The sequence below is a fragment of the Eptesicus fuscus genome, chromosome 7 (assembly GCF_027574615.1).
Source record: "Eptesicus fuscus isolate TK198812 chromosome 7, DD_ASM_mEF_20220401, whole genome shotgun sequence".
Taxonomy (NCBI): Eukaryota; Metazoa; Chordata; class Mammalia; order Chiroptera; family Vespertilionidae; genus Eptesicus; species Eptesicus fuscus.
In genome coordinates, this window is record NC_072479.1 from 52,163,992 (window position 1) to 52,399,417 (window position 235,426).

At 48.9% G+C, this 235,426-nt stretch overlaps 12 protein-coding genes, 2 long non-coding RNA genes, 1 other non-coding gene and 2 pseudogenes across 29 annotated transcripts; 9 read left to right on the forward strand and 8 right to left on the reverse strand.

The window, feature by feature from the left end:
• The first annotated feature begins 2,489 nt into the window (after positions 1-2,489).
• On the forward strand, positions 2,490-2,634 carry LOC129149919 (small nucleolar RNA SNORA48; annotated as a pseudogene).
• Positions 2,635-13,625: 10,991 nt separating this feature from the next.
• Positions 13,626-29,359, reverse strand: ATP23 (ATP23 metallopeptidase and ATP synthase assembly factor homolog). 4 transcript variants are annotated; one of them, XM_054718920.1, is made up of 7 exons: positions 29,117-29,358; positions 26,595-26,640; positions 25,585-25,666; positions 21,197-21,334; positions 18,040-18,123; positions 15,140-15,208; positions 13,626-14,075 (listed from the first exon to the last, which is right to left on the reverse strand). In XM_054718920.1, exons 1-7 carry the CDS (start codon positions 29,253-29,255, stop codon positions 13,872-13,874), a joined length of 762 nt encoding a protein of 253 aa, XP_054574895.1. In that variant the 5' UTR covers positions 29,256-29,358; the 3' UTR covers positions 13,626-13,871. The 4 variants fall into 4 exon arrangements, with proteins under 4 accessions (XP_054574895.1, XP_054574897.1, XP_054574896.1 ...); XM_054718922.1 differs by lacking the exon at positions 21,197-21,334 and having other exon boundaries at positions 29,117-29,359; XM_054718921.1 differs by lacking the exon at positions 15,140-15,208 and having other exon boundaries at positions 29,117-29,357.
• Positions 19,682-20,302, forward strand: LOC129149779 (60S ribosomal protein L36a-like; annotated as a pseudogene).
• A 2,474-nt stretch (positions 29,360-31,833) lies between the features above and the next one.
• Positions 31,834-32,781, reverse strand: LOC129149632 (uncharacterized). The gene is made up of 2 exons (XR_008556498.1): positions 32,430-32,781; positions 31,834-32,235 (listed from the first exon to the last, which is right to left on the reverse strand). It is a non-coding gene; the product is annotated as an uncharacterized LOC129149632 (long non-coding RNA).
• Positions 32,782-50,310: 17,529 nt separating this feature from the next.
• Positions 50,311-63,135, reverse strand: LOC114234149 (uncharacterized). Its single transcript, XR_008556587.1, has 3 exons — positions 63,104-63,135; positions 59,197-59,271; positions 50,311-50,919 (listed from the first exon to the last, which is right to left on the reverse strand). It is a non-coding gene; the product is annotated as an uncharacterized LOC114234149 (long non-coding RNA).
• Positions 63,136-102,610: 39,475 nt separating this feature from the next.
• Positions 102,611-125,237, forward strand: CTDSP2 (CTD small phosphatase 2). The gene is made up of 8 exons (XM_008148731.3): positions 102,611-103,025; positions 116,043-116,191; positions 117,683-117,721; positions 118,157-118,258; positions 118,783-118,839; positions 121,049-121,141; positions 121,263-121,448; positions 121,648-125,237. The coding sequence occupies exons 1-8, from the start codon at positions 102,962-102,964 to the stop codon at positions 121,771-121,773; spliced, it is 816 nt and encodes a 271-aa protein (XP_008146953.1). The 5' UTR covers positions 102,611-102,961; the 3' UTR covers positions 121,774-125,237.
• On the forward strand, positions 120,669-120,748 carry MIR26C (microRNA mir-26c). Its single transcript, NR_129076.2, has one exon. It is a non-coding gene; the product is annotated as a microRNA mir-26c (primary transcript).
• Positions 125,238-128,264: 3,027 nt separating the features above from the next.
• Positions 128,265-145,081, forward strand: AVIL (advillin). The gene is made up of 19 exons (XM_008148730.3): positions 128,265-128,330; positions 129,588-129,662; positions 130,324-130,520; positions 131,898-132,006; positions 132,089-132,199; positions 132,507-132,709; positions 133,173-133,251; positions 133,340-133,438; positions 134,104-134,257; positions 134,354-134,454; positions 134,936-135,073; positions 135,175-135,333; positions 136,341-136,520; positions 138,046-138,191; positions 138,306-138,450; positions 139,926-140,114; positions 140,721-140,789; positions 141,711-141,827; positions 144,664-145,081. The coding sequence occupies exons 1-19, from the start codon at positions 128,265-128,267 to the stop codon at positions 144,775-144,777; spliced, it is 2,451 nt and encodes an 816-aa protein (XP_008146952.3). The 3' UTR covers positions 144,778-145,081.
• Positions 145,082-145,312: 231 nt separating this feature from the next.
• TSFM (Ts translation elongation factor, mitochondrial) lies at positions 145,313-155,933 on the reverse strand. 3 transcript variants are annotated; one of them, XM_008148728.3, is made up of 6 exons: positions 155,821-155,933; positions 155,394-155,564; positions 154,737-154,865; positions 153,819-153,941; positions 148,569-148,656; positions 145,313-146,460 (listed from the first exon to the last, which is right to left on the reverse strand). In XM_008148728.3, the coding sequence occupies exons 1-6, from the start codon at positions 155,875-155,877 to the stop codon at positions 146,054-146,056; spliced, it is 975 nt and encodes a 324-aa protein (XP_008146950.1). In that variant the 5' UTR covers positions 155,878-155,933; the 3' UTR covers positions 145,313-146,053. The 3 variants fall into 3 exon arrangements, with proteins under 3 accessions (XP_008146950.1, XP_028012200.1, XP_028012198.1); XM_028156399.2 differs by having other exon boundaries at positions 155,779-155,933; XM_028156397.2 differs by having other exon boundaries at positions 155,770-155,933.
• Positions 155,934-156,131: 198 nt separating this feature from the next.
• Positions 156,132-164,822, reverse strand: EEF1AKMT3 (EEF1A lysine methyltransferase 3). Of its 2 annotated transcripts, XM_008148727.3 has the most exons (3): positions 164,240-164,517; positions 164,023-164,134; positions 156,132-158,005 (listed from the first exon to the last, which is right to left on the reverse strand). In XM_008148727.3, exons 1-3 carry the CDS (start codon positions 164,414-164,416, stop codon positions 157,614-157,616), a joined length of 681 nt encoding a protein of 226 aa, XP_008146949.1. In that variant the 5' UTR covers positions 164,417-164,517; the 3' UTR covers positions 156,132-157,613. The 2 variants fall into 2 exon arrangements, 1 of the variants encoding a protein (XP_008146949.1); XR_008556588.1 differs by lacking the exons at positions 156,132-158,005; positions 164,240-164,517 and adding an exon at positions 164,630-164,822 and having other exon boundaries at positions 164,073-164,134.
• A 155-nt stretch (positions 164,823-164,977) lies between these two features.
• METTL1 (methyltransferase 1, tRNA methylguanosine) lies at positions 164,978-168,612 on the forward strand. Its single transcript, XM_008148726.3, has 6 exons — positions 164,978-165,144; positions 165,811-165,974; positions 167,111-167,295; positions 167,388-167,501; positions 167,862-167,963; positions 168,109-168,612. The coding sequence occupies exons 1-6, from the start codon at positions 165,032-165,034 to the stop codon at positions 168,262-168,264; spliced, it is 834 nt and encodes a 277-aa protein (XP_008146948.2). The 5' UTR covers positions 164,978-165,031; the 3' UTR covers positions 168,265-168,612.
• Positions 168,613-169,757: 1,145 nt separating this feature from the next.
• LOC103292480 (25-hydroxyvitamin D-1 alpha hydroxylase, mitochondrial) lies at positions 169,758-174,253 on the forward strand. The gene is made up of 9 exons (XM_054718406.1): positions 169,758-169,952; positions 170,537-170,727; positions 171,184-171,386; positions 171,491-171,691; positions 171,777-171,949; positions 172,147-172,319; positions 172,520-172,598; positions 172,881-173,078; positions 173,384-174,253. The coding sequence occupies exons 1-9, from the start codon at positions 169,758-169,760 to the stop codon at positions 173,495-173,497; spliced, it is 1,527 nt and encodes a 508-aa protein (XP_054574381.1). The 3' UTR covers positions 173,498-174,253.
• Positions 174,254-177,317: 3,064 nt separating this feature from the next.
• Positions 177,318-181,311, reverse strand: MARCHF9 (membrane associated ring-CH-type finger 9). 2 transcript variants are annotated; one of them, XM_054718407.1, is made up of 5 exons: positions 180,472-181,311; positions 179,304-179,459; positions 178,459-178,651; positions 178,125-178,198; positions 177,318-177,935 (listed from the first exon to the last, which is right to left on the reverse strand). In XM_054718407.1, exons 1-5 carry the CDS (start codon positions 180,826-180,828, stop codon positions 177,864-177,866), a joined length of 852 nt encoding a protein of 283 aa, XP_054574382.1. In that variant the 5' UTR covers positions 180,829-181,311; the 3' UTR covers positions 177,318-177,863. The 2 variants fall into 2 exon arrangements, with proteins under 2 accessions (XP_054574382.1, XP_008147019.2); XM_008148797.3 differs by having other exon boundaries at positions 177,318-178,198.
• A 4,042-nt stretch (positions 181,312-185,353) lies between these two features.
• Positions 185,354-188,396, forward strand: CDK4 (cyclin dependent kinase 4). 3 transcript variants are annotated; one of them, XM_054718925.1, is made up of 8 exons: positions 185,354-185,603; positions 186,010-186,305; positions 186,473-186,608; positions 186,728-186,895; positions 187,049-187,158; positions 187,401-187,451; positions 187,587-187,722; positions 187,974-188,396. In XM_054718925.1, the coding sequence occupies exons 1-8, from the start codon at positions 185,487-185,489 to the stop codon at positions 188,064-188,066; spliced, it is 1,107 nt and encodes a 368-aa protein (XP_054574900.1). In that variant the 5' UTR covers positions 185,354-185,486; the 3' UTR covers positions 188,067-188,396. The 3 variants fall into 3 exon arrangements, with proteins under 3 accessions (XP_054574900.1, XP_054574901.1, XP_008146946.1); XM_054718926.1 differs by having other exon boundaries at positions 185,539-185,603; positions 185,993-186,305; XM_008148724.3 differs by having other exon boundaries at positions 185,547-185,603; positions 186,069-186,305.
• TSPAN31 (tetraspanin 31) lies at positions 188,395-191,225 on the reverse strand. Of its 2 annotated transcripts, none has more exons than XM_008148723.3 (6): positions 191,004-191,225; positions 190,336-190,503; positions 190,014-190,094; positions 189,529-189,660; positions 189,136-189,249; positions 188,395-189,033 (listed from the first exon to the last, which is right to left on the reverse strand). In XM_008148723.3, the coding sequence occupies exons 1-6, from the start codon at positions 191,064-191,066 to the stop codon at positions 188,959-188,961; spliced, it is 633 nt and encodes a 210-aa protein (XP_008146945.1). In that variant the 5' UTR covers positions 191,067-191,225; the 3' UTR covers positions 188,395-188,958. The 2 variants fall into 2 exon arrangements, with proteins under 2 accessions (XP_008146945.1, XP_054574902.1); XM_054718927.1 differs by lacking the exon at positions 191,004-191,225 and adding an exon at positions 190,713-190,772.
• A 2,457-nt stretch (positions 191,226-193,682) lies between these two features.
• Positions 193,683-209,187, forward strand: AGAP2 (ArfGAP with GTPase domain, ankyrin repeat and PH domain 2). 2 transcript variants are annotated; one of them, XM_008148720.3, is made up of 19 exons: positions 197,366-198,518; positions 200,199-200,257; positions 200,882-200,969; positions 201,167-201,252; positions 201,392-201,539; positions 202,532-202,666; positions 202,999-203,108; positions 203,534-203,692; positions 203,852-203,938; positions 204,021-204,125; positions 205,187-205,349; positions 205,515-205,634; positions 206,398-206,526; positions 207,372-207,431; positions 207,660-207,808; positions 207,903-207,993; positions 208,113-208,335; positions 208,442-208,697; positions 208,871-209,187. In XM_008148720.3, the coding sequence occupies exons 1-19, from the start codon at positions 197,366-197,368 to the stop codon at positions 209,111-209,113; spliced, it is 3,564 nt and encodes a 1,187-aa protein (XP_008146942.2). In that variant the 3' UTR covers positions 209,114-209,187. The 2 variants fall into 2 exon arrangements, with proteins under 2 accessions (XP_008146944.2, XP_008146942.2); XM_008148722.3 differs by lacking the exons at positions 197,366-198,518; positions 207,372-207,431 and adding an exon at positions 193,683-193,915.
• A 4,294-nt stretch (positions 209,188-213,481) lies between these two features.
• On the reverse strand, positions 213,482-229,244 carry OS9 (OS9 endoplasmic reticulum lectin). 4 transcript variants are annotated; one of them, XM_008148712.3, is made up of 15 exons: positions 229,060-229,244; positions 228,461-228,637; positions 227,130-227,193; positions 226,917-226,993; positions 226,649-226,747; positions 218,755-218,965; positions 218,542-218,643; positions 218,238-218,338; positions 217,768-217,819; positions 216,998-217,086; positions 216,505-216,780; positions 216,042-216,231; positions 214,800-214,964; positions 214,510-214,622; positions 213,482-214,231 (listed from the first exon to the last, which is right to left on the reverse strand). In XM_008148712.3, the coding sequence occupies exons 1-15, from the start codon at positions 229,219-229,221 to the stop codon at positions 214,106-214,108; spliced, it is 2,004 nt and encodes a 667-aa protein (XP_008146934.2). In that variant the 5' UTR covers positions 229,222-229,244; the 3' UTR covers positions 213,482-214,105. The 4 variants fall into 4 exon arrangements, with proteins under 4 accessions (XP_008146934.2, XP_028012192.2, XP_008146937.2 ...); XM_028156391.2 differs by having other exon boundaries at positions 218,542-218,646; XM_008148715.2 differs by lacking the exon at positions 214,800-214,964.
• Positions 229,245-235,426: the final 6,182 nt, after the last annotated feature.

The window sequence follows — 235,426 nt, forward strand, 5'->3', positions numbered from 1 at the left end:
CTCTTCCTTCCTCTCTGAAATCAATTTAAAATATTTTAAATAAATAAATAAGATTAATTAAGAATAAATAACATTTAAAACTCCATTCCTCATGAGAGACACAGACAGAAGAGAAGGAGAAACAGTGAGCATGGAGGCAGGGATGGAAGTGATGTGGACAAAGGTCGAGGAATGCTCACAGCCACTAGAAGCTGGAAGAGTCAACAGGCTAACTAAATGCTACGGATACAGCAATAACCAAGATAGTTACATCGGAGATTTATACACAGGAATCATTGGCATTCACCATCCAACAGTCTGTCCAGGTGGCTACAACCAAGAACCCAGTAGAGAACAGGGCAAAGAAGCAGGCGACGTACTAAAGAAGACCCCCCTTAGCGATCAGCCTGTCTGAAAGGGATGCATGGGAAGCTGCCAGACTTGGCCACTTAGGGTCCCCCAGGATAAATACAAGGTTGGCATAAGTGGCTCAATAATCTCTGCAGCGCGAGAGCTCTTTGTTCTGCACAATCCCTACGACATGTTGGTCAGTTCATAGGAACTGCCTTCCCACTCACCCAGGATCTGCACTACTCCTGGTTGGAACGTTAGAGTCACCTGAGGTGAGGCCCTCAGCCTGGCACCCTGGATGTTGGTCTATGTAGGAAAGGAGGTACAACTAGAAATACTGAAATTGTCCCTTTGTCCTGGGAAGCAACTCTGCATTTTCAATGGTGGAAAATAGCAAATTGTTTTGTATTAACTCTGTTCTTTCTGCTAGTGTCTCAAAATGTTCCTTCTCTATTCATTATAATGAGTCCTTAGGAGAAATATGCTGATTTATGCCACATCTTATGAACAATCTTACCACTCTTTTTTAATTGCCCCGTAGAAATAAAAGTCATCCAAATTGGAAAAGAAGAGGTAAAACTGTCATCATTCACAGATGACATGACATTGTACATAGAAAACCCTAAAGTCTCCATCAAAAAACTACTAGACTTAATAAATGAATTGGGCAATGTAGCAGGATACAAAATTAACACCCAGAAATCTATGGTTTTTTAACTCACAGATAGAGAAACCAAAAAAAAAAAATCCCATTTACCATTGCAACAAAAAAATTAAGATACCTAGGAATAAACTTAACCAAGGAGACAAAGGACCTGTAACTCAGAAAATTTCAGGACACTAAAAAAAGAGATAGAGGAAGACATGAACAAATGGAAGAATATACCATGTTCATGGATTGGTAGAATCAACATCATTAAAATGTCCATACTACCCAAAGAAATCTATAGATTCAATGCAATCCCCATTAAGATACCAATGGCATATTTCACAGACCTAGAACAAGCTCTCCAAATATTCATATAGAATAAAAAAGACCCCGAATAGCTGCAGCAATCCTGAGAAAGAAGAACAAAGTTGGAGGAATCACAATACCAAATATCAAGATATATTACAAAGCCACTATTCTCAAAACTGCATGGCACTGGCACAAGAACAGACATATAGACCAATGGAACAGAACAGAGAACCCAGAAATCAACCCAAGCCATTATGTTCAATTAACAAATTATTTGACAAAGGAGGCAAGAGCATACAATGGAATCAAGATAGTCTCTTCAATAAATGGTGTTGGGAAAATTGAACAGAAGCATGCAAAAAAATGAAACTAGACCACCAACTTACACCATACACAAAAATAAACTCAAAATGGATAAAGGACTTAAACATAAGAGGGAAACCATAAAAATCTTAGAAGAATCCATAGGCAGCAAAATATCAGACATATGTCATAGCAATATCTTTACCGATACAGCTCCTAGGACAATGGAAACTAAGGAGAAAATAAACAAATGGGACTACATCAAAATAAAAAGCTTCTGCACAGCAAAAGAAACCATCAACAAAACAACAAGAGAGCCCACTGTATGGGAGAACATATTTGCCAATGTTATCTCTGATAAGGATTTAATCTCCAACATTTATAGGGAACTCATACAACTTAACAAAAAGAAGATAAACAATTCAATCACAAAAAGGGCAAAGGACCTAAATAGACACTTTTCAAAAGAGGACAAACAGAAAGCCAAGAGACATATGAAAACATGCTCAATGTCACTAATCATCTGAGAGATGTAAATCAAAACAATAATGAGGTACCATCTCACACCTATCAGAATGGCTATCATCAACAAATCAACAAATGACAAGTGCTAGCGAGGTTGTGGAGAAAAAGGAATCCTCTCACACTGCTGGTGGGAATGCAGACTGGTGCAGCCATTGTGGGAAACAGTATGGAGTTTCCTCAAAAAATTAAAAATGGAGCTCCCATTTGACCCAGTGATCCCACTTCTAGGAATATATCCCAAGAAACTAGAAACACCAATCAGAAAGGACATATGCACCCCTATGTTCATAGCAGCACAATTTACAATAGCTAAGATTTGGAAACAGCCTAAGTGCCCAGCAGCAGATGAATGGATTAAAAAAACTGTAGTACAACCCCCTGGCAATGGGCAAGGAGACACCTGATTGGTGGTGTTGCTCTTATATCATTCAGGGACAAAGCAGATGTACAGTCCTTAGTTCATCCTAGCTTGATGCTTGTGTCAGTGGCCAGAGCTGTTTCATGCCTGAGGCACATTAAAAAAAAAAAAAAAAACTGTAGTACATCTACACAATGGAATACTATACTACTGTCAAAAAGAAGGAACTCTTACCATTTGCAACAGCATGATGGACCTGGAGAGTATTATGCTAAACGAAATAAACCAGTTGGAGAAAGATAAATATCACATGATCTCACTCATTTGTGAAATATAATGAACAACATAAACTGATGAACAAAAATAGATCCAGAGACATAGAAGCATTGAACAGACTGTTCAGCCTCAGAGGTAAAGCAGGAGGTGGGGTAAGAGATCAACCAAAGGACTTGTATGCATGCATATAAGCATAAACCATGGACACAAACAATAGGGGGGTGAAGGCATGTGCTGGGGGATGGGGATGGCTGGGGAGAGGTCAATGGGGAGAAAAGGAGATATATGTAATACTTGAAACAATAAAGAATTTAAATTGAAAAAGAAACTCCATTCCTCACACTAGCCACATTTCAATATTCAAAAACCACATATGTCTAATATATCTAGTGGATAGTTCAGATAAAGAACATCTCCAACATCACAGAAAGTTCAATTGGACAGAGATACCTAGATAACAATCTATATATATAAAAGCCTAAGCAACCATTATGACCAGTGGACCAAACAGCCCGTCGACGGGTTGCTATGACATGCACTGACCACAAGAAGGCAGACACTCAATGTAGGAGCTGCCCCTGGTGGTCATTGCACTCCCACAGCCAACCTCCCACGGTCCCTTCCCCTGGACTGGGCAAGACTGCCCCAATCAGCCCCAATCCCTGGCGGGGCCAAAGGACCCCACCCATGCACAAATTCATGCACCAGGCCTCTAGTCTATATATATAAAAGCCTAAGCGACTGAACCACCAAACTACCAAACGACCGGTCAACCAGTCGCTATGACACACACTGACCACCAGGGGGCAGACGCTCAACAGAGGAGCTGCCCCCTGGTGGTCAGTGCGCTCCCACAGAGGAGCACTGCTCAGCTGACTAACCGGCACCAGACGCAGGGCTCACGCCTGGCGAGCACTGCTGGAGCAGTGCAAGCCTCTCCCAATCGGGACTGACTGAACTCAAGCTGTGAGCCCTGCATCTGGTGCCCGTCCCAAGGGAGATGGGGTGGGGGGGTTCCAGGATGTGATCGCCCCTCCAGGTGGACAGTGGGACACCCTTGCCAGCCCGGGATCCGGATCCATCCTGCTGGCGTCTGCACCAGTTGTCAGGAGCCACTGGGTGGCAGCTTTTATATCGTTTCTTCCTTGCAGAGCATCTAGGGAGGGGAAGCGGCCACGGTTCCCAAGGCTGACTTCCAGGAAGCTGGTGACACTGTCGAGATCGTGCCAGCGGCACTGGTCCATCAGTGCCTGGCCCATTCTCCGAAGATTGGACCTGCAGGACTACTGAGGGAGGGAGTGGCTGCCACCAGGCTGGTAGGCTGCCAGGACGGGTCAGTCAGCTGAGCGGCACTCCCGCTGTGGGAGCTCACTGACCACCAGAGGGCAGCTCCTGCATTGAGTGTCTGCTCCCTGGTGATCAGTGCGCATCATAGCAACTGGTTGACCGGTTGTTCGGTCATTCGTTCATTCGGTCGCTTAGGCTTTTATATATAGATAGGAATGAGTTAGGAATTTAACTTAATTTTTTCCAGATGTCCCCAGTTTTCTCCAAACCACTTACAGAATATTTCATTCTTTCCCACTATGTTTACCTTTTTGAATTGAAACTCAGGTCACATAGCTTGTCCTCTCCCTGGGAACTGGGTATAAGTTTCCTTGTGAAGTAGGTATTTTGTTCAACATTATCCCTTTCCATAGCCCTTCCACTGCCCCTGCCCCATCCTTGGGCCTTCACACAAAGGGTTGCCTCTTAGTCTAGAAGTCTCCTTCCCCACCCCCTTGACTTGCTACCTCCTCTTCATACTTCAGGTCTCAGTTTAAATCACTTTCTCTAGGTTGGGTGCCATGTTATATATCCCCAAATCACCCCATACCTCTTCCTCTTTGGGTAGTTGTTCCCACAATGACAAAGATGCAATCCATGTTGGTCACTTCAGTATCCCAGTGCCTACATCAGTACATAATGGACAGTGAGTGCTTGATAAATATTTGTTGAGCCTGGCTAATGTGGCTCAGTGGTTGAGAGACAACCCATGAACCAGTAGGTCAGGGTTCAATTCTGGGTCAAGGTATATACCAGGAGGTCAGGGTTCAATTCTGGGTCAGGGTTGAGGGCTCAATCCCCAGTCAGGGGGAGAGGGGGGATGCAGGAGGCAGCTGACCAATGATTCTCTCTCATCATTGATATTTCTCTCTCTCTCTTTTCCTCTCCCTCTCTGTGAAATCAATAAAAACATATATATACTAGTGGCCCGGTGCACAAAATTCGTGCACAGAGGGGGGGTCCCTCAGCCCAGCCTGCACCCTCTCCAATTGGGGACCCCTTGGGGGATATCCGACTGCTGGTTTAGGCCTGATCCCTGTGGGCTGTGGGATCGGGCCTAAACCGGCAGTCGGACATCTCCCTCGCAATCTGGGACCGCTGGTTCCTAACCGCTCACCTGCCTGCCTGCCTGATCGCCCCCAACTCCTCTGCCTGCCTGCCTGATCACCCCTAACTGCCTCTGCCTGCCTGCTTGATCGCCCCTAACTGCCCTCTCCTGCCAGCCTGATCTCACCCCCAACTGCCTCTGCATGCCTGATCACCCCTAACTGTCCTCCCCTGCTGGCCTGATCTCACTCCAACTGCCTCTGCGTGCCTGATCACCCCTAACTGCTCTCCCCTGCCAGCCTCATCGCCCCTAACTGCCTCTGCCTGCCAGATCACCCCTAACTGCCCTCCCCTGCCAGCCTGATCTTGCCCCTAACTGCCCTCCCCTGCAGGCCTGCTCGCCCCCAACTGCCCTCCCCTGCCCCTAACTGCCCTCCCCTGCCGGCCTGATCTCACCCCCAATGGCCCTCCCCTGCTGGCCTGATCTCACCCCCAATGGCCCTCCTCTACCGGCCTGATCTCACCCCCAACTGCTCTCCCCTGCCGGCCTGATCAACCCTAACTGCCTCTGCCTGCCTGATCACCCCTAATTGCCCTCCCCTGCCGACCTTATCTCGCACCCAACTGCCCTCCCCTGAAGGCCTGATCAAACCCCCAACTGCCCTCTCCTGCTGGCCAAGTTGGTTCTGATTGGTCGGTTTCTATGCCAGTCAGTGTCAAAAGTTCCACCTCCCAGGCAGCTATTGGCTCCTCACAGTTCACCCAGGTTTGGTTCTGATTGGTTGGTTTCTATGCCAGTCAGCGTCAAAAGCTCTGCCTCCCAGGCAGCCATTGGCGCCTCACAGTTCACCCAGATTTGGTTCTGATTGGTCAGTTTCTATGCCAGTCAGCGTCTCTGGGCCTATCTCCAGGCCTGATCAGAGAGGCAGAGATGGCCAGCAGCCCCCACAGAGGCCCAGAGAGAAACAGAGGCGCAGCTGCTGGCGAAGCCTGAAGAGAAAGAGAGAGGCAACGGCTGATCAACAGCTGCCATGGAGGCTGAAGATCAGACCCTGCCTCTCTCTCCAGGCCTCTCTCCAGGCCTGATCCACAGCCCCCTCGGTAGTCAGTGCTGCGTTGCTGTGCCAGCACTGACTGCAGGACTGACTTCCGGTGTTCGGTCGAGCCTTCAGTCAGTCGTTACGGACCCTGGGTTTTTATATATTAGGATAATTTGTTGAATGAATGCAATGTCTATTTTCCCTCAGATTGATTCTCCTCCTGCTGCTGTGGTTGGGAGAATGAGGGGAGCTGTGGTTCCTTAGTGAGCCCTGAGGCAGCCACCTTTCACAGGCTCCTCAAGGCCTCCTTCTAATAAGTGGCCACTCCAGTGGCCTGACTGGCTCCCTCCAGACATGTCTGGCTTTGACCCTACAGACCCAGACCCAGAGGGTGCATACAGCTTTGGCCTTTGCTCTGGAACTCTGGGACTTCTTAGTTTTCAGAAAAAGAAGCATTATGTTAGGAGAGTTTCCTTAACCCTATTTGATTTTTCCCCCCTCTCATTTCACCACCTTGGATGTGAGGTGATAGGAATGCAGTTAACACTCAAGAGAAGCTATCACTTGCACTTAGGATGTCATATGATTCACTTTTTCCTTTTAACTTAGCATTGGTACCTGTCAAATGAACAATATTGTCCTTATAAAATCCCAGATATTCTACTAGGTAATTTCTATAAAATCAAATTCTGCTCTTGGGAATTTAACACTTGCATTGTAAAAGTTAGAAGTAGAAATCAGCAGGGAAGAGAAAGAAGAAAGACAATAATGTGAAAATATGCAAATTAGCAGCAGAATGCCTGGCTCTTGCTTCTCAAATATTTTAAATTCAGAAAAAAAGTTTAAAAATTCAAGTGCAATATTATCAACATAAATTAACATTTAATTAATTATACACTCAGGGTATTGCTCTGAAGTGAGTTTAATTAACAAATAACTAGGTTTGGTAATATCTTGGCTGGATATCTCTATCCCCTTGAGAAGTGGAAGTTGAATAGTTGAAGTAACATTGTCTGACTGCTGCAGACCAAGATTATTATCCTGTTTCATTCTTCTGTCTGCCCTTCCTTCTCTCTCCCAAGGGCAGAAATGAACAAAATAATGATTTTCTAATTGTTTAGCGCTCAATTTTCTGCCTAGCAAAGACTGTAGTTATGCTGTTGCTCATGTGATTTTTGTTTTAAAAAAAACTAAAATATTATTGCAGCCCTAGCTGGTTTGGCTCAGTGGATAGAGCATTGGCTCATGGACTGAAGGGTCCTGGGTTCAATTCTGGTCAAGGGCATGTACCTCAGTTGCAGGCTTCCTCCCTGGCCCTGGTTGGGGCACATGCGGGAAGCAATCAATCAATGTGTCCCTCTCACATCACTGTTTCTCTCTCTCTCTCTCTCTCTCTCTCTCTCTCTCTCCACTCCCTCTAAAAAAAAAAAAAATCAATGGCAAAATATCGTTGGGTGAGGATTAACAAAATATTAAGATCTTAAAAAACATTATTGCATTTAAAATTCAGTGCATATTAATCTTTAACTCATTTCCCCCATCTTAAAAAAAAAAACTTAATTGTGGAAAATTTCAAATATGTACAAAGTACACAAAATAATGTAATGAATATCCTTATACCCATCACTCAGGTTTGACAATTATCAATATTGTGCCACTTTGTTTAATCTATTTCTCCACCTACTCTCCACCTGCCATACAGTTACTTGTTTTAATATTTTTTTATTGATTTTAGAGAGAGGGGAAAGGAAAGATAGAAACATGGATGAGAGAAAAACATCAACATCAATCAGCTGCCTCCTGCATGCCCTCTGCTGGGGATTAAGCCTGCAACCTGGGCATGTGCCCTGACCAGGAATTGAACCAGCAACCACCTGTTTCACAGGTCAATGCTCAACCACTGAGCCACATCAGCCAGGCTGTTATTTTTTAAGATAAATTTTACATATTTTGAGGTGCCCAAATATTAACTGTACAACTTTGACAATGAATGGATACATCTGTGTAACCTACATCACAAATAAGATATAAAACACTTCCATCACCCCAAAAAGTTCCTTCTCTTTCATTCCAATTTTTTGTCCACTCCCCCACCCTCCAGGCAACCACTATACTGATTGTTTTTTTCCCAACAGAGAATAGTTTTGCCTGTTCTATAATTTCATAGACATGGAACCATCAAGTAAGTACTCTTTTGTATCTTAAGCTCCTTTTAATTAGCATGTCTGTGAGCTTCATTCATCTTATTGTATAAGTAATTCATTCCTTTTTATTGCTGAGAAGTGTTCCATGGTTTGAATATATTACAGTTTGTTTATTCATTCTTCTATTGGTAGACATTTGGTTGTTTTCAGTTTTGGGTTTTTATAAATAAAGCTGTTATGAACATTCTTGTACAAGTCTTTTTGTGGATGTTTTCATTTCTAATAAGTAAAATACCTAGCTTCGAATAGCAGAGTCAAAGGGTAGGTGTATGTTTAACTTTACAAGCAACTACCAAACCTTTTTCCAAAGTGATTCTATTTTACATTCTTACCAGTAATGTATGAAAGTTCTGTTTGCTTCACACCTAATAAATTTTTTCAGCAGTCTATTAAATATTTTGCTTTTCTAGTGGGTGTATAGTGGTTTCTCGTTGTGGTTTTAATTTTCATTTCTTTGATGACTAATGATATTAAACATTTTTCATGTGTTCTTTGTATCATTGTTCAATTGTCTCATTCTTTGTAAAATATGTTCAAGTGTTTTGTCTTTTTAAGGTATACAAAGTTTTTATATTTTCACATAAAAGGTCTCTCTCAGATAAATATACATATTTCCCAATCCATAGTTTGCCTATTCATTTTCTTAATACTTTTCAATGAATAGAAGTCTTTAATTTAAACGAAGACTAACTTATCAATAAAAAATATCCTATGCTTCTCACTCTCTGTGTCTTTGATGCAATTTGACCCACTTTGAGTTAATTTTTGTTATGTGGATATCCAGTTTTCTCAGCACCATCTTAGAGGGGTTTTTTCTAATTGAATGGTCTTGGCATCTTTGTAAGATGGAAACACAATAGATTAGAGATGAAAGGATGCCCTGCCCATGTAGCTCAGTTGGTTGAGCATCACCCCATGCACTGAGGGATTGGCATTTTGATTCCCAATCAGGGCACATACCCGGGGTTCAACCCCAGGTTGGGATACACAACAGATAGATGTTTCTCTCTCATGCTGATGTTTCTCTTTCTCTCCCTCTCCCTTCCTCTCTCTCTAAAATCAATAAAAACATTTTTTTAAAAGGTGAAAGAATGCAAGTAAGTAACCAAAAGAGAGCAAGGGTAGCTATACTAACATTAGACAAAAATTTATAGCTATAAATGTTTATGTTAAAAAACAAGAAAGATCTCAAATCAGCAACTGAACCTACAACTTAAGGAACTAGAAAAAGAAGAGCAAATTAAACCGAAAGCTAGCAAAAATAAATAAATAATAAAAATTAGAGCAGAAACCAATAAAACAGAACTTAAAAACAATATAGAAAATCAATGAAACAAAAAATTGGTTCTGTGAACAAATCAACAAACTTGACAAACCTTTAGGTAGATGGACTAAAAAAAGAGAGACCTCAAATTATTGAAATTAGAAATGAAAGTGGGAACATTACTATTAATCCAACAAAAATAAGAAGGATCAAAGAAGAGTACTGTGAATAACTATATATCCACAACTGGATCACCTAGATGGACAAGTTCCTAGAATCACAAAACCTACCAATACCAAATCATAAGGAATTAGAAAATATGGTTAACCTATCATTAGTAAGATGATTTGATTAGTAACCAGAAATCTGACAAAGAAAATTCCTAGCTTCATTAGTGAATTCTACCAAACATTTAAAGAATAATACCAATCCTTCTCAAACTTATTGAAAAAATTGAAGAGGAGGTACACTCCCCAACTCATTCTATGAGGCCAGAATTATTCTGATACAAAAGCCAGACAAAGGTACTACAAAAAAAGAAAACTGCAGACCAATATCTCTCATGAACATTGTTTAAAAATCCTCAAAAAATACTAACAAACCAAATTCAGCAGCATATTAAAAGAATTACACACCATGACGAAGTGGGATTTATTCCTGGAGTGCAAGGATGGTTCAACATCTGAAAATTGATCAATGTAATATACCACATTGGCAATGAAGGAAAAAGACCATATGATCATCTCAATTGATGCAGAAAAAGCATTTGACAAAATTCAACATCCTTTCTTGATAAAAGCATTCAACAAACTATGAATAGAAGGAAACTACCTCAACATAATAAAAACCATATGTGGAAAACCCACACCAAACCTCATACTCAATGTGAAAGACTGAACACTTGACATTTGAATTTAATAAGGTAACTCTGAAAATCAGATTCTCCCTCTTCCCCAGGGTTTGCTGTTGTTTTGGGGTTGGGGAGGGGGGTTGTTGTTCATTGTTTGTTGTTGTTGTTGTTGTTTTTGGATATTTTTGTTGTTGTTGTCCCTGTACCAAGGATCTGCCTAAAGGTATAAACTTAAGGTCTTCTTGTGTCTTTTCTGAGCCTGTACCTTTCCCTAGGCATGCAGAGTGACTTTCTAATTTCCCTTGTATATGCCATTGTTTTTAATGTTCTAGTCTTTAATGTATGGTTCCCAAAAGGGGGGAAAGAGAAAAATTAATAGAGAAAAAAAAGGGCATCAGCCCTTTAAATACCCTGTAGGTCATTTCAGACAGATGAGAAGCAGTTTGCAAAAATGGGAGGAAGTGTAACAATGCCACCATCTCTTTGAACCTCTGTGAAAAGCAGCAGCAATGAGCAATCAGAGCAGTTCCCAAATAGATGGAGGACAGGGTGCTTTTTGCCCCCACCCCTCCTGCCTGGTTCCCACAATCTGTATACAAGCTGTGTGCCACAAGGCACACTAGTGAGAGATGAGCAACTAATACTGTGCTAACAGCTGAAAATGGCCAAAATTAGTTTCAATTTACCTCCCAACCCTCCCCCTGGAAGTTACAAGCCTTTAATAGACTCTAGAAGTCCAAAATATTTACATTAGACAGATTCTGCCAGTGTAATTTTATCTAGGTGGGGAGATAGATTTCTGTTGCTTCCTATTCCACCATCTTCCCAAGAATCTTCAAACCATATTTTAATGTTTAGTAAGTTATCAAGCTTGAGTTATCACTTTATAATTTATATTTAATCAAATTTTAACTCAAAAGAAAGAATCCTACTAACTTCATTATGTTTAAACCTTTAATTAACCACCTATACACACAGTGTCTTTCAGTCTGGACATAGGCCAAGAGATGTTTGCTGGGACAGCTAGAAGATGCAGTTACCAGTTAAAAAGAAAAAAAAGAGGGACAGATAAAAGGACCATGTTTTCTGAATTCAAAACTCAGATCAGGGCTTGACAAAAGATTTAAGAATGATTATGTGAAAAATCTTGTAAATATATAAAAATTAGCCCTGGCCACAAGTGGCTCAGTTGCTTGGAGCATCATTCCATACACCAAAAAGGTTGTGGGTTCGATCTCCAGTCAGGGCACATACCTAGGTTGTAGGTTGATCCCCGGTCCGGGATGCACACAGGAGGCAACTGATCAATGTTTCTCTCTCTCCCCCCACCTTCCTCTCTCTCTAAAAATCAATAAAAAACATATCCTTAAGTGAGGATTAAAATACACACACACACACACACACACACACACACACACACACACACATATATGTTTAAATTGCATTGTAAATTCAATGTACTGGCCTTTACTAAAAATAAAGAAAGCCCTGGTCGGTGTGACTCAATTGGTGGGGTACCATCCCATTCACGGAAGGGTTGCCGGTTTGATTCCTGGTCAGGCCACATGCCCAGGTTGCAGGCTTGATCCCTTACTCTCCCTTCCTCTCTCTCTAAAAATCAATAAACTATTCTTTTTATAAAATATGTTTTTGTTGATTTGAGAGAGGAAGGGAGGGGGAGAGAGAGATAGAAACATCAATGATGAGAGAGAATCATTGACCGGCTGCCTCCTGCACATCCCCTACTGGGGATCGATCCCGCAACCCACGTGTGTGCCCGTGACGAGAATTGAACCAAGGACCCTTCAGTCGACAGGCCGATGATCTATCCACTGAGCCAAACTGGCTAGGGCAATAAAGTAATCTTTAAAATATTAAAAATTTAAAAAATTTAAAAATCTAATAAAAATTGTTCCCAGAAAACACCCAGCCGGTATGGCTCGGCAGTTGAGTGACAACTACAAACCAAGAGGTCACCAGTTCGGCCGAAACCGGTTTGGCTCAGTGGATAGAGCGTCGGCCTGCGGACTCAAGGGTCCCAGATTCGATTCCGGTCAAGGGCATGTACCTTGGTTGCGGGCACATCCCCAGGTGGGGGGGGGGGAGGTGCAAGAGGCAGCTGATCTATGTTTCTCTCTCATCGATGTTTCTAACTCTCTATCCCTCTCTCTTCCTCTCTGTAAAATATCAATAAAATATATTTTAAAAAAAATAAAAAAGAGGTCACCAGTTCGATTCCTGGTTGTAGGCTCAATCCCCAGTGGGGTGTATGCAGGAGGCAGCTGATTGATGTTCCTCTCTCATCAATGTTTCTATCTCTCTATTCCTCTCCCTTCTTCTCTCACTAAAAAAAAATGAAAAAAGAATCAATAAAAACATATTTAAAAAAAAAAAAAAAACTGTCCCCAGAAAACTAAACCATATAGTCTCCACATACATGTTGAAAGAAGAGCAGAGAGTGGGGTAGGCATTGATCACTGAATGAATTATTTTCAACTTTCATCCATTATATGTTTTGATCATAACATCTCAACAAATATCCTATAAATAAGATCAGTACATTTTTCTTTACACTTAATGTAAATACCAACAGTGGTCTCCTATCAACATTACACAAGGGTACCACTTCACAGTTTTCTTAATCAAATATTAAAATAATCATCTATATATATAAAAGCCTAAGCAACCGGCCGATTGGCCAACCAGTCAGTATCTATGACACGCACTGACCACTAGGGGGCAGACACTCAATGCAGGAGCAGAAACCACAGGCATGGAAACATGGAACAGACTAATGAATCTCAGAGGGAAGCGGGGAGGGAAGAGGGTGGGAAGAGATTAACCAAATATCTTATATGCATACTAGAGGCCCAGTGCACGTGCACCGGTGGGGTCCCTCGGCCTGGCCTGCAAGGATTGGGCCGAAACCAGCCCAGTGCATGGATTCGTGCACCAGTGGGGTCACTCAGCCTGGCCTGCAGAGATCGGGCCGAAACCGGCTCTCCAACATCCCCCAAGGGGTCCCGGATTGCGAGAGGGCACAGGCCAGGCCAAGGGACCGCATCAGTGCACAAATCCATGCGCTGGGCCTCTAGTATGTAATAAAAATAAAATCACAAGAATCAAAAACACAAGTACAATGTAGAAAATACAAAAACATAATTGATTTTCCTTATTCACCAAATGATTGGCTATACAGATATAATTTTTGCCTTGAAGTTTAAGGCAGTTTCATTTTTCACCAGTTACATTTTCTGATAATATGCTAGAATCAGCATCTTCTGTCTTGTCTGTATTTAATTGATCATTTATGTTTCATACATTTGTGCACCTGAGAACCATATTTTCTTCATGATCACTGAGGCTCTGTAATATAAAATGTCATTGCCTTCATATATTTGAGTAATACCGATGACGATTTTGAAAGTCTCTATGAGCGTATTTTGCATATGTCTTGTTATGTGGGATCCTTCCAAAAGGTTCATGGTCATTGAAACAAGATTCAAAAACTTCATCAACAGCCTTTTCAGCTACTTCTTTGCTGACATTCCTAACAGCCAGGATAGAAAGAATGGCTCTGTCTCTGACACAAGTCTAAAGAGGAAAAAAAAAGAAAAAGAGTATGTGGCTTTAGTTTTATATGAAAATTTAATCATGAAATAACAACATTTTATATAATATCTGAACCATAATCAAAACTCATTTTTGCCCTGGCTGGTTTGGCTCAGTGGATAGAGCGTTGGCCTGTGGACTGAAGGGTCCTGAGTTCAATTCCAATCAAGGGCATATGCCTGGGTTGCTGGCTCCATCCCCAGTGGGGGGCATTCAGGAGGCAGCCAATCACTGATTCTCCCTCATCATTGATGTTTCTATCTCTCTTTCCCTCTCCCTTTCTCTCTGAAATCAATAAAAATATTTTTTCAAAAATAATAATGAAAAAAAACTCATTTTCCTATTATTTCATTCTGTCATTCCAAAGAAGAAATTAGCTCACTCTAAAATTATTTAGGTATAAGTAAAACCTCCTTCAATTTTCTCATCCTTTCCAATAACATAAGCAGATGTCCTTCTGTGAAGTTCTAGACAGTGTTTGCCAAACAATAACTCCCAATTGGCAAAATCATAGAAAAGTGGATAAATAAGGTTCTGGTTGGACTTTTTTTTTTTTTTTTTTTTCAAAATATATATTTTATTGATTTTTTACAGAGAGGAAGGAAGAGGGATAGAGAGCTAGAAACATCGATGAGAGAGAAACACCGACCAGCTGCCTCCTGCACACTCCCCACTGGGGATGTGCCCGCAACCAAGGTACATGCCCTTGACCGGAATCGAACCCAGGAACTTTCAGTCCGCAGGCCGATGCTCTATCCACTGAGCCACACCGGTTAGGGCTTTTTTTTTTTTTTTTTTTTTTTTTTTTACAGAGAGGAAGAGAGAGAGATAGAGAGTTAGAAACATCGATGAGAGAGAAACATCGATCAGCTGCCTCCTGCACACCCCCTACTGGGGATGTGCCCGCAACCAAGGTAGATGCCCTTTACCGGAATCGAACCTGGGACCTTTGAGTCCGAAGGCCAACGCTCTATCCACTGAGCCAAACCGGTTTCGGCCTGGTTGGACTTTTAATAAAATTTAAATAAATGTAAAATATACTTTACTTCTGTAACTCTCTTCCTTTGCAGTTGACCAAATGCTAGGTAACTTTTCCTTTGAGAGAACACTATCCCCTGCAGGCAATAGGAAATCATACATATATACACATAGTTTGAAGATGTCTTCATTTTTCAGGGGAAAAACAAATCAAACAACTTTTTTTTGTTTGTTTCTGAGTGTTCTTTGCATGGGTGTTCAAGTTTTCTTCCTAAGAAAAAAATTTACCTAATATACATTGTAATAGACTAGAATTTCTCAGTATTCTAAATATTTTAAGAAACATAAGGTCACCCGGCCAGCGTAGTTCAGTGGTTAAGCGTCAACCTATGAACCAGGAGGTCACGGTTCAATTCCCAGTCAGGGCACATGCCTGGGTTGTGGGCTTGATCCCCAGTGGCAGGCATACAGGAAGCAGACAATCAATGATTCTCTCTCATCGTTGATGTTTCTATCTCTCCCTCTTCCTTCCTCTCTGAAATCAATAAAAATATTTTTTTTATTTAAAAAGGAAAAATGGAAAGAAAGATAAGGTCCTACCATTCCAATTCTTGAAGAACTTTTACTCATTTTATTTCCCCACAGGCGCAAACTAAAACTCAAAAGAATGGCATTTAACATTTTCCTGAAAAAAACAAACACTGGTTCTGAAGACTGTGCATCCTGTCAATCATTGATTTTCTCTGCATGTTCCCAGTTTTACTTGGCCTGGTCAGCATGCCCAGGCTGGAGATGCTCACTGATTCTGGAATATAAAACAGTGCTTCTCAACCTAAATTACACCAAACACTGATTTTTAAAATAAATCCTAGGCATAGAGGAATAAGAAGGAGAGAAAGATTGGTACAAAGCCACAACCGCAATTGCCAGAGAGGAAATTTCTCCCCTCCAGAGGGAAAAAATGGTGGTAAAATTTTGTCTCCTGGAGACACAGGGAGATACAAGTATAGATCACAATTCAGATTCATTTCTTTCTAGATGTAATAAATTTCTGTTAAAAGTGTGCAAATTTACAATCAGTTACTGTGGTTGATGTGTGTGTTTTTTTAATATATTCTTACTGATTTCAGAGAGGATAGGAGAGGAAGAGAGAGATAGAAACATCAATGATGAGAGAAAATCGTTAATCAGTTGCCTCCTGCACGCCCCACACTGGGGATTAAGCTCACAACCTGAGCATGTGCCCCAACCGGGAATCAAACTGTGACCTCCTGGTTCATAGGTCCATGCTCCACCACTGAGCCACACCAGCTGGGCTGCTGTTTATGCTTCTTGGGTACAAAAGCAGAACTCCATTCCCTAACACTCTTCTCCCTCAACCAGGCTCCCACTACCTCCCCGTAGTTACTTCCTGTTGCTAGTTCTATTCATTTTCTGCTGCTGCTACCCAAGGTTTTGAGAGAGAGAGAGAGAGAGAGACAGAGAGACAGAGAGAGATAGAGACAGAGACAGAGACAGACACAGAGACAGAGAGACAGAGAGACTTCTCTTTCAAAGACTCTGGGCCCTGGATCACATGCTTTAACCACATTATCCTCTTCTTCCAACCTTCCCGCTGAGAGCCTGAACACACAGGCCATCCAAATGCAGCCCAAGCTGTATTTACTGGAGGGGAGGCTCAAGGATCCCAGGGCACAGAAGACATGTGGCACAGCAGCTCAGCGCCCTATCACTAAGCTGACCTACACAGGCTGAAAGCTTAAGAGCCTTTCCTAAGGCATTACCCTCTCTAGGCAGCAGACTTCTCCTCTAGCTCCCATTCACAAAGTCACACCTTCTCTTAGTAGTTCACTGTGAGTTTCTTCCCTCCGCCCCAGAGATGAGTGACTCTTCTCTACAGAACCAAGGGCTTTCCTGTGGTTGTTCCAAGCCTATCCTTTTTTGCATCTACTATCCGGTTGAAACTGCTATCCTGATGCTCATGACCCTCACCAATCGGCCCAGCAAGCTCTTCCCACAGAAAACCTCTCACCAGCTTTTGTCCTAACTCAGAGCCCCCTGGTTGCTATGGGCAGAACTGCTCATTCACTATCGGTCCATCGGTTCCATGCTCCTCTCCCCGTGTCCAGCTGTGGCGGATAAATGTATGATGTGATAGCAAAGCTCTCTAACAGGATGATCCCGCCTCTAATTTTCTTTTGGGTTTTTGTTCTTAGTTTTGACTACAAAACCCCTCTCAGCTCAGTTTATCATACTCAATCTGCACTAATCCAAAACTTTGCTATGACGTCATACATCCTTTAAAGGCGCACTAATACTGGCACAAAGCCGTAACCTGTGCTGCAGTGAAGTCCCTTCTGACAGGTATTATTACTTCTTTCTTTTTTTTTTTTTTTTTGATTTCTTGATTTTTTGCAGAGAGGAAGGGAGAGAGATAGAGAGTCAGAAACATCGATGAGAGAGAAACATCGATCAGCTGCCTCCTGCACACCCCCTACTGGGGATGTGCCCACAACCAAGGTACATGCCCTTAACCGGAATCGAACCCAGGACCCTTGAGTCCGCAGGCCGACGCTTTATCCACTAAGCCAAACCGGCTAGGGCCAGGTATTACTTTTTTATCTTGAGAATACAGTGGTAGTTTTAAAATGTAAGCCCAGGACTGCCAGGATAAAAGGAAGACAGGCTGTGACTTCACTTCCACTCCTTGTCCACCCCATCCACAAGTATCCCAAGAGCGAGACCATCATAGTTCTTTTCACTATTAAAATCTCTTGTCAGTCACACAGCTCACCCATAATTATAAAACAGAACTAAATTCCATCTATTTGGCTTAAACGGTATACAGTTTGTATTCCTTTCATGTAAGTAGTTCTTCCAAGTTTCAAATACTAAATGTACTTCTCATTTCTTTATTATTTCCACTCTTAGCACTCTTACAGGTAAGTGATTTCATGTTAGTTTTTACCTGATGGTGTTGTTTTAATCCAAAATGTAACCTGAATATTTCATTCACAAGTGAGCAGTCTCCACTGAGGTTAGCAGCTCGAATCTATCACAAAGACAGAAGGCAAACAAAAAGAAAATAAGTGTCCAGGCTCTCTACCTTTATAACAACCAATTTTTTTAATTGTAAAAAATATGTAAAAGTAGCATGCTTTTCTGAGATCAGAGTAACTGTAAGACTTTTTGAAAGAATTTTTTTAGCTGAAACCGGTTTGGCTCAGTGGATAGAGTGTCGGTCTGTGGACTGGAAGGTCCCGGGTTCAATTCCGGTTGAGGGCATGTACATTGGTTGCAGGCACATCCCCGGTAGGGGGCGTGCAGGAGGCAGCTGGTCGATGTTTCTCTCTCATCGATGTTTCTAGCTCTCTATCCCTCTCCCTTCTTCTCTGTGAAAAATCAATAAAATATATATTTTAAAAAAAAAAGAACTTTTTTAACTCTATTGACTCCAGAAGTTCTTCAGTAAGAAAGAGAGCAGCTATCCATGAGCTAGGTCAGACAATGCCAAAGGCACTGGGCTGAGTGTGCATGACAACCTGAAGTTAGGACATATTTTCTAATTTACTACATTTTTAAAGGAAAAAGCAGCTTTAATGGATAAAAAAATCTTGGAACTACCCACGTAGATCCTACAGCTAACCTGGCCACATTTTTGCTAATTCACTGCAAACAGAATGACCCACTTCATGTTACTTTACAATAACACGGTCTTATTCCTCTGAAGAGCTCAAGGCACTTACACATTTTAGCCAACAGGCATTAATCCTCATAACACCCGAGAGAGACCTATTTAAAAACTCAGGATTCACTAATGAACAAAATAAACTGATGAACAAAATAGAAACACAGGCAGGGATACATGGAACAGACTGACAGCTGTCAGGAGGAACGGGGCGGGAGTGGGGAAGGGGACACTGGATGAAAGAAGGTGAAGGGATTAGCCAAAGAATACTATATATGCCTAGCCCACAGATACAGACAACAGTGTGGTGAGGGCCAGAGGGAAGGGGGAGCAGGGGATGGGTGCAGGTGGGCAATGGGTGGGGGGTGACATCTGTAATAGTGTCAACAATAAAAATAAAGTTTAAAAAAAAACAACTCAGGATTCAGTCTACTCTCCAAATAATGAGTTATAATTAGATACAGTGAGGTTGCTTATTAATTTTAAGGGAAAGAGAAAATAATCTAAGTTACAAAATATAAGCTTGAAATTTATATTAGTTTCTTAACTTCTCAATATATTGCACTCTTTGATTAATGAAATGCAAGTATGAAATACTTATGTCTCTCTAGGAGTATATTTATATGTATATTTATATATGTATATTTTTTTAGAGCAATCCAAAGTGCTTTTTCATAAATATCTTTTTACGTTTTACTCTAGAGCAAGAAAGGATCTTTACTTAAAGAAAGCAGCGCAGAAAGCCAGTTAGGAACCCCGGTTGTAAACCTGCCTCTTTCACTTACTGAAGTATGGAATCTAAACAAATGCCTCACTTTCCACAGATACTAAATGAGGATAATAGTATCCACTTCCATGGGCTGTTGTGACAACTATATAAGGATCCACAAACGCTTTCCGTGCTGATAGCGCTCTTGCAAACATGGAGAATGTTCCTAAACCCCGCTGGACTTTCTGTAAGAAGTGGGGCGAGCAAAACCCCACAAAGTAACAATACAAGATGGGCAAGGATTCTCTGTGCACAGGGAAAGCGGCATTACGACAGGAAGCAGAGTGGCTGTGGTAGGCAGACTAAGCTGATTTTCCACAAAAAAGCTAAAACTACAAAGAAGTTTGTGCTGAAGCTCTAGCCAGTTAGCTCAGTTGGTTAGAGAGTTTGTCCTAATGCACCAAGGTTATGGGTTCGATCCCCAGTCAGGGCACATACAAGAATCAACCAATGAATGCCTAAATAACAGAACAACAGATCAATGTTTCTCTCTCTCTCTCTCTCTCTCTCTCTCTCTCTCTCTCTCTCTCTCTCTCTCTCTTTTTGGGGGGGGGGGGCAGGGTAGAGGGGGTTAATGGGGGGAAGGGGACATATGTAATACTTTCAACAATAAATTTTTTTAAAATAATTTTTTTTTTAATTTGTTTAAAGAAGATTGTACTGAGGCTTGAATGCGTTGAGCCCTACTGAAGGTCTAAGAGAACGCTGGCTATTAAGAGACGCAAGCATTTTGAACTAGGAGCAGATAAGAAGAGAAAGGGCCTAGTGATCTAGTTCTAAGCTTCGTGTTTTGTTTTATTATGTAAAAATAAAATCTTGAGGATATATTCACTTCAAAAAAAAGAATCCACAAACAGAACAGTATCTGGCACACAAACCTCAGTAAATGTTAACTGCCCTTAATTTTTATGTTACATAGTTTATTCCATAAGAAATAGTTTATTATAATTAAAGTTAATCACTACTATTAGGATTAAAAAGATTATATTTAATACAATTCTAAAAAAAATACTTAAAATTTCTCTGTTGTGTCTCAAAAATTTGTATTCAATAGTTAGAAACAGAAATTCAAGACAAACGTGGAGCTATCACAGTAAGAAAAGGAGTATCTTATAGTCCTATATAATAAAAGCCTAATATGCTAAGTGTTTGGTTGTCCAGTCGGCCGTTCAACCAATCAAAGCATAATATGCTAGTGATATGCTAAGGCCGTTCAACCGCTCGCTATGATGTGCACTGATCATCAGGGGGCAGACACTCCAACTGGTAGGTTAGCTTGCTGCTGGGGTCTGGCCGATCAGGACTGAGCAAGATGGGCTGGACATTCCCTGGAGCCCTCTCGTGATCCCTCCCCAGCTGGCAACCTCCTGCATTCCTCCCCAGCTGGCCAACCTCCCACGTCCCTCCCCAGCCCCGATTGTGCACCGGTGAGGTCCCTCGGCCTGGCCTGCACCCTCTCACAATCCAGGACCCCTCAGGGGATGTCGGAGGGCCAGTTTTAGCCCGATTCCTCAGGCCTGGCCGAGGGACCCCTCTGGTGCATAAATTCATGCACCGGGCCTCTAGTGTTTAAATAAAATACTTTTTTTTTTAAATAAAATACTTTAATAAATTGTTCAAACACAGTGTTCTGCAGGGGGAAAAGATATCGTTTACAATAAAACTCACCTCTGAGCAGGCCAAATGTCTGACATTGGTGAACCAGTCGACATGAGCACGACAATGATCAAACGTATGAATGAGCTCGTGGGTGACCACTCTGTTCATATGGGCCTGATTACGGATATTATTCTGGCACAAAACAATCTAGGAGGCACCAAAATAAGAGAAGTTCAGTTATGTCTAAAATCCACTCTCATTTCATGGATTCTATCCTCTCTCACACATGAGGAGGACTTACCTGCTTGCATTGCTTCCACCCACTTTTCTCCACTGACCCCACAACTCTCTATCTGTCAAGGTCCAGTCTAACTACATGCCCCATTAAGCCTTCCCGATAACTAACTTCTCCCCTCTCTCCTCTCTGGACTGTAAGAGCACTTAGATTGAGGACAGGTATTCACACACTGTCCTCATTGGCTGACTGTATCAGTGTGTCTTGGACTCCACAGCATTGTATTTAGAGTGTGGACTTTGGAAGAAGCTGACAGATTCAAATTCTAGCCCTATTCCTTACTAATTCAATGACCGAGGGCAAGTTTCCTACTTTCCCTGTGCCTCAGTTTCCTCAACTATGAAAGGAAATCATTAGAGTACCTACCTCATAGAATTGTGAGAATTAAATGAGAATATATGTAAAATGCTTCTGATTGAGGTTCTGAATGAGCAATACAATGAATGACCACCACTGTCCCACTCTACTAGAACTGCCAGAAAAAAATGCTCAGAAAGACCTTCAGAAAGAAGTGCAAAAAGCCCACAGCACACTGAAGAGGACCCTATAAGAATAATAAAGACATGAGAGATCCTAATAGTAATAGTCACCATTCAACATCCATTTATTCAACTGATATTTATGGAGACCTTTTAGATTTATAATCTACTAACAGAGATAGAAATTAATCATTATTTACCAAAATGTTTAAATACATGCAATGACAGCTGTCATGAGGAAAAACCCAGGTTGGCATGAGTACCTACAATGAGAGTACCTGGCCTGGTCTGGAGGCTGGGAAAGGCTTCTCCGCAGAAGGATGTTTAAACTGGGATCCAATGGGTGAATGGTGGTTAAATTTGAGGAGAGGGGAAGGGAGCATACCAGAGAGAACACGTAGGCAAAGGGCATGGGGAGGGTTGAAGGAACAGAATGTTTGAGAAGCAGGCTTATGTTTCTGAAGCACAACGTTTGAGGTGGTAGGTATCAGATATGGCTGGTGAGGTCAGCAGTGGCCAAATAATTGAACACCATGCCTTTATCCTGAGAGCAGTGGGAAGTCACTGAAAGGAAGTAGTGAAATAGGAGGTGCTTTGATTTTATTTTGTTTTTATTCCTTTGACTGTAGTTGGAAAAATAAGCAGAAGATGACCAAAACTGATTCAGAGAGACTAGCTGAAGGCTAATGAAGTATTCTAGGCAAGAGGTAATGGGAACTGAGCTAGAATACAGGAAGCCAACAATGTTATCTAGGAGGTAAATTAGATAAAATTTGGTGATGGGCCCAGCCGCCATAGCTCAGTGGTTGAGTGTCAATCTATGAACCAGAGGGTCACAGTTTGATTCCCCATCAGGGCACATGCCCGGATTGCGGGCTCAATCCCCGATGTGGGACGTGAGGGAGGTGGACAATGGGCGATTCTCTCTCATCATTGATGTTTCTAACTCTCTCTCTCTCTCCCTTCCTCTCTGAAATCAATAAAAAAAAAATTTTTTTTTAATTTGGTGATGGCCCTAGCTGGTTTGGCTCAGTGGATAGAGAGTTGGCCTGCAGACTGAAGGGTCCTGGATTCGATTCCAGTCAAGGGCACATGCCCAGGTTGCAGGCCCAATCCCCCAGAGAGATAGAATCATTAATGTTTCTTTCTTTCTTTCTCTCTCTCTCTCTCTCTCTCTCTCTCTCTCTCTCTCTCTCTCTCCCTTCCTCCCTCTTTGAAATCAATTTAAAAATGTATTAAAAATTTGGTGATGGATAGAATATGGGAAGGGAATCAGAGGTATCAAGAATGATCCTGGCCCTAACCAGTTTGGCTCAGTGGATAGAGCATCGGCCTGCGGACTCAAGGGTCCCAGGTTCGATTCCGGTCAAGGGCATGTGCCTTGGTTGCAGGCACATCCCCAGTAGGGGAATGTGCAGGAGGCAGCTGATCGATGTTTCTCTCTCAACGATGTTTCTAACTCTCTATCCCTCTCTCTTCCTCTCTGTAAAAAATCAATAAAATATATTTTAAAAATAAAAATAAAAATAAAGCCGAAACCGGTTTGGCTCAGTGGATAGAGCATCAGTCTGCAGACTGAAAGGTCCCAGGTTCGATTCCGGTCAAGGGCATGTACCTTGGTTGCGGGCACATCCCCAGTAGGAGGTGAGCAGGAGGCAGCTGGTCGATGTTTCTCTCTCATCAATGTTTCTAGCTCTCTATCCCTCTCCCTTCCTCTCTGTAAAAAAAATCAATAAAATATATTAAAAAAATAAAATAAAATAAAACAATAAATAAATAAATAAATAAAAATAAATAAATAAATAAAAGAATGATCCTGAATTTCTGGTTTGTATAATAGGATGGATGGTGGTACCATTCACCGAAATATGCAAAACTAAAAGACCAGGTTGGGTGGGGTAGGGGATGGTAAAAATCATCAATCTGAAAAAAGAAATCATTAATCTGGACTTGGACAGGTCAGATCTGAGGTGCCTTTAAGACAACCAAGAGTGGGTATTAAGTAGGCACTTGGATATACGAATGTGGAGTTCAAGAGAGAGCTCTGACCTAGGAAAATAAATGAGATCCCCTTGGCAGAGTATAGAGTAAAAAAGAAGGGGTCTAACTCCAATATTTAAGGGACTTCAACATTGAAGGGCTGACAGAGAAAGGTGAGCTAGCAAAAGAACTACCAGAAGAGTGCTGTACACCGGGCACCACGGGAAGAAAAGTGTTTGGCATTACCTGCTAATGTCAAATGTATGCATACCATATGACCCAGCAATTCCACTCCTAAATATATAGCTTGCAGTAACTTTTTGCACATGTGCACCAGGAGAAAAGTTAAAAAAATATTCACAGCAGTATTGCTCAAAGTAACAGTGTTGGAAAGAATCAATATTAGGTAGGGTAAACGGTAGTACAGACACACCATGGAATACTATCCAACAGTGAAACCAAATAAACCAAAGGTATACACAACAACACGGAAGAATCTCACAATGCTGAACAAAAGAAATGTTGCGGAAGATGATATACTGTATGATTTCATAAAACTACAAAGTATTACCTATAACTCAAAGTATTCCATGAATAAACCTTAAGAGCAGGCAACTAAGTAACACATGGTTGGATGTTGAAGCAATTCAGAAAGCAGGGGATGAGTACCACAAGAGTTAGAATAAGGAAGGAGAGATCATGTGATCTAAGAGGGGCACACGGGCTTCCAACGTCCTGGCAATGCTCTATTACTCACATCTGGGTGGCAGACGCACAGGTATTCATTCTTTATTATGACCAAAGATGTACATATAGGTTTATTCCTGTCGGTGTAAATGAGATGCTTTACAATACAATTTTTAATTTTAAAATAATGTAAGAGAGTGCTTACTGTGTTCAAAACTGCTGAGAAGTAAAATGAAGGTTCAAAATATCCACTCTATTTAATCCTGGCCGGAGGGGGGGGGGGGGGGGGGGGGGGGGGTGAACTTACCAAGACCCAATCTGAGCGCTATAGGTATTGTGATTACTAATTTACAAGTGAGGAGACTGAGAATAAGGCAATAACTTGCCCACACCCCACAACTAATGAGGCTATTAGATACAATCATTGCCCATGCTTTACAAATGAGATATCTCACTCCTCTAATCAAAAATTGTCAAAGGTATATATCACTTCTCACCATGTAAAGGTGAAACTCTTTAGCTTAGCATTCAAAGCCTCCCACCATATGGCTTACCTTCATTCCAATCCTATCTCCCCTATTTCCCATGTATTCCTGCCCTCCAGCAAACCAGACAACACGCCATTCCACAAATACACCTTGTTCTTCCCCAACACGCCACCTTGGCTCATGCTTCCCCTGTGTGGGCAACAAACAGTCTTTGTCTTCTTTGCCCTGAAGAGAGAGGCTTTATAACCTCTCGCTGCATCTGTTGGCATCTTTCAGTCCATCATGTCACTGTCCCATTGTGGCAACCATGCCCACCTAATAGTTTAACCTGCCTCCCATTGTGTCCTTGTCTGTGTGCATGTCTTATCTCCCCTGTGAAGAGGTAAGCTCCTTACGAGCAAGGACCATGACTAATCCATTTTTTGAATGCCACACAAAGTCCACCAAACGATCCCCAGCAGGTGGAAGGTCCTCAGCAAACATCAGGAGAATTGGGAGGAAAGAAAACAACTTGGCAAAAATGCCTACCTGAGACACTGACGCGTCGAAGCCTCCACTGACGTTCCCATTACAGTCTTCACAAGAAAAGTGTCTTTCTCTGTTAACAGCACTAAAAGGCAGGAAGGAATGGGAGACAATGTCCGGAAGCAGTGTGCACGTGGCACAGGGAACTGCCCTGGGCCAGGACACCCGCATCAAATCCCCTCCACACTGACACACAGGAAACACTGGGAAAGCAACTTAACACCCTCAGACCTCAGTTTTCTCATCTGTAAAGTAAGGATATTATCTCTGACATCTATCCTAGTTCAAATTCTATGAACGTTATGATTCCACAAAGCATTCGGTCAACTAATTAAGACCATATTGGAGATATGATGGGGTTCCTGTCCTTGGGCCAGAATGGTAAGAAGTGGACCTCAAAAGTCGCTTCCTTTAATACCCTCAAAGTTAAACAACACCTGGACGGTTCCGACATAACCAGTTGAGATCTATTCTCCATTTAGGAGAATGCTGAGGCTGGCATAGTGGAAAAGTCAGGTTTAGTAATTACTTACAAGAAAGGTTTTAAGTATTGTGTTCAATAAATAACCAATTTGAACGGTAGAGCCAGAGATGTGAAGTTAAAGCAGATGTCTGAAAAGCATAAGGCTTGTCTGGAGAGAATGCAGCCAATCACTACCATCTACCATATGGAAAGGGCTTTGGCCCTAGCCGGTTTGGCTCAGAGAATAGAGCGTCCAACTGTGGACTGAAGGGTCTGGGGTTCGATCCCAGTCAAGGGCACATGCCTGGGTTGTAGGCTCAATCCCCAGTAGGGGGTGTGCAGGAAGCAGCCGATCCATGATTCTCTCTCGTCTTGGATGTTTCTATCTCTCTCTCCCTCTTCCTTCCTCTCTGAAATCAATAAAAATGTATTTAAAAAAAGAAAAGAAAAGGCTCTGTGGCCTAAAGTGAAATATATGTGGTTCCAGTGTTTTGGATTTTTGGTTTCAGCAGGCAGAATATAGAGCAGCACTTCAAACAGATTTACTTACCAACCAGAGTGTTTCATGGCATCAAGTAGAAGTTTGACATATGGATCTAAAAAGATATTGATTCGATTATGTATGCTAATTGGAATAAACAGCCAATTAAATTATCCAAACAGCAGTATAAGATATTATCAAAAAGCAATTCACAAATCTTAATGAAGTTATACTACATTAAAATTTGGTGTTTTTTAGAAGACACGCTTAAATTAACATAAAAGCAAGTCTTTAATGAAATGAAGCACTGATACAAATACCAAGATGGGTACTACCAAACATCTTAGACAATACCAAATATGTTTTTAAAGGCCATTTTTAGTTAAATGATCGAAGACTGGGGGGATTTGGGGCCATAGCCATAGAAGCAAACAGCAGCATCGTGTCCAGATTCAGAGGAAGGCAGTAAGTAGCCCCACTGCTCTCTATCGGGTCAGACCCACTGAAACTCGGTGTCCCAGTCTGAGTACCACACTCTCCACGGGACCTGCCAGCTGAAGCTCTTCCTTAGGGAAGGCGATCAGAACAGCCCAGGACCATGTTCAGTAAGACGCAAGGATTTGTGGATTTGGAAAGGAGGAACAAGACATAACGAGGACCACAGGAGCTTCAAGTATTTACAGGGGTATCCGTGTGGGAATAGATTCAGTTGCTATTTCTTAAGAGGACACACAAGGACCAAGGGGTAGAAGTTACATGGGGCAAATTTCAACTCAGTATGAGAAAGGATTTTTCCAAGAATTAAAGCTTTTGATACAATAGACGAGTAGCCTCAAGGAACAGAGAGCTGCCCTAGCCAGTTGCTCAGCGGTCAGAGCATCAGCCTGAGGACTGAAGGGTCACACCATTTGCTTTGAAGAAAAAGAAAACAAAAGTCTCCCATGAGGCTTGGTTTCTCCGGTCACCCCAGCCTCAGGGATAGAATTTCAAAGCTGCAGGTTGAAGCTTTCATACCAACAGGTTCTCCCAGTAGCCCTCCCAGTAGCCCTCCCCGGGAAGGTTGAGGCCTGTTCATTCCCACGGGGGTTCATGTCCAGCACCTCACATCCCATCTCAACTTTTTCCTCCCCCGCTTGCCTCTTCCACTGCAAGAACATCCACCTTTATTCAGCTCCTGATACGCTGGCACTTTACATTCATAAAACCTATTCCTCACAACCCTAAAAGAGGTATTTTCAGCCCTCTCCCGCCCCTCCCCTTTCTTCTTTGCAGATAGGAATAGAGGGGATCAGAGAGTTAAATCACTCTTCTACATCTAATGGAGAGGGACCAGAATTTGAACCAATGTCTAATCTGCATCCCATGTTCTTTCCACTGTGTGCCACTGAAACATCTTAAAAGCAAGGTAGGTCTTTAGGCATCTTGGCATTTTATTTTCCCACACCAGAACCTAGGAGGTATCCAATACATACTCTACATACAATGTCATTATTCCCTCTACTGCCCTTCCTCCACCCACCTCCCTTGATTCCCTATATGCCGGTAAACTCGTTGGAAAACCTTGGGGTGGTTGGGTTTTTTATTATTGTTGATTTGAGAGAGTAAGAGAGAGAGAGAGACATTGATTTGCTGTTCCACTTATTTATGCATTCATTGGTTGTTTCTTGTATGTGCCCAGACCCGAGACCAAACCACGGCTTTGGTGTATGGGGATGATGCTCAAACCAACTGAGCTACCCAGCCAGAGCCGGGTGGCTGACTTCTGAACTGTGACTGGCCAACTAAGAATCAGTAACCTTGCTTTAGGACAAGTACGTTTGAGACGGATTTCTAAATGTGTCTGAAGTCAACTTGTCAATGTCGATACGTTAAGAACTCTCTAGTGCAAGGCCCCTGGGAAGAGAGGCACTGGTCGGCAGGTAGTTGAGTCCTTATGGAACCCACAGCAGTGGCTCTTAACCGTTTCGGGTCGTGGGCGTCTTGAGGATATAATGAAGCTATAAACTCTCTCTCCAGAAAATGCACTTGGGTGCGTGCACACACGATTTCCCAGTCCATTTCAGGGGTTTCTACACTCTGCAGCCCATCCACGTAGGAAGGCTACCGGCCCCTTCCAACGAAGGGCAGGTTTGTAAAACTGTCGTTTTTGCACTGCCAGCAGTAAGTACGCCTTAATTAACGTGGCTCTTCAAAACTCCGCTTCACCTTATCAACAATAAAAGATATATATATTTTTTTAAAAAAAACACTCTGCTTCACCAGACCTGCAGTCCACATATTGCTGCAAAACTTACACAAAATCAGATTACCTGTCAGACCAGTGAGTGTGACAGAAAAGGGCAAACTCCTAACCCGCTTCCCCATTCATTCCACGGGCAGGAATAGGGCCACCTTGGAAAAGGGAACAGGCCCAGGCCCCCCACCGCCGCCCCCATAATGCCGACCCAGCCTGGTCTCTCCGCTGAGCTGCCTAGGACCCGGCCCGAGCCGCCCCCGGGGCCGACCCGGAGCCCCGGAACCAGGGCGCCCGGCCCTGCCCCGCCCGCCGAGGTCTGCGCCACCCGCCGCCCCAGCCTCGGGTCGGCTCCTACTGGTCTGCAGCGTCCTCAGGAGCATGAGCTGGCACTTCTGGTCGCTGGTGAGGAAGCTGGCGAGGACGCCCGGCTGGGGCTGCTCCGGAGCCAGCTGCTCGGCGGAGGCTTGGCCCGCGGCGCCCGGAGCCCCTGCCATGCCATCCGCGGACCCGGCGCCGCTGCCTCCCGCCTCCGGCGCCCGGGCTGAGGCCGGCAAAGGTAGCCACCCCCGCGCCAAACGCACCGCCGGGCCCGCCCTCCGCAGGGCGGACCGGACGCGGGGCGGGGCGGGCGGGGCGGGGGCCCTGGGCGGGGCGCGGGGCGGGGCGTCAGCTTTGCAGGCTGCACGCGGGAAGCTGTGGGCTTCGCCGCTGCCCCTCAGGGTTGAGTCCCACAAGCGTCGCCCCGCAGCCCGCCTCCTCGTGGGCGATATTGGCCAAGGAGTCCCCTTCTCCCTCGGAAGGTTTCTGCCGCCCGCCCTCTCCCCGCAGTTTACCCCTGCAGCCTCTGACCTGCCTCTCCCCTCACGCCCCAAAGCCCTATTGAAAGCGGGGTTTTTCAGAAATGTTTGACAGCGACAATTATAACGACTGGTCACATCAAAATCCCCAAACTATAGGACCAACTACTTTTTTTCTGCTTCATCTGGGCCCATTGACCCACTCTACCTTCTTAACTCATACTTCCATCTTTAAGCCCCTTTCCTCAGTCCTTATCACATCTACCAGCTCCACAGGGCATTCCAGATACTGTAATCAAAATTAATCTCTCCTTGCCCTCCCAGGGTGGCTCAGTTGGTTGGAGTGGTATCCGATACACCAAAAGGTTTCGGGTTCAATTCCAGGTCAGGGCATATACCTAAGTTGTGGGTTTGATCGGGGTGCGTAGGGGTGGCAATCGATGGATGTTTCTCTCTCTTTCCCTTCCACTCCCTCTAAAATCAATTTTTTAAAAACAAACATATCTTCAGGTGAGGATTTTTTTAAAGTTAACCTGTCCTTATCTCCCAATATGCAAAGTACTTTGTACCTGTTATGGCTTTCATCGCAGCCTATCAGATTTTAATTTATTTGAGTTTCCTTTTCACACTAAATTATTCAGTTCAGGCTTGGTTAGAGCCTTGTCCCCATATACCAAGGTTGCAGGTTGTGGGTTTGATCCAGGTGGAGGTACATGCAGGAATCAAGAGTGAATATATGGATGGGTGGAACAACAGATTGATGTTTCTCTTTCTCTCTCCCCCTTTCTTTCTCTAAAAACTAACTAATTAATTACTTAGTTCAGCTGACACATTTATTCAGCACCTACTATGATGTGTCAGGTATGGTGGCAGAAACAGAATAATAAGAGAATTGCTGAGGTTGAAGAAGATATTATGGTTTATCTGAGAAACGTATCCTAGCTAATAAAGAGGGAATATGCTAACTGACTCTCACACCCTCACAAAGATGGCGGCGCCCACAGCCAATAAGGAGGGAATATGCTAATTGACTGCCCTGCCCTCAAAGATGGCGGTGCCCACAGCCACAGGATGGTGGCGCCCAGTCCCCTCAGCCCCACCAGGGTGAAAGGCATGTGGCAAGGCTGGGCCTCGTGCCTGCCTCCAGAGTCCCCCAGTCCCCTCAGCCCCCAAGCCGCCCAGGGCCGGCCCGAGACGCAGGCAAGCCTCAGATGTCGGCTGCCCAGCCACCCAGGGCCACCCAAGGTTCAGTAACCAGGTCTGGCAGAGGCTTGTGCTGCCAGCAGTGGCAGCAGCAGAGGTATGATGGACGCATCACCTTCCCCTGATCGCCGGGTCGCCTCCCACCCCTGAGGGCTCCCGGACTGTGAGAGGGGGCAGGCCGGGCTGAGGGACCCCCCATCCAGTGATGAATTTTCATGCACTGGGCCTCTAGTCTAAATAAAAGCTCAAGAGACCTTGAGGATTATGAACAGTGCCTTATGTGTCATAGATGCTTAATAAATATCTAAACTGGATGGGATGCTAGGATTTATTCATTTGAAATATTATAAAAATATGAACACCTCCTGTGTACTAGAATGCTAAAGCTATACGTTTTTTAAAATCCACTTTTTATTGAGCTCACCTTGGATACATTATTTCTGATTCCCACTACAACCCAGCAAGATAAGTATTATTATCACTATTTTGCCAATAAGGAAAGTGGGCTCAGTAAAACTGAATAATTTATCCAGGACCACACAACCAGCTTCCAATCTAGTATGGAATGAAACACATATATATGCAAAACTAGATCATTACAAATTAGTGTGTTTAGTATGGAAAACGCAAGGGAGGCCAGCTAGAGAAAATGGGCTTGAAATGGACCATAGCCTATAAACAAATTTTTTAAATATTTCCACTGACCCTTTTTTTAGGGGGAGAGAGAAGGGAGGAGAGAGAGAAACATCCATGTCAGAAAGACACATCAATCGGCTGCCTCCCGCATGCCCCCACTGGGGATTGAGCCTGAAACCTGGGCATGTGCCCCTGACCAGGAATTGAACCAGCAACCTTTTGGTGCACAGTACAACGCCCAACCTACTGAGCCACACAGGCCAGGGCTGGCCTATAAACATTTGAAATATTATTCAGGTACATGAATAAACAAAGAAATGCAAATTAAAAGATGACTCCCTCCCAAATTAGCAAACATGTTTTCAATATTCATTCTGAAGGCACCAGAGAGAAACCTAGAATAATTTATGCCCAAAAAAACATAATCAATAGTTGCCCAGGTGTTAATATTATTTATTATGTTCTTCTGAATTTATGGGGGTGGAATGGGCATTCGAGGAAATGCCAATGACTAATTTAAAAAATAAAAATAATTACCGCAAAGAAATGAGAGTATGGGCAAAGATTTAGCTCTAAGGATTTTCATTTCTGGATGGCAGCACTAATTAAAAGCAAAAAAAGGATAAAAAGTTTACATGTCCAACAAGAGGTGCCATGGAATACATGCAGCCATGTTGTTAAGTGTCTTTTCTCAAATGTGTTCAGAAAGTTTTTAAGTTACCAAACAGCATACACAACGTGATTCCTCCTGGAAGACTGCTCCAAAGTGTCCATAGTGGTTGTTTCTGATGGGTTCGATTTGGGCGTGGGTTTGTTTTGCTTAGCTTGCCTTCATCTTCTATAGCAAAACGAATTGTTTTTATAAGAAGTTGTTTAAAGTTCTCTAAATATACCTCAGCAACAAATGACACTGCAAATCATTTTTTAAAGTGCTTGACGCCTTTCAGCTCGTTAATAATTAACAGGCAATCCATTTATCTAGTCTAACAGAAACTCGGTGAGATTATAGCCTTCCCTCGGCATTCCCATCACCTCGAAAGCTGGGAAAGGACAAAACAGTCCGGCGCCCTCAGCGGGAGCCCAGCACACGGACCAATGCCAGGCTAGGAATAACCGGCATCTACTTCCGGAGGAGTTAGCCCTCCGAGCCGGAAGTGAATGAGAGAGGGTGCGCAGCATTCTGGGTAGAGTCAGGAGGTACGCGTTGGGGTCCGCTGACTGTTACCAGGGCAACCGGAGGCGATTGACGGTTACCCGCGGTGTGGAGTAGTGAGCAGGATAGGCTGAGATGCTCAGAGTGTTGGGATGAGCGGAGAGGGCATGAGGCCCTTTAAGAGGCGGTTGTCCCAATCGGAGGTTCTCCAGCCCAGTCCCGCGGGAGCGCCGGCCGGGATCTGGGTGGGTCCCGCCCCCGCCCCCGCCCCCGCCCCCGCCCCCGCCCGCCCGCGGTCCCGCCCTCTAGTTCTGAGCCTCGCAGGGAAAGGAGGTGTGGCCCATAGCTCCTCACTGTCACTGCTCGTTTTCTGCCTCCTTGCAGAAAATGTAAGTTGAGAATTTCTAATTTACATTGTAATGTCGTCTAATGTCAAAGCAAATTATTCTTGCTTTTAATGTTGCGGAAAAAATTTTAAAAGAAAAACGGAAACTCACCATTTAACTACCCAGAAGTAACGTAGAGTGTTCATGGGTTACTTATCAGTGTTTTCTCTGCATGAATATTCTTTACATAGTTGAGTTTATTGGGGAAAACCCATTTTGTATCCTGCTTTTTTTTTTTCACTCATATATGTATATATGCTATAATTCTGATATTGAAATCTTTTGCAATAAAGAAGGCACTGAAGAGCTTAACGTAAATCTGTGGTGAGGTGAAGAGAGAAATGAAGGGGGCGCGGCATGTGAAGACCGTTCGTTCTAGAAGTTTGGCTGTAAAGGAAAAGAGAAAGGTCAGTGGCCAGAGGAAAACGGCAAGTGAAAGAAAAAGACTTGGGGCTTTTCTTTAAGAAGACTTGGTGATGTTTCTTAGTGCGAGAGAGGGGAAAAACTGGCAGTCAGAGTTACAGATGCTGGCAAGAAAGGATAACCATGAATTCCTAAAGAAATAGGAGATTAGTGCGTAAACCATGTATATACGTTAGTTTTGATAGGAGGCAGAACTGGGAAGGAAGATGTCAAGGTAAGTATGGATGGTAATCATTTAGAAACTTACAAATTGGCAAGAGTAACAAAAATAGAAAGTATATAGCAAAAGGTACATATAAAATGGCCAATAAATAGGTATGTTCAGCCACATTAGTGATATAAATAGCATATTCGATGCCTATTACATTGGCAAAGATTGGAAAGAAAATAATATGTGTTGGATAAGAGTTCAGTGAAACAGGTATTGCAAGTGGGAATAGAAATTGGTACATCTTTCCTCTCCTCCAGGCATTTTAGAACTATGTATCAAAATCCTTAAAATGTGTATATACTTTGACTAAGTAAGTATACTTCTAGGAAATTCTCAAAAGGAAATAATCAAAACTGCATGTACTCATTAAGCTGGGTGGAGTTCAATTCAGCTTGTCCCCCAACAAAAGATAAGTTAAATATATTACACCCATACTTCTTAGACAGAGATAACATGGTTGCAGATAAGAGAAGGTCACTCATATTGGTTTAAATAAGAGCATTCTCAGGTTTTCTCGTAGAGAATGTGGAGTTGCAGTCTGTCTGATTGACTACCTTGATTCAGAATCAGTGGGATGCTTTGAGCAATTAAAAATGGTGATGTAGCCCTGGCTAGTTTGGCTCAGTGGATAGAGCGTCGGTCTGTGGACTGAAGGGTCCCAGGTTTGATTCCAATCAGGGCCATTTACCTTGGTTGCAGGCTCGATTCCCAGTAGGGGGCGTGCAGGAGGCGACCAGTTGACGATTCTCTTTCATCATAGATGTTTCTATCTCTCCCTCTCCCTTCCTCTCTGAAATCAATAAAAATACATTTTAAAAAAATGCTGATGATGTAGCCCTGGCTAGTTTGGCTCAGTGGATTGAGCGTCAGTCTGTGGACTGAAGGGTCCCAGGTTTGATTCCAGTCAAGGGCACATACCAGTTGCGGCTTGATCTTTGGCCCTGGTCAGGACGCATACAGGAGGCAACCAATCGATGGGTTTCTCTCACATCAGTGTTTCTCTCTGTCTCTCTCCCTCCTTTCCACTCTCTCTAACAATCAATGGAAAAATATCCTCTAGTGAGGATTAGCACACACACACACACACACACACACAAATTGTGATGTAAAAAACTCTTTAATGATAATGAAAGATAATGTAAAATACATTGTTAAGAGAGAAAAGTGGGTTATGAAAGCAGCAGTGTGTACCATTCTTACTAGATGGTATTTTTTGTTTGTTTTTTAGCTACTCTGCTTTTTACTTATCTGTATTCTACATGGTAAATATCCTATATAATAAAAGCCTAATATGCTAAGTGTCCAACCGTTTGACCATTCGACCAGTCACTATGACGCACACTGACCACCAGGGGGCAGACACTTCGACTGGTAGGTTAGCTTGCTGGTGGGGTTCAGCCAATCGGGGCTGGGCAAGACAGGCTGGACACACCCTGGAGCCGTCCTGCGGTTCCTCCCTGGCCCTAATCGTGCACCAGGGGGGACCCTTGGCCTGGCCTGCGCCCTCTCGCAATCCGGGACCCCTCGGGGGTGTTGGAGAGCCAGTTTCAGCCCAATCCCCGCAGGCCAGGTTGAGGAACCTCACCGGTGCACGAATCCGTGCACTGGGCCTCTAGTATTTTATAAGGACAAATAAGATGTTGTTCTCTTAAAGATGAGAATGAGTTTTTAAGTGGGATAGGAAATTGGAGAAGTGCTCTCCTGGTGGCCTTGAAGTAGATGACAGCTCTCTGAATTCGATTTTAAAAAATAAGATGCTTTAACAAGGTTTAACAACTATTTTTTATGTATTTTATAATGTATATTATTTATTGATACTCCACCTCTCACAAAAGATTAAATGTGCTCAGAAAGAGAAAGACTGTCATAGAAAAAAATGATTAGAAGAGAAAATAGACACAAAAAGTAATTGGAAAACAAAATAAAGGTGGGGGTATGTTAATACAAAAAAAATAAATAAATCATGCCAAAAAATCTTGTGTGCTAGAGGGGTGCCACCACAAATTAGGCTCTGAGGTTCTTAGCATAAGTTGCTTAAGAGAAGTATAGTTTGGGTATAGAAACCTGGGGGGAATCTCCCAAGGTCCTCATAAGGTAATAATATGAGATCCAGCTATTACTATTGTATTCTGGTTTTTATAGAATTTATGAACATCTCAGAAAGGTTATACTCATATTCATTAACTCAGTAATTACAAAATTGCAAGCTCTTATTAAGTACTGTGAAAAATATAAACACCTGTAAGACTAAGTCCCTGTCCTCATCTATTGTGAAAATCTATATATATAAAAGGCTAATAAGCAAAGTGTCCCCTCAGGAATTCGACCAGGAGACCAGGAGTTTGATCGCTCGCTATGACATGCACTGACCACCAGGGGGCGACGCAGAACGAAGGAAGGCCCCCGGCCGGCAGGTGGAAGGTCCTGATCAGCCCTGATCGCTGGCCAGGCCTAGGAACCCTACCCGTGCATGAATTTTATGCACCGGGCCTCTAGTAAAACTATCCTACCTAATAAAATGGTAATATGTAAATTACCATCACTCCGCTACGCCCACAATTGGGCCAGCGGGAGGCACAGGGGGCGGGACTTGGGGTGGCTGGGGTAGCCGATTAGGCCAGCGGGACGCTGAGCTCGCGTCGCCAGCGGAGGCGCGAGCTCAGCGTCTGCACCATGGCTGTGCTGCGGCACAGAAGGGGCCTCTGGGGCAGCGAGCCCACGTCCCGCCGCGGATCATCAAAAGCGGGGGAGCTGGGTGCCTGTCCGCTCCGGCACCAGGCCTTTCGGAAGCCTCCGCCGTGCCGGAGGCTTCTGAAAGGCCTGGTGCACCAGCGGACAGGCACCCAGCTCCCCCGTGATCGAAAGCGAAAGCATGTAGGGGACCCTACACATGCATGATTCAATCATGCACTGGGCCTCTAGTAAGATATAATAGCATATTTATAATATGTGATGAATAACTAATAAGATGAATAATTAGTATGATGAATATTAGAATAACTACTATGAATAACTAAAGACAGGATTCCTATAGTACATAGAAATACTGTTAACAAGTGAAATTATGGTCAACCCATTTGTAAAAGGAAATGTTATTCTTCTTTTACAGATGAGGAAACTGAGGCTTATAGAGATGAGATAAATTGTCCAACATCACATGGCAGGTAAAGAGAAGAGCCAGGATTTCAAACCAAGTCTGTTTCATGCAGACAACCCTCTTAACTACTAAACTTTATGATGAGATGGCATTCAAGTAGACTTTAAAGGATGGAAAAAATTATGTCAGGCAGCCAAACCGGTTTGGCTCAGTGGATTGAGCATCGGCCTGCGGACTGAAGGATCCCAGGTTCAATTCTGGTCAAGGGCATGTACCTTGGTTGCCGGCACATCCCCGGTGGGGGGTGTGCAGGAGGCAGCTGATTGATGTTTCTCTCTCATCGATGTTTCTAACTCTCTACCCCTCTCCCTTCCTCTCTTTAAAAAAATCAATAAAATATATATATATTTTTAAATTATGTCATAGGTATGTTTGAATAACACACACATATACATACACACACATCCCAGGAATATGAGATATATGCAGGTAAGCAATAGAGAATAAGGCTGTGAAGATTAGGGACAGATACTTAAGATTCGTAATCTAGAACCTCACAGGCAAGTGGCCTCACTTAGAGCCTAGTTTACCTGATTAAAGGTCTCAGCCTCAGGGCCTGATAAAGCAAGAGTTTTAAGCACAGAGACCTTGAACCTGAAAATTTTAACCTCAGACCTATATTAGGATATGAGGAAGGGGGCTAATGGCATATGATAGAATCCTGTTTGCATAAATTGTATAAAATTTGTCAGGTGTGTAAATTCTTTTGGACCTCAATTTCTCCATCCCTTAGAGCAGTGGTCGGCAAACTCATTAGTCAACAGAGTCAAATATCAACAGTACGATTGAAATTTCTTTTGAGAGACAAATTTTTTAAACTTAAACTTCTTCTAACGCCACTTCTTCAAAATAGACTCACCCAGGCCGTGGTATTTTGTGGAAGAGCCACCCTCAAGGGGCCAAAGAGCTGCATGTGGCTCGCGAGCCGCAGTTTGCCGACCACGGCCTTAGAGGATAAAGAGAGGAGGAAGGAGCCTGCTAGACAAGATGACCTCTTATTATCTCTTCCCGTACCAGCATTCTGTAATCATATAGGCCAGAGATTGCAGACTCAAACACCTAAATTAAAGACTAAGAAGGTTTCATAAGTGAATAAACTAAATGTAGGAACATAAGGAGTGATAGAGAATAGAGTGATAGTTTAGATGTCTCATCTAAAGTCCAGCCAGTTCTTGCAGGAATGAGGACTCAGTGTTGCCAGATTATCTGATTTTTTTCCCCATGAAAAACAAGACCACCATATTTTTTTAATTTATTGATTTTTTTTTGTATATATAGAGAGAAATTGAGAGATTCGTTGTTCCACTTATTTTTACATTCATTGGTGGATTCTTGTATGTGCTCAGGAATCAAACCTGCAACGTTGGTATATCAGGATGATGCTCTGAACTACCCAGACAGGACAAAACACCATATTTTTAAGAGTATTATACAGAACAAAGAAAACACCTCTGCCAGCTAGATACAGTCAATGGTTCACTAATTTTCAACCTCTACTATTTTTTAAAGAGGTTTTTTAAAAAATATATATTTTTTATACTAGAAGCCCGGTGCATGAAATTCATGCACTGGGCAGGGGGCACCCTCAGCCCAGCCTAAGCCCTCTCACAGTTAAGGATCCCTCTCACAGTCCGGGAGCCCTCGCTCCTTATTGCCTGCCTGCTCACTGTTCCTTACCGCTCTGTCTCACTGCTCCTTAGCGCTCCCACCACCGCCACTGTGCTCGCCAGCCGCCAGCCGTGAGCCCAGCTTCTGTGCACTGACTACCAGGGGCAGCTCCTGCATTGAGCGTCTGTCCCCTGGTGGTCAGAGCACATCATAGTGACTGGTCATTCTGGTCGTTCTGCCGTAATGGTCATTTAGGCTTTTATTATATAAAGGATTTTTTAAAATTTATTTCAGAGAGGAAGGGAGAGGGAGAGAGAGACAGAAACATCAATGATGAGAGAGAATCATTGATTGGCTGCGCCCCGCCACCACCACACACACACCCTATCAGGGACCAAGCTTTGTGCTCCTACCAGAATGAACCTTGACCTCCTGGTTCATAGGTCAATGCTCAACCACTTAGACACACCAGGGCAGCCCCAAAGTAACTTTTGATATGCTAAAAAATAGTATTAGAACTTAAACTTAGTAATATTCTTTAATGCTTCTTTAAAATCCTCTTTTTATAAGTAAATGGGTATAATAGTATATAACTTCTGTATTTTGTTTGGTTATTCAACAGTCACTCCCTTTCAATAAAGCACCCCTCCCCAACTGTAGCTTTTGTGGTTCCCGTCCACCTGATTCCCACCTTCCCACCTACCCCCACTTCTGCACTTGATCCAGATCCAGCCAGTGACAACCATCATTGGTACTTTCACCGTCATGATAAAGAACAAGACTCTTCTTCTGATGTTGCAGGTGCTAAAGACTAAATAAGCATGGAACAGACAGGCCACCTCTGCTATCACATAGAGGTTTATCTATAATTGAAGCTAAAAAAGCCAACCTGGATATTATTTGAGTCCAGGGATCTGGACATGCCTAAAGCTTTACCACTGGACTTCTCAGTTAAATGATTTAATAAGCTCTTTTATGTTTAAACTTGGATTTTATCTGGATTTTTGTCATTTACTACCCAAAACATCCTAATACAAGTATACCTCATTAAATCAACATTATTTCTGATTCTTCTATGACTTATTTTGAAATTTGTTACTCTATAATCTATTCTTCAGTTCTCACTAAATTAGTCCACAAATTTAGCACAATTCCGATCTTAGTCCCAATAGAATTTTTTATTGTCTTCTTGCTTTGGAACTAAGCAAAATTCCTCCAAAATTCACTCATACAAAAAAAATATTAAAATGCCAAGAAAATAGAGGGAAAATTCATAAAAGGGAATTATATGATCAGATAGCAAAGCATATTGTAAAGCAAGAATAATAAATATAGGATGGTAATGGAGTAGGAATAAACAGTCATGGTGTAGAATTCAATCCTGAGTATATATAAGAGTATTTACCATATTTGATATATGGTCAATCAAAAAATATTAATTTGCCCTGGCTGGTTTGGCTCAATGGATAGAGTGTCGGCCTGCGGACTGAAGGGTCCCGGGTTCGATTCCAGTCAGGGGCACATGCCTGGGTTGTGGGCTCCATCCCCAGTGGGGGGTGTGCAGGAGGCAGCTGATCGGTGATGTTTCTATCCCTCTCTCCCTTCCTCTGTGAAGTCAATAAAAATATATTTTTTAAAAAATATATTAATTCAATAAAGTATTTAAGGACAACCAGCTAGATTTGTGGGAGAAAAATAGAACTTTACCTTATTCACCATCCCAGAAAACATTCCAAATGGATTTATGACTTACATGTAAAAATTGAAGTCTGGCCCTAACCGGTTTGGCTCAGTGGATGGAGCATTGGCCTGCGGACTCAAGGGTCCCAGGTTCGATTCTGGTCAAGGGCATATACCCTGGTTGCGGGCACATACCCAGTAGGGAGTATGCAGGAGGCAGCTGATCGATGTTTCTCTCTCATCGATGTTTCTGGCTCTCTATCCCTCTCCCTTCTTCTCTGTAAGGAATCAATAGAATATATTTTAAAAAATTGAAGTCTGATTCTCAGTAGACATTTTTTTAACATTTTTTATTGATTTCAGAGAAGAAGGGAAGGGGTCAGAGAAATAGAAACATCAATGATGAGAGAGAATCATTGATCAGCTGCCTCCTGCACAGCCCATACTGGAGATCGAGCCCACAACCTGGGCATGTGCCCTTGGCTGGAATCGAACCTAGGACCCTTCAGTCCGCAGGCTGATGCTCTATCCTCTGAGCCAAACCAGCTAGGGCTATAAATATAAACTATTGATGGTGTTTATTTGTGGGGTTAAAATTACAAGAAATAGTCTATGTTAAGTATTATAATGTTCACATTTTACAACAGCATTTTAATAATGAAAAGGTAAACTAAGAATAAATGAATATTGGAATAAATAGTTTCATAGTCCTGTATTGAGAAAGGACTTTTTAAACATGACTCCAAAGCCTCAAAATATTAAAGTTTAGGTTACATAATATTAAAAATTACTACATGGTAGGGGAAAACACCCACACATATACCGTAATTGAAGTTGCAGCAATAACCCAAGAGAATATTTGCAACATAAATGACAATAGGTACATGTCATTAATATGCCAAGAGCTATTATCTATAATAATAAAAGCGTAATATGCTAATTAGACCAGATGGCCGAACAGCGGAACGACCTTCTGAACGAAGCCGGGGCTGGGAGGGCCGAGGCAGGCAGCCACTGAAGGGCCAAGCCCTTTGCATGAATTTTGTGCGTCGGGCCTCTAGTATGTCAATAAAAAGTTTCAACACCTTAACAGACAATCTGGTAAAGAACATGAACAAGCACTACAAATGGCTAATAAGCATATGAAAATATTTTTATTCTTGACAGTTAAGAAATACAAATACTCTGAACAATGAAATAACATGTTTTCATTGTATTAGCAAAGCTAATTAACAAAGGTTGGTGTTGCTTAGATATGAGATTAGATAGGTTCAACCTTTCTTAAGTGCAGTTTGGTAACGTACCAAAATATTAAATACACATACCTTTGAGTCAGCAGTAATACAAATCAAAAGGCTCATGTGCAAGAAGTTTGATTATAAGAAGTTAAAAATTGGAAACAATTAAAAGGCTTATAAATAAGAGACTAAATGTACTTTTGAGTGAAAAGCGCTTGTTACAAAACAAGTTCACTGTGATCTTATTTATGTAAATTATGGATAAGTACACATAGAAGTAATATTTAACAGAACATTAGTAATGGAAATCTGGTGGCATTTCAAGTGAGTTTCAAGCTTATGCAAAAGTGAGAGAATGTATGAACTCCCGTGTGCCCCCATTCAACTTCAACTTGTACCCAATCTTGTTTCATCTGTATTCCCACCCACTCCCTCCTGAACTCCGGTTTTGTGGGGGTTTTTTAAGCAAATCCAAGATATCATGGAAGTCCACAGAATGATAAGCACCCTTGTGTCCATGGTTTTCATTGTGTGGATTTGGAACCATGTGGATTTTGTTGCCTTTTTTTTTTTTTTTTTTTTTTTTTTGCAGCTGTGCTTTGGAACAATGTGGGGTTGAGAATCTGGAACAAGGAATGATGTATGCCCAAAACTTACAGTCAGTCTGGCTGTCACCCAGCAGCAATCTTATGCCCTGAGGGTAACTATCAAATTTATATCCACACAGCCCTGTTATTATCCTTGTCTCAAAGACTGGGTGTTATATATATCTTCCCTGCAAAGTATATCCTAGTTTCATTCACATATTTTTATCCTGGAAGAAAATAATTTTCCACTTTTGGAAACTGGCACAAAGAACCAAGAGAAAAACTAAACCTGCGGGTATGAAATTAAATGTCATCAAAAGATATGCAAGAAGACAGCAGACATCAGATATTTCTTGGGTCGAACTAAATGCATGTGCAAATCCCAAGAAGCTCAAAGATGTTGAGTGAACAGAGGGCAGGTATCTTTAACCTTCACTTTGTTCTTATCATCCTCAGAATCCCAGGTAGGAAAAAGCATATCTGTCACTGAGCAAAGACTGCCACAGGCACTGCTCCTTTTTAAAGGAGCCTGGCAACTCACCAATGTCTTCCTCTCCACCTCCTCAGAGCCCGCTCGCCTGGTGGGCTATCAGGAAAGGGCCTCTAATATGATTGTCACTAGCCACGTGTGGCTAAGCACTTGAAATGTGGCTGGTCTGAACTGAGACGTGCAGTAATGTAAACTACACACTGGATCTCAAAGACTTAATTTGAGGAAAAAAGGATGGAATGTATCTCATTGATACTTTTATTGATTACATGTTGAAATTATAATATTTGAGATATATTAGACCAGTGGTCGGCAAACTGCGGCTTGCGAGCCACATGTGGCTCGCGAGCCGCGGTTTCCGGCTCTGTTGACTAATGAGTTTGCCGAACACTGTATTAGACTAAGTAAAATGTATTATTAAGATTGATTTCATCTCTTCTTTTCACCTTTCTTAATGTGGCTATTAGAATTACCTAAGTGGCTCACATTATGTTCCTGTTGCTCTAAACAAATAGGAAGTCTATATAACGTTAGTAATCTCCAAAATATTATTGTCACTAACTTTAGTAAATTTAATTTACTGAGGTACAATACCTATAAGGTATTTTTCTGTGCATACTCTCTAGGGAATAAAATCAATACCCATTCTTAGTGCATTTTATATTTTAATTTTTGGGAGTGATCCTCAAATCACTAGATGTCAGTAGCTACCTGGTGAACACTGTCATATTCAGTAGTGTGGCCTCATTTCAATGAGTCAGTCCATCTATGACAGCTCAAGCTGAGATGGTTGCCTTTCAGCTTCAATATATAGGAAACCTGTTTCATTAAAACTGAATTCGTTCAATGCAAGTCAGCTAAGCACTCTCCTTTGCTGAGAGCTAACAGGAAGTTGCTAAGAGAGTAGATCTTAGAAATTATCTCAAGAAAAAAAAAAAAAACTGCCCTAACCAGTTTGGCTCAGTGGTTAGAGTGTCAGCCCGCAGACTGAAGGGTCCCAGGTTCAATTCTGGTCAAGGGCATGTACCTTGGTTGCGGCCACATCCCCAGTAGGGGGTGTGCAGAAGGCAGCTGATTGATGTTTCTCTCTCATCGAAGTTTCTGACTCTATATTCCTCTCCCTTCCTCGCTGTAAAAAAAAATCAATAAAACATATTTTTTTAAAAATCTGGCACAGTTGGTGTGGCTTGGTGGTTGCATTGACCCATGAACCAAGAGGTCACTGGTTCGAATCCCAGTCAGGGCACAGGCCAGGGTTGCAGGCTCGATACCCAGTGTAGGGTGTGCAGGATGCAGCCAGTTGATGTTTCTCTCTCATCAATGTTTTTATCTCCCTCTCCCTTCCTCTCTCTCTAAAATCTATAAAAGTATATATTTTTAAATCATTTTTTTTTGGGGGGGGATAAATGGTGATAGAAAAAATAAAGAAAAAATCATTTTGTTAACAGGAGAAGGCAGATAACTAATTAGGGTACTATAATAATTCAGTGAACAATGATGAAGGTCTAAGACAGTGGAAATGGGAACACTGAGGAAGAAATGTTTTAAATCAAATTTAAAACAGAAATCTGATTCTGTAACTGCTGCTTAAAACCTCCACCTTACTCTCCCTCACCTCTTCTACATTAACATTCCTTAGTGTTATGATCTGCCACCCACATAACTTCTTCACCCTCCTCTCTCACCACTCCCCCCATCATCAGTTATTCATTTTCATTCAGCAAGGATTTATAGACCATCTACTATGCACCTCAAACCATATGCTACAGCCATATTTGCAATACCTGGACACTCAATGCCACATCCTGGCTCCCTTTACAGCTGCCTGAGCCGTCTTCTTCTCTCTGGCCCCGCCCCCAGCCTACCTGAAAACTCTCTATTCTGCAAGACACAGAGCAGGTGCTGCCTCCTCTCTTTCAAGCCTTCACTGACCTCCAGGTAGAGGTGGCCATTCTGCATCTCCGTCCTCACAGCATGCCTGTTCTTCCACTATTATTGCACACTACATGGCATTTGCTTGTTCATTTATCCATCTTTACCTCTACATTTTAATTCTTTGAGGACAAGGTTTAACATATCTAATTCATCTTACATCCCTAACAACACTCAGTACAGAGGCTAAAAGTAAACATTCAATACAATTTTGTTGACTGATTTCTCAGATCTTTTCCAGCTCTAAAATTCCATGATTCAAGCACAGAATAAAGATTTTAAAGTAATAATTATGCCCTGACCAGGTAGCTCAGTTGGTTAGAGCACCATCCCAATACTCCAAGGTTGTGGGTTCCAACCCTGGTCAGGGAACATACAAGAATCAACCAATGAATGTATAAGTGGAACAACAAATCTCTCTCCCTCTCCCTCTCTCTCTCTCTCTCAAAAAAAAAAAAATAAATCAATAAATAAATTTTCAAAAAATAAAGTCAATAAAAAATTTTTTTAATAAAATAATAATTGAGACTATGACAACATATATTCACATCCCACTCTACACAAAATTGTCCATTTGAATTTTCATATTTGATGTTTTCTTAAATATTCTGCAGGTAACAATCACAACTGCAATTGCCATACCAGTGTTGGTACTCTCCTGCCTCATCTCTGAGCCCCATCTGCTTTAGGGTGTTAAGAAAACGTTAGCTGTTAACTCAGTTCCTTCCTGATCTGTATCTTTATTTCTGTAATCCTTAACAAGGCAGGGAACGGATTCCTAGGGTATTACACCACCTGTCGCCACGAGAGGGCAACAAGGAGACCCAGTTTGTGTTAAAACCCTTCTAGCCACCAGATGGCCCCCAAACACCAGCTTAACGGAGTCAAGATTTCCATTTACATCAGATGCACTTCCGCCTGGTTTTCCTTATTCCTTCTCCCTGAAAAGTGAACTCTCTCCTACAGTTGACCAGACAAATAGCTGGGAATTGTCTAGACCTATACGTTACTTTTCTGAAGACGAGGAAATGTAGGAAAAGAGGAGCCACACTAAAAACTTCTAAAAAATTGGTTTTAGATGCCTTCTTCAAGTCCAAAGAAAAGAACTGGAAATTTGAATGTGGATTGAGGGCTTTAGGTGAGTTCTAAGAATTATCAAAATTTTAAGTCTGTTAGTCGTGTTTTGGTTAAGAAAATAACAAATACAGATAACTAATAGCAAAACAAATGAACTAAAAGTCCCCCCAAAGTCCTGGGAGATGGTTGGTGATTCCTGACCATGATCATCAAATTACATTCCTGAAAGCCTGGCACTCATCATGCCTCCAACTCCAAAATACTAGGTGTGTGTGAACTGAAGAACCTCCTTCCGAGAGATGTTTGCTGGGCAGGAAAACGGTGAAGCCATGTTCGGCTCCCAGGGCCTTGGAGGGCCTGGCCTGTGGGAAGTGGAGTGGGGGTGGGAGGCAGAAAGCGATTCTGCAGCCTGCTAGGCAGAAGCTGCTTTTACCGTGAAAGGCAGCAGACTTGGGAGGATTTTCCATGTTAGTTCTGGATGGAACTCTGGTTTATATTCTACTTAAATGCCTTCAGGTCTTCCCATTAAAGATGCGTGGTCATGATTTACCTCAAGTAAGCAATCTCCATTAAGTCAGATTCTCGCCCAGCCATCATGGCTTAGTGGTTGAGTGTCAACCTATAGACCTATGAACCAGGAGGTCTCCATTGGATTCTGGTCAGGGCACATGCCCCTGTTGCAGCTCGATCCGAAGTAAGGGGTGTGTAGGAGGCAGCCAGATCAATGAGCCTCTCTCATCACTGATGTTCTCTCTCTCTCTCTCTCTCTCTCTCTCTCTCTCTCTCTCTCTCTCTCTTTCTCTCTACCTTCCTTCTCTGAAATCAATAAAAAATATATATATTTTTTTAAAAAATCAGATTCCGACCCAGATAGTATGGAAAGACTGCACTAGGGTGTGTGGTACTCTCAATCAGAGCGGAGCTGGGGAGGCTGACCCTGGAGCCTCATTACTTTAGTTGTGTAGGCCCCAGAAGAAACAATTTCATTCCTGCTTTTCCTCATAGACTGGTGCTGTTTCTTCTGTGCTAAAAGAAAACTGTTTTTAGGGAGGCTGATTATAGAAGATATTTTTTAATATATTTTTATTGACTTCAAAGAGGAAGGGAGAGGAAGAGAATGAGATACAAACATCAATGCTGAGAGAGAATCATTAATCGTCTGCCTTCTGCACGCCCCCTACTGGGGATCGAGCCCACAACCCAGGCATGTGCCCTGTCCTGGTTCATAGGTCGACACTCAACCACTGGGCCATGTAGGCTGGACTGTAGGAGCTACTTTTAACCAAAAATATAAATGTTAGTCCCATCACCCACAAAATGATTGTGACATTCCCCAACTCAGCCCATCTAAAGTTGTCCCCATACTTCTCTGTCTCGGCACCTGTAAATGTCCTCCACAGCACTAAGGACAGTCGCTAAGTATTCCATCTGTTTGTCGACTTGTTCCTTGGTTATCCTCTCCACTAGAATGCAGGCCCCATGAGGGTAGGACCTGGGTCTGCTCTGCTCACCACTCTCAGCTCTTAGCGAAATGTCACCAAGTGTGAATTCAGTTAACAGCTGTTGAATGAAAAAACGAGTAGAGAGTAAGTTCAATGTCATCCAAATTCTACCAAATGCAAGAGGGGGAAATGGAATCCTGGCTGGTATCTATGTCAAACATTCTTTTAGGAGTTAACAGAACTATTAAGTTGCCTTATGTTTTTCAATAGTGTCCAATTACAATTACTGTTCATTTACCTGTGTTCTCCTGGAAGGACTACTTCAGCCAGTTATTAACATGAAAACATAGAAATGTGAAATTTCACTGTTGAGATGGCAATCGATTTAAAATATGTCTTAATTTTACTCTCTTGTTAGATGGTTCTCCTGATAAATCTCCTTATTAAAGCCAAGTCCTCCCCTAATTGAGCCTAATCATAGCAGAACAATTAGTATACTGTGAAGAGCTGGGCTGGGGAGTGAGCTAAGTCCCAGCTTGGCCACTTACAGTAACTTTCTTTCTCCCTTCCTTCCTTCCTTCCTTCCTTCCTTCCTTTCTTTCTTTCTTTCTTTCTAATATATTTTTATTGATTTCAGAGAGAAAGAGAGAGGAAGAGAGAGAGAGAAACATCAATGATGAGAGAGAATCATTGATTGGCTGCCTCCTGCACGATTGGTGATTGAGCCTGCAACCCAGGCATGATGCCCTGACCAGAAATCAAACCGTGACCTCCTGGTTCATGGATGATGCTCAACCATGGAGCTACTAAGGCCTGGCGCAAGTTAGCTTTCTTGAGCTTCCATTTCCTCACCTAATAACCTCTCCCCTCAGGGCTCTCTGCCTGACACATGCTGGACACTCGGGTCTATTCAACTCCCTTCTCCCATCACCAGCCAAGAGTAGCCAAGCTACCCAAGACACCTCAGACTTATTCAAGCATTAATAACAGTCAGCTAAAGAAATAAGAATGCAGCCCGGCTGGTGTGGCTCAGTGGTCACTGGTTCGATTCCCATTCCTGGTCAGGGCACATGCTGATCCTCCCCCAGTACGGGGCCTGCAGGAGGCAGCAGATCCATGATTCTCTCTCTCTATCCCCTCTCCCTTCCACTCTCCCTAAAAAGCAATAAAAACATATTTTTAAAATAAATAAATAAAAGGTTGTATAATACCAAGTTGGTGAGAATATGGAGTAACTGACTGCAGGTAAGAGTGTAAAACCACTTTGGAGAATATTTATAATATCGCTGAAGATTTTCATATTCTATGAACCAGCCATTCCGCTCTCTGCAAATACTCTAAAGAAATCCCTCCATACATGTACAGCCAAGAGATATACACAAGGATATTAGCCCAGCTGGAGTGGCTCAGTTGGTTGAGTGTCATTCTGTGCACTGAGAGGTTGCCGGTGCGATTCCTGTTCAGGGCACATACCTGGGTTGCAGGTTTGATTCCCCAGTCAGGACACATACAGAAGGCAACTAATCTGCCTATCTTCTCTCTCTCTCTCTCTCTCTCTCTCTCTCTCTCAGCATATCCTCAGGTCTAAGCATGAAAAATATATATAGCAAAGTACTATTTACAGCAAAGTATTATTTATGTAAAATGTAAAATCATTCAAAGCATTTCATGAGAAAGAAATAATTACCAAATTCAGGCTCCTGGCACCCTCTGGGTGGAGCAGGAGGGGCCAAAACCAGAGGAACATTTATGTGTGTTGACAGTATTGTTTCCCAAGCTGTTCTTGGTCTTTGTGTCTTTTCGTATCTCATAAGTAAGGAAGAACAAAAATTTTTTAATGTAATATACATATACTTTTACCTAATTTCACTGCTAGGAATTTATCTTACATATGTATTAGCATATGCACAAGAAGGCAACAATATATACAAAGATGCTTATTGTGGTGGTTTATATGGGGGAAACTGGGAACAACCTAAATATGGGGATATTATATAAACACTAGTGGCCTGGTGCACAAAGTCGTGCACATTGAAAGGAAATTAATTAGAAGAAATATTTTTATATCGCTATTCGCCCTTTCTCTGTAGTAGAAGTGTCAACCAAATTCACAATCGACAATGACAGATGGAAACACACGTGTGCTTTTGGCGCCAGCGAGAGCTTTATATGTATCGCACATGTGCGAGTCAACTTGGCCTTTTATAGATATAGAATAAACTTGCTTAATTAGACCTGCTTTCTGATTTAGCTAAACTTTTTCCAGCCCAGTGAAGCACCCCAACTTCTTTTTCAGGTAATTGTCAGCAACACAGCAGTAAATATCAACACAAAGCAGATTATTATTGTAGATCACGCAGGGAGAACAAAGGGTAAAATATTTAACTGCAGCAGTGTGTGACTATATTCTGTGCAGTGAGAAAACCTGAAGTCATTTTCAAGGTCCACCACGTCTTACTTCTTTTCAGTCGGGTCAAGTTTCTAAGCTTTCTAAATTTTCTGGCTAATGAAAAGAAAATAGGATTCCATCGAGTCTCCTATCTACCTACTCCAGGACTTCTGTGAGGATCAAATGAGATGAGGCATGGGAAGATGCTTCACAGACATTTGGTTAAAGTGTAAAGTGTTTCCACCTGGCTATGAAGCAAGTCATGTTCCTGGGCTGAAGAAACTGAAAGGAAGCTAGTCGCTAGGGAGAGGAACCCAGGTGTTGCTAGATGATGTCATTACCCGGACAGTCAGACACTTAGCATATTAGCCTTTTATATAGATAAATTCAAAGCAACATCAGAGCTAGACAATCATTTAGAAGAACTAGAGGCCCAGTACACGAAATTCATGCATAGCTAGGGTCCTTAGGCCTGGCCAGTGATTAGGGCTGATCTGTGGAGTGATCGGGGGGGGCCCCGCTGGCACCCGCCTTGGCTGGCCTGACACCACCTGCTCACTAGCCCCGCCCCCCACCCCTGCCCACTTGCCGGCTGGCCCCACCACCCACTGCCGCCTCCAGTCGCCTCCCTCTGCGGGGCAAGCAGCAGGGCGATTGGGGAGGGGGGACCCTGGCACCCGCCTTGGCTGGCCTGGGGCCTATGGGCTGGGGCAGCTCCTGCGTTAAGCGTCTGCCCCCTGGTGGTCAGTGCGCATCATAGTGGGCAGTTGTTCTACCAGTGGTTCTGCAGTTCGGTCGATTTGCATATTAGGCTTTTATTATATAGGATAAGCTAGACTTGTATGTCAAGACATATTCAAGTGGTGAGAGGGGAGATCACAGGACTAGACCGTTTATAGAGAAATATTAGATGTACACACACACACATATAACAACAAATTTCTGGGTCACACAAAACCATTCACTCCTATCATCTCAGGGAATTGAGCCTGGGTAATGAGAGGGGACTTCTGCTTTTCATTTACCCCCTTCAGAGTGATTTACATTTCTGTTTTTACCATATTGCCTTTACTAGTATAATGCCAACAAATAGATAGATAAATCAGTGGGAAAAGTAAATAACAGCATAAGACTCAGATGTTGGTTTACCAAGATTTTATTTAAAAGCAAAAATCCCACAAAATTCTTTTAATCGCTTTTTTATGCTGATCTCTTTGGGGAATTGATACCACTCACAGAAACAAATCCCAAAGGTGGCTGCTTTTATAGAATGATAAACAGAACTGCAGTTAGAGTAGATTGTCTGTGGTTCTTTCACAGCTCTCTGTAACTATGTCACCAGTATTTGCTTTATTTCAAATCATCATCCTAAAAAACATAAACTGTTTTTTCACCTGAAAGAATATGTTTTTCAGAAACACATTCAAAGAGGAAATAAGGGCCCTAAGCGCATTGGCAGAGCGGGCCAGCACGCATAGCCCAGCCCGGGTGGGGCCTGGGCTCGGTGACACCGGGTGACATCAGGCGTGGCCGCTCAGCCGGCCTGACCAGAGACACACACCTGGCCTCCGCCTCGGGGCCGCGCCGGTCCTGCTCAGCTGGCTCCCGCGCCAGGCAGCTGACACGCAGGCAGAGCTGAGCTGTTGGCTTCATCTCCAGAGACAGCACTTGGCTCACACACTGGGCCACTCGGGGTCTGCAAAGCCTTCTTGGGCTCCAGCCTGGCCTTGGAAGTCCGGAAGTTTGTGTCTGAAAGGGAAGAGAAAGAAGCTGAGTAGAGACAGAGGCTGGGGGCCAGGTTACCGCAGAAGCAGAGCCCCATTCCCCTGCCAGAGCTGAACCACTGAGACCCGGAACCTCCCCACCCCGCTGAGCCCAGAGCTCTGCTACCTATATTAAATTTTGTTTTACTACCGGGTAAAATTTATTTCCAAAAATAAAGGGGTAAAAATTGGAGTTTGGAAATCTTTGAATTAGAGGATATTGATAGACAGTGGTTCTTGAATATAATAATAGAACTTTTTACAACAATTCTTCCTTCTTCCATTTCTATTCAGCTGTAGGAATAAAAGATGAGCGGGGGGGTGGGGGTGGGCGGCGGAGAATCCTCACCCTGGCCGGTGTGGATCAGTGGTTAGAGTGTCGGCCTGTGGCCCAAAGGGTCTTGGGTTGATTCCGGTCAAGAGCACATGCCTGGGTTTCAGGTTCAATCCCCGACCCCAGTTGGGGCATGTGTAGGAGGCAACCAATCAGGTGTCTCTCTCACATCCATGTTTCTTTATCTCTCTCTCTCTTCCTCTCTCACTCCCTTCCACTCTCTCTAAATATCAAAGGAAAAAATATCCTTGGGTGAGGATTAACAAAAAATAAAAAAGTGGGGGGCTGGTAATACCTGCTCTCCAGAACCCCACAGAGCTGCTGGAAGGATCAAATGAGGTAACAGCCATCTTCAGCTAAGAGGCCCTTGGGAAACAAATTTATTATTTCCTTCCTTTATAATGGAGGATAGATCCAGTTCAAATATTAGTCATGTAAACAAGACCGTGTGTTTCTTTTAAAAGGAGAAGGAGGAGGAGGAGATGACAAGGAGTCCGGATAAGAAGAAGCAAAACAATGACAGCAGCAACAGCTCAGTTACCATTTAAAAAGGGAGGAACTGTCTTCAAGTGCCGGCCACTTAAAGGAAATGGGGAAGGGGACACAGTGGGGAGGGACGCGTGGAGAGGGAGACTGCGCCAAGGACGTCCAGTGCGAGAAGCTTCACTATTCCCTTTCATCTGCACAGAATATGATGCAGGTGTTGTTATCCCCACTTCACAGATGAGAAAACCAAGGTTCAGAGGGAATAAACTCTTTAGCCAAGGTAGGGCAGAAACACTCCCCACCAGGCTGGCCTGCTTCCAGGGTACATATCCCCTCCACAGCCTTACGGCTGGCGGCTCCTCCTAACGTGGGTGAGCCCCGGGCCTGCTATTCTCTCTCCCTTCCTGTTACCTTCCTTTAAAATCTGTGGTACCTCTTTCATCCCTTGTATTACTGCCTCGGTGCAGATCCTCTGTCCTGATTTCCAGCCCCCTGGACAGTTCCCAGGTGAGGTCCCACCCCCGTGTAAACACAATGTCTCTAAAAGTAGCTCCTGGCCTAGCCACTCACACTCCACCCCTCCTGGGGGAAGCTCTCTTCTCCCCTGCCCCCAAGCTCAAAATCAGCAGCACTTTTGGTCATTTCTCCCCTTCCCCATATATCACTCCATTATCTCAATTCTTTCTTCAAAGTATCTCTTACCTCTCACTTTTCCTCCTAACACCCCAGAGCCTTACGTCTGCTCGGTTCCGGCGGAAGCCTCCCGCTAGCCCGCCGGGGCTCCCAGCGCAGCCTGCGCCCTGCTGCCGGCGTCATCTCACCCCTACCTGCCTGCGCCCCGGCAGGACACGCGCGGCCTCCAGCAGCCCAGGCCCACACCAGCCCTGCACCCCAGGCTGCCGCCTCTGCCCCTGGCTTTCCGGCCTCGTGCCCCCTCCTCCACCCTCCAGCGCCTCAGTTTAGCAAAAGGGTCGCTCACTGTGCACCACCCTCCCCCAGCCCCACGCTCCTCTCCTCCTCGCCCCACTGCGGCCCCAGGTCCTCCGGCTGCCCGCCTCCCTCCGGCCACCTCTCGGCCAAAGCCTCCAGCGTCCTCCAGGCAAAGCCCGGCCAGGGCCTGCACTGCTCGGCGGGCAGCGGCGGTGCGCGGCCTCCTCACGGCGGGTCCGCCTGGACCGGGCCCTGAAAGGTCCCGGTGCCGGTTCCTCTCCCGAGTCTAGGGCTCCTCGCCAGGCAGCAAACCATTCCAAGGTGGAGACTGCCTAACCTAACGGGGCTTGGTTTCCCCCCACAGGGCCTAGCAGGACGCGGCAGTAGGTGCTTCATACGTGTGTTGACTCCCTTTTTGTCCCCACGTGGACTGGCCCCAAACCATCAGCCAGGGCTGGTGAGGCTGCACCGCCCGGCAGCCTGCTCTCCGCGTTAACCTGCGGCCTGCGGCACCGGCGGCCCGCGGGGCGGCTCGGGGGTCTCCGACCGACAAGGCCAGCCCGGCTCTGCCTGCTTAGGGGTGCAGGTGTGCCCCTGTCCTTCCCTGGCCTCCAGTTCCCAGCAAGCACCCGGGGTGTGGGAGGCAGGGGCTCACGGCACCCCGGACTCGGACTCCCTCCCTGGTGCCGCCCCCCGCAGCCCTGGGAGGGAAAGCAGACGCTGCACCTTTAAGTCTGCAGCCGGCTGGGAAAAACAAGCCGTGATTTATATAAGCGGGAAAACCATGTGATTTGCAGGAACGCTCCCTCCGCCCCGGCCCCCTCCCCGCGTCACCTCCAGCCCTTCCCTGAGGGTCCCGGCCCGCGGGCTCGGCGGAGGCGCGGGGGCCGGGCGGGGCGCGTCCCCGGGGCCGCAGCAAGTTTGCTCCCCGGCACTTTCGCGGCGGGTGTGACCGGGAGCGCGGGAGGCGCCCCGCCGGCCGCACAAAGGCCAGGTCGCCGCCGCCCCCGCGGGCGGGGCTGCTCGCCCCTTTCCAGCGAAACCGTTCAAACCACTCGATGGAGGAACTGAGGGTTCCCCCAACTTCTCAGGGAGAAAGAACAGCTAGGGGCCCCCACAGACTCCCACAGACTGGCTTCTGTGTCCCCCAACACCCAGCGGCGGGGAGGGAGCGGGGGCAACTTTTGAAATAATTTGGTAGCGAAAAGCATAATGAAAATCAGCCATTCCCAGCGCTGAGAGGTGGCTGTGTTCAGCCAGAGGACCTAGCTTTCAGAGAAAAAACCCGATGTGGCCTTTTCAGACAGAGCCAAGGAAAATAAGTGCATGATTCAGAGGCCCGAGGAACCAGTCAGATCGTTCCCATGTTACAGGGAGGGTGGTGAGCTACCAGGAGCCCACCGCCCAGTTCACTCCACAGCTTCTGAAGGAAGGGATGCGCTTGGAGCCTCCTGAGAGGCAGAAACTGAAATAGGGGAGACATGAAGTTCCCTCCCCACCCCCTGAGGTCCCCTCCCCCTCCCCTGGGTCCCCTCCTCTCCCCTGAGGTCCCCTCCCCTCCCCTGAGGTCCCCTCCCCTCCCCTGAGGTCCCCTCCTCTCCCCTGAGGTCCTCTCCCCTGAGGTCCCCTCCCCTCCCCTGAGATCCCCTCCTCTCCCCTGAGGTCCCCTCCCCCTCCCCTGGGTCCCCTCCTCTCCCCTGAGGTCCTCTCCCCTGAGGTCCCCTCCCCTCCTCTGAGATCCCCTCCCCCTTCCCTGAGATCCCCTCCCCTCCCCTGAGGTCCCCTCCCCTCCCCTGAGGTCCCCTCCCCCTCCCCTGAGGTCCTCTCCCCTGAGGTCCTCTCCCCTGAGGTCCCCTCCCCCTCCCCTGGGTCCCCTCCCCTCCCCTGAGGTCCTCTCCCCTGAGGTCCTCTCCCCTGAGGTCCTCTCCCCTGAGGTCCCCTCCCCTCCCCTGAGGTCCTCTCCCCTGAGGTCCCCTCCCCTCCCCTGAGGTCCCCTCCCCTCCCCTGAGGTCCCCTCCCCTGAGGTCCCCTCCCCTCCCCTGAGGTCCCCTCCCCTGAGGTCCCCTCCCCTCCTCTGAGGTCCCCTCCCCTCCCCTGAGGTCCCCTCTCCTCCCCTGAGGTCCCCTCCCCCTCCTCTGAGGTCCCCTCCCCTGAGGTCCCCTCCCCTCCCCTGAGGTCCCCTTCCCTCCCCTGAGGTCCCCTCCCCTCCTCTGAGGTCCCCTCCCCTCCCCTGAGGTCCCCTCCCCTCCCCTGAGGTCCCCTCCCCTCCCCTGAGGTCCTCTCCCCTGAGGTCCCCTCCCCTCCCCTGAGGTCCCCTCCCCTGAGGTCCCCTCCCCTCCCCTGAGGTCCCCTTCCCTCCCCTGAGGTCCCCTCCCCTCCCCTGAGGTCCCCTTCCCTGAGGTCCCCTCCCCTCCCCTGAGGTCCTCTCCCCTGAGGTCCTCTCCCCTGAGGTCCCCTTCCCTCCCCTGAGGTCCCCTCCCCTGCCCTGAGGCCATCCTGTAGGAATGTGTGAGCAGGCCCTCTCCGGAAGTGCTTCCCGGAGGAGAGGACTCCCCATCCCCTCCAAAGCCCAGCCCGGGAGGAGGGGGCTCCCTGGAGGAGAGCAGGAGGGGAGGGAAGAGCTCTCAGCGCCACGCCCTAGAAGACAAACCCGGGACTTCTCAGAGTAACTCACTTCAGGGTTAAACCTCGTCAGGGATAAGGTTTAAATTCCGTTTTATTTTCCTCCCTTGGCCATCTGGGGGGTGGGGGTGAGGCACACGCCCAGCGCTCACACGGAGGGAAAACATGATGTCATTAGGAGTTGCTAACACACCATCTTGCCGAGACCTCAGCCGTGGCCAGCAGCGTTGGTACATTTCAGTCCACCTCCTGCCTCCCGGAGCCGGCCAGGCCCTGAGCGGTCACTCTGACCTCCTCCTGTCTTCATGCTGAGACGGTCAGGAGCCGTGCCTCCCCCGTGTCACACCCACAGAGAGAGGATCCTTCCTTCCTGACGGGAAAGTCAGGAAAACATTCGCAATTATCCTCTAAACCCTGAGGACGCACAATGCGCGTTAGCGGGATCCGCGGGCTAAGCCTCCCTGTGCTCAGACACTGACGTCACTCATTCAGTTCCAAGTGGTGCTGACTGTGAGCCTGGCCCTGAGCTGGACAGTGGGGACACAACGGGGACGAGACAGACACCGCCCTGGCCCTGAGCCCTGCCTTTCTGCTCCCCCGCTCGGCTCTGCCTCGGACAGAGCCTGGGGAAGGCTTTGCTCCACCAGCAAGTGGAAGCCCCTCCCCGGCCCGCACCCAGCCTGTGCGGCCCCGGGTCCAGCTGCACAGGCTCACGGGGCTGCCAAGAGCTGCTTCCACCCGAAGGCGGTAACTCTCCGGTGATGGGGTGGTGGGTATGAGAAGTAACCCGAAGGCCTGTTCAGAAAATGAGATCAAAGTTGGCTGCCTCCAAAAAAAGGAAAGAAAAGTTGGCAGCCTCCTGGGCCCCTCCCCAGATTGATCATTTAGTTCAGGCCCCACTGCAGCCAGTGCCCCTGGCTTCTTCTCTTCCTTCTCTGCTGTTTTTCTGATCTGTCTGGCTGCCCCCATCCAGGTCTCCTCTTTCGGAAGCTTCCCGTGCCAGGGGCCTGCCCATCTCTGCGCCCACCCTGCTGAACCCAGGTGCCACCTTCCTAAGGCAGTTCACCCACATCCTCAGGGGACCGGAACCCCTCAGCCCAGCACAGACTCCTTTGCAAGACCCTTCTGTGGCTGTGAGGGTCCGCGCGGAGGGTGCTCAGATGTCCCCCCTTAACCGCAGTCCTGTCAGCCTCCACCCTCCCGCCTCCTCGACCACACCAGCCCTGCCGGGTTCCTTTCCCGGGTCCTGCTGCTGACTCCCCTTGGCCGCTCACAAGCACAGCCTGATAGCGTGCGGGGGGGAGACCTGGCAATGCCTGTGGTGAGCGGACATTTTACAGGCACAAACAGAAATGATGGCTCCAAACTGAAAACACCCTCAAAGCCACAAACTCCGTTACCTTCAAAGAAGCCAGAGCCAGACCTCTGAGGTTTGTTGCTTTTGTTTTGTTTTTTAATGCACCAAGGAGTTCAATGAGTGAATGAATGAAATCAGCTCCTCTTTTTTTTTGAAACTTTTTTTTTTTTATTTCAGAGAGGAAGGGAGAGAGATAGAAACATCAATGATGAGAGAGAATCATTGATTAGCTGCCTCCTGCACGCCCCCTGCCGGGGGCGGGGAAGATTGAGCCCACAACCCGGGCATGTGCACTTCACTGTAATTGAATCTGGGACCCTTCAGTCCGCAGGCGAATGCTCTATCCACTGAGCCAAACCGGCCTGGGCAGAAATCAGCTCCTCTTAGATAATGTCTCTCTCAGGAAATGGGGCCTCAAGGAAAAGGCATCCCAACCACTAACAAATTCCACTGTTTCAAATTAGCCTTATAGACCAGCTAGGACTGTAAGATCCCCCTAGCACCAAAGCTCTGAGCTCTACAGTCCCCCTCCATAGCCTTTTAGAGCACCCCACATTCTGAGTAGAAAATGCCGGCTTCCCCGCTGTGCTGTCAGGCCTGGTTCCCTCTTTCTCCTTCCCCTGAAAGGGCCTCTGGTCTTTCCCAGCTGCGGAGTAACAGGACCTCCCCACACAGCTCCCCCAGAGCTGAGGGGCCGCCAGAGGGAAGGCTGGCCCCGCCCCAGTCGGCCCCCTCCCGTTCTGCAGAGACACTCCTCTCTCCCAACAGGCAGGGAACTTCTGGAACTTCTAAACAGCACATCCTCGGGCCTGCCCAGGCCCCACAACATCCTGTGTCCCAGTTTACAAGCTTTTAGTGGCAAACCTTCCCGCGTGTGAGCCAAGCCAGGCCCTTTTCCCCAGGACCCAATTGACAAAGGGATACTAGGTTGGGACAAAAATGGGGTCCAGCCAGACAAGCCCCAAGCCTTGGTCCTCTGGGCCAAGTCTGGAGAGGTCCGGAGGGACATGTCCTCAGCTGGCCTCGCCACCACAGGCAGGCTGGTCCGAGATCTCAGGATGCATCAGTAATTCCAGGCAGGGCTCCATCCCCAGCCCACACTCAGCCGGGACCTGGTCAGGGACTCTCCAAGTATCCCAGGAACCTGATGCTCTTTTCGTGCAGGCTCCTGGGAGGGAGTGGGGGGGGGCAGCCAGACCCTCTCTGTGGGCTCCTGCTGTGTCTGGAAGGTCCAGAAAGCATCTCTCTCCATCAGAGACAGCACCAGATCTCTGCTTTGAGACCATTTTAAAGAGAACGGTGTTTTGAAAGCTCAAGACATGTTCTGGGCTTGCCTTTGGTTCTAGCTTCATCTACGCCTCTCAAAAATCTTCCGTGACTATGGAAATCCCGGAGGCAGTGAGCCCAGCCGAGGGAACCGCAGCTTCCTCAGCTCCCCAGGCTGTGCCCCGTCTGGATTTTGCTGGAAGGCCTCCATGAAAAGGCCTTCAGCCTGGTCCTCCCTTCAGGCTGTCTCACTGGAATGCCTGCCACCTAATATTCAAGACAATGACTTGAGGCCCAGCCCACCAGCTGTGGGCACCTCATCATTGTATTCCCTCTAACCTCACAGTCCCTCTTGCCTCCTGCCCCTACTACCAGCTGTGCCCAGGATTCTCACAGGGTTCACGCTTCCTCTGTGACCTGGAGCTCTGACTTCCTGTTTTCCCCTCTCCCCTCCATCTGCATCCCGCCTCCCATAGCTGATGTCCTCTCCGTTCCTGCATCCCCCTCCAGCTCATACAAGGCCAACAGGCACAGCAGCAGATTTTACTCACAGTTTGGGGTCATGGAGGGGGATCACAGTAATTGCATTAGAATCTACACATAGCCATGGCTGGTTTGGCTCAGTGCATAGAGCGTCGGCCTGCGGACTGAAGGGTCCCAGGTTTGATTCTGGTCAAGGGCACATGCCTGGGTTGCTGGCTCGATCCCCAGTAGGGGATGTGCAGGAGGCAACCAATCAATAATTCTCTCTCATCATTGATGTTCTGTCTCTCTCTCCCTTCTTCTCTAAAATCATTAAAACAATATTTTTTAAGAAAGAGAAGAGCCGAAACCGGTTTGGCTCAGTGGATAGAGCGTCGGCCTGTGGACTGAAGGGTCCCAGGTTCGATTCCAGTCAAGGCATGTACCTTGGTTGCGGGCACATCCCCAGTAGGGGGTGTGCAGGAGGCAGCTGGTCGGATGTTTCTCTCTCATCGATGTTTCTAGCTCTCTGTCCCTCTCCCTTCCTCTCTATGAAAACATCAATAAAATATATTTTTTTTAAAAAAAGAGAAGAATCTACTCATAGACATAACTCTCCTAAAACTCAATCAACCACTCCCCGCCTCAGAAAATTTCTCACTATTCCCTAAGTCACAACTTCTGCTACCTGCTCCAGCCTCTCTCCTCTCCAGACCCCTCTAAGCAGACCCCACGCTCCCATGGATTTCTCCCGCAGAACCATTTGTCTTGCCCTCAGCAAGCCCAGAGGATCTCACAGTTCTCACCAGAATGGCTTCCCCATCAGGGTTCATCTCAGCCGCATCCTTCAGACAGAGACATTCACCTCCAGGGAGATGTACCTGGCCACCAGAATGATACAGCTCAGTGTTTTGTTTTCAAGGTAATATTTTCTCCCTGGCCACCAGCACCCGCCCCCCCATCCCCTCATATCTGGTATCCCTGACAGTCAAGAAATCCACCCCAAATCATTCCTGTTCTCACATGTTGTTTTTTGTTTTGTTTTGTTTTGACTCCTCTATGGTCATGGGGCACCGCTAACCCGTATCCTTGTTGTAGAAAATGATCCAATTAGGCCCTGGCCAGGTAGCTCCGTTGGTTAGAGCATTGTCCCGGTACGCCAGGGGTCCTCAGACTACGGCCCGCGGGCCACATGAGGCCCGCCGAGGACATTTATCCGGCCCGCCGGGTGTTTTTGCTGCCGCTGCCTGTCCTGCTTAGCAGCCGACTCGTCCCGGGCCCGCAGTGCGCATGTGTGGAATGTGCGCCGCACTCTCCGACTCCCCTCCTTCTCTCTGAGGGACAGTGAACTGGCCCCCTGTTTAAAAAGTTTGAGGACCCCTGCGGTACGCCAAGGTTGTGGGTTTGATCCCTGGTCAGGGCACATACAAGAATCAACCAATGAATGCATAAATAAGTGGAACAACAAATCAATATTTTTCTTTCTCTCCCTTCCTCTCTAAAATCAATCAATAATTTTTTTTAAGAAAATGATCCAATTAAAAATAAGTCAGCATAAGACCAACACCAAAGGACAAATGCTGTATGATTCCACTTGCATGTGAACAACACACTCTGAGGTACCTAGTAGTCAAATTCCTAAAGACAGAAAGCAGAATGGTGGTTGCCAGGGGCTGGTGAGAGGAGAGAATGGGAGTTAGTGTTCAGTGGATATGAAGTTTCCGTTTGTGAAGATGAAAACATTTTTATTTCATTTTTTAAATGTTTTTTAATTTATTTCAGAGAGAGGAAGGGAGAGGGAGATAGAGAGAGAGAGAAACATCAATGGTCAGAGAATCATTGATCAGCTGCCTCTTGCATTCCCCCTACTGGGGATCGAGCCCACAACCTAGGCATGTGCCCTGACCAGGAATCGAACTGTGACCTCCTGGTTCATAGGTCGATGCTCAACCACTGAGCCACCCTGACTGGGTAAAAACGTTTTTAAAGATGGATGGTGGTGATGGTTGCACAACAGTGGGACTATACTTAATGCCACTGAACTATATACTTAAAAGTGGTTAAAATTGTCAATTTTATGTTATTTATATTTTACCACAATAAAGAAGTAATGACAGCAACATTCACTCTGACCCCCAGAGACACTTTCAGTTAACTCAGCAAATGGGGGTTTTCCCTCAGCCACTCTGGGTCACAGCAGCTCTGTGAGCCCCTGTCCCAGGGTTCTCTGCTCCCAGACTCACCATCAGACCTCACCCAGAGTACAGGGCCATATGCTCCCTTTCAATTTGAAAACAGAACCACAGATGAGTGGCAACCAGAGCAGGAGCTTCAGACTAAACCTAGCTTGGTCACTAACTGTGCACTCTTGGGCGAGTTACTGAATCTGTCTCAACGTCCTTATACAGAAATCGGAGGAGACAATAGCAGCCCTGAGGGAGATAATGGATGTGAACACTGAGAGTGTGTGCAAGCTGATTTCATCATCTCCTACTGCACTTGGTCAAATACAAACATCTGGAACATAAGAAGGAAGTTGCTTCCTGAAAATAAGGAGGTAGACAGCCAATAACTCAGTAAATACAACCAAAGACGAATGCTTTGGTCTTCAGTCACCATCCTCATCCAAGGTGGAATGAAGCGGTTCTGCACAGTCTGTCCCCACCCCGAGACCCCATTTTGTCCAGTGTTGAGGGCCCCCTGGGAAGGCACATGGGCATTTCTATAATTATTGTCAGCTGAACTCAGGGCGACAGGCAGAGCCACGCCCTGGGAACATGCTTCCCCAAAAAGGCTGGACATGTTATCAGTACTGACTTTTAACCTTGCCCAGGTGTCGGTGGTAGCTGGCTTAGATATGTAAATCCAGTCAAGCACCAGGAATGCTCGGGCCTACTCAAGAATGCAAATAAGTTCCTTTGATCCTAAGTTTTGGTGATACTTCCTGGTATTTGGGGATATATAAATAAATGGGCTGTGTGGGCTCGGGGTCCCTGTCACCCGGCTCCCAGCTTTATAAATCTATCTCTGCGTCTTCTTTCTTTCTTTTATTTCTCAACTCCCAGCTCCTCTACTCAGGAACCGGAACCATTCCTTTTCCGTGCTGGACCCTACAGTCCAAATACTGGTTTTCTCCATGATTAGCTTTGATTCAGAGCCAGGTTCCAGCTTTGCCCACAGGATGGCCACGGCGTTGCCTCAATGAGGCGTGGAGTGGGGCTCTGAGCAGGAGCTAATTGGAGAGGGAGTATGGGAGAAGCGTACATAGGAGTTGTATCCCATGAGTACATATTCAAAAATGGCTCCTTCCAGCCCAGCCCATGTGGCTCAGGGATTGAGCGTCGACCCAGGAACCAAGAGGTCGCTGGTTCGATTCCCAGTTCGATTCCCGGGTTTCGGGCTCATCCCCAGTAGGGAGCGTGTAGGAGGCAGCTGATTGATGAAGTTTCTCTCATGGATGTTTCTATCTCTCTGTCCCTCTCCCTTCCTCTCTCTCTCTAAATATCAATAAAAACATATTAACATGTTCGAAGTGCTCTAATACGTTGACATGACTGTCGAAAGACTGGTGGAATGGTGCCAGCACCAGACAGACCACAAACCCCAAGAAGAAGGTGGTGAAAGGTGGCTGCAGCTGGCTGAGTTGGCTGCCCCTCAGTCTGACCGCCGGCTGGTCTCACTGATGTTAGAACCACCAGCCCGGGCTCTGCTTCCGCAGGACGTAGGTCACAGCCCTTCTCTCCAATAAGGGCCTCTCTTTCCCTCAGGCCTAAGAAGGAAGTTCAGGTCACCATGGCCCGGTAAATCCACACCTGCCCCTTCTCCTGCCTCCCTCTTGCCACCCCTCCGTCACCAGGACCCTGTCTGGTGCTTCTCTCAGCCTTCCCTTTCCTTCGAGAAGTGACTTGTCAATGGCCACTCCCCACCTCCATACAACACCCCAAGAGAGAGAGAGGTCCCAGGACTCCAAGTCTCCAGCCTGAGCCACAACTCGAGACTGCCTCACAGGAACCAGCTCTGCCCAGATGGAAATCATCTGGTGAAGGCTGCACGCTGATTTCACCCATAATTACGTTATGCTCACCCACACCCATTCCCACATCACCTCCTCCCTCGCCCCTTCCCACTCACGCGGCCGGTGCCAAGAAGTGGAAATGGAGGCAGACCTGAAGGCACCCTGACAGGCCTGAAGGCACCCTGACACCCTGAAGTTGTTCGCTTGGCCTGCCAACAACTTCAGGCCCCTGACCCGGCCCAGCTCAGCCTCCCGCACAGCCCCTGCACCCCAGCTGCAGAATCTGGAACATCAAAGGGCTGAATCTCTCCTCAAAGCACAGGAATGGATGGCAGAGATTTCCAGAGAAGCCAGCTCCCTTTGGAGTGGCCTGTTCCCTCCCCTGCGGGGCCTCCGGTGGCTGCGGGTGGCCTGTCCTTGCTTGGGCCCCAGAGCCTCACCCACACCAGCCAGAGGGCTCTGGGTCCAAAGACCCAGAGTTGTGAGGCTTTGAGAATGTCACTCTGAGTTCCACAGTGTCCTTCTCTTCCATTTTGTGGGCTTTTAACTTTTCTTACTTCCCCAGGCAGGGCAGACCAAGGGGACTTTGATCCCAGGGGCACGGGGTGGAATAAACTGTTACTGCAAATGGGGCCTCATCCGGCCTGCTCTCCACCCTTCCTCTAGGCGGCTGCTAAGAGCAGGCCTGCTGTGCTCACCTGACCACACCTTCCCGGGAGTGGGGGGGGGGGGGGGGGGGGAGAAGGTAGGGCTTGGGGAGCGGAGCAGTCACTCGGACTGGGAGGAGGAGGGAACTCAAGACACCTCCCCACAACCCCCATTCCTGAAAGAGCCGGAGTGGTTCCTCACAAGAAACCGTGAAGCGCAAACAGCCGGACACTAGGGCAGCCTGGAACGTCTGGGCCCCCCTCTCCTCCCCCAGCTGCCCTCTCCCCGGCTCCACGGGGCGGGGGTGGGGCGGGGGTGGGGCAGAGCACTGCCCCCCAGGAGGCCTCGCCGGCCCCGGCCCTCCCCCGGCTCCTGACTGGGTGCCTCTCCAGCCTGTGCGCTCACAAAGCGCCCTCTGTCTCGGCCTCCCCAGAACAGGCCTCCCGCAGCCGCCCACCCTCGCCCCACTCCCCCCACACGGGCACTTCCTACGGGAGCAGATTCCAGGCCGCGTTCCTGTCGGGGACTGTCCCCCAACAGCGAGCTGGAACAAAGGCGCGCAGGCCGGCGTGCGCGGGGTGCCGGTCAGGGCTCAGGGACCGTAATTACAGGCGCAGCGCGCTCGCAGCCACCCCTGGCCGTACAGTCAGCAGCCTTTCTTCCCGTCGAGCTGGGGGAGCTGAGAGACAGGGAGGCGACAAACCACAATTTGAATCATTTGGAGAGAAGCTATAAATACAATAATGAGTCATTTGTAAAATATAATTTCATCCAAAAGCCTGGGGGGCGGGGGAAATGGGAAAGAAGTTCTTCGCTATTCCAGGCCAAATTGTTCTGCCAGAACCTGGGGAGGGGACCCCGCTGCCCACCCAGAGCAAGGCTGGGCCTCACGTGCGGCCCTCCCCAGCCCTCCCCCCGGCGGAATGCGGCCTGGACACCCCTTGCCCAGGCCCCTCGCAGCCTGGGATCGGAATGCTCGCAATTCAGTTCTCCCTCGCGGAGCTGATAAGAATCGCGGACACGCAGCCTTGCATCCAGGCTGTGCAGCTGAGAACAGTTTAGGGCAGGCCCGCTGTTGTTCTTGGCAACTCTTTCCAGCCTGGGGGCCCGGACAGCCTTCGGTGCGTGCGCAGGGCGGCCTTTCCAGTGTGGCTACAGGTCTCTTCTGGCCTCAGCTCCAGCCTGGGCCCCAGCTGCTCTGGGGGGAGGGAGGAGCCTGTGCAGAGCTCTGTCTGGGGAGTGGGCTGAAGTCACTCAGCAGGACCAGCTCACCACTGCTGTCCAGGGTAGTTGGGAAGAAGAGCTGAGGCTCTGAAACTAGACTTTTTCTAGGTTCTGTTACAGCTGGGCCCCTACTATCTGTGTGACCTTAAGTAAGTTACTTAACCTCTCTGGGCTCAGTTACATCATCTATTTAGATGGGCTTAATAATAGTCCCTTGCTCAAAGATGTTGAGAGGATGAAGTGAAGTAACATGTGAAACACTTAGAATAGGGCCTGGCATCGAGGGTGCTCAATAATCCTATATAATAAAAGGCTAATATGCAAATTTTCGCCTCAACTGGGAGTTCGACCAGGGGGCGGCCCCCCCAGGCCTGCCCCGCCCCCTATTGCCCCCCCCCCCTTACCCGTGCAGGAATTCCTGCACCGGGCCTCTAGTGTTAGCTAATAAAATCCTTGTTATTATTTCTCACTGGGCACTTGATGCAGCAAGGAACCACAGGACAAAGGCGCAGTGGCACACATGACTGACCCTGAGGGGTCAGGGACAAATGACCCGGTGCCCCGGCTCGTCCTTCAGCCATTTCATCATCTCAACTTGCCTGTCGACCCGAGCAAGCCCCTTCGTCTCTGTGGCCGAGCGCCCGTCCCCTTTCTCCCTCTCCCAGGCACCTTGTCTCTGACCTGAGCACAAGGGGAGGAGGGCAGCGTCCTACCTAATGTTTAGAGACCAAAAGTCAATTGGTACTTTGAAGCCACTGAGTGCATACTGAGCTTGAACGTCAGCCTTCCTGCTCTCTTCCCTCTTCTCCGCCTCTCTTCTCTCTCTCTCTCCTTCCCTCTGCTCCATGCTAAGTCCTGGCCTTCCACCCGCAGGCAGAGCTGGGAGGGTGGGATGAGGTTAAAGTGCTCAAAGCCTCTGTCTCTCCCAAGCGGCCAGGTCCATGTCCCCAGTTGCTGAGGGAGGCCTTCAAAGCCCTCCATGAGACCCTGCTTCCAACGCGCCCCCCACCCACCCACCCAGGGGGCCAGGAGAAGTCAACAAAAATAGTCTCCAGGTCAATATTCTGCATTTTCCTCTCTCAGAAACCCGAGCGCCACAGCCAGCCTAGCCTGGAGGGAAAGGTAAGCCGAGGCCTTGCTCCTGTAACTGCCAAACTGTCCCCCCACCTCCCTACTAAGTGGCCCGCCTTTTCCCATGCTGGCCCAGGGTCTTCGTCCTCTGGGCCTGGGTAACTGTTTTTCTCTCCAATAATTCTTTAAATGCCTGTCAGTGTTCACATTTCCCTGAATGTCTTATCATCTTATTTCCTTTTTAGTGAGTTTGAACTAGGAATCCAAACAAGATCCATACATTGTGATTGGTTGATTGATTGATTGATTGATTGACATGTCTCTTAAGTCTCTTGTAGTCCCCCCTCCACGTAAAGGTCAGTCTCTCTCATTCTCTCTCTCTCTCTCTCTCTCTCTCTGCAATTTGCTTTTGTTTTGTTTTGTTTTGTTTTTTATGAAAACAAATCTGGTTGTTTATCCTACAGAATTTCCTATCTGGATTTTTTTTTTTTTTAAGTAAAACACAGTGGTTTTATTTAACACATTTCTTTGTCCCCTGTGTACCTTGTAAATTGATAATTAGATCTCGAAGGCAGATTCTGGTTTGATTATTATTATCTCTTTTTGTTTCTGTTTTTTACATAGGTGGTGAAATGTGCCTCTGTCAATGTATATAATATTTGGTTGTATCTCTTTTTGTCGAATTGTCAGCTATTGTTCAGCATTGCCTAGATTCATTAATTCATTATGGGTTTCAAAATTGTGGTATTCTAATTATATTATTATATATCATAGAACACCTCCTTCCCGGTGCTCTTACTTGCCTTGTATAGAGCTAGACTTCTATCTAGTATAATGTTCCTTCTGCTTGAAGGAATTTTGTCAACATTTCTTATAGTACAGGTCTGCTGCTGATGAATTCTTTCACATTTTTTTAAAGTGTTTTTATTGATTTTAGCGAGAGAGCAGGGGAGAGGAACTGAAACATCAATGAGAGAAAAACATCAACATCAATCTTCTGCCTCCTGCACGTCCCCGCATTGGGATCAAGCCTACACCCGGGCATGTGCCCTGACCAGGGGTCGAACCCAGTGACCTCTTGATGCATAAGTTGATGCTCGACCACTGAGCCACACCAGCCAGGCTGAATTGTTTCACATTTTGTCTGGAGCAGTTTTCATTTCACCTTAGTTTTTGAAAGAAAGATACTTTTGTTGGGTATAGAATTCTAGGGTGACAATTTTTCTTTCAGTGTTGTAAAGATGTTGCTCCATTGACTTCTGGCTTTCATTGAGATAAAAAAAATTTACTGTCATTTTTATCTTTGTTCCTTTGTACATAAAATGCCTTTTTTCTCTGGGTGCTTTTAAGATATTTTACTTAGCACTGGATTTAAGCAATTTGATTATAATATGCTTTGGTGTAGTTCAGTTTCTTGTGTTAGGGGTTCACTGAGCATCTTAGATCTGTGGGTTTATAGTTTTTTATCAAACTTGGAATATATTTGGCTATTATTTCTTCAAACATATTTTCTGCCCTCCCCTTTTTCTGGGACTCCAAATATACATATATTAGGCCCTCAGAAGTTTTCTCACAGATCACTGATGCTCTGTTCTTTTTTTCTTACCTCAGTCTTTTTCCCCCTCTGTGTTTCTTGTGTGTGTGTGTGTGTGTGTGTGTGTGTGTGTGTGTATTTAATTTATTTATTAAATTAATACCATTCAGGGATTAATTCTGGCAGAAAAGAATGAAGACTCCGATTGCCTATAAATTATTAACAAATCTTAGCATTGAGATTTGTATTGATAAATCTGTAGAGTCTGATTACATATGTTCATTTTCTATCTCTTTGTAGATTCAAAAGGGCAATACAAGAAGTGGAATCCTAAGAATGGCCTCCCTGAGCTCCAGCCCATGGAATGAAACCACTACATCTGTTTATCAGTACCTTGGTTTTCAAGTTCAAAAAATTTACCCTGTAGGGAGCTGCTGTAGGGTTAAGCCTCGGACTGACCTGTTGGCACAGCCACAAACAAGTCCCAGCTTAGAGGGCACAGCCCTCTTAGCATAATTAAGCTTGACCTTATGACGTTTATGCCTAGATCCTATCTGGGTAGCTAATGGGCTGTGGGAGGTGCAGCAAGTGCTGCCAAAACAAGTGAAACTCACAAGAACATTGTAACTATGTTGACCACTACCTTATTTACCTCTGGCTATAAAATAAAGGCTCAGCTGGCCGTCTGGATCTCTCTCTGTGGCCTCAGCCAGGCACAGGAGATCCACCTAGACCCAGCTTATTCTCTTTGTCTGTCTTTTCTACATCCTTCGCCACGCCCACTCAGGCTCGCCGAATCCTTGGCTGTGCTGCCCCGGCACATTACCCTTCCCATGATAACTGGAACACTGCCTGCTTTGTCATTCTGCTTTTGTTTATATTTACAGTGGTATCTTTAGTGGCGCTGGCTTTCCTTTATGAAGTGCTTGCCCGCTGCTGAGTTTTGTTTAGAGGAAGATGATCCTCCATGTTCTAGCTTTGCTTTCTTCTTCTTCGATGGTGATAATGTTGATGCCTCAGAAGATACTGAACGTTGTTCTACTACAGGAGTGGAAAGAGCTCGTTTTTTGAACAGCTCCCCTTCTCTCAAAAGGCTTGGATCCATAATGTTTATGCCAGTGGTTGGTTTCTGTGCAGTCTCCACTTTCGGTCCTCGGGTATCAGGGTTCTCTCCTGCGAGTCTTCCATGGATTATTCAGGGAGTTTTTCTGTATTTTAGTTGTAATTCCAATTTGTTCTTGGGAGCATATCCATGCAGCATCCACTTACTTCGCTACCATTTTTAATCTTCCTGTGTTTCATTTTGGATCGTCTCTATGACTGTATCACCAAGTTCACCAATGTTTGCTTTTTCAGTGTCTAAGCTGATGTTAATCACATTCAGTGCTCTTTTTTTAAAATATATATTTTTATTGATTTTAGAGAGGAAGGGAGAGGGAGAGAGGGACAGAAACATCAATGATGAGAATCATTGATTGGCTGCCTCCTGCATGACTCCTACTGGGAATCGAGCCCGCAACCTGGACATGTGCCCTTGACCGGAATCGAACCCGTGACCCCTCAGTCCACAGGCCACCGCTCTATCCACTGAGCCAAACCAGCTAGGGCACATTCAGTACTCTTTAAAAATATTTCACATTATATTTTTCATCTCTGTTAGACTTGGATCTTTTTTATATCTTCCATGCCTATACTTAACACGCTTAATCTTTCTTTTACTATCATGAACATATAACTGTTTTAATGTCTTTGTCTATTAATGTCCTTGTTCTAACATCTGTGTCATTTCTGGGTCTGCTTCCACTGATTGATTGTTTGATTTTCCTTGTTATGGGTCATATTTTGCTGATTATTTGCTTGCCTGGTGATTTTGTTTTGTTTTTTCTTTCTTTCTTTCTTCCTTCCTTCCTTCCTTTCTTTCTTTCTTTCTTTCTTTCTTTCTTTAATATATATTTTATTAATTTTTTTACAGAGAGAAAGGGAGAGGGATAGAGAGACAGAAACATCGATGAGAGAGAAACATCAATCAGCCGCCTCCTGCACACCCCCTACTGGGGATGTGCCTGCAACCAGGAATCAAACCTGGGACCCTTCAGTCCGCAGGCCGACACTCTATCCACTGAGCCAAACCAGTTAAGGCCTGCCTGGTGATTTTTGGACTGAATGGCAAACATTGTGAATTTTGCCTTGGTAGGTGCTGGATATTTTTGTATTTCTATAAATACTTTTGAGCTATGTTCTGGGACACAGTAAAGTTACTGTGTTTGATTATTCTGAGTCTCACTTTTAAGCTTTGCTAGTTGGGACCAGAATATCAACTACTCAAGAACTAATCCGATGCAGAGGTAATCCCCTTCTGAGTACTCCATCTGATGCCTTGTGGTGTATGAGGTTTGCCATTCTGGCTAATGGAACATAAACTGTTCTTTGCCTCGTGTGAGCTCCAAGAATTATTTCCTCTGCTTTTGCGTGGTTGTTTCCCTAAGTAGTTTCGTTACAGAATGCTCTGACCAGTACTCAGCTAAAGACTCAAGGGAACTCTTTGCAGATTCCTGGGTATCTTTCTCCCCCACCCTTCTAACCCTACCACCTCCTCTCTCTTCCTTCCTCTCTCCACATCTCACTCCTCTCTGGTACTCTGCCTTGAAAACTCCAGCTGCCATGACCTCCCTGGACTATTTGCTCCATCTCTTCAACTCAGAGAAACTGTTGGACCCCACCTGGGTTCCTCCTCTTTGTGCTGCAGCCTTAAAACTCTCAAGGCAGTACACGAGGCGACCACAGGGCTCATTCATTTGTTTCCTCTCCCTTGAGGATCACTGTCCTGTGCTGTCTGATGTCCAGAACTATTGCTTCATATACAACTTCTTCATTGCTTCAGATGGGAGGGCAAATTCCATCCCTGTTATTCCATCTTTGCCAGAAACTGAATTTAGACTGGGTAACTTCCACTTAACTTTATATATTCAACCCAGGACCCTGCTTCCAGAATATTTCCCTATACCCCACCATCATCTCCACCACTCCAAGTTGGACACCCCTCCATAGTGAGCATGTAATAACTATGAGTTTGATTATCATTCATGAGTCTCTCTGCAGGGCCTCTATGTTGCTTCCTAGTCTGGGAGCTCCCATTTGGGGTAGGATCGTGTCTACACATCTTTGTATCCTCCCTGGTGCCGGGCACACAGTAGGTGCTGAATTAAATCTTTAGGATAATGAATAAAGAGAAATATATGGTCCCTTGGGCATCACCAGCTAGAACTAAACAACAATATGGCCATACCCATAATTGGTGTGTGCTGTTAGACGTGCCATACATGGTGGCAGGAACACTGACAGCTGTCCTCTGGGCACTTCCCTCTTCCTGAGCTGAGTCGGCAGTGTCCAGAGCGCTCCCAAGAATGTGGTTTTAAATATCCTGACCTTGACAATTCCAAGGCCTTTGATGGAGGGTGTGTGGACCTGAGACACATGAGTCACACAAGGTGCCAGCAAGTGGAACTGCTTCACTGAGGCTCCCAGAACACTCCCTGCCCCGAGGTGGTAGAGGAGGAAAATAAACAGGGAGAAGCCTAATAAACACTCTCTCCAACGTTGGCACATCCCTCACCCCCACAGATGTGCCCAGAACTCTCTGGCTGAACAAGGGGCACTGACGGGGGATCCTGGGCACATTCCGCTGCCAGCTCAGAGTCTGGGGAAGGCTGCCCCCCGTAGGTGCAAAGCAGGATCAAGCAGAATCGAGGAGCAGGGGAGCAGGGGCTCAGGCAAGCCGGTCTCTGGAATCACAGCCTGCATGCTTCCCAAACCCTTGGCTCTGGAGACCCATCCTCTCAGGTCTAGTAGACCAGGCTCTGCCAAGCTCCCGTCCTGTGCCCTACACACTGCGAGATTCTGTGCGGACAATGCAGTCCTGCTGCCAGTCCTGAAGGAATTGAATCATTTCCCTAAAGGCTACGTCTCCCACGGTGGGGTTCCCTATCACCTACATGTGAATCACCAGGGACATTCATTAATAATGCAGATTCCCCAGCCCAATCCCAGATAGAAAGAATCATATTCTTCGGGGATGAAGCCCAAGAATTGATATTTTTAATAAACTTCTTATATACATAAAAGTATAAGAATTATTGCTCTAGCATATTCCTATGAGGATTGATTCACTGTGTTTAGGGACCTAAGATTTGCTAGGAGTTCAAAAACCTGGCCAGCCCTGGCCTGTTTTGCTCAATGGTTAGAGCGCTGACTCACAGACCCGAGGGTTTCAGGTTCGATTCCCAGTCAAAGGCACGGACCTTGGTTGCAGGTTTGATTCCTGGCTCAGGGCATGCGGGAGGCAACCAGTCGATGTGTCTCTCTCACATTGATGTTTCTCTCTATCTCTCTCCTCCCTCTCTTCTACTCTCTCTCTAAAGATCAATGGAAAAAATATCCTCAGGTGAAGATTTTTTAAAAAGCCTCTGGCCATTGTCACCTGGGCCTAGAGTTTCTTTGATACTAGAAGTCCCTTGGTGGGCTTCCAGTCTGTTTGCTTCTGGTGGGTTTTATGAGCTAGAATATAAAACCAGGAAAGAGCCAGGGAGCAAGATGCATCTATATCAGTCTTATCTCACAGAATGGATTCCCCTATCCCTATTTCTGCTTATACTAATATATCTAGAGGCAAAGTTTCCAGGGTTTTCTAATCCTGCCAGTTTCCAGAACATCAGCCATCTTTGTTCGTTTGTTTGTTTGTTTGTTTGTTAATCCTCATCTGAGGACATTTTTTCCATTGATTTTTAGAGAGAGTGGGAAAGAAGAGAGAAAAAAAGAGAGAAACATCTATGTGAGAGAGACATATTGACTGTTTGCCTCCTGCATGTGCCCCAACCAGGCCTGGGATTGAACCTGCAACCCACGTATGTGCCCTTGACCGGGAATCTAACCCTCAACACTTTGGTGCGAGGGCCAACGCTCTAACCACTGAGAATACCAGCCAGGGCCAGAATATCAGCCAACTTTGATCATAGGCAGGAAGGGCTTCTTGTAGCTAAGCTGTGTTTTCTTCCTTTTCTGCCTTTGGGTAGGCTAGTTTGAGCATGAGTTTTCCCTTTGCAGTACTTTACTAGTAGCAACAAGGAGCCAGCCCAATCTAACACTAAATATCTCTACTAAGTAATGTACTGCTACAGCCACAGTAGGCACATGATCTGCATCCCAAGATTCAACAGGAAACTGAATAACTAGATGTATTAGGTTGCCCGTTTTTCAACCCAAGACATAGGGGTTCTTATTGCCCTTCCTCATACCTCCTTGGTTGAATCAATTCCATCTTTTAGGTCCTGCCTTTTTAAAAAATAGTTTTTATTGATTTTTAGATAGAGAGGAAGGGAGAGGGTGAGAGAGAAACACTGATCAGCTGCCTCCTGCATGCTCCCTCCTGGGGATTGAGCCCATAACCTGGGCATGTGCCCTGATGGAGAATCGAACCAGTGACCTCTTGGTGAATGGGATGACTCACAATTCACTAAACCACACTGGGACCTGCCCCTTGAAACCGCATCCCGCCCCTCCCCCCTCCCACACACACACACGCACTCATGGTACTAATTGCTATACTAGTTAAGACTCTTTAGGTTAGAATAAACAAAAATCCAACTCACTGATTAAATAATAAAAATAATTTATGGGCTCACAGTGCTCTAAAGTCCAGAGAAAGAGCTGGCTTTGAGCAAGGCTTGATCCAAGAGTTCATACAATTGTCACCAAGGACTCAGTTTCCCCCTCTTCTATCAGCAGCCTTTCACAGTGGCTTCATCACCATGTTTCATACAGTGGCCTTCAGGTTCCAGCACCTCCAGGTTCTCCCATTACAGTCATAAAGTGGATACAGATATTCCAGACTCATATCCTAATACTAGTAACTGCCTTACAAGTCCAGAGACTCATATTTTCTCATTCATTTGAAAGTCAAGTGCTCGACCCTGAACCAACTACTGTGGCCGGAGTACTGGTTAGCTTAAGGATAGTTGGGATGAGAGCCCATCCCACCCAAATCCCCTGGCTGGGAATGGGTGAAATAATCTAAGGGGAGACCTTGTCCTATGGAAGAAGGAAGGGAATGGCTACCAGGTAGGCAACCGACAAGGAATTTATAATCAACTGGAAAGGAAAACAGAGACCCACACGGTGTCACCAAAAGGAGGTCCGCACTATAACAGAAATGGGGATAACATTAACCGAGGGAATAAAAGAAGGTGGACTAACACCTGGAGAAATTTAGGGAGGTTTCTGGAAAGAGTAACAGGTACTTTCCAGGTAGATAAGGAGGCAAAGGATAAAGGAGGGCGTTTCAGGCAGAGATAAAAGCATGCCTGAGGGCATAGAAACTAAGAAAGTCTGGCATACTCAGGGCACTCAGGTCCTGCTGGAGAATAAAGGGGGAGGGAAAAGCTGGAATAGAGAGGAATGCCAGCAGAGGGGATGGACAGGTAGGCAAGGGCCAAGCCATGAAAGGCCCCAGAGCCACACTGTAGATTTATGAAGTTACCAGGTAGGTGACAGGGAGCTTTTGAAGAGAGTTTGAACAGAGGAATGACAGGAGACTTCTATCAGAACAAAGATTCTGGCCACGCAGTAGAAGATACGTTGGAGGGGGGTGTTAGATCCCAGACTTGGTCATACCCATTTCCCCATCTCTGTGAATGGCAGTATAATTCTCTGTGATAATCATTAGTGCTGTTCCCCCACCACGTCCAGCCCCCCGCCCATCACATGATAGGACTGCACTTTCCTGCCCCTTTGACATGAGGAAAAGCCACGAGACTTGTTTTGGCTAAAGAACACCAAGCACTAATTTTAAGGGATTTGCCACATTCCCTCTTTCTCTGTCTAAAGTGATTATGAAAGTGTGTACCGAGAACCATGTATCGATCTGTGATAGATATGGAGCAAGAAGAAGAAGTAAATCTTTGTTGTATTAAGCCACTGAGATTTGGAGTTCTTTGCTGCAGCCATGACCTAACCCATCCTAACTAATGCACCCCCCTCTGCCACGCCAGAAACCTGGGCATCATCACAGACATCTTCCTTGCTCTCACTCCGCACCGTCTTTCTGAGTCTACCTTTACATCTCTCTCCAATTAATCTGTTTTTCTCCCTCGCAACTGCCACTGGCCTAGTCCAGAACATCATCCTCTCTTGTCTGGCCAACTGCTGTCTCTTTTTCTAATCTCATGTGATCCACTAGCTTGTTTTCCCAAACTTACGCCGAAGTGATCTTACTAAAACAAAGATTCGACCTCATCACTCTCTTGTTTTAAATTCTTCAAGCTTCCCATTTCCTTTAGAATACAGTCAATGCTTGTTAATAAAGTTTGCAGGATGCTGTATGATCTGGTCATTGTTTATCTTCAACCTCTCTCTCTTCTCTTCCTCACACTTCGAATGAACTGACCTTTCTTCAGGGTCTCAAATTTGCCATGCTCTTCCTCAGCTCTCACACATGCTTTCCTCTCTTTGCCTGGCTAATTCCTACGCAATCCTCAGGTTTCATCTCAGATGTCACTTCTTCCGGAAAGCTTTCCCTGAGCCCCTAGTACTGGGTTAGATACCCTCCATCTACTCCCTTGTGCTTACAGCACCTTGAACTCCTCATAGTTATATCATTTGTTTGGTGGCACTGGTGCTTAATAAAAGATAGAAAGATCATCATCAAGGTCCTCCAGAAATGACCACCTGAACTAAAGGGGTGGCTGCCGAGACAAACAAGGAAGAGGCGATTAGTGACATATTTAGAATGACTCCCACGTTTCAGGCACAGGTGATAGAGGGATATCAATGTCACAATGAGGAGTGTCGATTCTATCGTGCAGGTGACAGGAGCTGCAGCAGACAATTTTAGGTGCCCTGGGTACCTGCCTTCGGCCACCTCGTATTCGGCGGCAGCTGCAGCAGACAGTCCCCCAGCACTAATAGCATCCCTCCTCGGTGGCCCCCACATCTCTGCCTTTCTGCCTGAGGAAGCCTGGGGAGCTCCCTCAGCCAGCGTGCAGGGCAGCCCAGTATAAAGGGAGGTTAATGATCCCGGCACAACCTTCAAAAAGTGGGGACCAGCCCTGGCTGGTTTGGCTCAGTAGAAAGAGTGTCAGCCTGTGGACTGAAGGGTCCCTGGTTCGATTCTGGTCAGGGGCACACGCCCAGGTTGCGGGCTCAATCCCAGTGGGAGGCGTGCAGGAGGCAGCCGATCAGTGATTCTCATCATTGATGTTCCTATCTCTCTGTCTCCTCTCCCTTCTCTCTGAAATCAATAAAAACGTATTTTAAAAAAAGAAGTGGGGACCAGAGACCTTTGCATAGATACCCTAAGCTTCTGCTCTTCTGAAGGGCAATTTGAGACTCGTTCCACCCAGTTCCTCGGGGCCCAGGCAGAGTGAGCCACAGTGGTAGCCACACTCTTCATGGCTTTTCCTCATTCCCTGCCTCACTCTCCTTGCTCCCCCCACTCCTGCTTCCCGGGGTCACCTCCCAGAAACCACACCCAAGCCTCAGGCCTGCTTTCATCCCACACAGGAGTCACTGAAGACATTTGACAGGAAACAAGAGGAGAAGAGGTTGAAGGGAAGTGTGGGCAATGCCAGCGCCTTAACCGCCATGTTCACGGTGAGGTGCTCGTGGGACCACAGGGATAAAACCTCTGCTAAACCTATCGTGGCTTTCCGCCTTTATTTGCCACTGCTGGCCTCTCTCTCTTGGACATGCTTTACGGACACAATACTCCTCTGGTTTTCCTCCTATGTTCCTGGCTACTTTTGTAAAATGAAGTTGATGGTGTTGAAGCTGGATGATGGACACTAGGCAGTGGTGGTTGTATTTTATACTGTTCCATACTTTCCAAAGTACTTCAAAAAAACTTTTTATTTATTGATTTGAAAGAGAGAGATTTGTTGTTCCACTTATTTGTGCATTCATTGGCTGATTCTTACATGTGGCCTGACTGGGGATTGAACTCATAACCCTGGTGAATCAGCCCAATGCTCTAACCAACTGAACTACCCAGCCAGGGCCCAAAATACTTTTTAAGAATACATTTTAATTAAAAAAAACAAAACATTTTAAAATGAGTTTCTCTTCTCCGTCTACCCCAGTTCTCAAATGTGTGCAAAGCATACACAGTCATCACCTGAGGTCCTATTAAAAGCCAGCTCACCTTGGCCTACTTGACCTGCCCTGCTGTTTTTCTGAACTTATCTCTCACCACGCTGCCTTGCGCTGACATAGCTCTGGCCACACTGGCCTTCCTTCTCATCCTCAAACACACTAATCAGTGATCTATGACCTTTGCGCTTGCACCGCCACCAAGGACAGATGCCACTACCTGGTCTCCGCTCGGATGCCACCCCCTCAAAGCATCACTCTCAAATAGTGCCAGCAAAGCGCGCGCACACGCTCTATCCCACTGACCTGTATTATTGTCTTATCGGATCTAAAATTATTTCTGTTGACTTCGGTTTTGTCCACTAGCTCCATCTCGCCTAGCACTCCTGGAAGGTGCTCCTGTTCACGGCTTTCTCTCATCTCCTGGCATATTCAAATCGCGCAGTAAGTATTTGGTGGGTGCGTGAGTAGATATATGCCTGCGGAATCCAGGAGAGAGCGAGCTGGGGGTGTAGATCTGGGAGCTGGCATCACAACAGTAACAGTTGCAACCATGACATGAATTGGTGTGCCCAGCGAGAGTGGGTAGAAGTGCGGGAGACCAGAATAGAATCCCGGAGATCATCTACAGGGTGGAGGGGAAAAAGGAGCCTGGGGCGGGAAGCAAGGAGATGTGGCCAGAGAGGCTGCGGGAAGCGCTGGAGGGGAAACCAGGGCAGAAGACAGTGCAGGAGCCGGAAGTGGGGGACAGGCAGAGCAAAGAAGGCATCGGAGAGAACCAGGCCCGTGGATGCTGGTCACTAGGAGATCGCTAGTGAGCATCCAGTTCCAGTAAAATGAGGGGCAACCGGCAACCGGTGAAAGTCATTGGATACATGCCCTGGCCTCCCGCCATTTGGGGGACAATTCCGATGTCCCTCAGAAGGTCCCCAACAGGATCGAGCCCCAATGGAACAAGGTCAGAAGTGCACCCTTTATCAGCTTGTCTTCCTGTCCTGCTGCATTCTCCCTACTCCCCTCTCTCTACTGCCTCTCCCCTGCTTCTCGCCGTCCCTTCCATTCGCCTGCATCCTCAGGCTCTGCTTTCTGGGAAATCCAAACCGGAGCAGGTCTTACATTTCTCTTCTCTTTCTGCTTTTCAAGGAGGGAAGGAGACTTTCCCTTACATCTCATTGATCAGAGGTTCCTGTGCCCATGTGTACACTAATCATAACCACAAGGGAAGGGGGTTATTATGACTGGCTTAGACCCCTCATGATCCATTCCCTGGGGCTGGGCATACCATCCCTTGAGAACACGAAGCCAGATCCGGGCTCCATTTCCAAACCATCACAGTTCCCAGGACTAAGTAGGGTGGGGGGGCCTCCACAGGGGTGGCACATCTTTTTTTGTTGTTGTTAATCCTCATCCGAGGATATTTCTTTCCATTGAGAGTGGAAGACAGGGGGAGAGAGAGAGAGAGAGAGAGAGAGAGAGAGAGAGAGAGAGAGAGAGAGAGAGGTGAGAGATACATTGATAGATTGCCTCCTGCCTGCACCCCAACCTGGGTGGGTCAGGGATTGAACCTGCAACCTAGGTAGATGCCCTCAACTGGGAATTGAACCTGTGACCCTGGGGTGTGCAGGCTGACACTCTAAGCACTGAGCAGCACCGGGCCAGGGTGGCACATCTTAACCCCTGCACACACTCCCTCTGCACCGACCATGGCGCCATATTGCTGGGTGCTCAGTTTATACCTCTGCTCTGCAGGGCACGGTGCTAAGAGCTGGGGGCCAACATGCAAAGACCATAAGATAGGATTCCTGACCTGAAGGGCTGTATCACCAAGACGCATTACATACACAGGACTATAATGCAAAAGTACGGAGAATAGCACAGTTAAACAGCTAATTCTAAATCAGGGAGAGAAGAATGATCAGTCTGGGTAGACTAGGCAGTACTAAAGAAACAAACAGCCCCGCAGATTTATTTATCCCACACGACACAGCCTCATGGTGGACAGGAGGTTCTACTGCTTGGCATCATTTTCACACCAGAACCCAGTCTGGTGAAGCAGCCAATATCGGGATATTGCTGAGCCAGAGGGAGAGAGCTCAGGAGGGTTTTGAATTAGCAACTGATTCTTGGCTCAGAAGTAAAATGTATGACTTCCACTGACAACCCATTGGCTGAAACTGGTCACGTGGCTCAAATCAACCTCAGAGAGCCAGGAAGCTAGATTCTACCATATGTCAGAAGACAGAGAGGCAGGGATATTTGGTGTAAAAACTTCCAGAAATCATGAAGGAAGAATAACATTTGCACCGAGCTTTGAAAAAAAATGTTAGTCTTCAATAGATGAAATTAGGGGCAAGGGAGGAGGGCCTGCCCAATGGAGAGCTCTATCAAAGCAGTCCCAGAGGCTGGCTAGTGTGGCCGAAGCCGGGCTTCCTGAGGGGGCAGAGGTGGGGCTGGGATTGGAACTGGGCAAGAAGGCTGAGTTTAGACTGTGAAGGGCTTTGAATGTCATGATAAGGATGTATACTCTGATAGATTTTTGGCAACAGGAAGCTGCCAAAAGGTTTTTAAGCAGGTAAGTAACAGGATTTGATCAGGTTGCTGTTGTTTTTAAAATATATTGTATTGATTTTGAGAGGAAGGGAGAGGGAGAGAGAGATAGAAACATCAATGATGAGAATCATTGATCCGCTGCCTCCTGCACGCCCCCTACTGGGAATCAAGCCTGAAACCCAGGCATGTGCCCTGACCGGGAATCGAACCGTGACCTTCTGGTTCATAGGTAGATGCTCAACCACTGAGCAATGCTGGCTGGGCATGGGTTGTTGGGGGTTTTTTTTGTTTGTTTGTTTGTTTTTTAGGAAAATAACTTTGGCAACAGAATGAGAAGGAAATTGGAAAGACCAAAGGCTAGGAGACTATAGGAAGCTGTTGTCATAGTCCAGGCAAGCCCTGAGGCGGAAACGAGACGTGGGAGGGGCTAGCAGGACATTGAGGAAGAGACAGATGGGAGAGACACTTCCTATCCAGAAAAGATACTGCCTATTTTTTAAAAACATTTTTTTTTATTGATTTCAGAGAAGAAGGGAGAGGAAGAGAGAGACAGAAACATCAATGACGAGAGAGAACGATCGCTAGGCTGCCTCTTGCACACCCCGCCCTGAGAAAGAGCCTGCCATCTGTCCGGGAATCGAACCTCGACCTCCTGGTTCACAGGTCTACGCTCAACCACTGAGCTATGCTGGCAGGACTCCAGTACATTCTTTTAAAGCAAATCCTAGTTACCATATCATTTAATCTGTAATTTCTACAGTCTGTGATAAATTAACAATAACTATTTAAGGTTATCAAACATCCAGCCATTAGCAACATTTCCCTCATGGTCTCTCATTTCCCCCCAGTTGGTTCATCTGAATCCAAACACCATCCACATATTCCCGTTGGTTCTCCGTCTCCCTCTCCCTTGTCATTTACGAGTTGAGGATTCTGGGTCATTGGTCCTATAGCATTCCCCACATTCTAAATTTTGCTGGTGGAATACCCCTGCTGACATCTGACATGCTTGCTTCCTCCTGCATTTCCTGTGAGCTGGTGGCTGGGCCAAATGCTTCCCTCCTTTGAACAGAAGCAGAGGGGCAAGAATAGGAGGGGGGAGCGGGCCATTTTTTGCACAGCACCTACTATGTGCCAGACACTGTGTGGGTTCTTTACAAAGATGATCTCACGTAACCCTCAGCATCACCCTTTGAGGAGAGTACTCATTATCCCTAGTCTGACAGGTGAAGAAACTAGGACTCACTCTCACCTGTCCACTTCACAAAGCCCGGAACTGCAGGAGCTTTGCCTCTGATGCCAAAGCCCCTTCTCTTTTCACTGCCCCAGGGTGGGGTGGGCTTGCCACATGAGTGGCAGTGCTAGGAAGCAAGCCTAGCCAGCTCGACTCCTAAGTATTAATACTCAATATTGAGACTGACATACATCACAAGGACCTGAGCCATAAATGCTGCATCACTGTCCCCATTTTACGGGAGAGAAACTGAGGTCCAGAAAGGGGACGTGGTTTGCCCGGGCACTGCATTTGGTGAGCAGAGCCAAGATTCACCCCCAAGTTCGTCCCACGTGGCCTCTCCTGGTGGATGGCTCCAGCTCTCCCGGTGGCCACAGTGGGGTGAGTATGGGTGCAGGGACAGGAATCGGCAGGCCGGTTTTCCTGGATGGAGTCTGTAGCGTGAGCTCTCACTGTTGGCCCGGAGTGGATCTATTCCTTCCTGCCAAGTTCCCCAACCAAGGACGGCACATACACAGCGCACAGCCGTGAGGCGGCCAGGGAGGGCCAGCCCGTGCCCGGCCCCATCAATCTTGGTGCCATGGACTTCCTCCCAGAGCTTTCTCAGGGGGCCCCACGCCCTGCCACACGGCTAGAGTCCAGGAGGAGCCCACTCACAGGACAGACAGAGGCAGCGCTCCGGGCGAGGCAGCCCCATGAGCCGTTCCTCCTCCCCAGAGCTGCCAGGAACAATCGAGAAAACCAGGACATGCTCCCCCACCAGGGTATTTTGTATGCTTTGCACTTGCTGCTGCGTTCCCTTCATCTAAAAGCTCTAAAATTTCAAATAAAAAGGTACAATGAAAGCAGCAGCAGGATAAATAGCCACAGTGATCTGAGCTGAAACCCTGGAAGCTTTATTCACATCTTTAGAAAAACTCTGAAGGCTCCTAGTAGCAGCTGCAGTACAAAGCCTCACACTTTAATTCTAAGGCTGCCAGAAATAGGCCTGTCAGGCCTGAAATATCACTGCATTTCATTACTCTTAAATGTGCATTACCATCTCTGCCTCGTTACCAGCTTCGGGGGGCGGGGGGTACCAGACCAACTCCGCAGAGAACTGGGACCCTGGGGCTTGTGGGGCAAGGGGAGAGGTGGAGTTGGGACTAGAACACAGAGGATGGGAGGGGAGGCCTAGTGGCTTAAGGCCTCTCAAGGACACAGATTACACAGAGGCCCACGGAAGTGGAGGATCCTGTTATTAACACGTCCCCAGCCGGCAGGCGCTTGGAAGAGTCTGATGTCACCAACTTGGGCGGTGAAGCCAGGAGGAGACAGGGAAGAGGCAGGATCGCTGGGGTGGAGGTGAGGACAGCTGCTGAGCAAAGAATGGGGCCTGAAGAAGCCCTGGGTAAAGGGCACGAAGGCCTTCATGCCTGCCAGCAGGTAGGAACCAATGAAAGGCAAATTAGGCCGTGAAGGCCCGGGGAGTCTGAAGCCACAGGCACAGAGCAGCCAGTGGGAAGTGCTGGAGGGAGAGGCTGCTGGACATTTGGAAGTTTGGAGCTGGGAGCAATCTGCATGTTTATAATAAAACTGACACTCAGGGCAGCTCTGAATAATTCAGGAGGCGCTGGGATCTCATTACGGTGCGTGTCCCTGGGGTACAAAGGGAGAGGGGCTGGCTGGGCCCAGGCCTCTGCCATCGCTTGGTTCTCTGAAAGGGCGTGACAGATGGGCCAGCGCTGGCCACCACCCAGTCACGCTTCACACGGTGATTGGTTTTCAAAGGAAGACAGGGTTTGTGAATGGAGCCAGCTTGTTGCTTGCTGCCTTCAAATGGACGCCGCTGGGTCGCGTGGCCAGCCGGGCCCCCTTGTGAATGGGGCATCACCAGTGGGTGGTGAACAAGCCAGAGGTGACTCCCTGTCCCTCCCCCTGTCACTGCTGAGGCTGGGGGGGAGGGGCGGGGGAGAAGGAAGTGCCCCAAACCCTTCTCTCTGCTGACAGGTTTACCTTCCATGGGTCTTCCTCTGTGCTAGCAGCCCCGTATCAGTTAGAATAAAATCCAGCTGCATATAGCAAAAAAAAAAAAAAATAAAGTTAAAACAAGATGGAAACTTATTTTTCTCTCATGTAAAGAAGTCCGAAGACAATCATCACAGACCTAGTTTGTCTGCTCCACCACCAGCAGAGACCTAGGCCCCTTGCCTCTTGTGGTTCTGCCATTCTTAGTCCTTACATGCCACTCCTGGCCCAACATGGTGCTCACGCTCCAACATGATCTCCACGTCCCACCAGCCACCAGAGCAAAGGAGATGGGAAGAAGGGGCCCAGGGCACATGCCAGCATTTTTGCAATTTCCCAGAAGCTGCCACAAAAATACTCGCGCTTAATAGACCACGGCTTATTTAGATGGTCACACCTAGCTGCAAGAGAGGCTGGAAATGTGTTGTTTGTTTTATATGACCATGTGTTTGTTGGCAGACATTTCTCCAGGGTTCTAGTCCATTTCTGCACATCTTTCAAGTGAAGCATTGACTGTCCTTTGTTCCACTCTCGTTTCCAGGACATAGGAACATCCATGGAAAGGATACAGTGCCTTCCTCCAGAGCAAAGAGCAGTCATGTTGCCCATTTTAAAAGATGTAGGTTCCCCATGTTCGGGTTCCTCTCCTAAAATGCAAGCCACGGTGTGTCCAGGCCTCACCTGCCCTCTTTGTGGCCCTGCGGGAACTGCGGCTGATGCTCTCCTACTGCTACTGCTGTGAGTCATGAACTGTCCTTCGTCTCTGACCCCGGAGTCTCAGCTCCTGCCAGCACCATGACAGGGACTAATTTATTAGCTTGTAAGTGAGATAAAATCTCAGATCTTCAAAGTTCTTGACAGTGTTCAGCTAAGAATCGAAATTTCTGCAGGGCTCGTTACTAGAAATCTGCTCTATTTCCCTTCCCAGCTGCTTGAGCTGTCCCCATGGGTGTTTCAGGTGCCTTCTCCCCTCCCACAACTAGAGGAAGCAGCCTTCACGTGAGATTCCAGCCACTTCCAGAATCCCAGCAGGTCCTGAAACGGCCAACGACAGGGAAGCTCACACACCTGCTTACATCCCAGCCCTGAGCGTTCTCTCAGGGCCCCGTGGACCGCCTTGTCCCCATCTAGTCGGTTCCCAGATTAGAGGAGGTGTTGAGTCCCACTCTGGCTTCTGCATCTGGAATGACTTGGTGACCTTGCCCTCAGTTTCCTGAACCAAACTGCACCTTCTTCTCCGTCCCCCACTCCATCTCCTCCAGCGCCACGCCTCCCCCTCTCCTGCCCTCCCCTCTACCTCACCCTCCCACCAGCGTCTCCTAGGTCAGATGCCCCTGGAGCTACAACCTCAGTTGGCCTGTTCTGTAACTACCTCCCCACCCTAAGACAGTCCTCCTCTGGCTGTGAAACTGGGGCTCAGCCATCCTATTTATGCAGCACCCATCGCCACCCCCTCCTCAAGATGCTCACGTGTGTGTCAAGGGGAACAACTCCAGCTCGTTTCGCTTCCCCTCTGTCTCCTTCTCATCCTGCAAGCCAGAGCTCTGAAGCCCCCTTAAGCCCCATCACCTCTCACCAGCCCCCCTCCACCCCACAATCACTAAGCCCTGCCTCCGAAGTCTCTCTGGTGTCTGTCCCTTCTGACCCAACCCCACTGCCCTGGTTCAGACCCCAGTGCTTCTTGCCTGGAGTCTCATAGCAGCCGCCCACCAGGTGGCCCCCAAATTCAGTTCAGGTTCCAAAGAGCTGCCCAAGAGACCATTCTAAGACGTAAGTTGGTTCATAGCCCTCACCACCAGCTGAACAAAGTACTGTGGCACCTAAGACCTGATTGTTCTCCCTGTCCAGCTTGTCTCCCACCCCGCCTCTCCTAAACACCCTCCGGCTGCAGCCACTCTGAGCGACTCCGCAGTTCACTGAAAATGCCCTGCTCTCAAGTGCCTCTGCACTCCACACCTATTACCTATTCTTCTGGGAACGCCCTTCCTCTCTCCTCTCTCTGCCCCCTTCCTGGGCACTCACCACTACCTTTCCATCTTTCAAGACCCAACTCAAGCATGGCCTCCTCTAGAAACAGTCCCTATGCTCCTCCAGTCCCAGCCGCTGGGCCCTGCCCCTCTGTGCCGCCACACGGCTCTGCACACACAGTGTCCCCATTAAGGCACATCCCACAATGTAGGCAAGTGTCTGTCCTCAGATGGTAAGATTCTGGAGAGCAGGGGTCAGAATTGTTCATCTCTGTGACCCAGCCATGCTCCTGGTTATCCGAATAAATGGACTGCCCCTCACTCCACTCATGTCCGACTCCAAGGCTAGCTCAATGGTGAGCCGTGACCAAGGAACAGCCCCAAATAGAAGTCGCTCCCCTGAGGGCTTCAGGCTGGAAGATGGTTCCAGGATGGAGAAAAGGGAGCAATGAGGATGGAGGTGGATGAGTAGGGGTTTGCCCCTCAGGAAGAACGAGGAATGGGAGGTAAGTGACGAGCGGCACAGAGAAGTCAGTTCCCAAAGGCAATGCAGACCTGGGTCAGCTGAAGCAGCATGGCCATCTTCTTTTCAGGTGTGTATACGGTGGGGGAGAGGGGCCAAGAGGGTCTGGATTTTCATCAGATGCTACCAGAGACAGCAGGCAGATCCAGAAGAGATGCCTTAATAGCTCTCTTAGGAAATCCAGGGCTCAAAGTGTGTCCTAGGCCCCCAGGACAGGGAGCTCAGTCCAGTGCCAGGTACTCTGCCTCCTGCCTCATTGCCAAGGAGCGAGACCCTACACAATGAGATCTAGATTACATATTAATAGGCTTCCAGCCCTAAATGCAATGATTAGATCTTGGAACTGAAAAAGGACATGCATGGAAAAGCATGAAATCCAAATAAAGTGTGCAGTTTGGTTAATAATATTGCACCAATGTTAATGTCTTTATTTGGACAAATGTACCATAGGTAGGTAAGATGTTAACTTTGGGGGAAGCTGGGAAAGAGTATATGAGAACTACCAGGGTCAGGCCCATCCATCCACCTGGTCCTTAGTCCAGCCCACCACAGCTGGCGGGAGGGACTTGCAACTTTTTGGTACGACTAAAATGATCCCAAATTACATATTAAAATGAAACAAAACCAAAACAGACTTTAAAACACAAGTCAAGCCATAGCTGGTTTGGCTCAGTGGATAGAGTGTTGACCCTTGGACTAAAGGGTCCCAGGTTCGATTCTGGTTAAGGGCACATACCTTGGTTGCAGGTTCCCCAGCCCTGGTCGGGGTGCGTGCAGGAGGCAACCAATTGATGTGTCTCTCTCACATCAATGTTTCTCTCTGTCTCTCCCTCTCCCTCCCATTCTCTCTAAAAATCAATGGAAAAAATATGCTCAGCTGAGGATTAACCAAACAACAACAACAACAACAAAAACATAAGTCAAAGTTTAAGAGGTAGGAAGAGAGACAGCATAAGTTTACATGGAAAGTAAAAGAGCAAAAAGAGAGGATACATGTTTCTTAGTTGAGAATCTGAAGACCTTTGCTACATTCATTCATCCACTGAACAAATATTTATTAAGCATCTACTATGTGCCAAGCATTGTCTTCTGAGCCAAGAGGACAGTACAGTAGTGACCTGCCCTCCTAGAGTTGCTATTTTAATGACTCTAGAGTTTAATCTGCTCATCTAACCCCACACCACCCACAGGTTCCCACACTCAGCTTCCAGGACTGAAAAATGGGGCCAGTTTCTCTTCCCATTACATCAGAGTCCGGGGGGGACTTTGCTGGACCTGAGAGTTAGGAGACCAGAGAGGACACTGAGTAGGACGAACTTCTTCTCTGCTCCTGACTAGTCACGGAACTATGTCTCTGGGCTTTCTCATTTGTAAAATGAGGAAAGTAGTAAGAAACCAAGGGCTACATTGAAGCTCAGTAGGCATGAGAGTACTTAAAGGATCAAAGTGCTTGGCCTGGTGTAGTTCAGTGATTGAGCGTCGACCTATGAACCAGGAGGTCACGGTTTGATTCCCGGTCAGGGCACATACCTGGGTTTCAGGCTCCGAGGCAGCCCATCAATGATTCTCTCTCATCATTGATGTTTCTATCTCTTTCTCCCTCTCCCTCTCTGAAATCAATTTTTAAAAAATATATATATTTTTAAAAGGATAAAAGCGCTTGTATTTATATGATTGTTATAATATTTAGATCCAGACCAAGAAATAGGTTAGGACCTCTCTTCTGTAGTTACTACACACCCTCCTCTTTCCGACGTCAAAAAAAAATCTTCAGAACTGGAGTGAAAAATAAAACGAAGCCCTGCGCGCTCTCCCGGTGCAGGGCGCCAGGCTGGGCGGTCAGCCTGGACCAGCTGGAGGGTCAAGGCCAGGGTCAGGCCCACGCACCCACCTGGTCCGAGGCCAGCCCCGCACAGCGGGCGGGAGGGACTAGGGCGCTGCGCCCCGCCCCGCCCCGCCACGCCGGCCCCGGCGGAGGAACCGGAGACCCAGCCCGCACCCCCTTAGGAGGCCCTGCTGGCGACGCGGCCCGCTGGCCCGGGCCCAGCCGCCTTCGGGGGGAAAGTTGTTGCTCAAGCCTGAGGAATGCGGAGCCGCGGCGGCGCGGGAGGAAGCGGTGGGAGATTACACGCGGCCGGCGGGGCCGCGGCAGCTGCGCCCCAATGTAAACAGCGCGGCCGGGCGGGAAGCGGCGCCGCCCAGGCCCGGCGGGCTCAGCGCGGAGGGGGCCGCCGCGCGGCCGGGCTGGGAGCACCGGGCCGTTCGGGAAGCTGAGACACAGGCCTGCCCGAAGGCCAGGCGAGAACCTCCCGCTGAACAGTCCAAGCAGCCAGGGATTTTTGTCTTTTGTGCTCACGATTAATCTCTCCGGCCTGAAGAGCGCCGTGAGCATAGTAGGCGCTCAATAAACATTGTTGAAAGCATGCTCTAATCCCGCCGGGCCTGGTGTCCTCCGTGGACCGGGAACGTTTGATCTCTGAGGCCCCTAGCAACTCGGAAATTCTAGGATGCTAAGATTAAGTCCCATGTGTACTGCTGTGGTTTGCTTTAGTTTTTCAGGGACATTTTTAGTGCTACCCTTTATGATGTGCCAGGAGTGAATCTGACACCAGATGGCTTTTTTTTTTTTTTTTTTTTTTAAATAAGAAAGAAGACAAAGGGAGGGAGAAAAATATTTTCCAACTGGCAGTGCTGACAGGATTTTGGAAGAGAATCTAGGGAGGCAAAGAGGAGCTGTTTCAGCCTGATTCTTCCTCCTCCCGCACACTCCGCCACCCTAGCCTCCACCATAAATGGGGTAGATCATGCTGATGCTTTTTATAGACGAGGCGAAGGGAACATCATCACCGGAAACTCTACCCCGCGCCAGTACTTGCTGTGCTGTCTCTGGCTCTCACAGAGGACTGGATCCTGAGCCACAGGGTTTGGGATTCCAGCTATAGGAAGGGCTCCTGCTAAAAAAAAGGCTGACGCTGGCGTTCATTAGAAAGACAGACACCTGACAAATCAAAAGCTAGAGCTCGCTCCCTGCCTGGGGAGCATTGAGGGGAAATAGCCAAAAATGGCAGTCCCTTCTGGAAATCCTCTTCTCTTGGGCCCCAGTTCCCTTTCCTCATTCAGGGAGGAGGGGAACTGGTCCTTACTCAGAATGGCCTGTAACTCGGTTCCTAACGTTGTGGCAAGGAAAAGGGAAATTCCTAGAATGAGCCGATTTGGCAGCGTGCACAGTGGTGTCCACCAGGGATGCTGAAGCCAGACTGCTTGGGTTCAAATCTTGGCGGCACCGCTTACGCTCTGGGCAGGGCAAGTGCCTTTCCCTCTCTGTGCCTTCGGTTCCTCAGTTGTAAAATAGAATAAACTCCCCACCTTGTAGGACTGTTGTGTGGATTTAATGAGATGATGTGAGGAAAATGTTAGGGGTCTGTCTGCCTTTTCCACAGGCCACAAAGGTAAGCATTCCATATTTGTCTTACTTGTACAGCTACAGGATCCCCCGGAGGAGGCTGCTGTGCTGGGTAGGGCCTGGAAGAGCCCCACTGTGGCACTGTCACCTCTGCACAAAGGAGTCTCGGTCCAGCCGACTGGTCCCTCTCTCCTCCTGCTCCTTCACATCCCCAGGAGGCTGGAGAAAGGTGCACAGGATGAACAAAAATTACGTGTCAGGCTCCAATGTAATGAGTCAGCCCTAAAGAGATCCGGGGATGGGGTGGGGGGTGGGGCCAGTAAGAAATAGTCTGCCCTCACCCCGAGGGAAGAAGGGAGTAGTGGGCTAGGAAAGGAGAAGTGCTGGCGCTAGGTTGCGAGGTTGGGACGGATGCAGTAGACACTGAGGGACTTGCGATCGCTGCCTTTGGCATATGACCCTATGGGTGTCCCTGATTTTCTACTCCCAAGTTGTTTTCTGTATTAGATGCAGGCTTGTTGAGTTCTTAATCAGCAAGCTCCTTGGGATCAGGTCTTGTCTTTTTGTTGTGGTATCTCCCCCACACAAACTCCCAGCAGAAGCTACACAAAACCTAAATACTCTGGGTGTGCTTATTGATTTGGTTGAGCTGCTGTGATGGGCTGAATGTTTGTGTCCCCCCAAATTCCTATGTTGAGATCCTAACCCCTCATGTGCTGGTATTTGGAGGTGGGCCTTAGGGAGGTGGTTAGGCCAGGAGGCCCACAAATGGGACTGGCGCCCTTAGAAAAGAGACCCCAGCAAGCCCTCTTGCCCCTTCTGCTAGCAGGTAGCCATCTAGGGCCAGGAGGCAGACCCTCACAGACGCTGAGTCTGCCAATACCTTGGTCTTGGGCTTCCCAGCCTCCAGAACCGTAAGGAATACATTCCTGTGGCTCATAAGCCTGTAAGTCTACGGCATTCTGCTACAGTAGCCCGAATTAAGACGTGCTAAAACAGGGGAACAGGTTGCTCCGTTGGTTAGGCTGTCATCCCGATACGCCAAGGTTGTGGGTTTGATCTCCTGTCTCTCGGGGACGTGAAGGAGGAGGAGGAGAGAGGGACAGTCAGCTGGACTGAGACTCCTTTGTCATCAGTATGATCTACTTCGTTTACGGTGGAGGCTAGGGTGGCGGTGAGGAGTGACAGGCGCAGCATTCACAGCCAGGGGGAGTGATGTCAGCACACACCCATGAAACAGAACAGAATGGCCACACAGACGCAGGCGTCAGGACACATAGGAAGCAACCAATGAATGCATAAATAAGTGGAACCACAAATCAGTGTTTCTCTCTCTCCTTTCATCTCTCTAAAAGCAATCAATCAAAAAAGTAAGAACAGGAGGACATGTTGAAACTCCAAACTGGATGGGCAAGGAGAGACAGGAGTACAGCTGACACTCAGGGGCCAGAGGGTCATGTGCTGGCCCCAGGTGTCCTTCTTTCAACCCACATGCTCTCTCTCCAAATACTCCATTCACATTTTTCCAGCCTGGAGAAAGTCAGTGACACCCAGGTCCCCAGCCTGCCCTAGGGAGGTGGTGTCCATTCCAGACCTGGGAAAATCCGTCTCCAGCTACTCTGTCCCTCCTGGCCAGCACGAGCCTCCAAGGCAAGCTTTGCTGCCACCTCCTTCCCTTTCTGGAATGGGCACTGGACTCCCAGCCAGGACAGAGGCAATGCTGCGGAGACATTTTCTGGAACCTCCATTTAGTTCGTCACGTGGCTGGCTTACTCTCACCCTCTGGGTTTTCTCTTGAGAGGAAACCACCCTTTATCAAAATTAACCACTCCCCCCTCCCCAAACTACCTTTTATTATCTTAACCTGTTTATTTTGCTATTTACATGTTCCTTGTCTCTCCACCCCACCCAGACTGAAGGTTCCATAAAAGCAGGATCTCTCTTCTGCTCATCGGTTTATCCTAGACCCTTTCACGGTGTCTGATGTACAGTGTCTGCTTGGAGGGGTGGTCTCCTCCCTCAGTTCTTCCCCTTCTCCCTGGCATTTCCAGTAATTCGTATCTAACAGATAAATCTCGTGTCTCCTTTATATAGAAAACTTATTAATCCTGCCCTTTAGCCATCAGCTTATTTTCGCCTCCTTTATTCCACCAAGTACCCAGGAAGGATGCCTAGCATGTATGTGTCAGTTAGGACCTTTTGCTTGAAAGCAACAGAAGAACCAACTAAAAGTGGCTTAAACAATGAGCAAGCATATCATTTTTCAGAGGCAGAGAGGATTAATTCCATCTTCAATAAAGTCAAGACTCCAGTCAGCTTCTCTGTGATTCTGTCCAGATCCCTGGCCTAGTGGGCTTCCCCTTCTGTCTCATTTGCCAGGGTTGTATCACATGCCTCGGTCTAACCAATCACTGGCAAGGAGACAGAAGCACATGAGTGGCTGCTTAGAATTATCAACATTCATCTCCTGTGGCTGAGAAGGGTCTCCTTCCCTGGGTACAGGACAGCTAAATCCGGGAACAAAATTGAGCTTACGAGCACAGGGGAAAAAAAAAAAAAAAAGGGTAGGGAGTGGCTGCTGAATCTATGAGCTGCCCAATAACCTTCCAACAAATTGTTTTTCTGCTTAGGTTAGCCAGAGTTGGTTTCTGTGGCCTGTAACCACAGAATTCTGGCTGAGGCAGCTCTGGGGCTCCTCAGTGAGGAGTGACAGGCGCAGCATTCACAGCCAGGAGGAGTGATGTCAGCACACACCCATGAAACAGAACAGAATGGCCACACAGACGCAGACATAAAGTAGCCCTAGACCCAGGGAAAAACAGGGTTTTGAGAGCTGGATGGAAGGCTGTACATCTCAGGTGACTTTACTCTGTGTCCCTAGGCTCCGTGACCTGGGGGAGGTGGGTCACATGGATATTCATATTGCAGTGGACAGAAGTAAGCACCCTCCCTTTTTAAGTTCTGTCTTTCCTCGGTGTCCAAGAGGCTATCCATCTCGATGACTAACTGGCCTCTCCCACCCACAGCCTTCCCTTCAGAAGACTTGAGCGATTATGCAGCCATTTTCCTCCCAACCCAGATCTCACCCTCAGAGACACGCTGCTTCGTGGTTCTGCACTTGAGCAGCTCTCCCAACGCTGGACCCAAAGCTCCATCATCACCACCCTCCAATCTGAGACTCAGACCTTCCTTCTCTGACCGCAAACTCCTTTCCTTCTTCCTCTTGGCTCCCCACTTCCACGAAGCCTGCTTTGAAGAACCTGGTCCAGTCCCTGGCCATTCACCATCTGATTAGCGGCTGTCAATATTGTCTTGTCCTCTTCTGCCTCGTGGCAAATGGACTGCTCCAAAGCCAGCCACTCTGCTGCCCCTCGCTCTGGTTCTGGAATGCCCCGCACCCCGCTCCCTCACTCCCTCTGAGCTGGGGTTACTCACCGATGCTTACTACCTCCATCCCTGTTCCCAGCTGTATCACCACTGATTCTGTCTCACCTCAACTAGGCTTCACTGGACCCAGTACTAACCCCTGTCACCTCTGCAGGTTCCTAATCAAGCTCCCTCAGCAGCTCTTCTAAGCTCCTGAAGCTCCGCTCCGCCCCCTGCTCACCTTCCTCCCACGGACAACCCTCTCCCAGCTCTGCCAGCAGGATCGGGAGTGTTCAGCGCGGACCTCACTGCTGTCCACCTCAAGAAGACGTCTCAGACTTTGGTGACAAGATGCTGGAGTAAAGCCCTTTCTGTCCCTTTTCACTCAGAATTCACCCCAAATGACAAGAAACAGAAACCCAAACTCCATCTTCAACTAAACCAGGAGACGTTTAGCGTCCTGAACCACATCATAGAAAAACAGAAGGTGGTGGGAGAGTGGCGGGCGACTAGCAGAGGCTGGCCCGACACATCCAGAGGCAGACACCCCCCTCTGAAGCCGGAGAAGCTCATGAACAGGAAGTAGCAAGTGAACCAGAAGGCTGGGGTCTAAAAACAGGAATTGCTCAAAGACCTACTTAAAGAGTAATTAGATAGTCTGGAAACCCAGCCATTCCCAGCACAATCAAGTGACTTATTGTGTCCCCTACCGGACTCATGCAGGAGACAGAAAGATCGATTCTGGAGACACTGTAACAGAGAGAAGCTGGACAGTAGAGAGGGTGGGGGTGGAGAAGAAGGACTAGGATAAAAAATGGAGTGAAACGCCCGATTACCATGGCTTAGTGGTTGAACATCGACCTATGAACCAGCAGGTCACGGTTCAATTCCCGGTCAGGGCACATGCCTGGGTTTCAGGCTCCGAGGCAGCCCATCAATGATTCTCTCTCATAATTGATGTTTCTATCTCTCTCTCCCTCTCCCTTCCTCTCTGAAATTAATATAAAAATATATTTTTTTAAATGAGTGAAACCTGGCATTCTGAATTGTGTTACTCAGCCTGCTTGCCACACACCTCTTGCCACTCCCACACGGCACCCAGCTCGGGGACTCTGGGAAGGTGGGCTTATAACCTTCGAGTAGGAGGGTCAAGGCTAGAGGATCCTTTTATGGAAAAAAAAAAAATCAAACTGTGCCATTTGATACTGACAATTAGAGCTCCCCAGTGAAAGAGTCCAGCCAGCCACCTAATTGCCCTACCAGGAGCCCAAGTTGAGAACTTCCAGCTGGCTCTCTAGAGCCTCCTTCTCGAATATGAATGGACAGCCCAGGAAGACCAGACATCTGAGGAAAGTCTCCAGCATGATACCAACCAAAACATCAGAAAGCATGAAGTCAGAGGAAACAGAGACAATACAGGAAGAAGAACACTTCAGGTTAATATCCTCAGAGACATAAGATACTGCAAGAAGCCAGAGAACAAAAGCATGAAACCATTTTTAAAAAGAAAGAAAAAGAAAAAACAGGGAACATGAAAGCACTCTTGAAAAAAATTTTTTTAAAAGAAAAAGACCATAACATAGCAAATAGATTGGGATAGGACATTGAGGAAAAGTCCCAGAAAACAGAAGAAAGAGATGGTCAACAGGAAAATAATAAAAGAATTAGAGGATCAGCCCAAGAGGTCCAGTATTCCAAATAATAGGAGTTGCAGAAATTTCAAAGAAATAATAAAATTCCCAGGATGAAAGGACATAAATTGTTAGAACAGAGGTTTTTAAAATTTAGCATGAATCAGAATACCTAGAGGGCTTGTTAAACACAGATTGCTGGGCCCTATCACCAGTCTCTGCTTCAGTAGTTGCGGGATGGGGCCCGGTATCTGCATTTCTAACATTTTCCCACAGGTGATGCTGATGGTGCTGGTCCAGGGACCACACTTTGAAAACCACAGTGAGATTAAAAAGAACTATGCAGCCAAAACCGGTTTGGCTCAGTGGATAGAGCGTCGGTCTGCGGACTGAAGGGTCCCAGGTTCGATTCCGGTCAAGGGCATGTGCATTGGTTGCGGGCATATCCCCAGTGGGGGGTGTGCAGGAGGCAGCTGGTCAATGTTTCTCTCTCATCGATGTTTCTAGCTCTCTATCCTTCTCCCTTCCTCTCTGTAAAAAATAAATAAAATATATAAAAAAAAAAAAAAAAAAGAACTATCCAGTCGCCCTGGCTGGGTAGCTCAGTTGGTTACAGTGTCGTCCCAATATGCCAAGATTGTGGATTCGATCCCCCATCAGGGCACATACAACAAGCAACCAAGGAGTGCATAAATAAGTGAAACAACAAATCTCTCTCTCTCGTTCTCTCTCTCTCCCCCTCTAAAATCAGTAAATAAAAATTATTTGAAAAACAATAAAAAAAACTGTCAAGTGCCTAGAAAAATGAATGACAATATATTGTGACATTTCAATATATCAGGGAGAAAAGATAAAATCCTAAAAGCGGAGGTGGGTGGGAGGAGGTGAATTCAAACTCTCAGGAATCAAAATAGCATGAGACTCAACTGCAAAATCAGAAGCTGAAAGGAAAAGGAACAATGTCTTCAAAATTCTGAAGAAAAAGCATTTTCAACCTAAAATTTTATACCCAACTAAAACTATTCCTCATGGGTGAGGGTGGGATAAAATCATTTTAGATATGCAAAAGTCTCTAAAATGTTACCTACCAGGCACTCTTTCTTAGAAAGCTACTGGAGGATGTGCTTCATCCAGCAAGGGAGTAAACTGAGAAAGAGGAAGACACGGGGTCCTAGAAAGAGGAACAGGCATAGGGAACTCTTAACTACTGGCAACGGGAAGTCTGAGAGTGACAAGTATGCTGGCCTGGAGAGCAACACATCCAGAGAAAAGCATCCCAGGAAAAATGTCTCCAAGGAAAACCAAAACAGAACCAATATGAATACATGACAGGTTTGGCCATATGCGTAACTGTCCTGAGAAGGCATTTTACAGAACTGTTGAAGGGTGTGGGAAGATGGAGCCAGGAATTCAAAGAAAACTAAGCAAATGAAAGGGATAAAAAAAAGAGGCAATTAACTCCAGGAAAAAAACAAAAACATTGTATCAGAAAGGAAATGTAAACAGAGCACACAACAGAAAGTTATATTGGAAAAAGAAATATAACCAGAATACTTGCCTCAAAAGTAAACAATATTTTCAAAGTCAATAAGGAAGTCATGGAACATAGAGTGAACCATAAGTTATAATATAAACATAATGGGGATGGGAGAGAGGAAGAAGCACGTAAGAGAATAAAAATCCTCATCTACCAAAACAAGAAGCCAACCAAGTAGATAGATGAGTCCAGTATGGCAATCCATATACTATTTAGAAATCTGGAAGGGAATACCAGCAGAAGCAGCTAAAAGAGTTGGAAGTGGTCACCCCTGGGGAGTAGGATAAGACTGGGAGAAAGGCCAGGGTGACTTCTGTGTTTGTGACAAGCCCTTTAGAACGACTTGATTTTTAAGCTATGTGTATGTATTATCTTGATAAAAATAAATATTAACTTTATAAAGCATCTATCAAAGGAAGTGCCACATCCTCCACTACAGCATGTCTGAGGGACCCCGTGTGAACTCAAAGGAGTAAGGGTTTCTCCACTCTCACCCCCTCCAGGGTGGGCATTACTCATCAGCTCAGCTTCTTCCCAGATGCAACCTCTCCACCTCCTGTTCCATCAGCCAGGGACCGGATGGCTGTGCTCCAGCCCTACGGAACCGTCAGTTTCCAGGTAGTGCCTCAGACTGCACCCACTGTGCCCTCTGCCTGCAAGGTTACTCTTCCCTGCTTCACTCTCGCCCCAACAGATTAATGATGGTTTTTACTTTAGGCTTGACCTTAGGTAACACTTCCCCCACAGCCATCCTTCTCCCCAACCTCATCAGGACAAAAAATGCACCTCCCCTGTGCTTTCCTGCAGCTGTGCTTCCCGCTGTCCCTCTTAGCACACTGTCCTGTAAATGCCCCTCGCCTGCTTGGCTTTCCACTAGACTACAAACTCTAGAAGGCAAGAAACTGTCTTACTCACTCTAGCCCCAGGACGAGGCCTGGTGCATGGTAAAATAGTCAATGACTATGCAAATGGCTAACTAATGGCCACACTTATAATGGCTTAATAAATATCAGAATGAGTAAATTAATGATTCTCAAAATATTCAGACCTCTGCCTCCATCCAAAATATGCCTCCCTTCTGCCATCTCCATTCTGTCTACGCGCCCTCCGTCCAAGGTCAGACTTTGCAGGCGAGTTGGCTGTGGCCAGTGCCTCAACTACAATCTACTTACTCCTGCCTCCATCCCATAAAGAAGCCAGGGCTCCCTCCTGTGAGCAGGCGCAGCCCCAGTACAGGCTGTCTAGAATGGTGTGAGCTAGTTGGGGACTGTCTGTCTGCCCAGCTGACAAGGAAATCGATCCCCTCTTAGTCTCTCTGTCCGGGCCCAAAGTACAGCTCTCCGCGGTCTGGGACCCAGGCTAAATAGAGGGGACACGGCTGGCTCTTGCTTTGGCCTGCCTAATGGAGCGACTGGCTCTACCCAGTTTTCTCACCGCCTTGTCCATTTTGCAGGCCAAGGGCTGAGATGCTGGCCCTTCGAGCGGGCAGGCCTGGGTGGCTCCCGGCCAGTGTCTTCCGCTGGACAGGTATGCGACCCTTGCCTGGGGTGCAGGGAGCACCGGAGGCAAGAAGCCTGGATGCTAGGCAAGGGCCAGACACGCGGTGGGTGCAGGAGGGTAAAAGCCCACCGCGCGTCACTCCCTGAGCTCTAGAGGCCAAAGCGCAGCTGGCCTCCCGAGGCCCGGGCAGAAGGGACCAGACTCCGCACCGCTGGAAGCCTGGAACTCGCCAGCCTAGCCTGGGTCGGGGCGCCCCACCCCCACCGCACCACGTGACCTCGAAGGGCCGCGCGGGGTTTGGAATGCAGCGACCTCAGCGGCGCCCCGGGAGGGAGGGAGGGAGGGAGCGGCCGCACCCGGGGCGGGAGGACTGGGGGTGGGGGGGGCACAGGAGAGGCCCTTCTCTCCTTTCCCCGCCGCGCGAGCAGGGGTAGCGAGGGAAGGGGGAGGCTTGGCTTCGTGCAGGGAGCCTGTAAATACGGGCCGGGAAACCCGATCTGCTCCCGGAGCTTCCCTATTTAGGAGAAGGGCCGGAGCCCGGCGAGTTAGTGGCTGCTAGGGGCGCGGGTCACGTGACCGCCCTGGACTCGGCGGAGGGCGGGGAGGCTGTGCTCCTGCGGAGCCCGGATCTAGAGGCAGGCGTCCCAGCGAGGCCCTGGGGCTCCCTCCCCCAGTAGTTCCATTTGTCCTTATCTGCTTGCCCTCTCGCACGCTGTCCGCGGGGTGGGCGGTCCACGGTGTGCCCTGCGGCCGGTGTGCCCACCCCACGCGCCCTTGCGGAACGCCTGGGTGCGGCCTGTCCGTGGCTTTCACAAAGCCCTGGTGAGGACGCGACTCCTGTGCACGTGGCGGTGGTCAGGCTGCGAGGCGAGGCTCCGCGTCTGGGACTCCCCACCCTGGGTGGTGGGGACGGTGCCTCGGAGGCTGACATTCCCCGTGCCTGCCTCCCTGGCCCAGGAGATCAGCAGTGCCCAGAGAGGAAGAGCCTGCTGGGACTGCCTTCCAACAGAACCTACTGGGCGCCAGGCTCTGTCAGAGGCATGAGGGTGTGGGGAAAAAGACAGTCCCTGCCCTCTAGGAGCTGACAGTGGAGTGGGGGGGACAGTCAAGGAAACCAGAATGAAAACACAGAAGCACAAAGGAGCACTGAAGTCAGGCTGGGACCTGGGAGATGAGAAGAAGAGAGGGCACCCGGATCGTATTTTAAAGGGTGAGGATCATCACACAGGAGGGGGGAAATGTGGAGGCACGGGGCTTCAGATTCCCTGGTGCTTAGGACCTCTAGACAGAAGACAAGTGCAGGGAAGGAGTAGGACATGGGGCGGGTAAGCCAACCGGAGCCAGAGCTGGCATCTGAGCTTGGCCCTACAAGTCCTAGGAGAACTGCCGAATCATTCCGAAAGGTGAATATGGTGGATGGTGCACGAAGGCAGGCTAAATAGCCGTATCAGACGGTGATTTAAGAAAACTGAATTTAAGGAAAGTGGATGGGGCGTGGGATATCCAAAGGGAAGGGCTGCACAGCACCCAGCCAATGGGACATTGGGACGATGATGGCAGCAAAAATAGAGTTAAAAAGGGGGCCTTGAAGACAGGGTCAGGGGTAAGTCTGGGACAAGTTGCCACTGTCCATTGCTCCCCTGGTTGTACGTCTCCTAGGGTCCCTTAGAGGTTTGGGGGTATGTGCCCGAGGCGGAATGGCACAGGCATGCTCCTTGGAGGGAGAGCTTGCACTGGGTCCTTTGTCCTGAGAGTGTTTATCTCTTGAGGGCAGAAATCTAAGGAGAGGTCGTGAGGGAGTGTCTCAACAGAATATTCACCAGCTTTCCAGGTGTGCTCTTTCAGGGTGTGGTCTCCACTGATTGGCCGGTGCCAGAGGGGGTGCCAGAGGGGGTCATTAGTCAATGTAGCTGGTCCTGAGGCAGCCAGCCACAGTGCCACTTGTCTGGTTTTGCTGCTTTTTTTGGGCCTGGAGCTGAAATACAATTGAGGCCTAGATGTTATCTTTAGGGAGGAAAGGGTCAGGGTGTCTAAACCGCCTGACCAGTGACATGAAGATCCGGGGTCCAAACTGCATGACCAGTGAGTGCTACGCTAGCGGCGGAAAGGTTACCCTGGCAGTGGAGTGGGTAACCTCCCCTTGCGAGGCATCCGGAGCTTTCTGTCCTGGTGAGTTTCTGTACCTGGCCCATCATCCTTGCTCTGAGGGTCTAACGCATTCCATATAGACAGGACCGGATCTGCATCCCCTAGGAGAGCTGGGGATGGATTTGGATTTGTGACCTAGAGAAGCAAAGAGGTTGATGAGGAGCCTCTGGCCAGCCTCCCCGGAGACTGCAGCAATGGAAATGGGAAGAATGAAAAGGCCACACAAATACCTGTGAGGGGAAGAGCCACTGGTCTTCAGGGCAGATTGGTGATGAGCACGCAGGAAGAGTCTTGGATGACCTCAGGTTTCTGGCTTGGGGAATTGGATGATGGATGCAGAAGGAACAGGTTTGGAGAAAAGGTTGATGATGAGAGTGATATTTAAGGCGCACTTCCAGTGTCTCAGGCACTGTCTCATTAAATGGCACGACTGTTATCCCCACTTTAATGTGAGGAGACTAAATCAAGAGGTTAAGTGACTAAGTGGTAGGGTGGGATGATGAGCAGAATGCATTATCCCCAATCTGAAGCCCCAGGGAGGTTCCCCAGACTACTCTACAGGCTCCTCCCTTCCTCCACAGCCCCAGTATCGGGCACCCCCACAGCTCTTCAGTCACTGTCGCCAGGTCTCCTTCCCTCAACCCACCCCACCTCACCCCCAGCAACTTGCCCCGAGCAACCAGAACGGAACCGCACAAGCTTCTGACAGGCGTGCACAGGGCTCCGGAACCCTGGAGCTGAGACCCCCACCTTCCCAGTTACAATACATAATGGATGCGAGACTGCAGGAACAATCAGAGAAACCAATAAAATGGATGTTTTCCATTTGTAGCAAATCTTATTTTTAATTTTAATGGAACATTTCAACGACATCATAAGGTCACGAAAGATCTCCGTCAGCCCAACCCTGTGTTTTCTGTGGGGAAAGGGACAGAGTTCTGGAGTAAACATGCAACTCCCACAGAGGAAGTTTCTGTTTCCCTTTCCCAAACCTTGGCTCAGGAACACCCAGTCCAACTCGAGTAGCCATGGGTGACAGACAGGGACAGCCACTCCTCTGAGCCCCACCCTCACCACCCCACTTTTCACACTGGGGTGGGGGGCAGTGCTGTTTCCAAATTGCTTCTCACCAGTTGTTAGGCCTAGAGAGTCCTAGCTTCAGCTATCACCCTTGAACCTAAGTAAGCAGCCTACCCAAAGTCATACAGCCAGCAACTGCCCAGGGCCTGGAGGCAGGAGGTTCTTTACAAGGCTGTTTTAGACAGAAGTTAGAATGTCCACTTGCCTCCCATCTCCCCGACCCTCTTACCTATATGAAAGAGGGCCATCATGACCCCAGAGAGCTTTCTGTCATGGAAACCCCTAATCTGGGGACAGGGCAGTGAGAAACACGTGACATCAAGAGTCCCTGCCTATCTGTGTTTTGGGGTTCCAGGCTCCAGTAAAGATGTCGCTGCCTTTATAGTTTCTGGAGGTACAAAGGTCCTCGGACCAGAACTTCCCTTATCTAACACCCCCCACACACACACTTCACCCCCATCGTGGGTTCTATTCACACTCTTGCACCTATGGTCTTGGAAGGGTTTCTGTCTGCTTTCTTTCTTTATAAGTTTTGATTTTTAGAGAGAGAGAGAGAGGAACATCAATTCAATGTGAGAGTGAAACATGGATCAGTTGCCCCTCACACACTCCCTGACTGAGGATGGAACCCAAAATCTGGGCATGTGCTCTGACTGGGAACCACACCCGAGGCATTTCAGTACATGGGATGATGCTTCAACCACTGAACACACCGGCCAGGGCTGCCTGCTTTCTCATACACAAACCTTTCTTTAACCTCAAAGGAACAGGTACTTGAGGGCCATCTCCTCTGCACCTTTCAGGTACAGCTAGAGCCCCACACACAGACGGTATCCACAGCAGGAAGGAGATGAAAGCAGTGTTGTTCCAACTGTAGATCACAACCTGGAGGTGGATCATGAAATCAATTTAAAGGGTTATGACCAGCACCTTTAAAAAATGAAATAGAGCCCTAGCTGGTTTGGCTCAGTGGCTAGAACATCGGCCTGCGGACCAAAGGGTCCCCAAGTTCGATTCCAGTCAAGGGCACATGCCTGGGTTACAGGTTCGATCCCCAGTTGGGGGTGTGCAAGAGGCAGCCGATCAATGATTCTCTCTCATCATTGATGTTTCTCTCTCTCCCTCTCCCTTCCCCTCTGAAATCAATAAAAATATATTTTTTAAAAATGAAACAATACAATAGAAAATATCAGGGTGTATAAATATAGCAAGAATAAGTATTGTCCCCATACAATTTTATTTCACAATATAAAATGGGTTTCTTGCTGTGGGTCACTGGACAAAAGAACACTGGTTAAGACATAGAATCAAGACTCATACAGCAAACACACAAAGGCTGCCTGCTCTGTGTCAAGTACTATGTGAGGCACAAGAGACCCAATAATGAATAATACAGTCTCTAGTCTCAATCCATCTTCTGGCTGGGAAGCCAATAAGCAAACGAACAGTTGCAGGATATGATGCTTAACGCTTTGAGAGAGTATGTGGGAGGCTGTAAAGCCCTGATGTGAGAGTGGGCATCTGGGCGGGCTTCTCAGAGGAGGTGATACAGTCAGAGTTCTTAGCAAGAAAAGACAGTGACTAGGATCTCCTGCAGCCTCTAGATAGGAAAGAAACTATGGGCAAATGTCAAGAGTCCTAGTTTTCAAGGCTAAAGACAACTTCTAGTCCTGCCTCTTCCTCCTAACAAGCTGTGAAATCTTAGGTGAGTCCATTAACCTTTCCACACCGTTTCCTCATCTACAAAATGGACATTTTCACTGTCACTCCCAAAGAAGAGGTCATATGAGACAGATAATGTAAGTGAAAGTACTTTGTAAACTAGAAAATAGGGAAGGATTGTTTCTATGGATGAGGAAATGTAAGTGTAGAGAAGGAAGTATCCTGTTCAACACTATACAGCTGTGGGTAGCACATCCCCCTCAATCCTCAACCTCGGGGTCCTGCCTGCACTCCTCGTCCTCCCACTGCAACTGAGCTACCTTGCAAGAGGGTGCGGGCAGGACTCTTAGAAACCTGACCATTGAAGATTTACCTTAATAATTATATTGCTTTAATGATGTTTTGATAACGATGGGAGGTAAATAAATATATGAGAATTCCTCCCTTTCCCCTTCTGTTAATGAATTGGGATGTATCCAAACTCAGTGTTTAAAGTTACATAAGCATCATTCAGATCCTCTGTTAACAGCTTTCATTTTGGAAAAACAGCATTTCCATTAAAATGGTGTTATGTAAAAAGGCTTTGTGTATGTATGTGTAGGAACAGGCACGCATGAACACTGTTGAGGCACACAGAAGCATACACCCAAGGGGAGCAGGTATTAGACAGTACCTCGCAAGTTAAAATGTGGCTGACTTGTCCTCCCACCCCCAGTGAAAGCTGTGTATGTTGGGCAATGGGAACTGCAGCAGGCCTCCTTTCCCCGGGGACCAGAAAAGTCCTGACCTTTCTGGAAGCCCCTTCCTTATGAGTTCCATTGAATCACAGACTGTTAAGGGTTAGAGGTAGCTCAGAAGTCACCCAGTGCAATCTCACTCTACATCAAGCTTGCCAGCCTTGACTTGAACAGTTCCCTTCCTCTCAAGGCCATCCATGTCGCCTGTGGTCAGATGTAGCTCACTGAAAAAGACCCGATACAGAGTTGAAACTTGCCTTGCTGAAGCTCCTATTTCTTGGGGACAAAGGTACTAGGATATCCCTCACCTTGAGCCAGCCATAAGCGTCCAGGAGCCATAGCCAATGGAGGGTGCCTGGGGCCTAAGAGCAAGGAGGGAGGCCAGTTAGGGTCCACAGACCTGAAGCTCTTCCCAGACCTCCATCCATCCAAACTGAGGTTGGTACGAGGGGCAGAGGAGTGAACTGGGAGGAGGGGAAGAAAGGTGGAAACCCTGAATGCAAATAAGTGGCTTTGAGCACATCCCTGCACCTCAAGTCTCACTTGAAGTGTGGGGGGTCAGACATCACGAGGTCAGTTCCAGCGCTGATTCTCTTGGAGTCCAGCGTCCGTCTTTCGGGATTCGACAGCTGTCCTCTTTTATGTGAAACAGTGGGTCCACGATTCCAGGTCCAAGCAGCAAGTAAGAAAACTGCCCTGAATCCTCCCATCATAGCCAGACCCGGGTTAGGCTTCACAGCGTTCCCTGGTTACCCGCGAAGAGACGGCACAAACCGGAACACCCCAGCACCGCGTAGGGAAACGTGAGCTTCGGAGTGTCCTTTTAAGTTGTTGGGAAGGGGGTGTGGCTAGGGAGACCAGGAGGCCGCAGCTGCGCGAAAGGGGAGTGGCCTGGGGGCGTGGCCGTAGCGACTGGAATGTTGTTGGGTCCTCGCACCGCATAGTAAGGAGAGGACACGCCCCTTTCCTCCGAGAGGGCCAATTGGAGCGCCGGAGCGGTTTCAAGTCTCCCCGGCCAGCTTGCCCGCCCGCCACCCCACCCCCCCTAGGGGATTCGCTTTTTCCGTAACAAAATAGCGAAGCTCCGCATGTTCCGCAGCCTCACTGCTCACAGATAGAGGGTCCGTGGGCCTAGGACGGTGCTCCGCAACGCGAGGCGCCGGTGGGCCGTGGAGAGGCCGAGTCCAGAGCCCGGAGGCGCGCGGGGGTGGGCGCTGCGGCCGCGGGTTGTTTATCTGGAGTACGGAGGGGAGGGGGGAGCCTGGAAACCGCCCCGTGTCCCATTTCCTCCTCTTGTTTTCGCTCCGGATTCTCCATGTTGGACCCAAACTGAGGAGCCCGGAGCTGCCGCCGGGGGATCGGGGCCGGGGGCACCCGGGGAGCCGCTGGCCGGGCCGCCTGCTCTCCATACAGGCCGCCTCCCTTCCCGGCCCAGGGAGGGAACCAGAGCAGGGATGTGAACAGCGGTGGGAACCCGAGTCTCGCGAGCAGGAGCGGAGCGGGCCCCCGCCCAGGCCCCCCAGCCCAGCCCAGCCCAGCCCAGCCTGCGCCCGTCGGTCCTCCCGCCCAGCCAGCCCGGGCCCGCGGGATTGTTAGATGGAACACGGCTCCATCATCACCCAGGCGCGGAGGGAAGACGCCCTGGTGCTCACCAAGCAAGGTAGGGGCAAGCAACTTCCCAAAACTTTGCGTCGCCCCCGATCGGGGAGGGGGCTAACACCGCCCCGAAACCGAGGCCTGGCCCCTGACCTCCCGAGGCTCAGAACGGGCGATTCCAACCGGGACCCCCGGTCCTTTCGCCCCCGCGCCTGGGTCCGCACTCCGACCCCCGTGGGGGTTGTGCGGGCCCCGAGCTGCGGGCGCCGAGGGGGAGGGGCGTCATCTGCGCAGCTGTCACTCCGTCCCGTACCTCCTCCCCCGGGGAAGAGAGACCGAGGGGCCGCGCTGGGAGCACCCGTCCCCCGCGTCCGTCTCCTCCAGAGTTGGGGGTGGGTCGTCACTTTCCCGCACTGCTCTGCGCGCTGTCCTAGGACCGGGGGGAGAGGCGGGGGCGCGGGCGGGGGTCCCGAGCTGGAATGGAGCCTGGACTGGAGTCCAGCACTTCCCAGGCCCCCCCAGCCCGAGGTCGCCCAGGCGGCGGGCGGGGACGGCGTCCGGCGGGACTTGGGACCAAGTTCACCGCCCGGGGGCGGGGGCGGGGGCGGCCGCGGGGGGTGGGGAGGGCCGAGCCCGGCGGACCTGGCCCGCCCGCGGCCCTGCGCGGGGCCGGGACCTCCTCGCGCGGCCGCCTCCCGCCGCGGTCGCGGAGCGAACCAGCCCGACCCCGAGGCCCGGCGCGAGCCCCTCCCTGCCGGGTGCGCTCCCCGGGCCGCCTCTGCACACAGAGCCGCGTTTGTTTAGCCCGGGAGCGGTGTCCCTGGTTACATAATTCGCCGGATGGCATCAGACCCGGCGTGTTTCTGAATCGCGCAGCGAAAAGTGCGAGCTCTCTGTGGGCAGCGGCCCGCGGCCCCCGCCTGGCCGAGGGTCGGGTGGAGACGCGCGGAGGCCGGCGGGCCGGCCCTCTCCGGGGTGGCTGGGGGGCCGCCGCGGAATGAGGCCTCGCCTTTCCCGGGGCAGCGGGGAGATTGGGACCCGAGGGCGGGGGGGGGGGGAATCTCTCTCGAGTTTGGTGGTGGTGGAGGCCCTGAAACTCTTGCCCCCTCCCCACGTTCTTCTTGAGGCTTTGAGGAATGTGTCTACAAGAGCGGACAGAATTTCCGCGGGGAGTAAGGACTAGCGTCATTTTTTTTTCTGGAGAACTTCCCCGGACTGGGGCCACCTGGCCCCGAGCTGGGGAAGAGCATGCTCTTGGGTCCTAATTCAGAGTTACTGCCCTTCCTGGACCTCCCACCCGGGCGTAAAGGGCTAGGGCTGCGGTGGAACACAGAGAGACCTAGAGCCTGTGGGAGGCCAGCAGCGGGGTCTCTGTGTTGCCCCAACCCCCGCCCCCCTATTTGGTAACAGAAGTCAACAGATCACTTATTCGTGGGGTTCACAGACCCAAGGAGCTCCCCCAACTTGCCTAGGGGCAGAGAAGCTGGAGGCTGGGAGAGCCTGTCCCAAATTCCCCACGTGGGGGCCAGCGTGTGCTTCCTGTGTCCCTGGTCCTTTAAAGAAGCCTGTCCTGTGGAGCGAGAAGAGCGAGAACCTGGCTACCTGGATCCCAGCCCTCCAGAGCCCCTGACTCCCTCTCCCCCAGCTGCATCGCAAACCCAGCTGTGACCCCAGCTGCAACTTCACCCCTCTGCTCTCTGCCCAGCTGCGCCCAGGCAGAAGAGGGGAGGCTTTCCATGTTGATAACTTCACTCTGTGTCCAACCTCACCCCAGGAAAGGACTCCAAGAGGCCTCCAAAACTGAAGAGATTTGGGTGTGGAAGGACTCCAGAGGTAGCAGTGTTGATGAGAAGGGAAAAACAACCCTTGTGCCTCCCCACTCAGGTCCTCTCTTCCTGTAGGGGCTCAGGAGGGTGCCCGCCTGGTGAGGGCACCACACCAGAAGAGGGAAAGCTGACCTGCTGAAGGGACATCTCCGAGTTCAGGGTTGGACAGTTCATCCAGAGCCAATGGCAGGGAAGAGAAGAGATGACAACAGAAAGCAAAGCAGCTGGCTTCTTGACAGTGTTTAGTTGTTGATGCTGGTTGGAGTTGCGTTTTTCATTTCCTTTGTTTGTGTGGCTTGTCCTTGAGATTTATCCCCGGAGGAATCTGAATTCTTAAGCCAGCAGCCATGGGTCTCTCTCTCTCCCCCATGTAATTTGATTACAGTCCAGAGAAAGCATACTTTCATCCTGGGCTGCTCGGGCAACCAGCAAGCCAGCTTTCTGAGTTCCTCATCATTTACAAATCCTGCATCTTAAAAAAAAAGTGGAAGTAGGAAGCAAATGTTTTAGCTACTTTAGGAGCTCCTTGCCTCCCCTCTCTCCATAGCACCTCATCTCTAGGCCCTCCTCCCTTTGGAAAAAGAGGAAGAAGTGTAAGGCAATTTATTAATAAATTTCTAGAAAACACAAATTGTTCCTAGCTTGAGTAGTTTTTTAGTGAAGTTGCCATTGCAGTGTTGTTTTGTGTGTCCTTGTTTTCTTTTCCTGGTTTAGCATTCTCTTCTCAGGTCTTTCACACTGGCTGGGTGTGTTGATTATTCAAAAGTAATTACAGTAGGGGAAGTAGAAGAAAGTTGCTGAAAGCATTGCTGATAAAAGGGCCAAAATTGGATCATCTTCCCAGACAGATGGGTGAAATGGCTTCCTGGTAGCAGCAAGGACAGGGTTGTGTGGAATATCCAAAGTAAAAAGGAAAAGTTACCCGTTTGGCCAGAGAATGGCCCTTTCTTACAGCCCATGTGAGGGTGTCACCCCACTGCTGGGAGGCTGTACCGTGGATTCTGCGATTAGACTGGAAAGCCAAGGAAACAGGCCACCTCTGTAACCTCCCGGTGTGAAATGAGAGGGTGGAGGCAGCCTCTTCCAGAGCTCAACGTGACTCACAGGCCCTTTGGGGAGCGGGCGCCTTTGGGACCTTCCTTGTTTTCCGTGAGACCTGATGTCCCTTCCTTTCAGGGAGAGGAGGAGGATGCTTTGGGTAGTCTCCTGAAATGTGTAACTGAACTGGTCCTGGTAGCTGACCATACCTAAGAATTAGGACTACGGCAGGTTTTTCCAGCTCCTGCTTTCTCCTCCCCATGAGGGAGAAATTCTGCCTTACTTGCTCATGAAAGAGCTCCAATACCTTTCACTATGGTTGCAGCTAGGCCCTTCACCTGAAAAGCTCAGGCACAGTCTTGGGCTTTCTTCTTTAGCTGGCTCTTGTGAGTCCAAGGTGCCTGTTCGTAGCTAGCTCCTCCTGCCTGCTGGTTTCTCTCCTCCTTGCCCAGTCTTTAGCTTTGGCCTCTTTGTGGCTGCTGAAGCTAGCTTCTGTGTCTCCTTTAGAGTCGCCCTCCCCCTTTCTTCGAGTGGGTAATGGCTTGTGGGGTGACTTCAGCTTCTGTTTGCTCAAGGGAGTACTGCTAACTCAGCAATGAAGTTTGAAATGCCTAACATCCTGGGGTGGGGAGTTTACAGTCTGCTGCTGAGTTTGACTTACAGTGCTTTCAGCTGAGCAGGACTTAGGAATTGCTGTGAAAAGTCCTTCCTGAGATGGCAAGAGAGTATGGTGTTTCTGTCTCCTTCCTTCTCTGCTATAGGGGACTTAAAGAAACTGGGTGTGAGAGAGGTCCCCTTTCATCCTCTCTGGGAATTTTTGAATCCCTTCTGATCATGGACTTTGTTAAACCAGTAAATGCTGTATTAGTCACATTTCTAGACAAGGTGAATTGATGCTCCCAGCCATTCTGTGGAGAATTTATTAATAGAAGTGTTCATAACTAAGTATGGGAAAAAGAGACAATGTGTACATATTTATATACAAATATATTGCTTTCTTTTCCTCCTCAACATTCTTCCTGCTAGCTTTTGAGTAATTTGGGGGTCTTTTCTATTCCTATTTTGGAATAGGTAGTGGTGGTTGGTGGTGGGGAGGTGAGGCCCGGGCAGCAGTTAGAGTGTTCATTGTTACTTCAAAGAAATCTTTCAGGAGCAGAATTGGTTGCTTCAGTCCTGGATGCACATCCCTGCTTTCCTGATTTACAAATCTGATTGACAGAGCACTTCAGTGTTCTGAGTAACTTATCTGTAAAATAGGAATATTGATATCTACACATCTACAATGGCTGGTACTTAGTAGGTGATTGATAACGTTAGCCTCCTTTTTTACATATCTAGACCACTGCTACTCAGTGCCTCCTCCATTCCCCCAGGACCATGGTCGGCAAACTGTGGCTCGAGAGCCACATGCGGCTCTTTGGCCCCTTGAGTGTGGTTCTTCCACAAAATACCATGGCCTGGGCGAGTCTATTTTGAAGAAGTGGCGTTAGAAGAAGTTTAAGTTTAAAAAATTTGGCTCTGAAAAGAAATTTCAATCGTTGTACTGTTGATATTTGGCTCTGTTGACTAATGAGTTTGCCGACCACTGCCCCAGGACACAATGCAAACAGCACTCAGTCATGTGGGTTTTATTGTTAAAGACAGGTGGCCAGGGGTCAGAGGGGACACTATGTGGGGGCTTGGGCCTTCTGGAAGGATCAGCCTCATGACCTTGCTAAACAGACCCCTTCTTTGTGCCAGTGTGACTTGGTGGGATTTTATCTGCACTAATTCGAGTGCATGTGCCTGGGGGCTTTTGCAATTCTTCCTGGCGCCTGGGCATCTGGGGGTGGGAGGAGGCCAGGTGGCCATGCACGTCCTGTGAAGAGTCTCTGAAGTCTAAACCTACTGAGCAGTTGCTCGGCCTTCAGAAATGAACATAATGAAGATTTGAGACAACTGTGTGGTGCACTCTCTCTCTGTCTGCATTTGCTTTGAGAATTAATGAGCCCAGTGATACTCAGATTTCTTTTAGCAACTTCTAGTAACAAGAGAAAAAATAAATGGGTTTTGAAGAGAAATAGATGTTCTTAAGCTATGTCTTTGCTGCTGAGGTTTTGGGATACAACATTGTGAAAGCACAAAAAGCAGCATAAAACTGCTTTTCATCCTTTCTCAGGCTGGCCAGCTCAGGAAGCACAGAATTAACTCAGTTGTTTTGGGGACATGGGATTGGGTGTGGCTCTGACATGATTCTCTCCCTGTCTGAAATGGTGGAATAGTTCCCAACTGGAATGCAGATGAGCTCATTAACATGCAAATCTTATTAAGTAACTAGTAGAAATCAACGTGGAGAAGTTGACTTAGAACTGGAAGCCTCTCTGGACCAGAGGCCAACTAGCACAAAGTCCATGCTGCCAGCAAAGTGCCCAGCCCTTCAGGTCTGAGTGGCCTATGCCTACAGAATGGGAACTCTTCAGGAGTGTGCAGACCTCCCTGTGTGCAGGAGGTGCAGGTGTCCTGCTCTGAGTGGACCTCCTGACATTTCCTTTCCCTTCCCAGGTACTCCTAGTCCTTCCCATCCCCCACATCAGACTTTGCTCTTACTCTCTTTTTATTCTATACCTTCTTTTATCTCCTGCACTGTTCTGGGGAAACAAATGTGGCTTAACCACAGTGAGAGCCAAGCAGATTCATGAGAAAGCTCAAATCATGTAACACAGGCTGCAAAGCCCCTTCCCCCAAATGGTGGATCCAGCTCAGCTGTTCACAGTAGAATTGGGCTAGGGCCCAACTTCACAGGAACAGTGACCCATAGGAAGAGACAGCAAGTTTAGGTCAGTCCTGGAAGAGCTAGTCAAGGATCACTGGCAACCTGTAGACATTAGGTCTCAGCCAGGGACACACATCAGATTCTCCTGTGACACTTACTAAAAATACCGACCCACCTGGGTCCTATTGAATCAGAGCATAAGCCGGTGGGCCGGGCATGCTCATGTTCCAAGTGCTCCCTGTGATTCTGACAGGTGTCCCTGGAGAAGAGCCAGCTCCGCACAGCAGTGGCCCCAACTGCCTGTTTAGCCCTGAGCGGGAAAAGTCCTTTGGAGAGATCCAGTTTTGCTGTTTGTTAAAGATCCTATGGCTTCTAAAGGGACGTTCTAAAGTTTTCTCAGCATGAATGGGCTGAGTAGTGATCCTTGCTTACTTACCACAGTAATGATCGCAGACAGTATTTATAGGGCACTTACCGTGGGCCAGGCACTGTTCCTAGCATTAAATGCCTTTGAGTTCAAGCTTCAGGTAAGCTGAAGCTACCTGCTAAGGAACAACCTTGCAATGCAGACCTTTCCTTACTGACCTGGGAAGAAAATAACTGAAGAAAGATTGTGCCCTAGACAAGACCACAGAGCTGTTTGAGAGGCTGAAGTGGGGCAGGAGCCAGGTGTCCCAACTTCTAGCCCAGTGCTCTCCAGGTAGGCACACCTATGCTGGTTGGTTGGTCCTAGGTGAAACTGAGGGCTGTGGGAGGAGCAGGTCAGTATCCCTAGAGATGGGGCAGACTCCCTGACAGTCCTTCCTGGCTGACTCCTTCCAATCCTGCAGAGGCCAGACATGGGAGGAAGGAAGGAAGGAACTGGTTGGCCAGCCCCATGAGTGTGTGTGTGTGTGTGTGTGAGAGAGAGAGAGACTGGAATTGGTTTTTGCAGAGTCCCGGAAAGGCCATTTCCCAGGGTTGGCCATGTAGCTACCTCTGTGTGACCTCTGGAATGAGAAGAAATCTCTGGTCTCTTTCAATGTGCACATTTTGAGATTGAGACTGAGATAATGATATGAAAGTACTTTGTATTTAATGACTAGTAGCTGACACTTACTGAGCATTTACTGGGTTAGGACACACCCTAAGCTCCTTGTAATTTTCACAGCTCTGTGAAATATGTAATACTAGTCTTCCCATTTTACAGATGAAGAAACTGAGGCCCAAGGCCACACACCTTACACGTGACAGAGCCAGGGTTTAAAGCCAAGTCCATGGTAACTTGTGGATTCACTCCATAGTTCACTGGTCAGAGGAGAGATGGTTGAGTCCCTTGCTTTGTCCTGTGCCACCTTTGCTCCTCCTCTCCATCTCTCTCATACACGTCACCTAAAGCAGGCTTCCGTAACTGGAAGGGAAAGAGACACTGGATTCTTCAGTCTTTCACCAAATCCAATCATTCCAGGAAGCAGTGAGCCAAGGCAGAGGCTGAAACAGCCATCCAGAGGGTGTTTGTGTCCTGCTTGGCAGGATTCTGTTAGTCTCCGCAGGGGCCTGCTCAGCACCTCCTTAAGTGGGGAGAGAAAGGCTCAAGGTGGGCAAGTATGGCTTCCAGTCCTCCATGATGACATCGCTGCCCTAGCTGGCTCTGTGTGGGGCAGGATCCAGTCCTTTGGGTTTTCCTGGGTTGTACCTCAGATCTCTCCCTGCTGCTGCTGTGGGCCATTAGATCACTTCCTGGCATCCAAGAGCCCTCTGGTGTTGGACTGGAGGCTCCTCCATCTCTGGTCCAGGACCTGTTGCTCCTTCTGAGAACCTCACCCCCACCCCAGCATATTTTTAAAGTATGTGAGAGAGCCCAGGAGGGTGTTTTGGCTGATTCTGAAATTGATAGAGTATCTTGATCATGTTTTAAAAATTGTTAGGAATCCCCTACTTCCAAAACTGAGTCCTTAAGGGAAGGTCCTTAAAGGTGAGGCCCTATGTTGAGATCAGTGACTAGATTGCTAAAGGGGACAGGGAAAAGACTGGAGACAAGTTAGCCAGGGATCTGTGACCCCCACCCTTACCCCACAGGTGGCATTAAAGACCCAGGACTGAAAGAAGTTATACCTTGTCAGAAAGAGAGAGATGCAGGGAACCCTCCTGCCCAGGAGGGAGAATTAATGGAGACATGTAGTCCATGCTATTCTTGCTCTCTCTTTGTACACGTGGTTTACCATGACTGAATGCAATCCTTTATTTTTCACAAATAAATCCTTGCGGGGGGGGGGGAGGGGTACTCCTTGCCATCAGATTCACAGCTGCTCTTTGAAACTTTTGGAACTGTTGCTAAACTGGGTGAGGCCTTCCTGCCTTGTTTTCCAAAAAGAACGGTGTCAGCATTTGGGCATTGTGGAAACTGGTACAACCACCCCATTATTTCCAGGCTTTTCTATGTGTGGGATGTCTAGGCATCTCTCGCCCTTTTGCTCCCTGCTGACTCACCTGCTGGTCCAAGAGCATTTCCATCCACCTGGCACTTTAGGGCCTGTCCTTAGCCAAGGCACAGATGCCCCTTGCTGAGGACCTGGGAGGAATCCTCTCCATGGGAAGCCCCAGTCAGATGTGTCTTGGCTGCAGGGCCCAGGCAGCTGGCCAAGAAGGGCCGGAAATGCTCCAAATACTCTCCTTCCTCCAATAGCTAAGGGGAGGGAGGCCCCTCAGAGAGGCCATTTTCTAGTGATAGCCAGACTAAATCCTTTCTGTGGGGGGATGGGAGATGGTGGAGAATAAAGTACGTCTAAGGGGTGAACCAAGAAAGCATCCTTCTACATGAATGGGCTTGTTAAAATCCGGTAGGCTTGTCTTCTGCTGAATCCCAGGCGGATGTGTAAGGCGTTCCTTTGCTGGGACACGAAGCTGTGTTGTTGGCAACAGTGATATCTAAACCTGACCTTCAGAAGGTTAAAAATAGTACTGTCCTGGCAAAGCCAGTCTTCATCTGTGCGTGTGCATGTGCGTGTGCACGCGCACACATGTACATGCACATGCACAGGTTTCAAGTGCCCCCATCTGGTATTTCTTGGAGGCAGTAGTGGTAGACACAGGGGAGAGGGCATCATTTATTTCAAATGAAACAGTCTTTCACCTGCTTTCCTGTTATTTGCAGAATACCAGCCCAGGAGTTGCAAGCTGGAAAACAACTTTTGTAGTAGATTTGGGAGAAGGTATAGGGATTGTTTTGACTTTTTTGAAACCTGCTCATGATCAGAGTTCCTCTGTCACCTTTTATCTACTTTCTTGAGCTTCAACCACATGCTGGGGGTGGGAGGGCCTGCACCTTTCTTTTGTTGGCCCCGTGGAATGAGGCCCTCAGTGTTGTCAGGTAGTGGTCATCTCTCCTTAGATAGTTCATTAAAATGAGCACAACGTTTACCTTTAGTTTGCACAGTACATTTCAGACAATAAGTTTTGTTATCATTTTAGTCAGGACTGAGGTCTTGCTGTTATCCCAACTAATGGTTGAGGAAACTAAGGCTTAAAGAGGCTGTGTGCCTGAGTCAGTAACTGGCAGAGCCTGGACCCTAACCCAGGTGATCCTCAGAGTGGGGGATACCTCTCAGGTCCCCTCTCTCTTTATATCCTGCCTCAGTAGGAGGCCTTGCAGTGGTGAACTAACTGGAGGGGTGGCCTGGCTTCCCTGTTCTTAGTCACTTGCACACTTTCTTCTTAAGCCAGAGCTGCCCCCATTAGTTCTGTGCTGGTTCTCGCCGACATCCACCCCTAAGCCAGATGTTTGGAGCAGGAAGAGTAGGGCTGGGTATCCACAAAACAGGTAGCAGTAGGATGAAGGAGGGAGAGCAGCTGGTTATGGGGCTACATGGCACCCACTGGAATCCTGTTCTCCCTCAGGGAAATTGGATGCAGTGAAATCCTCACAGGCTTGTAAATCTTGTGTCCTCCTGGGGAGGAGGGGACCAATGCCCCTCCCCATCATACATGGAGGGTGGGAGGTGGCCTGCACCTTGCTGTCAGGGACACAATGCTGCATTCTGGCTGAAAGGAGGCCTTTGAAAGGCTCTTTGACACAAGTTTCGGATCCCACTCTGGTGTGTGTTCCCACTGAGCAAAGCAGGTCTTGGACCAAAACTTCTGGCTCCAGCTCCTTCCCCATCCCATCCCGCATTGTCTTGATCTCCCAGAGGTAACTGCCAGGGAAAGCAGGTGCAGGGCTGGGGTGTGGGTGAGGCGAACCCTGGAATGGAATTCCAGAGCCTTTGTACTGTTTTTACCCCTTGCACTTTTCATGGCCTGCCCAAGAGGGGCTAGGTTGACCCTTTGTTGGCCCAGCCTAGAGAGGAACAGAGCAAACATTCTTGAGAGTGCCCCACAACCTCCCAGTTGTTGCAGGAGTAAACACACAGGATGACTTTGAGCTGTTGGGGGCCATAGGTTAAAGGAGACCTGGGTTCAAATCCTGGCTCTGCTGCCCTGCTCTGTGTAACCTTGAGTGAGTTACTTAACCTCCCTGTGCTTTAGTTTCCCTTCTGGAAATGGGCATTAGTGCCTACAGATGGGTTTTTAGTGAGGATTAAATGAGGTAATGATGTCAGGTGTCTTAACACAGGCCAGCACCTCGTCAGTGCTCAGTAAACATGACTGAGGCCCAGAAAGACTAAGTGGTTTGCCCTGGTGCTCAGCTCTTTCAGAGCCCACCTCATCTTCTCACACACTGGCACCCTTTCTGCGCCGAACTCTTCTGGGCTATTGCAAACTAGTGAAGAGTTCCACAGGCCTGGAGGCCCCTGGAGTCATTCACACAGCCAGTGAAAGTTATTGAGCACCTGCTTCCTAGAGAGCTGGAGGCTGATGAATGTACGGGGTTGAGGCCATTGCAGGCCCCGTCAGGAGACAGCCATGTTAAGAGAAGGCTGAAGAGGCCCTGATGGATTCTCAGTGGCAGTGTTTGTAAAGGTAAAGAGGACAGACAACCTGGAGAAGGATCGAAGGATGTGGGGCCCCCAACAGGGAAAAGAGTAGTGAGTCTGGGGTATTGACTTGCTGTTATGGGTCTGGGGTACCTTCACCGCTAGGCATCACCGCTCTATGCTCTGAGCACCAGCCCCTGAGGTCAAGGCATTTGTGGTCTCTGAGGCCCAGAGTCTGCCCTGGTCACATTGTTTTTGAGAAGATCCTCATCCCCTGCAGAGCCCAGACCAAGCTGAGTTGGCCCCCACCCCCACCTTGCCAAGAAGCTCCCTGAGACTGAAGCACTTCTGCCTGTTGGGCCTCCCCCATGGACACCAGTGAGGCGCCTCTGTGGCCCCAGCCTGCTGCCCTTCACCTCCTAGCCTCTTAGGATTACTCAGCCTTCACAGTGTCTGTCACTAAGATGCCGAGTGCGTTCTTGACGGCCTCTCTTAAGGAAAGGCTCGGGCTGTGCGGCCTTTAAGAAAGGCTCAGTGGCTGGGTTAAGCCTCTGATTGTGGTTCTGTGTGAAGAAACCATAAACCAAAGGAAAAGTGAAGGTTCAGCTTCGGTGTTGGAGCTTTGTGTCAGCGTCTGCTTGAATCCCTGGGCTTGGAATTGAATGTGGGTCATACAAGCAGGTGGAGAAGCTGTCTTTTCCCTCTGGTTTCTGCATAGATTACTGTGAATAGGAAAAATCAAAGGAGCCTCCTGCTAAGCGCTGGGCTGTGCTCTAACGTTTGTCTTCTTGATACAGAGGCCTTGGGTGGAAGTCCCCAATGTGCTTTCTTCCCAACAAAATCCCCAACCCCTGGAAATCTTGATTCTTCCACCAGGGCCAAGAGCTTGCTGGTAATATCCAGGTTTTTAGGGTGATTGCTGGGGAGACCTGATCATTTTCTAAAAGCTTTCTAATGGTCATACCAGTTTCAAGGGAGCTGGCCTAACCCAGGGAGAGGAGAGTGAGCTTTGGGGGCCCACTGACCGACCAGGCATACCCTCTGTGCACGGCAGGAACCCTCCACCTTTCTGTTGACGCAGAGCTAAGTCAGTGGCACTGGGGCCAGGCTGACTGCCATGTGACTGGCTGACTAACCATGGTCCTGGGGAATAGAGTTTGGTTTTCTCTCTTCCTCTCCAGGGACAAAGGCAGGCCAATAACTGGGTGTTAAATGGCTCTTCCATCACTTCATCTGCACAGGCCACCTTGGTCGTGTGGTGTGGTGCATGCTCTGAGGACTTGGGGGAGTTTCTGAGTGGCCCCCACTGCATTGCCTTCCCCTTCCCTTACAGCAGGGAACAACACAGGGAAAGTTGTCTTTAGTGCCACATTCCCTTTGTGCCGGAAACTGATTGAACCCTGAACCACGCGGGACGTGAAAGGGGTTCCCACACCTTTGCCCTTTTTTCCTCCATAAAGACATTGGCCTTTCCAGTGTTTATTTTCCTGCACAGTTTACCTTGTGCTTCAAAGTGGAATGGGTTAGGTTTACTCCTCAGGCCCATCTCCCTCCCACACAGGCCTGGGGAGAAGAGATCTGTGGCTGAGGACCATTCTGGCTGTGGTTGTGTGGCGCCACCTCCTGGCCACAGCACCCACAATGTTTTCCAACTCGATCAAGAGTTGCCAGAACTGTTCATCTAAAAACCAAAAGGAACTTTGAAAAGATGCTATATTCTAAAGTCACTTCTGCTTCATGCTTTAATGCCCATAGCTTTTTGTATCAACTTGGCTTTCCTGGGGCTGCCTTGCCAAGCCTCCTATTAAAACACCTTTGTATTTCCAAAGCCTGAATTATCAAAAAAGGACTAAACAGCTACAGTCTGGAAACAGGGACCTCAAGCTAGAACCCAACACTAGATGTGTATGTCCCAAGGGGTTAATCTGCCTCTGGTTTAAAATTAGAGGAGGGGAGTATTAGGAAAAGTGTCTGGAGTATGGGAGGAGACAAGGGTATGAACAAAGTACATACTAGCTTTTTCTTAGGGGCTGTGGCTCTTCTGTTCTCTAGTCAGCTGTATCTAGTCTGGGCTCAGTTCTGCTGACACTGACCCAGCAGCTAGGGAAGCTGACCCTGAACAGAACCACAGCTCCACTAACTTGAAGGGAAGGGGTCCAGTTTACTTACCTAGAATGGGTAGTCTCGTAGGAACAGGTGTTGTTCAGGGAGGATTTGTATCTTTGTGAATTAATTTTGAGGGTACCCGCAGTATGCTGTGACAGAGCAGGAGGACACCGTTTCTATACCTGGTGCCATCTTTGAGTGCCCTCCCCATGAAATGAAGAGCAGATTTTCTGCAGCCCATTTCCCAAACCAGAAAGTGGGGATTCCTGCTGTTTTTGCTCTAGAGAAAAGATGTTGGAATAAACTTGTACATTTCACTGCTGACTACATTGGGTTGTTGGCCAAGCACATACTGTGTACCCTGATGGAGTTTACAGGCTGGAGGGGATACAGCACCAGAGTTGCGGGGAGGTACCTGTGGACTGAGATGCTTTGTAGTTAATGCTTCATCATTCCTTCTGCTCTAGGCCTGGTCTCCAAGTCCTCTCCTAAAAAGCCCCGTGGACGTAACATCTTCAAGGCCCTTTTCTGCTGTTTTCGCGCCCAGCATGTTGGCCAGTCAAGCTCGTGCACTGAGCTCTCCGCATACAAGGAGGAAGCCAACACCATTGCTAAGGTAGCTGGGTCAGGGTGGTGTGATGCCATGAAGGAGGGAGCTGCTAGTGGAGTCCATGCATCCACAAGTGGACAAGCAGCCCTGCCTGAGGTCACGAAGATCTCTGGCTGAGAAGAGGCCCTTCTTCTGATGGACCCATAGTTGGTTCATCTTATTCTTCTTGCTTCCGCGTGTGGTATGGGCCACCCGGATGTCCCTGTTGTTTCTGAGGGCCCCTGCAGTCCAGATCCTTCCAGGTTCCAGGAACTGTATAAGGAGATTTACAGATTCCCACATACAGATGTGGAAACAGACCCAGACCTAAAGAGTTAACGGTTAATAAATGGTAGTGTCGGCGTTCCAACTCAGATTATTCTAGCTATAGGTCCTGTGTCTGTTGTTAGCTTTTCACTGTGCAAAACTACCTTCCAAGTTACTAGACTTTCAGGGAACCAAGGAATTGAAATTCTTCCACATTCTTGATAACCCCTTCCAGCACTCTCACCTCTACCTGTGTGGCACATTTGGGAATGTGTAGGTGTCTTTGATCTTCACAATGATCAGTAAATTTGTCTGGCATTTCAAGGATAGGAAAAGCCTGACCAAAAATCCTTCTGCCTCCAATGCCATTGGTACTTCTTTACGAAACACCAAGGTATAGCTGTCCTTCTTCTCTCAAAACCAGGCTAATGACACGTACATCAGTGAAAAATTACTTCATTATCCAGTAGTACAACATGACGTATTGTTAAGCAATTGATTTTTACAAAGAGTTCATAATAACATGGAAAAGTTCTGAGCTGCAACTAAGTGAAAAAGCAGAATGCAAAATTATATACCATGGCGGGGGGGTGGGGAGACTGCTAAAACAAACTTGAAAGAAGTGCCAAATTAAGTTTTTCTAAGTGCTAGGGTTTTTTCTTCGAGGTTTGCATTAAGAACACACTACTTTTTACAACCATAACAACGTTTTTATCATTAGCAAAGGGTGGGGAAGCCATGCTGATCTCTCCCACTCCACCTCCCCACCCATTTTGGGACCCATAGTGTGGGTTCCCGTTGGCTCGCTTCTGTTTTGCAGAGGCTCAGTTGCTCCCCTATGTGTCTTCCCCAAGGAAGGAATAGAAAATACATGTTCTCAAGGAGAAGCTTAGGTTCCAGGACTAAGCAAGAGGCTTAACCACCACAGTAAGGAATTCCAATTTTGGTTCTGACTCTTATTCTGGGAAGCACCACTCACTTGAATTCCCTGTTCCTTGCTTTGTTCAACTGAGGCAGTGGCAACTAAGAGCAGGGACAGTGTCTTCTCCACCCTTCATCAGGCCTAATGTGGAAATGAAGTTCTGGCCTTTCCTGCCCAGATCTTAAGAAAAGTAATTTTTGTCATGTCAGTACCTTCAAGGAGGCTGTGGTCTTGGGGAGATTACCCTCTAGGCCTGAGGCAGAAGCAGTGGGCTTTAGACGGGTTGGGGGTTGGTAGGTTGGCACTGACTGCCTCTTCTTCTCCTGCAGTCTGACCTGCTCCAGTGTCTCCAGTACCAGTTTTATCAGGTATGTGAATCTGACCGGGTACGTGCTCAGAAGCCCAAGATCCTATGATCCCAGCTAACCCCATGGGATAATGCCCTCATTTCTGTGTCTAGCTGGCCAACTCCCCATCGTGGGAAGCTATTTGTTCCAGATGTTTGCTGAGGGCCCATCATGTGCAGTCTGTGGATTTTGGAGGCACAGTTTGGGTCCATCCCACACCAGTCCTGGCCCCCATCTCCAATGTCCAGATCACTTCATAGTGCAGTTGGAGGCTGAGGCCAAGGAGCCCACTTTGTCTCTTCTTTTTCTACCTCTTGGCCTTCAAGAGGCATCTCTCCTGGGTTGAAGTTGGGGTCTTTCATCTCCTCGATGAGCCCAGCTCTTCCCAGAGTTCTGCTGAGATGAACAACTGGGCTTTCTTGGTGGCAGATCTCAGCAACCTGGCTCTGGTTTTAGATCCCAGGGACCTGCCTGCTCCCAGAGGTGACAGAGGAAGATCAAGGAAGGATCTGTGTGGTCATTGACTTGGATGAAACCCTTGTGCATAGCTCTTTTAAGGTAACTTGACATCTGGAGTCCTTCCTACCACCATCTTAGGCTATCTCGTGCACCTGGCTGAGGTGGCCTAAAGATGATAGAAGAGTGATCAGGATGGGGCAGGTATGGGGCCTCTCCAATTTGGGGCACACTGGCATCATAAATACCTGGAGAGTACACCAAAGCATGTTGAGTAGGAATCCCTGCTCCACCTAACCACTGCCAGCAGGCCGCCACTGCCCCCAGTCACATAGCATAGAGTGTTACCAGGGTTGTGTACAGGGCAGGCCTAAAAGAGGGCTTGACTCAGCCTTGGATCTTGCTCCTCTCTGTTTTATTAAAAAATTTGTTAACTTAAGAAGGCCCTGAAACTCTCAGCTCAGGTAGAATTTGTGGGGAGGGGTTAAGTAGGGAAAACCAGACAAGACATTGCATCCTGTGCTGGGGTGAGAGCCCCTTAGTGGGCTGGCAGGAGGAGCTTCCTGGAGTCTAAGATCTGTTCCCACCCCTCAGTCACTGACCTCATTAATTTTTCTCCTTTCCAGCCAATCAACAACGCTGACTTCATAGTGCCTGTAGAGATTGAGGGGACCACTCACCAGGTAAGTGGCCTGCTAGGCCACACGCATCCCCGAGGGCTCGGGGTCCTCCATTCTTCTCAGGGCTTGTATTCCATCAATTGATTCCTTTCCTGTAACTTTAGCCTCTTTTTTATTGGTACCTTTTACACCTTTTCACACTCAAGGCTTTCTCATCTTAAAAAAAAAAAAATTCAGCCTCTAATCCCCCACTAGCTGTCACCTTTTTTTCTCTTTGCAGCCAAGCTATTTGAAATTAAATATTTTTAAAACATAGTGATAGCTACCATTTATTGATCACCATCCCCCTCTCCCAGTGTGACCAGCACTATTGTATAATTTATTACATTTTCTCTAATCCTGAAGAGTTGAGTCTCTGCCTGTTCTAGGCAAGGAAGCCAGTACTAGCTGTTTTCTGTCCTCCCCATGTCTACCTTCTCCATCTAGCTAGGGAACTTCTTCCTCCCACCAGGCATCTCTGAGAAGCTTTCTCCTACTCCCTTCCCTTTGGGTCCCTAAACTGGTTTCTTCCCCAGTAAGTGTTTAGTACACATCTGTCAAAGAGCACTTGAAAACAAACAAACAAACAAAAAAAAAACAAAGAGCACTTGAATCTAAATAAGATTAGCTTCGCCCTAGCTGATTTGGCTCAGCGGATAGAGTGGAGGCCTGCAGACTGACGAGTCCCGGGTTCAGTTCCAGTCAAGGGCATATGCCCAGGTTGTGGACTCAATCTCCAGTATGGGGCATGTAGGAGGCAGCCAATCAATGACTCTCATCACTGATGTTTCAATCTTGCCCTCTCTCAAATCAATAAAAATATATTTTTAAAAATAAATAAGATTAGGTTCTAGCTCTGCATACCCCACTCGGCCCAGCGTTAAGGACCATGTGGTATAGATAGTGGGAAACCATTTACTGCAAACGCTTGCACAGAAGGCCTGGCAGCTGGCCTGAGAGTCAGGGACCGTCAGGAACAATGTATTGGTAGCCCTGATACTTGCTTGAACAGCTGGTCAAATAGTTACTTGTAGAGAGGAACGGGGTTTGGGGCTTCTGTGGGTTGTCATCACCATCCTGCACAGAGGCTTTCTTCACCAGCACCAACCCCCTCCCAACTGAGGGACTCGGCCAAGCCCTGGACAGTCTGATTGAGGGTGTAGAAATGAACAAAACCCACAGGGAAAAGATGAAGGCATGTTTTCAAGCAGGCAGATATAGACTATGAATCCCTAGTTAAGGAGGGGCATGAAGAAGACAGGGTTTCAGCAGAGTGGTGAGGAATGCTGAGCTTGATGAAGAGCCAAGCAGAGGGAGGAACTTGATGAAGGTTGAAAAATGGCAAACGAAAGGGAGCCAAGTTGTGGCTGCCTGGAGTGGAGGACTGCTGCTGCAGACCAAGGAGGGAGCTCGTGGCCAGTTCAGGCCACCTCCAGGAGGGAGAGTCCTAGCAAGTACATTCTCGAGCGGGGCGTCCCATAGATGAGTGGAGCTTTGAAGGAGCGGTTCTAGTAGCACCTGTGTGGGCCGTGTGAGAGGGCAAGAGCCTGGAGGCAGGAAAGCAGTAGCATGCAGACTGATGAGGAACATGTAGCCAACGGATCTTTCAGGCCAAAATGTACGAGTGTTAGAGTTGTCTAGCAGGAGTGAGTACTAAATGGGTGGGGGCACTAGAGCAAGAAACTGCAGAGTGCCTGGTCTGCGGTCATTGAGGGGAAAAGTCACTTCTCCCTGGTGCATTTCAGAGAAGCTGTGTGAGGGCATGAGGTTTCAGGAAGCATCTGCGACCTTGCCTGATGGTGACTGGACACACTGTCCTGCCAGAGCCAAGGACAGGAAGCTCCCACAGAGGCTGTGGCTGGATTCAAGTAATCCAGGATAGGCTGTTTCCACCTGTGAGGCCTATTCTTGATTACTTGTTTCTGGAGGCAGCTGATGGTTCGCCGCTGGACACAGAATTGGCTCCCAGGACAGGTGCATGCATTTCTTCCTGAGCTGGGTCAAGGCTGGGACCACCGAGCCAACAAGCCTGGTGAGGAGGTGATACTAATACGCTGGCCTGTGGGCCAGAAGGCTTCCAGCCAGGGGGTCCCAGGGGCTGAGGTGTGGGAGTCTGGACAGACTAAGGTCTGGAACCACTTGCTGCTCTTTGTGGAAGTGGTGACAGTGACCAATCCTGTGACGTTTCACCTTCACAGGGATGCCTTCAACAAGCCTCTCTGCTTTTCCTCAGGTGTATGTGCTCAAGAGGCCTTATGTGGATGAGTTCCTGAGACGGATGGGGGAGCTCTTTGAATGTGTTCTTTTCACTGCCAGCCTGGCCAAGGTACCTGGGGCAGGAGGAGAGAAAAGAACTGGGAGCAGGTGTGGCAGCTACAGGGGTGGTCCAGTAGCCCCTTGCTGGTCCCCAGATTGCCACCAGACCGAAGTGTCCTCTCTTCTCCCAGTATGCCGACCCTGTGACGGATCTGCTGGACAGGTGTGGGGTGTTCCGGGCCCGCCTATTCCGTGAGTCCTGTGTGTTCCACCAGGGCTGCTATGTCAAGGACCTCAGCCGCCTGGGAAGGGACCTGAGGAAAACCCTCATTTTGGACAACTCGCCTGCTTCTTACATCTTCCATCCAGAGAATGCAGTGAGTGGCCCAGATGCCCACACTGCAGGGGTTGAGAGCGTCCCTGCCCTAAGTGGGAGAGGGAGTGGGTGGGGGGACCCTGGGACTTGGCCAGAAGAGCACACCATCCCAGGAGGACCCAGCCAGCTCCAGGGGCTCAGGGGCAAGGGAAGGAAGAACTGGCATTCAGGAGGTTTATGCTGCCTTTTCCCTGCCTCAGGTGCCCGTGCAGTCTTGGTTTGATGACATGGCAGACACCGAGTTGCTGAACCTGATCCCAATCTTTGAGGAGCTGAGCGGAGCAGAGGATGTCTACACCAGCCTTGGGCAGCTGCGGGCCCCTTAGCCTTCCCTGATTCCAAGCAACGGCCATCCCAGTAGGGGACTTGCCTACACTGTGCCTTTCTGACCAGCCTGACAGACGGGAGTGGAAACTGGAACATCTCACCAAATGGGGCTTGGAAATAGAAGTGATGGGGAAAGAACTTTAGGACAGGTTAGACGCCGAGTGGGCAAACATCAGACCAATGATACCCAAGCTGCCTACTCCCCGAGTTGGGCTCCTGAGATGAGTGAGTGAGTGAGTGTGTGTGTGGCCTTGAACTATGTTCAAGGACATAAGTGTTTTAGGTTGGGGAAAAAGCTGAAAGATCAAGACCCTCCTTAAGTTTGTCTCCTCTCCAGTCACCTTGAGCTTCATAGGGATGAAGACTCTTCAGGGCTCCATTGCCAAACCCATGGCCTTTCCTCAGTGTTGTAAGGCTTGTGCCAAGGAGAAGGGAGGGGTCAGCAGCTGCCTTCGGGTGCCCCGGGCATACTCCTTTTTGAAACCTTTCTCCAGCCGGCTGCTGCAGATAGAGGACAATTCTGGAAGATGAAAGCTTGTTTCCAGAACTGGTCGCCCCAGGGGCCATCACGTCCTGCAGTTCAAGGGCTGCACTTCCTTCCAGCTGAGTGCCTGGCCTGGGCCCTCTGTCTCCCAGACCTGGGCGCTGGGCCTGCCTTCCTCACCACCTAGCCATAAGTCTCACATCCGTGGGGAAGGAGGTCTTCCTGCCGTGGAGGAGGGCAGATAACTGATTTCCGTTCTTTTGACTCTGTTTTAAAATTCTCTTTCTAAACATGGAGTGTTGGGCCTGTTTTGTTTTTGACAAAGCTGCAGTCCTGGGCTTAGGAGGAATATGGGTGGCACTGGGGGTGCAGGGAAGAGGAAAATCCCAAAAGCCTGAATGTGTGTGTCCCCTTAGCTTGTATGTAGATCAGCTGAGCTTGGTACTGTCTGTAAGTCTGTCTTCAGGGATTCTCTGCTGGTGCTGGTGCAAGGACTTTGGTTCCAAAGTCCGGGAAGGGCGCTCCCTACCGGCCCTTCCTTCTTTTGGGCAGGGCTCTTTCCTGTTGTGTCTTCCCCTGGCCTGGCCTGAGTCTTCATCCCTCCTGGCTGTCACTCTTTCTCTCCAGGGCCTCAGAGGCACTCCTGCTTTTCCTGGGTTGAGGGGGAGTGGGTATTCTTATCATTACTGTGCCAGCCTAACACACATGCCTCCTGCCTCTGGTAACAGGTATGATGAGCCCTTCATACACCTGCCCTTTGAGTGTCTCTTGCTTTCAAAGTTTGTTAATAGTGAATGCTTTAAAAAGGAGTCACAAAATGGAATTCCCCAGGATGGAAATGAGAGGGGAACTGCTGTTGTAATTGGGAGCATAAGGACCACCTCTCCCCACCCCCCCCACCCCCCAAAAAAGAGGCCCCATTTCAGCATCTTGGCCTTAATCGTGCTTTCCCCCAGGGCTGGGTGGGGTTCTCTCTTCCCTCCCTCCCTCTCTCTGAGGCCGGAGGGAGTTCCTCACTCACCTCTTTTCCCTGGAGGCAGGTGTTACATAGCATTTGTACATTATTTCAGGTGTGAGGACACCTCCCACTTGAGACTCATCCCCGTTATCCATTTCCATTTCCACACATTGGGTCCAGTCTGAGAAGAGCCAGGTGGGGGAGCAGCAGCTTCGTGTCCTGGGTGGTAGCTGGCTGACTAGCATCTTTCTCATATCATGGTACCCCCTCCTGTTTTGTCCAAGGATGGAAGGCTTGTGTTTCCCTGGTGTCACAGACATGGAACAGTCCCTAAAGCTATGGGGTCCTTCCCCCAGCATCATTCCTAGTTTTTCCATGGGGTCCTGCAGGTAGGGGAAGAGGGCTCTGTTACAAGCCAGGAACGAAGGCTCCTGAAGGAAATGGGGGCCTCTGGTTCTAAGGCCCAGGGCTAGGCCTCCACCCTAATACTGTGGGAGGGGTCTCTCTCAAGACCCACCCTAAGGGTTAATTTAGCCCTTGGGTTAAGTCTGCCATCTGGCCCAGCCAAGGTTTTCTGACCAAGCAATAAGAGGCTCTAAACGGATCCAGTCCCCAGGACCCTTTCTCCATGTTCCTCCAGGCGAAGAGCTTAGGCAGCCCCCTATCAGGCAGCCCCCTCCCGAGTGTGACCCATGACAGGGCCAGAAGAGCTGGGGGGCAGTGTTCTCCCATCTTGTTCGGACTCTGCCTTGCCCACCTGCAGTTCCTCAACAGATAAGCCATTTCCACTTCCCCAGAGAAGCAACCAGGCCAAATAAACCCGAGCAGGGTCTATCCGTGCGGACCAGAGCCAGCCCCATTTGCTGTCTGGTTTCCAGTCTCACGTGTGTTGGGGGCAAGAGAAGGTTGCTCCTGAGAGGACTCAGGCCAGACCCAGTTTTTGAGGAGGAAAAGATTGGGAGGGAGTCGGTTCGCCTCGGGATCTGTGCTTGGGCTTCCCACCAGCCCTTCCTGTTTGAGGCTGATCTTTGGAAGGCAATCGGCTGCCATGCCTGGTCAGCACCAATTCAAACCATGCCAGGAATCTGCCCCCCTGCCAGGTTCAGTTCTTTAATGTGCCTCTTCAGGGACACAGTGTGTCTCTCTGATTGGGCTTCTAAGTCAAAAGCCTGATGTTCGTGTCCCTCTCATAGGGGGAGCTTTGGACACAGGACCAGTTTGGAAAGGGTCAGGTAAGAGTTCACTCTGCACATTGTAGAGGGGACACTCTGTAGGCCCATGGGTCCCTTATATAGAGAGAGGTTGAGCAAATTTGCCTTCAGTTAACCTGGGACTTTGTTTAGTTCCCTCCTGCCTCCCAAAGATTATGACCATTTGTAAGTGTATAAACTCACCTCTGTTAACAGTGGCCAAAAGCTTTGTGCTAAAAGGCATGGGAAATCTGAAGGCATCATTCCCTGGGAAACGGGTGCCATCCTATCCTGTTAGCCTCCCTGATCCTGAAGCCGCCTCAGCAGGGCAGCCCCCCGTAATGCTGTCCTGCATCCCGTGTCCCAGCCAGGCAACGGGTCAGAGGAGGGGAAGCCTATCCCCCTTACGTCCTGAGCTGGTTACCTTACCATTGTTGTCCCTCGGTCACTTAGTAAAATGGGGCTTTAGGTCCCGTCCCCCCCCCCCTTTTTTTAAGGCAAATATTTGCATTCAAGCAGGGGAGGAAAGCCAGGTCTGGCTCCCTGCCCCCGGAGCAGACCCTCCTCTTGGGCCCCATGTGCTGCTTTGCTTGTCCTTATCCCACGTCAGTGCCACTTCCCCCTTCCAGACGCCATTTGGAGGGTGGGGGATCTGCTTCCTACTGTGACTGGGCTATGGGATTCTGACTGCCTTGCTTACAGATTCATGGTTTGATAAATTTGTATTTAAAAACTTGAAATGTAGGGCGCCATTATGTGTCTGTTTATATTTTTGGAATATTTGTATTACAATTAATAAAAGCGGGTTTAAAAAACCCATCCAGGAAGGGGTGCTGCCTCCTGATCCTGCTGTTCATTTGGGCACCTATCGGGCACACCCTTCACCCCTTGCAACCCCTTCGTCATGATGAAGCTGGATTACCATGGCTGGGAGACCAGCTGCAGACTCGGCACGGGCTTCTGCTCAAGGTCACAGAAGCTGGGCTACATTAGCTCTTCCCTGGCCCCCAATAGAACCAACTTCATTGCTATCCAGGTGCTTAATAAGCAAGTGCTTGGTGTCCTATCGATTTATGGGGATGGACCTGCAGCCCAGGGGACTTCATTCTTCTGCGCCCCTTACTGATGTTCCCAAACCAGGATGCCTGAAATTCAGAACCCAGGATGGTTCCTGGCACATGGCACTCAAATATTGGAGTGATGTATGACACCAAGAAGCAAAACAGGATGAGGCATGACACACTCCTGGCCCCTCATCTAGACTTGCCCTCCCCTTCTAAGAAATGCCCAGAAGCTTCCTGGGGAGGCGCTTGCCAGCCTGGCCATCCAGGCACTGGGCAGGCAGCTCTAGCCCTTGCCTCCTGTCAGCATAATGCATCCCTATCTACAATATGGCAAATTTCATATCCTCCCACCCTCTTTCCTGCATTATTGATAGGCTATGCACTTTTCAAAAATCAATTAGATCAGGGCGTGGAGCTGGAGTTAAAAAAAAAAAAAGCCTTTAAAAGTCTGCTCTTGTTTTTTGCTGTTTTGAATAGGAACAGATAAAGCTTTCCCTCTGGTTTGAATAAGTCAAGCCCAGGGCTAGGTTGGCTGTGATTGGCCAGGACTAGGAAAATGTGGTTAAGATGCAAACCCAAGCAAATATAACCCAGTGTCTGTGCAGCCATTACTAAGCTCAGGCAGCAGACCTGCAGACTCCTGCTTTGGGGTGGTTCTTCAAAAGCGCTGCTGCTTACTCACCAGCAAACTGGGAAGACTGGGAGAGAAGCAAGGTAAGGTCTATTCCGTTTACGGGTGCATGTCCAGTAGAGCTATCCTACCGAACAAGGAAGAAATAAGGGAGAGGAGATTGAGATTTCCCTTGCTCTGTCTTCTTCAGTGAGGCTTTTAAAGGGTTGAACCAGGAGTTTGAAACCCGTTTTGCAAACTTCTGCTGAGAAACCAAGGCCCTTTTTAGAGACCTCTGAACAGATAGGGCACGTTTTTAAAAGCTGGGGATGAAGAAGACCCCTCAGAGAGATGGTCTGGGGCAAGGGAGAGGTTAAAACCAGCAACCTCTGTTTGGGGTCCATTCATACTGTTATCTCTGTAAGAATTAAGGGCCACTTGCTTTTAACTCGTGATTTCAAAACTGCACCCCACCCCAAGGGTTTCTGCAGTGATCGATCTTAAAGGGTGCTGAATTTATAAGAACCTGGGAGGAGGGAGAGAGGGACCAAGTTTTGGGGAAATTTGATGTTATAGATGGAGTCGCATTTTCTGGGTGTTCGTGTGGCAAGAAGTCCCTTTGAGCATGTCCTCTCCTGCATTTGGGGGACCCAGGACCCGTAAGATCCTTCCTGATGACTAAGTCCCTGCTGACAAATGGGACTGCTTTTGGCCTCTAAGACGTCCCTAATTAATGCCACTTGGTTTGGCTTTTACCAGGTTGACACTTGTCTACCTTCAAGGAGTGAATTCACTGGCCCTTGTTCCCTTTGCCTAGTTGGCTAACAGCATTTGCCTTGAATGACTGAAATGGAGTGTCTGAAGAAAACCTGAACAAATATTTCCTGGCAGTTCTGAGCAGCACAGGGTGGGGCGATGCAAGTTATCAAATTAAATCCTCAAACAGTGGCTGCTCCGCCTCACTGCTCAGCTTTAGTCCTGCCATAGCAATAGACAAAGGGAGTTTTTGTGTTTTCACCAAAATACATACTAAATAACAGCGCATATTCTCCAAACCCGGGTTCATTCACCATAGCTCAAGGAAAGAATGGACAGACATGCTCCTCTTAGCAAGCACAATGTGCCTCTAGACAGCAGAGCTCCACACAGCCTTGTGGATGGGTTTTCATCTGACATAGACCCATCAAGCCAGTCCTTTTCCTTTGCCTCTTGGCCACATTCATCAGTCGTGTGTATTGTCATCAGATTGTAAGCTCCTTGAGAGCAAGAACCAGGCATGCCTTTTAATTATATAAAGGCCCTATGTGACCATGGACATGTGTAGGTGCTCGATAACCCTGGATACGTCTTGAATAGAGATGGTGCACAATCCACACAGACTTCTCTTTACCACTGCCTTCCTCCCCTCCCCCCCCCCCTGCACCCCAAGGCCAGACACAGCACCACTGGCTCCTTAGGGTGGGGGTGGGGGGGGAGGGCAGCAGCTCACTGGCAGGCCAGGCCACGCCCACCTTCCCCTGTTGGCACCTGTACTCTTTGCCCCAGGCCCAGCCCTGCTTGCCATTTTACTTCTTTTTCTGTGAGGTACAGGGAATATATTAGTCATAAGACAAGTAGGATGGGTTGTCTGAGTTTTAGGATAGTTTACTTGAAAGTAAAAGCTCAAAGAAAAGGTCAGAAAGTTGACTGTGGAGAAGCAGGAAGAACTAGAGGATGAGAATGAGAGAAGGCAGCCCAATTTAGAAATACTTCGTTTGACATCAGCTTTCCTCCTGGTGTACCATTGAATTTAGACAAGTTTAGGAAGGGCTGCAGTACATCAAAGACTAAAAGCACAGATTTTAGGATCAGATAAGGATTTCATACTAGTGTGTGATCCTGGGCAAATTATTTAATCTCTCTGAACCTGTTTTCCTACAATGTAAGACAAAGAAAATACACTCAGCTTATGAGAAATAAATGAGATAACATAAAGTGAACAACACAGGGCTTAGGATATTATCACTCCTTCAGTAAATAACGGACAAGTCATTTCCCCCATCACTGTGAAATAGCAGGACATGGCAGGGTGGCTGACAAAAGATTCGGAAGTGACTTAGGAAGAAAGCTAGACGAATGCCTGCTCGGACAGGCCTCATCTCCCTGCTTGCTCTATGATGTTTCAGTCCCAGGAAGACAGGAGCCATGTCTCTGAGCAGCGCCTTCAGGGCTGTGGGCAACGACCCTGGGATCATCACCTGGAGAATAGAGGTGAGCGGGGCTGGGGCACACCTTCCCCGAGACACCCAGGCCTGCTACAGGACAGCCCTTCTGTCTCCCGTCAGGAGCATCTAGGTGCACATTTTCCTTTGACCCCTCCTGGGTGTTCAAAGCAGGTGGGTGGCAGGTGGAGGAAATGTTCTTAGCCTTGGAGAGAAAGGCTCCAAGCAAAAGTAAGCTTGTCCTTTATTTAGCCATCTGCTCGGGTGAGTCTGCACTTCCAGTAAATGCCCTGGGGAGATGGGTGGGGCCAGGGCCCACCCAGGAGACTGGTACTCCTGGCTGCTTCTGTCAGAACCAGAGTGCTCTGGCTCCCACAAAGTAGTCGGGGAGGTTTGGGGGCACTGCACAGAGAGGGCACGGCTCATCCCTTCTCCCACCTGGACTTGAGCCGCTATGGCTGACCTTGAGCTCCAGCAGTCTAGAGCTAGGAACTGCCCTGGCCTGGTCAGCCCCACCCACCCTCACGTCCCTGCTCCGAGCCGAGTGAGTGCTGCCTAAAACCCAGAAGTGATGCCTCACTCCACTACCCTCCATGTGGAAGGAGAGTCACAGCCTCTAGCAAGCAGCTCAGTGTGTGAGAAGCCGAGGACATTTCCAACAGGTACTAAAAAGTACAAAAATTATGGGATATTTAATGTTTTTACATTTAACACACACGTTTTACATAGAACACACACAAGTATGGCTGCAGGTTTACCTCACTTGGAGGTAGTGATGAAAATCTGCATCTGAGGCCATGGGAATAGGCCTCCTGGTGCAAGACAGACAGGCATGCAGGTGATAAAGCAGGGCCCCAACCCAGACGCTGGGCTTGGAGCCCACACGCGACTGGCATTCACCCCACAAAGCCCCACAGGACCTCAGCGTTCTGTTCTTGCAGACCGTGGCCGCACTGGTGGTCAGAGTTGGAGAGCGATGTCGGAGGCAGCGGTGCAGCTGCTCAGAGGGAGGTCATTTTGTAGCTTATCCCCAGCTCTTTCTCCTGCAGCGGGCTGGGGTCCTCACAGTGCAGCGAGACAGCACAGGGCGGGCAGCAGGGAGGAGGATGGGGCGAGGACAGGCACCCAGATTCAGACTAGGGCGTCCAGGCTGAGCTCAGAAGCCAGGTGGTCATGCTACTCCTGCCACACCCTGTAAGATCAGTGGGGACATCTCCCCTGCTGTCTGTGACTTTGAGGAAAGGGCTGCTTCGGGGAGGGGGAGGTGGGAGGGAACGCAGCCTGTGCATATCCCTTATCCTTCCAGAAAATGGAGCTGGCGCTCGTGCCCCTGAGTGCCCATGGCAGCTTCTATGAGGGGGACTGCTACATCATCCTCTCGGTGAGCACTATCCGCCGCGCCCCCCCGCACCCCGCCCGCCCCACATTCCCACACGCTTCTCCCCAGAACCAGAATCCCCAGAGCCAGGCTCCACAGAGGAGAGACCTGACAATGATGCTATTCAGATCCCTGGTGTCAATCTTGACTCTTCCTCAATGTTATATAGGACAGGCCTACAATTTGACCTTAAAGGCCGTTCTTAGGTGGGAGTTTTCAATTTTGCATCAGAGGGTGGGGGTGGGGGTGGGGCCCTCAGTCTGAACTTAGATAAGTAACTCACAAACAGCACATCCTGGGGAGGGGGCAGCCCCCAGATTACAGTGGTGTGGAAGAAGGCCAGATAAATGCAGGCCTTGAAGTGCTGATTCTAGTTGAGGAAACAACATCCCACATGAATAGTGCAAGGTAAGTCTGCAATCCAAGTTGGAAAAGGTCCCTGTTGCACTCCATTTATTTGAGAACAATAAGCTGTCAACTTTTCCCAAATGTGGAGAGGAATCAGGGCTGCCTGAGCTTGAGCCACACAGTAGGCCTGCTTAGGGGCCACTGCAGGGAGGGAGAGGTCTGGAGCCACTGTATGCGGCGTTCTCCCCGTGCCAGCGGGCAGCAGCAAAGGGGAGGCGAGCTGGTCCCTGACCTGATCTCTCTGGCTACATCCCAGACCCGGAGAGTGGGCAGTCTCCTCTCCCAGGACATCCACTTCTGGATCGGGAAGGACTCCTCCCAGGATGAGCAGAGCTGCGCGGCCATCTACGCCACACAGCTGGATGACTACCTGGGGGGCAGCCCCGTGCAGCACCGAGAGGTCCAGCACCATGAGTCCGACACCTTCCGCGGCTACTTCAAGCAGGGCATCATGTGAGTAGTTAAGGATGAGCCAGGGGAAAAGGGCAGTTTACCAAAAAGGAAACCCAAAGGGCCAATAAGTACATGAAGAAAGTAATCAGAGAAATGTAAATCCAAACTAAGCTTCTAATTTCCACTGCTTGAGTAGCACAAATCTGAGCTGGGCGGTGCTAGTGCTGGCGAGATTGTGGGGAAATAGGAGCCCTTGGGCCTTGCTGGTGGGAGGGAGGACTGGCACAGCATTCCAAAGAGTAATCTGCCCCTGAGGCAAATCCCATTTCTGGGTGTATAATTCAAAGGAATTCTCACGTACCCAGTTCCATAAAGGCACATGAACCAGGATGTTCACAGCAGTTATCATTAGTGGTGGCAGAAGCTGCAGGCAATGTGGAAGCCCATCACTGGGAGACTGGACAAGAAAAATACTCCATGACATCAAGGAGTACTACGCAGGAGCCGTAAGCAGCGGATTAGACACATACCTAACATGGACAGAGCTCAACATCAGGCCGCTTTAGTGAACACAGTAAGAAACAGCCTTGAGCTATGTAACAGAATACCCATTTCTGTTGTTTTTTAAAAAAACTACATGCACACAAAACAACAGTCCACATTTCACCAGAATAAAAATAAATCCATGTTAAACTGTTAGAATGGTTGCCCATGGTGGGGTGAGGCCTGTGAGTAGGGTATGCAGATAAAAGAGAATACGTAAGTACCTAAAACAAGAGAGGGTTCTGGTACTGCTCCATGAACTAATGAGTTTGATCAACTCAAAACTTTGCACTTGAGATTAAAACAAAAAGAAATTCCAATGAGCTCAAGAATTCTGAGGCTGGTCCAAGGCCAGCTTCGTGCAGATTGGCAGTTCCCACGACCTGCTGGGCACAGGGCATCACCCTGTCACCAGGAACCGGGTATGGAGGCTGGGTTGGGTGAGTGCCGGGGCAGGAGAACTGATTCCAGGAGGGAGCGGGTCCTCAGGCCATGGTGTCACCGATGCTCCTGCTGCTGCCCAGCTTGTGCCCCTCTCCCTGCCACACACTGAGTCACACAGTTCCCAGCACCAAACAAGCTCTTCCGTGCTGTGGGGTCTTGATTACCAGTGTTCCCTCTGTTTTGAACACTAGATCCTTGTTGTTGGTTCCTATCCCTTTAATTCTCAGCTGGACTGTTACACCTTCGGAGAAGACTGCCTGACCACTCTGTCAAAAAGTCTGCCACTGTGTCTCCTTCTGTGGCAGCGGTGACTGCCATAGAGGTTTACTTTGCTTATTTACTGTTCTCACCCACATGGGCGGAAACTGCATCTGTGTGACTCACCACTGTCTCCCCAGTACCTAACACAGAGCAGGTGCCCAATAAATAACTTAATGGATGTTCCCTTAGCTACAAGAGGGGGGGTGTGGCCTCCGGGATGAAGCATGTGGAGACCAACACCTATGACGTGGAGCGGCTGTTACACGTGAAGGGGAAGAGAAACATCAGGGCCACTGAGGTAAGTCCTCCCCACTGTTTCTGGGCCCAGGGCCCCTCTACCTGGTACCTAAGAATTCCTCCTGAGTAACCTCTACCTCCAGGTGGAAATGAGCTGGGACAGTTTCAACAGAGGTGATGTCTTCTTGTTGGACCTTGGGAAGGTTATCATCCAGTGGAATGGTCCAGAGAGCAACAGCGGGGAGCGTCTGAAGGTACAGCTCTTTCCGGCCTTCCTGCTCTCCTCCCCCTCAGGCCTGCTCAGAGAGCATGGCTCTCTCAGGTGCCTTTTCCTTCTTCCTTCCTTGCTCGCTCTTACCTGAGATTCAAGGCGGACCCCTGCCTTGGAGCAGAATCTGATTTAGAAAGAGGCCAAGTGTGTGAGTCTCTGACTCACCTCTGGGCTCCTCGGCATCAGAGAAACTCCTGTCTGGGATCCAGGCTGCTCCTCCCAAGGCCATCAGGCAGAAAAGGGGGGGAAGGGGCAGAGAAGCTAAGTGCTTCCATGGGTTTCTTTGACAGGCTATGCTTCTGGCAAAGGATATTCGGGACAGGGAGCGAGGGGGCCGTGCCGAAATAGGAGTGATCGAGGGAGACAAGGAGGCAGCAAGCCCAGAGCTGATGAAGGTCCTTCAGGACACCCTCGGCCGACGTTCTATTATCAAGCCTGCGGTCCCAGATGAGATCCTAGATCAGCAGCAGAAATCAAATATCATGTTATATCAGTGAGTAGCTAAACTGGCTGCTGGTTGGAAGCTGGGACAGGGGGAAGGTGTCCCCTAGAAGACTAGGGGACACTTCTGCTTGGCTGCTCATTTTGGGTGCAGGAGTCTGGCTTTCTTTTAGTCTTTTTCCAATGCAGCTTCTCGAAAGAGCTTGCTGTTCTGATTCAAGGAGGCAGCTACCATCTGTCCTTGTCAGCAACTCTTCCTGGTCTCTTGGGGAAACTGTTCCTTTACTTGGATCTATACCTGCGCAGGGATGTGACGGGATGTTTGGAGAGAGATGCACAAGTCTCCACTGGAGAACTGAGTCCCTCACATTCCCATCTGCATTCAAGCCAGGCCTGTCATAGGAAGTCAAACTCTCCCCAGAAACTCCATATTAAAACAAAGCCAGGAAGATACCAAACGACTACAAGATGCTTCGCAGAAGCAAAGGCACATGCTAACCTCTCCCTTTCTCCAGTGTCTCAGACTCAGCTGGGCAGCTGGTGGTCAGAGAGGTAGCGACGAGGCCGCTGGTCCAGGACCTACTGAGCCATGATGTAAGCAGAGCTTGAGTGGGGTGGCCAGACCTGGCCTCAGGGCAGGCCCTGGGGGAAGCGTAACCACTTGTGTCCCTGGCTGCTTCAGGACTGCTACATCCTGGACCACAGCGGAACCAAGATCTACGTGTGGAAAGGAAGAGGAGCCACAAAGGCTGAGAAGCAGATGGCCATGTCTAAGGCCCTGGTAGGAGCTACAGATGCACAACGTTGTCCAAAAATTTTGTCAGTAACACTTCAGCTGTGCTCAGAGAGCCACACTAGGCCCCTGAGCAAAGAACATTGCAGTTACATACATGGACTTCGAAGTCAGGCAAAGTGGGATTCAAATCCAGGTTCAATGCCATCCCCTGGGGTTGCTGTGAGGGTTAAATAACATCTGTAAGGCATTCAGAACAGTACCTGGTACACACACTGGCTCAATAAAAGGTGGCTGTTACTATGGAAGGGGACAGATAGCACGTATTAAGGGTAATGGCCCTGTCCTCAAGGAGCTTATGATATTGTGCAGACCCCACAGATAAACCAAGCAGGATGCACTTACAGAGCAGTAAATGGGCAAATGAATGTGAGACAAAGTCAGTATTCTACATGAGTGTTCAAAGAACAGAAAAAAAGAATAATCATCATGACAGGCCAATAAACAGGTGACAAAATGTTCCATTCAGTCCTTTCCTTGAGTGAGGTACATTCGTCCTAGACAGAAATGAGTTAGAATTTGACTCTGACTCCCAGAAGGGAACAAACAGCAATCCCACCAACTGGCTTCAAAAGGGTGAGTGACGGGTCAGTAAAGGACTCGGTGCATTCCCTGACTGACCTGCCTTTTGGGGGGTGACGGGGTATCTACAGAGCTTCATCAAGATGAAGGGCTACCCCAGCAGCACCAATGTGGAGACGGTCAACGATGGTGCCGAGTCGGCCATGTTCAAGCAGCTGTTCCAGAAGTGGTCCGTGAAGGAGCAGACCGTGGGCCTGGGGAAAGCGTTCAGCATCGGTAAAGTTGGTAAGATTGCCCCAGACTGTATTCCTACCGGGACTGTAGAAAGGCAGGCATGGATGATCTTCACTCACTCGGCTTCTCCCAACCCCTTCTCTGCAGCTAAAGTTTTCCAGGATAAATTTGATGTGACTCTGCTGCACTCCAAACCAGAAGTAGCTGCCCAGGAACGAATGGTGGATGACGGCAATGGGAAAACCGAGGTAAGCCTAACGATTCCCATCTCAGCGCAGGCAGGCAGCTCTGTCCTCCTGGCTGTTCTGCTGGAGAGGAGAGGGCAGGTGATTTTGTGTCTGATTTGCTTTCCTTTTCATCTCCGGTGCCTAGGAGTATTCTCTCCGAGATGTCTGAGTCTGCATTTTTCCCACAATTCTTCAGGAAAGTGAAAGGCAGATACCCTAGTGAGCTATCAATAACTCACCTGGCAGAACTATTCAAATCACCTCTGAGCTGTGACAGGAGGGGCCTGACCAGGGAGAGTCCAGTTCTCCTCCAGATTCAAATCATGCAAATGGGATAAGCCCTGCCACCGGGAAAGCAGCCCCAGAGGGGGCAGGGGACTGTGAGTGGCAGGTGCTAGTGCCTTACGTGGGGATTCTCTGCTAAGCCCCGCCCCGTTCCCTCAGGCAGCTGTCGCTTCACACAGCACCCCATCTCTGGGGAACCGTCTCCTTCTGTACCCAGGTCTGGAGAATTGAAAATCTGGAGCTGGTCCCCGTGGAGCATCAGTGGTACGGCTTCTTCTATGGGGGAGATTGCTATCTGGTTCTCTACACGTTCGAGGTTTACGCGAAGCCGCATTACATCCTGTACATCTGGCAGGTAGGCCTGGGGCAGGCTCTCAGCTTTCAGAGATGATGCTTCCTCTGGCCACTAGGCTGGGGCAAGGGCAGCAGCAGCCATTTCTCCTGTCACCGCTGCAGGGCCGCCACGCCTCACAGGACGAGCTGGCAGCCTCGGCATTCCAGGCGGTGGAGGTGGATCGGAAGTTTGATGGGGCCCCTGTGCAGGTTCGGGTTACCATGGGGAAGGAGCCACGCCACTTCATGGCCATCTTCAAAGGAAAGCTGGTTATCTTTGAGGTGAGAGCCCTCAGTATAAAGTTACACCAGGAGCCAGAATGCTCCGAACTAACAAGTAGGGGCTACGGGAGAGGAGAGGAGGGGTGGAGAGCAGGCCTTGGGGTAGACGTGGACAAGAAGGGGTTAATCTCTCTAAGACACTGAAGTGAATCCCAACTGCCTAAGACTTCAAGTCCAAACCACTGCCTAATTCATGTTCAAGGTTGTTCATAACCCGACCCAGATTACCCCTGTGAGTGCACTACCCTCACTCCCTAACCCCGTGGTCGGCAAACTGCGGTTCGCGAGCCACATGCGGTTCTTTGGCCCCTTGAGTGTGGCTCTTCCACAAAATACCACGGCCTGGGCGAGTCTATTTTGAAGAAGTGGCGTTACAAGAAGTTTAAGTTTAAAAAACTTGACTCTCAAAAGAAATTTCAATCGTTGTACTGTTGATATTTGGCTCTGTTGGCTAATGAGTTTGCCGACCACTGCCCTAACCTACGCGCTCCACTCATCAGGTGGGTCTCCTCACTGGGCCGCACGTATGCCATATCACACTCCCCATCAACCTTTCCCACCGAGTGTGTCCTTCAGATTCAAGTCCTACTTCTCCCATGAAGCCCTGGCTGAAGCACTACCAGAAATGTACAATGGCACATGCTTGATATACACAAGTCTGTGGTCAAGTCCTAGTCTTGCCATTTATTAGCTAGGTTTCTAAGCCTCAGTTTCCCCATCTGTACTATCTGAAGGGATAAACCTTCACAGAGTTATTTGGAGGATCAATGAAATGATGTAGGTAAAGCACCAGCCACAAAGCCTCCATATAACAGAGGTCTCAGGATGAAAGCTAACATTATTGGTACCATAACTCCAGGTCACCCCCCCCCCCCCCCCCCAGTTAGCCTACAAGCTCCTCAGAGGCAAATATGGTGTCAAATACATCCAGGTTCTCAACAGCTAGCCCAGTGCTCTCTCCCGTAGTGCACCTCAAATCCAGACTCTGCTTTTCTCCTTTTCTCTAGGGTGGGACTTCCCGGAAGGGAAATGCCGAGCCCGACCCTCCAGTAAGGCTCTTCCAAATTCAAGGAAATGACAAATCTAACACCAAAGCAGTGGAGGTGCCAGCCTTTGCCTCCTCCCTGAACTCCAATGACGTCTTCCTGTTGCGGGCCCAGGCAGAGCACTACCTGTGGTACGGCAAGGTAGGATGGCTGGGCTCAGCGGTCACACCAGCCCTGGGCCCACCCTCCGGTCTGCAAGGCTGGAACAGTTCACAGACAGAGGAACCTTTTTCCTAAAGGGTCTTCGAAGGCACTGCCAACGTTCTCCACAATTAGGCCTCCAATTAGCAAGTCAATGACCGTCCTGCCCAGGCCCAGGAGACACCCCATAAACGTCTAAATAACTCAATCTTTGCCCACTAATTTGGTGGATCACAGTAAGACAGGGCATTACCACTGAACAATAACACGGAAGATGTGATGTTTGTCCATTCAGACTGCATCTGCATTGAAAAGAACTGAGTTGTTTTACAAAAGAGAATTGAACAGGAAAAGATGCTCAACATCATTAGTCATTAGGGAAATGCAAGTGAAAACCCAATGAGACACACACTTATTAGAATGACTAAAAAAATTGAGAATATCAAGTGCAGATGAGGATGTTTCTTATAAAACATACACTTGTCATACGATCCAACAATCCCACTCCTGGGCATTTAACCATGTGAAATAAAACACTGTCTTCACACAAAAACCCATATGCAAATGTTTATAGCACATAGCACCTTTATTCACAATCACCGAACACGGAAAGCAGCTCCACTGGAGAAGGGATAAACAGCATTACATCCATACAATGGAATACTACTCAGCAACACAAAGAGTGAGTGTCATACCCACAACTACAAGGGTGATACTAAGTGAAGAAGCCAGACTCAAAGGCTACATAGTGTATGATTCCATTTATGACCTCTGGAGAAGGCAAAACGACTGTGATGGAGAGCAGAACAGTGGTTGCCAGAGGTTAAGGATCGGAAGAGTTGAATATAAAGGGATAGTCTAGGCCAGTGATGTGCAACCTTTTGAGCTTGGTGTGTCAAACTTCGCCAAAAAACTGAGCATAACTCAGGTAGTGTGTCACTTTGAGGAAAAAAACATTATTTCGCAAATGTTTCATCCTCAGGAGCAGCAAATGTTTCATCCTCAGCATGCGGCTACCTCAGCGACCGCGTGTCATCAGAAATGGCTACGCGTGTCAGCGCTGACACGCGTGTCATAGGTTCGCCATCACTGGTCTAGGCACATGTTTTGCTGGGGCAAGGCAACTGTTCTGATTCTTTGCTGTGGTGGTAACTCGATTCGATGCATTTGTCAAGACGCATAAAACCGTATGCCAAAAAGAGTGAATTTTTGCGTATGTAATTTTAAAAATAAGTTTAAATTTTTCTCTTAAAAATATTAAAAGTAGGTGGTAAAATTCCAACTGAAACCAAAACAAAGGTGACTCTTGTCAACATCCATGTGGGTTTCAGAGCCTAGTTCTATTCTTTGCCACCACAGTGGTTTCCTCCCCCACCCCACCCCTTCCCAGCACTAGAACAAACCTATTCCCCGTCACAAAGTAGCTGATCCTAGCTACTCTAAGCTATTAGTCTCAGAAGCTTTTTTTCCACCTCAACGTGCTCATGTGCAACTAACATCTGTGTTCTCCTCACCCCCCTCTCAGGGGTCTAGTGGGGATGAGCGGGCAATGGCTAAGGAGCTGGCCGGGCTTCTCTGTAATGGCACTGAGGACACTGTGGCCGAGGGCCAGGAGACGCCGGAGTTCTGGGACCTGTTGGGAGGGAAAACTCCCTATGCCAATCACAAAAGGTATGGGACCACAACATCCCCTCCTCTTGGCTCCTCTTGGCTCCCCCCGCCTCCCAGGCTTGTGAACCGCACATGATTTCTAAGCTCAGTTCCTCCAAACGGACTATATTGCAGACTACAGCAGGAAATCCTGGATGTCCAGCCCCGTCTCTTTGAATGTTCCAATAAGACTGGCCGGTTCATTGTCACCGAGATCACAGAATTCACCCAGGATGACCTGAACCCAGGCGATGTGATGCTTCTAGATACCTGGGACCAGGTAAGACACAGCCAGAGTGCTTGGAACAAAAGACAGAGATCCTCTCAGTCTGGGCTATTTTTATGTAGTAACTCCGCTGCCAGAATAAACCCAGGACCGTCCCCAAGTCAATCAAACAATTATCAGTGGTGACCAACAACGGAGCCTGCTTTTTACCAGAGCTGGTAAGAACAGAATGTTGTTTAAAACTCACCATCCTGGGAACTCTCCCACCGTGCTCTGGGGAAAATCAGGCCATCCTATCTGTCATCAGGCACTGCTTTCTCTCAGGACCAATAGCAGCAGGTTCCACACCCAAATATGGTCCTTTGAGGAACGAAGGGGTGGGAAAGGGGTATCTCCAAGGCAACCTCTCCTGACATCCCATCTTCTTCAGTTTGGCTCAGCAAACATGCTCAGCACCTCCTCTGTTCTAGTCACGGAGTGAGGTGTGATGTCACCAAGGTGAAGAGTGCCATCCTGCTCTGAGACTTCACAGGCTGATGGGGTGGGGACGTAGAAGATTCATTTTACTATGATGGAGGTGCATAAAAGGTGCCACGGGAGCACAAATTAGGGGCACTCACACAACTTAGCAGCTCAGAGCTGACGTCCTGGAGGAAATGGCTCCCAACTGAATCTCAAAGGATAAATAGGCATTAATCAGGTAAAGAGGGCATTCCAGGCAAAGGAAATAGCACAAGTAAAAGCAAGGCACGAATTATTCTAGTATACATGGAGCTACGAAAGAAAAATATTATCAGAACATAAGATCTAGAGTTAAAGAGCACCCTAGAGATGCAGCTGAAGAAGTAGGTATGGACCTTACCTACTGTGTGAAAAAGTCTGAGCTTTATCCTGGAAAGCTACTGAAGTTTAAGCAGGTGAGTGGCAAGGTCGGACTGCACTTGGAGTAGAGCATTCCAGCAAGTGTAGGAGGAGGGATGGGGTGAGAACAAAAGAAGACTATGCTGGGAGGCCGGTCAGCAGTCTACGGTTAGAGTCCAGTGAAGCGCTGCTGCGCGGGCCCACACAGGAGCAATGGAGTAGAGATGCAGAGATGGTGACAGATTTGATAACTTCAGAGAAGGTAAACTGGCTGGCCTTAGTAACTCACTGGATATGGGGCATCTAGGATGAATCCCAGGTTACTGCCTTAAAAATGACCTTTCACCACGAATGGAGACACAGACAAAAATTTAGAAAAGAGCTCCATTTTGGGGTGTTATATTTGAGGTGCTTGAAGACAGCCAAGAGGAGATGTTTTGCAAGAAGTTGGATTCAGGAAGTTGAAGTTCAGATAAAGAGCTCAGGTCTGGAGATGTACATATGGGAGATACACATGGCAATTAAAATCACAAATCAAGATGATTCTGAGAAAAGCTCTCTGCTGAGGCTGTGAATTGCTGGGGGGCGAAAAGAGGGCAGTGTTTATGATCTAGTACACAGTACTTGTTATGAGCACATTAACAAATATTCCATCTCTACCATAACAGGTGTTCTTGTGGATTGGGGCTGAGGCCAATGCCATGGAGAAGGAGAAAGCTCTGGCTACAGCCCAGGAGTACCTGCACACTCACCCTAGTGGCCGAGACACTGACACACCGATCCTGATCATCAAGCAGGGGTTCGAGCTTCCCATCTTCACAGGCTGGTTCTTGGCCTGGGACTCTCACATGTGGAGTGTAAGAACAGAGAACGGGGAGGCGTTCTTCCTGTCAGGGAGCTCAGCATTAATAGCTCAGTGGGAAGGTGGGGTACTCCAGGGCTGAGTATACCCAAGTCCACATTTCCCTTACTCCCTGCCCCCTGCTTTTTACTTCTCTTTCCCACCCTCCACAGCACTAAGTCCAGTTGGAGAATCCACAGCTTATTTCAGGAATAAGCAGCGTGTAGAAGTGATAATGTTTAGAAAGTATACCCACACACCTGTTTTTTAGCTTTACAACCGTCCTGACAGCTACGGTAAACATGGTTTCCCATGTTACCGATGAGGAAGCTTAGAGGAGTTATTTGTCTAAAGACACAATTAACCAGGTTTTCTGACTCCTAGTCAACTGCTGTCTTAAGTCCTATAGGGAGGACTGAGGGACCACCAGCAAAGAATGCATATGATGTTTACAGACCTCCCAATCCTGCATGGGCCTAGAAGGGATTTTCATTTTTGCTCATCCCTGACATGTCTTGGGATTCCCTGGCGTTTTTGCTTTTTTCGAGGGTACAGACTAGGCCTGAGATGGCCATCCTTATATGCAGCACTTCACCCTATGTTTTCTCTCTCTTCCTTTCAGGCAGGGAAATCCTATGAACAGTTAAAAGGAGAGCTGGGAGACACTGCTGCTATCACGAGAATCACTGCTGTGAGTTTCTTGGAGGAGCAAGTCACTCAGGCAGCCAGAGCCAAAGAGAAACAGCGAGTGCTACAGATGTCACATGGGTGAAACCCTGTCATGTCCTCTTAGTATCACTCAAGTCGTCTGTTCCGATATGAAGATTGTTTTAATGAATAGAAAAGCAGGTCTCAGAGCCAAGTTCTTTATTTTACCGCCTTCCAGAATTTAAAACAGACTTGCTGTTTTTAAAAAGCAACAAAAACTAATTTTATTATTCAACTCTGTCATTCAGGACAGATTAAATTTATTGACAGCATTTCTCACACAGAAGTAGTAAGTTTCTAACCCAAATGATATGTTTATCAGTTTCTGACAGTGGAATCCACAGAAACTCAGGTCATTACCCCTATTTTAATGGCTAAAAGAAGTGGAGCCTCTGCCAGGAATTCAACAGCAATTTAACATCAGGATGAGCTGGACAGCACCAGCTGTCCAAACCAACTGACAATTATGTCCTCTGTGCTCTGCAAACTCAAGATTCCAAAGCTAATGGTGATGTAGCATCTTTAAAATGTATTTTAAGAAAAGTATGACTTCAACTGAAGTCATTTAAAGCCTGGAAATGCAGAGCCCAAGTTAAGTGCCAAGAGAAGGGATGTGATCACAATATTTAATGAGATTTAAGCATAGCACTGATGCCAAAATGGCTAGACAGGATTTACCTTATATTTATTCAATCAGCTTTCCCAAGGACCCCAAAGTCTGAATATTTTGGATTCCCTGATGATTCTGACATGCAGCCAGGTTTGGGGACAACTGTTCTAAAAGCTAATTACAAAGAGTGAAGTGGTATAAACCAAAATTTTAATATTATACACACAGAACTTCGATTGTACAGCCCTGAACAGTTTTTTACCCTGTGTCTCCGTTTTCATCTATCTTACCTAGGACATGAGGAATACAACTCTCTCCCTGAATTCTGAGATAAAATATTACCCTATAGAAGTTCTATTGAAAAATCAGAATCAAGAGTTGCCCGAGGATGTGGACCCTGCCAAAAAGGAGGTGAGTCTGATGCAAGTGCAGCTCTCCAGGAGTAAAGTGGCTGTCTCCATACACGCCTGACACTTCTGGAACACCGTAAGCACTCAGACATTTGAGCTACCAGTAGCTCAAAAACCCAGGGCTCTGTTTCTTTCTTTCATTTTATTATTATTAACCATAGAATATACTTTATTCAGATACCCTTAGTTTTTCTCCATTGTCCAATTTGTTTCAGGATCTTATCCAGGACATCCTGTTACATTAAGCAGTATGTCTCCTTAGGCCCGTGGTCAGCAAACTGCGGCTCGCAAGCCACATGCGGCTCTTTGGCCCCTTGAGTGTGGCTCTTCCACAAAATACCACAACCTGGGCAAGTCTATTTTGAAGAAGTGGCGTTTGAAGAAGTTTAAGTTTAAAAAATTTGGCTCTCAAAAGAAATTTCAATCATTGTACTGTTGATATTTGGCTCTGTTGACTAATGAGTTTGCCGACCACTGCTTTAGGCTATTCTTGGTTGTCATACTTCCTCCAACTTTGTCTTCGATGACTTAGTATCCTGTGCCTTCTGTAACAAATTAGACACATCCACAAAGAAATGGCTGCAGCTTAAGTTCCAGTTTAGGCAAATAGCTGGCTGGTGAGGTTCAGCTGGTTGGAGCATCATCCTGTACACCAAAAGGGGGGGGTTAAATTCCCAGTCAGGGCACATAACTAGGTTGTGGGTTTGATCCCGTCGGGATGTGCACTGGGGGCAACTGATAAATGTTTCTCTCTCTCTCCCGCCGACTCCCTCCTTCTCTCGCTCCCTCTCACTCTTGCTCTCCCTGAGAGGCATACATTACCAGTCATCCCATCCCCTTCTTGGTCACCGCAGCCGCCACCACCAAACAACTGACACTAACAAGTAACTATTCATCCCCGCCGACTCCATTGCTCGCTACCAGCCGCTTGCCGCCCTCCCGGGCTCTCTCTCTCTCTCTCTCTCTCTCTCTCTCTCTCTCTCTCTCTCTCTCTCTCCCTTTCTCCCTCTCTCCCTCCCTCCCTCCCTTCCTTCCTTTCTTTTCTTTGGTTAATCCTCACCAGAGGATATGTTTCCATTGATTTTTAGAGAGTGAAAGGGAGGGAGAGAGACACAAAGAGAGAAACATCGATGTGAGAGAGATACATCAATTGGCATGTAGCCCGATCAGAACTGAAGGATGCCCTTGACCCGAATCGAACCTGGGACACTTCAGTCTGAGGGCCAATGCTCTATTCACTGAGCCAGGCTAGCTAGAGCTCCAGGGCTCTTTCTTGATATGTTTTTCTCACCTCCCACATCAATCCATCAGCTAGCCTCTGTGCACTGCTCTCCACCGCTCTGCTGCCAGTCTGGTCCAGCCATTGTGGCCTACTACAATAGTCCCCCAGCTGGTTCCTACAATCTGTTCCCCACCTAACAACCAATGGGCTTCTGAAACAGATGACACTGTTCTATTTAAAACACTTGAATGGCTTCCTACTGCACATAGAGAAGAAACCAAACTCCTTTCCATGGCATCCAAGGCCCTATCCAATCTGCCCCCTGCCCCCCTCTGATTTAATCCCACACACCAGTACCCTCTTCACTTAGCCCCCTTCAGCCAGTAGCTGCTTTTCTTCTAACATGCTCATTCCAGCCGTTGAGTCTTTACACTTGCTATTGCTCCTACAAGAAAAAAACTAACCGTCAACGCCTCATTATTTAGGTCTCAGCTCCAATATCACGTCCCCAAGAAGGCCTTCCCTGACTCCCCTACCTACCACTGCTCCCCTCACTCCCTCCAGTCCCTTTATACTTGTTTATTGTCTGTCTCCCCTTCTAGTAGTGTCCTTAAGATCAAGGACCTTATCTGTCTTGTTCACCATCACATTCTCAGCTTTTCACCACCTAAAACAGTACCTGACAAATAGTAGGCATTTCTTAAGTTCTGGTTAAATGAATTAGCATACTCATGTGGAATGAATTAATCTCTCCCTTGAAGGATTTTATTTGGGAAGAGTCCTAGATTTCTTAAAAGCACAGGTCATCTACACTAATAAGATGCAAATTGACCGTACCTTCGTGATGCCCAGCAGCCAATCAGGAGTATGCAAATCAACCCAACAAAAATGGCAGGTTAATTTGCATACGCAGGCACCAATGGGCCAGCGGCAGGGCAGGAGGCTTGCGGCTTGCGACGACGCAGGCGTTCTGCACCACCCCAGCCGCTCCGGGCCTCTGGGCAGCGTGGGAAGGCGGGAAGGCAGCTCCTCTAGTATATTAATAATGTTACTTGGATAGAAAATACTCATTAAACATCAATAAATAAATGTTAGGAAAATTTTATGCTCTCAACAAGATCCACCTGATCTTGTATTTGAAATTCTGGGCCCTGGCCAGGTAGTTCAGTTGATTAGAGCATCATCCCCATACACCAAGGTTTTGGGTTCAATCCCCAGTCAGGCTCTCTCTCTAAAATCAATTGGAAAAAAAAAAGTCTGGATAAAAATGGCAGATATGGGCATAATGCAAGGAAAACTATTGCTCCATTTAGCCAAAACCTAATGTCTAGAAATCATACATAATATATAACCCATTTCTTGTCCTTCTGGCAAGAAACTGATGTCAGGTGACTTCCTAAGAGAAGTGAACCTAATCAGTTCTTCCATAGGCCAAGATGGGACTCTACAACCTGAAGAACTCTCCAATGAATAATTTAAGTCTATTACCAAATTTCTAAAATCCAGTCTACTTCCCCTTCAGGGTCCTATCCCTCTTAGCCCCACTCTCCCAAACTGTTGGCACTGATAGGTGCCATGCTTCCTTTTAACCGGAAACTTTTTTTCTCTTTCTTAGAATTACCTCTCTGAACAGGACTTTGTTTCTGTGTTTGGCATCACGAGAGGGCAATTTGCTGCTCTGCCTGGCTGGAAACAGCTCCAAATGAAGAAAGAAAAGGGGCTTTTCTAAAGCAAGAAAGCATATACATATGCAAGAGCACAGAAGAGAGCAGGTAGTGCCAATATCAGGACAGAATTTATCTACCAATTGTTGCCTAACATTCAGCACTTCATTTAGATAAAACAGGGTCTGCAAATCACAGCATGTTCTCCATTTTGTTCACCCCTGCATTCCTTACTTGTTATATACCCACTTTTTAATTTTTGTGGCCTTCTGGCTAAAGCCTCAGCGGAAAGCACTAAAACTACATGAGTCTGGAGAAGCCAAAAGTAATAATAAAAAACAAAAACAACAACAACTAAGTTTAAAGTGTTTAATGTTAAGGCAGAAACCTAAGTTTGTCTCAAATTTTTAAGATCGGTATTTCCAAAACCTATTTAACCCACAAATCATTGAAGTTAATTACATGTATATCCCAAAGCCAAAATCCAAATGTCCAGATCTGTATGTGCCAGAGCTTTTAACTTTTCAAATAAAGATACCTATATGAGCAAATGGGAGTTCTTTTCAGTATTATGTTTTGCCCATTCTAGTGATTACCTGACGTACTGCTGGGAGAAGTGTCTCAGAACGAGGAGAGTAAAGAGGCACTGTTGGGTGAGCTCCCTAGATCACTGGACCACTGTAATTGCTGTTTTGGGCACAAGAATGCCAAAATCTGCCTTACAGCTGTCCAGGAAACCCCATTATCCAAGAGAAAACTAGGGTCATGTGTTATTAATTTCAGTAATGAGGCCAGAACCAGTGTGAATACCACCACAGAGAGCCTTCAAAGCACACTACAGACATCAACAAATGAACCACATTTCCAGACAACTCTAGGTTTGAGTCAACAATTCCAAAAGAACCCATGTGGCAGGAGCAATGTAACTGGGAAGTTCCGGGATGGAGGCGTAGTCCAAAGCATCACAAGAGGCTTCCATGTCACAGAAGAAGTAAGATAGAATGAGTTAGAAGTGTTAGGGACACCATTATAAATCTATGAAGAAGGGAACATGTGGATGACTCTTTTCCCAGAGACTGTCAGTCACTTCAATAAGGCCCACTGTTGTTTACTAAGACACACAAAAGCTGAACCCAGCATTATGCAAACAAGGAAAAGATTCTACTCTCTTTATTATGTAACAATTTTATTTAATAACTTTATTCATGATGTATAATTTCATTATAAACTCAAAAGAAAAACAAATCCTGGGTTTGATGAGGCTTAGGAAATAACTGCTTTTTGTAATAAAGCCCAGAACTAAGAACAAATGTTTCCTCCTGGGCCTAAAGTCTCTGGAACCTATTCAGCCTCTGCCGCCTCCCCCTCTTCTCCACATTCAAACCGCACAAAGTCTACCACAGACACTCCCTGGGGCTGCACATACTGTCCCAATGTGATAGACGGATCCAGCAAGTATGGCTGCGACAGCATCTTAGTTTCTGTCTCTCCCCCAGGCTCATCGTCCAGGGAGCCAACAGAGAGAGGGGCCATGCCTACCACATGCTGCCCAAGGCGGCGGCCAAGTTCTTCAAGGTTTGCTTTCCACTCAGATATCTCGCAGATGACCAGGGCCCCGTACTTCCCCAGCACCAGGTTGTGGAGTGAGGGACTGTGCATTGTTCCATGGACATAAGAGCCAACATAGAACCCATTTGGCACCTTCACCCATGCAGCTCGTTTAAGAGTCATGTTTTCTCCCAGTTTCCCTATAAAAAAGCAAAAACAAAAAACACGCTTCCAGAATATGATGACTATCGTAGTACCAAATACACAAAGAGGTGGCCAATTTGGGAGACAGTCTTTGGCATTTATACTGTGGATATACTGTAAGATGGAACTACCATTTTCAGTTTAAAGAGGAAAAGGTGTGTACAGGGAGGTGGGGAAAACAGAGAGTACCTTTATGGAGCGCCAACTATGTGCCAGGCAGGCTAAATTTAAAAACAAAGGCTATGCCCTGGCCGGTTGCCCAATGGTTAGAGCATCGGCCCACACACTGAAGGATCTCAGGTTCGATTCCGGTTAAGACACACCTGGGTTGCAGGTTTGACTCCCAGCTCCAGTTGGGGTGCGTGCGGGAGGCAACCAATCGATGTATCTCTTTCACATCGATGTTTCTCTCTCTTCTCCCCCCTCCCTCCCTCTCTAAAATTCAATGGAAAAAATATCCTCCATTATTTACAAATAAAAATAAAAACTTAAAAAATAAGCTATGGTGTCACACAGATCCTGGACTCAGGTCTCAGTTCTGCCTCTTACCAGGTATATGACCTTAGGAAAGTAACTTAATGATATAATTCCATTTACTAATTTATCAAGCCTTAGTTGCTTCATGTATAAAATGGAGATACCACTTAAAATAACCTGAAAGCAGGATTACTGGGAGAAATAAATAATACATATAAGAGCACTCAAATGCTGGCTACTGTTTTAACCATAGGCTTATACAGCTTACTAGTAAGTAACCTACCAGCACAAGGTCACATAGCTAATACATGGCAGACTGGAATTAAAACTCAGATCTGACTACAAAGCAATTAAGTCTTTTTTTCCCACCATATTACCATCCCTCCCAAATGCCACCATAACTGACACAGACAACTCTGGATTATCCATTGTATCAGGGAAAAGTCCACAACTAAAAGCCCCAGAAAATCCAAAACCCTGTGTCATCTCATAGTTTCAACTTCCTCTCATCAAAACAAAATTTCTTAAAAAATCACATTTTAAGAGGCCCTTATGAGAACCAAAAATGGATTTCAGTTTTCCCCTTTTTCTTAGGATGCTTTACCCTCTAAGAGAAGTCCAAATAAGCCAAAAGGTTGGGAGGGGTAAAAGAATAAACAAAGGGGTCTGGATAAATATCCCTGAATTAGCCATAAGTTATATCTAAAAGTCACAAAAGGGAGTATCCAGAAACCAGAAAGAATCTTACACAGCTCAAAATATCTACCCAATAGTTAATTCCCAGAAATTAACAAGAGGCTGAAAAACCTAGTTCTTCCAGAATTTCTTAATTAGCTCCATAAATGGCTGTCTGCCTGGTTTCTCATCTATGACTCACTGAAACATTATACATACTTCAAGACAACCTGATAGAAACTGATGCCTTGACTGGAAATGTAAGATGAGCAATAAATTCCCGGCAAGCTCAAACTCCAGCCTTACTTCCCTCCCGCCATCAAGGACACCTAGGAAAAAAGTAAAATCCCCACCAGTCCCACCACAATGATCCAGACCCGGTTCCTATAGCCGTGGGCTCTGAGAGACTACCTTCACAAGTTCAGGATCCGATGTTTTTAAAAGAGAAACCAAATTCCTAAAAATGATGGCCCTAAATGTCCCTGGGTCCCTTTATAAAGATGAAATGACCTTTGACGTATTATTTCCCCAGAGTAGTCAACAGATGTCACAAGGCCATCTCTGCCTAAAGACATGCTTTGTTTGGTCAGCACAGTAATGCATCCAAGCATTAAAGTAATTTTATTAATTGCAAACAGATAAAAACTGAAATTTTTGTACTCAAATCTAAATTCTTTTAAAGAAGCTTTAAAATTCTGATGAAACTGGAACCCCATTTCCCCCAGGTTAACAACTGGCTAGCGCTTGGTAATGGTTCTTTTCAGTAGAGTGTGAGCTTTTCGGTCCTACTGCTCCCTAATATCTAACACACAATCCACTGAGCACATTCTTATTATCTGATCCTTTTAGGCACATGAGCTTGTAATTCTTCATCTAGATTTGGAGGAATACCAAAGACACCAAGAGATCGAGTTCTTAATTTCTAGTTTCCAGAATCCTTACAAATACTCACCAATTGCTAAGGCCAGCTGGTCCTTGAGAGAGCCTTTCCTCTCAGGCCCAAAGGGAAGTTCAGAGAGCTCAGAGGAATTCAAGAAGCCCTAAGTGCACACACACACACAAAACAAACATGAATCAGTTTTGTACTACTCAATTTATCAAAAACTAGGCAAATATAGCTTATTTCTCAGAAAATGATATAAGACAACTAAATATAGATGATATTTTCATTAAGCCAAGGATGTTAAAAATTGACAACAGTTCCATTTTTATAAACATTTTATTCTATCACTCCACTACCCCAATTCCACCCCACTCCTATCTTCTGGCCCTTTTTCTTTTTTAAAAAAGGTATTTTTTTAGAGAGAGAGAAACATCAATGTGAGAAGCAGAACATTTACTGACTTGCCTCCTGCACAGCCCCTACCAGGGATCTAGCCACAAACCTTTTGGTGCATGGGACAAAGCTCAACCAACTGAGCCACACCGGCCAAGCTGGCCTAACTTCTTAAAATGTAGTTTCCTAGGTATCAGGAATAATATTTTCATATCAATCATAACATTTTAAAGCTTAAAAGGTTTGTGAGTCCTAGCCAGTTCAGCTCAGTGGATAGAGCATTGGCCCATGGACTGAAGAGTCGAGGCTCCATCAGGTCAAGGGTATGGACCTCAGTTGCAGGCTGGATCCCTGGCCCCAGTAAGAGTGCATACAGGAAGCAACCAATCAATGTGTCTCTCTCACATCGATATTTCTCTCTCTATCTCTCCCCCTCCCTTTCACTCTCTCTAAAAAATAAAATCAATGGAAAAATATCCTTTGGGTGAGGATTAAAAAAATAAAAAGGTCTGCAGATTGTTTGAATGCATAATGTTACAAATTCAAAGGAGGAGAACTGGACAATAGCTCACAAAACTACAATCCTATTCCTAGGAATTTACCCTGGCAATACACTTCCAACATTATGAGTGTACATATTCAGTGAGCAATTATGTCTAATCATAAAATACTGGAAACAGCCTTAAATGCCTAAACCTAAGAGAAGGCTGGTTGAATCAACCACAGCTCAGCCATACAATGGTATACTATGCAACTGAAAAAAGAAAAAAAGGAGAGCTCCATGAGCTGCTATGGAGTATTTCTAGCTATATTAAATGAAAAAAATAAATTTAAAGAGTATATACAAATTATACTACCAGTTGTATAAAAGGTATTTTTTGTTGTTTTTTTTAAATTCTTTTTTAAAATATATATATTTTATTGATTTCAGAGAGGAAGGGGGGAGAGAGAGAGAGAAACATCAGTGATGAGAGAATCATCGATTGGCTGCTTCCTGTACGCCCCCTACTGGGGATTGAGCCTGCAACCCAGGCATGTGCCCTTGACCAGCATCAAACCCGGGACCCTTAGTCCACAGGCCAACATTCTATCCACTGAGACAAACCAGCCAGGGTGTGTAAGAGGTATTTGTATAAATATGCTTATTTTTGTGAAAAGACATAAAGGATAACCATAAATCAATAAAGTTGGTTATCTATAGGAGTGGATAGGAAATGGGATAGAAAGGAGACAAGAGGGAGGAAAGCAGGTGTGTGTGTGTGTGTGTGTGTGTGTGTGTGTGTGATAACTTTCAGAACCTTGTTAATGTGTTACACATTCAAAAATTAAATTAACAAGGTTTTGGAATCAAAATGAAAATTGACTAAAAGGAAACATAAAACTCTAACTGTATTTCAAATGAACAACATAACCTCACAGGTGTGTGTGTGTGTATGTGAATAATCCAAGTAACTTTCAATACAATTCTTTGACCACATAACTTCAATGTAAAGACAAAAGAACATCAAAGAAATTCAAGATTTCTTTGATGTTCTTTTGTCTTAGCAAGTTTGTTATTTGCAGTGGTCAGGTATAGTAACTCTGGAACAATTTGGTGTGTATTGTAACATGGAGTAAATAAGTAAACATATCAAGGTTGCTAGGAGCCAATGTACTCACTATGAGAGAGGGAAGATAAAATGACAGAATGGGGGAAGAAAAGGAAGAACCCTGTGGTGCAGGACTAGAATTGAACTATAAATTCTAATCTACACACACACACACACACACACACACACACACACACACACGTCCTGTCTGCTAAAAGAACAGAGCAGCAATGACATCTCATAGAAATAAATATACCTAGATCTTGGTTTCTCAAAACCATTCCCCGACTAAAACGGATCAGGATTCCTTAGAGAAGCAAACAATTCCATGTTTGGAGCAAGGAAAGTATGACACAGGTAAGTCCAGAATATCTTGTATGCCAAAAAAGTAAAGAAACACTCATAAAATAATGAGGATATTTCAAAGGACAATGGAACCAGCCTGCACAGGTTTGCCTTGCACTGGCCAAATCCAGGAATAATTTGAGCATCAAAATAAATAATGCTTTAAAAACCCTCTTGATTTACATTTCGAACTCCCCACTCAGCTATCAAATGCCGAGACACCCAAATTCTTTGGAGAATATTTTTAACCTTTCAAACGTTTTAACCTCCAAGCATATTTATAGTGCTATTCAAACTTTTCTGAAGTCTAAACAAAGCAGGAACATTTTCTGTTGCCTTTTTTTTTCTTTTTAGTGAGAGGTAAATAACACTAAGCAAATTTCTAGCAAAGGGATGGAACCATAACAGCAGGACAATATTTTTCTAATTATAGATTTTCATATTTGATTGGATGTTAATAATTGCTATGATCAAAGATGCTTGGGAAATGCTGGATTAAACAAATTTCCTTACTGTAGAACCACTCAGAGATCTGAAATGTGTTAGCAGGCATGGAATCCACCAAAAATAAATGTATAAATAAATAATTATACAATGAATTGTAGCTTGCTGTATAAAGTAAGAATCGATGAATCAATGTTGCACTAAACGAAGGGAGACGTTTCTTACAGTAGAATGCCAACTAACAAAATTAATATATATAAAACAAATTATAAGAGTTAAAAAAAATTACCCTCATGTAACTATCATAGTAATAACTGATCTGCCAAGAATCATCAATGGATGCTAAAACTATTAGGCAAAAGTTTTTTGTGTGTGTTGTTGTTTTAAATACATTTTTATTTATTTCAGAGATGGAGGGAGAAGGGAAGGGAGACAGAAACATCAATGATGACAGGGAATCATTGATTAGCTACCTCCTACACGACCCACACTGGAGATTGAGCCCGAAATCCGGGCATGTGCCCCAATCAGAAATCGAACCATGATTTCCTGGTTCAGAGGTCAATGCTCAATCACAGGCTAGGCAAAAGTTTTTTGGAAGCTGGATGTTTATACAGTCTCAAGGAATCTTCCATAGAGATAAGTTAATTACAAAGAGGGACATGGTAACTTGACAGTGGAGAAATATAGCAGAAACTATCTTAACCGAGAGATCAAAATTAGCATCAATAATGGGACCAACAGTTATTATGTACCTCCTGATGTGATGTTCTGAGGAAAATACAGGATGATTTATTTTCTATTCTTACAAAAATCCATATTGTGCATCTAAATAAGAAGAAACATCAAACCCAAATTGAAGGACATTCTACAAAACTGGCCTGTACTCTTCAAAAATGTCAATGTAGTCTGGCTGGTGTGGCTCCATGGTTGAGTGTTGACCCATGAACCAGGAGGTCACAGTTCAATTCTCGGTCAGAGCACATGCCCAGGTTGGGGGCTCGATCCCCAGTGTGGGACATGCAGGAGGCAGCCAATCAATTCTCTCTCACGATTGATGTTTCTATCTCTCCCTCTCCCTTTCTCTCTGAAATCAATAAAAATATATTTTAAAAAGAAAAAGTAGCCCTAGCCGGCTTGGCTCAGTGGATAGAGCGTCGGCCTGCGGAATGAAGGGTCTCAGGTTCGATTCCGGCCAGGGGCACGTGCCCAAGTTGTGGGCTCGATCCCCAGTGTGGGGCGTGCAGGAAGCAGCCTATCAATGATTCTCTATCATCATTGATGTTTCTATCTCTCTCTCCTCTCCCTTCCTCTCTGGAATCAATAAAGAAATATATTTAAAAATAAAAAAAAGAAAAAGTAAATTTAATGAAAGATAAAGGAAACGGAACAGATGATAACTAAAAATTGCGTTGATAATAATAAAAGGAAATCAAGCTAAAGGAACCAAAGTCTCTTATTATAGTTAATGAAACAGAAACACAGTAAAGTAAGTGAATGGCTCAGTGTTACAAATAGAATCAATGGCAAAGTCAAGATTAGAATTTATAGTTCAAGTGATTCATCTACTCAATACAATTCTAAACAATAATCTCAATGCAATTTTCCATATAATGTGACTATTTAATGCCAGTAACAATCAGCATTTACCATGAGATCTCAAGAAAAGGATAAATAGGAAGAGAAAAGTGGTAGTACTAAATTTTTAAAAAATTGTGCAAGCAGCCCATTTATTTTTGCCTTGAACAAAGGCAAATAAGCTTGAATCAAAAGCAAATATATCATTCATTCCTTGATCCTTCTATGAACAAAAATAACCTTATTCTTCTAAATTATGCCTTCTCCAATATCTTTTTTATTATTATTATTGGTTTTTAGAGAGAGAGGAAGGGAAAGGAAAAGAGAAAGTATTTACAGAAACATTGGTGTGAGAGTGGAACATCCATCTGCTGCCTCCTGCACGTCCCCTACCAGGAATCGAGCCAAGAAACTCAGGCACGTGCCCTGACCAGGAAATGAGCCTGTAACCAACGTCTGTCTTGGTGCATGGGACGACGTCCACCCCATCGAGGCACCTAGGCCCGAGCTCCAATATCTTTCTTTAAGAGTCCTTTCCTCAGGTCAGATTTCTGAATACCTGACTGTCTGACTCCACCCCACTGGCATTCATTCATTCATTTAATACAGATTTACTGAGCCTCAACTAAGCGCTGGGCCCACTTCTTTTTCACCAGAGACATAGAAGTGAAAAGACAAATCCCCTGCCTCACAAAGCTTGTGTTCTACTGGGAAAGACAGACACATACAAGCAAATAAAAATGTAATACCCAAGCACTATAACAAAAAAAATGTTAATGAAATAAGTTAAGTGGACAGAGCCACAGGAGGAAGGTACACCTCTCCAAAGAGATCACATTTAAGCAGAGACAAGAAGGGAGACGTGAGACTGTCTGTCTGAAAAAGTAAACAACGAAGACTCTAAAGAGGGGAGGCAGAGGGAACAAATCCAGCATGTTGGAGACAACACACTGGAGACCCCAAAACTCACTTTACTGTAAGTGGAAACTTGGTCCTTTAGGCTCTGACAATGCAACATGGTTCCAAGGGCTACTTGCTGGACCAATTGTTGAAATTTTAGATTTCTTGCAACAAAATCTGTCTCACAGTTTACCTGTAGGAACAAATTGATGTTGCTGTATAAGCTATTTACTGATAGTTTCCAAAAGTGCCTTAAGGTTGGAGAGTAAGCCAAGGTATTGACAGAACAAGCTGTAGACTCAACAAAGCAGAAATAAATGACCCCAGAACTTTAAATCTGCAGTTCCTCTCCTAGCTGAGGCCAAAAGCTGAATAAGCGATTCCCGCAGCATCCCTTAGTTAGCAATGACTTGAACATTCAGAAGATGGTCCACAATGTCCCCAAAAGACTCACTCGCCTGTGACTGCATGCCTTAATCAACTGATGCCCCAGCCTCCCCCAACTACAAACCAGTTTTGTTATCAGCTTATTTATCTCCTTCTCTCACTCTAAACTCTAATCCCACTCTAATCCCAATCTGATTCTTCATTAATTGTGGCCCCCAAATTCTAAAACAGCTACTCTCTATCCATCAACTAATTAATATAATTCCTAGCTTTAAAATCAAACTGTTCCAGGAAACAATCAGTGACAAGGTATAAGGCTACAGGTATAAGGGACCATGCCCCTACCTTTCCCAGGTGACCACTGGCAAATTTCTGACATTTAGGAGTCATATTCCAGACTGCTAGGTCTTTTCTCATCAGCACACCTGTGCATTTCTATACTTAAGTGACTACGCAGCTAATAACTATGGTCTCATGGGTTTCATTCAACTACCCTTCACGGCTCTCAAACATCTATTCTTTCAGAATGCCAACAGTCTACCACAAAGCCGTACACTGAAGGGGCAGGTGTCCCTGGTATATGGAATTCTGGACATCTCACCTCAACTAACACCGTGGAGTTCCCTTCCTGCAGCAGCCCAATCAGACCTTCTTTTGTCTTCCTCCCATGGAGCTTGGCAGCTTTGCTCCAGCCCTCCTTCTGGGCCTTCTCATGAAGCCAGCTCTCCGCCTATAAATTGGAAAGGAAAAGGGCCGATGACAAAGTCACAGAATTTAGAACTGAACGGGGCGCTAAACTATGTCCAGGTCCCCTGACTCTTCCTGCTTCCCTTCAATCCCATAAGAGAAACTGAAGTAATCTATGGCAGCCCTATGGCTACATGCCAAACACTAGCACTGTGCCTGGTGCGTTGGGTAAACTTAATCCTCACCACGCCCCTATGGGGCAGATATTTAATCCTGGTCCGTCCGACTCCAAAGCTCACACAAGCCCTTTCAGCTCTAAGCAGCAGGAAACAGCATTGCCGTTTTGCAAGATGTAAGAAGGTTTGCTAAGCCTGGGATCCTGAATCAACTGCTTCCTAATAGGACGGAGTCATCGGCTGGGGCTGTCACTTCAGTCAGAATCCTACCTAGAGGTCGGCGTTAGGAGTCACCGGACAGAAGTCCGACTTCCACGCTCCCCAGCGCGACCTCCCGAAGAGACTGAGACCCGCCCCGGTGCCGCCCCCGGTCCCCTGCCCCGCCCCCCGCACACCTGTTTGAGGTCCCCGCCACAAGTCTCCAGAGCTTTCTTGCAGTTCACAAAAGAATAGCCCGTTTTTCGCCGCAACTTCACGAGGAGCTCCTTGCTGGAGGCCGAGGACAGCCCGTGCCCCGCGTGAAAGGTGTGCCATGGCTGAGGCGACTGAAGCGGAAGGGGCCCCGCCTGGAGGAGGCAAAGAAAAAGGGACGAGAAGCAGAACTCAGCGAGGTGTTCCGGGGACCGAAAGCGTGTCCGCAGCGAGGCGGCCTGAAGAGGGACTGGGGCCCGGGGATGGGGGAAGGCAGCGCGCGGAAGCTGGACCGCGAAGAGGCAAGGAGGTGGGGGAAAGGTTGGGGTGGGGTCGGAAAGGGGGTCGGAGGTAGGGTACCCGGGAGACCTGCAAGGAAAGCAGGTCGGTGCGGGGGCCAAGACCCCTCACCGGGCAGCTCCCGGTCCGCGCGACCAGACAGAGACGCAGTGACCGCGGCAGCGACATCTCTCCGGCCGCCGCACGCTGCTGCGGGCCCGGCGCACTGATGAGGCCACGGGCCTACGGCGTGGCGGCAGGGCCAAACCTCTCCGCCGGGAGGTGCCGAACGGGGATGCCGCCACCTGCTGGCCGGAGGGCGCACACTTGCCTCCCCCTCTGGGCTTATTGAGATGACATTTCAGACCGGAATTGCTACCCCCAAGTGAAATAGGAAACCATGAGACAAAGTCGTCACAAAATAACAATACAAGACATGTGGTAACACTTTGTTTCTTTATTTCCAATGCTCTTTCATATTCATTATCCATTTATGAATCAAGACAAAATTGTGAGGTAGGTGGGTGGGTTCAGAAATTTGCCAGCGGTCACCTGGGAAAGGTAGGGGCATGGTCCCTTCAACAAACTCAATAAGTATTTGTTGAATGAGCAAAATACTTATTGAACACTAAATAAATAACATGTGCCAGGAACTATGCTAGGCTTCAGGGAATTAGAGATAATAAACTACAGCCCTACCCTCCCAAGTAATCTATCTAATGGTGAGAAAATAGGGAGCAGACACATGGCCACACAAGACAAGGTAGGTCTCAAAAGATGAACAGTTAAAGGGTGTCAAAGGAGAAAGAAATCACATCCAAACAGAGGGCTCCGGAAAAGCTTTTTTTTTTTTTTTTCAGGATAGAGGCTAATAGTAGTGAAGATTTTGACAGCTAGAACTAGCCCCTCCAGGGAAGGAATCATCAAAGAGAATGAAGAAAGAAGTCAGGGAAGCTTGGTGTGGATTTAGGGAACAAAGAATAGACTTTTGGCCTGAGATTGCAATACATTTGGAAACCAGCAGGAAACGAAGTAGAGGGTGATTTAGGATTACACAGGATAGACTGAGTACCAAGCAGAGGAGCTTATTCTTGCTTCTTCTGTAGGCAGCAGCAGAAGCAAATCAGGGATGATTTTGGAAAAGTTGGAGGCCAGGAGGCCAGAGGAAGTGATATGTGGCCCATGGAGTAAGGATAGCCCCAACCAGAGTTACCGCAGTGGGAAGAGAAAAGAGATGAAGGCAAAACACATTAGGAAGGAAGGACTGACAGGGCTTAGACACCTAAAGAAAAATAGAGAAGAACCAAGTACTTTGTGATCAGGACTCCGACTCCAAAAAGAATGAAGAAGGTACAGGCCAAAGGACAGCTCTGCTGCCTATCCCCAGCTTCAGGCTTGGGAGGACCTGACCCAGTTAGAGCCATGGTCCCACCAGACTATCTCTAGAAGCAAGAAGTGGGTGATCTGAGGCTTCTTACTTCCCAGAACCCCAACAAAAGCCTGAGTTCTTTGGATGTAGAAGAGATCTTTCATGCTCATGTTTCTTTCCCTTTAAAAAAAAAATTCCAGTAGAATCTGGTCAAATACTGGATGTGATCAGTGACAGTCTCTGCAGCCACTGTTCTCCCATCTTATCTACCTCCCCTTCCCCTAAAAGCCCTGGATACCCTCCCATCATCATCCTTTGCTGAGAACGAGAGCTAGGAACTTCCTTTGTGCTCTAATCCAGCGCTGCTAGGGCTCTAGGATTCTTAGCCAGCAGGCACCTCCCTGTACCTGCCCAAGAGTATCTGGGGAAACTAAGAGGGAAGGAGGAAAGAGAGAGGCAAGGGAAATCCATTCTTTTTGGTCCTTATGTTTCTGGCTTTGGAGATATGGCAGTTCCTTCATTAGGACAAGGAGTTCGGAGGAGCAGAAGGATGAGGTCAAACAGGTCTTCGTTCCCTGTGCCTGGCCCTATAGATGTTGACATTCTCGTCCTCATCCCGCTGGGCCAGCTCCAGCTGGAAATGCTGGGGCAGGAGGTACTGAAAGAAGCTCTCTGTCCCATGCTCCTCTCTCATCTTGGAGGCCAGATAGATGGTGCCATGGGGCCCGCACAGGTGTTGGAGCGTCCCCAGCAGCAGTGGGAAGGTGGACTCCAGATACACAATATCAGCCCCCAGCACCAGGTCATAGTCGCCAGGGAAGACATGCTGGTCAATCCCCCAGGACAAAGCGCGGACCTGGGCCCGGGCTCCCGCTGGCACGTTGGCCTGGACGTTGCCCTGGATCTGTTCTAGGGCCAGGGGCAGGTCAGTGATGGTAACATCCCCCCCTGGGAGAGAGAGGGAAGAGAAATGAAAGTCAGAGGGACCGACAAAGGGGTCGCGGCTCCTGCCCGAAGGTCCAGAGGCCTCAGAGCTTGGAGGACAATGTGTTGACAGCCGAAGTCCACCTTTTGGCTTCAGTTGCACTAACCTCCACCTTACCCACCGCCATTCTCATTACTCTACATTCTACAACATCAACATTCTCTCTGAGCTAATCTTCAACCTCTCTGCTCACAACACAACAATCGTATGTCAGCAGAAGCCCGGGCAGCAATAAGCTGGACACGGGCTATGCATCCACCCCCTACGGACTCGGACCAGCTTCAGAGGTCTGGGAAGCTTCCCAGAAGACGTGCCCTCAGTGAGCCTTAAAGGACATGTCAGGTGGAGCTTCCCAAGCAGAGAACTGAGAGTACAAAGGCCTGGTGGTGAGAGAGCATGGAGTACTCAAGGAAGGCTGGATCTTAGATAATGTGGAAGGGAGGAGAAAAGTGTCAAGACATGAGAGTAAAGAGAAAAATGATGACATGCTAAGGAGATTCAGGCTTGATCCTAAGGGCAATAGGCTTTTTAAAAAATATATTTTTATTAATTTCAGAGAGAGAGGGAGATGGAGAGAGATAGAAACATCAATGATGAGAGAGAATCACTGATTGGCTGCCTCCTGCATGCCCCCTACTGAAGATCTAGCCCGCAACCCGGGCATGTGCCCTTGCCTGGAATCGAACTCGGGACCCTTCAGTCTGCAGGCCGACGCTCTATCCACTGAGCCAAACCAGCTAGGGCAGTGCAATAGGTTTTAAATATAGAAGTAGGGGGTGCAGATAATCAAACTAGCATCTCAGAAAGCGTCATTCATGCAATAAATATATGTATTGAGCATCTCTAAGTTCTGGGGATACAGTGGTGAGCAAGACAAAACCTCAGTCTTCCTACAGGTAGAGACACACTAAGTACTGTAAAACTCTTTAATCATAACCATGATGACCATTATAGAAACAGCAAGTATTAAGAATTCATTCATTCATTTATATTTATTATGTGCCTATATGCCAGGTGCTGAGAACACAGCAGTAAACCAATCGAGAATCCCACTGCTCATGGAGCTTACAGTCTAGTGGCAAGAAATCGACAACAAACAAAATATAAAATACACTGCACATGAGATGGTAATAAGTGCTCTGGTGAAGGACACATCAAGCAGGGAAGGAGAATAAGAACTGCTTGAGGGACAGGCAGGGAATGTAATTTTAAATGGGATGGTTAGGGACAGACTTACTGAAGAGATGCACTTGGGCAAAGAAAGATGGAAGTGACGGAGCAAACCACATGGATCTCTCAGGCTAAAATGTACCAAACGAGGGACCACAGAATGCAAAGACCTTGAGGCAGGAGGTGCCAGGTAGGCCTGAGGAGTAGCAGGAAGGCCAGTGGCTGGAGCAGAGTAAGTGAGGGAGATAAAAGTAGGGACTGGGTTCTAAACAGGGCCTTTTCAGGAGACTGTAAGAAATTTGGCTTTCACTCTGGCTGAGATAGAAGGCTACTGGATAATTTTAAATGGAAGAAGGAAATACACTGAGTTACGTTTTTAAAGGATTACTCTGGCTGCTGGGGTGAGAAAAGATGGCAGAGGGGCAAGGTCAGAAGCAATGATGATCATGGTTTGAACCAGGGCAGTAGCAATGTCTAACAAGTGGTCAGATCCTGAATATATTTTAAAGGTAGTCAACAGAATTTGCTGACAGATTAGATATGAAATACTAGAGAGAGAAAGAAATTGAGCCTGGCACTAAGATGTTTAGCCTGACCAACTAGAAGACCGAATTGCCATTCATTTAGATGAGGAAGATTGCAGGAGGAGCAGGATTGGGCAGGAAGATCATGAGTCTGTTTCTGGACGACACATTAAATTTAAGATATCCATCAGACAAGCACACGATATCCCAGGAGAGGAGGTTACACAAACAAGTCTGAAGGTAGAAATGGGCCAGAGAGTCATCAGCATAGAGAGGGTATTTACAGCCATGACATGATAGGATTGCTTGGGAGTGAGTGCAGACAGAACAGGGAAGGGCTCACAGCACTTCTCCTGAGCCCCGGGACACTCAAATTATCAGCTGAAAAGGAACCAACAAAAGAGAATGGAAAAGAATACCAGGGAGGTGGGCAGAAACCAGAAGAGTGGTGCCCTGGAAACCAAAGGACGTGCTTCAAGGAGGAAGAAGAGTCAAATGCTGCAAAGTTAAGAAAGGTGGGCTCATAGCTGACTCCTGTGTTTAACTGCATGGATTTGGGAATGAAGCTCACAGCTTGACTAGAGCAGCTGGAATGGATGGGGCATGAAGGGGGTGTCTCAAAATGAATTGAGGAAATAATAGGAAGAGGGGAACTACAGACAGGGAATATTAAGTCCTGAGGAATTTTTTTATAGGAGAGAAATGGGGTAGTACCTGGAGGGATATGTAGAATCTAGCATTTTTCTGAAATAGGAGAAATTACAATATATTTTGTACATTATACACACACACACACACACACACACACACACACACACACACAGAATGAACCAGAGAGAAGGAAAATCTGATAATTCTTGAGAGATGTGGATGGAGAAGTGTTTACTGGAACAATAGCTTGGAATAGATGAGAAGGTCTGGTGTCTCCTGACAAGTGGAGAGCATAACATTCATTCATGGTACACACACAACAGGAGAGAAGGTAGCACATACAGACCCAAATGCAGTGAGGTGAGTAGATCATGTGGACTTTTTCTATGAGAAAACAGAAGCAACCAGAAGAGATAGGAAACAAAGTCATCAGCTGAGAGTGAAGATAGGGGAGGAAGCATTTGGAGGTTTGAAGGGCAAGAGGGTAAGAATCAGATGTTTAGGAGAGGTGAATAAGTGGACCAGGGAGGTGCAATAGGCTAGCTGGGTAGCACTTAAGGATGCACCGAGGTTAGTAACAAATTTAACATGAAACCAGCCAGTGCACTGTGTATGCGCTAGGAGAGCCTAAGCTAGCCTGGCTAGCAGTGTCAAGGAGGCCTTCCCTGGGAAGGCTGTTTGTGCTGAGCACTAAGGGATGTGTGTGCATGAACCAGCTGGTGCAAGGACTTAAGGCACAGAGCATAGCCTGTGTGAAGGCTCCAAGGAAGGAAACATCAAGATAGACTTGAAGCCCTGGCCTGGTCACTCAGTTGGTTAGAGCATCATCCTGATATGCCAAGGTTGCAGGTTCCATCCCTGGTCACAGCACATACAAGAATCAACCAGTGAATGGATAAATGGGTGGAACAACAAGTCGATGTTTCTCTTTCTCTCAAATCAATCAATAAATAAAAATTTTAATCAACCAATGGCCCAGCCTGTATTGCTCAGTGGTTGAGCATTGACCTATGAACCAGGAGGTCATGGCTCGATTCCTGGTCAGGGCACATGCTCGATCCTCAGTGGGGGACATCCACAAGGCAGCTGATCAATGATTCTCTCTCATCATTGATGTTTCTTTTCTTTTTTAAAATATATTTTATTGATTCTTTACAGAGAGGAAGAGAGAGGGATAGAGAGTTAGAAACATCGATCAGCTGCCTCCTGCACACTACCCACTGGGGACGTGCTCACAACCAAGGTACTTGCCCTTGACCGGAATTGAACCTGGGACCCCCCCAGTCTGCAGGCCGACGCTCTATTCACTGAGCCAAACCGGTTAGGGCTCATCATTGATGTTTCTAACTCTCTCCCACTCCTTTCCTCTCTGAAATCAATAAAAATATTTTTTTAAATAAAAATAAGGGGGAGTGGGAAAGGTCAATGGAGGAAAAAAGGGGCAGATGTAATACTTTCAACAATAAAGATTAAAAATAAATAAATAAAATAAAAATCAACCAATGAATGCTAAGTGGAACAACAAATCAATGTTTCTCTATCCCTTCGTGTCTCTCTCTCTCTCTCTCTCTCTCTCTCTCTCTCTCTCTCTCTCTCAATTTTTACTAGTAAAAGCCCTCTCCCTCTCTCTTCCTCTTTCTCTGAAAATGAGGCAAAAATATATTTTTTAAAAGAATAAAATCAATTTAAGAAAGAAAAAAGATAGACTTGAGGAACTGACAGAAGGGTAATAGGAAGCACAAGGCTTGAGGAAGGGGAGGGAGAGGCACAGAAAGAGGCTAGAGAGGGGAGTAGGACCTTGGAGGCTATCTAAACGTATTGGACCTATTCTGAAAGCAACAAGAAGCTATTGAAAGATTGAAGTTGGGGCGGGGGGGAGTAATACATTCTGAAAAGATCACTCTAACTGTTGGGTGGAGTAGGCAGAGGTATACCAGTAGGCAGCAGCAAGGAGTTGAAACAGGAAGACCAGTTTGACTAACTGTGGTAGTCTAGGCAAGTAATGGTGGTGGCAGGGACTGGGGAGCTATCAGTGTCAATGGGAAACATGACATTTAAGATCCTATTAACCAACGTCACCCCAATAAATAAAAAGAGATTAAAAGATTTTTAGGAGATAAAATCAATAGGACTTGAATAATGGATATGGGGGTAAGAAAAAGAGATGTGTCCAAGGTGCTGTCTAGGTTTTCCACTGGGCAGATGGTGGTTTGATTCACGGAGATGGAGAAGTCTGAGGAAGAAACAGGTTTGGTGGGGGAAGGTCATCAGATCAAGCTTGGGCACGCCAAACTTCCCCATCTAAAAACTCTAGTGAAAATCTAAGGAAGAGATGGCAGTAGTTTGAACTAAAGATGGTGGAAGAGTGGACAACGGGGTAAGCATTAAGGACATATGACCCATGGCTGATTGAGGGAATAGACTAAGGGACAAGATGACAATCAGATTTCTGACTTGGCAGCTGAATAAGGGTCAAAGGAGGAGAAACCAGCCTAGGAGCGAGTGAAAGTAGGTGTTCCCAACCATGTCACATGCCTTTCTCCATTGTTAGCATAACTGCCCATCACTCATTCACCCATCCTTCATGGAAAACTACTGTTGACGCTCCTTCTGAGCCTGCTGTGTTCACCCTGCTCACCTCTTTCCCGTCTAACAGAGCTTCTTTTTGGACACCAGGGAGACATGACAAGAGTATGCCCACTGGCTCTGTGCAGACCTCACCAGAGCTCTTGTACTGTAACTTCCTCCCTGTCCTCCTAACTACACCCTGAGCTCCTCAGGGAGAGGACATCTGTCTTACTTGTATTCCAATACCCAGCATGACCCTTGGCACATAGAGAACGCCAAATACATGTTGGTTGAATGAATGGAAGAATGAGTGCCCGCCTCTTGGAAGACTTCCCTCAATGTCAATTTGCATTTTTAGGGAGATGACATCATAAATGTTTTTAAATGAGTGTTTTTGTGTGAGCTTTTGCCTATCGTATTATAAATTAAGGGACTGTCTCCTTTGTGGTTTCTGGTTCTTGACAAAAGTGAAGCAAAGTTTTCCTTGCCTTTTCCTTTTCCAAGTCTGTGGCACCTAATTCCGACCCCACCTCCCACAAAACACACCCTAACCCTCAGAAATTCTTAAGCTTTCTCCCAAGCAATCAAAACCTTAAAAACCTAAAATAAAATAAAATAAAATAAAAACTTTTTAAACCCCTCATAGTAAAGTTATAAAGCACTCATGAGGTTTAATACCAACAGGTTACTTCCCCTACAGGGTATCCCCAAATATGCATCCTGCCAGACCATTTAAGATCCTATTAACCAAAGGAGCTTTTAAGCGACAGTCTTGTCCATGAAATCACAAAAAGGAAAAAGGTAGAAAATCCCTTCTATTAAGGCCTGCCGGGCTTTTATATCCTGCCCCCAAATCAACCACCTTGGGCGCTCTGACAGTCAATGAGCGCTGCCTTCCACCCAAAACAGGTATTAAAGTGGGGGGGGTGGGGAGGGCTGGTCCCAAACCATTCCCCTCTCCCGAGGATCCAGGAAGAGACCATCTCTCCACATTCCCGCCCCCCCCCCACACACACACACACACACACACGCACACACACCCTCTCGGGACCACAAAGCTCACGCACCCTGCAGCGCTGCCAAGATCCCCACGATGCCGGTCCCCGCACCCAGTTCGATCACCTTCTTGTCTCGGAAATCCACGTTTTGGTTTTCGAAATAGTTGCACAGGCTCAGAGCCTATAAGAGAAAAAAAGACTGTCGCGGGCATAGCTCCATATGGCAAAGGGAGAGTCCGGGTCTGGACCTCCCGCGGGCCCGCGCCCAGAGCCGCCCACTCCTCACCGCATCCCACACGCGCGCTGCCACCCCGAGGCGGGACCCGAAGTTCTGCGTGATGCTCAGCACGTGCCCACAGAAAGAGAACCGGCTCTTCTCCGAGTAAGAGTCGGCGAAGAGCCCGACCTCCTGCGGGAACACCGATTCGGGCTCGGATGCAGGATCTGGACGGAGGTCCGCCATCAGGTCCAGAGAGAGTTGGGGACACCGCCGCCAGCCCTGGGATCCCCGACCCGTAGCGGGATGGGGTGGGGGACCTCGGGCCACGTCGGCTGCCCCGTGGCACCGAGCCCCGCCTCCTGAGTTTGCCCTCCTTCCTGCAGTTTGACTTCCTGGACGTGGAATGAGGAGCTACCCTCCCACTCGGGTCCCCAGCCCACACCCGACGGGACTCACTCCACACCACGCCGGTCAGACCGGGCGGTCTGGTCCGAGGCCCGGAGAGAGGGGAGCGGCGCGAGGATTCATTCTACCGTAGAAGTGGGGTGGCCAGACCCCTTTTACCTGCGGGGTGCACGGTTTCCTGCAACCAGGGTAGTAACCCAGAGCAGGCCCACGCAGGCTAAGGAAAGAGGCTGGGTGCGGGTCCCGACTCGCCGGCCCCGTTACCGACGAGATGCAGAGGCGCCAGGCGGCACGGATCCCCTCGGGTCCGCCCCGCCCCGCCCCGCCAAGCCCAGTGCTCTCTCTTGGGTCTTTAAGGGGCGGGGTCTGCGCGAACGTGTTTCTGCGTCATCATCGTGCGCCGCGGGCCGCGGGCCCCACGTGGGTTCAGTAGAGACACTCGGGCCGGGGATCATGGCGGGAGCCGAGGCTGGGGACGCGGCCGGAGCCCAGGCCCCGCAGCCGCAGAAGCGCTACTATCGGCAGCGCGCTCACTCCAACCCCATGGCGGACCACACGCTGCGCTAGTGAGTGTGCGGGGCAGGGGCAGGGGCAGGGGCAGGAGCGGGGCGGAGCACTCCGAATGGCCCGAAGCAGCCGCGGAGAGCGGTGGTGCCGGGCGGGCTCCGGATAGACCCGGAGGATGGGCTGGGTGACGTAAGCTTTGGGGGGTGGATCGGGTAGATTGGGCGGCGGGCGGGGTGCGGGTTGGAGGGGGCGTGGCCTTCTGGCCGAGTCTGGGTTCAGGTGCAAGTCTGGCCGGGGAAATTGTTACTGAGACTGGAGTGACGGCGGCAGAATGCCTATTACATCTTAAGGTTTCCTTTGTCGGATTTAATAAAAAAAACAAACACCCAATCCGGCCTGCATCTCACTCCATCCTCTTCACCCAGAGCACGAAAGCAAAGTAAGATCCCCGCGCTTCCAGGAAGCCAGTCTCTGGGAGAAGGGGAACTTGTGCCCAGCCAGAGTCATCAACCCCTAGATAGGGAGATGGGCGGGCCTCGTGATGGGCCTGTGATTCACAGGGTGGTTTCCACTGTATCTCCTAGAAGCCACAGGACCCACTGTTACAGAATTGTTTAGAAACCCATCTACTTCCCATCCTTACCCATCCACCCACGCACATGTAGTGACACTGCTGCAATAGTGTGGCCAGCCTTCTCACGTTTCTCACGTCTTCTCTCCACCAGCCCTGTGAAGCCAGAGGAGATGGATTGGTCTGAGCTATATCCAGAATTCTTCGCTCCACTGACTCAAAATCAGAGCCACGATGACCCAAAGGATAAGAAAGAAAAGAGAGCTCAAGCCCAAGTGGAATTTGCAGACATAGGCTGTGGCTATGGTGGCCTGTTAGGTAACACTCTGTCTGGCCCTTTCTCTGGGCAAGGAAAGGCAATGCCTAGATTCTGCCACCTCAGCAGATTTGGTGGGGGCCATAGTTGGCCTTTCCCCTTCGGACCAGACAATAGTGCTGTGACATCAGTGTGGAAAGTCTCCACCTTCCCTCTACTCTGGGTCTGTGGCCTTTGCCCTGGAGAAGGGAGGGGGCTGCCTCAAATGCATCTTAAAACGTGGGTTGTCCTGTCTGGCCTTGCCCCTGGCCCCAGTCACTACGTGAGCCATTTCACCTGCCAAGTGCCGGGTCAGTGAGCTGGTCAGCACAAGCGTCAGAGTTTAGCCACTGTGGCCAGTGATCCTGAACTGTCTTTCTCAGGGATTCCATCACTCCCCCCTCCCTCACCAGAACTCATTCCTTCTGCTCCACTCTCCTGTTTTTTAGTTCCCCTAGTAGTATTTGTATTGCCCCAATACATGCTTGCTAAGCCACTTCTCTATTTTTTTAAAAATATATTTTTTTATTGATTTCAGAGAGGAAGGGAGAGATAGAAACATCAATGATAAGAGAATCATTGATTGGCTGCCTCCTGCACGCCCCCTACTGGGGATCGAGCCCACAATCCGGGTATGTGCCCTTGACTGTAATCGAACCCGGGACCCTTCAGTCCCCAGGCCGACGCTCTATCCACTGGGCCAAACCAGCTAGGGCGCCACTTGTCTATTTTCAGATCTTCCCACAGAGATAATGACATGACAAAGTGGAAGTGCATGGTACTTGGTGGCAGAAAACTTTGGTTCCAGTTCCAGTTCTGTCTCTTTTTAGCTGTATGACCTTGGACATTTCTTATCCTGTTTCCTCATTTCACAATTTACCACAGAGTTCTAAGAGGGTTAAATGAGAGAATGTGTAAAAATACTAAAGCACTTGAAAATATACATGTGTTCCCAGGCCCTCCAACTTCCAGTCCTGGTGACAATTTTAATATCTCCCCAGCCCTCTACTCCAGTATAAAACCATCCATATAGATCTCTCTGTCCACATTTGCCATTCCGGATATTGGTAGTTGCAGACTGAGGTTTCCTTTCCTGTATTGACTCCATTGAAGTTCCTGTAGTATGAGTTGATGATTCCATTCCTATTCCTGTGTCCAGTGGAACTGTCACCGCTGTTCCCAGACACACTGATTCTGGGTCTGGAGATCCGGGTAAAGGTCTCAGACTATGTACAGGATCGGATTCGAGCCCTACGAGCAGCTCCTGGAGGTGGCTTCCAGAACATCGCCTGTCTCCGTAGCAACGCCATGAAACACCTTCCTAACTTCTTCTACAAGGGCCAGGTGGGGAGGGGCCCTGGTGGGTTAGGCTGGTAGAAAGGTGGGACATGGAGGCCAGGCTCTCACAACCCAGTTTGTGCATGTCTGTCTCACAGCTGACAAAGATGTTCTTCCTCTTCCCTGACCCACATTTCAAGCGGACGAAGCACAAGTGGCGAATCATCAGTCCCACACTACTGGCAGAATATGCCTACGTGCTGAGAGTTGGGGTGAGTTGGGAGTGGGAGGAAGGGCGGGGTGAGTGTCCTATTCAGGGACCTTCTACTAAGAATTCAATGGGGCCCTAGCTGGTTTTGCTCAGTGGATAGAGTGTCAGCCTGAGGACTGAAGGGTCCTGGGTTCGATTCTGGTCCAGGGCACATGCTCGGGTTGTGGGCTTGATCCCCAGTAGGGGGCATGCAAGAGGCAGCCAATCTGATTCTCTCTCATCATTGATGTTTCTATCTCTCTCTCTCCCTTCACCTCTGAAATCAATAAAATATTTAAAAAAAAAAAAAGAATTCAGTGAGAATGCAGCCCTTCATCTTGCTGCTCAATTGCATACAGCCCCCCTGATTTTGCCTGTGCAGGGGCTGGTATATACTATAACTGATGTGCTGGAGCTACATGAATGGATGTGTACCCATTTTGAAGGGCACCCCCTATTTGAGCGTGTGCCTCTGGAAGAGCTGGTAAGTTGGGGGCCTGAGGGAAATTGTGAAGATACAGACTCATTCCAGACTGGTTATAGTCTTTGAACCCAGCTTAGTGCCAGGAGGATGGGATGGGAGTCTCAGGGCCAGGGGTGGTCAAGGACTTATTGAACCCTTCTCCCAGAGTGAAGACCCTATTGTGGGACATTTGGGCACCTCAACTGAGGAGGGAAAGAAAGTTCTACGCAATGGAGGAAAGAATTTCCCTGCCATCTTCCGAAGAATACAGGATCCCACCCTCCAGGTGGTGACCCCCAATCCTACCCCTCCTGGTCACTGACTGCTTACCTTGCTTCATCTGGACTCCATCTTCCAGGAACTAGAAAGGAGATCAACCCCCTGGACCTTCCCAGCTGAGACTGCTGGGGCTTTGGGGCAACAATCTCTCAAAGAAGTTTTCACTACTACCCTTGCCTCTTACCTTCCTGCCCCTCCATTGCCAACAGAAAGTAGAAGAAGCTGACTGGGAAGGTCAGAAGACCTTGAACCAGTAGGGATATTTGGGAGGGTTGGGGTCTTGTTCCTCCTTAGCACTTCCTTCTCCCTCTGGGATCTCTCCTCAGCTGGAGTGAGGAATGCAATTCTCCAGTGTCCATCTAAACAGCCTGCTAAGTTCAAATCACCTGTCCACTTGTGTGTACTTTGTAGTCCTGGAGTTAACAGATATGTGGGCACATGCCCATGCTGCTGTTTCTCAGGGCAGGTGAGAGTGTGTATCATGTGTCTCCTCCCAGCCTCTCCCTGCCTAAGACGTGATCTGGGGAATTTATGCTCCCTTTATTGTGACTGTTGCTGAAGAGTCCCAGGGAGGGTGTGGGGTTGGAGACCCTCTCTTTTTTCATATTGACTTTCTTTCTTTTTAACTTTAAGAAGAAAGCAAAGCTTTTTTTTTTTTTTTAAATATATTTTATTGATTTTTTAGAGAAGAAGAGAGAGGGATAGAGAGTTAGATACATCGATGAGAGGGAAACATCAATCAGCTGCCTCTTGCACACTCCCTACTGGGGATGTGCCCACAACCAAGGTACATGCCCTTGACCGGAATCGAACCTGGGACCCTTGAGTCCGCAGGCCAACGCTCTATCCACTGAGCCAAACCGGTTTCGGCCATATTGACTTTCCATTCCAGAACTTCTGGGCTGACTGGCTGACATAAAAGGACCGCTATCCCCAAGGAACAAAGATGAAGGCTCCATAACCCATTTTACCCCATTAACTCACCTGCCATCTGCCCAGTGTCCAGTACAGGGGATGGTGGAGATGTGGTAGTACAAGAAAATTCTGCTCATACAGAGAAGGAGCAGCCTGATGAGCCAAGAATATGAGGACAGCTATGGCTGTGCCTCTTCCCTGCTTGCTTCCTTTCCAGGAAGAGCTGGAGGGTGGGGAATTCCTGAGAATGGGCTAAGGGGCCTGGCTCTGTGGGGAAATGGTGGGAATATCAGGGACTGACTATATCTTGGTCATCAAAGTTTAACTAAAATAGCCTTTCCCAGGAAGAGATCTTCAGGTTACGGGACTAGGGCACCAGCCCAGGAGGAGAAACTGAGGCAGACCTCCCCTCCCAAGAGGGTCATTGCAACATGACCCAAGGGAGCTGCATAGGCAGCCTCAGCCCCTCCTACTGTTCCTAGGTACTAATCCCTGCACGGACCACTGGGAAGAGGATTGGCTGAGTGGCTTGGAGAGGGGGCGTCGCCACTACCTTCCCCAAGGGTTAAATAGGGGCGCCGGCAAGATGCTCGGAAGTGCTGTATTTCCCCGAACCAGACCATGACCCAGACCCTCAAGCTCGCCTCCAGGGTGTTGCATCGTGTCCGCTGTGTTTCTGAGCTGGGTGCCTCACCGGGCTCCAGAGGCTCTGGCTCAGCGCCTCGGAGCTTGGCAGACATCCCAGGCCCCTCCACGCCGGGTTTTCTTGCCGAACTTTTCTGCAAGGGAGGGCTGTCGCGCCTACACGAGCTGCAGGTAGATTGGGACTCTGTACCTGGGACTCAGTGCTGGGGAAACAGACTAGTGCAGACCGTAGGAGGGAAGGCCAGTGAGAACGGATGCACATAAATTATAGAAAGACAAGTTGGGGTTTGGGGCTTTGGCTCAAGCAGCACGGAGTCCATCCCGACACCTAGCATTCAAAAAGCGCCTTCTCGCAGAGCGGAAGTCTGGAAGTCGGTAGGTCCAGGACAAGTGGGCAGGAGGCAGAAACGCACAGGATCTTACCCGGGCATTCAGCGTGTCGGGCTCCTATGCTTTGGGCTCTCGTCCTGAAATGGAGAGTCCACGTGTGAACCTTTAGGGATTTTTCCACCTTGGCTTGGCCAAGGTGACCCAAGAACGGTCCTGAATGTCTAAGCAAAATTCTTCCGCTTTGCCCGTCACACTCAAACTTTCTAGGGATGGGAAGTGGGGGAAGAGGAGGAGGGTTTTTTAGCATTAGGTCCATGTGCCAGCTGGGAGCTCCCCCTTCCAAAGCCCAGCCGCTTGGCGTGGGCACGGGCCAGGCTGGGAGTCCCTTTGCCCATGTCTCCGGTGTCGCCGCGCCGTTCTCCCAGGTGCAGGGCGCTGCACGCTTCGGTCCCGTGTGGTTGGCCAGCTTCGGGAAGGTGCGCACGGTGTACGTGGCGGCCCCTACGCTCATCGAGCAGCTGCTGCGACAGGAGGGGCCCAGGCCCGAGCGCTGCAGCTTCTCACCGTGGGCTGAGCACCGGCGCCAGCGCCAGCGGGCTTGCGGACTGCTCACTGCGTGAGTCCCCTCTGGCCCAAAGCCCTGAAGCCCTACTGCTCCCCTCTCCTGTGGAGGCTCTGGAGACAGTCGGGTGTGGAGGAGGGACGGCCGTTTCCCCCAGACTCTGCCAAATAGGGGTTTTCACCACAGTCTGTTTCTCGAGCTCAGGTAGAGCCCGGCCCTCGTCCCACACTCCCCTCCGCTAGGTCCTTATCTTTCTGAGAGCAGAATCCTGGGTACCGGCCAAAGGGGCTAGGGTACCAGGATCCAGATGTAGTTTGAGATTCTGTGACTCAGGTTACCCAGGAATCCAGGCCCCTCCGGGGCAGGAAATGAGTAAGGAGGAAAGGGGATGAGAAGCAGACGCAATCCCGCTCCTAGCCACCCGAGCGGAACACGCTCCTCAACCGCAGGCAGCCGCGCTGAACGGCCTCCACATCTGCCCCGATGCGCCCCCTCTCCGCACCCCTACAGGGAAGGCGAAGAATGGCAGAGGCTCCGCAGCCTCCTGGCCCCGCTCCTCCTTCGGCCTCAAGCCGCTGCCCGCTACGCCAGGACCCTGGACGACGTGGTCCTTGACCTTGTGCGGCGACTGCGGCGCCAACGGGGACGTGGTACTGGGTCGCCCGCCCTGGTTCGTGACGTAGCCGGAGAGTTTTACAAGTTTGGACTAGAAGGTGAGTACAAAGACAGCTGTGGCCAGCTTAGGAGGCACCCCCCGAAGGGTGCGGGGCGGAGGTGGGGGTCGCCCCGTGTCCTGACAGCGCCCCCTCCCGGCCAGGCATAGCAGCTGTGCTGCTGGGTTCGCGCCTGGGCTGCCTGGAGACAGAAGTGCCTCCAGACACCGAGACCTTCATCCGTGCAGTGGGATCTGTGTTTGTGTCCACACTGTTGACCATGGCGATGCCCAACTGGCTGCACCGCCTCGTGCCGGGACCCTGGGGCCGCCTCTGCCAAGACTGGGACCAGATGTTTGCATTTGGTGAGGCACAGACATGAAGTGGGGATGGGAGGACATAAAGCCGTCCAGGGGTAGTGAGGCATCCCTGCGCCTTCTCCCCGCGCAGCCCAGAAGCACGTGGAGCGGCGAGAGGCCGAGGTAGCCAAGAGGAGCCAGGGAAGGCCTGAGGAGGACATGGAATCTGGGGCGCACCTGACCTACTTCCTGTTCCAGGAAGAGTTGCCTGCCCCGTCCATCCTGGGGAATGTGACGGAGCTGCTACTGGCCGGAGTGGACACGGTAGCGTTCTCCCTCCACATTGTGGGCCCCACTTTGGGAGCTTAGCCTCCCCAGTCTCAATCCGGCTGCAGAGGATTCGCTATGGCCCTCTAGAACAGCTTGGGTTAGCACTCCCTGGACTCCAGACAGCGTCATATTCTGCTCCCTATACTGGTTTCCGCTCTTACTGCCTCCAATGCTCTCACCTATCCCCTCAGGTGTCCAACACGCTCTCCTGGGCTTTATATGAACTCTCTCGGCATCCGGAAGTCCAGACGGCTCTCCACTCCGAGATCACAGCTGCCTTGAGCAAGGGGTCCAATGCCCACTCCTCAGCCACTGTTCTGTCCCAGCTGCCCCTGCTGAAGGCTGTCCTCAAGGAAGTGCTAAGGTGAGGGGGAAGGAGAGAAGGAGCTGCAGAAAATGCTGGGGAAGGGCTGGGAAAGTAGATAGTAGACGGGAGCAGGGAGAACGCGGAGGAAAATGGTACTCTACTCCTGACCGAGAATGGGTTTGGAAGTTGCTGGCATGAGAGGGAGGCTAATGGCCCCAGCCTCACCTTCTTGTCTCTCCTTGTGCTCTGCCACCCAGACTGTACCCCGTAGTACCTGGAAATTCCCGCGTTCCAGATAAAGACATTCGTGTAGGTGATTATATCATCCCCAGAAATGTGAGTAGAGCCTATGGGTCCATTTTGCTAAGCCATCCCTCGCTATCCTGGCCCTGATCCCATTCTCAACTCTCCATAAGCCCCTCAAACCCTCCCCTTGGCCTAAATGCTTCTCTCTGGGACCTAATGGGGCAGTGGAGAAATCATTTCAAAAGCAGCCACAGAAAATTTCCCCATCACCTACCAGAGCCTGCCTTCATCTGAGTCCATATGGCCTTTTCCCCATGTCCCTCCTTGCATTCCTGGGCCCGAACCGACAAGCTTGTGTTCCTCCCTCACCAGACGCTGGTCACTCTGTGTCATTACGCCACTTCAAGGGACCCTGCCCAGTTCCCAGAGCCAAATACTTTTCGCCCAGCGCGCTGGCTGGGGGAAGGCCCAGCCCCCCACCCATTTGCCTGTCTTCCCTTTGGCTTCGGCAAGCGCAGCTGCATGGGGAGACGCCTGGCAGAGCTTGAGCTGCAAATGGCTTTGGCCCAGGTGAGTGATCTAGACCTTCTCCAGACGAGAGAGACCCTAACCCTCTAAAGCTGGGAGCTCTTCTCCTGACAAGCATAAGAAAACATTGAAGACTTAATGTTTTAAATGCGTCAATCTCATTATAGTCCTGGAAAGTGAGTGAGGGTATGTGGACTATCTATTTCCCTACCATAGTTCCCTTATCCTGATTAACCAAGAAGTTCACTACCAACCTTGACCATTCTAACACAAATAATGCCCATGACCAAAACAGCCCACCATTGTAGACTCCTCCCATAATGATAGCTTTCTTCCTCACTTTTCAGATCTTGACTCACTTTGAGGTACAGCCTGAGCCAGGCGCTGCCCCAATCAGACCCATGACCCGGACTGTCCTGGTACCTGAGAGGAGCATCAACCTACAGTTTGTGGACAGATAGTCCTGTGGGAGGAGGCTGTTATCACCTTTTCTCTCATCATAGGGGTTTATTAGGCACAAGACCAAGAGATGTGTATTTCCCCTGAGACCTGTCTGTCTCATCACACTAGTCAGAATGATCATAGCAAAGGGTTTGAGGCAGTCCTGGCCAAGGTGTGAAGTATGCATTTGGCCTGACCCAGCAGGCCCGGAGAAAACCATAGCCCCTCTGCCTGCTCAGCCCTTTTCCTGATCATATCATATGCATCCTTCAAGGGCCAACTCAGACTTTTAACTAGTAATGCTGGGTGACCTGAGGAAGAATTCCACCACCGCCCTTTGGGGGCTCCACAGTGTTCACTGATGCTGCTGACTAAGCTCTTTGCAGGACATGAGCTAAGTAATTGTGCATCTGGTCTGCACCTGGCCTTCCTTGCATGTGAGCTCTTTGAGAGGAAGGATGAGGCCTTATTCAGTTTTTATACCCCTGCCAGGGCCTGTCCCTGGGTGACACACAAATTCTCAGACGAATCTGGACCACGTGGCAGAAGGGGGGAGCAGCTTACCAGGCTCTGCCTACCCCGTTCCTTCCTCACCTTGCCTCTAGAAAGGCGAGTCTGCCCTTGCCTGGTTTATGATTTTTTAAAAACTATCCTTGCCTCTATGGTCACTATTAAGTTGGCTTGACTTAGTTCCCAGAGACATCTCTGCACCTATCCCTGTATATGCCTTCCTTTTACATATTGATATTTTTAACTATTCATAGTTTTTAAATAAAATAAAAAAAAGAATGTTCCCTCCTTGACTTTTTACTTATTTCTCTCCCACTCTCACTTCCTATAAGACCTGGAGGCAAGACCCTCACCCAAATCCCTGACCTTGGTTTCTCAGGCCCTGGGATTGACCCCATAGCATGGGAGGTCCAGACACCTGGAAGAGGGGTTTGCATCACAAACCCAGACACGTTTCTGTCTGGAGTGGGAACAGCCAAGTCTGGCTCCCTGGAAGAGAGTACGAGGGTGGTGGTGAAAAGTCACCACAAGGGCTAGCTGTAAAAAAGGGTCGGGAGCTAGGGATTTGCAGAGATGACCAGAGGCCGCTGACTCTTTGGTAGAAATGTTTATGGAACCTGAACTGAAGGACATCCTAGAATGGCCACTCTCACCTCTCTGGAAAAATTGCTCCAAGGTCTTTTGCTTTGGAGAAAGACAGGAATACAGTCAGAGAAATGAAGTCAGACAGGATGGAAGCTCAGTGTGGGGGTGGCCAGAAGCCCCGGGGCACCAAGGCAGAAAGGGGCTGGGCAGAGGGAGCCTGTTTCCCTGGGTCAGCACTCTCTGGCCCCCCAGAAGTTGGGCACAGTCCTCCCCTTGTGATGTACACAGATTAACTCATCTTCCATATAAATAAATCACTCAGCACACTCCCCACAGCTCCCTCTGAGGGTAGCCCAGATTACCCTCCCCATGTCAGGACTTGTCCCCCTTCCTCCTGCTCCCTCCCCACCCCATTCCAATTAGCTAGATGTAGATGGAGATTTCACTTCACACTTCCTCCTCCTCCCCACCACCTCAGCCCCCTGCCCTAGACATGGCTCCCTGACCACAGAAACTTCATTAGCCACCAAGCCTTCTGGGGAGTATCTATCTATATAAAATCTACAGAGGGGCAGGTTGTACCCAAGGCTCTGTACAGATACCAAGGTTTATGTACCTTCTCTTAACTCCTGTACTACACTCGATCCCCATCCCCATCCCCCTATCACTGAACTCAACCCAAACTTAAGTGACCTGATTTTTAGCAGACTTGAGCTTTGAAAGAATAAAGCCCCAATTCCTCTCAGACCTTTTCCCCTGAACTTAGTGACGCAGGCTCTGACACCCACGCTCCCCATTGGGCAAGTTGGACTACTCACTTGAGGAGGGCAACAGCTTCTATGACCCCTTTTCTGGATAAGATTCTCTTTAAGTTAGAAAAGGGAAGGATAGGGGACAGTACTGATTGCTGGTCCCAACTCAATACCAGGACATCTAATGGTACTGAAAGGAAGAGGATTATACTGTCTCACTTGGCCTGGTTTTAGGACCCAGAGTCCAAATGGAGACAGTGTGTTTGTGTGCCTATGATCTTGGTTTTAAATTTCCATGTGGGCCATCACGGGGGCAGCCCGGGCTTGGCACAGGAAACCCCAACTGTGTGATACCTACCTGAACCCTATCTGCCATGATAGGCACTAGTTAGTCACTCTGATTTGCTGTCTCCCATCTGATAGCTGGTCCCCACCAGCTATCCGGTGAATAGCAAATCAGTAAAGTCTGGCTCTTCCGTCTGCCCAAGTAGGGAATGTGGAGGGTTACTTCTCTGGAGAAACAATTTTCCACTGGAAAGTGGGGGATGGGAGGCTGGGAGAGCGGGATATGGCTCAGCCTCAGTTCCCTCTCCACATTGATTCCTGGAGGTGATACACTTCCCACATGTCCAGGTGACTTTGGTATCTATACCTCCAGGCAAGGCTGGGTGCTAGCACCATGGACAGCAGCGAAGACCCCTTTTAGAGACCGGTAGGAGACAGCCAATCCCCGGCAAGGATATGTGACCTTTAGCAGATAAGCATTTTCCCCAAAACATCCCCAGGGAGCATATAGAGCAGACCTTCTCTGAGAGAAGGACTAATAATAGGAAAGGCCTCTGGATCTGACTTTAGCAAAGTGTGAAGTAATTAATTTAATTGCTGATGAGTAGTTCACTTAAAAGATACCATCATTCATATAATACACAGCTCCAAGAACTCAGGAGAAAGGGCTGAGGCTTCAGGCTGATCCACATTTTAGCCAGTCCTTCCCAAATTTTCTCTATAGACAACTGCCCTCTACACTGCTGTCTCCAAGCACAATACTTCCAGTTAATACCACTAGCTGAGACACACCAGGATCAGACCTATAAGCTGGAGACTCATATCATGGAAGGATTCTGTCCATCTCACTCCAAATAAGTCCAAATTCACTTCACACCACTTCTCCAGGTGAGCACAGTACCTGAGAAGGACTAAGAATCCAAATGATCCCCAGAGCAAGAAGGAGAGCTCCGGCCTTTCTCTGACCCCATGTTTAGGGCGTTGGAGGAGCTCTCGTTCTTACAAATAACCACCATCCTTCACATTTGCAATGTCTAGTTTCCCTCATATTTACATATCTATGACACTCTACACACATTTCCAAGGCTCTGTGCAACTCCAGATAAAAAACACATTTTGAAAGTTGTTAATCAGCTACTATTTGAAATAAATGGACCATCATCTACAGTATAAATCTTTTTATGCCATAATTGATTTTCTTTGCAATGGCATTCAACCTGTCCCTTCTTCTTCTTTTTTTAAATATATTTTTATTTATTTCAGAGAGGGAGAGGAAGAGAGAGATAGAAACATCAATGATGAGAGAGAATCATTGATCAGCTGCCTTCTGAAAGCCCCACACTGGGGATCGAGTCAGCAACCTGGGCACATGCCCTGACCGGGAATCGAACCGTGACCTCCTGGTTCATAGGTCGATGCTCAACCACTGAGCCATGCCGGATGGGCGCAACCTGCCCCTTCTTTATCCTCATTCCAACCCTATGAGGTAGACAGGAAAACCACAGTGGAGAGATTTTTTTGTAAATCACAAACTTGGACGTGGTAGGTCCACCCTTTAGATACCTCTGAGCATTGCCATCTAGCAGCCAACATGAATTATTCACCAGCAAGTGGGAGTTACACCTCCAACTCAGAACCCACTGCTGCATTGGGATTTGTAACCTCTGCAGAGAAACCTCCCCACACCTCCCGACCCTCCAGAGAAGCCCCAGATGAGAAAGGAGTCTCCATGTGCATATAAATGATTCTTTATGCCCTCCCCCCATGCAATGGGGGGCAGAGCAGGGGAAGTCCCCCCGCCCTCATGCAGGGAACGGGAGGTCAATGTATACTAGTCTTATTGCCAGCTGCCCTGTGGCCATGGGGTGGGGAATGGGGGGCGGGGGCTACAGCCCCTTTCTTCTGGCATTGGTTCCCCCTCACCAAGTCACCATGGTAGAGCTGAGGGGCTGGAGGCCCTAGGAGCTGAGGTAAGGACGGTTCTCTGGGGAAGAAAAGCTGTTCTCCCCACTTGCCCACTGGCTGCCCCAGGATGAGTGTGGGGAATTGTCAGTGGGGGTTGGAATGTCATCCAAGTGTCTCTACCCAGTGGGCAGAAGCCAGACAATGTCTCCAGCTTGAGGCTGCCCACAGAGATCCTCAGTGGTGGGAGCAGTGTGCCCCAAACATCTGGTCCAGGCGGTACCTCCAGCAGCCATGACAGCTCATCTCTGGCCGATGCACTGACTCAAGATCCCAGCTCCTGGAGTTCAGTTCAGACTGTGGTGACCCTCATGACAACCTCTCGGCCGGAATGGGAACTGGAACGCGCATCTGGTGGCCGAAGCTGTCCAAGGAGGTGCAGGATTGTGTAACCACAGCGCTGAGGCAAGAGCGTCCGCATGCGCTGGGCAGCCGGGGGGCGGCTGGTGGCCCCAGAGGGAGGGCTCGTCCGTGAGGTCCTGGGGCCCGGCTTCCCTGCCGTCCCTCCCCCTGCATCTCCTCCTATGTCCTTGGTCTTGTCATAGTTCAGTACCTTCCACTGCTGGTTCACTGCCTGCCAGCGTTTGAAGATGCGGTAGACAGAGGAGCCTTCGTGGACAATGAGTCCTAAGCAAGAGGGATAAGATATCCAGGGTCAACTGCTGCCCAGACCCAGGCCAGAGGTGCTTAAGCAAGCATTTTCCAGAGTGAGGAGACAGGGTTGCAAAAGACCTGGAGAAGCTGGGAAGGGAGGGGCACCAAGATAGCCCTGAAGGCTCTCAATGGTAGAAAATGTGGCCATAAAGCTGAAGGAATGGGGAGGGAAAGTTAAGTGTATGAGTTAGAGGAAGTTGCTCCTCAGGGTAAAGGGAAAGAGGTGCCCTCACCTATGCAGACGACATCCATGAAGCCATACATGCCGTAGCAGATCTGAAATAGCAGATCCTGTCGTTGCCACTTGGCTGAAGGGCTGAGTGAGGACCAGATGAGCCAGGAGATGCTGGCGACGAGGAAGAGAGAGCCCAGAACTATGGCCGCAATCTGGACCTTCTCAATGACTGTCAGGGAGATGGCTTGCCACTGTGTGGGAGAAAGGGTTCCAAAAAGTCACAGGTGATGGTTAGCCCTGAAAAGCAGGATGCTCCAGGAGCCTTCCTGAAACCCTTCCGGCAGGATTAACATCTGTCTCCTCTGTGCCCCGATCAAACCTAGACTGTGGCCTTGCTCAAGTTGTTTGAAACCATGTGTCTGTCTTAGTGTAGAAAGGCAGGATCAGGCAAGTGCTCTGAAGCCAGACCATCTAGGTTTGAGTTCCAAATTCTAACGCCATCACTTCCTGGCTGAGTAACCTTGGGCAAGTTTTCAAATCTCTTTGTGCATCAATCTTTAGGATGAGGATAATAATGGTATATAACTAATAGGATTATGATGATGATTAAAAGTTAATACACACCAAGAGCCTGACACAAAGAAAACACTACGTACTTGCTATCATCATTGATATTATTATCTTTTCCTTTTTTGTTGTCCCAGTGCCTAGAACAGTGCCTGGAATAAAGGTGGCACTGAATAACGTCTTTGTAAATAAATGAAGAAGGGGAGGATTTACAGGAAGACAGGAGATTGTGGGGAGGGGAAAATAAATGGATGAAATAGACTCCCCGGAGGGTTCCCGACTCTGAATGCTGCAAGGCCCTCACTCCAATCCGAGAGTCCTCTCCTTGCACCTCACCTGCAGTGGGTTCTTGGTGCTGATCGCCAGGACCTGATACTTGAAGTAGCAGAGCTCACAGCTCCAGGAGCCCCTCTCGCTAATCCAGCGGATGAGGCAGGGCTGGTGCGTGCAGCGCACGGAGCCGTCACAGCGGCAGGGGCTCAGGAGCTCCCCCTGGAGGAAGAGTGACGAGAGTCCCTGTCAGCTATCACCACCGGGACCCGCTTCTCTCCGCTCTGGGAGAGGAAAACCTCCTGTCCAGGTCAGTCACTCTCCCACCTTAGAAAAGCTCAGGCCTTTCACCCCAAACAGGGCAAGAGGCCAAGGCTGCAGGACAAAGAAAGAAGTTAGAGCTCAAGGTAAACTTCCCTGACCAAATAGATGAGGATGAAAAGGGACTGGAGCGGAGGTGGGGAAGTGGGTCTTCTCTTTTCCTAGAATTTGGAGAGGGTGGTCTTTAAGGAGTTCCAACTGGAAGGCTACCCCTTAGGATCTGAAGGGTTAGGGTTAGAGCTTCAGAGCCCTGCCTTCCTCCCCTGCTCCATCACTGTAAAGTATTTCACAGGTGTGGCGCAGACTGGGCTGGGTTACGTCCTCTGTTTACAAGCAACAAAAGGGAGAAGAAATTCTGGGGGGTGGGAGTAGAAGGTGTTCCCTTTTAATCCAGGAATAATGTCTCACCGCATAGAGACATCGCCAGCACTATCCCGAGACAACTTTGTCCATAACGTTTAAACAAAGACTACTCTTTGGAATGAGATGGAAAGTTGTAGCACGGGAAGTGAAGAAAAGTGCCCCACGGAGAGAAATACTGAAGGAGGCAAGGGCGCCGCTGGGCCCCTCCCTTCAAGGTGGAAACGAGCACTCTCCTCGGCCCACCTCCTCAGCCTGCAAAGACCCCAGGGGGAGAGGATGGGGGAGAAAGGCAGTCCCCGCTCATGGGGGAGGGATTTTGAGCCTGGCCAGGAGAAAGACCCACCCCTTCCTGGGGACCCCTGATGCCCCTCCACCTCAAACAGACGCTCTGGGCGTCTCCAGCCAGCCCCCCAACCTCACCCTATTCCCACCCCGGTTCCGGGTCCCGCCCAGCCTCCCAGGCCCCGCCCCCCGTTCGCGGTCTCCCCGGGCGCCCCAGGTGGGCGCCCCCACCCCGCCCGGCCCCGCCCAGCGAGTGCCCGGGCCTGACCTGCTCGGGGCCCTGGAAGCAGATCCGGCACTGGGGGGTCCGCAGTCCGCTGTCCAGGCTGCTGCTGAGCGACAGGGCGTCCAGCGCGCCCGGGGGCGGCGGCGGCGCCGGCGGCGGCGGGGGTCCGGCCCGCGGCTCCTTGTCGCCGGCCAGGCCCCGCGCGCGCGGCCCCGACCCGTAGTACTCCTCCTCGTCGCCGTCCCCGCCGTCCCGGGCCGCGCAGCCGGCGAAGGGCGCCCAGCCGCAGCCGCCCCCCCCGCCCCCCCGGGGCTGCGGCTCGGCGCGGGGCCGCCCCCCGCCCGTCAGCACCAGCAGCTTCAGCTCGTTCAGGAACATGCGGAGCCGCGACTTGAGCATCGTCCGGGCGCCGGGGGGCGGGGGGCGGCGCGCAGGGGGCTCCGGGCGGCGGGGGAAGGGAGAGGGCAAGGCCGGAGAGGGGGCGCGCGCCGGGGAGCCCAGCCCCGCCGGGGTCCTCGGGGCCTGGGAGCGCCGTTCACGGCCGCCACCGCCGGGGCTTCGGGGCTGGCGGCGCCGGGAGGGCGGGCGGCCCGGGGGCGGCGGGGCGGGCGGCCATGGCCCGGGCGGTGGGCGGGGAGGGGGCTCAGGGTGCCGCGCCCCGCGGGTCTGGGTCCGGAGCGGGCCGGGCCCCCGGGATTACGCGCCCGGATCCTCCTGCGGCGGAGCCGCCCCCCATCGCCGTGTTCCCGGCCCCAGTCCCGCTTCGGCTCCCGGCTCCGTCTCGGCTCGGCCCGTGCGCTCGGCGGTGGCAAATGGCGGCTCCTTCCGGCGGCGGCGGCGGCGGAGACCCCCCCACCCCCGGAGCGGCGGGCGGGAGGGGCGGGCGGGGCGGGAGCCGGGGAGCCGGTGAGGGATGGAGGGAGGGGCGGGGAGGGGGAGAGGAGAAGTGGCCGCGGCTGCGCATCCCCGCCCTGCCCGGCGAGAGCAGGTGTCCCTAGAGGCGGGGGGGGGGGGGGTGGGGGTGCAGCCCAGGGGAGGATGGAAGGAGGGGAGTGTCCGGGAAAGGAGAGTGTGCACACTGGTAGGAGAATAGGTGTGTGAACGGGTGAGGGTGGAAGGGGAGTGGGTGCTCAAAGACGCAGGTGCACCAGAGAGGGAGAGGCTTGTGCAAAATGGGAGTGTGCAGAGAAGAGGCTATGCAAGGGGTCTACGGTCTGAGGGAGGTAAGTGAGCAAGAGAGAGACTCAAGCAATAAACACTTTTACACAATGGACTGAAAAGTGTGCATGAGATGGGACTGTGAAAGAGGTGAGGGTGTAATGGATGGAATCCAGTTGCATGAGAAACGAAATGTGTGATTGTAATGTGTGAGGTAGGTGAGTGAACAAGGGAGATAGGAGTGCTAAAGGGATAAGAGTGTCTTTTCTGGCTTTCTCCTTCCCTTACCACCACACACACACACACACACACACACACACACACACACACACACACACAGCTCTTTGCTTATATGGGGGCCTTGACCCTGAGAACCAGTTCTACCCCCTTACTAGGTCTGCTTTACACTTACAACCTCCCTCTCCTCCCTTTTACAACGCTGAGGGAAAAGGGATTCCAGAGGAGCCCATTGGGTCAAACACATTGCGAAAAAATTAATTAGTAAGAGAGTAATTAACGGAAGGGAGGGTATGGAACCAGGGACAGACTGCCAAACTGAGGCTCCTCGGTAGAAAGTGACTGAGGAGAGTAATGCTCTTATGAAACATTCAAATGCATTGGATGGATGGATGGATGGATGGATGAATGAATCAGAAAAGGGCTGGAACCCAAGCCAACATAGAGGATGACTTCTTTTTAAATTTAATTTACGGGGGTGATATTGGTTCACAAAACCATTCAGGTTTTAAGTGTACAACTCAACAAAACATCATCTGCACACCGCATCATGTGCCCATTGCCCAAAGCAAAGTCTCTTTCAGTCTCCATTTATGCCTACTTTGCCCACCTCCACCTATTCCCACCCGCCTTTCCCTCTGGCTATCACCACACTGTTGGCTGTGTGTGTGTGTGTGTGTGTGTGTGTGTGTGTGTGTGTGACTTCTAAAGACAGTGAGCTGTGGTGGGCTTATGTGGAAGGCGAGGCTGAGATGGACTCTGCTAGGGTAGAAAGTTTGACACACTCACATTCAGTTAGCATTTCTGAAGGCTTACAAACCAACCAATTCTAACAAGATAGCCAATGAAACCTTCACCTCACAAGCCCCATAGCCAGTTCAGACCTTGAGGTTTTTCTTAAAAAAAAAAAATTATTGATGAGAGAGAGACATCAATTTGTTGTTCCACTTATTTATGCATTCATTGGTTGATTCTTATATGTTCCCTTACCGGGGATCCAAACCACAACCTTGTTGTATCAGGAAAGGCTCTAACCCAGTGGTCGGCAAACTCATTAGTCAACAGAGCCAAATATCAACAGTACAACGATTAAAATTTCTTTTGAGAGCCAAGTTTTTTAAACTTAAACTTCTTCTAACGCCACTTCTTCAAAATAGACTCGCCCAGGCCATGGTATTTTGTGGAAGAGCCACACTCAAGGGGCCAAAGAGCCGCATGTGGCTCGCGAGCCGCAGTTTGCCGACCACGGCTCTAACCAATTGAGCTATCCTGCCAGGGCTTGAGGTTTTTCTTACTAGTCCCAGCGGCCCTTACCAGCAAGGGCTCAGAGTTACTATCAGAAAGCAGAGGGAGAATCTCTACTGACACACCCTCCGTTTTGCCCTGGAGCATGCTTTATATTCTTCTCAAGCCTGAACTCTTACATCCTCAGCCACATGGTTAAAGGGAATAGAAGTTAGGGTAGAAGGAATGAGAAATAGAGTAATAAAATGGTTTCAGATTTTATTTTATTTTTAAAGACTAGTTTATTAATTTTAGAGAGGAAGGGAGAAGAGAGAAACATCAGCATGAGAGTTTAACATAGATTGGCTACCTCCTGCACGCCCCCTACTGGGGATCAAGCCCGCACCAACCTGGGCATGTGCCCTACCTGACCTGGAATCAACCAGCAACCTTTCTGTGCAGGGAGGGTGCCCAATCGACTGAGCTACACTGGCCAGGGCTGGTTTCAGATTTTAGACAAGTTGTCACAAATGAGACACTGATTCCTTCCTTCCCTTACTCCCATCCCCGCAAAGGGTTGGGAGATAAAGAAGTTGGAGCCAGTAAAACCTGGAAAGCCAGAGAGAAACCTGCCCCTTGTCTACTTCTCTGTATCTGTGAGCAGAGGCCATTTGGGAAAGGTTTGTGTTCGGGGCAGGGGCAAGGGCTAAGAAAATTTGCACTGGAGGCCGAAACCGGTTTGGCTCCGTGGATAGAGCGTCAGCCTGCGGACTGAAGGGTCCCAGGTTTGATTCTGGTCAAGGGCATGTACATTGGTTGCGGGCACATCCCCAGTGGGGGGTGTGCAGGAGGCAGCTGATCGATGTTTCTCTCTCATCGATGTTTCTCTCTGTCCTTCTCCCTTCCTCTCTGTAAAAAATCAATAAAATATATTTAAAAAAAAAGAAAATTTGCACTGGAGGAAAAGAGCACAATAATGCCATATAATGAGTCACAAGGTTTGCAGAAGAGTACAAGTCATTCTCATGTAATGTGATGGTCTGGGGTAGTGGCTGTGGTAACTTACTGCACATGCTCACTCACATTTTTCTATGTATGACATATATCATACACATACACACATATATCATATATGTTAGTGCTGAAAATAACTTATCTCCCAATCATTGAAAACTCTGCCAGAAGGCATGTGGTGGTCCTAGGAAGGGGTGGAAATTGGGAAGAGGGAAGGGTATTGCCCGTCTTCCTATTGGATTAATCTGCCTTTCATTAATCCTTTAATCCTAGTTTTGCCCTCACATTGGCACTGTCTACTCCAGGGGTGCTCAAGCTTTTTAAACAGGAGGCCAGTTCACTGTCCCTCAGACAGTTGGAGGGCCGGATTATAGTTTAAAAAAAACTATGAACAAATTTGTATGCACACTGCACATATCTTATTTTGAAGCAAAAAAACAAAACGGCAGAAACAACCGCATGTGGCCCGCGGGCCGTAGTTTGAGGACGCCTGGTCTACTCCCTATTTTGTGTGCACCCTGTTGGCTACATCTTTACAGATAGTCTTTTAAAATATATATATATATATATATATATATATATATATATATATTTTTATTTTTTGATTTCAGAGAGGAAGGAAGAGAGAGATAGAAACATCAATGATGCTCCCGCACACCCCCCACTGGGGATCGAGCACAGTCCCTTGGCGGGAATCAAACCTGGGACTCTTCAGTGTGCAGGCCAACGCTCTATCCACTGAGCCAAACCTGCTAGGGCTTTACAGATAGTCTTATCACTACTTAAAAGGGCTTGTGACTGAGACACCAAAAAACAAACAGACCCAAAAACAACCCCACATCCACACGGGAAGCAAGCACTCAGTAAAAACTTGTTGAATGAATGAGTGAATGAAACAAAGACACAAGTGAGAACTCGTTTTCCCATGGCAGTGGAGCAGAAAGGCCACCGCTCCACCTCCTGTCCCCCGACACCCGCGCCCCTCCCCCACATAGAGAAACGAGGAGTGAGGCTGGAGAAGGCCTGCAGCCCGCAGTTGGGATCTGGGTGGCCCAGGTTGCCATGGCACCGCCTCGGACTCCACCCTCTCCCATCTCCCCCCCAACCTCCACCCCACCCCGCTTGGGTAGTGGCAACTAGTCACGTGCTTTGCCGCGTAACCACACCTCTGCTCCTCAGAGCAATAGCATGCGGTCACGTGGGATAGCAACAGGTCACGTGGTCGCCATCGTCCCTCCTCCCCATTCTCGCCGCCCCCCAACCAGGCAAAGCCGCTCCGGGCCCCTCTGCGCAGGAGTGGCTGGTCACGTGCCCCGAACGTCCGGCGTTCGCCCCTCCCCCCGGGTTTCCGCGCGCCTCTTTGGCAGCTGGTCACATGGTGCGGGTGGGGGTGAGGGGTCCGCTCTAGCTTGCGGCCTGTGTCTATGGTCGGGCCCGTGCGGTCCAGCTGCTCCGGACTGAGCTCGAGTGTATGGCTCCGCAGAAACCGGCTCCTGGGCCCCGATAACGGTCCGCCCCCGCAGTCCCCGGCGCGGGGAGAAGTAAGAGCAGCCCCTACCCAGGAATGGAGACCATTAACCACCCTGGCTTCCTACGCGGGCCAGTCACAGAAGGGTCGCTGGAGGGAGGGACGTGGGGCAGGGCGTAATCTGGTCCTTTGTGGTCGTGGGAGGTGTAGTGTTAGGGCTGGGGTGTAGGATCTTCGATGCAGGGGGTGTGTCGTGTGGGCTCTTCCTTTGTGGCCGGCGCGACGGTCCCAAAGGAAGAGAGATTTTTAAAAAAAATTCTAGGGCCTCTCGTGGCTGAAGGGGTTGGGGCTAGAGTCATTGTATTACCTGAGGGGCGGGCCTGGCCTCTTGGAGGACTGGGGAAGGGGAGGGGTGCTGGTGGTGTGTCTTTGTGATGTTTTTTTTTTTTTCTTTTTCTGGAGTTACTTTGTTGCTGTAGGCTCAGACCATCCGAACTCTGGAAGGGAATTTCGGTGGTAGGAGTCTCTGTGATTGTAGGGTCTTCTCTGATCTGAGAATGGCTACCCCTCGGTATGAGCCAGTGGCTGAGATTGGTGTTGGTGCCTATGGGACGGTGTACAAGGCCCGTGATCCACACAGTGGCCACTTTGTGGCCCTCAAGAGCGTGAGAGTCCCCAATGGAGGAGGTGCCGGAGGGGGCCTTCCCATCAGCACAGTTCGTGAGGTGGCCTTACTGAGGCGGCTGGAGGCTTTTGAGCATCCCAATGTTGTCCGGTGAGAAGGTGAAGGGTTGGGAGTGGGTAGTAAAGGGGGAAAGACACCTATATGTGGGGCGTGGTGGTCTGGAGAGGAGTGAGGATCCTGAGGAAATAGAATAGGGAAGGTCATGTTGGGGCCAAAAGGGATTGATCCATGAGTAACCCACCATTTGTTCCGGCCAGGCTGATGGATGTCTGTGCCACCGCCCGAACTGACCGGGAGACCAAAGTGACCCTGGTGTTTGAGCATGTGGACCAAGACCTACGGACATATCTGGACAAGGCACCCCCACCAGGCTTGCCAGTGGAGACCATCAAGGTGCGTGGGGTGGGCAGACGATGAGAGAGGTACATTGGGACCCGTGCAGTAGAAGCCGCTGTGATTTCAGGTATGGCGCCTAGTTTCCAGTTGCTCTGTACCTCCCCCTTCCAAACCAGGATCTGATGCGCCAGTTTCTAAGAGGCCTGGATTTTCTTCATGCCAATTGCATTGTTCACCGAGACCTGAAGCCAGAGAATATCCTGGTGACAAGTGGTGGGACAGTCAAGCTGGCCGACTTTGGCCTGGCCAGAATCTACAGCTACCAGATGGCACTTACACCTGTGGTCAGTAGAAAGATGTTAGCCAAAATGGGTTCTGGTTGGGGGTAGGAAAGTGCCCAATAGCAGTCGAGAAGTCATGTGTTTTGTGACATCAGTTAAGCAGTTGTGCTTTATGGTAACCCATAGGGCCCTATCCACTCTTCTAATTCCCATTAGGTTGTTACACTCTGGTACCGTGCCCCGGAAGTTCTTCTGCAGTCTACATACGCAACACCTGTGGACTTGTGGAGTGTTGGCTGTATCTTTGCAGAGATGTTTCGTCGAAAGTATGGGACCTAAGGATCCTGAACTATTTTGAACTTCCCAAATCTCTTAAAAATCATCTCCATATCTTGCCCATTCTTTCACTTGAGTACTACTGACCACCTTGTCTGTAACTAGAAGCTCTGAAATGGAATTAGGAACTTATTATCCCTTTAGTTTCCATACCCTCTCTTTGAACCACTTAAGCATTAACCATTCTGCTACCACATCTTTGAAAATGATGTTGTGTCCCTTCTCACCTTAGGCCTCTTTTCTGCGGAAACTCTGAAGCTGACCAATTGGGCAAAATCTTTGAGTAAGTGACTGGCAAGGGGAAAAACATGCTCATTCTGAGTCTTTTTCTACTGCTGAGCCCTGGTAGCATTTGGCTCTGCCCCTGGGGTGGAGCCTTGGAGGACCTCCCTGACCAGAGTTTTCCTATCCCCCACAGCCTGATTGGGCTGCCTCCAGAGGAAGATTGGCCCCGAGATGTGTCTCTACCCCGAGGAGCCTTCCCCCCCAGAGGGCCCTGCCCAGTGCAGTCGGTGATCCCGGAGATGGAGAAGTCTGGAGCACAGCTGCTGCTGGTACTGGGTTTGGGCAAGGGAATGGGGTGAGATTGGGGTGAAAAATGTAGTAATAGGAAAGGGACCCAAACCATCGTGGTTCCTGAGACTCGGTTGTTGGATGGGCTAGTCTTTTGCTACTGTGATTGGCCATCCACAAAGAGGAATGTAGAAAATAGCCCATCCTAGTATTGTTGAGGGTGAGCAAAAGTCGTTTTGGGGTTTTTTTCCCCCCTCACGACTGACTTTCGGACCTTTGTCTCCCCTCTCAGGAAATGCTGACTTTTAACCCACACAAGCGAATCTCTGCCTTCCGAGCCCTGCAGCACTCTTATCTACAAAAGGAGGAAGGTAACCCAGAGTGAGCAATGGAGTAGCTGCAACAGAACCAAGAGAAGCTGTCATTTACCTTCCTTTGAACACTAGAGTGCAGAGCCTCCCACTGAGAAGGCGCTCTGTGTCTTTTTATCTGAGGCTGTGGAGACACTTCCTCCAACTTTTTACAGAGAATATCTTGCTGGCTGCCTTAATGACATTCCCCTCCCTCTCCTCCTTTGGGGATTATCCTTCTCCTGCCCTCCTGTTTCCTTATACCAAGGAGCATGTCCCTTGTTCTCCCCTTCCTTACCTTGATATTGGGATCCTTTTTTATACGGGGGGAAAAAAACAAAACAAAGAAATATGGTCTTTTTTTTTTAATGTTTCTTCCTTTGATTGGCTTTGCCATTTGGGGATTTGGAAAAACCATTTGGCAGATAGATTCTCCTTAGGTTACAGGGTCTACATAGTCAGTGGAGCCCCTCAACTGGTAAGAGAAGACAAGGCAGGCATTCAATTTGCTGCTTTGAATTGGAGTTTAAATGGCTTTTATTTTTATATTCATTGACCTTCCCCCAAAACGGTCCTGTTATTACAAGAAAGATTTCTTGGTGGTTTTCTCTCTGGCTCTGTCCTTGGTTTCCCCTTGGAGCCAGGCCAGGATGTATTGTGGTGGTCCGGCATGTGGAAGGGAGAAGAGGGGAGACAGCCAGGAATGACTCCGACCCCCATACCATCTCATACACTCCCGGGAGCTTCCCGTATCCACTCAGGGAAAGAAGAGGCTTCTCTGTATTCCTCATATTCAGTCACCTTTAGGGGACGGCAAAGGGCCTTTCCTCTTTCTCAAACAAAAAAGGTCACTGACCCTGGGTTTTCCCTAAGGGAGGAAGAAAAAGCTTAGGGAGAACAGGAGAGAAGTCAAAAGGATCCAAAGTCTCATAGAAAGGCACTGGGGTTGGCTCGAGGATCCTTCTGATTCCGAAATCTCATTGCGAGCCAGACACCAAGGATCTGTAGAAGCAAAGGGAAAAAGATAAGCACCAATTCTGAATCTCTGGGGCTGACTTACAGATGTAGAGAAAGGGTGCATATGAGAGGACTGGAGAACGTTACCTCTGTAAAGCTAAAGAAGAGTCCAACACCCCCCAGGATTTTTAGGGCTTCATCTGAATGTTTAAGAAACTTTTCTCCACACATCTGGCATGTGGGTCTCCGGCTCTTGCAGACCTAGGATAAAAAGTGTGTGTGGAGGATGCAGAGTTGCTAAGAGATGCCCTGTCCCAACACCTATGATAAATGACCCTAGAAATTTTACCAGTTTTGATCAGTATCTTACTGATTGAAATCCCATTTAGCTAGCTTTTGGATCCATACCCACTCCCAACACAGCAGCACACAGTCCCAATATAAGAGCTGCTAGAGAGGCAATCCTATTCAAACTAAAACCTGCCAATTTAGGCACTGTCCTTCCCCAATTTTCCTACCCACCCTTCCCCGCCAACTCACTGCAGTGCAAAAAGCATAATCTTGTTGATACATGGTTGTGAGGTTGAATAAGCCACAACAATCAAAACTTCTTTCCAGTTCATCCCGGGTCTTGTTGCTCATGACCCACCAAGAAGCATTGATGACATCTGTCTGGAGGATATATAGGCAGAGGGAAATTATTTGATGCTGCTAACCTTAAGATTCTCCCTACATTTTGATCTCAGTCCAAGTACCTCAATTTCCCTACTCCAGCAAAGGGAGTCAACATTGGGCGGGGCAGGGGGGGCGCGCGGTGAGGAGGAGTGTATCACAGTTATACAGACCCAATGATAAATATCCACCTAAGGTTCTCTTACATTGTCATGGAAAATTAGCCAGACATCCTAGGGAAGCAAATGGCTCGAGTCTGGAAGTGGTAGATCTAAGAATGATCTTTGGGGCAAGACTGTTAGGGAGTTAGAGGTTAGAGAAAAATGCAAGTACTTGAAAGGTTATCCCCTTACCTGTTTGCTTCGGTTAATGGCCAGGCATGACCAAGAGATTCCAAACTGGAAGACGAAGACCAAACCAAGGATGATCATGTACTGAGAGGAAGAGTTATGGGGAAAAAGTCCTAGATTCCTTTATGTTCCACCTCTAACAATCATCTGATTTTATTTATTCATAGAACTTACACAACTATGTCAGTTGAAAGCAATAAAACCATCAGCCCTAGTTTCATAGAGCAGAGACATGTCCCCCCAGATCCCTGAGGTCTAATTTCTTCCTAGCCCATTCAGCCCTCCCAAGAGTTCTCTAGTGCCCCATCACTTTGGGTAAGGATACAAAGAACAGCAGAACTTGGTGGTGGTTAATAGCACCGACCAGTCCAGCCACTGCGATGAGCAGGAGGAAGACTCCCACAGCAATGACTCCTCCGATGATATGGATGCTGGACACCAGACCCAGGCCCTTACCCCAAGCAGCCACTCCGATGAGCAATAAGCCTACCAGCTACGGGAAACAGAAAGCAGGATACATATCAGAACTCTAGCGTGCAGCACAGCCCAAGGCCTTACAGGGCACCCGGGACTAGAAGGAGAGGAGGTGCTATGGGAATCTGTAACATCCCTGGGCACTCCTACCCTAGGAGGTCAGAATGGCTGGGATGGAGTGGGGGTGGGGGGTTGCAGGATAGTAATCTATGAATATAAAAACCGAACCTTTAGCTTCATCCATCACTTCTATTTTGGGAGAAACTAAAGTTCACAAAAAGGAGGGAGAGGTCTTTGTTCCCACAACCCCTAGTTCATTCCGCCACCCCCAAACAAACCCTCCGATCACCGGAAGTCTCCCCTCTACCCACGGAAGTCCCCAGGAATTCCCTCTTCGCCGGAAGTTCCTGGGAATCTTCCTGGAACACTCAGTACACCCCTCTACCCACCGGAAGTCCCCTGAATAATCTCCCCACTCGCCTCTCCACCTTGAAGCTTTCCCCACCTCCAAAACCTCACCATGTAGACCACGTTGAGCGCGCACAGCGCATTCTTGGAGCAGGCAAAGCCACCGCAAACCATCTCCCCAGCTTTGGGGACCCCAGTGGTCCCAAGGACTTAGGGAGAGGGTCTTAGGGACAGTCTTCCTGGACCCCGACAGCTTCTGTCTCTTTAAATCTAGTCCACCTAAACCCAATTCTCTGCGCCTGCACCGTCCCACCCCTGCCTCTGGATTGGAGAAACTCAGGGCTAAAACAGAACGTCGACGGCCTGAATGCCAATCAATCTGCATTGCGTTACTGACCCGCCTCCCGGCCCCTCCTTTAGGTTCTTTATAGGATGAAACTTAAGAGTGGAGGCAGGGCTTGCAAAGATTCGCCTAGAGATCAGTGCCTAAACTTGGAAACCCCGGATTGAAAGTGAAGCTTTCCCTTGTCGCAGCTGGAAGAGGCTAATCCCGGAGAGGAGGTTTTGGAGAAACTCCGGCGAAGAGAGAGAAGACAGGACTGCCCGGGCAAGGCGAAAGGGCTCCTCCCTTGTCCTGCAGTGACCTCACGATGATGCCATTGTTTGTTGTTATTGCATCACACTCGGGAACACCCAGAGGAGCAAAATATTGAGTTATTTAGCCCAACCACAGTGGTCCGGGTTTGGGCACAGCAACACCCAGCAAATCCTTACACATTTGCAAGCATGTCCACTAGTACACATGTCCCGTTCCATATCCCCCCCTAACTGGTGTGAATATACTCGATATTAAAAATGTAAAACAGCAGCCTTGGTCAGTGCACTACTGTATGTGACAAAGCCACAGACATGGGTGTGCCTGATGCCTTCAGAACACATGCCTGGCCGAAACCGGTTTGGCTCAGTGGATAGAGCGTCGGCCTGCGGACTCAAGGGTCCCAGGTACAATTCCGGTCAAGGGCATGTACCTTGGTTGCGGGCACATCCCCAGTAGGGGGTGTGCAAGAGGCAGCTGATTGATGTTTCTAACTTCTCTATCCCTCTCTCTTCCTCTCTGTAAAAAATCAATAAAATATATTTTAATAAATAAATAAATAAAAAGAACACATGCCTGGTCCAGAGCTTGCAAAAAATGACGAAGGGAGGGGTCTGGAATATGAATAAATCAGAGTAAGGAAGAGTCACACATTTTCACTCTGGGGTGGGCACAGTGGATGGTTGGCCAACATATGTTTATTATTGAACAAATGCTTGGACACGCTGCCATTTTTATGGGAATGGGAAAAGAGAAAGAAGCAGTCTTAGTAAGAATACAAATGAAAAACCTCCCTTCAACCCCACAGAATGGTTTAAGTATGTGTGTACTTGGATTCAATGACTGCAGAAGCAGTATATAGTCTTATTGCTAGTCAGACTGCATGGTTCCAGTTTTCCAATCACTAACTGTGTAATCTTTGGCCAATTAGTTAAGCTTTCTGTGCCTGTTTCCTCATCTGTAAAATGTAGATAAATAACAATACACCTACCTCTTGAGTTGTTGTGAGGACTGAATGAGTTAATATATGTAAAATGCTTGGAACAATACCTGACACATAGTAAATACTAAGTGTTAGTTACTGTTCAGACAATTTTACAGGTTCCAGTGGGTAATAACCTCAGTTTCCTTATCTCCAGCTGCAGACATATTCATATAGTTACAATCCCCTATCTTTTATAAATTGATATGCAGAAGAACAGACATTTGGCAGGGCCAGAAAGGTTGGAGTCTTGAAACAAAGTAATTAGATCAAACCATCCACCATTTCTCCCATCATCCTCCCTGCATCTTTGTTCTGTTCTTGAATTCATCTACCCTCTTCCTTTTCTGGTCCTAAACCAAGAGCAAGACAATGGCATTAGGGTTAAGGGGGATTGGTTGGCAAGCAGACAGCCAGTTGGGTGGTGTGGTAAAAGGGTATCAGAATGAAAAGACCTAGAGCCACCTCTTTGTTTCACTTTCTTCTGGCCTCTCTGAGCTTCCGTTTTCTTTGCTGACTACTAATCCTACCCCTTGGGCCTGTCATGAACATGATATATATGAAGGTATGTTGTTAACTATTGTGTTATAGACAAGTTAATTATTAGGGAAGTAATTGAACATGGAGCATGGTGGTTTTGCCTGGTTATAGGTTACGGTCCTTCTCCATAATCTATTTTCCCCATAACTGCTTGACCCTTTTAACCAGGAGGTGGTTGCAGTGGGTAGCTGACTGAGGAAGGGTTACATTGCAAGAGGTAAGGATGCAAGCTCTTTAGATGTGTAGAGTGGGTGGGGATTACAACTATAAACTGGAATGCAGGGCTCTAAGAGTGACAGGCTAAGGGTGTATGGATTCCTGCAAGCTTGAGACTGACACAAATCTGTAGGTCACCAAGAGTTTAGGATTGCACCTGGGACCTGGCTTGCCACATTCTCCCAGCACCAACACCCATCTTAATCAGCCACCTCCCACAGGAGGCCCTAGGGTGCTTGGATGCTTATTAAGGTTTCTCCATTTACCTGACAGGGGAATCTTAGCAGAGGCTGGCTGGCAGAGCTGATGAGCCAACACTAGAGGGAGTGGGAGGTGCAGGAGGTAGTGCTGTCCCAGGCTGTGGGTTTGAAACTCACCAGTCAGGAAGTGAGGCCGACAGACGGAAGGGCGGGCAGGGGCGGGGAGTTCTGGGCCACAGCAGAAGGGGCCTTCTGGAGTTTGGGGGCTGTGGGGCCATGGGCTTCAGGGCCAGAGGTTGCTGTTAGCCTGGCAAGGCAGGTTTGGGTAACATGCACGCCCAAAGGCAGCTGGCTGTAGCTGCAGTGAGAGCAGAAGTCAAACGACATGAGGTAGCCAAGCAGGCTCTAAGCCGCCTCAGGAAACTGGCAGAGAGGGTGGGCGACTCGGAACTTCGTGACAGCATCCAGGCCTCCCTGAACAGCATACGAGGTAAGAGAAGGGTTAGCTCCCAACTTGGGGGTATCGGGGACCAGAAGGGGCATAGAAGAGTTTAATGGGTCTTACATCATTTCCCAGTAAGCCATTTCCTAGTAGTCCCCAAGATGGAGCTGGGATTTAGGGGAAGAATACATTTGGAAAAGACAGGAAAAGACATGGGAGGTGTCTTTCTTCCTCTTTCCCCAACTCTGAGCCTTCTCCTAGGGGATCAAAATACAGGTCACTGCTGAGCTGACCTTCTTGGAAATGGAGAAGTGGGTGAGCATGGGGTAGGCTTGGACCCTGCCTGGGGAATCCGTGGCAGGAAGCCGTCTGGGGCAGGAGGTTCTGGGACTGGATAATGTGTTCATTCCCAGGACCCACGAGGGATCAGTGACCTCTTGTTCTCCAGCTGTACAGAGAAACACACACACAAATGCGTGCACACATTAAAACGACCATACAGAGAACCTCAGGCCCCCAGGCACACACTAACATTCACGCAGCAGGCTCTGCACAGCCGAAGTGCAGAGAAGTGCCCCAGGACTCTCCTAGGTCCCCTCTCTTCTCCGTGCTCCTGTTCCTGTCTTCCCCCCACACACCTTCCGCTCTACCTCCTTAGTGCCCTTAGCACACAAGTGATGACAATGCAGGAAGGAAGTGCTGCCATGGCAACACCATCCGCCACATCCTCCTGCCCACCCCAGCTTCAATGCTGTGGTGGGGCCCTGGCAGGAAGGGCTCATCCATCCACCAGGCACCACCACTAAGGAACTGATGGAACTGAAGGTCTCTCTGGACTGTTCCCGTCTCATTACCTCCGAGGTGGCAGCGAGCTAACCAAAGCGGGCTCCTTTGCTCAGGAAAGGTGTCTGGGAGAAGCACACCCTCCATATCCTGGTGTCTTCCAGCCTCTCCATTTTTAGCCGCTACTTGGGGGCGGCAGATGGGGGCGGTAGAGAAGACCTCCTGCCAGATCTCTCTGATGGTAAAGGCCACCAGAGCACAACTTTTGGAAGGAACAGTTTGGTTCGGGTTCCTAAGGGAACAGTCTGATAATACCCTCCCTACTGCCCTTCTGACGCTGGTGCCGCCTGTCCCCCACCCTTTGCCAAGAACCACAGCTGACACCTTCCCTACAGCATTCATTGTTGGAAAGGCAGACCTAGGGGAAGTGGCCCCATGGGGCCTCCTAGGGAGGAACTCCAAGCCCCATTCCTGTAGAAAAATAGGGGGGAGAGGACATGTCTAGGGCAGGTAGAGGCCTCTGCTTAGCTCTGGAGGAGGGAGTGAGGAGGGGTAGAGGCTGTTATCTCTGAGAAGACTCCACTTTTTCTAAGTGATTTGTTCCACTCTCCCCAAGAGTCGGGATTCTGTTCCCTTTAAGGGGACACCTTAAGGAAAACTGGGGCCACCGATGGAAGGAAAAGAAAATTAAGCCAGAATCAACAAATCTCCTTCACTCTCTTTCAGAAAAGACTACTGAAGGGTCTCCTGTCCTGGGGATGGTGTTATCTTGACGCTGCAAGGGCGGGGTGCGTGGGGAGGCTGCGGATCTCGGGGCAGGCCCGCGGAGGGATTGGGTACAGGTCTAGGGGGAAACAAAGGGTATCCAGCATCCCGGTACCGCCCTCCACCCTCCACCCCTACCAGGCCGCGCACACCGCGGGCTCCTGCTCCAAGAGCCGCCCACGACAGCACTATTATAGTCTCGGCTGCGTCAGGAGGATGGGACGCCAAATTAGGGGAACGCTGAGACTCCCCGAGTCCAGGGGTGGGTTCGCCAAGGCTGGCGGGAGGCCTCACCTAACTCCCACCCCAGCCTTGCAGGGTAGGCCTAACCCCTTGATCCTTCTCCCCCGGCTTGAGGACAGTGAGCCTTGCACTGCAGGGTCCCTAGAGAGTGGGAGCTACAGGAACTGAGGGGCTCCTTATATTCGGGGGCGCTAAATAACCCACATGTGGGTAACTAGTTGGTGCCTCCATGAACCCCAAATCACATGGCAGTCCCCCCCCCCTCACACACACACACCACCATGTACACGGATCCCTCCTCTCGGCTTATCCCCGCTGTTTCTGAGGCACTCTTGGAGCTGGGGTTGCTATGGAGACGGGATGCATTTTAGTATGGGGGGGGGGTGTCAATCTGTAGACATATTCCTTCTCCTTCCACCTCCAGCTGCAGCCTTTGATTCACATTTCTGCCTGGGCTGTTCTGAGCCCCCAGGTCTCTCCCTGCCGGAGGCACCCTCCCCTCCTTCCTATCCTGCTAACTTCCATGTTTGTCCCCGTCCCCAGGGAACACTTTTCAAGTTCACTTTGGGACAGTTGTGTTCAAAACGTGGCCTCAGTGATGTATTGCCTGAGTGGGGGTGGAGGTGGGCGAGGGGGCTGGGTTATGGGGAAGGGACACGTGCAAGTGCCTGGGGGACACAAGGGGTCCTGGGAACAGCATTTCGGAGTTCCCCACCTTCCTACATCAGCTTCCCCAGAATTTGCTCCGTTTCCGCAGTGGGCTGTTCACTCCTAGACTGGTTTTTACCCCAGTCCTTGAATGCCGCACCCAACAGCCGCGCTCCCTTACTGTGCTGTGTTCGGGGAGGGGGCTGGAGTGCTGGAGTAGGGGAGTCCCAGTTCCAGGGAATCCAGCCCAGGGTTTGGGAGGAAAATCCAGTCCTGGATTTTGCACCGCCTTCGCAGACAGCCGTGCTGGTAGAGAGAAGGTGGGGGAGCGATGGGGGGGTGGGGGCTGCCTCCTCCTCAATGTGAGGGGAGCGCCCGGACACAGCGCGCATCCGGACCGAGCCGAGCCCCGGCGAGCCCCCCGGACCCTTCGCCCGGATCTCACGCCCCTCCCCTCCCAGACCCCACACCCGTGGGTTCCCACCCCTCCGGCTTCCCCCCTTCCTCCCCCGCCGGCGACTGTATCTCCATCCCCAGCATCCTCCCCGCGCCCCTGCGAATCCCCCGCACGACCAGCCCCATTTAGCTCCCCACCCTCCTAGGGACCCCCTTCCGACCCTCACCCTGTCCCTCGAGTCCCCATTCCCCGCCTCTGCCTCCCCCGCACCCATTCCTCTTCTCCCCAAGCCTCAGGTCCCCCTTTCCCTCCCTCTCCCCTATTTGCCCCCACTCCTGTCTTCCCCGCCCTCCCCGCCCATTCAGCGCCCCCACCCAGGCCGGGGTGCACGGCCCGGCGCGCCTCCCTGGAGCAGCACCAAGGTCCCGGGGCTCCGACGGGGTGGGGGCGCAGGGCGGGGAGCATGGGGAGGGGGCGCCCCGTGTGATGGGAGGGGGGCGCAAGCGGAGGCGGCGGAGGCGGCGGCGACAGCGGAGCCGGGCCGGGGGCTCAGCGGGGTCCGGGGGCTGGGGGCGGCGAGCAGGGCGGCCCCATGGCCGGGCCCCCCTGAGGCAGTCCAGGGGAGCCCCCTCCCCTCCCCAGCTCGGGGGTCTCGGGGCCCCATGAGCCGGGGCGCGGGCGCGCTTCAGCGCCGGACAACGACCTACCTCATCTCGCTGACCCTGGTCAAGCTCGAGTCGGTGCCTCCGCCGCCGCCTTCCCCGTCTGCGGTCGCAGCAGGCGCCCCTGGGACCAGAGGTGCGGAGACTGGGGATCCTGGCAGCCCCCGCGGCTCGGAGGAGCCGGGCAAGAAGCGGCACGAGCGTCTCTTCCACCGGCAGGATGCGCTGTGGATCAGCACGAGCAGCGCGGGCGCTGGGGGCGCCGAGGGCGCCGAGACCCCCGCCCTGTCCCCGGTTCCGGCCAGTCCCGCCCGCCCCGTCTCCCCGGCTCCCGGCCGCCGCCTCTCCCTCTGGGCCGCCCCTCCGGGGCCCCCGCTTTCCGGGGGGCTGAGCCCCGACCCCAAGCCCGGGGCCGCTCCCACCTCCTCTCGGCGCCCCCTGCTCAGCAGCCCGAGCTGGGGGGGCCCAGAACCCGAAGGCCGGGCGGGAGGTGGCGTCCCCGGCTCGTCCTCCCCGCACCCGGGCACTGGCAGCCGGAGGCTTAAGGTGGCGCCTCCTCCGCCGGCTCCCAAGCCTTGCAAGACCGTGACCACGAGTGGCGCCAAAGCCGGCGCGGGCAAGGGCGCAGGTAGCCGCCTGTCATGGCCCGAAAGCGAGGGCAAGCCCAGGGTCAAGGGGTCAAAGAGCAGCGCTGGGACGGGAGCCGCTGCCGCAGGGGCGGGAGGAACGGCAGCCACGGCCTCTGGTGGGGCCGGAGCTGGGGCCGGAGCCCGAGGGAAACTGTCCCCCCGGAAAGGCAAGAGTAAGACCTTGGACAACAGTGACTTGCACCCCGGACCACCTGCCGGCTCTCCTCCTCCACTCACCATCCCAGCAACCTCGGCTCCAGCCACCGCTCTCACCGTCGCCTCCGCGATGCCTACGGGGCCTGCACCTCCCAACACTCTGGAGCCCCCAGCTCCGGGGCTGAAACGCGGCCGGGAGGGGGGCCGAGCATCCACTCGGGATCGCAAGATGCTCAAGTTTATCAGCGGCATCTTCACCAAGAGCACAGGGGGGCCTCCTGGCACCGGGCCCCCTGCTGGACCCCCGGGCCTGTCCTCTGGCAGCGGGTCCCGGGAGCTGCTGGGCGCAGAGCTCCGCACCTCCCCTAGTGAGTAGGACCAGAGTCTGAGAACCGGGCGGGGAGGGCGCCTGGAAGGCGCAGCTTGGGCCGGGGGAGCCCTGTGCAGGACTGAACCGGGGAGCCCCTCTCCTGGGTGGGCAGAGGAACCGGGCTGACTCCTCTGCCAAGGACTGGGGGAAGGATTCATAAGAGGTCCTGACGGGCGTGAGGAGCTCCATGGTGGGACATGAGAAATGACTTGATTTCAGGGGGATTCAGAAAGCCTCAGAGCTTTCTGGGAAAATGATACCCTTGGTCAGAATGACTGTTGGAAATTGCTCAAGCTCCAGACCCCACTTCCAGCCCCAGCTGGAGTCTGGGAACATGGAAACGGGACTTTGCCTTGCCCAGAGGGACATTGAAGGGGAAGGGGATTAGGAAGCCTCAGTTTCCCCTGAGCACTGGGGGCAGGTGGCATGAGAATGACCTTGCAGGCAGCTGCTGGCCAGGGGCAGGCCCTCCCCTGGGCTGGGAGCAGGCTGGTGGGGCAGCAGGAAGGGACTGTTTCTTGCCATGCAGGTGGATTGGGAAGTCAGGGAGCTAGGGACTGGGTCGTGTGGAACAGGAACACTTGCACGTGAAGTGAGAGGGGGCGGAAGGAAGCCTCACTTGCCCCACGGCCCACCCAGGCCCCAGAGCCTAATTGAAACCCCCAGGGGGCTGGCCAGGAGTGACTCAAGGGGGGACCTGCTGCAAAGGCAATTCTTCCCCCCTGGAGACTTGGGAGGGGTACGGAGGAGGTGGTGTTTCGTTCCCCGGGAGGGGGTGTCTTTAGTTCTTATCTTTTTCCTCCTGGAAGAGAGGCGAGGGACTCATGGTTTAGCTCACACTCCTGGAGGGGAGGCAGGTCCGGGAGCGGGGGCGGCTCCCGGGGTTTGGCTCTGGAGCGGGTGGGAGCAGATGGCTCCGGATCCCAGAGTTCCCGCCGCAGCTGCGGCACCCCGGGAACGTCCGGCCAGTGTCAGGCGCGGGGGCTGGACCCGGCGGGCGGAAGGAGCATCCTGCCTCCTCCCACTCCTCCAGGCCTGTGGCTTCTCTCCGCCAGGGAGTGGAGCCCTTCCCCATGTTTCTTTTGGAGCATGCTTGTGGGGACGGTTGTGGGAGAAGGGGGCATAGAAAAATCCAAGCACCATTCCTTGGGCTGTGGGGAGGGGTCAGGGCCTTCAGCCATTGACCTTGAAAAAGGGAAGGCATATCCCTCACCTCAGTTTCTCTCCTGTGAAATGGAGATTGAGGAAGATCCACTCCCTTCTATGTCCCAGCCCCGCCTCCTAGGGTCAGCCCGGGAATCAGACAGGCATTTGGGTAGGAGACCCTCTTAAATTCTTCCAGAGGAAAGGACCCACCGCTGTCAGAGCTCTGGTCTCAAGGTCTGGGGCAGGGACTTACAGTTTGGGGATGTGTTTTAAGGGAGATGCCAAGTGAAGTATTTTCGTCTTGCTGACTCCGTTGCTAAGCAACCACTGAGCGGCAGCAACAGCTGTGCAGAGAGCTGGCTAGGATGGGAGGACTGAGGACCACTCTCAAACCTAGCCTTTCCACGCAGCTCCCCAGCCCAGGCAGGGATCTGAGGGTTAAGAGAAGCTGCAAAAGGAGGAGGGGTGGCTGCGGGTTGGAAGTCCTCCTGAGCCTGGAGCATCCCCTCTTACGGCTCCTTTCCCATTACAGAGGCTGTGGTCAATAGCCAGGAATGGACTTTGAGCCGCTCCATTCCTGAACTGCGCCTGGTAGGTACCTGGTCCCCTTGTCTGCAGGAAGGCTGCCCTCCTGTTCACTGCGCTCTCAACGCTCTCTCCTTCATCTCTTCCTTCCCCTCTCTCCGTGAGAAAAGGGAATTGTTTTTTAGTTCTCCTGAGATTCTACCTTCATGGCACCTTCCTGAGGCTTGCTACAACCTCACAACTTTTTCTTTAGTCTCTTTTCCCCTGTTTATCCATGGTTGTCTTTCAGGCTTCTCCTCACTTCTGGGATCTCTCCTATAGTCCTTCATGTTCTGTTGCCTAGATTGGGTAAACCTTTTCAACCAGTGCCTAGGGCTATGACATGCTGCCTCCCCCCTATACACACATCTAGTATGTTTTCTAAACAGCACAACACACACACACACACACACACACACACACACACACACACACAAATGGTACTGAGTTGCTGACATTATTCAGCTTTTTGGGATTATTTCTTGCCATACTCGGGGCCTGATCTTCCCAGATGCGCTCCTGACTGTCATCCTTGCCCTGTGGGAGCCTCCCTGGATGATTTAACACTGCCAATCTCTTCAAGTTCTCCAGACTCAAGCATACTGCCACCTCTGAACTTCTGTAATCTCTGCTCTACAAACTTGTCTGCAGGGTGTACTGGGCGACGCCAGGAGTGGGAAGTCATCGCTCATCCATCGATTCCTGACTGGTTCATACCAGGTGCTGGAGAAGACAGAGAGTGAGTTCTTAGGAGCCATAGTAAACTAAGGATTGGGGTCAGGGATCCAGGATTAATGACTAGGCAGTGTGATCAATGACTAGGTGGGAATGGAGACCAGAGGGAAGGATGAGGCCATGACAGCCAAAATAGAGGGATGATGGGGTGGTCTGCTGACCTGTGACCCCTGACCTATCACTTCCAACCTTTCTGTACAGGTGAGCAGCACAAGAAGGAGATGTTGGTGGATGGACAGACTCATCTGGTGTTGATCCGAGAGGAAGCTGGGGCACCTGATGCCAAGGTGAGGGGTGAGGCAGGCAGGCTTGCTGGGGTCAGCACTGGCCAAAGGAGTGGGCTCTGGTTTCCCAGATCTAACTGGGAATAGCATCGAAAGAAGTGGGCTTGTTTGACCCTCTCTTTGTCTCCTCACCCCCCGCAAGTTCTCAGGCTGGGCAGATGCTGTGATCTTGGTCTTCAGCCTGGAGGATGAGAACAGTTTCCAGGCCGTGAGCCGTCTCCACGGGCAGCTGAGCTCCCTTCGGGGCGAGGGACGAGGAGGTCTGGCGCTGGCATTGGTGGGGACGCAAGGTAAAGAGGGGCTGGGAAGGTACTACTGATGGCTACTGGGGTATTGCCCAACATACAAGAGACCTTGGTGAGGTATAGATATGGCCACGTGGATTCTAGTTACCTCTGGAAGGAGCCTGATCTCCAGATAAGGGAGCCATCAAACCAACACTAACTTCCCAGGACCTGAGCAGAGAGAAGGAGGTTCTCCTGGGAGGAAGGGACAGCTATAGTAGCATCTCCATCCTCTGAGATGTCACCTGTCTTGTGTTCTTATGCTCTCATTTCCCGATGCCATCACCATGGGAAACAAAGCTCAGTCCCTAGGGCTGACAGAAAGCCTTTTCCACTCTCCCTTGCCGCAGCTGGGTCAGGCTGACACCTTTCAAAGGAACCTATTTAAAACAAAGAGAACGCACACATGAAATGATGGAGAAAACACAGAGGGCAGAAAACCTTTTAAAGAAGTGATTCAGGTGCTCAGACTCTCCACCAGGGCCGAGAAAAGCTTCTTCCACGACCACCTGTGTGAGGCTGGCAGGGCTGTCTGGATGCCTGTCCAGCAGGTGTCTGCCCCCACCTGTCGCTTGCCTCCAGGTTTCCCGGGGCAGAGTGAGCAGGCCACCTGTTACGCACGGCGGCTATTCAGCCTTTTCCTAGTTCACATGCCAGGCGTCCTCCCTTTCAGTTCAGGGTTCATTGGGTTTGCAGGACAGGGTGATTGTCACTTGTGAGCCTCCACCATTTTAGATCTTGTCAGGAAGCTCCACCCGACTCTGAAGGGTTTTCTGAAGACAGATACAGAGTGCACTCAGCCTACTCATAACGCAGCTGGGCATTTGAGCTGGGGCCAGAACTTAAAGAAGGCTCTGTACTCCATTCCACCGGCCACAGGAGAGAGACTCTCTCACACCCTGTCCCTGGTGGGTCCAGCCTGGGCCTGGAGCCCAAGGGAAAGGAAAGCAGGAAAAACGGGGAAGGGCCTTGATCCCGCTTCTTTCCTGTGTCCTCAGACAGGATCAGTGCTTCTTCCCCTCGGGTCGTGGGTGATGCTCGTGCCAGAGCTCTGTGCGCAGACATGAAACGCTGCAGCTACTACGAGACGTGTGCGACCTATGGGCTCAATGTGGACCGGGTCTTCCAGGAGGGTGAGTGTGGTCATCCCAGCAAATGTGGGAAGCGGGGCTTGAGGCCTGGGATAGTCTTAGAGGTTTCGCATCCAGGCCTCTCTCTGGGGGTGATAGGTAGGTCATTAGCCTGTGTGGGAGGCAGGGGGGATCAGGGAGGTCAGAGAAGTCTTGCTTAATAGCCACAGGTCTTTCTGGACTGGAGGAGCTGGAAAGGTTACATGTGGCACGCAGGCCACACTGATAAGGAACTTGGGGCCTATGTTATCTCTTGGGGATTTCTCAAAGCTGGGCACCGAAGGGTGTTCTTGGGTATCTGCCCTGCTCACGCCTCCTTCCCCTCCCCCCTTCAGTGGCCCAGAAGGTGGTGACCTTACGCAAACAGCAACAGCTTCTGGCTGCCTGCAAATCCCTGCCCAGCTCCCCAAGCCACTCAGCTGCTTCCACTCCCGTAGCTGGGCAGGTGAGTTGGGGGTTTCAGGGTCCACAGAGGGGCTGGTAAGAATCTGAGTGGCTGGTGATTCAAGCAAGAATAGGTTCAGAGTGCCCAAGGAGGCTGTGGGGCGGGGGGAGACAGGTGGGAATGGTAGTGACACCACTTGTAAAAGTGCATTGGACTGGAAAACCGCACTGTTTCAAACATCGTTTGCAATGTCTTTGAGCAAGTCACCTAAACCTCCCAAGGTTGTTAGGAAAATTATATGGCAAAAACTTGTGAAGTCAACTTTGTAAAACTAAAGCACTATGACTATGCTAGTGAGGAGTTTGCTTATTAATGCTAATACACATAAATGGTGATGAGATCAAGGAATTTCTCAGGTTCCTCATAACTAGATGTAACTGAAGCATGGTGGGATGGGAGCATCTCAGCTATTTTGACTTCTCCAGGCTAGTAACGGGGGCCACACTAGCGACTACTCTTCTTCCCTCCCGTCCTCACCCAATGTTGGTCACCGCGAGCTCCGAGCTGAGGCAGTGGCAGTGGCTGGATTGAGCACCCCAGGGTCCCTGCACCGGGCAGCCAAGCGCAGGACCAGCCTTTTTGCGGTATTGGATATGCTGACCCCCATCCCCTGTCCCCTGTTACCTGCCCATCTTCCCTGGTCCCTAGACCCCTCTTTTGGGCCCTTATTCATCTGTCTTTCCTGTCCTTCCATCAGTGTATCCCTCCATGCATCCTCTAACTGATGCCAATAACCATTCCAGAATCGCCGGGGCAGTGACTCTGAAAAGCGGAGCTTGGACAGTCGGGGAGAGACAACAGGGAGTGGGCGAGCCATTCCCATTAAACAGGTGGGTGGTCCAGGGGCTGAGGGCAGGCTGGAGGCAGCTGATCCTAACTGGGCTCACCCACATGTCTTTCTCCATACCACAGAGCTTTCTACTAAAGCGAAGTGGCAATTCCTTGAACAAAGAATGGAAGAAGAAATACGTGACCCTGTCCAGTAATGGCTTCCTACTTTACCACCCCAGCATTAACGTGAGTGGCAGAGGCTGGCCGGCCACAGTGGCTGGCCTTAGACGCCCTTCCAGCTCTACGAGTCTGTGCCTCCGACAAACACTAATACTTCTGGGAAGCTCGTCTGGTTCTCTTAAGTTTAGCAAGCATGTTGAAGGTTAGGTACCTCCCAGGTGCCCATCCCGGGGATGAAAAGGTAACGATATCTCCCCAGGAACTTTCAGCCTAGTGGGAGAGCATGGAGAAAGGGCCTCCACCTGGCCTGCCACTCAGGGAATGCTTTCTGGGGGAGACAATGCTGAGCCAATACTGTTTGGCTCATCCCCTAGAAGCTCATCTCAGCCCACTGAGCTCTATGAACCCCCCCCTTTATATATATACTAGAGGCCCAGTGCACGAAATTCGTGCACGGGGGTGGGGGGGTCCCTCAGCCTGGCCTGCACCCTCTCCAATCCAGAACCACTGGCTCCTAACTGCTCGTCTGCCTGCCTGCCTAATTGCCCCTAACTGCCTCTGCCTGCTGACCTGATCACCTCTAACTGCTCTGCTGACAGCCTGATTGCCCCTAACCACCTCTGCCTTGCCTCTAACTGCTTGCTCCCCCGCGCCGGCCTGATTGTCCCTAAGTGCCTCTGCCTCAGCCCCCGCTACCATGGCTTTGTCTGGAAGGAAGTCGGACGTCTGGAAGACATCCGGTCGATCTGGTCTAATTAGCATATTACCCTTTTATTAGTATATATATATATATATATATATATATATATATTTTATTGATTTCAGAGAGGAAAGGAGAGGGAGAGAGAGATAGAAACATCAATGATGAGAATCATTGATTGGCTGCCTCCTGCATGCCCCCTACTGGGGATTGAGCCCAAAACCCGGGCATGTGCCCTGACTTGGAATTGAACCGTGACTTCGGTCGATACTCAACCACTGAGCCATGCTGGCCAGGCTTCTTTTCTTTTCTTTAAAAAAATTTTTTTTACGAGCGCCCCCTCTTGAGTCCTTCTCTACTTCCCACTATTAGTTGCTTCCCAGCACCACCAACCTTCCCTATATTCTCAACCCCTGTGCCCCTCCAGGACTACATCCATAGTACCCACGGCAAGGAGATGGACTTGCTACGAACAACAGTCAAAGTCCCTGGCAAGCGGCCCCCACGCGCCATCTCTGCTTTTGGCCCCTCAGCCAGCATCAATGGGCTCGTCAAGGACATGAGCACTGTCCAGATGGGTGAAGGCCCTGGTGAGTGGGGCTCAGGACAGAGGAGCCAGGGCTAGGGGAGAGGAGGGGTGGTAGGGAAGTAGGGACTGGATAAGTGAGAAGGTGGGTGATAAAGATGTACCACTAAGGCATGGGCCCAGAGACTGAGTGGCTCACTGAGGTTTTATATTCTTCTCCTTCCAACAGAGGCCACTACTCCCACGCCAAGCTCAAGCTCCAGCCCCAGTTCCCTGCAGCCACCATCAGATCAGACATCCAAGCACTTGCTGAAGCCAGACCGGAATTTGGCCCGAGCCCTCAGCACTGGTCAGTGAGGACCCATCTTCCATCCACTATCTTCCAGATCCAGATGGGATGTGGGTGGGAGATGAAATTGGGGTGGAAGCTTGGAGACTGGAATCCAATGCATGAGTGCATACATTAAGCATCTACTGGGTGCAGGCACCAAGCTCAGCATTATCGTGTTCATCATGATGTTTAAGACAAGTGGGTTCTAGAGCTAAACTGCCTGAACTTGAATCCTGGCTTGCCACTGGGGCAAGTTACTTGATCTCTCCATGACTCAGTTTCCTCATCTATAAAATGGAGATAAACAGTTTCTACCTGAAAGGGTTGCTTTAAGGCTTAAAAAAACTGAGAACATTGTCTAGCACATAGTCAGCATTCAGTATTTGAAATGTTTAGAAATATATATATTTATTTATTTTTTCTTAATTTATTTAAAATAGCAAGTAACATTGTAACAAGTAATCCTTACAACAACCTTGTCAGGTCAAGATTATTATCCCCATTTTAGGGATGAAGAAACTGAGGCTCAGAAGATTAAGTGACTTGCTCAAGGTCTCAAGGCCAGTAAGTGGCAGAGCCAGGATCTGAGTACAGGTCTGACTCTAAACCACTCATCTGCCCACCTCCTCAGGAATAATCAAGGGGGACCTCCTGGAGAGGGACAGTTGAAAGGAGGGAACCCTAAAATGCCAAAGCTAGTTTAGGGGAGGAGACAGGCTATGATGAAATCAGGAAATCTGTGGAGGGGCAACACTGAGGCAGCTGTGTCCCCCTTCCTAAGACTGTACCCCATCTGGAGACCTGAGCCCCCTGAGTCGGGAACCTCCTCCTTCTCCCATGGTGAAGAAGCAGAGGAGGAAAAAATTGACAACACCGTCCAAGACTGAAGGCTCCGCTGGACAGGCTGAAGGTGAGGCCTTGGTGGGCAGTTGCACTCCCACTCTGGACCCTCACCCCCAACTCTAGATCCCTGGCCTAGTTCCTGCAGGAGGAGGAAAAGTGTCTGAGCTGAGTGCTTGACTATCATTACCACTTTGCACATAATTTAGTGAGAAAATGAATGGACACCCCTCAGCCCTTGTCCTTCCTCTCGTTGCCCAGTCAATGCCTTTTACCCCAGCAGTCCCCAGCACCCCTTGATCAATGACCCCTCTCCTAATGACCCTCTACTTCCCCTTCCTGCCCTCAACTCTGTTTACCACCTCAGCTCCTGCACCCAGAGCCCCATGACCCCCAGGGACTCAGCCCCTGGTCTCAATGTCTCCCTTTGACTCCTCAGCTCCTGACCATCCAGCCCCTGTTCCCAGTAACTTCCTATGCTCGCCAAGCTCCCCTGACAGCTCTTGACCCCAGTGAAGCCCCCAAATCCTCAAGACTTTTCAACCTCAGACCCCCTCACCCAAGGCCTGTACCCTTTCCCCATGTTTACTCAGATCCTGACCATCCCTTCCCCTCCCAGAGACCCGGCTCCTCATTGACCATGATAACCGGTCCCCACCGCCCCTGCTCTCTGCTGGGTGCTCAGACCCCAGTCTCCAGATCTGCCTGCTCTCATGGCTCTTGGCTTCTGCTCTACTCTGCTCCGGGGCCACTGACTTTAGTTCTGCTTTCTCTCCCCACCTGTCTGTCCTGCTTTGTCTCTGGCACTCTGTCACTCTCTCTCCATCTCTCCATCTACCTCTTTCTCTCTTTCTTGGTCTTTTTCTCTGTTCTGCTCTCTATTCTATCTCTATATCCTTCGCTTCGGGAAACCAGCCAAGCGCAAAATGTGGAAACTAAAATCCTTTGGTAGTTTAAGAAATATTTATAAAGCAGGTAACAAGCGGGGAGCTGGGAGGGGCGCTCAGCTGGGGTGCAGAGGGGTGGGGGTGCCCCTGCCTTCCCCTGCATGTGCTCGGGCTTCCTGCTCTCCCCCACCTCTGCTTCCCCAGCCCCTCTGCCCACTCCCAGGGGCTTGGGGTGGACATCAGGGAGGAAGGTTTGGGGAAGGCAGCTCCTGTTTGAACTCTCTCCCTCATGACCCCATCCCATCCCCCCACCCAGAGGAAAACTTCGAGTTCTTGATCGTGTCCAGCACTGGTCAGACGTGGCACTTTGAGGCCGCCAGTTTTGAGGAGCGGGATGCCTGGGTCCAGGCAATTGAGAGCCAGATCCTAGCCAGTCTGCAATGCTGTGAGAGCAGCAAGGTCAAGGTAATGGGGGTGAACGGTTTGGGGGGAAAGCAGAGGTGAGTGTCTGGAGAAGGGCTCCGAGGGAGAGTCAGTAATAACCCAGCCCTTTCTGCAGCTGCGCACAGACAGCCAAAGCGAAGCCGTGGCTATCCAGGCGATCCGGAACGCCAAGGGGAACTCTACCTGCGTGGACTGCGGGGCTCCCAGTGAGCGCAAGGGGGCAGTGGAGGGGCCAGGGAGGGACTGTGGTTCGCTGGCGTTGGCGATTTCGGGGTGGGTGCCCGTGTTTGCTCTGCGGGGAGCCAATTTCTCACTCCGTCCCCAGACCCCACGTGGGCCAGTTTAAACCTGGGCGCACTCATCTGCATCGAGTGCTCGGGCATTCACCGGAACCTGGGCACACACCTGTCCCGCGTCCGCTCGCTGGATTTGGACGACTGGCCTCGGGAGCTGACCCTGGTGCTGACGGCAATTGGCAACGATATGGCCAACCGCGTGTGGGAGAGCAACACGCGGGGCCGAGCCAAACCCACGCGGGACTCCTCGCGGTATGTGCGAGGGAACAGATTGGGGCGGGGGGCTCCCGAGAGGGTCCACGGGAGGGGTCCTGAGGGGGGGTCCCGAGAGCCCTTCCCATTGATCCTGGTCTTGCAGGGAGGAGCGTGAGTCATGGATTCGCGCCAAGTACGAGCAGCTGCTGTTCCTGGCGCCGCTGGGTTCTCCGGAGGAGCCGCTGGGCCGCCAGCTGTGGGCTGCAGTGCAGGCTCAGGACGTGGCCGCCGTCCTCCTGCTTCTGGCCCACGCGCGACACGGGCCGCTAGACACCAGCGTAGAAGACCCGCAGCTTCGCTCCCCACTGCACCTGGCGGCCGAGCTCGCCCACGTCGTCATCACGCAGCTGCTGCTGTGGGTACGTGAGTGGGGGTGGGTGAAGGGGTCTTGGGGGGCTCCGTCTGGGAAACAGCCAGGCCGGGGGAGCCTGGTATCCTCACAGGGACCCTTTCCGTGGGCCCGGAAGTCTTGGGGAGCGGCGTGCAGGTGGCCCCCCGGGGCTGCGCGATAACCGGCCGTTTCCGCCCGCAGTACGGCGCCGACGTGGCCGCCCGGGACGCGCAGGGCCGCACCGCGCTGTTCTACGCCCGCCAGGCCGGGAGCCAGCTGTGCGCCGACATCCTCCTCCAGCACGGCTGCCCCGGCGAGGGCGGCAGCGCCGCCACCACGCCCAGCGCGGCCACCACGCCCAGCATTATCGCCACGCCCAGCCCCCGCCGCCGGAGCAGCGCCGCCAGCATGGGCCGCGCCGACGCCCCCGTCGCGCTGGTATAGTTTGCCCAGCGGGAGAGACACCCCCACGGGCCGGGCACGACCGCACCGGGTGGACCGCTGGACAGATGCACCCACTCACCACTCCAATCCGCCCCCCGCCCCATGAGAGCACTTCTTCCCCCCACGAAGGCACAGCCCTCACGCCCCCCCCCGCCCCAGAAGACACAAACGCACCTCCCTCTCCCCAACGAGGCATGGAGACCCCGCCCGACACGCCCCCTCTCCACTGTTTGCACCCTTGGATTGCTCTGGGTCTACCCGTTTGGTGTTTGAGGAAGGGGACGCCCGCGCTTCCCTGCTCCTGGGCCAACTATGCCCACTCGCGCCCCCTAAGGGCGGGGGAGCGATCCGGTCCTGCCTGTGCTTGACAATCCCAAGGCCTGGAGCACATCCCCAGGCTGGCTCCTGGGGCGACGCCACGCCAGAGGGAGGGCTTAATTCGGGGAGGGCTAGCCCCGGGACTTGGGGCCAATAAGGGACCCCACCCCTTCCATGCTAATCTCACTGCCCAGTGAAGGGGAAGGGCAGCGAGGGGCAGGACCCCTGCTGCCCATGAGGGGTAGGGGGGTCCCCAACCCTTTCCGTGAAAGGGACCATGAGGAGTGGAAATCAAGACGTCCCCCTAAAGCCACCCATGGATGGAAGCTAAAGGGCTGGGGGAGCCAAGAGCCTGGGTCCCTCCTCGTTACTATCTTAGGAGGGAGAAGGGATGGAGCAGGAGCAGGCTACGGGGGCTGGGTAGCAGCCTTGTAATTTATTGCTTTGTTCCCCAACAAGGGGACAGGGGTGGGCAGGGGCTTGGGGAGGGTGTTTCAGGGTAGGGAAAGCCAAGGGAGGGAAGAGGGTGGGGTGGGGTGGGGGTGCTCTTGGGTTGTGAGTGTCTGTGACCGTGACTGCGTACCTGTGACTGTGCAGCGCCCGTGGTGATCTGGGGTAGGGGGCACCCCTACAATGGGACCCCTGTCCCACTATTTTTCATATACAGCCCCTCCCTCCCACTGGAGCTTCTCCAGACCCATCCCTCAACCCCACGATCCCTCCCAGCCAGGGTAAGAAGATGTGAGGTGGCTGGGAGGGTTTCCAGGCCCCCTGCCCTGTCCCCAGAAAATGGGTGGCGGGGTGGACTTACCTGGCCCAGCCCTGCCTCCCTCAGTCAACCCAGCCCTTGGGTCCTCTGTGTCAGTGGTTTCCGGTCTTTTTTTTTTTTTTTCCTGGCTAAAATATTTTGCAAAGGACCAGGTAATTGGGAAGGGGAGGGGGCATTGCCCCCATCCCCTCAGAGACAGGTGGTGTGAATCTTCAACAGCAATTAAAGAGGAAATGATTTTGTCTAGGGGGTGAGCTGCTGGTCTGTTCTTGAAGAAGTGGGTCAGGGAATGGCCTTGGGCAAGGTGGGGAACTGGAGGTGGGAGAGGGCCACCCCTAGAGGGTGCCTCCTGCTGTGGCTGGTGGCAGGGTATTATTCTCAGTCTCTCAGGGCACCGAGGTGATAGGTCAGATACGCCATCGTGTACAACAGCTTTGGTTCATGTAGAAGAAGGAGACAGGCAGGTCAGAGCAACAGTGGGGATCCAGGGAGCAGAGAAGTGACTCCCAAGATGACCCCGGTTCTGGAAAGGAGTTAGGGCGTGGAGTTTAGAGGAGAGGAAGGGAGTGGGGGCTGCTTGGAGAAGTGAGAGGATGGGGTAGTTTGGTTAAGAGCAGGAACTTTGGAGTCAGATCTAATTTTGAAACTAGGCCCTCCACTTCATAGCCAGGTTGCCTTGGTTAGGTTACCTGGTGGTATGTCCTGGGTACCTGGTAAGGGCTCTAGGGCCAGCCCGTGGAAGACTGTCCCAGGCTGGCCTGCTCACCTTGAGCACCTGGTACTGGAAGTAGAGCTTATTACACTATGATTCTTCTCTTGGCCAAGAGGGAAGAGGTACAAGATCTCCCTACTGCAGAGTCCCTGACGTCCATGAAATCCATGCCCAGTCGATGCAGACTTCCACATCATCCACAGGACCAGTGAGGCCATAGCGTCCTATGGCCAGTGCTGCCTCCAATAGCTGCAGCACTTGCTTAGCATGTAGCCAGTTCTGCTGTTCATTCTTCATGTGCAGCCAAAGTGTTTGCCCTGGGAGAGGGCTGGGTGGGGTGGTATTGGGCTAGCAGCCAACACAGGCTTGGCACAGCCACCCACGTGTTGTCATCCACCTTGATGGACCAGTCAACGGCCCATTGTCTTCCGGCTCTCAGCCCCACGATGGACATTCAGCTGCAGGTGAGCCACCAAGCTAATTAGATGTGGCTACAGCAATGGGCCCAGGTCCCATCCACATGGAGGCCCTGGTTCTGCAGCTTCTTGGGCTGGGTGACCACCTGGTACAGTAGCCTGATCAAGGACAGCATGCTCGGTTGAAAAGATGGATTCAGGGGTGCAGTGCATTGAAAATGCAGATGCAGTTGTGTGATTTGGGAAGGCAAAGGGAGAGGAAGAGGGGCAAGTGGCAGAGAAGACTCAACTAGAAGACCTGGCCATTCTCCCTTGCGACTCAGAGACCCTGGATTCCCCCACTTCATCTCCTTTCCTTCTCGGTGGCAGAAGCTTACTCCCTTCCTCAGAAGCTCAGCAGTGAGAGAGTATGGGAAGGAGACAGGGACCCTGGGGAGAATGGAATTACTACAGGGAATCACAGGCCAGGGGTAAGTTTCTTTCATATCCAGCCGGTGAAAGGTAGGGTGTCAGCAACTCCCACCGCAAATCCCAACACTGAGTAACCCACAGGATTCTTTCTTCATGGGCTGTGTCTTTGGTCTGGCTGGAGATGTAAAGGGTGGTAGTGGATGGGTGACAAAATACCATGCCCTCCAGCTGATGTCAGGATGGGACTCTAGAAGGGGACTCCCTGTGGGGCTGAAGGAGAGCTGATACCCATGCCACCATCCCAGCTTGCCTCGGGTGTCCTTACCTCAATTCTTACTACCATCTGCCCTACCCCACCCCCCCATCTGGTTGCCATCTGCCACACACCCTGCTCCACTCCTTTAGTTTGCCTTAGCACAGCTGGGGCAGACCAAGCTCCTCCATGGGATTTTCACCACCAGCCAAAGGAAAGTAAAAGAATTTACTATCAGAAGTACAAAATGATTACATCTAATGAGGATTCTAGAACTCTGTTTTCTGATAAGACTCCATCTGCATCAAACCAGTAACCCTCCTGCCCCAGCTTCTCCCTACCTCACATCCTAAAAGATTCTATTGTGACTTCTGATCAATTTTGGGATTCCTTCTAAGGCTCTTGCCTCCATCCAGTCTCTTCTGCACTTACTGTGGATCAGAGACTGGGCTAGGAGCATGACACATCCTGTCTCATTCAATCCTCAAAACCACCCTACAAGGCCAGTATAATTATCCATAATTTACCCTAGAGGAAACAGCACCTGAAAAGTTAGATATCTTGTCCAAGGCTCTGCTGATTGTAAGCGGGGTGAGGATTTGAACCCAGCATGCTGACTACAGTTGCCTGATTTTGCACAAGTGAAGCATCCTTCTCTTCAAGATACACAAATGGATCTGGGGAAGCGGGGTTTTATACATCTACCCATTACATTTCTAAGTAAAACAATTTATGTGTAACGCGCGCAATAACCGCACAACAAGACAAGGGTCAGTCTCATACAACCTCCTTCAACAATAACGAATCTCACTTTCCATTTTGGAGACCTGGGAGTTCATGCCCTCTAGCTCTTGTCTTACCTTGTACAGTCAGAAAGGCTGTACACCTCAGAGAGGGAGAGAAAGGTGAGGTTGGGTGAATCCACATCTGCACTTGGCAATGAGGAAGAGGTGGAGACACCTCCCCCGGCCCACCGACCCTTGGCATATAGGAAACTAGCCGCTGTGGGCAGCAGCCCTTTCTCTGGGCATGGCCAAAGGTAGAGGTCTTTTCTGGGAGATGTGGAGTGGTGTGGCCAGGTGGGGATGGGCTGTGGCTGGCAAACAGGATCTGCAGGATGCAGCAGGGAGAGTTCAGCAGAAGGGGAAGCCCCGTGGGGGGCTAACACTGTAGTGTGCATTTGGCTTTCAGGAAGTAAAGGGGGAGAAGAGAAGGGACAGAAATGGACAGATGAGGAAAAGGAGGGAATGGCAGGACTGTAGGCGTTTGAGTCCTTGCCAGGCCACTGGGCTGGCTTGCTTATCTGCCCTGGCCGCCTCTGTAATCCAGGCCCCACTGATACCACCTGGGAGGAGTGGAGCACCGAAGAGGATGAGACCATGTGCTCCGCCCTGAAGAGAGCACCAACTCCCTCCCTACTTGAGCCCCACCCCCCCACCTATCCAGCCCAAGCCCCACCCCCCCCCCAAAAAAAAAAAGAAAAAGAAGATTGATGGAGTAACGGTCCAGTTCTTTATTTAGAAACCTGATTGTTCAAGAACATGATGGGCGGGTCTGTACCCCACCCTTTTCACTGGATTGTATCAGAGGTGGTGGGCAACTTTTCCCCATTTCTCAGCCACAGAGGAAGGTGCCTCAACTCAGATTGTAGGGAACAGTGTGGAAAGGGAAAGGAGCAGGAAATCCCAAGCCAATCCAAAGAAGGGGGTAGGTGACTCCCAACAGCAGCAGGGGCAGGGTCGGACCTGTCTCTTAGGGCCTGCTCCACAGCACAGGCTCCACGCTCCCCTGCTCTACTCTACTCCAAAGATCTCTAGGGGGGTCGGGGGGACAGGGACCAAGTTAGGGGACATAACAGGGAGGGGCTGTGGGGAGGAGCCTGAGAGAGCAACACTCACAGGCCTAGGGAGGTCTTCAGGGAAGCTCTCAGCAGTAGCAGCAGCACTCACCCCATGGCCCCTCCACACCCTGGCTGGGGCCCGGAAGTCCACAGCTCAGCTCTACTCTGCTGTTTTGCCTTCAGGGTCCCAGGGGGTAGGAGATGGGTGGGGAGGCAGTGGGGCCAGGTGAGGAAGACTCTGGACTCCTTGGTGAACCGATGGTAGTAGTGGTCTCAGAAGTCAAACTCATCCAGGTCCCCCGTGCCCTCCCCGCCTCCAGAGCCCCACACCCTGCGGTAATTGCTCTCCAGCTCTTTCTGTCGCTGCCGTTCCTTCTGCGCCTCTTCGGCTCCCTGTACCTGGTAAGGGAGGGGGAAACAGGGTGAGCCGCAGGATCCAGAACTAGCAGCACGGGGAAGGCAGGAAAGGGGCACACACTTCTCACAGGGTTCTTGCCAAGGGCCCAAACGCCCCGCTGCCAGGACCACCAGCCTGCCATACAGATGAGGAAACTGAAGCTCAGAAAGCGGCAAGGCTGGGATGTGCCTGTGTCACTCAACCATGCTCTCAACACCACAGCGCACTAGAGGAGGGGGCAGGCTGGAGGTGCAGGACTTGGAGGTAGGATGCCTCTCACCAAGATATTGAAGAAAATCTCCTTAAGGTTTTTCGTGTCCTCATCAGTCAGCCAGCGTGCATCCTCCTCAGTCCCTTCAGCCCCTGGCCGGACAATTTTGATCTCAATTTTCCCTGGAAAGAAGCAGGATGGGCAGTGAGAGGAGAGGAGTGGGGGAGCTTCAGTGCAGGTCCTCTGCCCGCCCCAGGGCCCCAGCCGCCAGGCTTCCAGTCCACCTTGACCCAGCCCCTCTGTTTCCAGCAGCAAACCCTTCCAACAGCTCTGAATCCAGCCCCGCCCCCAGGGCCCACCTTCGGCTGTGAGTCCCTCCCTCTCCAGCAGCTCTTTCACCAGCCCCTCGATTTGTTTCAGCTGTGGGTTTTCCCGTTTCATCTCGAGGACTGTCAGATCCTGATTGGGGCCTCCGTGACGGAGCTTGGTGACCCGGACCCGGACTCTGTGCTCGGGATCCTCCTCTTAGAGGGGGAGACACACAGGGAGACACAAAGCAGAGCCGTGACTCCGGGGCTGTCGTGGTCACTTCTCCCTAAGCCGCCAATTGGCTTTGGCAGTTACTCCACCTCAAACATGTGTAGGAGCCAGGGCCCAAAGTAAACGAGTCCCCCCACCCCTTCCAGCCTGCAAGCTCCCTCCACCACTTGCAGCTCCCTTTTTCCATCCAGACCCAATAATTCTGCTCCTCACCTACAGCTTCCTCTCAAAAATCAAAGAAGTTTTGTTTAAAGAAGCAAGGCACGCTCTCCCTCTGGGGAGCTTGACCGTGCCTGTCCCCGCCTCATCTTCTTCCTCCCAGCTGCATTTCTCCGGCCTTTCCCTCTCCTAAGCTCCAAGCACCCTTCTTTTGCTTCTGTAACTTGTTTCCTGAGCTCATGCAGCCCAGCTGGCTCATTTCTGCTACCTCTGTAACTTCCTAATAAACTTTCTCTTACAATTTGAACAACAACAAAAAAAGAAACAGCAGGTTGGAAAACTGTGGTTTGCTTCTCCCCCTGTTGGTGCTCAAATTGTTTACAGAGAAAGTAAGATGGAAGGTTTGAAACTCAAACATTCCATTTGGGGTGTCTGATCTCCACAGCCATCGAACCCCACGGAATGGACACAAGGCGGGTGCAAGAAGAAGGAATAACTTCAAGTCTGCCCAGGCAATTGGCTTACGAGCAGCTGGCTGCTTATTCACAGCTTGCCAGCTGGGGTCTCTCCTGGTGCAAAGTCCTAACTGTTGAAAGGCTGCCTCCTGCACAGATGTGTGGCCTTCAGCTCACAGGCGCACTGTCACTCAGTTAAGATCTACTGATCACCCACCATGTGTCGGTGAAAGTGCTAAGCACTGTGCACATGGAAGCCATCAGAAATAAGACAGACATGCTCTGGAAGCTGCTTTCCAAAGGATGAATAGGAGGTAACCAGGCAAAGGGATGGAGGTGGTGGGAAGAAGGCAGGAATGAGAACAGTGTTTCAGAAACAGGGAAGAGAGTGAGCACCCTCAGGAGGGAAAGAACAAGGGACTTGGCTTCCCGGATGACAGCTCTCACCTGCTGGTCGGAAGGAGGGGGGAGGTTTTCTGGGGACGACCTTCCTTTTCCTGTGCTTCTTCACCAGCTCTGGACTCTGCTTTTCCTCCAGCCTTTTGATGAGTTTGTTGAGAGTGGATGTCAGGGCCAACATAGCCCGATCCCGCTCTGACTCCTTCTTCAGGCCATCTGGGTCCAGCTCCTTCTCTGTCTGGAGTGCCCAAGGGGGAGTGGAGAGTCAAAGGCAGTAAAAGGCAATGGTCCGTGCTCCACAGGAGAGTCATGTCTAAGACCCATCCCTCTTTCCGATCCCCCTTCCCCACCATCCCCACTTTTAATTAAATAAACAGCGATCATTTCAGAGAGCCCTGTCCCAGGCCCCAGGCTATGCTAGGTGCTAACCTTTGTTCTCTTTCAGCCCCGCAGCCTGTCTTGCCCACAGGAGCAGACGCTGCAGAAGCAAATGAGGAAGAGCTGTGCTCACCTCCTGGATAATGTTCTCCAGCTCCCGCTCCATGCCAGCCTTCACCTCTGAACGGAGCCGCTCTCGGTCTGAAGGGAGCAGTATCCCTTCCAGTTCCTTCTCAAATTCTCCCAGTAACTGCCTTTCATCATCATTTTCATCTTCATCCTCGTCGTCCTCCTCTTCTTCCACCTCATTCTGATGTTCGGTGTCACCCTTTTCCTTCCCCTCTGGTTCCCTTGGAGGGACTTCTGCAGCATCTTCTTCAGGCTGCTCTTGGCCTGCATTTGGCTTCCCCTGGGGACCAAAAGAAAAAGGTAGATTGTTGGGTGGGGTTTTAGTAGAGACCCATGGTGGGGGACACACAGTAGCTGGGGTGTGGCAGGGGGGACGGAAGAAGAGTAAAGGCAGGGAGTGAGTCTATGTGGCCCAGCTCAGGCTGAGGTCAGGGTGGTTCTCCAAAGGCTGCCGCCAGGGAGGCAGGTTCCACCCCTCCCTTAAGCAGGGCCCATACCTTTTTTGCTCCACCTTTCAGCTCCTCTATCAATCGAATCAAGTCCGCAGGACTCCGGATGACTTTGACCTGCACGTTGTTCTGAAAATCTGAGATGGAAAAATAGGAATGAACCCTATTTAAACCCAAAATAGAATTTAGAACCCCGTTGTGTTCTAAATTCTATTTTGACCTCCTAAGGAGAAGAGTTGAGGAGACCAAGGAAGAACATGGTCCCGGTCTCCAGGAGCTAACTGGTCAGCGAGATAGGGGCCAACATAGCACTGGTGTAAGGTGGCCTCACAGCTGAGAGAAGGATGCTTACAAGTTGCTAAGGCCCCCGCTCTTTCACGTACTGCTGAGGCCCTTCTGGCAATCACCCCAGTTTTCAGGACTCCAGAAGACATTTTGGGGCCAAGTGCTCCTCTTCCCTGGATCCTATTCTCCATGAAGTTTACTCAGTTTCAGACATTCTACTATGAACTACAGATTCATTCCCATTGAATCTCACAACAGCCCTCTAAAGTAGGAGTATTATCCACATTAGGGGTGAGGAAACTGAGGTTAAGTAAAATTATCCAAGATTACAAAGTCAGTAAGTAGTGGAACCACTGTGTCTGCTACCTCCATAGAAGAGAACTATTGTTTACAGAGGACATTCCTGTAAAAAGGAATTCCCTGCTGGCCTGGCTGCCCAACTTCCCTCCCAGTGTTTACCTTTACCCTTACCGCGATCCCTGCCCACCAGAAAATACATTCAAACAGTAAAAGAGACATGGAGGTTTACTCACCACTGGGAGAGCCTGGAGCTGGATCTGCTGGCTCAATGTTTGGTTCCTGGTCCTGATGAGAAGAGTCAGAGTCAAATATGCAAACCTATTTATACTCTTTTTAAAAAATATATTTTTTTTATTGATTTCAGAGAGGAAGGGAGAGGGAAAGAGAGATAGAAATATCAACGATGAGACAGAATCATTGACTGGCTGCCTCCTGCATGGCCCCACACTGGGGAGGGAGCCCACAACCTGGGCATGTGCCCTGACTGGGAATTTAACCGTGACCTCCTGGTTCACAGGTCAAGCTCAACCACTGAGCCATGCCAGCCGGGCTGTTTATGCTCTTAAGGCAATGGTTCTGGGTTATATCCTTGCATCCCTGGACAGATGCAGGTCATGTCATAATGACCTCAGCTTGAGAGACCCTCCATCCCAAAGCCCAGGTTCAACCTCATCAGAGAAATGGCAAGGAAGCTGTCTCTCACCTCAGCCTGTGCCTCCTCCCCTCCTTGGACTTGGTCCTCTGGCTCATGAATCATCTTCCAAAAATCTGATTCCTTACTGTCATCCTTGGCTGGGCTTGCAGCTGGGATAGAGAGAACAGGGAGGGAACAGAAAGCAGGGGAGAAATGGAAGGGAACAAATAGAATGAGGACATTCCCTCCTCCATTACCAAGGGAGAAGGGCCCATACACTTTTTCACCCCACACTGGAAAGTCAGTCCAGGACAAGACTGGGGAGGAAAGAAATGGAGACAAATTTCATGGGACAGGTGAAGCAAGGTCCTACCTGCTTTCTTTGTGGGCATCACCCCAGGTTTGGTCTCACTCCACATTTGAGGGTCCAGGTCTTGAAGCTCCTCCATCATTTTATCTCCATACTGCTTTGAGTCTACTGAGAAACAGCAGGTAGGCAGGACAGGGACACATTCCTCTGGGCTCTTTGTACTTTATCTTCTGCTTATCCCTCCCCATGTCTCTCCTTCCTTTCTTAATCACTCACCAGCTTGCCTCTGAATGTAGGCCATGTACTCCTCAGGCTGTAGGGCAGGGTGACAGAGAATGGCTTGGGGAGCAGCACTGGGTGGGGGCCGGAGGAGAGGGTGGGGACAGAGCCGAGGAGTCCGAATGGTCAACACGTAGGAGCAGGACAAGGGCTCATCCACACGATCGATATAGTCCCCGGAAATGCCAGCCCCCTCGTCACAGAGGAACTGACAAGACAAAGAGGGCAAATAAATAGTAATTACCACCAATAATCTCCTGTAGTTCTTGGGAATTTGTATCCAGAACTGCTAAAATATATTACCTCAAATGTCCAATTTTCAACAAAAAATTATGGAACATGCAAAGAAAGAGATGTAGAGTTAAAGCAGATGTCTGAAAGGTATAAGGCTTGTCTGGAGAGAATGCAGCCCACCACTACCATCTACCATATGGAAAAGGCTTTGTGGCCCTAGCTGGTTTGGCTCAGTGGATAGAGCGTCCGACTGCGGACTGAAGGGTCCCAGGTTGGATTCTGGTCAGGGGCACATGCCCAGGTTGCAGGCTCAATCCCCAGTAGGGGGCATGCAGGAGGCAGCCAATTAATGATTCTCACTCATCACTGATGTTTCTATCTCTCTCCCTCTCCCTTCCCCTGTGAAATCAATAGAAATATATTAAAAAATATAAATAAATAAAAAGTAATAAATAGCATTGGCTAGTGTGGCTTGGTTAGTGAATCATCCCATGGACCTAGAAGTTGCAGGCTCAATCCCCGGTAGGGGGCGTGCAGGAGGCAGCCGATCTATGTTTCTCTCTCCCTTCTTCTCTCTCTAAAAAATGAATGAACCCCTGGCTGGGAAGCTCAGTTGCTTAGAGCATCATCCCAATACACCAAAGTTGTGGGTTCGATCTCTCAGCAGGGCACATACAAGAGTCAACCAATGAATGCATAAATACTAAATGGAACAACAAACCAATGTTTCTCTCTCTCTCTCTCATCAATAAATAAATAAATAATCAAGAAAAACATATATATATTTTTTAAAGTAATAAAAAGCAATGCTCCTCAAACTCTTTCCAAAAAATAGAAGAGAAGGGAATACTTCCCGACTCATTCAATAAGTCCAATATAACCCTGATACCATATCCAGACAAAGATATCATAAGAAAAGGAAGCCACAGGATAAAATCTTTTATGAATACAGACCTACCGCAAGTCCTTAAGTAATACTAGTTAACTGAATTCAGCTACATGTAAAAAGGATTACACACCATGACCAAGAAGGATTTATTCCAGGATTAAAAGGTTGGGAAAACATAAAAAAATCAATTAATGTAATTAAAACTCCCTATCAATAGAATAAAGGACAAAAACCACATGTTCAGCCCTAACCAGTTTGGCTCAATGGATAGAGCATCAGCCTGCAGACTGAAGGGTCCCAGGTTCGATTCTGGTCAAGGGCATGTACCTTGGTTGTGGGCACATCCCCAGTGGGGGGTGTGCAGGAGGCAGCTGATCGATGTTTCTCTCTCATCGATGTTTCTAACACTATATCCCTCTCCCTTCCTCTCTGTAAAGAATCAATAAAAATATTTTTTAAAAAACCACATGTTCATCTCAATGGACATAGAAAAAGCATTTGACAAAATTCAATACCTCTTCATGACCAAAACAACAAACTAGAAATAGAAGGGGACTTCATTAATCTGATTAAAGGCATCTATTAAAAATCCACAGCTAACACCATACTTCATGGTGAAAAACTGAACAGTTTCCCCCTAAGATCAGGAAGAAGACAAGGATGTCTGCTTGTGTCACTTGTATTCAAAGTTGTACTGGAGCTTCTGACCAGAGCAATTAGACAATAAAATGAAATGCAAGGCAACTAGGTTGGGAGGAAAAATGACCTTTATTTACAGATGACCTGATCTTGTGTACAGATAATCCAAAGAAATTCACTAAAAAAACTATTAGAACTGATAAACGAGTTCCATAAGGTTGCAGAATAGAGGAATCAATTGTACGGTATTTCTACATACCTGCAATGCACAACCCTCAAAAATAAAATTAACCCTTTGCACTCGCTTGCTTTTTTCTCGATTCCTTTATTCTAATGCTAACTGTGTCGAGTCACACTCGACATCCGAGTGCAAAAGGTTAATAAAATAATTACATTTGCAATAGCATCAAAAAAATAAAATAATTGGGAATAAATGTAGCAAAATAAAGTATAAACTTATACTCTAAAAACTATAAAACATTGTTGAAAGAAATTAAAGACTTAAATAAGTGGAAAGACATCCATGTTCATAAATTATAAGACTTAATATATGTATATTTTAAATATGAAGGTTCTTTTTTTAAAATATATACCTTATTGATTTTTTACAGAGAGGAAGGGAGAGGGATAGAGAGTTAGAAACATAGATCAGTTGCCTCCTGCACGCCCCCTACTGGGGATGTGCCCAAAACCAAGGTACATGCCCTTGACCATAGAACCTGGGACCCTTGAGTACACTGGCCGACGCTCTATCCACTGAGCCAAACTGGTTAGGGCTCAAGACTTAATATTGTTAAGATGGTAATACTCCTACACTGGCAAGGTAGCTTAGGTGGTTACGGTGTTATCCCAGTATACCAAGGTTTCGGGTTTGATCCCTGGTCAGAACATATACAAGAATCAACCAATGAATGAATAAATAAGTGGAACAAATCAATGTTTCTCCCTAAAAATTTTTTTTAAAAGGATGACAATACTCCCCAAATTGATTTTTAGAGTCAATGCAATCTCCATCAAAATTCCAGTTTCCTTGTTTGCAGAAATTAACAAACTAATCCTAAAATTCATATGAAAATTCAAGGGATTCTAATCTAAATAGTCAAAACAATCTTGAAAAAGAACAAAACTGGAAGACTCACACTTAACTTGCTATAAATCTACAATAATCAAGACAGTTTGGTACTTAAATAAGTATAGATATATAGACCAATGAAACAGAATTGAGAGTCCAGAAATTAACCTTCACTTTTATCATAATTTTATTTGCAACAAGGTTACCAAGATAATTCAATGGGAATAAGTGTTTTCAACAAATGATCAACAACTGGATGTCAACATATAAAAGAATGAAGATGGCCCGAGCTGGTTTGGCTCAGTGGATAGAATGTTGGCCTGTGGACTGAAGGGTCCTCGGTTCAACTCCAATCAAGGGCATATGCCCATGTTGTGGGCTTGATCCCCAGTGGGGGTTGTGCAGGAGGCAATCAATGATTCTCTCTCATTATTGGTGTTTCTATCTCCCTCTCCCTTCCTCCCTGAAATCAATATATATATATATATATATATATATATATATAAAGAAAAAGCTTAAAAAAAAAAAAAGAATGAAGATGGACTCCTAACTCATACTATATGTACAAAAATTAACTCCAGCCCGGCCGGCATGGCTCAGTGATTGAGCGCCGACCTATGAACCAGGAGGTCATGGTTCGATTCCCAGTCAGGGCACATGCCCAGGTTGTGGGCTCAAACTCTAGTGTGGGGTGTACAGAAGGCAACCAATCAATGATTCTCTCTCATCATTGATGTTTCTATCTCTCTCTCTCCTCTCCCTTCCACTCTGAAATCAATGAAAAATATATTTTAAAAAAATCAAACTGTGACCTCCTGGTTCATAGGTTAATACTCAACCACTGAGCCACGCTGGTTGGGCAATAAAAATATTTAGCCCTAGCCAGTTTGGCTCAGTGAATAGAGCGTCAGCCTGTGGGGACTAAAGGGTCCCGGGTTTGATTCTGGTCAAGGACACATGCCCTGGTTGTGGGCTCGATTCCCAGTAGGGGGCGTGCAGGAGGCAGCCAGTCAATGATTATGAGCCACCAATCCCAATGCCAGGCTGTGCAGCGAAGAAAATGAATAGACAGACTGTGTGCACGCTGTCTTTGTGTTAATAAAACCATAAGAGAGAGAGAGAGAGAGAGAGAGAGAGAGAGAGAGAGAGAGAGAGAGAAGTACAAATGTACAAATTGGCAATCACAAAATAGTCCCGGGGATGTAAAGTACAGCATAGGGAATACCATCAATAATATTGTAATAACTTCCTATGTTGTCAGGTGTGTCCTAGACTTATATCAGATGGATCACTTCCTAAGTTACAAAATGTCTAACCACTATGCTATAAAAAAAAAAGGCCCCATCTTGAAACAAAAAATAATAAAGTAGCACCCTCCCCAAACCCACAGCCCCTCTCACTAGCACTCACCTTTCCCTCTCTTCGTAGCCAGACTTCATCACTTTCCTCAACACCTCATCTTCACCACCCACTGTAACTGCTCTAGCAGAGACACCAATGACCTCTGTCATTAAATCCAACCAAAGGACTGGTCGGGGGTGATAAAGAGTAGAGGAGTTAGAAATCTTTATCTGGTTCTCATGCCTACCATCTGAATTTTTTATTTCTATGTGCATCCTTTCATTTTATTAAAATAATAACTCCCATGATCATGCACAGTTTTTAATTCTCCTTTTCTTTGAAGGTTCAGTGCAGCCAACAACATGGACCAGTCTCTGGTTGAGATATGTCCTTCCTGGGTTCCATGTCACCAGTCTTCTCTCTGGCCCTTTCTCCTTGGCAAAGCTCCTTTCTGCCCTTGCTTTCGACGTCAGCTCCCGCAAAGTTCTGTCCCACTTTTCTCACTATACTAGCGTACTGTTTCTTTGGGGGGGACTTTATCCATACCATGACTCCAATCATAACCAATACGCTGACGACTCTCAGCCCTCTGTGTTCAACTCAGATCACTCTCCTGAGCTCCAGGCCCACAGATCCAACAGCCTCCTCAGATATCTCTAACTTGGATACCTGCAGGCACTAAAATCATCCTGTTCAAAACCAAAATCATTTCCCTTCACCAAACCTACTCCTCTTTCCAGTATAGCTGTCTCAGTAACAGGAGCCACCATCATCTTACTTGTTGCTAGGCACTGTTTCAGGCACTGAGGATACATCAGAAAATAAGACAGGCATTGTCCCTGCCTTCCTGGAGCTTATTCTAGTGTGGGTAGACAGAGAGATTAAACTCAAACAAAGAAGATAATTTCAGGAAATGATATGGATACTTGGAAGAATATAAAGCTCTATAGGTGAGTATCAGAATGGGAGAAAGGGGTGCGCACGTGTTTGCTCATGGGTGTGTTTGTGTGCCTACGTCAGGTCTCCCTGTGGAGGTGTCACAGGGATATGTAATCTGAATGAGAGGATGGCCCCAGCCATTCAAATATCTGTGGAAAATTAGCTCTATGTGATAGCAACAATGAGACCTGCTGGTTCAGAGGCCAGAAAAAGGGCCAGTGGGACAGAAACACAATGAGTATTTTTATCTCCAGGCCAGACCTCATCCCTAACTTCAGAATACCAGAGCCAACTACCAATTGGATATCACCACTAGGATGTCTAATAGGCAACTTGGCCTTCATATGCCCAACACCAACCTAGCTTCCTCCTCCAAACCTGTTCCTTCCCACTTTACTAAATGACAATTCTATTCTCCCAGCTGCTCAAGCTAAAAACCCTGGAGTCATACTTGACTCCACCCCACATCCAATCTATCAACAAATCTTATTGGCTCTACCTTCAAAATACCTTCAGAATCTAACTGCTTTCCACCACCTTCACTGCTACCACGTTGATGTGAGTTGAAATATTTGGACCTTACTCTTTTTTAAAATATATTTTTTATTGATTTTTTTACAGAGAGGAAGAGAGAGGGATAGAGAGTTAGAAACATCGATGAGAGAGATACATCGATCAGCTGCCTCCTGCACACCCCCCACCGGGGATGTGCCCGCAACCAAGGTACATGCCCTTGACCAGAATTGAACCTGGGACCTTTCAGTCCGCAGGCCGACGCTCTATCCACTGAGCCAAACCGGTTTCGGCTGGACCTTACCCTTTAAACAAGGCACAATCATCAAAGGTTTTCCAGTCTGGGCAGAGAAGTGACAGATGCCTACAGTGGTGTGCTGGTGTGCTCACACCAGTTCACAAGAGCCACTGGGAAATTTTCAGGAATGTTGTAAGACAGTCGACATCATGGTGATAGCACGAATTGAGCCATGGTGAGAATATTTATACTATGGATATTGGCAAACATTATAAATCAGGGCTCCCCTCTTTCCCCCTTTACCCTACACCCTGGCAACTGGCTGTTCAACATTTACCAGCACACAATTGCATGTGAAAATCTGAATTACAGAAAGATAATTCTTTTTTTAAAAAAATACAGAGCTAGAAACATCGATGAGAGAGAAACATCGATCAGCTGCCTCCTGCACACCCCACACTGGGGATGTGCCCGCAACCAAGGCACAAGCCCTTGACCGGAATCGAACCTGGGACCCCTCAGTCCACAGGCCGATGCTCTATCCACTGAGCCAAACCAGTTAGGGCAGAAAGATAATTCTTGTGTCATGTGGCTCTCTACAGATGTGTTTGTGAATACACATTAGAATCACCTAAGAAACTTTTCCCACAATGCATCTGCCTGCCTGCCTGAACTCACTAAGGACCACTAGATCAGGAAGACATATTTAGAGGCTATTGGTAGTTATGCAGGTGAGAGATGAAGGTACCAAGCATAGGAAAAAAGAGGAGAGTTGAGATAAATCTAGAATAGAATGAATGGGCTTTGGTATTTACTGAGAACTAAATTCCTTTTCTTCACATCACTCCTCAGTTTGTAATCACAGACTCATTCCTGTGATTTTTTTTAAAAAATATTTTTTAAAAATATTTTTATTTATTTTCTACAGAGAGGAAGAGAGAGGGATAGAGAGTTAGAAACATCGATGAGAGAGAAACATCCATGAGCTGCCTCCTGCACACCCCCCACTAGGGATGCGCCCGCAACCAAGGCACATGCCCCTGACCGGAATCGAACCTGGGACCTTTGAGTCCGCAGGCCGACGCTCTATCCACTGAGCCAAACTGGTTTCGGCTCATTCCTGTGATTTTTTTAAAAAATTGATTTCAGATAAAAGAAGGGAGAGGGAGAGCAAGATAAGAAATATCAATGATGAAAGAGAATCGCCGCTCAGCTGCCTCCTGCATACCCACTACTGGGGATTAAGCATGTGTCCCCACCAGAGACCGGCAATCGAACCGTGACCTCCGGGTTCATGGGTCGATGCTCAACCACTGAGCCACACTGGCAGGACTCTGTGATTCCTTTAACCTTTTGCACTCGGATGTCGAGTGTGACTCGACACGGTTAGCATCGGTAGCAGCTCTTTTTATACTCTTTGAATGTATCAATAATTTGAAATATAAAAAAATCCAAATAAATAAGTTTGTATGAAAAGAAACTCCAGTTTTTTATTCTACTGCCGTGCTTTGTAAAATCTGGGGTATTTAAAAAATTAAATCCCGAGTAGAATAAAGGAATCGAGAAAAAAGCAAGCGAGTGCAAACATCTGTCTTCCTTTCCAGACCATGCATTCCATGAGGGCAGGGGCTGCGTGTTTGCCCACAATGTATCCCCAGAGCGGAGCCCAATACCTACGCCAGCAGGGCCTCATGGAAGAGTCATTACATGAAGAAAGGACAGAGACGGAGAAAGAAGAGTCAATAACAACACTCAAGTTTCTAGCTTAGGTGACAGAAAGGAGAAACATGCACAAAAGAGTAAGCGTGTTTGGGCTTCTAGAGGGCAGGATTTGGGAAATGAGGGCTAGAAGTGCTTCTGAATCTCCAGGCAGTGACATCCAGCTGATAGCTGGAAATATGAGTCTTCAACTTAGGCTTTAGGGCCTGGGAAAGACCCTCTTGACTATAAAATGCAACCTTGTATTCTTCCATTAGAATGTGAATTGTCACCGAGGAAGTATCAACTTCCCTCTTTCAAGACTCACCCGAACTTCAGCCTCCCGGGGCCTCCCATTGAGGTCGCACTTGGACCCATTGCCATAGGTCTGGCTGTGGTAGCGTTTCAGGCGATGCTGCTTGGAGGCCTGGGGAGGACATCAGGCAGGAGAGGGAGGATGTGAGAAAGAGAGAAAGGAGGAAGAATGGCCACCAAGCTCTAAGAAACATGGCAGCTAATCCTGACCCTCCCCTTCTTGTCAGGGCTTTTAGTCTGAAGCCAGCAACCCTTCCCTCCCAGTCCCACACTCCTGCCACCTTGGCTGTTTCATCATCCCAGTCGAAGGCTGATTGGTAGTAGCCCAGATAGAGGACTTCACCTTTGATCTCTGAATCTGCAAGAGAAAGACAAACCACAGTGAATCACAGTTATTCTTTTCTAAAAAGACTAGCAGGGGAGGGGACTGGGGAGGCAGGTCACCTTCCATGATGGGTTGCTGAGGGCTTAGGGAAAATGTAGGTGTGAGTCACCTTCCATGTGGTACTGTTGGATGTGGCGTCCATAACAGAATTCATATGTCCACCAGTCCTTGGTCTGACAATTAAAAAAACAAACAAACATACACCAATCATGGAGATGGAGTGCAGATGTCTCTTCTTAGAACCAGATCACTCCTGGCTCCAAGACATATAACCTCTCAGCCACTTCTCATCTCCCTTTGCTTCCACGCTCAATTCGCCAGATTCTCAGAGTGGAAGGAGGGCTGTTTTACTCTGTGACTCAAAGAGCTGCCTCTAAAATCTGTTTTCACCCTGGCCGGTGTGGCGCAGTTGGTTGGGCATCATCCAGTGCACAGAAAGGCTGCCGGTTCAAGTCAGGCTCAGGGCACATCCCCAGCAGGGGGCATGCAGGAGACAGCCAATTGAAGTTTCCCTCTTACATCCCCAATGTTTCTCTCTCTCTAAAAATTTTAAAAAATCTTAAAGAAAAAAAAAAAAAGAGTCCGTTTTCCACCTGTGGGCTTTCTACACCTCTTCTTTAAAAACCTTTTTTTGTTCTACATAAAAGTAAGAAATCATGGTATTCTTGAAGCACTCAGACCAGGGAAACATAAAATGTTAATTGAACTTCTACAACATTTCTTGTGCTATTCTAGTCACTGCGGATACAGTTATGAACAAGATAAAGTCTCTGACCTCATGGACTTACATTCTAATGCTTGGACTCAAACCAAAAATAAATAAACTTATGATTCAGTTAATAAGATGATTTCAGATCATGAGAAGTGCCATAGGGAAAATAAAATAGGACACTGGGGCAGAGTGATAAGGAGAGCGAGTGACTTCACCCGGAAGGCTTCTCCCGGGGAGTGCTCCTCTTACCAGGCACTGACCTGCTTTAGGCACCTCAATCTCGGCTTAACCCTTATGCTGAGATCTATCCTGATCCTCCTCTACATTCAGCATCAGTGGTTGCAAGATTCTTTACTTCTTTCCTGTCTGTACAACATGTCAACTCCTTCAATGGCCTTCTTTAAAAAATATATTTTTATTGATTTCAGAGAGGAAGGGAGAGGGAGAGAGAAACATCAATGATAAGAGAGAATCATTGATTGGCTGCCTCCTGCACACCCCCTATTTGGGATGGAGCCCACAACCCGGGCATGTGCCCTGACGGGGGAAAAGAACTGTGATCTCCTGGTTCATAGGTCGATGCTCAACCATTGAGCCACGCCAGCCGGGCTCCAATGGCCTTCTTAACTCTGACAGGTCCTCCTCATCCCACCTTACTCACTGGCATTCTGGTTCTCAGGCAGACAGCTAGTTCCCAAGCCCTCACTCCATCCACCCGTCCCCTTTACCTTCAGCAGGCAAGGAGCATCTTTCATTGGGCTCAACAATTCGGGGATCCCAGGTCCTTGGTAAGCAGGTGTCTCCTCCTCCCTTTCACGCTGGAAGTGAATGGCTCCAGCTGGCAGGCGACATTCATAGCGCTGCTTGTACTTAGAGGAAACAATCACCACGTCCGAAGCTTGGCTCTGGGGCAGAAGTGAGGGACAGTCGGGGGACAGGGAGGCACAGAGAGGCGGGGGTCAGTGAGGACAATGAGAGCCCTCTTCGCATCCTGGGGGAAAGCCCAGCCAAAACAGAACAAGCCACAGGTCCTCCAGACGTGCTCGCCGCGCGAGGGGAGAGGGTGCTCCCACTTCTCCAGGGAGCGGAGGGTGGGGGTGTTCCGAAGAGGAACTAGGACCCAAGCTGACAGCGGGAAGCCCCGCCCTCCCGGCCCCGGCGCCCAGGGAGTGGGTCTCCGTCTGCGATTCGCAGCAAACGTCGTAAAACTCCCACCTACTCTTCCCGATTCTCCGTAGGCTGCGCCGCGGACTCCACAGCAGCCTTTCTTCCTCTACCTTTCCCCCTGCCCCTTGCCCCGGACCCTCGCCGCTCTACGCCTCCTCACCTGCCCTCCCATAACGGGCAACGGCAGGATCTCGATCCCATAACGCATCTCACTCAGCTCCTCCAGGTTCAGGCTCCCGACACCACCCGTGAGGCTAGCGGGTAACAGGAACCCCAAAAGCAGCAGCCCCAACAGCCTGGACGGCAGAGGTTCTGCCGCCATCTTTCGCTCCTCTTCGTATCCAGAACTCCTTCCGCCCTAAACCTGGCAGCGGCCTCACACGTCTATGAACACCCCAAAGTCTCATTGGCTAGGTGTGCTGTCCCTCTCACGTTCCCGCGTCCCATTTGTAAGCGTGGCCCCAAAGCCCAAGCGGAGGTGGGTCACCACGACGAGCAAAACCACTCTCTACGCGTGATTGGCCCGAGACGTCAACCAATCATCGACGAGATCAGACTCCCTCCCACCCTCTCCCAGGGGCGGTTTGATTCTGTCCTCGCTCAGCTGTCGCTTGCATCTCTTAGTCCTTTTTTATCCTTTCTTGAATTTTATCCGACCCTCGCCATGCGGAGGATTGACGCCAATGGGTGGGTGCACACAACGCCCCTGAAAGATAATACTTGTTGCAAAACAAACGATTACATAAAAGCATTTCTCTTTTCAATTTACACTGAGTGGCCAGATGATTATGACCACCTGACGTTTGTAGGCAAATTAGCCGTACACTGCATCGTATGGGATATGGAAGCCCAAGGCCTGTTCGAACACCTTTGCTGTCTGCAGTTACCAAGATAAAACGTCTCCAATTCGCACAGGAACACAAGGATTGGACAGTCGAGCATTGGAAAAAAGTCATGTGGTCCGATGAATCACGTTTCCAGTTGCATCATGCAGATGGCAGAGTGGGAATTTCGCGGAAACAGCATGAAAGCAAGCACCCCACATGCATGAGTACAACCCTTCAAGCTGGTGGGGGCAGTGTTATGGTTTGGGGCATGTTTTCCTGGCATGATTTGGGCCCTTTAATTCGTGTGGAACAACGTCTGAATAGCACAACATACCTAAGTATCGTTGCTGATCAAGTTCATCCTATCATGTTGATGGCGTATCCCAATGGAGATGGCTTCTTCCAACAAGACAATGCGCCATGCCACGGTGCTCGTATTGTGCAGGAATGGTTTCAAGAACATGAGGGAGGCTTTACCTTGCTTAGGTGGCCCCCACAATCACCAGATCTCCATCCAATTGAGCATTTGTGGGACGAAGTTAAAAGAGCCATCAGGCAGCTGGTTCCACAACCATCAAATCTCACAGAACTGGACAGTGCTATTCATCAGGCATGGTGTCAGATTCCTCGCATCACCCTTCAACATCTCGTGGAGTCAATGCCAAGAAGAATCGCCGCAGTATTGAAGGCAAAAGGTGGCCCAACGAAGTACTGATGGGGTGGTCATAATAATCTGGCCACTCAGTGTATACATACAACTTTAAGGCCATCTGGTAACTGTCAAAACCTTTCTACACAATTATGTCTGTATAATATGTTGTCCTCCAATAAAATTGTAAATAAACAGTGGGGTCCGTTAAAGACAGAAGGGGCGTGTGTGTGTGTGTGTGTGTGTGTGTGTGTGTGTGCGCGCGCGCGCGCACAAATTAGCCTTTAGGCCAGTGATGGGCAACCTTTTGAGCTTGGTGTGTCAAACTTCGCCAAAAAACTGAGCATAACTCGGGTAGTGTGTCACTTTGAGGAAAAAACATTATTTCGCAAATGTTTCATCCTCAGGAGCAGCAAATGTTTCATCCTCGGCATGCAGCCGCCTCAGCGGCCGCGTGTCATCAGAAATGGCTACGTGTGTCAGTGCTGACACGCGTGTCATAGGTTCGCCATCACTGCTCTAGGCTAAGGTGACCAGATTTTAACATTGGTAAAGCGGGACACCATTGACCGGGGGCAGGGGGGTTCTTTATTTAAAAATATATTTTATTCATTTTTTACAGAGAGGAAGAGAGAGGGATAGAGAGTTAGAAACATCGATGAGAGAGAAACATCAATCAGCTGCCTCTTGCACACCCCCTACCGGGGATGTGCCCACAACCAAGGTACATGCCCTTGACCAGAATTGAACCTGGGACCCTTGAGTCCGCAGGCTGACGCTCTATCCACTGAGCCAAACCGGTTTCGGGCGGGGGGGGGGTGGAGGGGGGTTCTTGATTAAAAATTTGGTCTATATTGTAATCGCTTTTGGTTTTTTTTAATAAAAGGAAATTCACTTCTTAGATCATCATTGAATTTGCATCCTCTTTTCTTACTCATTATGTTAAAAATCTAAAAAAAATAATTTAAAATTATATTATAAACTAGCTTTCCCGTTGCAGGAAAATTCCTGCAATGGGATTTCCTGCTGCACTCTACCCCGCCTCCGTTCCTCCCTTGCCGCCCGCCTCGCCTTCTCCTCCAGCCCTCCCGCATTTCCCTTCGCCCCCGGCCCCGCCTCCGCTCCGCCTTTATCACCCGCCTCACCTTCTCCTCCAGCCCGCCCGCGTTTCCCTTTGCTCCGCCATTGTCGCCCGCCTCCGCCCCGCCCCGCCCTTGCCGCCCGCCTCACCTTCTCCTCCGGCCCGCCCGCGTTTCCCTTCACCCCCGGCCCCGCCTCCGCCCCACCCTTGTCACCCGGCTCACCTTCTCCTCCAGCCCGCCCGCGTTTCCCTTTGCTCCGCCCTTGCCGCCGGCCCCGCCTCCGCCCCGCCCTTGTCACCCGGCTCACCTTCTCCTCCGGCCCGCCCGCGTTTCCCTTCACCCCCGGCCCCGCCTCCGCCCCGCCCTTGTCACCGGCCCCGCCTTCTCCAGCCCACCCGCGTTTCCCTTCGGCCCCGGCCCCGCCTCCGCCCCGCCCTTGTCACCGGCCCCGCCTTCTCCAGCCCACCCGCGTTTCCCTTCACCCCCGGCCCCGCCTCCGCCCCGCCCTTGTCACCGGCCCCGCCTTCTCCAGCCCACCCGCGTTTCCCTTCGGCCCCGGCCCCGCCTCCGCCCCGCCCTTGTCACCGGCCCCGCCTTCTCCAGCCCACCCGCGTTTCCCTTCACCCCCGGCCCCGCCTCTGCTCCGCCCTTGCCGCCGGCCCCGCCTTCTTCTCCAGCCCGGCCCGTGTTTCCCTTCACCCCGGCCCCGCCTCCGCCCCGCCCTTGTCACCGGCCCCGCCTTCTCCTCCAGCCCGCCCGCGTTTCCCTTCGGCCCCGGCCCCGCCTCTGCTCCGCCCTTGCCGCCGGCCCCGCCTTCTCCTCCAGCCCGCCTTCGTTTCCCTTCGCCTACGGCTCTGACTTCGCTCCTCCCTTCTCCTCCCCCCGCCCCCCTGGCTTGCTTGCTTCTTCGAAGCTTTACTCCCCTTTGCAGCTCTTGGCTTCTTTCGACACTGTCTTGATATGCAAATTAGCCGCCATCTTTGTTGGGGCAATTTGCATATTTGTCCTGATTGGTTGGTGGGCGTGGCTTGGCTGGTGGGCGTGGCTTAGGTGTAGCGAAGGTGCGGTCAATTTGCATATTTGTCTATTATTAGATTAGATTATATACATATTGCTTAAAAACACAGTAAGTAGGTACATAATTACATGAACATATTTTATTGTTAGTTTATAAATTAAATTAATTTGATTGTTATAAAGTAACTATATTTTAAAAATTATTTTAATCCTATATTTCTTTCTAAATAATAACAATACTAACTTGTATTATTTTTCCTCTGAATTTGCTGTAACGTAAGTCATAAGTGTCACTTTCAAGGCCGGCGCTAGACTTTTTGCCACCACTATAAAATATAAATAATACGAGTACTGTCTGCTAAATTCAAGAAAATTTATGTATTTATGAAATAAATAAATTACTTACCTAAATTATCTGAATAGCTGATTTGTAATGACATCACTTGTTTAACTAGCTTACTAGCACGCAATACAATGTGTATCGTCTGAGAGACAGTTACAAAATGTTTTCGTCGTTGCCAATCCCAAAAAATGCCATTGTTCATTAAGTCCAAACAATGATGGTCGAATTCTAACAACTGATCAACAATGCGAACTTTGATAAGCAGTTCTCGATAATCAGTTCTCAACAATTATTTGTTATTATTAAAGTTTAACATTATAAAATTAACAAAAATAATATAAAACTCATATCCTGGCTAAATAGCCACATGGCCGCCGAAAACCGTATATTCCCTTCCCGTTCTCCCGCCATTCCCTAGCTTGTCGTGCATTCTTTCCAAAAATTGGGACTTTTTAAAAACGCCGCGGGACGCGGGACAAACTGTTAAAAACCGGGACTGTCCCGCCAAAAGCGGGACGTCTGGTCACCTTACTCTAGGCCCGTGGTTGGCAAACTGCGGCTCGCAAGCCACATGTGGCTCTTTGGCCCTTGAGTGTGGCTCTTCCACAAAATACCACGGCCTGGGCGAGTCTATTTTGAAGAAGTGGCGTTAGAAGAAGTTTAAGTTTAAAAAATTTGGCTCTCAAAAGGAATTTCAATCGTTGTACTGTTGATATTTGGCTCTGTTGACTAATGAGTTTGCCGACCACTGCTCTAGGCCATATAAAAACAAAGAGAAGGGGAAAGGAGACAACAGCAGCAACATTTTAGAAGCTAAAAAGGAAATGAAGGGATGGTAACTGGTTTAGCAAACCTGAGAAATTGATTCCTAACCAAAGGTAAACAAGAGCATGATTATACCTTGGAAAAACTCTGAGGAATCTGACCAGCCCCCAAGAAAAATCCCAAAGATACTCTCCTCAGGGTTCTCTCAATGAAATAGATGAGGGAATCCTACAGTTAAGCCCTTGTCCTACATGCGCAGCCATCCTCACACACACAGTCTTTCCAATAAGCTCTTTAATGTCCTCACTCTTAAATAGAAGCAGACAGCCAAGGATCATTAGACATTTGAGGAAAGTCTTTTTGTTTTGTTTCAACTTTGTTGTTGTCGTTAATCCTCACCGGAGGATATTTTTCCATTTTTGTTTTTTTTTTTAGAGAGAGTGGAGGAGAGAGGGAAAAACAGAGAAATACCGATGGCCTGCTCGAGCCCCAACCATGCCCTTGGTCGGAATCAAACCCGGGACCCTTTGGTCTACAGGCCGACGCTCTATCCTCAGAGCCAAGCTGGCTAGGGTGAGGAAAGTCTTTAGTATACTCCTTTAGGAGAAAATTAATAAAAATTAGAGGATCTGTCCAGAAGGTCAAACATCTAAATAATGAGAGTTTCAGAAAGAGAACAGAGACTCAGAGGGAAGAATAATCAAATAAATTATTTAAAAGTAGTCCCCTGAGCCTCAGCCAGTTTAGCTCAATGGATAGATAGAGCTTCTGCCAGCGGACTAAAGGGTCCAGGGTTCGAGTCCGATCAAGGGCACGGACCTCGGTTGCAGGCTCCATCCCCGGCCCTGGTTGGGGCGAATGCAGGAGGCAACCAATGGATGTGCCTCTCTCACGTCAATGTTTCTCTTTGTCTCTCCCCCTCCCTTCCACTTCCACTCCCTCTAAAAACCAATGGAAAAACATCCTCTGGTGAGGATGAACAAAAAATAAAATAAAATAAATAAAAGTATTCCCCTGAAATGAAGAACTGAGTTTCTTAATTAAAAGGGCATAGTAAGTATCCAGCAAAACAAATCACGGCCACACCAAGACACATCGTTATAGAATATCAGAATACTGGACACAGAAATAATTCCAAAAGTTTCCAGAGATAAAGAACAAGTTGCATACAAGGGTCAAAAATAAGAACAGCTTTAGGCTTATCAATTCATCAACACTGTGAGGTATAAGACAATGAAGAAATGCCTTCAAAATTTAGAAGGAAATTATTTTCAACCTAAAATTCCACACTTGGCCAAAATGGTTTAATTTTAAGTTCAGAATAAATATAATTTCAGATATGTAAGGTCTTAAAATATTGATACTTCAGACATTGTTTTTTAGAAAGATAGGATAGGATTTATTACACCAAAACAAATCAGTAAGTCAGTAAAGAGAAAGGTATTGCCCCAGCCAGCATTGTTCAGTGGTTAGAGCATTGGCCCTCTGATGGAAGGGTCCCAGGTTCAATTCCTGGCCCCGCTCTCACATTGATGTTTCTCTCTCTCCCCTCCCTTTCTCCCTTTTACTCTCTCTAAAAATCAACGGGAAAAATATCCTTGAGTGAAGATTAACAACGAGAGAGAGAGAGAGAGAGAGAGAGAGCGCGCGCGAGAGCGCAAGTGTCCAGCAGGCATGGCTCAGTGGTTGAGCATTGACCTGTGAACCAAGAGGTCACAGTTTGATTCCTGGTCGGGGCACATGCCTGGGTTGCAGGAGAGGGCATGCATGAGGCAGAAGATCAATGATTCTCAGCATTGATGTCTCTCTCTCTCTCTCTCTCTCTCTCTCTCTCTCTCTCTCCT

Coding starts and splice junctions, on each gene's coding strand:
- METTL1 (XM_008148726.3), top strand. CDS start 165,032: ATGGCGGGAGCCGAGGCTGGGGACGCGGCCGGAGCCCAGGCCCCGCAG. Junction 167,502..167,861: donor CCTACGTGCTGAGAGTTGGG/GTGAGTTGGGAG, acceptor TTGCCTGTGCAG/GGGCTGGTATATACTATAAC. Junction 167,964..168,108: donor GTGTGCCTCTGGAAGAGCTG/GTAAGTTGGGGG, acceptor CCCTTCTCCCAG/AGTGAAGACCCTATTGTGGG.
- CTDSP2 (XM_008148731.3), top strand. CDS start 102,962: ATGGAACACGGCTCCATCATCACCCAGGCGCGGAGGGAAGACGCCCTG. Junction 117,722..118,156: donor TCCAGTACCAGTTTTATCAG/GTATGTGAATCT, acceptor CTCTGGTTTTAG/ATCCCAGGGACCTGCCTGCT. Junction 118,259..118,782: donor TTGTGCATAGCTCTTTTAAG/GTAACTTGACAT, acceptor TCTCCTTTCCAG/CCAATCAACAACGCTGACTT.
- MARCHF9 (XM_008148797.3), bottom strand. CDS start 180,828: ATGCTCAAGTCGCGGCTCCGCATGTTCCTGAACGAGCTGAAGCTGCTG. Junction 179,460..180,471: donor GCTTCCAGGGCCCCGAGCAG/GTCAGGCCCGGG, acceptor CTCTTCCTCCAG/GGGGAGCTCCTGAGCCCCTG. Junction 178,199..178,458: donor CATGGATGTCGTCTGCATAG/GTGAGGGCACCT, acceptor CCTCTTGCTTAG/GACTCATTGTCCACGAAGGC.
- OS9 (XM_028156391.2), bottom strand. CDS start 229,221: ATGGCGGCAGAACCTCTGCCGTCCAGGCTGTTGGGGCTGCTGCTTTTG. Junction 227,194..228,460: donor ATGCTCCTTGCCTGCTGAAG/GTAAAGGGGACG, acceptor TTTAATTGTCAG/ACCAAGGACTGGTGGACATA. Junction 226,748..226,916: donor GGGATGATGAAACAGCCAAG/GTGGCAGGAGTG, acceptor TGTCCTCCCCAG/GCCTCCAAGCAGCATCGCCT.
- EEF1AKMT3 (XM_008148727.3), bottom strand. CDS start 164,416: ATGGCGGACCTCCGTCCAGATCCTGCATCCGAGCCCGAATCGGTGTTC. Junction 164,135..164,239: donor CAGCGCGCGTGTGGGATGCG/GTGAGGAGTGGG, acceptor TTTCTCTTATAG/GCTCTGAGCCTGTGCAACTA. Junction 158,006..164,022: donor GATCTTGGCAGCGCTGCAGG/GTGCGTGAGCTT, acceptor TCTCTCTCCCAG/GGGGGGATGTTACCATCACT.
- TSFM (XM_028156397.2), bottom strand. CDS start 155,877: ATGTCGCTGCCGCGGTCACTGCGTCTCTGTCTGGTCGCGCGGACCGGG. Junction 148,657..153,818: donor AAGTTTCCACTTACAGTAAA/GTGAGTTTTGGG, acceptor GTGTGCACTTAG/GGCTTCTTGAATTCCTCTGA. Junction 146,461..148,568: donor CCAGCTGGCCTTAGCAATTG/GTGAGTATTTGT, acceptor GCTTTTTTATAG/GGAAACTGGGAGAAAACATG.
- LOC103292480 (XM_054718406.1), top strand. CDS start 169,758: ATGACCCAGACCCTCAAGCTCGCCTCCAGGGTGTTGCATCGTGTCCGC. Junction 169,953..170,536: donor CGCGCCTACACGAGCTGCAG/GTAGATTGGGAC, acceptor CCGTTCTCCCAG/GTGCAGGGCGCTGCACGCTT. Junction 172,599..172,880: donor ATTATATCATCCCCAGAAAT/GTGAGTAGAGCC, acceptor CTCCCTCACCAG/ACGCTGGTCACTCTGTGTCA.
- CDK4 (XM_054718925.1), top strand. CDS start 185,487: ATGGTCGGGCCCGTGCGGTCCAGCTGCTCCGGACTGAGCTCGAGTGTA. Junction 186,306..186,472: donor GAGCATCCCAATGTTGTCCG/GTGAGAAGGTGA, acceptor TGTTCCGGCCAG/GCTGATGGATGTCTGTGCCA. Junction 187,159..187,400: donor GCAGAGATGTTTCGTCGAAA/GTATGGGACCTA, acceptor TTCTCACCTTAG/GCCTCTTTTCTGCGGAAACT.
- TSPAN31 (XM_008148723.3), bottom strand. CDS start 191,066: ATGGTTTGCGGTGGCTTTGCCTGCTCCAAGAATGCGCTGTGCGCGCTC. Junction 190,095..190,335: donor ACCAAGTTCTGCTGTTCTTT/GTATCCTTACCC, acceptor TCTTCCTCTCAG/TACATGATCATCCTTGGTTT. Junction 189,250..189,528: donor ATTATGCTTTTTGCACTGCA/GTGAGTTGGCGG, acceptor TTTTTATCCTAG/GTCTGCAAGAGCCGGAGACC.
- AGAP2 (XM_008148720.3), top strand. CDS start 197,366: ATGAGCCGGGGCGCGGGCGCGCTTCAGCGCCGGACAACGACCTACCTC. Junction 207,994..208,112: donor CGTGGACTGCGGGGCTCCCA/GTGAGCGCAAGG, acceptor CTCCGTCCCCAG/ACCCCACGTGGGCCAGTTTA. Junction 208,698..208,870: donor TCACGCAGCTGCTGCTGTGG/GTACGTGAGTGG, acceptor TTCCGCCCGCAG/TACGGCGCCGACGTGGCCGC.
- AVIL (XM_008148730.3), top strand. CDS start 128,265: ATGTCTCTGAGCAGCGCCTTCAGGGCTGTGGGCAACGACCCTGGGATC. Junction 134,455..134,935: donor ACGGCAATGGGAAAACCGAG/GTAAGCCTAACG, acceptor TTCTGTACCCAG/GTCTGGAGAATTGAAAATCT. Junction 141,828..144,663: donor TGGACCCTGCCAAAAAGGAG/GTGAGTCTGATG, acceptor TCTCTTTCTTAG/AATTACCTCTCTGAACAGGA.
- ATP23 (XM_054718920.1), bottom strand. CDS start 29,255: ATGGCAGGGGCTCCGGGCGCCGCGGGCCAAGCCTCCGCCGAGCAGCTG. Junction 26,641..29,116: donor CCTGAGGACGCTGCAGACCA/GTAGGAGCCGAC, acceptor ATATCTTTTTAG/ATCCATATGTCAAACTTCTA. Junction 18,124..21,196: donor GACATTTGGCCTGCTCAGAG/GTGAGTTTTATT, acceptor TCTTTGTGATAG/ATTCGAGCTGCTAACCTCAG.